The following is a 288,358-nucleotide window of genomic DNA, read 5'->3' as shown; positions in this document are numbered from 1 at the left end:
CGGACCGAATGCCACAGCAAACCTACGCTGCATGGCCTCCCTGATCCTGCAAAGCCTGCGGAAGGATTCTCGTATTCGTGGTCTCAAGGAGAGGGATCGTTACTGGCTGGCAACCCTCCTTGATCCACGTTAAAAGGGTAAGGTTGTGGACCTTATCTTGCCGTCGCAAAGGGAGCAGAGGATGAAACATCTTCGGGAGGCCTTGCAGAAAGGTCTGTGCAACGCATTCCCTGAGACTGGGAGGTTACAAACTCCTGTTCCTGGACAACGTGTTGCTGAGGCTTCGGTCAGTCAAAGAAGGAGCGGTGGAGAAGGTGGCCGTCTGACCGATGCGTTCAGACAATATTTTAGTCCGCAGTCCCAAGGTATGATCGGTTCCAGCAACCTTTGCCAGCGTCTGTTTTACATGGTGCAGGAATACCTAGGGGCAAGATCTGACTTGGACACCTTTCCCACCGAAAATCCTCTGGGTTACTGGGTCTTGAGGATGGATCACTGGCCAGAGCTTGCACAGTACTCACCGACTCGGTCGATCGACTGACCTTCATAAAAATGAATCAGTCTTGGATCACCACCAGCTACCAAGCACCTGATGCTGATGTAACCGAATATTTTTTTTTGAAATGTCAGATCCCTTTAAGACTGCCTATGCTGATGCTGAGTGACTATCCTGTTATGCTGAGTGACTATACTCTTCCTCCTCAATGATCATGCTGATAGCTTGTAAGAATATTTTTGGTTCTGGGCGCCGCCACCAGTGTCTAAGGCCCAATTTTTCAGCCCCTGTTTAACAGGGGAGTGTAATTACAATTTTTGATGCAATATTTTGCAAGGAGGGTTCGTTGCTGTGCTCAACTAGAGTATTTGTGAGGGGTTGCAGTGTTGTGGCACCAGCACCAGTGCCTAAGGCCCAATTATTCAGCCCCTGTTTAACAGGGGCGTATAATTGCAATTTTTGATGCAATACTTTGCAGCAGGGCTCGTTCCTGCGCTCCAACTAGAGTATCTGTGAGGGGTTGCAGTCTTGTGGCACCAGTGCATAAGGCCCAATTTTTCTGCTCCTGTTCAACAGGGACATGCAATTACAATTCTTGATCTAATATTTCACAGCAGGGCCCCTTTCTGTGCCCACCAAGAGTAACTGTGAGGACTTACAGTGTTGTGGCAACACCACCACCACCAAAAGCCCAAAACAGGGACATGTAATTACAATTCTTGATCTAATATTTCACAGCAGGGCCCTATTTTCAAACGACTCCTACTTGCAAACAGAAGGAGACAACAGGAAGTGAGATGAAATCTACCCCTAGGAAGGGAAATTCTCTCCTGTAAGAGCTAATATGGGAAAAATGTGTCTCCTCTTCACTGACGCTTTATCACCAATCCTTGTTTCACTAAAAACCCCAAATTTTCAAAAAAACATTTGTCATTGGGACAGAAAGTGAGGTGAAATCTTCTGAAGAGGTGCACAGACAGCAAAACAAATGTTACAAGGGTGATAACCCTTCCCTATGTTTTCCAAAATGCTTAAAAATAGATTTTTTGGCTGGAGCTACACTTTAAAAATGTACCAGTTCAAAATTACAAACAGATACTACTTAACAACAAACCTACAGTCCCTGTCTTGTTTGCACCACCTGTATACTGCTGTTCAGAGTATATAGGGCCTGGGGCCCCAAGCCTTTCCTTTTTTTAATTTGGGTGCGGGGTTCCCCTTAATATCCATACAAGACCCAAAGGGCCTGGTAATGGATGGGGGGGGGTACCCATGCCGTTTGTCTCACTGATTTTCATCCATATTGCCGGGACCCGACATTACAGCCGCAAGCAGTTTTAAATGACTTTTATTCCTTTAAAAATGTCATTTTGTGCAGGGACTGTTCTAAGCACAGGAAACACGCTCCACTTTACAGGCATACTATAGACACCCCCCAGGTACAATGTTTAAAGGAATATTTCACTTTTTTTTTTCACTTTAAGCATCATTAAAATCACTGCTCCCGAAAAAACAGCCATTTTTAAAACTTTTGTTTGCATTAATACATGTCCCCTGGGGCAGGACTCGGGTCTCCAAACCCTTTTTAGGACAATGCCATGCAAATTAGCCTTTAAAATCAGCACTTTTGATTTAGAACGTTCAAGTCCCATAGACTTCAATGGGGTTCTAAAGTTCACGCAAATTTTCTGTCCGTTCGCAGGTTCTGGTGCGAACTGAACCGGGGGAGTGTGCGGCTCATCCCTACTCAGAAGGAGTAGCAGAATGTGTTTTGGGGTGTAGTTGCAAGTATGCATATGCCGTGTGAGAGAAATAACCTGTCAATATGACAATTTTGTGACAAAAAAATTTTTGCAAACAATTGTTGGAAAAAAGGACAACTTCAAAAAACTCACCATGCCTCTTACTAAATAGCTTGGGATGTCTACTGTCCAAAAGGGGGTCATTTGGGGGTATTTGTAGTTTCCTGGCTTGTTAGTGTTTCACGAAATGTCATCCGTACATCAGGTGTGATCAATTTTCAATAATTAGCACCATTATTATTATTATGCAGGATTTATATAGCGACAATAGTTTGTACAGTGCTTAACAAAAAGAAGGCAGACATTACAGTTGCATTACAATTTGGTACAAGAGGAATCAGAGGGCCCTGCTCATTAGAGCTTACAATCTAAAAGGGAGCGTCAATTGATACAAAAGGTAACAGCTGTGGGGAATGAGCTGATGGAGGAAGTAAAATAGTGTATTAGTTAGAAGCAGGATAGGCTTCTTTAAAGAGAAGGGTTTTCAGGGATCGTCTAAAGATGGATAGCTTAGGGGACAGTTGGACAGAGTGGGGTAGGAAGTTCCAAAGGATGGGAGAAGTTCCAGAGAAATCCTGGAGGCGAGCATGGGAGGAGGTGACAAGGGAGCTAGAGAGCAGGAGGTCTTGGGATGACTGAAGAGAGCGGCATGGTTGGTATTTTGGTAATAGGTTAGTGATGTAGCTCGGGGCAGAGTTATTTGGGTTATTTTTACCAAAGCAATGTAGCAGTATAAATTTTGGCCAAAATTTATGAAGAGAAATTACTAATTTGCAAAATGTTATAACAGAAACTAAGGAAAAAGCGTTCTTTTAAAAAAAAAATTGGGCTTTTTATATTTATAGCGCAAAAAATAAAAAACCCAATGGTGATTAAATACTACCAAATAAAAAAGCTCTATTTGTTTGAAAAAAAGTACAAGGTACTGTCATGCTGTGTCCAGGATTTGATCCTGCGATCTGGTGTTCGCAGACAGGTTCCTATTGCCTGAACCATCAAAGAATTTGCTTTTTGATCCAATCTCTGTTTGGTTTTATTCCATGAGTTTGGATGTTGGCTCCACCCTGGGACCAGCTGTTAGTAGTCACCTGATCAGTGACCATATAAATCCACACTTCCCCTTCCTGCCCTAATTTCCCAATCTGGTTACTGAACTCTAGACTGGTTGACCACCCGATCTGGTTACTGGACTCTGGCATGCTTTGACTACGCTTACTCCGTTTACCTTTTTATTAATAAACAAGTGTGATTTTACTGTACTTCTGTCTCGGTCTGGTTCATGGTTACAGACACTATGTTATCCTCTTTGTCTACTGCACATGGTGCTTGTCCTGCCACTTCTAATAACCATGAGTCTGGGGCTTGGGAACCAGTAGTCGTGTCTAACCCCCAGGGTTCTCACCCCAATAAGTATGATGGGAACCCCTTGGATTGCAGGGGATTTCTCAACCATTGCCGGTTGCATTTTAGAAATCAATCTTCTGTGTTTGCCTCTGCTCAAGCCAAGGTGACATTTATTATTTCCTTGCTAAAGGGAAGAGCTTTGTCCTGGGTGCCCCTATACTTTCTGACTACCCCATGTTTATAAAAACCTTTGAGGAAATATTTGACGTTCCTGGCAGAGTAGCTGCAGCTGAGGCTTGTATTCTCGATTTACATCAGGGTACACGCACGGTAGCACCTTATGCCATTGAATTTCGCACGCTTGCGGCAGAGACTACCTGGGATAATTGCGCCCTTAAGACCGCCTTCCGCAGAGGTCTAGCGGAAAGCATTAAGGATGAATTAACCTACCGTGAGGTTCCAGTGGCCCTGGAGGATTTCATCGATTTGTGTATCCTGGTGCACACTCGTTTCTCTGAACGCCAGTCTGAGAGAGGGCGCCAAAGACAATTTTTTCCTCAGAGATTTGATGCTAAATCCTCCCCAAAGCAATTACTAGCCCCTTCTGGGGTTAATGGGTGATCGAGGAGCCTCATTAGGCCATGCTGTTTCCAATCCTCTTCAAGAGTGATTATTAGTCCCTATATCCTTATCTTGGAATGATAAGTGCCATTCCACAGTTGCCTTTATTGATTCCGGGACTGGTTGGGTATTTCTCAATGCAGCGCTGGTTGATAGTCTTCAGATTCCAATTGTTCCTAAGGATCCACCGCTCTGTGTGACAACTCTTGGTTGAGACCCCCCTGGTGGATGGACTAATCACTCTGGAGTCCAAGTCTCTTTCCATCCTGTTGGGTGCTCTGCATTTTGAAGTGTTATCGTTTGATATCATTCCGTCTCCTAGGTATCCTGTAAATCTCGGTTTCCCTTGGTTAGGTAAACATAATCCGTCTATTGACTGGTCCTCTGGTCAAATTTCTGCCTGGAGCACATCCTTCCATGTCAACTGTCTCCAAAAGGTAGTACGTAATGAGGTGTCCATTCATATGCTGACTACTGCCCCTGAACTACCTGAGGCCTATGCCGATTTTTCTGATGTGTTTTCCGAAAAGGAAGCGGAGGTTCTCCCTTCCCACCGCCCTTACGACTGCGCTATAGATTTGCTTCCTGGAGCTCCCTTGCCCAAGACCAGACCATATTGGCCCCATAAAGAATGAGGAAGGACATCTGGTTACAAAGGATGGGGAGATGGCAAAGGTATTGAATTTATTCTTCTCCTCAGTCTTCACGAGTGAATCGGGGGGCTTCAGTAACCAAAACTGCAGTGTTTATCCTCATGACACAACACAGGAAGCACCTACATGGTTAACAGAGGACGGAATTAAAATTAGACTTGAGAAACTTAACATTAATAAATCACCGGGACCAGATGGCTTGCATCCGAGGGTACTTAGGGAACTCAGTCAGGTGATTGCCAGACCGTTGTTCCTAATTTTTACAGACAGTCTATTGACTGGAATGGTACCAGCTGATTGGAGAAAAGCCAATGTAGCACCAATATTTAAAAAGGGCCCAAAAAACATCCCTGGGAATTACAGACCAGTTAGCCTAACATCAATAGTATGTAAACTCTTGGAGGGGATGATAAGGGACTATATACAAGATTTTAGTAATAAGAATGATATCATTAGCAGTAATCAGCATGGATTCATGAAGAATCATTCTTGCCAAACCAATCTATTAACCTTCTATGAGGAGGTGAGTTGCCATCTAGATAAAGGAAGGCCCGTAGACGTGGTGTATCTGGATTTTGCAAAAGCATTTGACACAGTTCCCCATAAACGTTTACTGTACAAAATAAGGTGCGTTGGCATGGACCATAGGGTGAGTACATGGATTGAAAACTGGCTACAAGGGCGTGTTCAGAGGGTGGTGATAAATGGGGAGTACTCAGAATGGTCGGGGTGGGTAGTGGGGTTCCCCAGGGTTCTGTGCTGGGACCAATCCTATTTAATTTGTTCATAAACGACCTGGAGGATGGGATAAACAGTTCAATCTCTGTATTTGCAGACGATACTAAGCTAAGCAGGGCAATAACTTCTCCGCAGGATGTGGAAATCTTGCAAAAAGACCTGAACAAATTAATGGGGTGGGCGACTACATGGCAAATGAGGTTCAATGTAGAAAAATGTAAAATAATGCATTTGGGTGGCAAAAATATGAATGCAATCTATACACTGGGGGGAGAACCTCTGGGGGAATCTAGGATGGAAAAGGACCTGGGGGTCCTAGTGGATGATAGGCTCAGCAATGGCATGCAATGCCAAGCTGCTGCTAATAAAGCAAACAGAATATTGGCATGCATTAAAAGGGGGATCAACTGCAGAGATAAAACGATAATTCTCCCGCTCTGCAAGACTCTGGTCCGCCCGCACCTGGAGTATGCTGTCCAGTTCTGGGCACCAGTCCTCAGGAGGGACGTACTGGAAATGGAGCGAGTACAAAGAAGGGCAACAAAGCTAATAAAGGGTCTGGAGGATCTTAGTTATGAGGAAAGGTTGCGAGCACTGAACTTATTCTCTCTGGAGAAGAGACGCTTGAGAGGGGATATGATTTCAATTTACAAATACTTTACTGGTGACCCCACAATAGGGATAAAACTTTTTCGCAGAAGAGAGTTTAATAAGACTCGTGGCCACTCATTACAATTAGAAGAAAAGAGGTTTAACCTTAAACTACGTAGAGGGTTCTTTACTGTAAGAGCGGCAAGGATGTGGTCTCAGCGGGGAGCATTGATAGCTTCAAGAAACTATTAGATAATCACCTGAATGACCGCAATATACAGGGATATGTAATGTAATACTGACACATAATCACACACATAGGTTGGACTTGATGGACTTGTGTCTTTTTTCAACCTCACCTACTATGTAACTATGTAACTATGTAACCTATCCGCTCAGCCTCGCGGAGACTAAGGCGATGGAAGAGTACATCAAAGACAGTCTAAGGAAGGGTTTCATTCGCCCTTCCACCTCTCCCGTGGGGGCTGGGTTCTTTTTTGTGGAGAAGAAAGATGGAGGACTTAGGCCCTGCTTTGATTACAGGGCTCTTAACCGAATTACTGTAAAAAATCGATACCCTCTTCCTTTAATTACTCAGCTGTTTGACCGTGTTCAAGGATCTAAGATCATTACCAAGCTGGACCTCTGTTCTGCCTATAATCTCATTAAACTTAAAGCAGGAGATGAATGGAAGACCGCTTTCAATACTCGTAGAGGGCATTATGAATGTTGCGTGATGCCAATTGGCCTTTGCAATGCCTCCGCTGTATTCCAGAAGTTTGTAAACTACATTTTCAGAGACCTTCTTGACACTTTTATCGTCGTATACTTGGATGATATACTCATTCACTTAAATGATATACAGCATCATCATTGCCATGTACGCACTGTTCTCCAACGTTTAAGGGATCACAGGTTGTATGCCAAACTTTCCAAGTGCTCCTTTCGAAATACCGGAAATACCCTTCCTGGGTTACATAATTTCATCAGAAGGATTCCACATGGATGCCAAGAAGCTCAATGCCATCTTACTAGGGCCCAGACCTAACAGGTTAAAGGAAATTCAGCATTTCATTGGGTTCTGTAATTATTATCCGAAGTTTATCAAGAATTTTTTTCCAAGATTTTAGCTCCAATCACTACTCTCACTAAGAAACGGACCAAATGTTCTGTGTGGCATTCAATTATCTAAAGTCTGCCTTCTGCTCCGCTCCTGTACTTCGCCATCCTCAGCCTTCTGCTCAGTTTTTCTTGGAGGTTGATGCCTCCGAAGTAGGTGCTGGAGCTGTGTAATCTCAATGAGAACCTACTTCCAACAAACTTCATCCAGTTGCCTTCTTCTCCAAAAAATTCTCAGTCGCAGAACAGAGCTGCGACTCAGGGAATAGAGAGCTTTTGGCTATCAAGCTAGCATTCTCCGAATGGAGACACCTTTTTAGAAGGTACGGAAATTCCAGTTGTGGTTCAAACTGACCATAAGAACCTGATCTACCTGGAGAAAGCTCAAAGACTGAATTCCAGACGCTGGGCACCTTTTTTTTTCTCCCGGTTAACTTTGTAGGAACATTCATTCCTGGCACTAAGAACACCAAGGCCGATGCCCTGTCTCGGCAATTCCGTTGTGAGAATTTGCAAATAGCTCTTGATCGTATTGCCCCTCCTGAACGAATTATTGCACAACTGGATACTGCTCTACAAAGAAACTTGTTGGCTGCACAGTCTCGGGCACCTTCTAATCTCTCAGTTCCATCCAATACTTTGTTTCCCTAGAATTATGGAAAGAAGTGTTACAATGGGCCCATGGCCAGAAGGTATCCGGACACCCCGGTATCAATCAAACCTTCCTACGCTTAAAGTCCCGGGTTTGGTGGCCTATTCTAAAAAAGGATGTTATAGCCTTTGTTAGAGCCTGTTTGGGTTGTGTGGCCATCAAAATGCATCGTTCTGTTCCTCAAGGTTTACTACAACCGTTACCTGTTCCTCGTGCTCCCTTGACTCATATTAGCATGGACTTTATCGTGGACTTGCCCTCCTCCAGTGGCAATACCGTCATTTGGGTCGTAGTTGACCAATTTTCTAAGTTAGCCCACTTCATTCCCATGCCCGCATTACCTTCTGCCCCCAGCTTGAATTCCCTGTCTTCAGGATATCACCCCCAATCTAATGGCCAAACAGAAAGGGTCAATCAAGATTTGGAGATCTACCTACGGGCTTATATCAATACTGAACATGACAACTGGTGCAAGATGTTACCTCTAGCTGAATTGGCGCACAATTCGCAATGGCACTCTTCCCTAAGATGTTCCCCTTTCCAAGCTGCCTTTGGGTATCAACCCAGGGTTCTTCTCTTCCAGTCTTCTCTGGTAGAGGTACCTGCAGCAGCCAACATGGTGTCTAGATTAACGAAGCACTGGAAGAACGTAAAAAAGGTTCTGCTGCAGTCTGTACACCGATACAAGGGGTTTGCGGACTGTCGCAGAAAACCTGCCCCCCACTTTCTTCTTAATCAGCTGGTATGGTTATCCACCAGGAACATTAAGCTGCGGCAGCCCTCTCCCAAATTGGGTCCTAGAATTATAAGACTTTTTCGCATCCTTCAGCAAGTCAATCCGGTGGCTTATAAACTTCGCTTGCCCCCTCACCTTCATATCCCCAATACATTTCATGTATACTTGCTTAAACCCTTTGTTAAGAATAGGTTCTCTCCACCCTCTAGATGTTCTTCTCCAGTCTCTGCGGATGACCTTTAAGAGTATGAAGCTAGCAAAATTCCACGATAGGCACCCATCCAAACCAAAATAGGTTGGGGGGCATCTTTGTGTGGGGGGGGGGTACTGTCACCCTGTGTCCGGGATTTGATTCCGGGACCTGATGTTCGCAGACGGGTTCCTATTGCTTGAACCACCAGGGAACTTGCTTTTTGCTCTCTGTTTGGTTCTACTCCATGATTTTGGCTGTTGGCTCCACCCTGGGACCAGCTGTTGGTAGTCACCCGATCAGTGAACCTATAAATATTCACCTTCCCTTCCTGTCCTTGCCCTAGTATAGGTTCCTGTTTGTGCTAGTTTGGTGGATGCTATTTGTTTCTGGTTCCTGACTCTGATTATTGGATTACCCCTTGGATTTACGCTGATCTTCTGGTTGCTGACTTTGCTTGTTCCTGACTCTGATTCTTGGATTAACCCTTGGATTTATGCTGATCTCGTTGCTGACCCTGGCTGTTTCTGACACTGCCTTCTGGTAGACCCCTGTGTACTTCTGCCTTGGTTCGCTGTCTTGGATTGTCCTTTCACCCACTGCGTTCCTGTCTTTGGCCTCTACTAACTGTGAGTTATTGTTGGTTCCCTGTTAGGATGTTTACACCATCTATTGTGGTCCCTTTATTCTTGCTGCAGGATCTCAACCATCTCTCCACCTCAGTGTTTCTCAACTCCAGTCCTCAAGGTGCACCAACAGGTCATGTTTTCAGGATTTCCCTCAGATGGAACAGCTGTGGTGATTACTAAGGCAGTGAAACTGATCAAATCACCTGTGCAAAATAATGGTAAGCCTGAAAACATGACCTGTTGGGGTGCCTTGAGGACTGGAGTTGAGAAACACTGCTCCACCTGATACTGGGATAACAAGACTACTGGTCAGGAAACTGGAGAGGTAGTCGAATTTCCTGGCAGACCTGACAGGTACAATGTTGCATGACTGAGTAATTGTCATTCCAAGTGTGGGAGCACTGAAAGCTGAAAATTGGTCTGGGCAGGAAGGGGGTATAAGTGCTCAGTAGGCAAGTGGTTAAAGAGGAAAAAAAGACCTTTAAAAATATAAAGTGGAGGGGTCATTGTCAGCATTCCGACACTACAGGGAATGCAATAGGAAGTTTAAGAATGCAATCAGGGTGAGTAAAAAAAGAATGAGAGACACATAGCAGAGTAAAGTAAAAAAAATCCCAAGAATTTTGAAAAATAATTAACAGTAAAAAAGCAAGGTCAGAGTATATTGACCCCATAAAGGATGATGAAGGAAAGTTGGTTACAAATGTAAAGGAGAAGGCGACTGTACTAAATGTTTTCTTCTCCTCCATTTTTACACAGGAAAAGGAGGGGTATAACAACCACGGCTGTATTGTTAGTAACACGTCACAGGATGTACCCTTGTGGCTAACAGAAGCCAGTGTCCAGAAATGACTATAAAAGATTAACACAAATAAATCACCAAGACCAATGGCTTACACCCAAAAGTCCTCAAAGAACTCAGTCAGGTTATAGCCAGACATTGAAAAATAAGTTGCACAAAACAAATATAATAAATAAAAATAGTGAAAAAAAAATAAGTAATTGAGTCTAGTGAAGTGATATCCAAGGTGATCCCACAATGATAATAAATGAATGTGCACCAAGAAATGAGTGATGTTCAGAAACGTGACTTCCACCTCTTAGGGCACTTTCATACTGAGGCGGTGGGGGCATCGGCGGTAAAGCGCAACTATTTTTAGCGGCGCTTTACCGCAGTTTTAGCTGTACTTTTCTGCCACTAGCGCTTTACAGACGCTTCGGCAATGCTGTCCATTGATTTCAATGGGCAGGGGCGCTTTAGGAGCGGTGTATACACTGCTCTTAAAGCACCCCAAAGATGCTGCTTGCAGGACTTTTTTTAACATCCCGCAAGCGCACAGCTGCAGTGTGAAAGGACTAGGGCTTTCACACTGGAATGACAGGAGAGGCACTTTTACAGGTGCTATTTTTAGCACTAAAATGCCTGTAAAGCACCTCAGTGTGAAAGTAGCCTAACAGACCATTATTCCTAATCTTTATGGACAGCATACTGACATGAATGGTACCAGCTGATTGGAGAAAAGCTGACGTGGTACCAATATTCAAAAAAGGGCAGAGATATATTCCTGTAAACTACAGACCAGTCAGTTTAACATTGATAGTATGTAAACTATTGAAGGGGATGATAAGGGACTATATCCAAGAATTTGCTGATAAATACCGTCACAGATCGGCTGCGGTGCTGATCTGTGTCTTGCCTGTTACTGCTGTAGGTCGGCTGGTTCCTGTTGTTCCACAGCTTGTGTTCAGCTCTTGCTGCACACAGCAGTTTTAGGTGTCGCAGGCTTCACCTGTTGTCTTTTATATACTTCCTACCTACTACTTCCTGTCCAGCCTCCCATGTGCTTCTCTATTTAAATTCCACTCAGACTAGTTTCTGGTTGCTTGAGCAACACTTGTTTCTGAGCTCCCTTCGTGTAACCTGCTTTAACCTGACCTCTCGTGAACTGATCTCTTGTGTACCGACTCAGCTAGTTCTGATTACGTTGTCTGCTGTCCGCCCTGACCTTGGCTCGTTATCCGGTTCTCCTTTGCTTCATCCATCCGTGTCTGACAGTGTCTTCTGGTACTCCCCTAGCGAGCAGGGTGAACCCGGGGGTCGTGACCTGGGGTCAGCACGCAGCTAAGCCCAAACCCTCATGAGGGGTCCCTGGCAGAACACCGGCTGGCCCTTAGACTCCACACCCTGGGGGATCCCGTGTCACCTGCTCGCCTGTGAGCTCACTGTAGTAGTATCTTGACAAATACAGTATCATTAGTAGTAAACAGCATGGGTTTACAAAGGGTTATTCTTGCCAAACCAATCTGTTAACATTTTATTAGGAAGTGAGCTGCCATCTAGATAAGGGAATGCCTGAGGATGTGGTGTATCTGTATTTTGCAAAAGCATTAGATAAAGTTCCCCACAAACCCTTAATCTTCAACCTGAGGTCTGTAGGCATGGACCATGGAGTTTGTACTTGGATAGAAAACTGGTTACAGGGGCGCGTCCAAGAGGGTGGTGATAAATAGCGTGTACTCAGACTGGTCTGGAGTGCTAAGTGGGGTACCCCAAGGCTCTGTGCTAGGACCAATTCTGTTTAATTTATTCATAAATGATATAGAGGTTGGTATAAATAGCTCAATCTGTGTTTGCTAATAATACAAAAATAAGGCCACACAATGAGACTGGCAATAAGGAAGTATTCTTAATTTTAAAGGACTCTTGGACATGCATCTTAGTGAACACAACATACAGGGATGTGGGAAATGATTCACCCCTACCCACACAGGTTCAACTGCATGGACTAATGTCTTTATTCAACGTTACCAACTGTTAGGGGATGTCATACAGAAATCCAATACAGGTGATCAGATCGTTAGTCTGCACCAAGGAATTAGGAACAAACAAGTAAGTGAAAAAAGTAAGTTTATTTAAGATAAAGACACACGTGCAAACCAAACAGCAAACCATAAACGAGTAATAAGTGCAAGACACAGCAAAGCCCCTAAACACCTAACTATTATATATACACAAGCAAAGGAAACAAACATGAAATAAACAAGGCAGGGACAAAATAAAAGGAGAACAGAAGCCAGGTTTAAGGAAGCAGACCGTCAAGGGAGCAGGTAACAGGGAACAGGTCACAAGGACAGGATACATGGAACGGGGTCCAAGGCAAAGCAGAAACAAAAGCAGGTTCAGGCAGGAACAGGGCTAGCATAGAGAATTCTGAAACATTTGAGCTTTGGTTCAGGGAGGGTTTATATAGACCAGCAGACCCATAAAAGGTGTGCTTGATAGCTGGTTGGTAGTCCAGGCAGGGAGACACCCGCTGGTGGTCACCAGAATTACACCCTTTGGTGCTGAGCGTAACAGTGCCACCAGCAGGTAAAACCAGTAATGACACCGTTCCTGACACCAACTATGAAACTATACTATTGGGGACACTAGTAAAGCTCTGATCGTGATCAAGATACTGATCCGTACGGACACTATACTAGTACTGGTAGTAATCAGTGATTTATAGTGACTTGTAAACTGGTGCTAACTGACACTGGTTGAGAGGGATACTAACTGACTGACAGTGACATCGCAAGTGACACTAATACAGTGATTAGTGAACACTGACAATTTACTATTGGCACTGGCTGGGTGACAGGAGTGATCAGGAGGGCAATCAAAGGATAAATGTGTTTTTACTTACAGATTATCTGGCCGCGTCTCTCCTTGCTTTCGCTTCTGAATGGTAACTGATAGCAGGGTGAAACCCAGCCAGATCTGTGTGTTGTGTTACCATATAAAAATACAATGTGCTAAACGTAGGAGAGGGGTAGGAGGCAATAAAGCAGAACTCTTTAACCACTTAACAACAAATCGCATACATGTATGTCACCACTTACCACAGAGATCGTGGAGGACTGGAAGGTTCCTGATAATCCTTGTGGGTTTCCCGGATGTAAACGGTGCCATTTTTTAAATGTGTAAAGCATCTGAACATGCTGAACTTGCCGTAATCAGAAGCCTTTAGGGCAGAAGAGACATCTGAGATCTAAAAGACCCCAGATCTCTCCATAAAGGATGCCTGTCACGGACTATTGCTGTTACAAGGGCTATTCATATACCCTGTAGCAGCAAAAAAAGTGATACATTAACCACTTGCGGACCGCCCACTGTACATTTACTGTATTGCAGTACAGCGGCCGCTCTGCGCCTGATCACATACCTAGTACATGATCTGACACTTCCTGGTCTGGTGTGCACCCTGCCTGCGGCCCGCTCCTGCTGTGCTTCTATGTAAACAAGGCAGAATGTCGTTATGTTAGAAGGTAAGGCACAGATCTTGTATTTCTAAGAAGGAACTTGCATTTTTTCCTTCCCCTAGTCAAAGCACCTCCCCCACAGTGAGTAAGCACAACCTAGGCACACAGTTAACCCTTAGATTGCCCCTGATGTTAACCCCTTCCCTGCCAGTGTCATTAGTACAGTGACAGTGTATATATTTTAGCACTGATCACTGTATTAGTGTCACTGGTCCCAAGTGTCAGTTAGGTGTCCGATTTGTCCACCACAATATCGCAGTACACTTTAAGTCGCTGATCGCCGCCATTACTAGTAAAAGAAAAAAAAATCCCATAGTTTGTAGACACTATAACTTTTGCGCAAACCATTTAAATATACGCTTATTGGGATTTTTTTACCAAAAATATATAGCAGAATACATATTGGCCTAAATTGTACAAAAAATAGATTTTAAATTTAAAAAAAAATATTGTTTATTTTTCAAAATTGTCGGTCTTTTTTTTGTTTATAGAGCAAAAAATAAAAACCGCAGAGGTGATCAAATTCCACCAAAAGAGAGCTCTATTTGTGGGGGAAAAAAAGGACAAAAAAATGTATTTGGGTACAGTGTTGCAAGTTCAATTGTCAGTTAAAGTAACGCAGTGTAGTATTGCAAAAAATGGCCTGGTCAAGAAGGGGGTAAAACCTTCTTCAAGTAGCTAACGAAACCGTGTAAAAAAAAAAGAAAAATAAAACAAATAACATTAAAAAAAAATTGTGCTCGTGCACAAAGGCGATCGCACCACACATGTGCCGCGAACCTCAGATTGAGAGCAATAATTTTAGCACTAGACCTCCACTGTAATGCCCCGTACACACGGTCGGACTTTCCGACGGAAAATGTGCGATCGGAGCTTGTTGTCGGAAATTCCGACCGTGTGTGGGCTCCATCTGACATTTTCCATCGGATTTTCCGACACACAAAGTTTGAAAGCAGGCTATAAAATTTTCCGACAACAAAATCCGATTGCGTCAATTCCGACCGTGTATAACCAATTCCGACGCACAAAGTGCCACGCATGCTCAGAAGAATTTCCTAGACGGAACAGCTCGGTCTGGTAAAATTAGCGTTCGGAATGGATAGAGCACTTTCGTCAGGCTGCAATGTTTAAATTAGTTTAATACAGGGCACTCTCTTCTTCTTTATAATGCTAGAAGAATGAAGTAGTTTTGCTGCTCATATTCACACAGACTTCTCACAAACTTCTTTCTTTATTATTTATCGTGATTCCCTCTATATTTCGATTTCTCACATCTGACAAAAAATGTATATATTATTTTTTTAGGGGTTTGTATTTTTTCAAGGCTGATATTTTTTGTTTTTATTTTTTTTTTGGTTTGTATTTTTTTCAAGGCTGATCTTTGTTTTATTTTATTTTTAGTTTTACTCCAGAATTTTTTTGTGTGTCAAGTTACCACAACACCATTATTATCTTGTAGTATTTAATCTCAAGGAGATTGCTTGGTGTTGGTGTCCCTAGTTAATTTCACATTGTATTTTTGAAATGTACCTGCCTCCTCACAAACTGTCCTTTTTGAAGGAAAACACACATAGGCGAGTATAATTGAAACAAAAATTCCTTTATTAAGGGCTCAGAACCAAACAAAGAGGGAGGCAACGCTGGCGAAACAGCAGAAATTGGCGAAGCCTTTGGCACACATCAATTATTTTACAGCAAAATTGTTGGCCTGAGGAGTCCACATCTAAGGGAGTGCAGTCTGGTCCAGAAGTCCCAGAGATCATGAAAGCAGCAGAAGACATATATGTCCCCAGGCTGTGGTCATACAAGAGGCTGCATATTTTATCAGACCAGACTGAACCCAGGTTCATCACTCTCTGGTCTTCCTTCCACGCTTCCTTCCTGGCTGTGGCTCTGGTGTTGGAGGTGTGGCAGGAGGAGGAGTAGGACCTGGAGGATGAGGAGGAGTAGGACCTGGAGGATGAGGACCTGGAGGAGGAGGACTATGGGTGGGGTGACAAATGTGGGTTGCACATGTGATTTGGCCCCTCAACCCCTTATTTAGAGCTTCCAAAATTAAAAACTCACATAGGAGTCATTGGCCCTCCTCCATCTGCATCATTTTGCATGCAGTTATGGCAGCAAAGTCCTCCTCCACACTGTGGGGTGTTCTGAGGGCCTCAGTAGCCTTCCAAAATAGGCCTATGGCAGCCTCCCCCAGGTTACTCCTCTTCCTAACACTTTGTCTTTGAAGGCGGAGGGTAGGGACCTGGGTATCGGGCAGCCTGCTTGGCCCGGCCACATCCTGGCTGAGACTTCCCTGTGTATGAAAAAGGGACATCGTTTTAGTTTTTGCTTCATCAATCACAATCATAAATTATTAATCCAAACTAACATCTATTTAGCATCATTGATTGGACAACTAGAAATATTTAGAAGAATGCTATACCTGGCTCAAGCTGGGCTCCTCCACATGTTGCTGCCTGGAAGGCCCAGGTTGGGCATCTGAAGCCTCAGCTGGGGGGGGGGAAGGAAGCGTGGAAGGAAGACTGGAGAGTGCTGGCCTGGGTTCAGTCTGACCTGACAGAAAATGCAGCCTGTCATAGTACCACAGCCTGGGGACATAAATGTCATCTGCAGCTCCTGATCTCTGGGAATCCTGGACCTTCTTGTGCTCCCTTAGATATGTACTCCTCATGACACCAATTAGGATCTTCAAATAGGTGATGTCTGCCGTGGGGATCACCGGCTTCAAAAACTGCAGCAAATTATCCAGCGCTGCCTTCCTCTTTGTTTGGTTCTTATATTCGGGGTGGTTTATCTGCCACAGACAGGGCAGCTCCATGAACATATCTATGAAGATTGGCATAAAGTCCTGATCCTTTAAGATATCCATTGTAACTGCGAGACACAACACAAGACAAACCCTAATGTCAGCCTAAAGTCTTTTAAACTTGTGCAAATACAGGCCTCAATCTAGAAGCAGTATAGGCCCAATTTTAAATCTTACCTTCATTATCACGATCGGCACCTCCGTTACTCCTTCCTCCGCTCACAGATCGTACGTACTACGCACGCATGCTACACTTTGTAGACACTGCGCATGCTTGAAACTCCGCCCACCCCTGATGTTCTTTCTAGTCTATTCCCCGCCCCTTCTTGTTCGGCGCAGTGGGGAAGAGCACATGGTGGAGACAGAGCAGGTGTCTGATAATTACACCAACGAGGAGGATGAAAGCCCGGAGCCTGAAACATCCCAATCCCGGAAGAGACGATTTAAGGCATCAAATATGTCTTTTGGGGAGATGTTGGAGATGGTGGACATCCTGAAGAAGGCCGACTATGACGGGAAGTATGGACCTTACCCCAACCCCAATGTCAGAAAGGCCAAGATCATGGCGAAAGTGGTCAAAAGTCTGCACCGGACTTTCGGGGTACGACGATCCAAGGATCAGCTCAGGAAGCGGTGGTCGGACCTGAAATTAAGGGCGCATGAGCAGTACAGAAGGATCAGGAGAGTGCTGCAAAAAAGTAAGTAGTTGTCCTGTGTTCCTATTCTTTATGTTTATTACGTTCATGCTGCTCCATGTGCTTTTCTTTATTGTTGTACAGTTTAAAATGGCAACTTTCATGTTCATGGGCACATTGTTCGTTTGTATGAAACATTGTTTGTTCGGCCTAGAAAACACCATTGTTTTGGCCATATGCATTTGAATACATTTTTTATGGTCTACTTCTCTTCAGATAATTTTGGTGTCTAGATGGGTTTGTAACTGGAATGAAATGCAAACTAGATTCTGTGTAAGAAGAGGACACTCAGCAGCTGTTTACACATCTGCACGCTGGAGCACTAGTGTGGGACACAAGAACACCCTTTTTATTAGGGGGTCCCACACAGGTGCTCCAGTGTATACTATAGGGGTGTCTCCATCTGTAAAGCATGTACAAAACAGGTAAGTATTCAAGCTTGACAAAGTAAAACAATATTTCTTCATCTTGGAACTCTGCCAAAACAGACAATTGTACCCCACTTCCAAGCAACGTTTCATATTCCGATTTCTGCCATGAAATATCTGTGTGCTAAGTATACCTATTTTTTTTTACATAGGGGAGAAAAGACTCGGAGGACACCCCTCATCCGAGGAGACAACAGACCCCACACCTCATGAAGAAGTGGAGACCCACCAAAGACAACAGGAGGAGGAAGGAGATGTGGTGGAAATAGTCACCACAACAGGTGAGTGTCTGCGACCACAGGCTCAGGTAAGAGATGGATGGCAGCATATTTATAATGCATGGTGTGTTTTTGTTTCTATCTTTTTAGGTGATCGTGATGTTGTGGATCCCAGTCATTTCACCTCTGAAAGTGCACAGATCTTGATCGGGGAGATCATGGGGTGTAATAGGGACTTGGAAAAGATCCTGAAAAACATCAATGATGTTAAAAAAAAAGAAGAACATCATTGATGTTTTAGGGAGAGTTTAAAACCCCTCAAAATCCCTTCATTTTTTGGTATCTAAAAATTTCAAACATTTTTTGACATATTCGCGAAAAAGCCAAATTTTGAAGATACACACAGTGTGTCAACATGTGCTATCTGCCATCACGGGAGATCAATGTATGCGTTTTGGGGGTGCAACCCCTTCCTCAATAATAAAGTAGCTGGGAGGAAGGGGTTGCACCCCCAAAACACGTCCCTTGATCCCCCGTGATGGCAGGTCGCACATGTTGACATTCGGCTATTTGTGTGCATCTTCAAAATTTGGCTTTTCCAGGGGTGACTTCACCCCATCTGAACGTAATATCAAACAGTTTAGAAATACTCATGTCTGATATTGCCTTCAATTTCTGCAAAAGTTGAACTTTGTAAGTTCCAGCTTTGAGTCTTTCTTGTTGGATTTAAACATGCCTGTTTTACCTTAAATGGACATTTCTACTTTTAGTAAAGTAACCCAAAAAATTGTTATACAACAAACATGTTGGTTTGTTTTAAAAACCTATTACAAATGCACATGCGATTGTGCTGGTATTAAAAAGATTGATAATCAAGAATGTGTGGATTATTGTTTCAACGCTCCAAAGCTGTTGTTGTGCTCAAATTGGTGTTTTCTGTGACAATGTTGCTAATTTCCTAAGGGCAAATCCACTTTACACTACAAGTGCAGTTTCACTTTGGTAAGTGCCTTTGGTAAATAACACCCAACAGTACTTTGTAATGTTACACAATCACGCCATTTTCAGGACTCACCACATTTCTGTCAGGGTCAGTTAAAAGAAACACAAGCAGTAAATGTCACCAAAGATTTTAGTAGTTAAAATGATTATTTTATTTTCAAAATGTTTCAGACATTGTCTGGCATATTGATGGCCCCCCTACCCGCAAAGTATTCAAGGTATCTTAGATGGACCTCACGGGCACTCAGGGGGGGCAAGCCAGGACGGGCAGTTTCAAGCGCTGTCAGGGTTGGTTCATTATGAATTCCGGCCTCAGGCCCAACTGAGGTAGCATAGCTGGCAGAATTTTGCCTTAAAAAGTTGTGTAGAATACAGCATGCCAGGATGATATGATTCAGTTTGTACTCCGCCATGTGTATGGGTGTAAGAAATAGGCGGAACCGGTTGGCCATGATTCCAAACGTGTTCTCCACCACTCTTCTGGTTCTGGCCAGCCAGTAATTAAAAACCCTCTGGTCCGGGGTGAGGGTTCTTATCGGGAATGGCCGCATAAGTTGGTCCCCCAGCGCAAACGCTTCATCCGCAACGAAGACGAATGGGAGTCCTTCCGCATTGTCTTCTGGAGGTGGCAAGTCCAAGCTGCCATTCTGGAGACGCCTGTAGAACTCTGTCTGGGGGATGACCATTGAACATCCACCCATTCTTCCTCACACGTCTACATACAGGAACTCTTAAGTAGCCGACACCACTGCCAACATCACAATACTATTGAACCCCTTGTAGTTGTAATAGTATGACCCCGAGTTGGGTGGTGGGACGATATGTACATGTTTCCCATCAATTGCCCCTCCACAGTTAGGAAAGTCCCACCGCTGGGCAAAGTGGGAGGCCACAGTCTGCCATTCCTGTGGGTTGGAAGGAAACTGTGGAGTCAAACAAAAAAAATAAATTATTCATTTAGCACATAAACAGGAAAAGCAGATTAGACACAAACATTCTTGGCCAACATCAGTATAACATTTATTTTAGGGAGTTTTGAAAGACCAAGGTATAAGGTCCACCTATCAGATTCCCCCTCCCCCCCTCTCATGGGCCATTTTTACCATTTTAGGGGGGGGGGGGATCTTTTGGACAGGAAACCCTCTCCACTTCATTGAGAGATGAATGCCTAAATAATGTGTATTACTTTGACCAGCCCCTCCTTACTTACACTATTGACAGCCCACTGGACAGGTAAGAAGTGTCATAATACAAAGATATAAATACACACTGTACACATTTTAGAACATTTGGACATTCTGCTATTACCTATCAAGAAAATAATAGTATACAAAAACTTGTAAAACAGTGCCATTTGTAAGTATACAGGCAGGCCCTTGCACTACATGCTTTGGTGAATTCATCCATACATCTGACCACAAAAGAGGTGGGTATAGTGTGTATGGGTTTGGCAAAGTCAGCAGATAGAGGATTGTTATCAGCTGACTTAGCAGTTGGGGGGAGGGAGGGTTCCAAATGATTGGGGGACCCAAAAAAAAAAAAACTCTGCCACTCTGCCTGAATTTAAAGCACACATCACATTTATAAACATTTTAGGGGGTATTTAGGGTAAAGCACTACTATGGAGATGACAAAATACATTGTTAAGTGACTACATGAGGTGAATATAGGGCCAGGAGACCATGCTGGGGAGGTAAGTGAAGGCAAATATGTATGAAGGACAAAAAAAATAATTACATAAAAATCCAGCATGCATGAGGACAAAGGGGACATTCACAGCATATTACAATCATGGTAATTAGGGAATGAGGAAAGAAATACAATATATTAACAAATATTAAATACAATAAAATGTGATGTTAAAGGATAAATCTTACCTTAATATAGTCCTTCCGCAGGACCTGGATGATGGCAGAACAGGTCTCCGGGATAATGATCCCCAGAGCCTGGGGGGAGATGCCTGTCGAGAACTTGAGGTCCTGCAGGTTTCTCCCTGTCGCCAAGTACCGCAGGGTGGTGACTAGCCTCTGCTCCGGAGTGATGGCTTGCCTCATGCAGGTATCCTGCCTGCTGATATAGGGGGTCAGCAAAGCCAACAAACGATGAAATATGGGGTTCGTCATCCGGAGAAAGTTCCTGAAATCGTCAGGATTATTCTCACAGATCTCACGGAGCAAAGGCATATGACAGAACTGGTCACGCTGGAGCAACCAATTCTTGGTCCATGAACTCCTCCCCACCCTGTTCATGGACTGGACTTGTGTCAAGGTAAGGACCCCAACACCAAGCCCCCGCACAGCACGAACTCTACAAGGAGTACGTATACGCAACATGGCTAGAAAACGGTCGGCTGCTCAGAACGGAGTCACAGAATGCACTGAAGAACAGCAAGGCCTGTGAAGAGCGACCTGAAAAACAGCAACGAGCGGACAAGATCGCACAGAAAATTCCAATACGAACTGACTGCACGCACTGAAGAGCAGATACAAACCCACAAGCACAAACTGAACTGCAGGAAACGATCTGAAAACCACGAGTCTGAAAAAGCGCAAATCGTCTCTCACCAAACTTTTACTAACACGAGATTAGCAAAAGGAGCCCAAAGGGTGCCGCGTTTGGTTCTGAACTGGCCTTTTCTAGTCTCGTCGTACGTGGTGTACGTCACCGCGTTCTTGGCGATCGGAAATTCCGACAACTTTGTGCGACCATGTGTATGCATCCGTTGGAAAAAATCCATGGATTTTGTTGTCGGAATGTCTGATCAATGTCCGACCGTGTGTACGGGGCATAACTCTAAACTGGTAACCTGTAAAGGCTTTTAAAAGGTAGTAGCTTGGTGCCATTTCTAGAGCGTGCGCAATTTTAAAAGCGTGACATGTGAGGTATCCATTTATTCAGCGTAGCGCCATCTTTTCTTTTTTACCAAAAAATTGTTTATTATATTTTGTTTGTGTGTTTTAAAATCCTTTAGTGTATTTTTTCCACAAAATTTGTGTTCAGAAAACCGCTGCGGAAATATCATGTGACATAAAAAAATTTGCAAAACCTGTCATTTTATTATCTAGAGCAGGGGTCACCAAACTTATTAAACAAAGGGACAGTTTACTGTCCTTCAGACTGTCAGGAAAGGTTCCTTCTGCTGGTAATATCTATCATTTGGCGTACAGTACTGAGGTCCACCAGCAGGTGTCTCCTGGCAGTTTGGAACTGTCAGGAGAGCCTTCCCCTGCTGGTGTTATGTTATCTTTGGGCCGCAGTACTGGCGTCCACCAGTGGATGGATCTTGGCAGTGTGGAGCAGACAGCACCTCCTGCGATCAGGTGTCACCTGAGGCTAATTGCAGGTGTGCATATAAATACCCGGCAAGCATTCACATGCTTGCTCTGGTATCGTCCTTGTGCCCTGACCTGTTAGCCTGTCCCCGATCCCATCCTAATCTTGTCCCTCCTGTGTTCCTGTTCCCTTGTAGCCTGATCCCATCCATCATCTCCCTCTCCTGTCCTGCCCTTGTTCATCTGCTGATCTACTGTGTATGACCCTGGGCTGGCTAACGTATGTGGTTCCAGAACTGCCCTTTGTTATCTGCTGATCTTCTGTGTATGACCTTGGCCTGGCTAATGTGTTTGATTTTGGTACTTCCTTTTGGCTGTATATATGATCCTTTTTTCTGTGGGTTTCTGTTGTTTAGTTGAGCACTATTTGTATTTGGGGTGTTTACTTGTTTACTACTTATCTTTAATAAACTTTACATAATTCACCTTACATGCGTTTTGGTTTCCTCTTTGCAGTCCACACAGTCCGGTCACACCTGTTCATGACACAGACCTTGAGGGGGCCAGACTGTAGCAAGTGAGAGTAGAAAATGCCCTGGCTTCAATGGGAGTAAACAGTGCCCCATCATTGGTATTCGTAGGAGGAATATTGCCCCATTGTTATCAGGGGAAAGAATAGTGCCCCATCATTGGTGTCAGTGGAAAGAATAGAGTCCTGCTATTGATGCCAGTGGGAGGAATATTGCCCCCTTGTTGGTATCAGGGGAAGGAATAGTGCCCCATCGTTGGTGTCAGTAGGAAGAATAGTGTCCTGCCATTGGTGTCAGTGGGAGGAATAATGCGCCCTTGTTGGTATCAGGGGAAGGAATGGTGCCCCATCATTTGTGTCAGTGGGAAGAATAGTCCTGCCGTTGGTGTCAGTGGACGGAATAGCATAGCTCCCAACTGTCCCTGATTTGGAACAAAATCCTTCTGTCCCTCTTTCCTCCTCATTTGTCCCTCATTTTGGTCTGATCTATATAGTTGTATATAAAATGCACTTTTTATCTTTCAAAAAGCATTTTCCAGTGCTAAACCTTTGATCCAAATTCTGAATTGCTGCATTTGTAAATTTCAAAAGCCAATATAAAGGGATAGCAGTGGTAAAAAAAAAGCATTTGTGAGTTTACAGTGATACTAAAGTCTCATTTTGTTGGGGCGTGACTGGATGAGGATGTGAGAACGCGCGCAGCACCTTTCCCTCTCCTACCTTGTCATCCTGAAATGCTAATGAGAGCAGAGGAAGCTGGCCGAGGATGAGTAAGGGCTGTTGGGTGAGTGGAAACCTCCCTGAATCAAGAACCAGCTTGGCTGAGTAACTGTGGATGGGTGAGAGATATTCACTGTATTTATTTATGTATTTGTATTATTCCAGTGTCAGTGTGAGAGACTGGCAGGAAGCCAAGAGTCTGGACCTGGAGGTTGAGGAAGGATTAACTCCCAAAGGAGATTTACAAAGATTTACAAAGAGGAGGTGAGAATAGACCAGGAGGGTGGAAGGACTGCTTTTTGAGTGGCCTGATAAAAGCTCCTGCAATGGATATTTTGGAGACTTTTTTTTTTTTTCTTTTATTGCTTATTTTGACGTTCCATTTTAATCAGCTGGTCATTAGTATCAACAATACCAACTATGACAAAGAAGGTTGAGGAGGCTTTGCAGCAAGAGGGCGCAAACCCACAAACGCAACAGGATAAAGGATAAAGGAAGCCAAGCAGCAGCCAAATTGGAAAAGTTTGCGCATACACCGTTAAAGGCAGACAAACTGCTTCACAAGCTAAAAACCAGGTGGGGGCCCCAGTAACAAGGAAAAGTCAGGGACAGCAGGGGGCTTGCACAGGAACAGAAGTGGCAGTGGCAAAGGAAAGCCCAACGCCGTCCTTGAAAGCGGGTGCTTTGGGAGGGGAAGAACCCTCTTTGAAAGTAGTACTGCAGGCAGGGTACTCTTGTAAATCCTCCTTATTCAAGATGACTGAGCAACTTAAAGGTATAAGAGAGGAGATACATTTTTTTTAAGACATGACGTACAGAAGGTGTGGGCGAGCCTGGTTGAGGATTATTTGAACCCACTAAAGTAGGAGATGAGAACAATTTGATGAAAAAGTTACCATATATACCTCCAAAATGGGGAATATGGAGAACAGACTGCACTGGAACAATGTGAGATTATTAGGACTCCCTGAATGATGTGAGGGCTCTGATCCTGTAGGCTTCATGGAGAGATAGCTTATTGAAACCATTGGGAAAGAGTTTTTCTCCCCTTTCTTTGTGATAGAGAGGGCACATAGAGTGCAATATTGAGTGCCACCACCTGGCGGCCAACCTAGATCATTTTTGGTGAAAATGCTTTATTTCAAAGACAAAGATATTATACTTCAGAAAGCAAGGGGAAAAAGGGACATACATTACAACAGAGTTAAAGTTATATTTTTCATGCATTTTCCCCCATAATTGCAGAAGAAAAGAGCCAAGTTTGTGGAGATTAAGAAAAGACTGCAGCAAAAATTATATAAGCTATGCTATATGGCATGGTTAGAAAAAACGAAAAAAATAAAATAAAATACGAAGCAAGCAAATATATAAATTAGGAGGGGGGGGTGGGTTTCTCTATAGGTAGGGGAATGGTTGGTAGATGCGTGTTTCCCCTTTTTGGGATATTTCTTTTTTCTCCCTTCCTCACACCCCCCCCCTTTGTTGGGAGGGAAGAGGGAGGAGAAGGACATCATATTGATCACAGGAAAGGTTATATACATGATATTCACGTATTATGCTATATATGGGGAGCTATATGTGTTTATTACTAGGCCATTGATAACTGAATTTTTATTTATATGCAATCTAAAGTAAACATATGTTCCTGGAATGTTTGAGGACTAATGCCCCGTACACACGGTCGGACATTGATCGGACATTCCGACAACAAAATCCTAGGATTTTTTCCGACGGATGTTGGCTCAAACTTGTCTTGCATACACACGGTCACACAAAGTTGTCGGAAAATCTGATCGTTCTGAACGCGGTGACGTAAAACACGTATGTCGGGACTCTAAACGGGGCAGTAGCCAATAGCTTTCATCTCTTTATTTATTCTGAGCATGCGTGGCAATTTGTGTGTCGGATTTGTGTACACACGATCGGAAATTCCGACAACGGATTTTGTTGTTGGAAAATTTTATAGCCTGCTCTCAAACTTTGTGTGTCGGAAAATCCGATGGAAAATGTGTGATGGAGCCTACACACGGTCGGAATTTCCGACAACAAGGTCCTATCACACATTTCCGTCGGAAAATCCGACCGTGTGTATGGGGCATAAGGGACTTTAAAAAGAGAACTGCTGTTTTTTCTGCCGTTTCAACATATGGGGCTACTGCAGGAGACACACCTAATGAAAGAGACAAAGTATTTGAAAAGAAGAAACTTTCAAATTCAATATCACTCGGTATATACTTCATATTCTAGAGGATCTGAGTATTCTGATTGGCTCAGGGGTGGGGTTCTCCTGCAGGCAGGTTAGTATAGATGAAAAAGGCCAGTGTTTATTTTTTTTTATATTGCACTTTTGGGAATATAGTAGGCATTTTTGCATAATATAAATATAAATATATATATATATATATATATATATATATATATATATATATATATATATATATATATATATATTCCTCCCTGTAAGGGTCCAGGGGGTGACAAGCTGGCTCTGACAGTTCTTTCAACTTAAAAGGCTTTATTCAGCAAAAAGCAACAGAAAATTGACAAGCTTTGTCTTTATAGGCAGTTCAAACAACACAAAAACTCTTCTAAGGCCGTGTACACACGAACAGACTTCGAGTTTTCTAGTCCGGTCGTACGTCATCACGTTCGAATCAGTCGGACTTTGGTGTGATCGTGTGTAGGCAAGTCCGTTTAGTTGGAACTCCGTCAAAAAGTCCTTCGCAGTTCAGTCCGTCAAAGTCTGCTTGTGTGTACGCGGCATTAGCAGTATAAGACAGTCCTTTAAAAAAAATGCTCAGCATCCCTAAACAGCATATAATATAGCAAAGTCCCAGTTCAGGCAAGCTCACCCAGCAGGATCAAGTCATAGGTAACAGGGGTCCTTCCAGCTTCAAGCTCCTCTCAGCTTTTATAGCTCAACAGCCATCTCTCTCCAAACACACTTCTCCTCTCTGACATTTTCAACTCAGCTGGCAATAAGCAGGTCTGTTTAACCCTGCCCCAGGCTGACTCTCCATACATCCGCCCCCCGTTCCAGGCCCGGAGCTGGACAATTTATACCACAATGGCCATAGGCCTGGGAAAGGGCACTTTTTTGCATGTGCCCGGGTCTATGCCCCCTTCCTACTCTGAATCCACATCATTTATAGACCAGATTGCTGCTGTAAACCTATCATAGTTATTTTTATCAGTTTACATTAGGCGATACACCAATTCAGTCCAGCGGCTTCTGGGCCACCTTTTAAACAATGCCATGTTTTCAAATTCAGCCAGGCAGTCCTCAATGTGGTCGTCTGGTAGCATTTGCTGTAAAAAGTCACCAGCACGGATTCTACCTTCGGTACCACTGAGAGCAGCGCCAACCTTTTCTACTATCTCAGAGGGTTCCGGTCCCTCCGTGAGACGCCTGCTCTCCCACAGTAGGCTCAACCACTAGCACTTGATCCCCAGGTTTAGATTCTCTGACCATGGCAGACTGGTGGTCCTCGCTAATGGTTTATGCCCACGTTTAAGCAATTTGCGATTTTTGGTTTCCCTGTAGCATAGAGTATGATGCACAGCAACTCAGAGAGAGCGCATATCTTCCGCAGGATGCTGTGGGCTCACCACACAACGATGTGACCTGTTCCCTGGTGGGGATCAAAGGGGAGTCTTTCCTCTGAGCACCAAAGAAATCACTTTGGGAACCCCCAAGATATGACAAGTCAGGCCCAGAGGGAGAACTCTCTGCCTCTAATCCTACAAACACCTCCAGGGGATCTAGGTCAGCTCCTGTAGGTTCACACATCTGACAGATTTCTTTACTGTTTACCTCCTGCAACACAGAATTAACACTTCACCATGGGGGTTTCTCCTTTTTATGGGAGGCCCCTGAACCTTTGAACTTTTGTTCACACAAGTCCCAAAATAAGGGGCAGTCTCGCCCAATTAGCAAATCATGGGGTAACCCCGGAATCACCTCAACTCTTAGTGTAGTTCCTGCGGTTGTGGACAGGGTTACATGGGCCACTGGATAGTCCTTGACAACCCCATGTACAGAGGCCACTCCAATCTTTTTCCTGGGTATCAGATTTCCCCGAAACCTATCCGATCGGGGCAGGGTAACCCCACTCCCTGAGTCAAGAAGTGCTACAACCTCCTGCCCATTAACCCGCACCACACTCTCAAGTGGGCTTAGATTGTTCAAGGGACCAGTGGCAAAAGCAAACATAGAGCCATTTCGAGCCATGTCACATTCCCTTGGCTCCTCCCACCTTATTACCCAGTTGTTGGCAGGACCAACAGCAAACCTCACGGGGGTTCCTGTTCTCCCTGTCGACTCCCAGGAGGGTTTGATGTTAGGGTGCTCCTAGCGGGAGTGTCAGGCACCCAAGCAGACATCATGCGTTCAACCGGTGCAATCTTCGCGCTGGAATGCATTTCCTTAGAACGGCCAGCTCTCTGGTAATAGAGGGACTCTCCTGGACACTTTCTGCACAACTGTAGCACTCGACAGCAGCAGCCATCTCATCCAGGGACTGAGGCTTGGACTGAGCCACTCATCAGTGCAGCTCCTTAGGAAGAACATGCAAAAAGTGATCCAGTGCAACTCGCTCTACAATCTGAGTGGTGGTCTTCTCGTCTGGTTTCAGCCAATCCTGGAACAGGTGCAGTAGACGATAGTTGTGCATGGGCAGGCTTAGCTCTGTCAAAGCGCCATTCATGAACACGATTTGCCCTTAGAGCCACAGTCATTCCCAGCCTGGCTAGGATTTCTGCCTTAAGCAGTTTATAGTCCCGTGCTGATTCAGAGGCCAAATCACAATAGGCCTGTTGAGGATCTGCAGTCAGGAAAGGATCCAGCACATCCGCCCAGTCTTTCTCAGGGAGACCTTCCCTTGTTGCAATCCTTTCAAACATTGCCATTTAAGCTTACACATTATCTGTGGCTGTCATCTTTTGCATAGTCTGCTGCACCGCCTTCCGGGGGTCTCTCTTTACAGCAGGATCACCTTTCATTATTTCAGCCTGCTGGGTCAGTGCCTTTTGCAGTCCTACTATCTGCTCACTCAGTAAGCGGTTTGTTTCCTCATAGCCAGCCTGCGCTTATAGCAGGGCCTGCTCCTGACAAGCCTGGGCCTCCTGATGGCGTGCCTACAAGGCCTGCGCTTGTGTATTAGCCAGTACCAGCTGCTTAACCAAGTCCTTCATGGCTTGTTCAGAAGACTTCACTGTCTGTGCAGCTTAAACCCAGGACATGGGATTGGACTGGACCCCACAAACTGCCCGATGCGCCCTCCACCAATTTGTAAGGGATCAGGGGGTGACAAGCTATATAACAGATGCGTGCAAGCGCTCAGGACAAGATTAGAAAATGCACTATTAAATAAATAAATGTAAATTCAATTGATAAGCCAAAAACAAATAAGGACAAAATGACTGCAAGATGATATGATCAATAGTCCATGGCAATAGTATAGCTGCAGCTGTAGAATAGTCTAATTGCTAGTCCATGGCTACAGGTAATGAATGGCAGTAAACTTGTATCAAAGGGATAAGAACAGGATTAAAACAAGGCTAAAATGTCTGTAATCTGTGACCAGCACTGAGGGCAAGCTTTCCAAGTGAGCAGAGTCAGCTCTCCAATAAACATGAAAGAGAAAAGAGAAAAAAGCACCTCTGAGTGCAGGTATTTATTACTGACAACAACAGGTTATCCACACTTACAGCTGAGTAAGGAGAAGACCGGCTACAAAACGGGATACAGCTCCAGTGACAATCCCAGCGTCCATGGCGTGGATATGGCAATGATGAGCAGAAGAGATGGCCTCGATCCCCTGCGGGAGGAAGCAGACAGGCCGCTGCGCTGGATGGAAGTCCAGTAATCCAAGACGAGGGCGTGTTACGTCACCGGAGTGAAGAGAACCACAACGCGTTTCTGAGCATGCGCGAAGTTCCCACTGGGCATGCACGCTCCTTTATCAAGTGTAGGGCAGATGGGGAAGAACACTACCTTATATAGTTCCACATAGAAGGAAAAAAACACTAACAGCTGATGGAGGAGACAAAACTCACTGAGTCCAAGTATTAAAGGGATGTGTTAAATACCAAATTAGGATTAAAAACAAAAACCTCTGACAGGGAGGGAGGGGGAGAGGAGGGGGCGGACCTAATGGTAAACATAAAAAAGAAAATTGTATGAAAAAAACAATGAAAAATATTAGTAAAATATATATATATATATATATATATATATATATATATATATATATATATATATATATATATATATTATAATAATAAAAAAGGTGAAAAAGAGAGGGGGGGAAAAGAATAATAATAGACCAATATTGTGGGGGGATATGATTACAATAAAAATTATACATACATATACATATATCATGAAAGACGCATACATATACTGTATAATAACAATTATATTGCTGAGGGGGAACAAAGATGATTATATAACTGAAGGGAGACCAGAAATGAACCAAGAATGGTAGTATGTCACGTGACAGCGACTTCTATCTGAAACTGGATAGTGGGTGGATGGGATAAAGCGTTATTAGCTACTAGGAATATTTTAAATATATTTCAAAACATTATTACCCACTAGAGATAAAACAAAAAACTAAGGGTACATTGCAGCTAAGCTGATAGATAACTAAAAGTAATGGGAACTCTCATATATATGCTGGGAATAATAGCTAAATAAATAAAAATAAACGTAAAGAATATATAATGTATGTGTATGCGCAATACAGTATACATATATGCTTTTAAAATACAGATAATTCTATAGAGATGTATATATGAAAAAAATTATATCAAAAATACATATACATAGTATCCCAGTATGGATCTATGTATATATATCTTTGGTATTTTTGATTTAATTTTTTTCTTGGTTCATTTCTGGTCTCCCTTCAGTTATATAATCATCTTTGCTCGCCCTCAGCAATATAATTGTTATCATATATGTGTATATATATATTATTATTCTTTTTTCCCCCCTCTCTTTTTCACCTTTTTTATTTTTTCATATTTTTTCATTATATATATATATATATATATATATATATATATATATATATATATATATATATATATATATATAATTTTTTTTTTTACTAATATTTTTCATTATGTTTTTCATGCATTTTTCTTTTTTATATTTACCATTAGGTCCGCCCCCTCCTCTCCCCCTCCCTCCCTGTCAGCAGTTTTTGTTTTTAATCCTAATTTGGTTTTTAACACATCCCTTTATTACTTGGACTCAGTGAATCTTGTCTCCTCCATCAGCTGTTAATGTTTTTTTGCTTCTATGCGGAGCTATATAAGGTAGTGTTCTTCCCCATCTGCCCTACACTTGATAAAGGAGCGCGCATGCCCAGTGGGAACTTCGCGCATGCTCAGAAACGCGTTGTGGTTCTCTTCACTCTGGTGACGTCACATGCCCTCGTCTTGGATTACGGGACTTCCATCCAGCGCAGTGGCCTGTCTGCTTCCTCCCACGGGGGATCGAGGCCATCTCTTCTGCTCATCATTGCCGTATCCACGCCATGGACGCTGGGATTGTCACTGGAGCTGTATCCCGTTTTGTAGCCGGTCTTCTCCTTACTCAGCTGTAAGTGTGGATAACCTGTTGTTGTCAGTAATAAATACCTGCACTCAGAGGCGCTTTTTTCTCTTTGATGTTTAAGGGGGTGACAAGCTGGCTCAGACAGTTCAGTCAACTTAAAAGGCTTTATTCAACAAAAAGCAACAGAAAATTTGCAAGCTTTGTCCTTATAGGCAGTTCAAACAACACAAAAACTCTTAGCAGTATAAGACAGTCCTTTTTAAATAGTGCTCAGCATCCCAGCCACAGCATATTCCCAGTTCAGGCAAGCTCACCCACCGGATCAAGTCATAGGTAAAAGGGGTCCTTCCAGCTTCAAGCTCCTCTCAGCTCTTATAGCTCAACAGCCATCTTTCTCCAAACATACCACTTCTCCTCTCTGAGGCTTCTCCTCTCAACTCAGCTGGCAATAGGCAGGTCTGAAGGGGAAGTACCTGCCCTCTTCAATTAACCCCTTCTTAACCCTGTCCCAGGCTGATGCTCCACACTCCGTTCAAGGATGAGGTTTTACTCTAGTTGATGACATTTATTTCCGATAAACCGATAATGTCCCTGTAATAGCAGTAGGAGATTTCAACATAGTATTGGACGGAAGGGTAGATAGACTTCCACCAGGAACGTAGCTAGGTAAAGGGGCCGATATATTTTCACAAATAATAGGAGAACTAAGATTGAGGGACATATGGAGGGTAGGAAATCCAACTAAACAAACAGTATTCCTGTTTCTCGAAGACCCATTCCACGCTCTCCAGGATCGACTTGGCCCTGGGCAGTGAGGAAATATTACACCTTGGTAAAACATGAAATATATGCCATGGGGCCTTTCAGATCACTCTCCATTGGTAGTGTCAATGAGTCAAGGAGAGAAGCATCGTAAGGGGGAGTGGAAGATACAGTATCTCACAAAAGTGAGTCCATCCCTCACATTTTTGTAAATATTTTATTATATCTAATAATTTGCTGTCCCCTCAAAATAAGTAAACATACAACCATTAATGTCTAAACTGCTGGCAACAAAAATGAGTACACCCCTAAGTGAAAATGTCCAAGTTGGGCCCAATTAGCCATTTTCCCTCCCCGATGTCATGTGATTCATTAGTGTTAAAAGGTCTCAGGTGTGAATGGGGAGCAGGTGTGTTAAATTTGGTGTTATCGCTCTCACTCTCATACTGGTCACTGGAAGTTCAACATGGCACCTCATGGCAAAGAACTCTCTAAAGGATCTTAAAAAACAAATTGTTGCTCTACACGAAGATGGCCTAGGCTATAAGAAGATTGCCAAGACCCTGAAATTGAGCTGCAGCACGGTGGCCAAGACCATACAGCGGTTTAACAGGACAGGTTCCACTCAGAACAGGCCTCGCCATGGTCGACCAAAGGAGTTGAGTGCACATGCTCATCGTCATATCCAGAGGTTGTCTTTGGGAAATAGACGCATGAGTGCTTCCAGCATTGCTGCAGAGGTTAAAGGGGTGGGGGTCAACCTGTCAGTGCTCAAATCATACGCCGCACACTGCATCAAATTGGTCTGCATTCCTGTCATCCCAGAAGGAAGCCTCTTCTAAAGATGTTGCACAAGAAAGCCCACAGTTTTCTGAAGACAATCAGACTATGGACATGGATTACTGGAACCATGTCCTGTCAGGGCTGCTGATAGAAATCATGGGGCACCGTACAGCCTACCTGACGGGGCCCCCTTCAGCCCCACCCCTGGTCACTCCTTCAGCCCCACTCCTGGCCACATCCTTGGCTCCTCCCCAGACCCCACCTTGAAACAAAGTGCAGGTAATGGTAGCGATCAGCGACTTGACAGTGGGACATGCCAATACCATAATGTAAAACTATGTACCAAAAAATGGCGCCTTTTGGGGGGATGAGAACATATAAACAGACAGCTGCCCCCTTTAAAGTGAAATGATAAAATAAAGAATAAGGCACTATACATGTTCATATAAATTTATATGAACATGTATAGCACCTTATTCATTATTATATAATTTCACAATGCCATAATGTGCTGTAGACAGTGCCATCCATGCCAATTACATAATGCATGTGCTACCTGCAGTTACAAAAGTGCCACCCATGCTGCCAATGCCATAATGCATGTGCTGCTTGCAGAGACAGTGCCACCCATCCTGCCAATGCTGTTATGGCATTGGCAGGATGGGTGGCACTGTCTCTGCAGGCAGCACATGCGTTATGGCATTGGCAGCATGGGTGGCACTGTCTCTGCAGGCAGCACATGCGTTATGGCATTGGCAGCATGGGTGGCACTGTCTCTGCGGGCAGCACATGCGTTATGGCATTTGCAGCATGGGTGGCACTGCCAATGCCATTACGCATTTGCTGCCTGCACAAACAGAGCCACCGATGCTGCCAATGCCATAATGTGTAGATTCCGCAGAGACAGATGCAGTGTATAATCCATCATCATCATATAGTAGATCTCTTGCACAATGTATCACCCCCAAGCAAGCACTAAGCACACACTTGTGTCAGCCCCCACCACTAGCCACTTCCTCTCTGATCCTGCTGCTGCCTGAACTCCGCCTTGCTAAAGAAGCTGAGGTTAAAGGTGACGGACTGGCCAAGCATGTCTCCAGACCTAAACCCTATTGAGCATCTGTGGGGCATCCTCAAACGGAAGGTGGGGAGGCGCAAGGTCTCTAACATCCACCAGCTCCGTGATGTAGTCATGGAGGAGTGGAAGAGGGCTCCAGTGGCAACCTGTGAAGCTCTGGTGAACTTCATGCCCAAGAGTGTTAAGGCAGTGCTGCAAAATAATGGTGGCCCAATTTTTGGCCCAATTTGGACATTTTCACTTAGGGGTGTACTCACTTTTGTTGCCAGTGGTTTAGACATTAATGGCTGTGTTGAGTTACTTTGAGGGGACAGCAAATTTACACTGTTATACAAGCTGTACACTCACTACTTTACATTTTAGCAAAGTGTAATTTCTTCAGTGTTGTCACATGAAAAGGTAAAATAAAATATTTACAAAAATGTGAGGGGTGTACTCACTTTTGTCCATATTGATTAGAAATAATAGGAGAAGAGGGAATGATGTCATCCCTGGTAGAATTTATGAATATTAATGCTGACACAACGACTTTGGGGGTGGTTTGGGATGCCCTCAAAGCATCCCTTAGAGGGATGTTAATACAATGTGTGGCAAGAGTAAAAAGACGGAATAGAGAACAGAAAAAACTTGCTATGAATAGGGTCATAGAGGCAGAAAGACAATATATAGTAGGACCAACCCTGAGATGCTTTCTGATTGGGTAAAGAACAGCAAAAATATAAAGAGGTGCTTCTTACAAAGGCAGAGAATAAGTTGATGTTTCAGAAACAACGGTACTATGTAGAGGGAGAAAGTGCAGGCTATTTGCTGGCTCGACTGGTTAAGGCAAATGCACCTACTGCTGCTATAGCCACCATTAAAACAGATGGGGGCAGGATTATGGTACATGCTCCGGAAATTGCAGACACATTTAAAAAAATATTATAGAAAACTGTATACCACCCAGGGAGGGGAGGTAGAAGGGGAGATTGTCAGGAACCATGAATCAGACGGAGACGGAATGCAGTAAAAATCACACCATTTATTATAGTGGTAAATATGGTACAAATAGCAAACCTAGTCAAAACATAGCCAGGGTTCAGTAACCAAATCGGGTAATCAGAACAAGCCAGGAAATCAGGGAGCCAGAGATCAGCGTAGTCAGAGCAGCAGACAGCATCAGGAACCAGAAGGGACGTCAGCCAGGCTAATCTTCAACAGGAACACAGCAGAGAGTCTGTAGATATGTTAACCAAGGCAAAGGCACAGGAGATCTAATCCATACAGCTTAAATAGCCAGCAGGGCTTGATAATGAGCAGGATATGATCACCAGGTGAGTCGCTGTGGAATGATGAGTTCTGGCAATTGACCGATAGCTGACTTGAGGATCCCATGCCTCACTGAGGAAGATGGGGAGCATTGGATGCCCTCATAGTATTGGAGGAGGTAATAGAGGCGGTATTAGCAATAGCAAACCAGAAAAGTCCTGGATCAGATGGCTTGCCAGTAGAGGTATACAAATGCTATGGAGAAGTACTGTTATCAGAGCTGTTAAAAACATTCAATGAAGCACTCTGGCGGATGAGTCGATGAGAGAATTTATAATCATTGTCCTGCCAAAAGAAGGAAAAGATCCACTTAATCCCACCACCTATAGACCAATAGCGCTGCTATGTACAGATGTAAATATTCTGACTTAAGTATTAGCTGTTAGGTTTAAAAAAAAAAAATTCAAAAACGTATTCACCTGGATCAGGCAGGGTTTATACCAAATAGGTCAACTAGTCGAATATAAGGAGAGTATACTTAAATTTACAGGTTCCGACGATTAATGAGGGATCAAGAGCGATATTGTCCCTGGACGCAGCCAAGCTTTCGACAGCCTTTAGTGGCATTATTTGTGGCAGACCTTGGCTATCTTCCAGTTTGGCCCGAAGTTTGTCAACTGGGTAAGGCTTTTATATAAAAGGCCTAAGGCGAAAGTGAGGATATATAATGTTTGCTCTGAGACATTTTCTCTGACTCGAGGGACAAGACAGGGGTGCCCTTTGTCACCCCTGCTCTTTTATCTAGCAATGGAGCCATAAGGTTTTAACATCCAGGGATTTCAGAGAACATCGGGGGTGGAGAAGATAGCATTATATGCTGATGATGTGTTGTTGTTTTTGGGGGATACCCTAGCCTTTTTGACCACAGCTATGGGCTTAATCACAGACTTCGGACGAATATCTGGCCTAAATTTAAACTGGGATAAATCAAAGCTGTTACCTGTAGATCCAGTGGAGTCAGATCTGCAATTAGGGACCCCACGTTTGGAAATAGCTAATAGTATCAAATATCTGGGGATATATATGACCCTAAACCCTAAAGATTATATAATTGATGATGATGCCCGATTATTAGATAACTTTAAAAGTAAGGGGAAGGTATGGCAACGGTTGCCCCTAAGGTGTAATTTAATCAAAATTATTTGGATGCCTCAGCTGTTGTATGTGTTACACAACTCACTTGTCTGGATAAATAAACAATGGTTTCAGAAAATGGACACTTTCATATAAGAACATGCATACATCATACATACTAGGGGGAGAACAACTGGGGGAATCAATGGTGGAGAAAGATCTGGGGGTTTTGGTAGATCATAAGCCCAATAATAGCATGCAATGACAAGCTACGGTTTCCAAAGCAAGCTAAGTCCTTTCATGTATTAAGAGGTATGGACTCCAGAGAGAGATATCATTTTGCCCCTATACAAATCATTAGTAAGACCTCATCTGGACTATGCAGTTCAGTTTTGGGCACCAGTTCTCAAAAAGGATATCGGGGAACTGGAGAAAGTGCAGAGAAGAGCAACCAAATTGATAAGAGGCATGGAGGAGCTCAGCTATGAGGAAAGATTAGAGGAACTGAATCTATTCCCTCTTGAGAAGAGGAGATTAAGGGGGGGATATGATCAACGTGTACAAATACATAAGTGGTCCATATCATGAACTGGTGTTGAGTTATTCACTTTAAGGTAATCACAGAGGACTAGGGTACACTCTTTATGTCTAGAAGAAAAATGATTTCAACTCCAAATACGGAAAGGCTTCTTCGCAGTAAGAGCTGTAAAGATGTGCAATAGACTCCCTCCAGCGGTGGTTCTGGCAAGCTCAGTCGATTGCTTTAAAAAAGGCCTGGATTCTTTCCTAAATGTACACAATATAACTTGGGTACTAACATTTGCAGGTAAAGTTGATCCTGGGAAAATCTGATTGCCTCTCGGGGGATCAGGAATAGGGATGAGCTTCGTGTTCGAGTCGAACCCATGTTCGACTCGAACATCGTCTGTTCGCCCGTTCCCCGAATTGCGAACGATATGGGCCGTTCGCGCCAAATTCGTGTGGCGCGTCACGGCCCATAATTCACTGCGGCATTGCAGTGCATTGCTGGCTGATGATTGGCCAAGCATGCACTATGACCCGCATAATTGGCCAATCACAGCGCCGTCTGAACAGAGAGCCGTAATTGGCCAAAGCCAAGGAGACTTTGGCCAATTATGGCTCAGGGGATTTAGCACACGCCCCACACTATATAAGGCCGCCTGCACGGCGGCCCTGTGTAGTGTGTGTTCCGGCGTTCATAGATAGAGAGAGAGAGAGACAGACAGGGTCATTTGATTTGAGTTAGATAGATTAGGCAGAACAGTCAGTCAGTTAGCTGCACTTACAGTGTATTGTGTATATATATGCATCCCAGGTGTTGCATATATATATATATATACACTGTATTCAGTTTAGCTAGATCTGTTCCTGTTATCTTCTTACTGACAGGCAGGCTTGTCTTGTTGCAGTATTTACAGCTACCTGAAGAAAATTGCTGGTGTTCTTTTGATCCTATTAGCACCACAGTCAGGCAGCTAGACTATTTACAGTTAGTGCAGTGCGTCCTGCTCACAGTGTTCAGCTAAAACTACAAGTTAGTGGGGTAAGTCCACCTCAGTGTTCAGCTAAACCTAGAAGTTATTGCTGTGCGTCCTGCTCACAGTGTTCAGCTAAACCTACAAGTTAGTGTAGTGAGACCTCTGCACAGTGTTCATCTAAAGCTACAAGTTAGTGCAGTGCGTCCTGCTCACAGTGTTCAGCTAGATCCGTTCCTGTTATCTTCTTACTGACAGGCAGGCTTGTCTTGTTACAGTATTTACAGCTACCTGAAGAAAATTGCTGGTGTTCTTTTGATCCTATTAGTACCACAGTCAGGCAGCTAGACTATTTACAGTTAGTGCAGTGCGTCCTGCTCACAGTGTTCAGCTAAAACTACAAGTTAGTGTGGTGTGTCCACCTCACAGTGTTCAGCTAAACCTACAAGTTAATGCGGTGCGTCCTGCTCAGTGTTCAGCTAGATCCGTTCCTGTTATCTTCTTACTGACAGGCAGGCTTGTCTTGTTACAGTATTTACAGCTACCTGAAGAAAATTGCTAGTGTTCTTTTGATCCTATTAGTACCACAGTCAGGCAGCTAGACTATTTACAGTTAGTGCAGTGCGTCCTGCTCACAGTGTTCAGCTAAAACTACAAGTTAGTGGGGTACGTCCACCTCACAGTGTTCAGCTAAACCTAGAAGTTAGTGCGGTGCGTCCTGCTCACAGTGTTCAGCTAAAACTACAAGTTAGTGCTGTGCGTCCTGCTCACAGTATTCAGCTAAACTTACAAGTTAGTGTAGTGAGACCTCTGCGCAGTGTTCATCTAAAGCTACAAGTTAGTGCAGTGCGTCCTGCTCACAGTGTTCAGCTAGATCCGTTCCTGTTATCTTCTTACTGACAGGCAGGCTTGTCTTGTTACAGTATTTACAGCTACCTGAAGAAAATTGCTGGTGTTCTTTTGATCCTATTAGTACCACAGTCAGGCAGCTAGACTATTTACAGTTAGTGCAGTGCGTCCTGCTCAGTGTTCAGCTAAAACTACAAGTTAGTGTGGTGTGTCCACCTCACAGCGTTCAGCTAAACCTACAAGTTAGTGCGGTGCGTCCTGCTCACAGTGTACAGCTAAACCTACAAGTTAGTGTGGTGCGTCCACCTCACAGTGTTCAGCTAAAACTACAAGTTAGTGCGGTGCGTCCACCTCACAGTGTTCAGCTAAACCTACAAGTTAGTGTGGTGCGTCCTGCTCAGTGTGCAGCTAAAGCTACAAGTTATTTTTTTGTGAGCTCTGCACAGTGTTCAGCTAAAGCTACCTGTAGAAGGTTGGTGGTGTTTTCCTGATCCTATCACTACCGCAGGCAGCTAAAAAAGCTACAAGTTAGTTTTTTGCGAGCTCTGCACAGTGTTCAGCTAAAGCTGCCTGTAGAAGGTTGGTGGTGTTCTCATACTACAGGCAGGCAGTTGATTTTACTAGCTGCAGTATATATATATATATATATATATATATATATACACAAATAGGGAGGACAGAAGCGGGACTTTGTATGAGGCATGTGGGTGGATGTATTGAGATGAATGGTAAGTATTATGGTAAATATAATAAAATACATATAATCTCCACACATAATGATGTAAAATGATCATGATATAAAAGTTTTAATGGCATAGATATATTAGCCAGATACAATCATAAAAGACCACATTGGAGACCAAAGTATAGCATGTAGGCAACTGTATATAAACAAGCAGAGTTCATGAATTGGTTGTACAGTGACACAAGCAAATATACATTGTACAATAGATAGGTGTATCAATAGATCTAAACTCAACGCGTTTCTTGGCTTGAAACCAATCATCAGGAGTCCGATGCAGTTTAACTGTATCAAAAACAATAAAGTATCTATTAATGTATGAGCAAATATTGGTAGAAAAGATATATTGAAAAGTGTGATTTTCTGTGTACTCACAAAGTATTCACAAGGTATACATATTGATGATGATCTGTGTATTGCAATGCAATGTTAGTCTGGGTCCATAAAGTCTCACCCGGGGTTGAGGCAGAGAGCACACCCCAACAAGCCGTCAGCCACGGCGGCCCAAGTAACACGAGCACCCACGAAACCGGCAGGCAGGGACGTCTGGCGAGGCCAAGGAGTGTGGATAAACTAGAGAAAGAGAATGATAATGGTGAGGAGGGGGTGTGAGCTGATAGATAAGTGATAATAGGAATGGAGGAAGTGAAAGCAGCATGCCATAGCCGTAGGTGTGGAGGGGAACTGAAACAAGGCCGGTGTGAGAGTGATTCGCGATGTAGAGTGTATGTACAGCAAGAAACCATTGCTGTAATGGATAGACCAAAGTGACAAGTGTGAGGAGATTACCTGTGTGGCAGGTGTCCAGGCGAGCCAGACGTCTAACAAGCATGGCGGGATCGTGGAGTGCCCTGGTCAGAGACAGCCTTATAGTGCCGCGGACATGAGGCGCGCTCCCGCCAACGTCGTGTGCGGGTGTGATGACGCGGTGAGGGGAGAGAGGGGAGGGCCAATCAATGCTGCCAGCCACCCTCCCCCACACCGCCTGAGCCCCGAGATGGAGAACCACTAAGCGTCCCGCGTATGGCGACAAATACGCCGCAGGCGGGATGCAGGGAGCATGACGCCGATACGCCGAGGTCAGGGCCCACCCCCGTCATAGACAAGAGGGTGATGGGTCCTAGGCTGGGCGCGTCGCAACCCCGGGAAGTGGACAGGACGGATCCCAGAACAACAGGAGTGCAAAACACAAATGGATAACAAAACGGTAAACATAAAAAAGGAGAAAAGGAAAAAAGAAGCTAAAGCAACTCCAAAATGAGTGCAGAAGCAATGGCAAAAACAGGCATTACTTTGCCTTGAATGAAATCAATATAGCAAAGAAAACAATAACATATTCAGTAACATATTCAATCCGTGCACAGGATTCCTTCTCTGTGCAAGGAAGTGTAGAATATAGAAAACTTTAGCCCTGAATTGAATCAGTGTTTGTTTGGCTAAAGAAAAACAAAACAATAAGTAAAAATAACAAAAACTAAAAATAGAAAAAATAAAACTACTTTAGCCCTGAATTGAATCAGTTATTTGTCTAGCTAAAGAAATAAACAAAACCAGGGTGGCAGACACCCACTTTCTGTGACCAAATTATTCCACCTATTCATGTCCACACACACCTACCAAAATGTACCCATCAATCATGTTTTGTAATTTTGCCCTATCCCCCATCCCACTAATTACCATATACAATGCCATTTTCTGTCCCCTTTCCTTTTTCCCTCTTCCTCTTCTTTCATTCATCATATTTCAAACCATCTTATTGAGACCTATGGTCCCCCTCTTGCTCCTTGACCGATTGCAACACAAGAGTCGTATATACGACTTTTTGCTCATATAATTCTATTCTATTCTTTCTAACTGCATTTGCTTACCGATCTCAAATAATATAAAACATCAGTTTTATTATTTATTCTTCATCTTTTGTTAATTCCCCTCTTTTTCTTTACTACATACTGCCTCAACACAGTACAACACAATTGCCGTTCTGGCTTGTTCCCTGGCATACAGTTTTATCAATCATTGATACATATATTTTTACTTTTTGCAACCATTTTTCTTCTTCTTTTATTTCGTTCCTCTGTTTTTGCTTTTTTATCAATTCTTTATTTTTCTGATACATTTTTTGTTATCTTTTGCCTATTTTATTTATTTTGTTTCCCTTTAGTCAGATAAACACTGATTTAATTCAGGGCTAAAGTTTTCATTTATTTTTGTTTATTTCTTTAGCTAGATAAAACGGAAAATTTATATCAAATACTTACCGTAATTTTCCTTTCCTGATAGGCTCCATGGCAGCATACGTGTGGGTAGGCTCCGCCTCTATAACTACCCAATAGGACCCCCTCTCCCATAAATCTTTGCTCTAGGCTGCTATCCATGTTCCGTAACTAGCCTACTCCAGACATTTTGGGAGGGACTCCTGCTGCCATGGAGCCTATCAGGAAAGGAAAATTACGGTAAGTATTTGATATAAATTTTCCGTTTTCCTGACAGGCTCCATGGCAGCATACGTGTGGGAAATAACTCGCCCAAAAATACACACGGGCGGGCAAAAATGTTTGAGCAAAGAAACCAAATTTATTTTACATTGTCAACCGACAATACTTGTAAACCAAAATTAATGGATGACAGAGCCGCAGGCTCAACACAATAATGAGAAACAAATGTGTTAATAGAAGACCAGGAAGCCGCTCTACAAATGATTTCAGGCGCAACATGCCGGGAAGCTGCCCACGAGGTCGAGATACTCCTGGTCGAATGAGCCGTCACTGCCTCTGGAGGGGCCAAGCCCTTTGCCTTGTATGCCCTCTGAATGGTCTGCACAATCCAAGAGGAAATTGATCTGACCGAAGCTCGCCTTCCTTTGTTTTTACCATGGAGAAGAACGAAAAGGAATTCCGTTTGTCTGAATGGACTTGTGACCTCCAGATATTGCTTTAGAGTGTGGCCTATGTCAAGTGGATGAACATCCTGATCGTCCGTTGTTCTGAAAGTAGGAAGTACAATCTCTTGATTTTCATGAAAGACTGAGGTCACTTTAGGGTTTGAACCAAGCATGGGAATCAACACTACCCTATCTGGAAAGAAGGTTAGGAAAGGTTCTTCAGAACCTAAATTTCTAATCTCTGACACTCTTTTAGCCGATGTCACAGCTACTAAGAAAGTGGTCTTGAGTGTGAGATCTCTCATGGAAAGAGGTTTGTCAGGATCTGATCCGAGATTGGAGAGAAAATCCAAGACAATAGGAAGGTCCCATTTGGGAAATCTAGGTCTTCTTTGAGGTTTAAGCCTGATAGCTCCTTTAAAGAATTGACGGACTAATGTGTGATTAGCCCAGGATACTCCTGTGAAGGCCGAGATGGCTGACACTTGCACTCTTAGTGAGCTGACTGCTAAAGATAGGTCCAGCCCTGATTGGAGAAAACTTAGAATGTCTTCTACTGCTGGAGACTTACACGGATTTGACCGGGAAGACATGTGATCAGAGAATTTAGACCATATCCGTTCGTATACCCTGTTCGTACTTCCCCTCCAGGCACTGAGAAGAGTTGGAATAGCTTCTTCCGGACAGCCTAGGGATTCAAGCCTTTCCCTCTCAAGAACCACACCCTGAGGTGTAGGCAAGATGGGCATGGGTGTAACATCGAGCCTTGCGACAGTAGATCCGGCCTGAGAGAAAGGGGAACTGGGTCTTGATAACTCAGGAGTGACAACAGAGGTAACCACGGCCTGTTGGGCCAGAAAGGAATCACTGCAATGATCTCCACCTTCTCTGTTCTGAGCCTCCGGAGGAATTGCACAATCACCGGTACCGGAGGGAAGGCATAAGCCTTCTGAAACTTCCAATGATCTGAAAGAGCATCTATCCCGTAAGTCTGAGGGTCTCTGAACCTCGAATAATATCTGGGCATCTTGTGGTTGCATGGAGAAGCAAATAAATCGACCTCTGGAAGTACTCCCAGGGTCAGAAGCCACTCGAACACCTCTCTGTGGAGAGACCACTCGTTGTTGTCCATCTGCACTCTCGAGAGGAAGTCCGCCTGTACATTCTGGATCCCCGGAATGTAAACTGCCAAGATGTTGGACAAATATTTCTGAGCCCAGCTCATTATTGGCTCCACTTCTTGTAGCAGAGACCAGCTGCGAGTTCCACCTTGCCTCTTTATGTAAGCTACCGCGGTTGTATTGTCCAACCTTAGCATCACAGATGAACCTTTTATTAGATGGCGAAATGACAGGAGTGCCTGAAAGGCGGCCTTCAGCTCCAGAATGTTGGAGACAATCCCTCGAGCAGGGAAACCCCATCGGCCCTGCGCCACTTCTGAAAGGCAGTGAGCGCCCCAACCTCGATTGCTGGCATCCGAAGTTAACGTGACCCATGAGATGGGCATGATTGAATGGTGATTGCGCAGATTCTTCCCTTGAAGCCACCAAAGAAGAGACGTCCTCATGGATGATGTAAGATGTATGCGCTGGATTTGGCTGGAAGAATCCCATTGTTGAAGGAACCCTTTTTGGAAGGGTCGTGTATGCCATTGGGCCCACTTCACCATAGGAATGGTAGCTGTCATTGTGCCAATTACTTTCAGGCAATGGAGAGCTGAGAGGTGAGACGACGCAAGGGCCCTGTGTATTCTGTCTCGAATCACTCCAATCTTCTCCTCTGGAAGGGAGATAGTGCCTTCCAATGTGTCGAAGTGAGCCCCTAGAAACACCAGAGATTGTGTTGGCTCTAAATGGCTCTTCTCTAGATTCAGCAGCCACCCGAATTCCTGCAGGGTGGAGATGATTAAGCTCCTGTGCTCTAACAGTTGATCTTCGTTCTGAGCTAGGAGAAGTAGGTCGTCTAAATAGTGGTGGAGACGAACCCCCTTGATACGGAGTAGAGCCACAACCAACAAGAGGACCTTTGAGAAGACCCGAGGTGACGTTGTTAGGCCGAAGGGTAGACAAGTGAACTGCAGATGCTGATTGCCGACCGCAAAGTGGAGGAATTGTTGGAACTCTGTTGCCACTGGCACGTGAAAGTATGCATCTTTCAGATCGATTGAAATCATCCAATCTCCCAGATGTATTGAATGTTGGATCGTAATTAAAGACTCCATTTTGAACTTTTCTTTTCGAATAAAAGAATTGAGATGTGTTAAATCTATTACTGGCCTCCATGTACAGTTTTTCTTCTGTATCATGAACAGAGGAGAATACATGCCTCTGCCTTGTTCGTTTTCTGGAACAGGGACGGCTGCGCCTTGATCCAATAAACAGCTCACGTAGGTTAATAGGACCTGCTTTTTCTCTTCTGAACCTGGAAGAGCTGTGGGAACAAATCTGAGTCTTGGGGTATTGCTGAAAACCCACTTGTGACCGGAGGAGACCGTCTTGATGGTCCAGTAATCTCGGATTGAGGCCGCCCAGACATGCCCGAAGTGGCGAAGACGAGCCCCCACCTGGCATGCCTGAGCGGGCCCAATCTCAAAAGGACTTTGTGGCGTCCTGGTTGCCAGAGGAACCCCCTTTTGCGGGTTTCTTGAAAGAAGACTGCCTGGATTTCCAGGATCTAGAGAACTCCCGACCAGGTCTGTAGCTGCGCACATCCCTAGCGCGATCAGAGTTTTGTCTTCTAGGGAAACTGCGTTTCTGATTTTGTAGGCGTCTGTCTTGAGGGAGGAAACCAGACTTCCCACCTGTGGCCCGGGTTATGGCACTATCGAGCTTATTGCCGAACAATGAAGAACCTTCAAACGGAATTCGGCACCAAGCTTGCTTGGAAGCTGGGTCCGCCAACCACGGACGGAGCCATAGGGCACGACGAGCTGAAACAGCTGCCAACATAACCCGGGACATCAGGCGGATGACATCAATAGATGCCTCCCCAAGAAAGGCTGATGCCAGCCTGATCTCTTGGATAGGAGAATCCTTAGCTGTTTCAGTAGAGATACCTCCTAAGAACTCATTCACATTATCAGACCAAGATTCCAAAGCTTTGGAAACTGCAGCTATCGCAAGTACTGGCTTACATGCCATTCTTGACGTCAGGTAGATCTTCTTTAAATCCGAATCCGCCTTTCCAAAGGATCTTTAAAAGATACAGTGTCTTCCAAGGGAAGCGTTACATATCTTGCTAGTCTCATTAAAGCTGCATCCACTAATGGAGCTGACTCAAGGTGCTTTACTTCCTCTTCCCTGAAAGGATATAGTTTCAAGACCTTTGACTGCATGGAACTTTTCTTGTCCATTTTGCTCCATTCCTCAGAAATGACCTCACCCAGCTCAGAGAGAAAAGGAAAATACTGTCGCTCCTTATTGAGCTGCTTAAAAAACTTCCTCTGTTTTGGGGGGGAAGTAACTGGATCTTCCCACTTCAGGGCCTCTTTTACTGCCTTCACCAATGAAGGAACTAAAGCGAACTCAAACCCCACGCCAGGATCTTCCAGATCCGATTCGCTGTCTGAAACAGGAGCAGAAGGGTGACTTGGTTGGGAAGAATCCCATGTCTCATGCACAGAACCTTCACCCACTGGAGGGCATAATGGGTCTGATGGGGAATCACGGGGCTGCTGGGCTTCTCTCTCCTGTAGAGATTCTTTCACAACCCGCCTAACCATAGATTCCAAACGCTGGTCTGCACCATCCCTCTCATCTGCAGCTTTAGAGAAGCAGTGGTCACAGAGAGATTTGTCTGTTGGAACAGGCATCCTGCAACCCCAGCATGATTTTCCTGAACTCTCTTTAGAGTGAGATGAAGGGGGGTGAGAAGGATTTTTATTGCGCTGTTCAGATCTGGAAGGAGATCTATGACGGCTAGACCTGGAGGAAGATTGCCGGTGGTGTGATTTTGATGATCCACTTCCTTTATGGGAACTACGGTGTGGATCAGACCTAGTAGGGCTGTGAGGAAAGAAACACAGAGAAGATAGAGAAAGAAAATCAGCTGGTATCCTAAAAATTCTACTCTCAATCCTTGTACAGGCAGCAAAGCAAACTGCAAACATACCTGCTACAAGCGGGCTGGCCACTAGGGGGCAGTGAGGAGTCCATAGTGTCAATACAATAGGAAGCTGCAGAGACAGATTCACAGGATCAGCTGACTGACAACAGACCTCCACCCCCAGACAATAGAGATTGTCTTACCTTGAACCGCCAAGATAGTAGCCCCAGGAAGTCGCCGTATCCCCCACGAACATTCCCAGGGCTCTGAAAGCTTTCCACAGCTTTTAAAAGTGGCGCCCGTGACGTCATCGCCGACGTCAGATGCGAGACGCTCGCGCGCATGCGCGAACCAAGCCTCGACTTCGTATTGGGTCCGCGCATGCGCAGAACGTACGCCGGTACCCGGAAGTCACAGAGAGAGCGGCTGCTGGAACGCAGAGAGCGTCAGCGCCAATCTAGGATACCAGGAAGCAGGAAAAAACACACAGAGGTATGATACATATAAACACTGCTGCCATATGTGAATGAATGTAAAAACTTACCCCTCCACCTACGATCACCTGGGCCGAGGAACGCCATCCATACACACACACACACACCGGACTTGGCAGCAGATAATGGTCGCCTGAAACATTAGGCAAACAGACCGTGCGCACATAGATGAACCGATCCAATCTTCAGCGTTACTCTGCTATACACTCCATACCCTGCTAATAGTCAGGGCCTATCGGAGGAGTCTTTGGCACTCGGCATCATCGATCGTAGGGAGGTTTTCTCTTCAGGTAGGAGAACCAACACCTGGTCCTACAGAGGAGGACAAAAAAGGAACATGGATAGCAGCCTAGAGCAAAGATTTATGGGAGAGGGGGTCCTATTGGGTAGTTATGGAGGCGGAGCCTACCCACACGTATGATGCCATGGAGCCTGTCAGGAAATAAATGATTCAATTCAGGGCTAAAGCAGTTTTACTTTTTCTACTCTTATTCTTTGCCATTTGATATTTTTTTTTGCTTTTCTTTGTTTCTCTTTAGTTAGATAACCACTGATTTAATTCAGGGCTAAAGTTTCCATTTATTTTTGTTTATTTCTTTAGCTAGACAAATAACTGATTCAATTCAGGGCTAAAGTAGTTTTATTTTTTCTATTTTTAGTTTTTGTTATTTTTACTTATTGTTTTGTTTTTCTTTAGCCAAACAAACACTGATTCAATTCAGGGCTAAAGTTTTCTATATTCTACACTTCCTTGCACAGAGAAGGAATCCTGTGCACGGACTGAATATGTTACTGAATATGTTATTGTTTTCTTTGCTATATTGATTTCATTCAAGGCAAAGTAATGCCTGTTTTTGCCATTGCTTCTGCACTCATTTTGGAGTTGCTTTAGCTTCTTTTTTCCTTTTCTCCTTTTCTCCTTTTTTATGTTTACCCTTTTGTTATCCATTTGTGTTTTGCACTCCTGTTGTTATGGGATCCGTCCTGTCCACTTCCCGGGGTTGCGACGCGCCCAGCTTAGGACCCATCACCCTCTTGTCTATGACGGGGGTGGGCCCTGACCTCGGCGTATCGGCGTCATGCTCCCTGCATCCCGCCTGCGGCGTATTTGTCGCCATACACGGGACGCTTAGTGGTTCTCCATCTCCGGGCTCAGGCGGTGTGGGGGAGGGTGGCTGGCAGCATTGATTGGCCCTCCCCTCTCTCCCCTCACCGCATCATCGCGCCCGCACACGATGTTGGCGGGAGCGCGCCTCATGTCCGCGGCACTATAAGGCTGTCTCTGACCAGGGCACTCCACGATCCCGCCATGCTTGTTAGACGTCTGGCTCGCCTGGACACCTGCCACACAGGTAATCTCCTCACACTTGTCACTTTGGTCTATCCATTACAGCAATGGTTTCTTGCTGTACATACACTCTACATCGCGAATCACTCTCACACCGGCCTTGTTTCAGTTCCCCTCCACACCTACGGCTATGCCATGCTGCTTTCACTTCAACCATTCCTATTATCACTTATCTATCAGCTCACACCCCCTCCTCACCATTATCATTCTCTTTCTCTAGTTTATCCACACTCCTTGGCCTCGCCAGACGTCCCTGCCTGCCGGTTTCGTGGGTGCTCGTGTTACTTGGGCCGCCGTGGCTGACGGCCTATTGGGGTGTGCTCTCTGCCTCAACCCCGGGTGAGACTTTATGGACCCAGACCAACATTGCATTGCAATACACAGATCATCATCAATATGTATACCTTGTGAATACTTTGTGAGTACACAGAAAATCACACTTTTCAATATATCTTTTCTACCAATATTTGCTCATACATTAATAGATACTTTATTGTTTTTGATACAGTTAAACTGCATCGGACTCCTGATGATTGGTTTCAAGCCAAGAAACGCGTTGAGTTTAGATCTATTGATACACCTATCTATTGTACAATGTATATTTGCTTGTGTCACTGTACAACCAATTCATGAACTCTGCTTGTTTATATACAGTTGCCTACATGCTATACTTTGGTCTCCAATGTGGTCTTTTATGATTGTATCTGGCTAATATATCTATGCCATTAAAACTTTTATATCATGATCATTTTACATCATTATGTGAGGAGATTATATGTATTTTATTATATTTACCATAATACTTACCATTCATCTCAATACATCCACCCACATGCCTCATACAAAGTCCCGCTTCTGTCCTCCCTATTTGTTTGCATATATTGGGATGGAGGCATGTCGGTGCTCTCTTACTCAAACAGTGTGGATTGGTCACAACCCCCTCTTTTTTGTGTGTGTGTATATGTGTATATATATATATATATATATATATATATATCCCAGCTTAGTGCAGCTACAGGCCATTAGTATGTCTGGAAGGCCAATAAGGAGAGGCAGACAGTCACAAGCCAATAAGAGAGGGCAAGCAGGCTCTGTGTCTAGTGCTGGTCGTGGAGACGGTGCATCCTCATCAGCACGTGGCCATGGGACACGCTTGGCCTTTTTTTCGGCAGCTGGCCGTGTTGAGCCGCAACATGCGGAAGACTTGGTCGAGTGGATGACCAAGCCGTCCTCATCCTCCTCATCCTCTCTCACCCATGCCCAGGGTACTTTGTCTGGCAAAGCAGCGGCCTCTTCTCTTGGCTCAATGTCATCAGTGACTCCTTCCCTAGCCCCACCATGTCCTCCTGAGGAGTCCCTCGAACTGTTTGACCACAGTGTTGGGTACATGCTCCAGGAGGATGCCCAGCGTTTGGAAGGCTCTGATGATGATACTGAGCTCGATGAAGGCAGTAACGTGAGCACGGACAGAGGGGGTGCCCAAGAAGGACAGCAATCTGGCAGTCATGCTCCCCCTGCTGCAGCATACTGCCAGGTTTGCTCCAGTGATGAGGAGGGAGGGGATGATGAGGTCACTGACTCAACGTGGGTGCCTGATAGGAGAGAGGAGGAGGCGGCACATCACCAACGAGGCAGGATGCCCTCCAGGGGCCAGCCTAAGGGCAGCACCTTGACTGCATCACACCCCAAAGCTCCACATGTGCAGGGCGCTGCAGTTTCTGCGCGTTATTCAAAAAGTTCTTTGGTGTGGGCCTTTTTTGAGACGAGTGCATCAGATCCCACCGCTGCTATTTGCAACATATGTCTCAAGCGTATCTCGCGTGGCCAAAACATCTCCCGCTTGGGTACCACATGCTTGACCAGACATATGTTGACCTGCCATGCAGTTCGTTGGCAAGCGCATCTAAAAGACCCACACCAAAGAACAAAGAGGACCTCTCCTTGCTCCTCATCAGCTGAGATCTCCAACCCCACTATACCTTCAGTCCTCTCTGAGACCTGCACTGAGAGGAATGAAGGTGTAGAATTAGGTGTGTCACAGCCAAGTACTTGTGGGCAATCTGCTTTTGGTACACCGACGTCAGATTGTACCAGGCAAATTTCCCTGCCCCAGCTGCTGCACCGCCGAAAGAAGTTTGCTCCCAGCCATCCACATGCCCAGCGGTTGAATACTAGCTTGGCAAAATTGCTAGCACTTCAACTGCTGCCTTTTCAGTTGGTAGACTCTGCCCCCTTCCCTGAGTTTGTGGAATGTGCGGTTCCTCAGTGGCAGGTACCCAAACGCCACTTTTTCTCACGGAAGGTGATTCCGGCTCTCTACCGGCATGTGGAAGGCAATGTCCATGCCTCGCTGGACAGGGCGGTCAGCGGTAAGGTGCATATTACCGCTGACTCATGGTCCAGCAGGCATGGACAGGGACGTTACCTAAGTTTCACGGCGCATTGGGTGACTCTGCTGGCAGCTGGGAAGGATGCAGGACAAGGTGCAGTAGTGTTGGAGGTTGTTCCGCCACCACGCCTCCAAAATGCTAATGATTGTGACACACCTCTCTCCTCCACCCCCTCTTCTTCTTCTTCCTCCATGGCCTCTTCCTGTGCTTTGTCCTAGGAACCAGCGGTGCTCCGTAGCGGTTCAAGGGGCTACGCAAGTACGCAGGCCAAAAGATGCCATGCGGTGTTTGAGCTGGTGTGCTTGGGGGACAGGAGCCACACTGGGGCAGAGGTTCTGTCAGCTCTGCAGGGGCAGGTTCAGAGGTGGTTGACGCCACGCAAACTTAAGGCAGGAATGGTGGTTTGTGACAATGGCACCAATCTCCTCTCTGCCTCCGACAGGGACAAATGACCCATGTGCCCTGTTTGGCTCACGTCCTTAACTTGGTGGTGCAGCGGTTCTTGGGCAGGTACCCGTGCTTACAGGATGTCCTGAGGCAGGCCAGGAAAGTCTGTGCATTTCCGCCGGTCATATAAAGCCAGTGCTCGGCTGACGGACCTCCAAAAGGAGTTTAACCTGCCCAAGAACCGCCTAATCTGTGACATGCCCACCAGGTGGAACTCAACGTTGGCCATGCTGCAGCGGCTGCACATGCAGCAGAGGGCCATCAATGAGTACCTGTGCGACTATGGCACCAGGACAGGGTCAGGGGAGCTTGGTTTTTTTCCCCACGCCAGTGGGCCATGATCAGGGATGCATGCACTGTCCTGTCACCATTTGAGGAGGCCACGAGGATGGTGAGCAGTGACAGTGCATGCATCAGTGACACTGTCCCCCTTGTCCACCTGTTGGAGCACACGCTGCGTGGAATAATGGACAGGGCACTTGAGGCAGAACAGAGGCAGGAAGAGGAGGACTTCCTTAGCTCTCAAGGCCCCCTTTATCCAGACAGTGTTCCTGCGTGCCCGCCGATCACACAGGAAGAGGAGGAGGAGGAGGAGGAAGATTGTGTCAGTATGGAGGTGGAGCCTGGCACTCAGCATCAGCAGCAGTCTTTAAGGGATCAGTCCCAAGAAACACATGGACTTGTACGTGGCTGGGAGGAGGTGGCTGCGAACCATGTCATCCTTAGTGACCCAGAGGACTCCGGACCGAATGCCTCAGCAAACCTACGCTGCATGGCCTCCCTGATCCTGCAAAGCCTGCGTAAGGATCCTCGTATTCGTGGTATCAAGGAGAAGGACCAATACTGGCTGGCAACCCTCCTTGATCCACGTTACAAGGGTAAGGTTGCGGACCTTATCTTGTCATCGCAGAGGGAGCAGAGGATGAAACATCTTCGGGAGGCCTTGCAGAAAGGTCTGTGCAACGCATTCCCAGAGACTGGGAGGTTACAAACTCCTGTTTCTGGACAACGTGTTGCTGAGGCTTCAGTCAGTCAAAGAAGGAGCGGTGGAGAAGGTGGCCGTCTGACCGATGCGTTCAGACAATTTTTTGGTCCGCAGCCCCAAGGTATGATTGGTTCCAGCAACCATCGCCAGCGTCTGTTTTACATGGTGCAGGAATACCTAGGGGCAAGATCAGACTTGGACACCTTTCCCACCGAAAATCCTCTGGGTTACTGGGTCTTGAGGATGGATCACTGGCCAGAGCTTGCACAGTATGCAATTGAGCTACTGGCCTGTCCTGCATCCAGCGTTCTTTCGGAACGCACATTCAGTGCTGCTGGAGGCTTTGTAACCGATCATAGGGTGCGTCTGTCCACCGACTCGGTCGATCGACTGACCTTCATAAAAATGAATCAGTCTTGGATCACCACCAGCTACCAAGCACCTGATGCTGATGTCTAAATGGAATAGGCTGCGCTGCTAAATAAGTGAACGTGATTATACCAAGAACATTCCTGGTGATAAATAACACTCAAAATGGATAAAAAATGCATACAAAAAAAAACTGATGTGAATATTGTTGAAACAATATAGACTAAACTCCACAGACTGCACGATTCATGATGAATAAATAAAACAGTAGAAACTCAGAATCAAGGATCATATAATGCTGCAAAGTCCATACTTTCAAATAACAGTCTTTATGCGAGAAATAACTTATTGGTAAGGGAAGATAGCACCAATCTTGATATAGAGTGAGGCATGCACAAACATATCTCCCTGGGGAGCGTGGTGATATATGAAGTTCCTCCACCTCAGACAAAAACGCCCCTTACCAGATGGTTAGATCTCCTGTCAAAGAGATCATGCAAGCAAGTGGCTGTGTCCCCCAGCCACTGGGTCTCTGCAAAGTTCCCACTCCGAAGTTCACAGGATTAGGGTATTAATGCTCAAATCCCAAAAATAGAAAAAGAGATGCTCCATAGCGTAATACAGTTAAACTTTATTAAAATGGAAAATATAAGAAATGCACTTACAGTGTAAAAGCGTATTAAAAACAATGCAAGCCGGCCGGCTCTCAGATGCTGCCCGTGTCTTCCGGGATCAGCGTGGTATGGTGGTGACGTCAGCACGCCGCTCCTCCCTTTTTTACGCTGTTTCGACAAATCTGTCGTCTTCCTGGGGTACGGGCGGCATGCTGACACACCACCTAAATAGGTAAATAAGGCAAAGGTAACGCCCCCCTCTGAGATCAAGATCTCCGAAGCCGTCGCCGCCATGTTTGAATTGGGCGACCAAGGACTTAAACTAAGTAATTAAAAATAAGAATAAAGATTTATTGATGGCCCAGATAGGAAGAATGTCTGTCCGCTGACCCGAGTAAAAAAATCAATGCTACCATCAGCTCAGAGACTAAGAGATCTGTCTTAAAAGTCAATGATATTAAAAAACAGCCAATCATAATTTGCCGCTGCTGAACATGCTAACAGCTTCAGTGTCAAATATACACGAGACTACAGATCAGATTAAGATAACGTAAAAGTACTCTGATGACATATGATGTCTCTAAAAAATGGACCAAAGAATTTCTTTATATATACTATGAAATTAGAAATCCTTTATTTTCCCATTACCGTCACTAAATGAAAACAAAAACAAAAAACACATAATGTGAGCACGGGGGTCACACCACCCCTGTTGACATTTCATGATGGATTAAAAATATACTGGATGTTAATATATGCCAGTCCAAGTACTTTGAACCCAAATGTAGAAAGAGATCTACAAAATAGTAGAAAAAAAAAAAAATTATGTGCAGGCTCAGTCTCCTAATAGGAAACTTCTACGTGCATGGATAGCTATTGAGCTGATAATTTCATACCAGTTTACAAAATGTCTACTTGATATGGTACGTACCGGACCAGATATAAACCCCTTGATATCCAACATTAACCGAGAGTGAGGGGATGGTGGACCCAAATAGTACCCACCACCACCGGACATCATGATCTCAGAACAAGGCTCCAAAGCATAACACTCTAACCATTATCAATGAAAGCATTTACATCAGTGTCAATGTTCAAACCGTGGGGGGTATAGCACCGGACTCGATGGATCCAAACCATTTCTAATCTAGACAGTTCCCTGACTAGAGATCCACCCCTCCAGTGGGCACTATATCTGTCTATTCCTAAAAATAAAGTGTTGGCTGGGTTCCGATTGTGATGTACCGCATAATGTTTAGATACCGAATGATACTGGTAACCATTTTTTATATTTGTAATGTGTTCGCCTAGGCGGACTTGCATGGGGCGTTTAGTCCGGCCTATATATTGCAACCCACACGGGCATTGCAATAAGTAAACTACCCCTTTTGTACTACATGTGACAAAAGGCTCTATTTTGTGAATTCTAGATGTACTATATGATGTGAAGGACTCAGTTTTTCTCTGTTTGCTTTTATTAAGTGAGCAAATCTGACACCTTCGACATTGATGATAACCAGACAAGTTTTGGAAGAAGGAAATCTTTTGGGTGGGTGGGTCCACTACATTAGGGGCAATTCTGTCCCGTAACGAGGGGACCCCCCTAAAAACGATTTGTGGTTTGTTGGGCAAAATCGTTTTAATAACCTTATCATTTTCTAAGAGGTGCCAGTGCATTCGTAGGATCTTAGTGATCTGGTGATGTTGTGTGGAAAAACCGGTAATGAATGGTAATAAAGGTCCCCCCGAACAATCTTTAGAAGCCTCATTGAGTAAAGAGGCTCTATCAATGGTTTCTACTTGTTGCATTGTTTGAACCAAAAAATTCTTTTCATATCCCTTTTCCTCCAATCTTTTGGATATGATACCAGCCTGTATCCTGTAATCCTTGATGTCCGTACAATTACGCCTCATTCTTATGAACTGGCTTTTCGGAATGGATTTGAGCCATGAATCATGATGACAACTCCCGATAGGAATAAAAGAATTCCGATCGGTTTTCTTAAAATAAGAAATGGTTTTGAAGTTACCTCCTTCTTTAGTTATGGTTAGATCAAGGAAATTGATCTTCTCATAGCTGCTTTCATGAACAAACTTGATCCCCCTATTGTTGTCATTAATTGAAGAAAAGAAATCATCAAGTTGGGAGATGCTGATGTAACCGAATATTTATTTTTTAAATCTCAGATCCCTTCAAAGACTGCCTATGCTGATGCTGAGTGACTATCCCTGAGTAATTATTCTCTTCCTCCTCAATCATCACGCTGATAGCTTGTAAGAACATTTTTGGTTCTGGGCGCCGCCACCAGTGCCTAAGGCCCAATTTTTCAGCCCCTGTTTAACAGGGGCGTGTAATTACAATTTTTGATGCAATACTTTGCAGCAGGGCTCGTTTCTGCGTTCCAACTAGAGTATCTTTGAGAGGTTGCAGTGTTGTGGCACCAGCACCAGTGCCTAAGGCCTAATTTTTCAGCCCCTGTTCAACAGGGGCATGTAATTACAATTCTTGATCTAATATTTCACAGCAGGGCCCATTTCTGCACCCACCAAGAGCGAGTGAGGACTTACAGTGTTGTGGCACCACCACCACCAAAGGCCCAATTTTTCTGCCCTTGTTCAACAGGGGCATGTAATTACAATTCTTGATCTAATATTTCACAGCAGGGCCCTGTGAGGGCTTACAGTCTTGTGGCCACAACACCTAAGGCCCAAATTTCTGCTGAGTATATAGGGCAGGCCCCTACTTTCAAACATCTAACTTACAAACGACTCCTACTTGCAAACGGAAGGAGACAACAGGAAGTGAGATGAAATCTACCCCTAGGAAGGGAAATTCTCTCCTGTAAGAGTTAATATGGGAAAAACCTTTCTCCTTTCCACTGATGCTTTCCAATCCTTGTTCCACAAAAAACCCCAAATTTTCAAAAAACATTTGTCATTGGGACAAAAAGTGAGGTGAAATCTTCTGAAGAGGAGGAAAGACAGCAAAACAAATGTAACAGGGGTGATAACCCTTCCCTATGTTTCCAAAAAGCTTAAAAAAGATTTTTTGGCTGGAGCTAAACACGTTAAAAATGTACCCGTTAAAAATTACAAACAGATTCTACTTAACAACAAACCTACAGTCCCTGTCTTGTTTGCACCGCCTGTATACTGCTGTTCAGAGTATTAAGGGCCTGGTGGCCCCACACCTTTCCTTTTAATTTGGGTGCGGGGTTCCCCTTAATATCCATACAAGACCCAAAGGGCCTGGTAATGGTCTGGGGGATACCCATGCCGTTTGTCTCACTGATTTTCATCCATATTGCCAGGACCCGACATTACATTAAACCCGCAAGCAGTTTTAAATGAGATTTTTTCCTTTAAAAATGACATTTTGTGCAGGGACTGTTCTAAACACGGGAAACACGCGCCACTTTACAGGCATACTATAGACACACCCCAGGTATGATATTTAAAGGAATATTTCACTTTTTTTTTTTTTTTTTACTTTAAGCATCATTAAAATCACTGCTCTCGAAAAAACGGCCGTTTTTTTTTGCATCGATACAAGTCCCCTGGGGTAGGACCCAGGTCCCCAAACCCTTTTTAGGACAATACCATGCAAATTAGCCTTTAAAATGAGCACTTTTGATTTCGAACGTTCGAGTCCCATAGACGTCAATGGGGTTCTAACGTTCGTGCGAATTTTCGGTCCGTTCGCAGGTTCTGGTGTGAACCGAACCGGGGGGTGTTCGGCTCATCCCTAATCAGGAAGGAATATTTTCAAATTGGATCATGCTTTGCTGGGGTTTTTTTGCCTTCCTCTGGATCAACTGTGGGTGTAGGTTTGTGCATATGGGATTGTATTTTTTTTTTGGTTGTACTTGATGGACTTGTGTCTAACTGACTAACTATGTAACTATGTAATGGTTCCAGAAAATGGACACTGTATTTAAGGAGCTAATCTGGAAGAAAGGGCAATCAAGGGTGCGCCTCCGCACATTGCAGCTGCCAAGAGACAGGGGGGGATTGGCGGTTCAGCACCCTTGGTGTTATTTATTGGCGACACAATTGCAGCATTTAAGAGGTTGTAATGTGGTGTCTGAGGAGAATCAGGACAGAGGAGCTGTGCTATTGGGCACAGGTCACAATACATTGGCAGAGGCGTTGGAGGCCGAATCTTAGGGAATCTTGACCATAACTCCGTCGTCAGAGCTTTATGTCAGGGTGCCACTGCTGTCTACAGGATCGAATTCTGAGCCTGAATCTGACAGATGGGTGACTTCCGCTTCACTCTCATCTGTCATGCTCAGAAACGTGTAGGCTTTTTCACTAGTGTACCTTCGATTGGACATTGTGGCCTCCACAATGGTACACAAGTGAGAAAAGAGCACCTGACTGTCAGCGACTGTTTCAAACGCTACCAAAAAAACTGTTAGCGTTCACAGGGATCAGACCTGACTCTGTGAACGCTGCGCAGTTATGTGTTTAGTGTTTTTTGTAAGTGACAGTGATCGATTGATACTGCACTTGGGTGGGCTGGGTGGACGGGCTAAACGCAGATGCTAGCAGGTATCTGGGCTGCTCCCACTAATTCTGTTTATGGGAACCCTAAACTACTGGGGACGCTAGTATAGATCAGATCAGATATTGATCCATTCAGACACTATACTACTAAGAGAGGTGTATGGTGCATGCGTGGGTGTTAGCGCTACTGGCACTAATCTGATGCTGCCTGGGGCGACGCAGACCCTGACTGAAGCTAAAACCTACCTGATATCACCCGCTGGGTGATCAGGGGGTTAAACCTTTATTTAGGTAATGTACGGCGGGTACCCTGACGCTACAAAAAAATAACTAACCAGCATCACCCGTAACACTAACACGGTGATCACTGATGACAGGGGGCGATCAAGGGGTTAAACCTTTATTAGGGTGGGTACCCTAAAGCTACCTGGGCCTACCACTAACTGCCCTAACACTGATTAGTGTCGCAAATGACACCAGTACAGTGATCAGTGAAAAATCTGACAACTGCACTTGGTGACACTGACAGGGAGTGAAGAGGTTAACTGGGGGGGCGATCGGGGGTGACAAGTGTACCTACTACATGTACTGGTGTTAGTGTAGCGTGCAACTTACTGTGAGATGTTTTTTCTCCTCTCTCTGGAACGAAAAGGATTCCATGAGGGGAGATGACATCACTTCCCTTGTCTGTGTTTACACTTACACAGGCAGGGGAGGATTTAATTCGCCAGAACCGATCAGCAGGTCCAGGCCATAAATAATTGGCCTGGACCTGAAGATTGATCACTTCTGAAATGAATCCGATGGTCACAAGCGAGGCGCGGGACGCACGGGGGCGCCCTGTACGGGATTTCGCGAAGCGGTGCCATTGTGCCGCAGTAAAAGTCGGCAAGTGGTTAATACATCTAAGGGCTTGATTTAATTTATAAATGATAGTATATGTGACAGGGATATAGAGAGGAACGAGCAGCTTCCCTGTAGGAAGGCATGGGTGGAAGAATTAGGGGATATAACAGATGAATAATGAAAATGTATCTTGGAAACAGGCCCATTAAGTACCCTATCTCCATCAGTGTTATGGCAATTTTTACCTACCTCACTTAAATGATGACACATAAAATAAGTGATTAAAACCTTTTGTCTATATAAGAATCAACCCATGCAGTTGCAGCTATTACAATTAAAAACGAATGATAACTATGCGAAAAGAATAACAATCAAATTTATTTATACAGAAAAAAAATGTTAGACTAATCAGATTACCAAATATAGCACAGTGATGTTACAAATACAGTGTTGCCAGTCTACAAATATAGTTAATGCAAAAAGGAGATAAGGTTACAATTGACATACACATGCTATCAAGGTATTAAGGCAAATCTTAGGCCCCTTTCACACTGGGGTGTCGGCGGTAAATAATTTAGCGGCGCTTTAATGTAGTTTTTGCTGGGTTTTCGGCCGCTAGCAGGGTGCTTTTAACCCTCGCTAGTGGCCGAAAAAGGGTTAGTGTCCCGCAAAGCACCCTTGCAGCATCGCTCGTTCGGCGGCCCTGCCCATTCATTTCAATGGGCAGCAGCGGGCTCCAAAGATGCTGCTTGCAGGAGTTTTTTTTACATCCTGCCAGCACATCGCCTCAGTGTGAAAACCCTCCGGCTTTCACACTGAGACTGCAGGGGAGACGTTTTTCAGGCACTTTACAGGTGCTATTTTTAGGCCAAAAGCGCCTGAAAAACGCCTCAGTGTGAGAGGGGTCTTAGGATAGAAAAAGTTAGAGAAAAGAAAAGAGAAATAACATAATACACATAATACAACATAGAGAGCTCTTATGTGACCATGTTTCATCTAGACCGTGAGCCTTAGAGAGAGCCAGGGGTGTTTATTCTGATATATACACACTTGTAACCCCCTCCCCTCCTCACCCCCTTCCATATGCTAAACTGCTACATTGAGCCAATGGGGGTGGGTGGCTCTCCTTAAGCTAGGACACCAACTACCATTTTATGACCAAGTTCTTCCTGTTCCCTTCCCAACTCCCACAAAGTGACATTATTATGCTACCAAATGGTCAGACAAGAGGCTTTTGTCAGAAAGCTACTCCAGATAAAATTCCACAGCTGGGTATGGTGTCTCTGTTGATTCTAAACATGTTCTGAAAATATAAAGTCACTGAAAGATCACTGTAAGTCACATTAATAATAAAGTCTATCATTTTCAGGGCTTAAATTTCCACATCAGTAAGACGGTGTCACAGCTACTACGGCTACATAGGGCATATAGGACACCTCAGCAATTATTCCTATATGGGTAGAGGTCAGACGCTAGATGCCCACGATGTGGGGATCCAACGGGAGACCTTATCCATATAATGTGGGGTGCCCAAAATTAAACAGCTATAGGAGAGAAGTTATCGGTAAAATAAAGGCAATTAAAAGTATGGCTAGAGAGGTTCCACTACATACAGCACCTCATCCCGAAATATTAATTGAAAATTAGGGGAGTAGAAGAGGGATTATAGCAGTGCCAGAGAAAGAAATAGGAGTAGGATATTTCAGATAAAATTGCAAAAAATACTTTATTAACAAAATTTAACACATACAAAAAGACACAGATGAATTAAAATCGTAGGTGTAGTTCACACATCAATTTATGCAGAATAAATGCAATGGAGTAGGCCTAGTGAAGAGGGCCTTCAAAACAGAATCTCAATTCCTACATGTTTCGCCAAGACATTGGCTTCTTCAGGGAATGATGTGAGCCTGTAGCAACAATAAAGATCTATACACAGAAACAAAAAAGAGGGCAAAAAATAAAATAATAACAATAAAGAATATAATAGTGAAAAAGCATAACACAAAGACTGGGATACGTGGCTGGGCTGTGTCCCCAAGGGAGGTAGCCATCTGAAACCCTCACACTCGAGAACGTACCTGAAAACCTGACACGCGGGGCGAGGCCCGGCAAGGGGCACCCCAGCTGGAGACAGATCAGGCTGCACCGTATCTATGACTGCAGGGGGCATACAAGAGACCTGGCGATCAAATATAATGCTAATTAGAGAATATATATCAAAAAAAGAGAAAAATAAAAAGAAAGTGTTTTGTAAACATTGCCAAATGAGTGTAATAATATACGCCACATCAAATCAAAAGGGCATCATATCCGCAGAAACGTACAATTTTTAAAAACAAGTTTGTTGTCAAGGGGAACGCCTGGGGAAAAGTTGGAAGAATATACACAGGATCAAAATGGAAAATGTGGATGTTTGTCTGCAAAATATAATAATAAAGGACTGAAGGCATATACTGTTTAACTGTTGGAAAAAAGTAATACAGTTAAAAGTATAAGGTAGGGGTAAAGATTGAAAGGGGGGCTTACCTAGAAGATTATTGAGGTGGATGTAAGTGTCAGAGATGGGTGCTCTGCACACATACGGGAAATACAAGATAGGATTAGTCTGCAGCAAGGATTGTTGCATCCTGAAATGGAACAAATAATATAGACTCAGGGTTGGGGGAGAAAAAAGTAATTGGCTAGGATGATGCAGAAAGATGGAAGGCCATTTAAACGTACCATAAAACTGTTCCAACAACCATAGCAGGCGTTCCTCATGTCCAGCTGGCATGGTGGACGGCCGGTGTTCTGCCGAGAAAGTTCCGCTCGGCGTATAAGTTCCCCCCTCTACTGCGCCTGCGCAGTAGGTATCGGCGGAAATAGCCGAAGCACAACAGCTGAAAATCAGCTGTACACAGTGCCTGGAAGAGGGCCCCTCGCGGGCTCGCTTCACTCGCCACGCTTCGGGCACGGCCTCGCTGCGCTCGGCACTTTTAGATTCCCCCTCTAGGTCCACTTGGATGGTGGGGAAGGAACCTGGACCCAGAGCGCAGGCGCCGTGTACAGCTGATTGAAGCATTTGAGCTTCGGCTATCTCCGGCAGCTGACAGTAGTATGTACTGCGCAGGCGCTGCGCCTGCGCAGTACAGGGGGGAACTTATCCGCCGAGGGAACATTCTCGGCAAGACACCAGCTTATGTACGCCCCCCACACCTGATCGGAGCCGCGATCAGGTGTGCGGACGCAAACGAGAGGCGTCTGCGCATGCGCCAGCGGCAACATCATCGGAGCGTACAAGGTCCGAGGTGCACCACGAGAGATCACCCGGACCACGTGACCCCCGACTGGGCAGCCTATTGGGAAGTCGGAAAACGCTGTCAGTAAAGGAATCTGACAGCGAAGCCACATACCAAGGTGCGATGGTATGCGTAGGGCTAAGCGGCACGAGTGATGCGCAGACGCCCGGGGGGGCAGACATAAAAATGCTGCCCTGGGCATCCATACAATCAACAGTGCAAGCCCAAGCGGCCAGGGCAGGGGGTCCATGTCCCACCACACCCAGGGAGAGGAGGCAAACAGGCACAACCGAGATAGTGGGGGACAGGGACCCCCCGAAGAGAAAGGAAGCGTGAGGGGGGGCACCGGGACAAAGCCCCCCAAAAAACACAAAACCCCACAATTAGGGGGGTGGAGGGGATGTCCTAGGTGCACCACCCCACGTAGTCCAGCCACGTAGACCAACAAGTGCATAGAGAATAACTAGGTCCCAGTTAGAACACAAAGAATGAAGCACAAATAAATAATAAAATGGGCAAAGAAAGAAAAGTAGTCGATACATATATACTTATTGACTAAGTAACATCATGAGGTTGGTAAATAGTACAAAAAGATACATCAATGAAAAGCTTATTACAAGATTTGATCAATACAAAGTTTCTTTTTCCAATAGCACTTATCCTATAACTGTGTAAGAAGATCGAAATAACAGACCATGGCTGAGGGAGAAAAGACATGAAAAGAAAGGGATAGAAGGGGAAGGGGAAGAGTAGGGGGGAAAAAAAGAGGGAAGGGGGGGAGGGAGGAGGGAGAGAAGGATGGGAAGGGGAGAGAAGGGAGGGGAAAGTTACGAAAGAGAGAACAAGAAGCACTAGAGCTGACCCAAATTGGAAGGAATAGGGACAGGTACAGTGTATATATACAGCTAAGTGAAATGAGAGACTGAAGGGCCGGTAATGATGCAATCAAAAAGTACAAAAACTTTATGTAACGAGCCCCTTGCTCGCTCGGTTCCACTCTCCCGACACTCCTCTGCAGCTATTGAATCAGATTGCAACGTCTGATGGTTCGGTCATTCAATGCTCCGGGATTAGAACTACAGCTCTGTGCCGTTCTAACCTAGTTGTGATAGCTCAGAACAAACACCAGGCAGGCTGTATGTAAGTTCAAACAGGAATCTCTTTTATTGCAAAATACAGGCTTTTATACACTCAAAGTGGAGGTGCAGAGCTCCTGCTCATATTACTCTAACAATACAGCTGTAACCTAATTAACCTAATTAACATGAGCTAATTAACTAATCCCTTTAGACAGCCTAGATGACTCAGACATCACCGTTAGGCCAGACTGGCCGTCTTGTAGTTCAGAAAATCCAATCAACATTATCACAATCAACATAGACTCTTCTTCACACAATAGCAGAGTTAATTAACACAAATAACAATGGGGATCTAATGACTCTTAGATCCCATAGTAGACTTATTTACAATACACATTTTAGCAGACAATAGACAGACAGGTGTTGGAATTTACATCAGCATCTCCTAACAGTATCTGTCCCAGCATTATGAATCAGCCACTATTCCAATATGGCAAATCCAGGGTCCCCAGAGTCTGTGTGTCCTGGGGGACCAGGACCCAAATCCACAGTAATGCCACCTCAAGGGTCCCCAGGCATACAGCTCACAAAGAGCACCGTTCCCCCAAATGCAAGGGCCCCCGATCGATCGGCAAGAGGCTAGCATACAGTCCCCTCCTCCAAAAGTCTCTCTCCTGGCTAGGTCTGTCAAATTTCTCTCCTTTTGGCAGGAGACTAACACAGGAGGAGACCCCAGACGGGTTGACTCCGAAGTTAGTCAGTAGTTCCAGTCCTCTAATGCCTGTACCCACACAGTACCCCAAACAAATTGTTCCAAACAAAGCATTACTCACCCAGCCAACCTCTGCCTCTCTCAGAGAACATATCTGCCGCTGGGGAGAGGCCTTGACTGGCCCTTCTCCCTGGAGTCCTTTCTGCCGCTGGAGAGAAGACAGGGTGTCTGGGCTCACTCCGTCATGCTGTTCGGGATCTGGGCTGACTGCCCAGCATCCCTGGGGTATATAGGTGGAGACTGAAGTCCCATCCACCTTCACAGGACATCCATCCTCTGTTAGTTGAGGGCAGAGTCCAGCAGTACTCGGCCCTGTTGCCAGCCCTTCTGCTGGAAACCCCACACCATCTGCTCCGGCTAACTGTTGGGGAGGGACGACGAACACCTCCTCTCCCTTCTCCCCTTGTATCCTGATCTGCTGCTGGGAAGTGACCACCTCCTTCTCACCCTGAGCCTCCGGAACCGCCATAGGTGTAGGGCAGAGATCTTGGACCCTCTGTCCGGTTGCCAGCGCTTCAGCTGGGGAAGTTCCTTGTAACTTCACAGATACTTCTGTTGGTGCTGGGCAGAGCATAGTGAAGTTTGGCCCTAATAACAGCTCCTCTTCTGCTGGAGGCTCACCAGGTTGTTCTTCCTCAGCAGAAAAGTCTATCAAATCCCCTGTCTCTGCAACTGGTGTCTGGGGATAAAGGTTCACCATCTCCTGTCCCTGGAACCCAGAAGATGCTATCAGTGCTGGGCAGAGCACAGTGAAGTTTGGCCGTAATAACAGCTCTTCTTCTGCTGGAGGCTCACCAGGTTGTTCTTCCTCAGCAGAAAAGTCTATCAAATCCCCTGTCTCTGCAACTGGTGTCTGGGGATAAAGGTTCACCATCTCCTCTCCGTGGAACCCAGAAGATGCTATCAGTGCTGGGCAGAGGTTAGCAGAGGTCTGCCCTGTTGTCAGCACTTCAGGTTTGGGAACAGCAATCTTCAGATTTTCCACTGCCGATTCTCTGGCATTCTACTGGACAGGCACATTCCTCCATCCAAGATCATCCAATGCAGAAACAGGTTCATCAAGGTCAGTCAGCACTTGCTGCATCCGCCATAAGACCTCCCCCTCCATAGCTGCGGGTGCAGGTTGGCAAAGCACACCGTTACTCTGCCACATTGTCAACTCTTCAGCCAGGATTTCAGAGTTGTCAACTGGTATTTCATGATAGCCCCAGGCAAAGGGAGCACCACCCTGCTGCTGAGCAGAGTCTAACAGCTGTTTGTAGGCGATCTCCAACTCCCATTCCTGAACGGCCAGAAACTCCAAATCTTCCAGTGCCCAGTGCACTTCTGAGACATTCAGTCTCCGCTCTCTGTGCTCCATTATTTCCTCTAAATGCCACTCCCGATCACTCCCAAAGTCAGGGTCCCTGGACAGCCTCAAGTATAACAATCCCAGGCCATCATAGTCAAAGCCTTCCGTGGGGCTGTCATCCGCTGTCCATGGGCACACTTGGGCTACATACCACTGGAGGGCTCTGTAGCTCTCGTCCAACCGCATTTCTGCCTGGATCAGCCTGCTTAACTCGGCTGTCCACTCCTGGTTCAGCTGTTCCCCCAATAACAGCATTCGCACTTCATACTGCGACCAGTACCTCACATGGATGGAGGGGAGAACTTTTCCCTGGTGTCGCTGCTCACGGGCTAGCGCTTCCTTCCAGAGTTCACAGCGGATAGAATCAAACCATCCTAGCAGGACCTGCTCTGATACTGGTCCTCTGTGCTGTATCTCCTTCTCTCGCAACCTCCTTCTGAATTCCTCATCCATGGTGGCTGGTATTTCTCCTCTCCTGCTATCCTGCTACCTTGGATCCAGGTGATGGTTTGGATGTGTTCACGGCAAGGAAGCACGATCCCACCATTCCCTCCACAGCTCTCAAGTAAGTCTTTCAGCGTGGCTCTCCTGCAGGCTGGTTTGGAGTGTCCCAGTAACTGGAGAGCAAATCTCACGGCTGCCAACCAATGTAACGAGCCCCTTGCTCGCTCGGTTCCGCTCTCCAGACACTCCTCTGCAGCTATTGAATCAGATTGCAACGTCTGATGGTTCGGTCATCCAATGCTCCGGGATTAGAACTACAGCTCTGTGCCGTTCTAACCCAGTTGTGATAGCTCAGAACAAACACCAGGCAGGCTGTATGTAAGTTCAAACAGGAATCTCTTTTATTGCAAAATACAGGCTTTTATACACTCAAAGTGGAGGTGCAAAGCTCCTGCTCATATTACTCTAACAATACAGCTGTAACCTAATTAACCTAATTAACATGAGCTAATTAACTAATCCCTTTAGACAGCCTAGATGACTCAGACATGACCGTTAGGCCAGACTGGCCGTCTTGTAGTTCAGAAAATCCAATCAACATTATCACAATCAACATAGACTCTTCTTCACACAATAGCAGAGTTAATTAACACAAATAACAATGGGGATCTAATGACTCTTAGATCCCATAGTAGACTTATTTACAATACACATTTTAGCAGACAATAGACAGACAGGTGTTGGAATTTACATCAGCATCTCCTAACAGTATCTGTCCCAGCATTATGAATCAGCCACTATTCCAATATGGCAAATCCAGGGTCCCCAGAGTCTGTGTGTCCTGAGGGACCAGGACCCGAATCCACAGTAATGCCACCTCAAGGGTCCCCAGGCATACAGCTCACAAAAAGCACCGTTCCCCCAAATGCAAGGGCCCCCGATCGATCAGCAAGAGGCTAGCATACAGTCCCCTCCAAAAGTCTCTCTCCCGGCTAGGTCTGTCACACTTTATAAAAAGGGTTTAAAGCTAATATGTTAATTTAGCCCGGGAAATTTTGTAGCCTGTAAGGTATGAATCCACTTAGTCTCAAGCTGTAATAGTTTGTTGTCAATAGATATTGAATGTATTTCGCGCAATATCATCAATACTTAATATGTGCAAGTCTGTGTAAACATAAATAAAATTAAAACTTTTGGATAGTGGTTGCTACAGCTATAATTACTAGGATCAATGATCTCTATGTTAGCCACATATAGCAATACCCACTATCTATAGGTAAAAAGGTGGTGCTAAAATAACTATAATATACTATTGTGACACAAATATCGTGAAAAACAAGTTGAATCCGTGAATATATAAGCATAAAATAAATAAATACTTATGAGTGAAATAATTTTTTCTAAAGTGCTGGTAAATAATATTATGTGTAACCCATCATACATAAATTCATAAACAATCACAATACCAGCAATAATCTTAAAATAGTGCTGTCAAAATTCATGCAAATGTGACTTTAAAGTGTAAGTGGTAGGATTGTATAATTATGAATAAAATTGAAAATATATAAAGTTCTTAAAAAATAGATGGCAAATGATGAAAAAATATTAAAAATTGTTTATCTATTCGGATCTGTTCTATCTTGTATACTGGGTGTGTTAATCTTGTGGTGGTGCCTCCTAGTGTGGTCTCTCAGAACTCTCACCTTAATTATGCAATAAACAGGCATATGGGTTGTTATGACTTTAAGACGTGGAAGCAGTGTCTGGGAGCCTCTCCTTCTTTGTTGTTATCTCTCCATGCTTTCTTCTCTGTCACTCCGCTCTAGTAAACTCAGTATCAAGGAAGATAAAAAGGGGGGGAGGAGAGAGAAGAAAGGCTCCACTAGTGTATTAACGTTTAAAATCAAAGGGGGGGGTATTAGGTTATTCTTCTTACATTTAAAACATTCAAAATAGGCAGAGTAAATACTGAACGATCTGTCGTTCTCAGCGCCCTCTCACTTGTGCTTCAGTGTGTAAGCCGCTCCAGTCAATCCCTACGCTTTACGACACCGTCACGTGTCTTCATCTGGGGAACCGGATTGGCTGTTCCATATTACCTTATATGTATTAAAACCGGAAGTTCTAAAACCGCCATTTTGCTTGTGGTTGTATTCATTTAGATAGGCGGCTTGTACGTTAGAACCGGAAGTATCAGAACCGCCATTTTACTTATGGTTATGTTCGCTCTGCTCGGCGGTCATTTTTCCTTAGACTTAGGAAATAAATATTCCTCCATTTTGTTGTAGATGTGTGATACTTCCGGTTCTAATGTACAAGCCGCCTATCTAAATGAATACAACCACAAGCAAAATGGCGGTTTTAGAACTTCCGGTTTTAATAAGGGCGGCAACGTGGTAGTTATGGATGTTTCCTTTTATGAACACGTGTCGCGATATTCTTAATGATCGCGACTGGTATAGACCTGTATCCAAGTCACTCCTTGACCACTTTACTTCTGAATACAACAAAAGGGTACAATCGATTGCAACACATGGAATTTTTTGAACGTTAGGGAACCAAAAACTCCCACGTTTTATTCCTTACCCAAACTTCACAAGTCAATGACCCATCCACCTGGTCGGCCTATTGTTTCCGGATGCCAATGTCTTACTGAACATGCTAGGGCATTGGTTGACAAGTATTTAGCTCCTCATGTTACCTCTCTGTCCTCTTATGTAAAAGACACCATTCATCTCCTCCGCATCCTTGACGGCAAATACTTACCTAAAAATGCTTGGCTAGTCGCCCTAGATGTCGAGAGTCTATACAATATTATTCCACACGATAGAGGCATTCAGGTCATAGAGAAACAACTCCGTGAGAGAAGTTCTAACTATGATGCATATGGAGATTTTGTTCTTGAACTTCTCAAGTTTATATTGACACGCAATTACTTCATGTTTGGCTCCTCCCACTACCTCCAGGTACAGGACGTAGCCATGGGGACCAAATGCGCCCCCTCCTACGCCAATCTGTACCTGGGGGGGGGGGTGGGAGAGAGAACATTTTGGCCTGTCCAATTCTTTCCCTCTCCTGTCCAAAGTTCTATCTTGGCACAGGTACATTGATGATGTGCTACTTTTCTGGTCTGGCACTAGAGAGGAACTTTTGCTCTTCATGGACTTCTTAACTAAGAACTCCTACAATCTCAAATTCACCATGGAATGCAGCCAATCTCGGATCCATTTTTTGGATCTCCAGATTAGTCTGGATTCAAATGGTATGATTCAAACTGCCCTATACCGAAAACCCTCGTCGGGCAAAACCATTTTGCATGCCAGCAGTGCCCATCCCAAGCACCTCCTTAAGAGCATTCCCTTCAGCCAGTATTTAAGACTCAAAAGAAATTGCACCCTTGAGGCGGATTTCTTTCAAGCATCACATGAATTGTACGGCAGACTTAGAGATAGAGGATATAGTCCTTCTCTTCTGAAGAAAGCCTTTAATAAAGCCAAAAAGTTTGATAGAAAGGACTTAGTCTTCTCTTATAAACTTCCAGATATTCAGCAGCCTGTACGGCTAATCACTCAATATTCCAAACAACATGCCCAAATTAGACACATTTTGAATCAATTCTGACCTTTACTAACCGCGGACTCTACTATTGCCAAATATGTCAGATCCCATCCTGACATAACATACCGTAGATCTCCCTCACTGAGAGACCGATTGATTACAAGTCATCATTCTGTTGATACCCAGTCTTCGTCTGGAACTACTGGAACCTATCAATGTGGGAAATGTGATGTCTGTACCTTTGTCTCTAATTCCAGGGAACTTGTCCTTCCCAATGGACTGACTTGTATCATCAGACATTGAGTCACTTGTGCCACTGTGGGAGTGGTATACTTGGCTCTATGCCGATGTGGTTCTTACTACATCGGGAAAACCAAGCGACCCTTCCAGGTTCGCATTAGGGACCATATCAAACCCCTACTTAAACACACCACCACTACAGCTATTAATCGGCATATTGCTACTCAACACAATTTTGACCCTCAAGTTGTCAAATTCTCTGCACTCGAGCATGTTCCCTAACATGCCAGAGGTGGGAGCATTGACAACAAACTATTACAGCTTGAGAGGAAGTGGAATCATACCTTACAGGCTACAAAATTTCCCGGGCTAAATGAACATATTAGCTTTAAACCCTTTTTATAAAGTTTTTGTACTTTTTGATTGCATCATTACCGGCCCTTCAATCTCTCATTTCACTTAGCTGTATATACACTGTACCTGTCCCTATTCCTTCCAATTTGGGTCAGCTCTAGTGCTTCTTGTTCTTTCTTTTGTTCCTTTCCCCTCCCTTCCCTCCCCTTCCCATCCTTCTCTCCCTCCCCCCCCCCCCCCCTTCCCTCTTTTTTTTTCCCCCCTACTCTTCCCCTTCCCCTTCTATCCCTTTCTTTTCATGTCTTTTCTCCCTCAGCCATGGTCTGTTATTTTGATCTTCTTACACAGTTATAGGATAAGTGCTATTGGAAAAAGAAACTTTGTATTGATCAAATCTTGTAATAAGCTTTTCATGTATCTTTTTGTACTATTTACCAACCTCATGATGTTACTTAGTCAATAACTATATATATATCGACTACTTTTCTTTCTTTGCCCATTTTATTATTTATTTGTCCTTCATTCTAACTGGGACCTAGTTATTCTCTATGCACTTGTTGGTCTACGTGGCTGGACTACGTGGGGTGGTGCGCCTAGGACATCCCCTCCACCCCCCTAATTGTGGGGTTTTGTGTTTTTTGGGGGGGCTTTTGTCCCGGCGCCCCCCTCATGCTTCCTTTCTCTTCAGGAGGTCCCTGTCCCCCGCTATCTCGGTTGTGCCTGTTTGCCTCCTCTCCCTGGGTGTGGTGGGACATGGACCCCCTGCCCTGGCCGTTTGGGCTTGCACTGTTGTTGATTGTATGGACGTCCAGGGCAGCATTTTTATGTCTGCCCCCCCGGGCGTCTGCGCATCACTCGTGCTGCTTAGCCCTACGCATGCCATCGCACCTTGGTATGTGGCTTCGCTGTCAGATTCCTTTACTGACAGCGTTTTCCCACTTCCCAATAGGCTGCCCAGTCGGGGGTCACGTGGTCCGGGTGATCTCTCGCGGTGCACCTCGGACCTTGTAGGCTCCGATGATGTTGCCGCGGACGCCTCTCGTTTGCGTCCGCACACCTGATCGGCGGCTCCGATCAGGTGTGGGGGCGTACATAAGCCAGCCCGTCCACCATGCTAGCTGGACATGAGGAACGCCTGCTATGGTTGTTGGAACAGTTTTATGTTACGTTTAAATGGCCTTCCATCTTTCTGCATCATCCTAGCCAATTCCTTTTTTCTCCCCCAACCCTGAGTCTATATTATTTGTTCCATTTCAGGATGCAACAATCCTTGCTGCAGACTAATCCTATCTTGTATTTCCCGTATGTGTGCAGAGCACCCATCTCTGACACTTACATCCACCTCAATAGTCTTCTAGGTAAGCCCCCTTTCAATCATTACCCCTACCTTATACTTTTAACTGTATTACTTTTTTCCAACAGTTAAACAGTATCTGCCTTCAATCCTTTATTATTATATTTTGCAGACAAACATCCACATTTTCCATTTTGATCCTGTGTATATTCTTCCAACTTTTCCCCAGGCGTTCCCCTTGACAACAAACTTGTTTTTAAATTGTAAGTTTCTGCGGCTATGATGCCCTTTTGATTTTATGTGGCGTATAATATTACACTCATTCGGCAATGTTTACAAAACACTTTCTTTTTATTTTTCTCTTTTCTTGATATATATTCTCTAATTAGCATTATATTTGATCGCCAGGTCTCTTGTATGCCCCCTGCAGTCATAGATACGGTGCAGCCCGATCTGTCTCCAGCTGGGGTGCCCCTTGCCGGGCCTCGCCCCGCGTGTCAGGTTTTCAGGTACGTTCTCGAGTGTGAGGGTTTCAGATGGCTACCTCCCTTGGGGACACAGCCCAGCCACGTATCCCAGTCTTTGTGTTATGCTTTTTCACTATTATATTCTTTGTTGTTGTTGTTTTATTTTTTGCCCTCTTTTTTGTTTCTGTGTATAGATCTTTATTGTTGCTACAGGCTCACATCATTCCCTGAAGAAGCCAATGTCTTGGCGAAACATGTAGGAATTGAGCTTCTGTTTTGAAGGCCCTCTTCACCAGGCCTACTCCATTGCATTTATTCTGCATAAATTGATGTGTGAACTACACCTACGATTTTAATTCACCTGTGTCTTTTTGTATGTGTTAAATTTTGTTAATAAAGTATTTTTTGCAATTTTATCTGAACTATCCTACTCCTATTTCTTTCTCTGGCACCGCTATAATCCCTCTTCTATTCCCCTAATTTTCACTTAAAATAAAGGCAGTATTTGGAGTAACTCTTGAACTGGAACCAAAGACATATATATTAGGCTATATGGAAGAAGATAATAAAATATGGGGTAGACGAATAGCAATAATTAGATGTCTCTTCTAAATTAATAGCAAGGAGGTGGTTGGCAACAAACCCACCAACCTATGACGAATGGGAAAAAGGTTAAAAATGTAATGAGGAAGAAAAATCTGTGTATAAAAAAAGGGGAAATGTCTAAATGTATAAACAAATATCGGAATGTTCGATTGACGGGTAAGGGTAAAGTGCAATATATGGTTAAAAGTGAAATTAATATTGAATAATTTTTCTTTCTTTCTTTATCTGGGGACTGTTCTTTCTCACTTTTTTTAGAAAATATGGTGGGATATTTAAAATAGGATAATAATACAAGAAAACTAGATTGTAGCAGCCCGCTATTCAGAGTGGTTCCTCTGTGATTGGACACAGCCGATCACATGTTTAAAGAGCTGCCATGCGTCCGTTCTAGGATGCCGTCATATGATGTCTCAGGATAAGAGCCGCACCGCCCTGCTGTCATTTGATGGCGGGGAGGGCTGCAACCAGTTAAAGGGCAGGGGCTGTGGAGGAGCGGTGTATACTCCGCTCCCGCCCTGCCCCAAAGATACTGCTTGCAATTTTTTTTTTTTCCTGTCCTGCAAGCGCACCGCCCCAATGTGAAAGGCTTTCACACTGGGGTGGCTTAAGAGGCACTATTTTTATCACTAAAAGGCCTGAAAAGTGTCCTGGCGTGAAAGGGGTCTAAAAGAGCTGCTGAAAAGCGAGGATTTATTAACACACAAACTACTAGAATTTTCAGTAGCACACCCAATACTTCCATTCATTATCTTTCTCTTCATTCACCAGGCTGAATTCCCTTCACGCCCGCCTAGATTCCAGCCAGTTCCCAAGGAAGTTCACTGACAGGAGAGGATTGCTCCATAGTGCGCAGTACTGGTACTTGCTCACAAGCACCTTAGCAACGGCATCATGTGACCGCTATCTCGAGAGAACGTGACGTCACTACCTGACTGGCTGATAGAAGAGCTGAGTTGTGTAGAGAGCAGCAGGGCTGTGGTTTTAGTTGATCGGCGAAGAGCGAGAAACACGTAAGTAGGAAAACACCTGACGTTATGTTACTTTGTAGCCTGTGATTTGGACGGTCGCTATTAGTGATTTATTGGTGCCGTGTTTGGTGACTGTATTACTATTTGTTATATCTTTATATTAGGAGGCGAGCATCGTTTTGGAGGACTATACGGGTTGTGTATGAGCTCGGCTTAGTAATCTCTCCTGGGTGGGTGTCGGTGTTTTGTTTCCTATAGAGAGTCAGGGGAGTTGGCCGCAGAGCCTGGTTATTGGTGCCATACCCTCTGTCACCCGATGTAATTATAGCCTGTTAGCAGGCTGCATTCCACACAGCTGCATTTGAAAGGCAAATTCATGTAAACGATTTATTTGTCATCCAGTTGGCATGCCATGGTGCTATTTGTCATTTTTGTTTGTGTTGTTAAAGCTTTTAGCACACCTCCTTCTATTGCCGCATAACTTCTAACACACCTGTTCTTCTAAAGCACCGTGGCACAGTGATCAAAGTTATAGATTGCCAAGTTCTCCTGTATATTTCACTTGCTTTTTTTCCCCCTATTTCTTCGACTAAATCCACCAGGTTTAGTAGATCCTATTATCCTTAGGTTTTCAGGAATATAAAAATGACCACTAGTCTCTTGGAGACTAAGGGACATATGTATTTTATATATAATTTTTTATTTTTTTTTCACATATTGTAGATCTGACCTTTTGTGATAATATGCCAGGCAGAAAAGCACAGCCTAGGAGTTACCCCTAGAGGCCAAACCTCTTCGAACCTCCCCCCATCTGCTAGAGCAGTGGTTTCCAACTATAGTCCTCAAGCACCGGTCAAAGATTCACACATGTCCAGAGAGGCTCCGGTGCATCTTCTGGTCCGTTTTCAGGTCTGAATTCAGCCAAAAATTCAGACTGTACCTGGACCTGATACAAAGAGCAGGGACACATCGGACCCCTGCTGTGAGCCGCGCCGTACAGCATTGTGAACCCAACCTTAAAGGGTTTTTACTTTAAAAAAAAAAAAATAAATTGGATCCTGTTCCCTTAAAGTGATTGTAAGGGTATTTTTTTTTTTTTTTTAATAACAAACATATACTTACCTCCACTGTGCAGCTTGTATTGCACAGAGTGGCCCCGAACCTGCTCTTCTGGGGTCCCCCGGTGGCTCCTCCCCGCATCTGATAACCCCCTCGAATCGCTTCCCCAAGGGGGTTACCTTGCGGGCATGCTCTCGAGTTCAGCATTCGGCATCCATAGCCGCCGAAGGCAGGACTTAGCCCTGGCTCCTGTGTCATTGGATTTGATTGACAGCAGTGGGAGCCAATGGCTGCGCTATTATCAATCTATCCAATCAAGAGCTGTGAGCCTGTGGAGAGACAGTGCGTCCCCAATGACTGAATAAAGGGGTTCATTTAAGTAAAACGGGGGGGCTGGTGACTGCCAGGTGTTTTTTCACCTTAATGCGTAGGATGCATTAAGGTGAAAAAACACTTACCTTTACAACCCCTTTTTAAAGCATGTTTATAAAGAACAGTGCTTGTGCTGTGTCATTTGGCCCCCTGTTACCTAAAATACCTGGCTTATCCTGCCTGGCTATACCCTCCCCTCTGTAAACTGATCAAGGTGTATCATGGCTGCTGAGCCTTGACAACGTGGTCAGTTTATGTGTTTGTCATCCGCAGCCCTGCTCTCAGCTCTTCTGTGTCCTCCTCCCCCTTTTCCCTGCCAGTCAGCTCGTACTAGTGCCCGCCACCTCCAGTTCCTGTTGGTATCATAACGTATTGTTACTACAATCCCCTCTGTTATAATAAATGCTGTGCCCACTGTGTATGTGTTTTTTCTAAAACATCCAGATAAATGCCTTATTTTATAGCACCGCTTGGCAGTCTCGTGACCAGCCATCTCTCTCCTCCTCCTGGCTGACGTCAACTGGGGGTTTGTCAGCTCCGCCAGCTTTGATGTCAGACCCATAGAGGAGAGAGCCAGTCACGTGACCACCGATCAGTGCTATAAAATAGGGCATATATCTGGGAATTTTTTTTGAAAACGCATACAGTGGGGCACAGCATTTTACTACAACAGAGGAGATGGTAGCAACAACACTAAGTGGGTTAACAAGCACTTTAAATCAGTGTGTCTCAACCCTTCTTTTTTTTTTTTTTTTTTTTTTTTCCAGTCGAGGCACACTTTAAAGCAGAACCACAGCTTTTCCTCCCCAATACAGATGCATTGCGCATGTAAATGAATCCCAGACACTGCCAGTTTGTGTGTAAGGCTTCATGTACACTACAGCTCCTAAACATGAGTTTATAAACTTTTGGTGATTTTTTTTTTTTGCCAAAGCTCCCAAACTCAACTCCATAAAAGCCTATGTGTCAGTGTGTACACATGGGCTTCTACCAGAGTTAAGGAGCTGCTGCAGTTAGGGGAGCTTCAACCTCCCCTCTCCTGAACGCAGATAAATCACGTTGGGATAGGAAAGTTTTGACTGCTTTAAAACGCAAACCGTGGCAAAAGGGCAGGGCCTTGTTGCCACATTTTGCTGTTTCCTGTGGCCATTGGTCAAAGTAGGCTGTGCATACATGAAGCCTTACTTGCCTCCTTTAGCTGTATACAGCAAGTTTCTGTGTCTGATGTCTCTACTCCTGGCTGAACATCAAAGTTCTGATTTCCTGTTTCCTTCATTTTCCAGTCCTGATACTACTTGTCCCATAATTCTTTGAGCCTTTGTAGCTTCAGGTGGTTCTCTGAGAAACTGCAGCCAATGTGACGTTCAGTTGTGGACATCTTGGTATACCCCGCACTTGGCCACGCAGTCTGAAGTGGACATCTTTTTACACCCACTGAAGTTTTGCATTTCACACTTATTTTTACAAGTACACTGAGGTTATTTTGTGAAATACAGGATTTTGAAATCCATCAAGCTGTTTTGGTGCTGAATCTTAAGCGGCAGTGTTCTGTCAGATTAGCAAACCTATGAGATCAGCAGACTTTCTGCTGCTTTTAAAATTAACCATCAAAACAGTGTCACAGATTTTACTGTATTTCACTATATAAGCTGAGTTTACTGGTGAAATGCAAGACTTCGGTGGGTGTACACGCTTGCAGCCTTCTGACTGTAGGCTTACTGCAGGCGAGTGCGGGTTTTCCAAGATGGCCGTGACGGACCATCACTTCCTTTGCATTTTCTGATAGGTAACCGCTTTCTGACAGGATGCGGGGACTCGACTAATGTGACCACAGTGCTGGCAAAGAGCAGTGTGGGGGGGCGGGCGCAAACAAGTATGCTGAGCATGTGCCCAATGTCCTCATTAATTGATGACATCATTGGATGTTAGGACATCAGGGGCTACAAGATTGTGTTGGTGCACAATGAAATCCTGTGGCTTTGTGAAACTAAAAAGCAGGCTTGTGTTGCCTTATGAGTTTGTGAAATCTCCATTAATAGCTGTAAAATATTATAATTAGGAATATATATCTTTTAGCTTGTATCTATGCAGGCCGGAAGATAGTATCTTCACACATATCTGTGAGAAGACCAGACAAGATGGGGCCCAGGCTTTTGTGTACAAACAATTAGAGCTGCACAATTAATCGTTAAAAAATCGTGATCTCGATTCACCTCCCCTGACGATCTCTCCTGCTGAGTTTGATGATTCTTTCATATAAACAAGTGGAGAGATTATCTGCTCACTCAGCTGTCAAAAGAAAACATCCAGGCATTCTGCCAAGTTTAGAACTTGAAACATTGTATCTAACTTCCTTCTTAGATCAAAGGGATAAACTTCTCTGTGTAAACAAATAACCTGGGCAATCTGCCAAGCTTTAAACAACGTGTAAATGCAGGAAGTTTAACCACTTAAAGTCTAAATCTTTTTCTGACACTTCTTTCTTAAGTTAAAATCAATATTTTTTGCTAAAAAAAATTACTTGGAACCCCCAAACATTAGAGATAAAATGTATAAATATATATTCTAATATTTTATAATATGGAATAAAATGGCAATTGCTGCAATATTTTATGTCGCACTGTATTTGCCCAGCGGTCTTTCAAATGCAATTTTTTGGGAAAAAATACACTTCAATAAATAAAAAAAAAAGAAACAGTAAAGTTAGCGCAATTTTTTATTTTGTTTTAATGTGAAAGATGATGTTACGCCGCGAGAATCGTGAGAGAATCGTGATCTATCCTCTAAGCAAAAAAAATCGTGATTCTCATTTTAGCCAGAATCGTGCAGCTCTAAAAACAATGGGATTCAAACCTCATTGTTTTACACAAACTCACTTCAAAGGATCCCATGCTGGCATGCAATGAAGGGAGGCCAATACTTAATTTCCTGGGAAAATTTAAGTCCATCTCTGGCTCACAAGGATTTGCATTAAAGGGGGCTGACTATAGGGAAGCTAACCAATCAGAAGTCACGCTATGCCAACCAATGAGGCATCAACCTGTATTGATATACAGACTAGATTGGAGGAAACTCGCATTTTATGGTAGAGTAGCCATCAGAATGGAACCTTGGTGAGAAACGGGTAATAACGGGAAAGGTCTGCCCTTTTACCTGTAACTAAATGTGTTTGTAGATTAATATTTTGAGGCATATACTCTGTATTCCTTTATGTAATTCTCTTATTTTAACCTATTGTTTTCTTCCTTGGTGTAGACTATAGATGGATAGATTTTCTGTGTATTAGATTGACTTTCAACTACTTGCCAATAAATATTGTTGTTGTGTTTTAAATCTTTCACTCTTGGTCAAAGAACTCTCATTTAACCCACATCATATGTGTGAGATATTAAATCTTAAATATAATAAATGGGTAACACTTGATCCTCTCACTGACTTGTATGTCCAATTTTTAGTCCTTTCTTCTTTCTTCTTTCTTCTTTCTTCTTTCTTCTTTCTTTCCTGAGACTGTGCTGGAGGGTTTCTGTTATTTACTTATGACCGCTCTATAGAGTCATGAATTTCTGGTAAGCGTTTTTTCTGTTTGAGCATCAGGACCTTTGTTGTGCACTAGTGTGCAGTCATGTTGGACTGTTTCCACAAAGTTGGGAGCATGAAATTGTCCAGAATGTCTTGGTATGCCTTACGAGTTCGCTTCAGTGGGACTTAGGAGCCAAGCCCAACCCTTGAATATGAACCCCTTTCCATAATCCCCCCCCCCCCCACCCCCCCACCAAATGATTTGGACCAGCGCAGAAAGCAAGAAATAATAAGAGTATGGGATTTTAAATGAGGCAGGTTCAAACACAAATTTGAGAGTAAAAATATTTTTAATGTACATGAGTATCAAGTTGCGTAACGTTATATATAACAAAAAATTGCTCATTGCATATGCAGACATCTTGGGAAGTAAATTGCATACATATAAACAGAGTGTAAAACAAAAAATCGAGCCCATGGTATGGAAAGTATTATATGTAAAAAGAGATGTATATATCTCTTTTTACATATAATACTTTCCATACCATGGGCTCGATTTTTTTTTTTTTGATTTAGAACATCTCCATTATTTACAGATATTCAATATCCGCTCCTGATGAGTTGGCTTACCGACGAAACGCGTTGAGCTTTTGAGGATTTAACCCCTCACATTTCCACCAAGATTTTTATGAATTTTACTGTATATTACAAGTTATACTCATGAAATATGTATTAATGTCCCCCTGTTATGGCAATCATGTTTTACACTCTGTTTATATGTATGCAATTTACTTCCAAGATGTCTGCATATGCAATGAGCAATTTTTTGTTATATATAACGTTACGCAACTTGATACTCATGTACATTAAAAATATTTATTTTTACACTCAAATTTGTGTTTGAACCTGCCTCATTTAAAGTCCCATACTCTTTTTTTATTATTTTATTATTTTTTTTGAATTTTATAATTAGGGATGGAGGCGCACTACCCCCCTTTCCTTGTGCTCTTCATTTAAAGTCCCAGTATATGGAGATATACATTTTCCCCCCCTCCGCTGAGTGCAGAAAGCAAGGTCCATAAAGAGTCCTAACCTCAACTTGATAGAACAACTTTGGGATGACTGCAAGCCAGGCCTGCTCGTCCAACATCCGTGCATGACCTTACAAATGCTCTTCTGGAAGAATCGTCAAACGTTCCCATAGACACACTCCTAAACCTTGTGGACAGCCTTCCTAGAAGAGTTGAAGCTGTTCTAGCTGCAAAGGGTGGGCCAACTCAATATTGAACCCTACCTCCGCAACATCTCTAAACTACGTCCCTTTCTAACCAATGAAACCACAAAGCTCCTGATTCACTCCCTGGTTATCTCTCGCCTCGACTACTGCAACTCCCTCCTCATTGGCTTACCTTTAAATAGACTATCCCCCCTTCAGTGCATCATGAATGCTGCTGCCAGACTCATCCACCTTACAAACCGCTCAGTGTCTGCTAACCCTCTCTGCCAATCCCTCCATTGGCTGCCACTTGCCCAACGAAATAAATTCAAAATGCTAACAATAAGTTACAAAGCCATCCACAACTCTGCCCCCAGCTACATCACTAGCCTAGTCTCAAAATACCAACCTAATCGCCCTCTCCGTTTCTCCTAAGACCTCCTGCTCTCTAGCTCCCTCATCACCTCCTCCCATATCCGCCTCCAGGACTTCTCCCGAGCCTCGCCCATCCTCTGGAATTCCCTACCCCAATCTGTCTCCAAATGTATCCACTTTTAGGCGATCCCTGAAAACTTTCCTCTTCAGAGAAGCCTTTCCTGCCACCGTCTAACAACTGCACTATTTTCTCCATTAGCTCATCCCCCACAGCTATTACCCTTTTGTATAACTTGACCCTCCCTCCTAGAATGTAAGCTCTAACGAGCAGGGCCCTCTGATTCCTCCTGTATTGAATTGTATGCCGTAATGTTGTAAAGCGCTGCGTAAACTGTTGGCGCAATCTAAATCCTGTATAATTGTAGTAGTAATAATAATACTGGACTAAGACTGGGATGTCATTAAAGTTCATGTGCATGTAAAGGCAGGCGTCCCGATACTTTTGACAATATAGTGTATGTAATGTTTGGAGTGTGGGGGTTTTTTTTTTTTTTTTTTCTTCTTTCTTCTTCTTCACTTTTCACATTTTCCAAAAACGTGTGTGGGGTGGGGGGAGGAAATATGTTCAAAAGACTCATTATGCCTCATAGAATATATGTTGGGGTGCTTACATTCCAATATGGGGCCATTTTGTGACTATTTCCACTGTTCTGGTGCTCCAAGGCTCTCAAAAATGTAATAGGTAGTTGGGAAATTGGATGTTTAATTTTACACCGTATATTATTTAGTCTGCGTTAGGCTCCATGCACACTAGCATTTTTTTCCCAAAGCGTCTTTCAGAACAGCCACCTAATGAGACCTCGGCTCCTCCCTTCTGAGGAAACGCCCACCCACGATGGAGCTCACAGCGGGGCCATGTAGCCGGTAATGTCACTTTCGGTGGGGGGTGTGCACTTCAACTTGATCCGCGGCTTCTGGTTCCAGCCTCGGATGCTGAAGGCGGGCCAGGCTTTGGCTGATGGTGAGCAGGAAGGGTCGCACAGGTGGCCGAAGGCTCCAGAGGCAGGACCATCTTTTTCGTGACAGGAGTGTGTCAGTGGCCTGTGGAATAAATTATGGAATCACTCAACTCTGAGGAAAAAATTCTGGAATCATGAAAAACAAACAAACAAAATGACACTCCAACACATCACTAGTACTTTGTTGCACCACCTCTGGCTTTTATAACTGCTTGCAGTCTCTGAGGCATTGACTTAATGAGTGATAAACAGTACTCTTCATCAATCTGGCTCCAGCCTTCTCCGATTGCTATTGCCAATTCATCTTTGCAGGTTGGAGCCTTGTCATGGACCATTTTCTTTAACTTCCGCCACAGATTTTCAATTGGATTGAGATCTGGACTGTTTGCAGACCATGACATTGACCTTATGTGTCTTTCTTCAAGGGATTTTTTAACAGTTTTTGCTCTATGGCAAGATGCATTATCATCTTAATAAATGATTTCATCATCCCCAAACATCCTTTCAATAGATGGGATAAGAAAAGTGTCCAAAATTTCAATGTAAACCTGGGCATTTATTGAAGATTTAGCCTTCATGCACACAGGCTGTTAAAAAAACGTTACGAAAACGCCAGTATCTTTGCAGTGATTTTTTTTTTTTTTAACTTTTTTCAGCGTTTTTGCAATAGCGTTTTTGAGCGTTTTTTTTTTTTTTTTTTTTTTTTTTTTTCAATGGATCAAAAACGCTAAAAAACTTTGGTGAATGACGTTTTTGAGCTTTTTTGAGCGTTTTTCAGCGTTAGAGCGTTTTTACAGCTGAAAAACGTCTCCCAGAACCCACTGGTCCTGGGTTTTTTTTACAGCTTAAAAACGCCTATGCCACTTGCAGCTCAAAAACGCCTAGGTGGGCATGAAGCTATAGACTAACATAGACAGGCCTTTTTAAGCTGCAAAAAAAGCTCAAAAAAAGCAGCTGTAAAAACGTCCGTGTGCATGAGGACTTAATGACAGCCATCTCCCCAGTGCCTTTACCTGACATGCAGCCCCATCATAATTGACTGTGGAAATTTGCATGTTTTCTTCAGACAGTCGTCTGCATAAATCTCATTGGAACGGCACCAAACAAAAGTTCCAGCATCATCACCTTGCCCAATGCAGATTCGAGATTCATCACTGAATATGACTTTCATCCAATCATCCATAGTCCACGATTGCCCTTCCTTAGCCCACTGTAACCGTGTGTGTGTGTGTGTGTGTGTGTGTGTGGTTTTTTTTTTTTTTTTGTGTTTAAGTGTTAGAGATGGCTTTCTTTTAGCTTTTCTGTATGTAAATCCCATTTCCTTTAGGCGGTTTCTTAAAGTTCAGTCACAGATGTTGACTCCAGTTTTAATCCCATTTGTTCCTCATTTGTTTTGTTGTACATTTTCTGTTTTCAAGGCATATTGCTTTAAGTTTTCTGTCTTGACGCTTTGATGTCTTCCTTGGTCTACCAGTATGCTTGCCTTTAACCACCTTCCCATGTTGTTTGTTTTTGGTCCATGTTTTAGACACAGCCGACTGTGAACAACCAACATCTTGTGCAACACCGCGTGATGATTTACCCTCTTTAAGGAGTTTGATAATCCTCTCCTTTTTTTTCAATTGACATCTCTGGTGTTGGAGCCATGCTTCATGTCCGTCCAATAAACAACTGAAGGAACATCCTCAGGGACTGGTGACTCCATCATTTTTTGCCAGGGGTTGTATGTGCTCTCCTGGGGGGGGGGGGGGGGTCCATACGGGTCTGGCTGGTAAAGGGGGGGGGGGGGAGGAGAGAGATCCCCCAACATTCCAGTACTTGCATCAATGTTTGGGTTCTTCCTGTGTTTGTGTGGGTATCTTGACATGCTGCCATTTGATACACTTAGTACATAGGCTCAAGGGCATACACTCATGAACCGCAAGGCTAACGTCATGATTTGAAATCCCAACCAGGCTAGCACCCTGCATGTTCACTAGTTTTTGAAGTTACTGGGTTGCCAGCCGGATTGTGCCCGATGACCACTTCACCCGGTACGCACCCGATATAGGGAACTAAACAAGGTTGGGCCTGGTTGGTACCTGGAGGGGAGGCACCACAGAGGATGGTGGCATTCAGAGGGTTAAAGGCCTTCAAGTGACCAGACCCTGGTAAGATACACAGGTTTCTACAACACTTTAGTTTAGAAGGGGGAGAAGGCCTGGATGGTGAATCCAGTAGGCCTCATTACAAAACTTCCCTGGAGGAGGTGGTGGATTTTTCAAGCAATCCTTGCCACTTTTGGGATCCAGGAGGACAAGAAAAAACTCTTGCTCCACCACCGAAGACAGAGCAGTAGGAGAGGGTGTTCCTGTCCAAGTGCTTTGGTTTAGAACCCTCTGCTCCCACCAGACTCCCTCTTTCTAATTCATTTTTTTTTTTTTTTTCCCCATCAGAGGGAAATTAAGGCCTACCCTGGCATTTATAGTTGGTGGACAGCCCCCCAAGGTGTGAGCGACACAGCATATCCAAGGCTGTGCACTATCCCTCCCACAGGGGACCTGTTTGGTTCTGGGCCTGAGGCAATTCTTGAATAGTAGTGACCTACACAGATCCCACAGGGACTTGTGTTGTTGTTTTTGTTGTGTGTGGTGGTTTTTTTTTTTTTTTTTTTTTTCTCGTAAGGAATTCTGGCCTATGGCCAAATTACCCTGAATGCACCCAATCTCGTCTAAATTGCGGAAGATAACCAGGGTCGGACCTGATTAGTGCCTAGTGGGGAAGTTGCTCAAATCGGGGCCAGTGCAGGGACTTCCTGACGGGCATGAGTTAAGATCCACATGTTGACCTTCATTGGTCAAGGAGCCACCCCTCGCAGGTTAGGTACACTGATGACCAGCGTAGCCATGGGAGACTTCCTGTAGACATACGATATTATCATTATGTTGGCTCCTTGTGTTTTTGGCAAGCCTCTTTAAGGCTAAACTGAGCGGAGACATCCTATTGCAGTTGCGGGCACTTCCATTGGTCTTACCTCCTCTCCTGATCTTTGCTAAGGTCAGGGCGGAGGCAGAGGTTTTTTTTTTTTTTTTTCTCCAGCAGGTCTTATTCCTGAGTCATGAATCTATTTCTTCCTCCTTGAGAAGATCCAAAGGATAGATAAGACCAGGAGGCTGCTGCGAAGCATCCAGCTGTTGCCTGTGTGACAGGCCAGGTCTGCAAGGGGCAGGAGAAGGCGTGGCCTAATTGATGGAGTGTCTGACTTCAGATCAGGTTGGGTTTCATTTGGATACTCTGGTTTCCTCCCTTAAAACTTCCTCTCTGGGCGGACACAGAAGGAAGGTCTTTCTGGGGGAGCATCATAGAAGGACCCTTTCTTTTTTCCGCTTCGAGAGAGTGTGAAGAGCCTATGGCCACATCACCCCAAATGCACCCAATCTCATCTGATTTTGGAGGCTAAGCAGGGTCGGGCCTGGTTAGTACCCGGATGGGAGACCGCCTGGGAATACCAGGTGCTGTAGGCTTCCCGATTCCTCTCCCTGAACCGGTAAAGGGATGGCACTCTTGGGTAGATGCTGTCGCTTAGAGTGGCGTTTCCCCAGGTGCGATGCCCTAACCCTCATATGGCCCGCCCGCAGTCTTGCCGGCAGGCAGAGAACACTCCGGTCATTCTCCTTGTATTTCTGTGAGGGCTCTTGGAACCTGGTGGTTGAGCTACTACGAGGCGGCTATGAGATATCTATCAAGGTTATATTTTATGCTCCATTTACCTGAGTGTTGGAAGCGTTAGAGCAGCTGGACCGGTTTTAGGTCTGCGGTTTGCCAAGTAGGACCTAGTTTTACTTATTGCAGGCCCTCATGGGACTTCCCTTTTGAACTTTTGATTCATGTATCGATAAGTGGATTTCTTCCTGGTTCTTTTGCAGGTACTAAAGTAAGGGTTAAAATCTCGAGCAGTACCTGGGCAAGATGGCATAAGCTAACAATTGGACAAGCCTAGTTGTTGGGGGGATCTCGGAGAGGCTGATAATACTCCTTACCACATCTGTGCAGCGGCAACGTGGTTCAGCTCTCCCACCTTTTTTGCCTGACACTACAGGTTGAACTGGTTGTCAGCAAAGGGATCAGGCTCTTTGGACACAGGGTCCTGCAAGCCATAGTCCCATCCTAAGGGTAAGTGCTCACTTATCCTCTCCATAGGTGGCTGTCTCCCCCCCCCCCCCCCCCCCCCAAGAGTCTTTCAGGACAGCACCGTGTACCCACCCTGGTTGTTTTCCTTGTGGGTTCCTGACTCAAGAACCATCAAAGAGTAATTTATGGTGTATGATGTGTTCTTGTGTCTCCCCAGCTGGCCGGAGTTGCTCTGGAAGAACTGGGGAGCCGTCGGGGAAGCATGCCTTTTTAAATCTGGGCTGGGCCGTGTTTCTTCAGAAGGGAGGAGCCGAGGTCTCTCATAGGTGGCTGTCCTGAAGGACTCTTGGAAAAGACCTTACCAGTAAGTAACTTTAATTTCTCTGCTCCTAGAAGCTAAATAGTGTTATCCTATGTGTCCATGCACACTACTTTAGACCGTTAGTGTTTTTTTTGAGCTTCAGCGTCTAGGAGCAGAAAAAAAAAACATTTTGTAGAGTTTCCTGGAGCTATTAGGAGCATTTTTTTTTTTTTTCAGCAGAAATGCTCCTAATAGCGTTTTGTGTGTGTGTGGGTGGGGTGTTTGTTTTTTTTTGTTTTAAAAAAAAAAACACACTAGTGTGCATGGAGCCTAAAGGTTAGAGTCTATGATTTACAGTATGTATTTGAAAATTGATTAGTCCTTATTTCTCAAGTCGTCTTCCAGGACGGCACCCTGAGAGATGACTGGTCCTCCTGACAGGAAACACAATCAAGAAAGAGGTTAAAAACCGCGCCCCTCCCTGCACTCCTCAGTTTTTGATTGTGTTTCCCCACAGCGAAACAGTTTGTTTGTTTTTTTTTTTTCTAATAGACTGAAGGCCGTGGGCTGGAAGTCTCCCCCTGGGCGCCAGACTGCAGGTTTTTGGAAAACCTTTGGGCCTGGTAGGGCTTGCCCTTCCCGGGGGGTTTGTTTCCCCTAATTTTCTCAGGGGGGCAATGAAGAGCTCCCCTTGAGAACTGGAGGACCCTGGGCACTGTGAGTCTCCAGAACTCCAGGGACCATGTTCCTGCTCCCACCTCTTCTTACCTCATGGTTTTTAGAGAGGATTGCCACATTCTGCCTGTTTTCTGCTTTGCAGCTCTATGCTAGGTCTCCTGGCCGCCTCAGCGCCGGTGGCTGTGTGTTGGATTGGCGCTATTTTGCGGTGGTCATTTCTGGGAGGAAATGATGTCACGGCGGCCCGGTCACTAGAGCGCGCCGCCCACAGAGGAGGAAGCGGCCTCGGCAAGATGGCGGCGGCGTTCGGAACGCCATGAGGAGCCAGCAGCCGGCTTGAACCACAGGTACCAGCACTTAAGAGGGGGTTATTTTCGGGCGGCAGCATCAGGCAAGGAGCAGGCGTCCACTACTCACTCACTGCAATGGAGCAGGAGGAGTTTACAGCCGTTGTGGAGGCCACTGGGGGTGAGTCTATCAAGCTGGAGGTGATAAGGGAGGGGGTGCCTCTCTAGCTTTTCCCTCATAAGAGATCTCTGTTTAAGTATTACCAGCTAAATGGGCTTCTTGTTTTTGCAGGCACAGAAACCCAGAGTGTTGCCAGTAGACCGAGACCCAAAAATCCTTCCCGTTCCAAGAGGTGTGGGTGCTGCAATGATAAACTAGCTGCCGAGCACACCAAGCCGTTCTGTTATAAATGCATTCATAAATTATCAGGGAAGGAGACTTCAGAGGTTATGAGAGATTTTCTCTCTGTACAATCTGAGATGCTGTCCACACTTAAAGCCTTCCAGGCTAGCCTTAATGCTAGGCAGGATAGCAGAGAAGGCTCATCCTCTCAGGAAAGTGCTTTTTCTAATGTGAGACAGGTGAGCACTGCTCCGCAGAAACCACCATCTTCTCAGGATTCGGAGGAGGAGGCGGAGGAAGTGGAAGGTCCCTGCCGGAGTCTCCTTGAAGAGGGGGAAGAGGCAGAAGATAGCCAGGAGGAAGAGGAACACTCCAGGCCAGGCAGACATATCTTCTCAACAGATGATATGGAGGGCCTCCTAGGGGCTATTTATGCTTCTGAGGAGATCCAGGAGCCAGAGGCATAGACTTCTGTACAGGATAGGTTGTATCAGGGGTTGTCTAAGGCTCAGTCTAAAGTGTTACCTATCCACCAGTCTCTGAAAGACATTGTTTTAAGAGAATGGAAGGAGCCAGAAAATAAACTTCAGAAGTTTAAAACCTGGAAACGCAGGTGTCCGTTTAAGGAAGAGGAGCCGGAGAAGTTTTTTAAACTTCCCAAACTAGATGCATCTCTGGCCCAGGTGTCTAAACAATCTGACCTGTCTTTTGAAGACACAGGTAACATCCGGGACCAAATGGACCGTAGGTCAGAGACCCTTTTACGCAGGGCCTGGGAGGCCAATGCGGCTACTTTAAGTCCGGCTTTAGCTTCAGCTTGTATAGCCAGGAATACTAACATGTGGCTGAATAAGCTGATTGATCATGTGGCGAGTTCTTCCAAGTCCAAAGATCTTTTGGATTCCTTGGAAGTAATTGGTAAGGCGGTAGCCTTTCTTGCGGATGCGGCAGTGGAGTCGGTGCGGACTTCAGCTAAGACAGCAGCGCTTCTCAATTCTGCCAGAAGAGCCATATGGGTTAAGACCTGGGATGGGGATCATACCTCTAAGACTAGGTTATGCGGTCTTCCTTTTGAAGGATCTCTCCTGCTTGGTACAGGGTTGGACCAGACCCTCTCCAGATCTACGGAGAAAGGAAAAATTTCCGGTTAAACCTAAAAAGGCCAAAAAATTTTTTCGAGGCCCCCAGGTCAACAACCGGTTTAAAGACCGTAAGGAAGGAAGGAAAGAAGTGGGGTGTTGGTAAAGCCAAACAGAAAGGAGCTCTCCTTTTCTCCGGCCCTAAGGTCGCAGACAGGGTTCCTAAGTGACGCCAGCACCAAGGTGGGAGGGAGGCTGGCACAATTTATCCCACAGTGGGAGCAGGTAGCCCAGAGCCCTCTGGTCCTTCAGTGGATAAGAGAGGGCTACGGGCTAGAGTTTGCTTCCAGGCCTCCACAGACATTTCTACTGACCTTTTTACCCAGAGAAAAGCCAAAAGCCATAGGACTCATGGAAAATATCGAGCAGTTGGCGAGTCAGAGAGTCATTCTCCCAGTTCCGGCGGATCAGCAAGGAAAGGGTTTTTATTCCCACGTCTTTGTTGTTCCAAAACCGTCCGGGAAATTCAGGTTAATCCTGAATCCAAAGAAATTAAATGCCTTCCTGCGATACAAAAGATTTCGCATGGAATCGGTCTATACGGTCAGAAAACTTCTGTTTAAAAGAGGTCTTCATGGCTACCATAGACCTGAAGGATGCATATCTGCATATTCCCATTCTACCGCAGCACCAGGTATTCCTTCGCTTTGCTATCCGCACGGGTCTGGGTACACAGCACTGGCAGTTCCAGGCCCTACCATTCGGACTGGGGGCCAGTCCAAGGGTATTTACAAAGATCCTTGCCGAGGTCATCTCCTACCTGCACCTTCAGGGGATCTCCCTGATACCATATTTAGACGACCTGTTGGTCTACAACCTTTCCAGGGAATCCCTTCTCCAGGATCTGGACAGGGTAATATCCACTTTGGAGTCCCTGGGATGGTTGATAAGTCAGGAGAAATCCTCTCTGATTCCTTCTCAGACCAAACTCTACCTGGGTCTGTGGGTGGACTCGGTAGGGCAGAAACTGATCCTTCCGCAGGAGAAGCTAGAAGCACTGATTGCTTCAGTGTCTTCAATCCGGCACCAGAAGGTAGTCTCCAGAAGAGTGATCATGAGGATTCTAGGTCTCATGACCTCATGTATCCCGGCTGTACCTTGGGCCCAGCTCCATTCAAGACCCCTGCAAAACTTCCTTCTATCCTCATGGGATGGAAAGAAGGAATCCCTAGATACTCTGGTGACCATCCCTCTAAGGATAAGAAATTCCTTACTTTGGTGGCTCAACCCCCAAAGGTTGGGGGCAGGCCATCTCTGGTTCAAGCTCCAGCCGGTCAAAATAACTACCGATGCGAGCTCGTGGGGATGGGGGGCCCATCTAGAGGAACTGCAAGCTCAGGGTGTGTGGGACACACGACAGAACTGCGTATTCCAATTTCCGGGAATTGTTAGCTGTCAGGGAGGCTCTAATAGCCTTCGAGAGCAGGATCAAGGGGAAGGAAGTTCAGATCCTCTCCGACAATTCCACGACAGTGGCCTTTCTGAACCGTCAGGGGGGTACACGGTCGCTTTCCCTAATGAGTTTGACGCAGGAGATTCTAGATTGGGCGGAACAAAGAATACCGTCCATTTCTGCGGTACACATAAGGGGAGTTTTCAACATAAAGGCAGACTTCCTCAGTCGTCACAGTACAACAGGGAGAATGGGAGCTAAACCCTGAAATTTTCACCATGATCTGTCAGCAGCTGGGTACACCGGAGATAGATCTCTTTGCCTGCAGGGAAAACAGGAGAGTCAAGAGATACTTTTCCCTCTGCAGGGAACGAGGGTCCGAGGGGGTGAACGCATTGGCTCAGGAATGGGATTTCAGTCTGGCTTATGCGTTTCCTCCCTTACCTCTGATTCCAAGAATCCTTCAAAGACTGAGTCGGGCCAGGGGCAATTTGATTTTGATTGCCCCCTGGTGGCCAAAAAGGTCCTCGTTTCCCACGTTGTGGAACTGGGCGGTGTTGCCTTCCGGTTCAGCTTCCAGAACGTCAGGATCTTCTACTTTAAGGCCCTCTTTACCATCCGAACCCCGGTTTCTTCAGGTTGACAGCTTGGCTGTTGAAAGGGAGTGCCTGCGCAACAAGGGGTGTTCAGAGAAGGTGATTGACACCCTATTACTGAGTAGAAAGCCGGTAACTAGATGCATTTATGCTAGGGTCTGGGGGGCTTTTTCCCGTTGGTGTGAAGCGAGAAAAGTTCCCCAGAAGGAAATTCCAGTTATTTTAGACTTCCTACAAGAGGGAGTAGACCGAGGTTTAGCCACCAAGACTCTGAAGGTTCAGGTGGCGGCCTTGTCTAGTTTTCTGGATGTTAGATTAGCTCTAGATCCTTTAATTAAGAGATTCTTGTCGGCTAGAGAGAGACTTTCCCCGGTGCAAATAAAGGAATTTCCACTGTGGGATTTATCTTTAGTCTTGGAAGCCCTGACCAGGGCACCTTTTGAGCTGTTGGCTCAATCTTCAGTCAGACTGATTTCCTTTAAAACCGCCTTCCTTCTGGCTGTTACTACAGCCAGAAGGGTGGGCGATTTGCATGCTCTTTCTATGAAGGAGCCTTTTTTCCGCCTGTTAGCAGACGAATTATTCTCAGGCAGGACCCTTTGTACCTTCCTAGGGTGGCTTCACGCTTCCATAGGTCACAGGAGATTATTTTACCCTCCTTCTGTCTCAATCCACAGAACGAGAAGGAAAGGGCCTTCCATACGTTGGATGTCAGGAGATGTCTGTTACTCTACCTAGAAAAGGTTAAAGAGATCTCAACATCTGTTGGTTAGTTTTTGTGGAGTTCAAAGAGGCGAACAGGCCTCTAGAACGACCATTGCTAGATGGATTAGACAGGCTATTGCCATAGCTTATGAGCATTCAGGTCAGACGGCTCCAACTAATCTTAAAGCTCACTCTACAAGGTCTCTGGCAACCTCTTGGGCAGAAAGAGCCGGAGCATCGGTAGATCAAATCTGTAAGGCAGCAACGTGGTCAAGCCAGAACACATTCCTGAAACATTACAGAGTGGAACTTTTGTCACCCCAGGATCTGGCCTTCGGCAGAAAGGTCCTGCAAGCGGGGGTCCCGTCCTAAGGTAGGCCTGAGCTACTTGCTCTTCTCTCAGGGTGCCGTCCTGGAAGACGACTTGAGAAAATGACCAGTTACACTTACCGGTAACGGTGTTTCTGGGAAGTCTTCCAGGACGGCAGGCCTACTTCCCACCCGGTTTGTATTATTATAGAGTGGTACATTGGAGATGTTTTTGTTTCACTTTCATGCACTGGTGTGGGTCAATACTTTTGCACAACTGAGTGCAGGGAGGGGCGGGGTTTTTAACCTCTTTCTTGATTGTGTTTCCTGTCAGGAGGACCAGTCATCTCTCAGGGTGCCGTCCTGGAAGACTTCCCAGAAACACCGTTACCGGTAAGTGTAACTGGTCTTTTTTATGACTTCCTATGACATTTCCTGAGGCACTAAGACAGTACAAGTACCCCCAAAATGACCTCTTTTTGGAAAGTAGACAGTCTGAGTTATTTAGTAAGAGACAGGTTTTTTGAAGTTTTTTGTTTTGTTTTTTTGTTTTTTTTTGTTTGTTTTAGTTTTAATATCTTGGGAAATGAAGAAACTAAATGGTGTGGGTGTGTTTGTGTGGTTTTTTTTTTTTAACACGTTATCACACACACACACACACACACACACACACCCCGTAGGCATACTTAGACTTAGGCTTCATGTACACGGGACGTTTTTACAACCTCTCCTGAACGATTTAACTTGCCAGATAGTAACCCACATTTAAAATGTCCGTTTTTCAAAAACTGTCCAAAAATGAAAAATGCCTGTAAACGAAACTCGACTAAATGCGACTTAGTGTGTTTTAGAATCGTTTGGCGCTGGAAATGCCTCTAAACTCAGCTTCTGAACGCATTGTTTTACGTTCCAAAAAATGCTTCTAAACTCAACTGCTTAGAAACAACTAAACGACCTTGTGTAAATGGACAGATAAGATAACGTAGAGGAGAGTTCAGGGGCAGCTGGAAAAAAAAAACTCCAAACTGCTCCTAAACGTGCGTTTACCAACAGCAGTACACATGAGAACTTACTTTTATATTTAGATTTTATTTTATTAAGATTCAGCTTGACAATCACATTAGGATAAAATCATGTGTCCATTGTATGACTTTTTTTACATAACATCAAAAAGCACTATATACGCATCTCAAGACATTCTGTTCAAGAAAGAGAAAAAAGGAGGGGAAAGAAAACAAAAACCTTTCCCCCAACATGCAATCTATTACAAAAGGTTGAATTCCCTCCAACCCCCCATATTTAAGGAACCCAACCTCCCTTTTCAGGTTCCTAATATCTCCCAGTTTGACAATCAGTCATTACATCCCTAATTCAGTAAAGAAAGTGGGATTGTGTTCTATTAAATAAGAAGGGAGTCCACGCCGACTCCTAAGTGACAGTGCACCCAGCGAGGAATTGGTGAGTCTTTACCGGAGTCAAAAGTTAAGTGTCAAACTAAAAAATGTAAAGTAAAATTAACAATAAAAACAAATTTTTTTTCTTTAACCCCTTCCCGACTGGCGCACGCCAATGTACGTCGGAAGAATGGCATGGCTGGGCAAATGGGCTTACAAGTACGTCCATTTGAATTTCCCACCAGGCCATTGCGTGCACGCCTGCCGGGAGCTCAGTGAGACGGGTCGCGGGTCCCGCGGACTTGATCGCCGCGGGGATACCTGCGATCGCCTCACAGAGAGGACGAACGGGGAGATGGTGTTGTAAACAGCATCTCCCCGTTCTGCCTAGTGAGTGTCACTGATTTTCTGCTCCCTGTCATCGGGAGCAGAGATCAGTGTAGTGTCACAGCTAGCCCATCCCCCCCCTAAAGTTAGTAATCACTCCCCAGTACTGACTTAACCCCTCCCTGCCCCCTAGTGGTTAACCCCTTCACTTTCAGTGTCATTTACACAGGAATCGGTGCATTTTTTTATAGCACTGATCGCTGTATAAATGACAATGGTCCCAAAAATGTCCGACATGTCTGCCATAATGTCGCAGTCACAATAAAAATCGCTGATCGCCGCCATTACTAGTAAAAAAAAAAAAAAAAAAAAAAAAAAATAGTAATTAAAAATGCCATAAAACTATCCCCTATTTTGTAAACTCGATAACTTTTGCGCAAACCAATCCAATAAACACTTATTGCGATTTTTTTTTTTTTTTTTTCTAAGTTATACATACAGGTGAACTCATTTGGAGGTTTGTTTTGTTTAATAAATGTTTAAATGTAAGAAATTCTCTGTATCACTTATTACTTAAGGCCCCTTTCACACATGCGGACCGTTCAGATTTGCCTGTCAGTTTTTTCAGGCGGATCTGAACAAGCGCTCCATGCACCTCCTATGGAGCGTTGGATGTCAGCAGTGACAAGTCTACCTCATTTTTCCATCCGTCTGGTGGATTGGATCGTATGAAAACGGACAGGCGGTCTGTAATCATCCGATTTGCCGCCCCCCCCCCCACAGAGTGCAGGGGCGGACTTGTCATCCGCCGGCTCAGTGGAGATCGATCCCCGCTGAGCAAGAGGAGGAGTAAAAACGGATCTGCTTGTGTGAAAGGGGCCTTAGGCTGATTTCGCACTGTAGCGGGCAGGCATTGATGGTAAAGCGCTGCTAGTTTTAGCGGCGCTATTCAGCCGCTAGCAGGGCACTTATAACCCAGCTAGTGGCCGATGAAGGGGTTAAATGAGCCCGTGTAGCGTCGCTGACGAATCGCTTGTTCATTCATTTCAATGGGCAGGAGTGGTGGAGGAGTGGTATACACCGCTCCAAAGATGCTACTTCAGGACCCCCTTTTTTTTTTTTTTTTTTTTTTTTACATCCTGCCAGCACATCGCCTCACTTTTACAGGCGCTATATTTAGCCCAAAAGCGCCTGAAAAACGCCCCAGTGTGAAAGGGGTCTAATTGTTAGATTTTATGAGATGAAGGAAAAAACAGGAAAAAAAATCGGCTTAACGTATCGGCCCAAAAAAATCGGCATCATATATTGGCCATCCGCCGCCACGATTTCTAAATATCGGCATCTGCCAGAGAAAAAACCATATCGGTCGACCTCTAATTGCTCGGCGTAAAGTCATCTTTTACATTATGCAAAAAAATTGGGCTAAACTTCTTCTTTTTTTTTTTTTTTTTTTTTTTTTTTTTTTAGCACGCAACTGGTTTTTCCAAAAAAAACTCGTTTGAAAAATTGCTGCCCAAATACCATGCGAGATAAAAAGTTGCAATGACCGCCATTGTGTTCTCTAAGGTTTCTGCAGAAAAAAAACATATATATAATGTTTGGGGGTTCTATGTAATTTTCTAGCAAACAAATTATGATTTTTACATATAGGAGAGAAATGTCAGAATTGGCCTGGTCAGTAAGTGGTTAATAGTGTAGCAATTCAAAATATATATAAAAGGCCTCTAAGGGCTAAGTTGCCACCCACACATTTATTGTGCACTTAATAGTGTAACAATCAAAGTGTGTGTGTTATGTCTATCTCTATCTCCTCTAAGGACCACACTCCCACCAAGTGCCTTGTAACTATCGTTCCTTCTCCACAACAAGGAGAGAATGATAAAAGTTATTTCACTTCTCTCCCTCCCTACCCAATCACACCAATTGCTTTGTCTCACCATATAAGTGACCATTATCACTACAATTACCCCAATCCATATGTGCCCACTCTCTCAAACACATTTAAATATATACTGCACCATCTCTACTCTACTTCAGACCCCTCGTCCAACTACCCCCTATGACTCTTTTTGGGGGGGTAATATCAGAGATAATAATTCAACACATACTTATATACCAAAAAAGGAAGGGAAAAAGCCTAAAAAAAAAAAAGGGGGGGGGGGGGGAAGAGAGAAAGGTTGATGACTTTGAATGTTTATACCCTATGTGACAAATTCAAGGAACATTTATGCAGAGAACATGGAAAACAATTGGCATTTTATACATATTTAAAGTGGTTGTAATCCCTTTTAAAAAATACCAAGAAAAAAGAAAAAACCTGCAAGACAAAGGCATAATGAGCTAGTATGTATAGCATATTAGCTCATTATAAATTACCTGAGATCGAAGCCCCTGCAGCGATCCTCGTTAACTGCTCCGGCAGCCGACTTTTCTCCGGGGGGGTGACTTCCGGGTGATGTCGCTCCCGCGCATGCCGCCAGTAACTGCACAGTACAACTGAAGCAACGGCACATATACGTGCCATTGCTTCAGTTTGCTTAAGTGCGCATGTGCCGATGTCGGCAAATACAGGGATATCTCCTAAACCGTGCAGGTTTAGGAGATATCCAGTGTAGCTACAGGTAAGCCTAATTATATGCTTGCCTGTAGTATAAAATGGTAAAGGGTTTACAACCACTTTAAATCATAAGCTTTGTTCACTCTCTCGATCTCTGAGGAGGGAAATTCCCAGCCTGCCCATATATTTTTAAACTTATCCTGTTGGTCTTTGGCTGCATACACCCATCGTTTGGCTTCCATTATTAAATTGACCTCCTTTTTCCAGTCCAATAGAGTAGGGCATAGAGCCTGTTTCCAGAACCTTGGTATTAGTAATTTTGGCTGCGTTCAATAAATGCGGGGTAATACTTTTTTTTTGTAAGACTTATTAGACACTGCCGCCCCATGAAATAGAAAATATAAGGGAGTAAATTCAATGGGACCAAAAGTCAACCTTCTAACCCACGGGGCAATCGTCTCCCAGAATGGTTTAATTTTAGGACATCTACACCATAGGTGGAGAAATGTGCCTTTCTGCCCACACTACCCTCCAGCAGCAGGCATCAGCTGTCGAGTACATCTGTGCCAGCTTAACTGGGTCCGATACCACTTAGCCAGGAATTTGACATTTCTTGTACATGGGAGCTTATAGAAGTAGAGAGTTGATATTTTATTTTATTTTTTTTAATTTGTATGGAAGTAAATATTTGATTTAGTTCTTTCCTGTTCTCTAACCAAATAAGGGATATTTTGGCCACTTAAAATCAATTTATACATTTGTGATAGTAAATGTTTATCGTTTGGTATATGTACACATAAAGATTCAAATGTAGTAAACGAGTTTAAGGGCCTTAGGAGTTTCAAGTTATTAAAAAAAAAAAAAAAAAAAAAAAAAAAAAAGTCATTTGATATCTCCACCTGGCTAGGTGTGCATTCCCCAAGCCTGACACCAGTTTGAAAAATGGGGATAGAATTCCCCGTGGGGCAAATTTGCCACAAGTCATGTCCCCCTCCATCCCCCATGCACCTAAGAATCCCGCTTCCTCCCCAGGAGGAAACCATGGGTATCCCTCCAGTGGAGCCAAAGGGGATATCCGAGGCGCATTTTTACCTGATTTATTCCATACAGATGAAGAATTCCGGGTTAAAGGGGATGTCCAGTCTGAGAGGCCCCTGGATAAAGTCGGTATCCATGGGGCACCTGCCAGATTCCTCCCTGCCGTTGTCTTCTGAGACCCACATTTTTATTGGAGTCATGGCACCAATTCAAAATGTGTACTAAAGCCATAGCTTTGTAATACAAGACAACTACTCTGGTAACCCCATTCCCCCCTTCGAATTTGCTTCTACATAAGATGTCATAAGCCAGCCCAGGCCGTTTATCATTCCATACAAACGCCACAAAAGCTTTCCGTAAACGTTTTAAAAAACGTCTGTGGGAGTCTAATTGGTACTGTGAGAAGGATATAGATTATTTTTGGTAAAATACTCATTTTAAGAGCACTCACCCTTCCAAAGCACGTTAAATAGTGGCCCTTCCATTTCTGCAGGTCCCCTGTTATTCCTACCAATAAAGAACTATAATTAAGATCATATAAAAGTTTTGGATCCGACGTGATGTGCACCCCCAAATAAAATAATCAGTATTCCAAATAAAGGGATAATAGTGTTTCAAAATTGTTACCATAGCTGGAGGGACATGGCTGGGCAAGAGTGCAGACTTCTCAAAGTTTATTTTTAAGTTAGGTAATCTGCCAAATCTATTATCTTCAGGCATCAAAGCAGATAATGATGCCTGGGGGGTGGAAAGATATAATAAGTCATCAGCATATGCATTGACTTTGTTTGACAGATCCAATTTGTATCCCTACTATCTCCATATTTCTTCTCACTTTACAAAGAAAGGGCTCCAGTATCATAGCAAATAATAATGGAGAAAGCGGACACCCTTTCCTCGTACCGTTACGTATATGAAAGTAGTTCGAAAGTGTACCATTCACCTTAACCCTAGCTCTTGGATCCACATATAGTGCCAGCTCCCAGCCCATCATACGATCACCTAAGCCCACCCCCCTCCACATCAATCATAAAGACCCAATTCACCCTATCAAATGCCTTTTCGGCATCCATTGATAATGTTTTATCAGGGCCATGTTGAATCCAATGGAGTATATGAAGAGCTCGAGTGGTATTGTCTCTAGCTTCGCAGCCTGTCATAAAGCCCGTCTGGTCTGGGTGAACTAACTTCACTATATGATCCTGTAATCGAAGGGCTAAGATCTTAGCTAGAAGTTTGGTGTTCGGAATTGAGTAGGGAGATGGGTCTATAATTGGCACAATATTGCGGATCCTTCCCTGATTTAGGAAATACTTTGATGTGTACCAACAGGGCTTCAGGAGGCAGAGGGTTAGAGGCATTCAGTGAATTTAAATAACTACATAATGAAGATGCTAATATAGTAATAAACTTCTTATAGTATACATTCATCAGACCGCCCGGTCCCGGACTTTTGCCTGCTGGCAAAACTGCCATTACTCTGCCCAGTTCTTCCATAGTGATTGGGCGTTCTATTTCTTCGATAACCACGAAGGGCAACTTGGGCAGCGCCGAGTCCTTGATGTAATCTCGGATCTCATCCACCCGCTTTCCCTCCCTGGCACTCGAAGACAGCAGCTGGATATTATATAAGGTCTTGTAGAATCTATGAAATTCTGCCGCTATAGACTGAGTTTTGACTATCTTTTTATTATGAAGCAGTAAATTATGGACGTACCCAGAATCCTGTTGCTTTTTTAGCGGTGTGTGAAATATCTATACTTTTCAACTTTACGGTCCAGTCATTGAGAGATTACATCGTAATGTCTCTAATTGTTGGGTCGAGATGGGTTTTATGTTTAGTCTCCAGCTCACTAATTTCCCTCAGTAGGTCTGCTATCTCTTTTTCTGTTTTTTCTTTTTTAATACAAGAACCCTGTAATATCAGTTCACCTCTCACCACAGCCTTGTGGGCTTCCCAAACTGCTTGTTCGAACACGTCTCCGGGTATAATAACTTCAAAGTATGTTCCCATTTTAAGGCGTAATGCCTCCACTACAAGTTTATCATCTGATAGTGACTTTCAACTGCCAGGTCTGTTCCATATGCCCTGCGGAGACGGGGGAAAAAGGTCAAAGTTATCGGAGCATGGCCTGAGATAGTTATGGATTCAATAGTACAAAGATGAACGTTCTTCAAATAAAATTGATCTACAAAAAATAAATCATGATGAGAATATGTACCCATGTGTTTTGGTATAGTAGCTATAGTCCTTTACCCCGGTATGCGTTACCTGCCAGCTGTCCACCAAGTGGAGAGAGCACAAAAGTTGCTTTACATATTTTAAAGCTCTAAAAGATAGTGGTTTAACCCGTTGAAGTATCTAAACTTGGATCTAATGTAAGGTTAAAATCTCCTTCCTAAATCAGGAAACCATCCCTGAATTTTCAGGGTTTTGGTAAGGAAATTAACCGTACATGTATTGGGTGCGTAAATCGAGGCGAATGTTTAATACTGGCCATGCAACATGCCTTTAATAAAAAGAAAGTACCTCTCTGGGTCCAATTGCAAGGACATAAGAAGCAGTGGGCATGACTTTCTAAAAGCTATTGTCACCCCCCTTGCCCTTACAATAGTAGATGTTGCATTGGAACCATTGATTAAAAGGGTATAGGGGTAAACTGGGGCCAGACCCTGTCATGAAGTGCGTCTCCTGCGCCGTCCAATGAGTTTTGAAGCATTTTGCTGAATATGAGCAGATAATATTGCCCGAGACACTTCAGACTTCATCCTGCTGCTTTTTTCAGCAGTCACATCATCAATAAATACAAGAGAACCAGTTCCATTGGCATCCATACATTCCCACGCCATGACACTACCACCATGCTTCACTGATGAGGTGGTATTCTTTTGATCATGAGCAGTTCCTTTCCTTCTCCATACTCTTCTCTTCCCATCACTCTGGTACAAGTTGATCTTGGTCTCATCTCTCTATAGGATGTTGTTCCAGAACTGTGAAGGCTTTTTTAGATGTTTGGCAAACTCTAATCTGGCCTTCCTGTTTTTTGAGGCTCACCAATGGTTTACATCTTGTGGTGAACTCTCTGTATTCAGTCTGTTGAAGTCTTCTCTTGATTGTTGACTTTGACACACATACACCTACCTCCTGGCGAGTGTTCTTGAACTGGCCAGCTGTTGTGAAGGGTGTTTTCTTCACCAGGGAAAGAATTCTTCGGTCATCCACCACAGTTGTTTTCCATGGTCTTCCGGGTCTTTTGGTGTTGCTGAGCTCACTGGAACATCCTTAAAAAGAAAGAACGCACCGAACAGCTGATTTGGCCTCACCTAATGTTTTTGCTATATCTCTGATGGGTTTGTGTTTTTTTTTTTTTTTTTTTCAGCCTAATGATGGCTTGCTTCACTGATGGTGACAGCTCTTTGGATCTCATATTGAGAGTTGACAGCAACAGATTCCAAATGCAAATGGCACACTTGAAATGAACTCTGGACCTTTTTATCTGCTCCTTGTAAATGGGATAATGAGGGAATAACACACCTGGCCATGGAGCAGCTGAGCAGCCAATTGTCCCATTACTTTTGGTCCCTTTAAAAAGTGGGAGGCACATATACAAACTTGTAATTCCTACACCGTTCACCTGATTTGGGTATAAATACCCTCAAATTAAAGCTGAAAGTCTTCAGTTAAAGCACATCTTGTTCGTTTCATTTCAGATCCATTGTGATGGTGTATACAGCCAAAAGGATTAGACTTGTGTGAATGTCACAATATTTATGGACCTGACTGTACCAACTAACAGGAAGATTGATCCGTATAGGTGTCAAAACCCCATACCCGGACCTCTCCACCCACCTGCAAAATTGCAGATTATCAAGTCCCTTATATCGGGACCAGCCTTATTGGGGGGGAAAGAAACATATCTAAATACCTCTTTGGGGGTCCAACTTCCCCGGGAGCTATAACCTTAAATAAGGGGGAAAAAAATGTAAACATTTTAAGTAGGTCTATGCCTGCCTGAAGGGTTCCTTCGCTGGGCAATAGTAGGAACTTGCTACCATTCATGACGCTGTAAGGGAGATTATTATTATTATTATTATTATTATTATTATTATTATTATTATTCACGGTTTTATATAGCCCCAACATTTTACGCAGAGCTTTACAATGTAGAGGGGGGACAGCGCAATTGCAGTACAGCTTAATACAGAAGGGACAGGAGGGCCCTGCTAGTAGAGCTTACGTTCTAAAGGGAGGGGGTGGTGGTACAAAAGGTAATAGATGCGAGGAATGATTTGATGGGCTTGTTAGGTGTGTGTGGGGTAGGCTTCCCTTACTAAGTGAGTTTTCAGGGATCTCCTAAAGGTGGACAGGTTAGGGGCTGATCGAATATACCGAGGCAGATAATTCCAGAGGATGGGAGAGGCTCTGAAGAAGTGCTGAAGGAGATTATGAGAGGAGGTAACAAGGGAGCTAGAGAGCAGGAGGTCCTGGGAGGAGTGGAGGGGATGATTTGGGCGATATCTGCAGATGAGGTTGGTGATGTAACTGGGGGTGATGTTGTGGTTAGCATTTTGAATTTTATACGGTAGGGTAGGGGAAGCCAGTGAAGGGATTGGCAGAGAGGAGCAGCAGCCACGGATCGGTTAGTGAGGTGTATTAGTCTAGCAGCAGCATTCATAATAGACTGAAGGGGGGATAGCCTGCGTAAGGGTAGGCCATTAAGGAGAGAGTTGTAGTAGTCAAGGCGTGAATAAGTTGCTTTGTGGTGTCATTAGTCAGCAAGGGTCGAATTCTGGAGATGTTGCGGAGGTTAATGCTGCAGAATATAGTCAGCGATTGGATGTGGGGGCTCAAGGAGAAGTCGGAGTCAAGGATTACACCCAGCACCCTGGCATTTGTGGAGGGACCAAGTGTTGTGCTGTTGATCTTAATTGTTAAGTCATGGGGGGGGGGGGGGGTGAAGGAGGAAATATTACTAGCTCAGTTTAAGAAAGATTGAGTTTGAGAAAGTGGTGTTACATCCATACCGAGATGTCATTCAGTAAGTTTGAGATCCGTGAGAAGATCAAGGGGTGAGTTGAGGCGTGGAGAGATAGATCTGGGTGTCACCGGCGTAGAGGTGGTATTGGAAGCCATGGGAGGTTATCAACTGGCCCAGGGAAGAGGTATAGAGCGAGAATAGGAGGGGCCCAAGGACAGAGCCTTGGGGTACTCCAACAGAGAGAGGAAGAGGAGTAGAGGAGATGGAGTTGTGACACTGAGTGCGCTGATATAGGTAGGAGGAGAACCAGGATAAAGCAGAATCACAGAGCGAGATTTGGAGTTAGTCATTCTCCAGTCCAAAAAATCAGTTGGTGGTGGGGGTGGGGGGAGATTCAATGTTTCCCCAAACTGTAAATCATCCTTGGTTCTGAGGGTTGCCGTTTTGACATTCCGGGAGGCCGTTAAGCTAAACGGAAACCTACAGCCATAATTGACCTCCACAGAGCATACAGCTTCCAGCAGAGGTCGGACAGCTCGACGTTGCAGAAGCGTACGGCGTGATAAATCTGGTTATAGGGACAAATGTGTTCCATCAAAGACCATATCGGATTTGCTACGGGCTATTTTCATCGTAGTTTATTTTACTGAAAATTTGTGTAGTTTACATATGACGTCTCTTGGCCTTTCTGTATTCTGAGTGGCATAAGATGCAATACGGTGAATCCGATCTACCTCCATAAACTCAGGTGCATGGTCCCCCATTATCTGACAAAATAACGCTTGAACTGTCAATCATTTCAGGTAGGCCCCTTATGCGGATATTTTACAGGCGATCCCTATTGTCATAATCGTCCAGCTGATCCCTGTAGGAGTTTAAAACCTCCTCATGATGATTAGTAATATCCTGCACATCCGCCACAGCCTGCGCCATTGCCTCATGGCCATTTTCTAAAGCTTCTACTCTGTGCCCTAATGCCTGTGTATCTTCCCTAAGGCCCTCCACTGCTTGCTGGCATGATTGTTCCACTGCAGTTATTAATTGCTGTATGTCTGCCTTAGTGGGAAGGGCCCTTAGGAGCTCTCTAATGTCCAAGTCTGTGCCCTCTTCTGCCACATCTCACCTTGGATATGGCTTATCCCCCCCTCCATACTGGACTAGGGCATGTTAACTGTTTTGGTCCCTCTCCTAAGGGATTGAGGTCAGTTGGTCCTTGTCTGTTACCTATGTCCACAGGGTCCTCTTCAGATGCTAGGGTTCTTCTGCCCATTCCAGGCAAGTCTTCCTTAAGAGCTGGCACCACTGGCATACCAATACTGGCCACTAGAGGCATTAAGTCACTATGACCTTGTGCCAGGGAATCCTTATCAGAGGCTAGTGAGCCATCCCTATATCTCGCGACGCCGTGTTCAGCAGCCAGGGACCCTCCCTTCAACCCTGCACTGCCCCGACCGGGTGTTGATGGGTCCTCTCCAAGCCTTGGGGGGGGGGGGGGGGTCTTGAGAGAGTTCCGGGCTGCCACGTCCTGGGACCGTCCTAACCTGACCAGTTGCTGGCGAGCCCCAGCTGGGTGCCTGCTTACTGCGGCCCGATGTCAGGGACCCGCGGTCAGATCTCGGGGAGCTGCAGCAATTTGCCAAGCTGCTTCTGCCGGAGACCAGGGCACCACGCTTCATCTCACTCAAGTCTTCTGACTGGGCATCCCAGCTCTGCTGTATGTGGGGAGAGGTAAGCTCTTATCCCTCTTGCCGCCCCCTGCTGGTTGTAAAGCTGCTTGCCTTCGAGTTCTCATCGTCTGGCTTACTATGTCGATAGCTTACCTATACTATCAGCTCCTATCAGCTGCTGTTTGTGTTCTCTTCCAAAGCCTGGAGAGTGGAGAGCGTTACTCAGCACATCCGCTCTTCTTCCACATCCTGACAATCAAATAATTCTTAGGGCCTTGCACACCAAATCACATTCTGCCATACCTCCCGAGTATGTGAATACCACTTGTGTAAGCCATTTTCACAGCCTAGAAATCCAAACAGGCCCAAATTCCAAGGGGCACCTTTTAGAAAGGTAAACTAAATTCTCAGCACCAGAAAAACAGTGTAGACCTATGTTTGTGCTCATTACACACATGTTAGGCATACTATCCCAGTTTATCGTGCACACCAATTAGTGTGCGCACTTGGTGCCCAGTGGCTTATTTAACCTGGTCTATCACTATGAGCAGTTGCTGAATGGTGTTCAGCTTGTTCCTGAGACCTATTCCGCTGAACCTACTAATCTTCTGCTCCTCCTTTTTAGTATATGGATCGCATATGTGAGTCTTTTTCAATGTTTGGACTGATAATGTACTGGACGTTGTATGGAAACAGTATACTGTAATGGTCTCCTCTGTATACGTGATCAGGAATATAGCTTGGTATAGTATCATCTATAGCAATCCCTGTACATATAAGCCAAGCAAGCCTAGCCTACTGGTAAGTGGCTGGCCCCACCAATACTATGTTCACTGGCCAGGAGGTACTGGAAGCTAAAGAAAATAGTTCCTGTGATTCCAGGAATGCAGTGGGAAGTCTGGGACTGGTCTCACAAGAATGTAGTCAGGTGGACTTGCAGAAGGAACAGTTCAAGCAGCAGGCAGAGACACAGTAAGCAAACTGTCTGGTCCAGATAGCAGGCAGAAATGTGGTCAATAAACAGTTTTTGCAGATGGCAGGCAGAGGAAACCCTGCACTGCTGTGGTGGCAATTAGGAACACAGTCACTGGATGCACTGACGACACAGTATTGATGTGGCGATCAGGAAAACTGTTGCTGCCTTATACTGGGACTTGTATGGTGGTGATCAGGAACAGCACTGGTGTGGTGTGGATCGGACATACTGTGGCTGGCTGCACTATTAGTGCTTGTAGACGTGAGGTTGGAGGGTGTACCCTGCTCTGTGATCTGTTGTGTCTGAGGGACACTGCGATCAGAGTATGCCCCTGTGCCCCCAAGAGGGCTGCATGAGACATGGGGATGTTTGAGTACATCTTCCCAAATTGATGAAGCCCGTACCTGGCTGTTTATATGCAGTGGCTGAGCGGGAGATGGTTAGTGTGGCAACAAGATTGTCTTTTGGGAGGCCATAGAGGCTTTTCGGGCCTCATTTACACTGGTACTGTCAAACCTTCTTCATTTAGGAGACCTTAACAAATTTTATGTAAATGCATGTAATTATATTTCAATGGTGCCATTTACACTGTGTTTACCTAATGTTTAGATGCAGTCAGTTTAACTGCGTTTAGTGAAAATAGAATTCAACGCATCCAGGATTCAACTAGACACTCTAAATGTGGAAAAAAGTGATCTGGGAGGCATAAATGTTGCTTATACTTCCCAAAGAGCTTCACCTACCTTTAGAAAAGCTAAACACAGGAGTGGCAGTGTGAATAAGGCCTAAGGCTACATTCACAATTAGGGGTGCAACGGATCGTCCCCGATCCATGATCCGAATGGGTCAACTTGTTCGGATTGGCACACGCGATCCACGGAGCACTCCGCTGCCTGCCTCGGCCTTAGGAAAGGCCGCGGCTTCGGCCTAGCTCCGTAGTGGCGGCTATCTTGGTACACCCGGCAGCGGCCTAGGTGAGCGGTGCCCTGATGTTATCATCACCTGCCTCAACAAGCAAGCAGACAATCGTGGGGGAGATCACGTGGATATTACAGTGGGGGTTATGTTTATTTGTCGTGTGTGTGTGTGTGTGTGTGTGTGTGTGTGTGTGTGTGTGTGGGGGGGGGGGGGGGTGTTATTTATTTTTTTTTCTGATCCGAAAAATGATCCGATTCGTGACTCGCGTATAGCACCAATGTTGTTGATCTGTGTTTGATGACACTTCAAACGTGGCAAAACAGTAGTGTGTGTGGGGTTTTTTTTTTTTTTTTTTTTTTCCCATGAGAAAAAAGGTGTGATCACTGCAGCGAATAGGGCAAAGTTTAGAAAATGTGCATGAGCTACTTTGCCGTGTGTAGGGATCCCATTGAAATGTCTACACTATGTGTGGTGTGACTGATAGTTTCTTAATGCAAGAGTGCCAGTGTCAATGAGACCTTTCGGCTGCTAGCGGGCGCTTTTAACCCCCGCTAGGGCCGAATAAAAGGTTAAAAGTGCTTGCTTAGCACTGCTGCCAAAGCGTTTTCAGCAGCGGTGCCCATTGATTTCAATGGCAGGGGCGTTGGAGGAGCAGTGTATACACTGCTCCCCCACCGCCCAAAAGATGCTGTTTGCAAGACTTTTTCTAAGGTCTTGCAAGCGCACCACCCTAGTGTGAAAGCACTTGGGCTTTCACACTGGGGGTGCAGGGGAGGCATTTTCAAGCACTATTTTTAGCCCAAAAGCGCCTGAAAAACACCCCAGTGTGAAAGGGATCTAAATGTTTTCCGACTGCATGTTAAGTATCTTTTGGGTACCTAAGTGTGTTGGTTTGCTTTGTGTGCTCTGACCCAGTGTGTGATCTACAACCCCAATTCCAAAAATGTTATGATGTTTTGTAATTTTTAGACCCCTTTCACACTGGGGCGGTTTGCAGGTGCTATTGCGCTAAAAATAGCGACTGCAAACCGTCCCGAAAAAGCCGCTGCTGTGTCTCCAGTGTGAAAGCCCGAGGGCTTACACACTGGAGCGGTGCGCTAGCAGGATGGGGGGAAAAAAAGTCCTGCTAGCAGCATCTTCGGATCGGTGTATACACCGCTCCTGCCCATTGAAATCAATGGGGCAGCGCGGCTATACCGCCGGCAAAGCGCCTCTGCGGAGGCCATTTGCGGTGGTTTTTAACCCTTTCTCGGCCGCTAGTGGGGGGGGGGGGGGGTAAAACCGCCCTGCTAGCGGGCGAATACTGCCGCTAAAACGACGCTAATAATAGCGGTGCTTTACCACAGACGCACCTCCCGCCCCAGTGTGAAAGGGGCCTTACATAAATATAGAACGCAATTGTTTGAAAATCTCATAAACCCATCTTTTTATTCTCAATAGAAACTCAAAAACTACACATGTTTTTAAACTGGGAAAATGTACCATTTCCTGACACACTCCATGGCAGCCTACGTATGGGTTAATCCCGCCTCTCATACCTCATAGGACCCTACTCCCATAAATCTTTGCTTCTAGACAGACTGTGTTCCTTTTTTGTCCTCCTCCTAGGACCAAGGTGTATCTTACCTTTTATGAAGTTTTTGTTGATCCAGTCCTGGTGGTTCGCACGTGTTTGATGATGGCGGTGTCTTATTGAAGTCCAGCTTCCCCAGCTATTAGCAGGGCGGACATACGGGGTGCACTCTGATGCCTGGAAGAGCTGAATATATCGGCCATTGGCTGGGAAGCGGCATCTCGGCCAAACGTCCCAGCTATTAGCGGGAGGCCTCCTTCATGATTACCCTGGGCGTGCGGTGAGCGCTCCTCTTGCTCCCATTTTCAGGATGGATCCCCTCAGGTGCCGTGGTAATGTATGCTCTTCTGTTTATGAATTTTGGCAGCCTGTTGTGTGTGTTGTTTTGTCTTGTAATGCTTTCCTAGTGGCCATGGCGGCTGGGACGCATCTGCGTTCCAGTCCGCCGCTTCCCCGCTCCGACTGCGCAGCTGTGAAGTCTCGATTGAGATCGAGGCTTGGTTCGCGCCTGCGCAGTCCGCGCGTGATGACGGCGACTGCGCATGCGCGCGAGCGCCGTGGAGCGGCGTCGGTCACAGCGTAGGGACGCTGTGGCCGCGATGACGTCATCACAGGCGGCAGATTCAAATAGCTGTCACATACAGCTATGGTTTGGGTTGCTCTTTCGCTCAGGCAGCGGCTTCCCTGTGTCCATCTCTCTGGCTTCTGAGGTAAGGAGCTTTGCTGTACCTTCCTGTGTATAGGTCTCTTTCTCCAAATAGGGGAAAGAGAAAGTGAAAGTATACATAGTTATTTGTCTCTTATTGATTGTTTGCAGTCTTTTGTTTCTGTCGCCATGGATGTGTCACCGCCCCCTAGTGGCCAACCCTTACACCGCAGGTAGGATGAAGTATTTTTATTTTCATTCTGCCTGTATTGGTTGGGGTACTATTTAGGAACAAAGTATTCTTTTCTTCCCTGCAGCCCTTCTAGGTCTGAACCACAGTTATCGGCACATAAAGAAAAAGACCAGTCTAGGTCTCATCATCACCAGTCTACGTCGGGTTCTAGACGTACTAGGTCATCTTCCAGACACCGCAAAGAGGGGTCAAGGTCTAAATCTAGCCATCATTCCCCCCGCCATTCCAGCCGCCCTGAGAGGAAAGCTTGCTGGGGATGTAAAACTCAGGTCCCAGAGGGTAAATCTCTCTGTGAGTTGTGCTTTTCGAGAGCCATGAAGGAAAGAGGAGCTGAGGACCAGCAAGTGGAGACTCTGGTCAGGAAAGTGGTCCAAGAATCTCTTAACAAAGCAGATTTTGACCGGGCAGTAATTCCTCCTTCTGTTATAGCTCCAGTTGCTGAAGAAATTGAGTCTGAAGTTCCAGGCCCATCTCATCATAGTCTCTCTTTTAGCGGTTCCTCGGACAGCGAAGCAGAGATAATTGAACCTGGGGCAGGTTTTGACTTCTCCCTGGTTCCCCAGCTGGTCAGAGCGGTTAAAGACGCATTGAGATGGGAAGATCCAGTAGAAGCACCCTCTAAACAGAGGAAATACTTTAAGCACCTTAAGAAGGATCGCCCAAACTTCCCCTTCCTGGGTGAACTGGGTGAAATTATCTCGGATGAATGGGGTAAAGTTGATAGGAAAAACTCCTTAATTTCCAAGATTGCAAAGATGTACCCTTTCAAGAATGATGAAGTAAAACATCTTGAATCAGCCCCCCTTGTCGATGCAGCTCTTATGAGGCTGGTGAGACATGTTACGCTCCCTCTAGAGGATACCGTCTCTTTCAAGGATGGTCTGGAGAGGAAGATTGATACGGACTTAAAACGTATCTATATCACGGCGGGGATGGCTTGTAAACCGGCTCTGGCCCTCGTAGCTTTGTCAAAAGCTATGGAGTCTTGGACGGATGATGTGGGTGCAGCTCTAGGAAGTGTGTCTGAGGACTTATTCAAGAGATCTCCAGTACATGAGCTGAAGCTGGCTTCGGTCTTCCTGGGAGAAGCATCCATCGACATTATTCGTCTCGTGGCACGTGTCATGCTTTCATCAGTTACAGCAAAACGTGCCCTCTGGTTACGTCCATGGGTTGCAGACCCTGCCTCTAAACAGGCCTGGTGCAGGATTCCTTTCGAAGGCTCCTCACTCTTCGGAAACAAACTGGATTCTGCTATCTCCCGTGCTACTGGGGGCAAGTCAGGATTCTTACCCCAGGACCGTCGTATCCTTAACCAAAGAAGGACTCAACCCAGACAAGAGCCAGAACACGCTAGAGATGCTCGTCGCTACAGACCTGGTCGGGAGTTTAGGAAAAACTGGAGGAGAGGCCAGCCTTCAGGCCAAAAATCCTCAAAGTCAGCCCCGTCATGTGGTCGGGAGACTTCCAAGTCCTTTTGATACGACGCCTGTCCAGGTAGTGCAAGTAGGAGCTTGTTTACTCCGGTATCAGCACGTCTGGGCAGCCTCGATTCAAGATTACTGGACCGTAAAAACGGTCTCCTCAGGTCATACTTGGGTTTTCACCAATCCACCCAGTCACCGGTTTGTGCCTACGGTCCTTCCGCACTCAGAAGAAAAAAGACAAATTCTTCTATCTTATACAGACTCACTGATTGCCCAGGGGGCCGCCATTCAAGTTCCATCAAAAGAAAGATTTCTTGGAATTTATTCCCCCCCTTTTCATGGTCCTCAAAAAGACTGACTCTTGGAGACCAGTAATCGACCTCACACATCTAAATTCCTTCATCAAGAAGGAAAAATTCAAGATGGAAACCCTGCTGACAATCCGGCAAACAGTACAACCAGGAGATTGGCTGGTCTCCATAGACCTGAAAGACGCCTACTTTCATGTGCCGATCGCAAAAGATTTCCAGAGGTATCTCCGATTTGCAGTAGGCCAGCGGCATCTCCAATTCACTTGTCTCCCATTCGGGCTCACAACATCGCCTCGAGTGTTTTCGAAGCTCTTATTGGCTGTGGTAGCTCTAATCCGGGTAAAAGGCATTCGGTTACACCATTACTTGGACGACCTACTCCTACTGTCTCGGGACAGGGAACAGATATTGTCACATCGGGATCAAGTCATATCTACTCTGACGGAGTTCGGTTGGCTATTAAACAGGGAGAAAAGTCACCTAGTTCCGACACAAGCTCTAGTGTTCCTCGGAGCCCTATTCAACACAGTGGAGAGCACCATCTCTCTTCCTTTGGAGAAGATTCCGGTAATTCGAGAGAGAATTCGCCTAGCACTGTTAGCAACTCTCCTCAGAGCCTCTCAGTGTCTCAAAATAATCGGCACTATGGTAGCCACAGCCCCCATGGTGAGGTGGGCGCAGTGGAAAATGCGGCCCTTTCAGAAGGGTTTTCTCCAGCAATGGGATCCAGGGTCTCAAGACCATCTGGTGCAGGTAACCACCTCCATGCGGGAGGGCCTCCCCTGGTGGCTGCTACGGAAGAACCTCCTCAATTGTCACTCCATAGCACCTGTCTCCTGGATTACAGTGACAACGGATGCGAGCAACAGAGGATGGGGCGCTCTCTGTCTGACGGAGATAGCCCAAGGCAGGTGGGACTTCCCATCCCAAGGGATAGTCTCAAATGTCCTGGAGCTCAGAGCTGCCTTCCGTGCCCTTCAAGCCTTTCTCCATCTGATATCAGGAGCCTCAGTCCTCCTGAGACTGGACAACACGACCGCAGTGTCATACATCAAGAGACAGGGGGGCACCCGCAGTCTCTCCTTACTGAGGGAAGTAAGCCCGATCATGTCCTGGGCCCAGACGAACTTAACAAATCTATCCGCTGTTTATCTCCCAGGAATTCAAAATGTCCAAGCAGACTTCCTTTCAAGAGTCACCCTGGACAACAACGAGTGGTCCCTCCACACCGAAGTTTTCGATTGGCTCCTGTCTCTAGGGATGATGCCAGAAGTGGATCTGTTCGCATCCCCATGCAATTTCAAGCTGGGAAAATATTACACGAGGTGTCGTTGTCCCCAGGCCTTCGGAGTGGATGCCCTGACGGACCAGTGGAAATTCCACAGGGCCTATGCCTTTCCCCCAGTTCCAGTCATTCTTCGTTTCCTTTCGAGGCTCAGGTGGGAGAATGTCGAGGTGCTGGCAGTTGTTCCGTTCTGGCCCAACAGGCCATGGTTTCCTCTCCTGATGCAGCTCAGTTACCGAGAGCCGGTCCCTCTCCCGTCCAGACCAGATCTCCTGCTGCAGGGAGCGTCTCTTCAACCTTGTCCATCATAGCTCCATCTGATGGCTTGGTGGTTGAGAGGAGAAGGTTGGAAGCACTAGGTTGTCCAAGTACAGCTATTGCTACATTGTTGAATGCCAGAAGAGCGGGCACCAACAGAGTGTATCAGAGGATTTGGGCGAAGTTTGCGGACTATGTGATTTCCACCAATGGATCCTGTAGTAATCCAAGGATTCAGGACATTCTAGGTTTTCTACAAACTGGCCTGGATCTGTCCCTATCGGTGAGTTCCTTGCGGGTCCAGATTTCTGCAATCTCAGCCTTTACAGGCATATCATGGGCCAGACACCTCCTTACTAGGCAGTTCTTCAAGGGAGCAATGAGGCTTAGGCCTCAGAAAAGACCAAGATTCTCTAAATGGGATCTCCCTCTCGTCTTGGATTTCTTCTCAGAAAAGGAGATACGGCATATGGATCAATCATCGATTAGAGAGCTTTCTCTCAAAGTGGTCTTTCTAGTGGCCATAACATCGGCCAAGAGAGTTTCTGAAATTGGATCCCTAGGATACAAAGAACCTTTCCTTACCTTCTTTCCAGATCGTGTAGTCTTGATCCCCATGTTAGGATCGAATCCAAAAGTAACAACCATCTTCCATGAAAATCAGGAGATTGTCCTCCCTACTTTCAGATCCACTGAGGACTCTGATGTTCACCCTCTAGATGTTGGGCAGATTCTGAAGCAATACCTAGAAGCCACTGCTTCTTTCCGCCAGTCTGATCATCTGTTTGTGCTTTTTCACGGCAAGAACAAGGGTTCACGGGCCTCCTCTAGAACCATCGCAGCATGGATCGTTCAAGCTATTCAATGGGCTTACAGGTCTAAGGGTTTGGCTCCTCCGGAGGCGGTAACCGCTCATTCTACCAGGAGCGTCTCTACATCGTGGGCAGCATCCCGACGTAATCTGTAAAGCGGCCTCATGGTCATCAATTAACACTTTTATGACACACTATTGTGTAGAACCGGCTTCTTTGTCTACGGTTAACTTTGGTTTGCACGTATTATCTGTTGATGGTGCCAATTAAACCTTTTTTCTTTAAACCAGCAATTGCCCACCCGGGTGTGTATGGCTAGTTATTTCCCATACGTAGGCTGCCATGGAGTCTGTCAGGAAAACGGAAAATTTATATCAAATACTTACCGTAATTTTCCTTTCCTGATGGACTCCATGGCAGCAGGAGTTCCCTCCCAGTTGCTGGAGTAGGCTAAGTTACGGAACACAGTCTCTGTCTAGAAGCAAAGATTTATGGGAGTGGGGTCCTATGAGGTATGAGAGGCGGGATTAACCCATACGTAGGCTGCCATGGAGTCCATCAGGAAAGGAAAATTACGGTAAGTATTTGATATAAATTTTCCGTTTTTAGGAAAATAAGGCCATTTTGAAATGGATGGCAGGAACACATCTCAAAATTTGAGACACAGCCATGTTTACCATGGTGTACCATATCCTCTTCAACACTCTCTCTCTGTAAAGGTCTGGGAACTGAGACCAGTTGCTGGAGTTTAGGGAGAGCATTGTTGTCCTATTCTTGCCTAATGTAGTATTTCAACTGCTCAACAGTCCTGAGTCGTCTTTGTTATAATTTTTTTTTTTTTTTTTGTGGCAAGATGCACCAAATATTTTCAGTTAGTGAAAGATCTGGGCTTCAGGCAGGCCAGTTAAAGTTTTTGTAACTCTTACGTCAGGTCTAAAAAAATATAAAAAATTATAATAAAAATGCTGTAAATCTGTCTCCTATTTTGTAGACGCCATAACTTTTATATATATTTATACATAATTTTTTTTTTTTTTTTTTTATATTGCAAAAAATAAAAACCGCAGAGGTGATCAAATACCACCAAAAGAAAGCTCTATTTGTGGGAAAAAAGACGTCAATTTTGTTTGGGTACAACGTCGCACAACTGCGCAATTGTCAGTTAAAGCGACACCGTGCCGTGTCTCAAAAGGTGCTCTGGTCAGGCGGTAGAATCTTCCGGGGCTGAATCGGTTAAGCACCCAGACTGTTCTTCTACAAAGCCATTCTGCTGTCATATATGCACTATGCGGTTTAGCATTGCCCCACTGAAATATGCAAAGCCTTCCCCGAAAAAGATGTCTTTATGGGAGCATATTCTGCTCTAAAACCTGGGTATATCTTTCAGGAATGATGGTGCCTTTCCAGATGTGCAAGCTGCCCATTCCATACGCACTGATGCATCCTCATACCATCACAGATGCAGGCTTTTGAATTGAGCAAGCTGTAAGGTCCCTCTTTACTTTATTCCGGAGGATGCACTGCCAAAAATGTCAAATTCTGACCACATAAAAGTTTTACGCTTGCAAACAGACGATTTTTAAATGATCTTTGGCCCAGAGAAGATGACTGTGTTTTTGGTTAAGCTATCTTCACACTGAGGAGCTATAAATAGCGCCTGTAAAGCGTCTCCCCTGTACGCTTGCAGGACGTTAAAAAAAGTCCTGCAAGCAGCATATTTACACCGCTCCTAAAGTGCCCCTGCCTATTGAAATCAATGGGCAGCGACGCTGAAGTGGCGCTTTGCAGGCACTTAACCCTTTATTTGGCCGCTAACGGCCGGAAAGCACCTTTAAAACGATGGTAAAGCGCGCTAAAACTAGCAACGATTTACCACTGACGCCCCCATGCCTCAGTGTAAAAGTGTCCTCAATGTTCAGATATGGCTTCTCCTTCTTTGCACGATAGGGCTTGACCTTACATTTTTGGATGGCATGGCGAACTGTGTGATATTTGGAAGTATTCCCAAATCCATGCAGTGATGTCCATCACAGAATCAAGCCTGGTTTTCCATTTGGCCTTGTCCCTTGTAGATTCTATTTTTAAAGTCTTTGCAATTTTACATTGAGGAACTTTCTGAGATTGTTCGACATTTAGATGCAGCTTTTCTAAGATGCTCTTTTTATACTCAGTTATTGTCATGTACCTGGGTGTATTTGAACCGGGATGTTCTTGGTCCCACAGCTGCAGTCTTACTTGTGCCACAGAGGAACTCTGGAGTTATAGCTATGTTCTCTTAGTTTGATGCATTACCTTGGACTCACTAGCCCCACCTGCTGCCAGCTGTGGACAATCTACAATTAAAGCAGCCCATAAATAGCAGCACTTTCTATCTCTCAGTGCCCGTTTGTTTGGGCTAGCTTCCTGGGTGTTTTGACTGCTTTCTGACTCTGAATACCGTATTTGAACTTCTGCCTGAATTCCTGACTACTCTCTAGCCTGCTGATTTTGTACTTCACCGCCAGTTCGTGTATGACCTTTGCCCGCCTGACCAATCTCTGGATTTCGATTGTGTGCCGCTTGTCCTGATCTGCTTAAGTTTTCGCCTGAATCCTCAGCACACAAGCTCCACTTTGGACACTACCTATCACCAGTACCTTACGGTTATGTTACTGACCTGTTGCCAATTAATCTAATTAGTTGCAAAATGTTCTTCCAGCTCTTCTTTGTTAGTACTACTTATTTTGCCAACTTTTTGTTGCCCTGTGTTTTTTGAGACATGCTGCCATCAATTTCCAAATTTCCTAATGTTTGTCTTTAGGGCTCATCAGCACACAGTTTTCTAGGATGCTTTTAGGGTGGTGTGTGTGTGTGTGTGGTGTGTGTTTTTTTTTTTTTTTTTTTTTTTTTTTTTAATTTATTTATTTCTGCCTCTAAATGCCCCTTCATGTTACCCTATGTGTCCATGAAGTGTGGCCTCGTAAACACGATACGGAAATCCGAAGAGAAAATTCGTAAGACGAGCTGTCTGCGGATTTTCGGATTGTTAGTACAATTCTTTCGACAGCAAATTTTCAAATTTTTACTTTTTTCGTCAGACAAAAGCTGGATGTGCAGTAGAGCTGCACAAGGAATCGTTATTGTGATTAATCGTCAAGAATCGTTATCGCGATCTTGACTAGTGTTTCACAATTCTTTCGTTGCAAAGAATTCTCTCTGCTCTTCTGAAGCCACAGCCCTCAAAATAAGGAAGAGAAAAACTGGGCAGTCTGCTAAGAAACAAAACATTCTTTATCAGTTGAACTTAAGTATAAACATTGTAACAATTTAGACTTCCTGTGTAAGTGAAAAAAGTTTAACCACTTAAACACTAAACCTTTTTCTGACATTTGTTGGTTTCAAGTTAAAATCTTTTTTTTTTTTTTTTTTTTTTTTTTTTTTTTTTTTATTAGACACCTTAGAGAATAAAATGGTGGTTGTTGCAATATTTTATGTCACACTGTATTTGCGCAGCGGTCTTTCAAATGCAATTTTTTTGGAAAAAATTACTTTAATCAATTTAAAAAAAAATGTTTTTGTTTTTTTTGTATAATGTGAAAGATTTTATGTCGCGAGAATCGTGGGAGAATCGTTATCTTTTTATTCTAAGCAAAAAAATCGTGATGCTCATTTTGGCCAGAATCGTGCAGCTCTAATGTGCAGGCTAGAAAACTTTTTTTCGGATGTGAACTCAACGTCTGATTTTCGGATGGTCAGTACAGAAATCGTCACACAATTCGAAAGTACAAACGTGCATGCTCGGAATCAAGGAACGACTGGGAAGAGTTCGGTCTTGTAAACTACTTTTCGTAATCTAGAATTAACATTCGTGATGTGGCAATTGATGAAATGCAGCGCACATTCTTTTCTTCTTTTATGGGATAATAATGAAGCTGCTTTGCTGGTGTTGGAAGTCAACATGATTTAATATCATGTTTATGATTTTTCATTCCCTAGCTGAGACAGGCAGACGGACCCCAATTTGAAATGTAACCAGTTACGCAACAGAGCTTGTAGCATATCAGAATCTGCATCTGAAATCTAGCAAGGCTTGGCTCCGGATTGTCTATTGCTATAAAGCAATCTTCAAAGGACCATATCTGCCAGGATGATTGATGACGGGTGACAAAGATCAAAGGATCAACGGGCACCTAGGATACAGAGACATGATACATGGCCAATGCTGCCCCTAGAGGCCAATACAGCAGGACGGACAGTAATATAATCCCCATAAGTACTGATTTTGTCAAGTCTAGATGGGAAGGCACTGGGGTTGGGTTTTGGATGGTGTATGTTTTGAAGTATAAAAGGACTGAATGAGTCGAAGAGCCCTCTCTCTGTCTCTGAGCTGCATGGCTCTATCCACATTTTGAGTTCAGCCAAGGAGATCATGCAATGAGTATCTTTGATGTGTTTTGTTAGTATGTTTGTAATATCTGTTAGTATTTATGTTAGCGTTTCCTATTTTCTTGGGAAATAAATAAGACTTTGTTTTATTAAGCCATGTGCTTGGTTTCATAGCTAACCTTGTATTATTGTGATATCAACTGTAACATAATGATCAGAGTTATAATAGACTAGCTAACTAGGGGAATAGACAAGTTAATATATAGGTGCAATAGATATAGGGAATAACCACCCCCGAATTAATAGTTATTTGCACTGATTACTTCAGCTGGTGATACTAATGTAGTTATGCCAAACATATTTTTTAAAAGGCATTTGTTTTGTACGATCTGAAAATCGCGAATCAACACTCGCCAAACTTCTACTGACACAAAATTAGCAGAAGGGCCCCAAAGGGTGGCGCTTGAGAGATGAACTTCCTCTTTATACTCTAATAGTACGTCACTACGTTCGTGTTTGTAAAACAACAATTTGTGGATAGTTAGTATGCAAAACAAAATCCTGCACACGCGCTTTTGACAAAAATCAGACTCTCGGTCATACAACAATCAAACCGTGCGTACTAGGCCTAAGAGTTTGAGGTTGGAAAAACCCTATTGCGTCCTGGAACAGCTGAGTCTTGGCAGAAAAAATGCTTGACACATTTAACGCTAAGCGCTTCAAGTGCTTGAGTGGTAATTCATTTCAAGGTCCAGAATTCTGGCCAATTAAATTGGTTAATGCCCATGCTCTTGACACCTCTAAATGCATTTACACGCGTCAAGTGTGGTGTGTGTGTGTGTGGTTTTTTTTTTTTTTTTTTTTTTTCCTGCAAGGTGTTTGAGAGGTTGGCTAATGCCCTGTGCGCATGTGGCTTAAATGGTAAATTTTCTTACTTTAAAGTGGAGGTCCACCACAAAAAAAAAAAAAATCGCACCAAAAAATCCCTAAAAAAATTGGAGGAAAGAAAAAAAATAAAAATTTTCAACTCTCCTGAAATGGCTGTTGCTAGGCAGTCTTCCTAATCTGCCTCTTCCTACGCCGCGGTGATATTCTGTCTTCTCCTCCCCTGCGTTGTCTTCTGGGGAATAGGGCGCGGTGTGTTATGGGAACTGTGTGTGTCCCACAACACATCGCGTCCCATTCATAAAGCGCTGCACGACTCGCGCATGCGCAGTAGGAAACTGGCAGTGAAGCCGTAAGGGTCCACTGCCTGTTTACATTAGTCAGGATGGCGGTGCCAGGAGCCGAGGGACACAGTCGGCCTCGGGGGGCCTATATCGCGGGCACCCAGGACAGTTAAGTGTACTTATTTAAAGTCAGCAGCTACAGTGTTTGTAGCTGCTAACTTTTAAATGTGTGTGTGGTGGTTTTTTTTTTTTTTTTTTTTTCTTTTTCCCGGCCGAAACCCCGTTTTTAAACATTTTGATATGTTTTCTATTGTCAATGCTATTGTTTTTGAAAAAATAAAAAAAGTATCCTTTACAACCGCTCTAATTTCACTTAAACCGCAGCTCGATAACTCTGGGAGGGTGTACTATGACGTCCTCCCAGAAATGCACACACGGGAGTATCCATGCTTCACGGATCATGGTAAATGGTCAATGAGAACGGGCATTTACCACGTGATTACCACATGACGGAGCGATCACTTGTAAACAAACCAGCATTATGTCCGGTTCCTCTCTCCCCTCTCTTTACCGATGGAGAGGGGAGAGATCGGGTGCAGCAGGGCTGTGGGATGAATCTGTAGTGCCCATTGCAGCACTCATCTATCCTTCCATGCTCATCCACCCGTATCCATGCCCAGTCATTCCATCCATACTCAGCCATCCACATTCATGGCTCAACCATGCTCAGCTGTCCCCATCCACGGCTCACAAAAGGGTAATAGGTAGTCAAATTAGATTTGAAATGTATACCCCTAGAACACCTGATGGTGCTCCCTGCATGTTGGGCCTCTGTATGTAGCCAAGATGTGGAAAAGTTTTGCACATGTGGTATCGCCATTCTCAGGAGTAGGAAAATCAATTCTGGGGTAAAATTTTTGGTAAGTACATGCTGTGTGTTAGAAATATTGCATACTCGTTATGTGTCCTAGATTATACATTGGTGTTTTCTTTTCAACTTTTGGGGTGTTTCCATTGTCTTGGTGCTCCAGGGCTTTGAAAAGTGCGAGAGGTAGTCAGGAAATTATGTGTAATTTATGCTCCTTGAACGCCTGATGGTGTTCCTTGCATGTTGGGCCTATGTGGCCACGCTGTGTAAAAGTCTCACACATGTGGTATCGCCATACTCGGGATGAGTAGTAGAGTGTTGTGGTATGCATATGCTGTGTGTGAGAAATAACCTGCTAATACGACAATTTTGTGGGAAAAAAAAATCTTAATATTTGCAAAGAATTAAAAAAAACTTACCATGCTTCTTACTAAATACCTTGGAATGTCTTCTTTCCAAAAAGGGGTCATTTGGGGGGTATTTGTACTTTCCTGGCTTGTTAGGGCTTCAAATGAGATGGGCTGTCAGTACTTCAGGTGTGATCAATTTTCAGAGATTGGCACCGTCGATTGTGGACTCCATAACGTTCACACAGACCAAATAATATACACCGATTTTGGGTTATTTTTACCAAAGATATATAGCAGTATAAGTTTTGGCCAGAATTTATGAAGAAAAATATCTAATTTGCTAAATTTTATAACAAAGAAAAATGATGCTTTTTTTTTTTTTTGTGTGCTATAAAAGAAAAATAGCGGTGATTAAATACCACCAAAAAAGAGCTCTGTGTGGGGGGGAAAAAAAGGGGCAAGCGCCAAAAGCTGAAAATTGGTCTGGTTAGGAAGTGGGTTTAAGTGCCCAGTGGTTGAAGGGTAACTCCACTTTTGTGAGCGCAAAAAAAATGGCAACCAAAAAAAAGTGTATGTGTGTGTATATAGCATATACAATTGCGACTCATATTGTAATTTTAAATGCTATTAAAAGTTGCCTTAACTTTTCAATCTGCAGCTCTGTCATTTTCTGTAAAATGCAATATGGCTACCTGGAGCTGTTCTGTATACAATGTGTAGAGAACGCCCCAACAGAAACATCATTTCCTGCTTGTGTGATTTGGCTCACTGATTTTTTTTCTTTTTCCCAGAAGTCTGCACTAAGATACAAATCAGATATTGGGCATCCCCTGCAACAAAAATGTCAGTTGAGTGGAGTTGCCCATTAGGAAACATTACAAAAGTGAGTTTTTTTTTTTTTTTTATCTCCCAGAAGATAAAAAAATACATGTAGCGCTCTGTCCCATTTCTGTATATGCTGTTTAACCACTTCAGCTTCGGAAGGTTTTACCCACTTCCTGATCAGGCCATTTTTTTGCGATACGGCACTGCGTCGTATTAACTGACAATTGCGCAGTCACACGGCGCTGTACCCAAATAAAATTGATGCCCCCCCAAATAGAGCTTTCTTTTGGTGGTATTTGATCGCTTTCTATTTTTTGCGCTATAAACCAAAGACCAATTTTGAAGAGAAAATTTTTTTTACTTTCTGCTATAATACATATCCAAAAAAATGGAAAACTAATTTCTTTATCAACTTAGGCCAATATGTATTCTTCTCAATAAGTGTATATTGATTGGTTTGCACAAAAGTCACAGCTTCTACAAAATAGATTTAGGGACTTTTATTTATTTTTTACTAGTAATGGCGATCTGCATGGTGGTTTGGTGTATTTTTTGTGGGACTGCTACATTGTGGCAGACAAATCTGACACTGAGTGACACTTTTTGGGGACCAGTGACACCAATACAGTAATCCGTGCTATTAAAATGCCCTGATTACTGTATAAATGGCAGGGAAGGGATTAACACCAGGGGCGATCAAATGGTTACATGTTCCCTAGGGAGGTAGTTGCTAACTGTGTGGGGCAGTGTCACACTGAAGGAAAAGAGATTTGTAATTCAGCTTAGCTGAATCACAAGATCTCGGGTTTCCCTTCCTGACAGATCTGACGCTTTGCCTTGTTTACACGGGCAGACAGCTGATCCGTCTCTCCTGTGAACGATCGCCGGGTCCCGGCAGCTATCATGGCCGCAGGATCCGCTGATTGGCTCCCGCTGTGTCCAAAACCGTGTGCATGAAATCACGTACATGTAGCAATCGAGCAGTGTGATTAACCACTTGACAACTGGGCACTTAAACCACCTTCCTAACCAGACCAATTTTCAGCTTTTGGTGCTCTCACATTTTGAATGACAATTACTCAGTCATGCAACACTGTATCTATATGAAATTTTTGTCCTTTTTTTTCACACAAATGGAGCTTTCTTTTGGTGGTATTTAATCACCGATGGGTTCTTTATTTTTTGCGCCGTAAAAGAAAAAAGACCAAAAATCTGTAAAAAAAAATACATTTTTCTTCATTTCTGTTATAATATTTTGCAAATTGGTAATTTTTCTTCATATATTTTGACCAAAATTTATACCGCTACATATCTTTGGTAAAATTAACCCAAATCGGTGGATATTATTTGGTCTCTGTGAAAGTTATAGAGTCCAAAAGCTATGGTGCGAATATCTGAAAATTGATCACACCTGAAGTACTGACGGCCTATCTAATTTCTTGAGACCCTAACATTCCAGAAAAGTACAAATACCCCCCAAATGACCCCTTTTTGGAAAGAAGACATTCCAAGGTATTTAGAAAGATGCATGGTGAGTTTTTTTGAAGTTGTAATTTTTTCCCACAATTCTTTGCAAAATCAAGGTTTTTTTTTTTACTTTTTTTTTTTTTCCCACAAAATTGTCATTAGCAGGTTATTTTTTCACACACAGCATATGCATACCACAAATTACACCCCAAAACACATTCTGCTATTACTCCCGAGTATGGCGATACCACATGTGTGAGACTTTTGCACAGCGTGGCCACATACAGGGGCCCAACATGCAGGGGAGCACCTTCAGGCGTTCTGGAGCACCCAGGCCAATTCTGACATTTCTCTCCTACATGTAAAAATCATCATTTATTAGCTAGAAAATTACATAGAACCCCAAAACATTATATATGTTTTTTTAGCAAAGACCCTAGAGAATACAATGGCGGTCGTTGCAACTTTTTATCTCACACGGTATTTGCGCAGCAATTTTTTTAATGCGTTTTTTTGGGAAAAAAAACAGTTTTGTGCTTTACAAAAACCAAAACAGTAAAGTTAGCCTAATGTTTTTGCATAATGTGAAAGATGAAGTTACGCCGAGTAAATAGATACCCAACATGTCGCCTTTCAAAATTGCACGCGCTTGTGGAATGGCGCCAAACTTTGCTACTCAAAAATCCCCATAGGCGACGCTTTAAAATTTTTTACTGGTTACATGTTTTGAGTTAGAGAGGAGGTCTAGGGCCAAAATTATTGCTCTCGCTCTACCGATCGCAGCGATACCTCACATGTGTGGTTTGAACACCGTTTTCATATGTGGGCGGGACTTACGTATGCGTTCGCTTCTGCATGCGAGCACACAGGGACAGGGGCGCTTTAAAAAAATGTTTTTTTTTTTTTATTGTTCATTTTACTTTATTTATTTTAGTTTGATGCTTTTTTCCAAAAAAAAAAATTTTTGACCACTTTTATTCCTATTACAAGGAATATAAACATCCTTGTAATAGGAATATGGCATGACAGGTCCTCTTTACAGTGAGATATGGGGTCAATAAGACCCCACATCTCACCTCTAGGCTGGGAAGCCTGAAATAAAAAAAAAAAAAAAAAAAAACGATCCTGGCTTCGATCGTAGCGGTGAGTCGGTAGAAGCGCGGGAGGGGGGGACATCCCTTCTCGCCTCCCGTAAGAATGATCAAGCAGTGGAACAGCTGCTATGATCGTTCTCATGGTGTAGGGAATCGCCGGCTGAAAAAGCTGATATCTGAATGATGCCTGTAGCTGCAACCATCATTCAGATATCCCCGCACAAAGTCAAGGACGTTGTATGACGGCCGGCGGGCTGGAAGTGGTTAAAACGCTTTTTTTTTTTTTTTTTTTTTTTTTATTTTTTTAACACAAAGTTGTCCATTTATACAATATTTCTACCACATAACATGTACATACCAAAAATGACACCCCAAAATAGATTCTCCTACTCCTGAGTATGGCGATACCGCATGTGTGAGACTTCCACAGCCTGGCCACATACAGAGGCCGAGTACAGCTGAGCATGGCTCAGCATGGCGGGGGCATGGCAGAGTATGGCGGGGGCATGGCAGAGTATGGCGGGGGCATTGCATAGTAGTAGGGATGGCTATGGATGGATGGCTGGATGTCTCTGTGCAGCGCTGTGGGCACTACACATACAGCCCACAGCGCTGCAGACATCCATCCATCTCCCTCCCCGCTCACTGTGTACCGATCGGTACACAGGAGGGGAGGAGAGGAACCGGCGTCATCAGATGACGCCGGTCTGTTTACATGTGACCGCGCTGTCATTTGACGGCGCGATCACATGGTAAACGGCCGCGATCAGCGGCCATTTACCGGGATCCGTGATGCGCCGGGTCCTCTGGACCCGGCGGTCATGGATGTGTTCGGGTGCGCCCCCCAGGGGGCGCGCGAGAGGGGAATTCTGGGAGGACGTCATAGTACGTCCTCCCAGAGTTATCCAACCGCCCTGCAGCCGTCATTCGACTATGGGCCGGTTGGTAAGTGGTTAAATGGCTATAAAGAGAATGAGGTAAGCCAGTGTTCTTTTTGCAAAATAAGTACATTAATGCTACAAATAGCCTGGCAAAAATTATGGAATCACCAGTCCCTGAAGATGTTCCTTCAGTTGTTTGTTGTTGTAGAAAAAAAGCAGATCACAGACATGGCCAAAAACTAAAGGCATTTCAAATGACAACTTTCTGGCTTTAATTGTTATTTTGTTTGTTTTTCATGATTCTGTAATTTTTTCCTCAGAATTGAGTGATTCCATAATTTATTCCCTCTGCTTGTTCTATAAATCTAACTGTTACTGGCCACCACAATTATTTTTCTTGATTTCTTTTAGTGTTTCTTAAAGCCAGAAAGTTGCCATTTGAAATGCCTTTAGTTTTTGGCCATGTCTGTGATTTGCTTTTTTTTCTACAACAATAAACAACTGAAGGAACATCCTCGGGGACTGGTGATTCCATCATTTTTGCCAGGGTTTGTATATTGGTACATAGGGGAGCTGGAATTTTAGAAAAAAAAAAAGGTGAATTTAGCCTTTAAGGCTAACACTGTGGTATGCTTTCCCCACTTCCGGGAGCCTCAGCCGTGGGTATTGACGTCGCGGCTGGGGCTCCCTCCTCCCCCTGTCGCCAGGCCAGTAGGAGCGCGTGCGCAGTAGGGTTCCCAGTGTGAAGCCGAAGGGCTACACTGCCGGGTTCCCTTACTCGCAATAGAGGTGGCATGCGCCCGACAGCTGATGGAAACATCAGCTGTGGTGCCGACATTGCTGGGCTCCAGTACAGGTAAGTGTCAGATTTTTATTAAGTCAGCAGCTGCAATATATGCAGCTGCTGGCTTTTAATTTTTGCAGGGTGGGCGGACCAATGCTTTTAAGCTGAGGAAAAATTACAAACACGTTGCACTTTGAAATTGCATATGCCATGGAATGGAAACAAACTACGGTACATTAAATTATCCATAAGCAACGCTTTAAAAGCCTTTTACAAGTTACCACTTTAGATTTATTTCAATTATTATTCTCCCTTTGACGATCTCGGTAATACCTCACAGGCGCTTAAAAACAAAAAAAAATCCCTTGTAATAGCATTGGCAGTGACAGGTACTTTACTGAGATCTATTAGACCTAGATCTCTCCTCTGCCCGAAAAGCATCAGATGAAACCAAGATTGGTTTGATGCAATGCTTTCCCAAGCCAGTAATTGCATCCGGGCGAAACAGAAAGTGACTAAATACATACTCGTTACTTTTGGTTTCTTAGACCATAGTGATAATTGGGGATGCTTCGGTCCTCTATCATCTCTATGGTCAGCCGGCAGCAGCGTACCAGCTTCAGTCCTGGGCTCGTGTGGGAACAGGAGGGCCCAGGAAAGTGTCAAGAGACCCCCCCCCCCTTTACACCGCCTGTAAAAGTGATCCAGTGCCCAATTAGCCGCTAAAATCACTTTTACAACACAGAGCAACGCAACACCGACTTCCAATAAGAGTGACTGCTCTGGACTTCAACAAAATGGCAGCCTCCAGCAAGAAGCACTGGACGCAATGCAGGAGGCAATTTTCCCCTTTACATCAGGTGCCTGTATCAGAGTAATTCAATCTATTAAACCCATCAGACTACCCCGATTTAATCAGTCGCCACCGTCAGCGTACCCCCTTATATCATTTTTCCCTATAAGTAATATGTTCCCATCAGAGTGCCCCATTATATAATGTTCCCTCACAGTGCCCCCTTTTAAATGGGGTGTTCTCATCAGAGTGCCGCCATCAGACTGCCTCCTTACATTTGGTGTTCCTCCCAAAAGGGAAGCTCCGCTCATTTTCCTGCCTACCCCCCCCACCCCCCGGCTGCCACATTTTGGCACCGAGCGGGTCATCCGGGTCTGGATTCATGGACATGTAAGTGTTCTAATAAGTCAGCAACTACAGCATTTGTAGCTGCTGGTTATTAATTTTTTTCCTGATGGTACCTGGAGCTCTGTATTTAATATAAAATAAGGACCATGCTGGTGGGCACAAAAACATAAAATGTGCCCATCAGCGTGTCCCTGTAAATCTCAATTACACACATACCTTGAGGGCAGACAGGGAGTGAGACCCGGCAGAGGCAGCAAGCTGCAGGGGGTGGGAGCTGCGCCGGGAATCATGCTGAAGGGGGCGGGCATGCATATGACATCACATCATACCTTGCATTGGCAGGGAGTGAGAGTTGGGAACCACAAAATAGTGAGCAGCAGGGAGTGGGGCGCCCACGTGACGTCATGCCATGCCTTGTGGCCCGGCAGGAAGTTAAAGCCAGACACCGCGAGATAGTCAGTCAGCAGCAGGGCGCGCTCACACGACATGCCCGCAATCCCAGCCACCAATGACTGTTGAGTGGAATGGGAATGTGGCACTTTACACTGACAGTATGGAAAGGAGCTTCGCTAGTTCCGTGTTCGGACCATGGGCCACCATTTAATGACGGCTGCCTTGGGATATAAACTCTTGGTTGATGACATTTTAGCAGGGCAGTACCTGACACTACCATACCTCTGCTTGTTCCTGTGCTGTAATCCCCCCAGAAATTGGACTGGCATCCTTTCTTAATCCTTTCTTAATCCGTTCCAGTTGCCAGCTTTCTTTCAAAAGTGCTCAGCATATCAGAATACAGTGTTATGCAGGGGTTGGCACCTGCGACCCTCAAGCTGTCGAACCACAAGTCCCATCATGACTGGGAGTCATATTTGTAACAATGAGTTTTGCAAAGCCTTGTAGGGCATGCAGTTCCACAACAGCTGGAGGGCTGCAGTTACCCACCCATGGTGCTATGGAATGTTGAGCGATAGCAGAGGTGGTAATTTGAGTTACTCTGTATCCCCTATTTCTTTGTCCAGCTCAAAGTCAAGGGTCTGTTTAAACACCTGGTGTCTTCAGATAGGGGCATTGTCGCAATCTGTGTATGTACTATTACAAAGCAGCTTGTCACCTATTGGCGACAGTACTTTTTTTTTTTTTTTTTTTTTTTTTCAGTTTTTGTTAATAAATTCCAGCTCCCCTATGTACCAATACAGCATTAATGTACTTCTTTTGCAGAAATAACAAAGCTTTCCATTTATTCTACACACCTCACTGTCATCATAGCTGATTTAAAAAAAAAAAAAAACTTCTCCATTACTTCTGCCTTATTTCCTGGACAGACTATGTCATGACACAGGAAGGAGTTGACCAGCTGACCTCATTGGCATACACCCTGCATCATCTACCCTCCTACCTTCCACCCACTTACTGGTGCACATTTTTAAATGACACAACTCCTTTCTGTGTCATGACCTATAGTCTGTCCAGGAAGTATGGCAGATGTAATGGAGAAATATGTGTGTGTAATATAAATATTTTAATCAGGTATGGGGACAATTAGAAAGCTTTGTTAATTCTGCAAAATAAGTACATTAATACTATATTGGTGCGTGGGGGAGCTGGGATTTAGAAAAAAACAAAGTGAACTTCGCCTTAAAAGTGGAGTTCCACCCATAGTGTGTGTGTGTGTGTGTATGTGTATGTATATGTATATATATATATATATATATATATATATATATATATATATATATATATATATATTTATTAATTAATGTCTCTGTTAGCCGCTTACCGGCGGAGGCGTTCTGGTCCTTCTCAGAGCTGTGCAGATGACTGGGAAGATGGGCCCCCCACCTGTCTCCATGACATTGCAGGGCAGAAGCGACGTGAAAACATCACTTCTGCCCATAACTCTATAAAGGGCCATTTTTTTTTTTTTTTTTTTTCATATTGCATTTTAGTCTAAATATGATATCTGAGGTCTTCTTGACCCCCAGATCTTATGTTTTAAGAGGTCCTGTCATGCTTTTTTTTCCTATTACAAGTAATGTTTACTTATCTTGTAATAGGAATAAAAGTGACAAAAATATTTTTTTTAAAAAAAGGTATAAAAGGTAAAATAGAAAAAATTTTTTTAAACGCACCCCCTTGAGCTCGCGTGCAGAAGCGAACACATACGTGAGTAGTGCCCGCATATGAAGACATGTGAGGTATCCCTGCTATCGGTAGAGCAAGAGCAATGATTCTAGCCCTAGACCTCCTCTGTAACTCAAAACATGCAACCTGTAGAATTTTTTTAAATGTCACCTATGGAGATTTTTAAGGGTAAAAGTTTGTCGCTATTCCACGAATGGGCGCAATTTTGAAGCCTGACTTGCATGGTATCAATTTACTCGGCGTAACATTATCTTTCATGATATAAAAAAAATGGGCTAACTTTACTGATGTATTTTTTTTTAATTCAAAAAAGTGCATTTTTTCCAAAAAAGTGAGCTTGTAAGACCACTGTGCAAATACGGTGTGACAGAGTGCAACGACCGCCATTTTATTCACTAGGGTGTTAGAAAAAAAATGTATAATGTTTGGGGGTTCTAAGTAATTTTCTAGCCAAAAAAAAAAAAAATGTTTTTAACTTGTAAACAACACTCGGTCCTTAAGTGGTTAAGTTGTATATCTAAGAGTCTTTTAAAGATATCTATACTCCCTGCTAGGGATGAGCTTCGAGATCGAGTCGAACTCATGTTCGACTTGAACCTTGAACATCGGCTGTTCGCCAGTTTGCCGAACAGCGAACAATTTGGGGTGTTCGCGGCAAATTCGAAAGCTGCTGAACACCCTTTAAAAGTCTATAGGAGAAATCAAAAGTGCTAATTTTAAAGGCTTATATGCATGGTTTTGTCATAAAAAGTGTTTGGTGTAATATTCCTTTAAATTTCATACCTGGGGGGTGTCTATAGTATGCCTGTAAAGGGGCGCATGTTTCCCGTGTTTATAACAGTCTGACAGCAAAATTACATTTCAAAGGAAAACAAAGTCCATTTAAACCTACTCGCGATTGCCGGTCCGACAATACACATAAAAGTCCATTGATAAAAACAGCATGGGAATTCCCCACAGGGGAACCCCGAACCAAAATAAAAAAAAAAAAAAAAAAAAAAATGGGGGGGGGGGGGGTCCCCCTAAATTTCATACCAGGCCCTTATCTGAGCACACAACCTGGCAGGCCGCAGGAAAAGAGGGGAGGACGAGAGAGCGCCCCCCCCCCCCCCTCCTGAACCGTACCAGGCCACATGCCCTCAACATTGGGAAGGTCCTTTGGGGTAGCCCCCCAAAACACCTTGTCCCCATGTTAATGGGGACAAGGGCCTCATCCCCACAACCCTTGCCCGGTGGTTGTGGGGGTCTTTGGGCGGGGGGCTTATCAGAATCTGGAAGCCCCCTTTAACAAGGGGACCCCCAGGTCCCCGGCCCTCCCCCCTGTGTGAAATGGTAAGGTACCATTTCACAAAAAAACTGTCAAATGTTAAAAATGACGAGTTTTTGACAATTCCTTTATTTAAATGCTTCTTTCTTCTTCTATCCTCTTTCGGTTTCTTCCTCCATCATCTTCTTCTTCTGGTTCTTCCTCCGGTGTTCTCGTCCGGCATCTTCCTCCGCGGCGTCTTCTTCCCTTCTTCTCCTCGGGCTGCTCCGCATACATGATGGGAGGCTCCCGCTGTGTGAAGCTTCTCCTCTTCTGACGGTTCTTAAATAACGGGGTCACCGGGTGGCCCCGCCCCCCTCTGACGCACGGGGACTTCCCTGTGGCATTGCCTGTGACGTCAGAAGCGGGCGGGGTTACATAACGGGTGACTCCGCCCCCTCTGACGTCACGGGGAATGCCACAGGGAAGTCCCCGTGCGTCAGAGGGGGGGCGGGGCCACCCGGTGACCCCTTTATTTAAGAACCGTCAGAAGAGGAGAAGCTTCACACAGCGGAAGCCTCCCATCATGCCATCATGTATGCGGAGCGGCCCGAGGAGAAGGGAAGAAGATGCTGGACAAGAACACCGGAGGAAGAACCAGGAGAAGATGGAGGAAGAAACCGAAGGAAGATAGAAGAAGCATTTCAATAAAGGAATTGTCAAAAACTGTCTCTTGTCATTAACATTTTTGACAGTTTTTTTGTGAAATGGTAGGGGTACTTTTTTACCCCCTTACCATTTCACACGGGGGGAGGGCTGGGATCTGGGGGTTCCCTTGTTAAAGGGGGCTTCCAGACTCCGATAAGCCCCCTCGCCCGCAGACCCCCACAACCACCAGACAAGGGTTGTGGGGATGAGGCCCATATCCCCATCAACATGGGGACAGGTTGTTTAGAGGGGCTACCCCAAAGCACCTTCCCAATGTTGAGGGCATGTGGCCTGGTACGGTTCAGGAGGGGGGGCGCTCTCTCATTCCCCCCTCTTTTCCTGCGGCCTGCCAGGTTGCGTGCTCGGATAAGGGCCTGGTATAGAATTTAGGGGGACCCCCACATCTTCTTTTTTTTTTTTTTTTTTTTTTAATTTTGGTTCGGGGTTCCCCTGTGGGGAATTCCCATGTCGTTTTTATCAATGAACTTTTATGTGTATTGTCGGACCGGCAATTCATTAATAGCTGTGACTTTTTTTTCCTTTGAAATGTCATTTTGCTGTCACTGTTCTAAACACGGGAAACATGCGCCCCTTTACAGGCATACTATAGACACCCCCTAGGTACGAAATTAAAAGGAATATTACACTTTTATTGTTTCACTATGTTTGCATTATTAAAATCACTGCTCCCGAAAAAAATGTCAGGTTTTTTTTAAACTTTTTTTTTTTTTTTTTTGCATTGATCCATGTCCCCTGGGGCAGGACCCAGGTCCCCAAACACTTTTTATGACAATAACTTGCATATAAGCCTTTAAAATTAGCACTTTTGATTATTCATGTTCGTGTCCCGTAGACTTTAACGGTGTTCGCACAAATTTTTTGCATGTTCTGGTGCGAACCGAATAGGGGGGTGTTCGGCTCATCCCTACTCCCTGCATCCACCACCAGTTTCACATCCTTATTGCCCTAACAGTGCAGAACCCCCTATACAGTTTAAGTTTAAACCGCTTCTCCTCCAGTCTTATTGTGTGGCCCCCTGTCCTTTTACACTCCCTAGGACTGAATAGTTTATTTTCTATGCTGGGATCCCCATTGAGATATTTTTAGATCGCTATCGTGCCCCCTCTCAAGAGTCTTTTCTCCAGCGAGAATAAATTTAGTGTTTGCAGCCATTCCTTGTAATTGAGGTCTTCCAGTCCCCTTTAGTTTTGTTGCCCTTCCTCGGACTTGCTCCAGCACATACCTTTTGGAGGACTGTTGACCCGAACTGAACAGAAAACTCCCAATGAGGTCTTCCAAGAGCTTTGAGTGGCAGAATTATAGTTTTGTCCCTGAAGTACATCCGCCTTTTTTATGCATGCTAATATTCTGCTTGTTTTGGTAGCTGCAGCTTGGCACTGCATGCTGTTGCTCAATCTGTCATCTATTAGCACCCCTAGATCCTTCTTCATCCTTGATTTTCCCAGCTGTTCTCCACCTAGTGAATATTTTTCACCAATGTTTTTTGGCCCACAAGTGCATTACTTAACATTTCTTCTCATTAAACCTCATTTGCCATTTGTCTGCCCACTTTTATTATGTTCGGGTCTTTCTGCAATATTTCTATGTCCTGATGCAAGTTTATTACTCTGCTTATCTTTGGTCATCTGCAAAGACTGAGACTGAACTAGCTATCCCATACTCCTGTATCATTTATGAATATGTTGAATAGAATTGGTCCCAAGACAGAACCTTGGGATCCCTACTCACCACTGCAGACCAGTCTGAGTACATGTTTTTTACCACTACCCTTTGGACCCGTCCCTCTAACCAGTTTTTTACCCAAGCACAAACCCTATGGTTCAAGCCTGCGAACCTCAGCTTGATATTCTTCTCCTCAGTAAAGCTTTGGATATAATCCCTAATCATCCCCTCCAATAATTTACCCACTATTGATGTTAGGCTGACTGGCCTATAATTCCCAGGAATATGTCTCTGCCTTTTTTTTTTTTTTTTTTTTTTTTTTTTTTAATATTATTACGAACGTTTGTATTTCTCCAATCGGCTAGTACCAATCCTGTCTATGCTGTCCACAAAGATTAGAAACAATGGCCTGGCTATAACTTTACTGAGGACTTGTGAGTGTAAGCCATCTGGTCCTGATGACTTATTTGTGTTTTTAAGTTTTTTTTTTTTAAATTTTATTAAGACTTTTGTTGATTACAGCCTCTGTTAGCCACGTGGGTATGTCACGTGTTGTCACTATCGCTATGGGCGCTGTCGGTAAACCTTTCTTTTTCCTGTGTAAAAACTGGAAACGGCATTTAATACAGTTGCCTTTTTTGTCATCTGTAACCATCCTCCCATTCTCTTAAGTGTGCAATGTGCTCAGATTTTGTCTTTTTACTGTTAATATATCTTACAAAAATTTGGGTGATATTTTGACTTCCACTATGTGTCTGTCGTAATATTTTTTTAGCTGCCCTGATTGCTATTTTACATTTTATTGCATTCCTTGTAGTGCAGGAATGCTGGTGGTGACCCATTCCCTTTTTATTATATTTTTTAAAGCCATACTTTTTTTTTTTCTTGATGAGGCTACTTGCATTACGGTTTAACCACCCAGGTCTAATTTTCACTTTTACTACATTTTATTGCGCAATGGAATGCACTGTTTGCTACCTTTTTTTAATATGTCCCTTAGGCTGGATTCACACCTATGCAGTTTTAGTGCTTTTTGCATTTTGCAGATTTGCACTACAGTCCTTTTAACATTGTTTCCTAAGGAACACGTTCTGTAGTGCAAAATGCAAAAAGCACTAAAAATGCATAGGTGTGCATCCAGCCTAAAGCATTCCCATTTCTCTTCTGTGTTCAATGATTCCAGAATTTGGTCCAGATTAATGTCATGTAGCAATGACTGCAGCTCAGGACAATTGTCTCGTTTTATAATTTTAATGTTTTTGTACTACCCATATGCCTCCTCCTTCCTGTGATTTATGGTAAATGTGATCATCCTATGATCGCTAGATCCCAAGTTATCGCGTATCTCCACATTTCAGTTAAAACTTGGATCGTTTGTAATTAATGGAAAGAATGCCCTGTTAGATCTATTTGAAAAATCCACCATTTGGGACATAAAGTTATCCTGTAAAACATTCATGCTGTCCCCAGTGCCACCATCTTGGATTTGGTAGGTACTTGTCCCCCCACCCAATCTTGTAACTTGGTAATAATTGGTACTTGCATTTTTGAGTTGATCTGAATGGGGACTGCGTGACAATGTCTCTTAAACATGCGTTATGTGCATTGACATCATTGCACCATAGCAGCCCATTCCTTTTTTAATATGCACAAGATGCACTTTTAAAGTTCTATATTTGGTTGTTGTGGAAAAAAGACACCAGTGCATCCAGTTAAATCTGAGTGTATTTTGTCACTTAATGTTTTCCATATCCCTGTACAGTGGGACCTTGGATTACGAGCATAATCCGTTTTAGGAGAATGCTTGTAATCCAAAGCACTCTCTCATATCACAGCAAGTTTCCCCGTAGAAGTCAATGGAAACAAAGATAATTCGTTCCACATTGACGTCGATTTGTATGCAATACCACATGTGGCCAGAGATGGGGGGCGCCAGAAAGACTCGGAGGCTGCTTGGATGCCCTTGGAAAGGTTCGGAAACACTCGAACGGAGCATTTCCGAGTATTTCTGAATGGTTCCGAGTGTCACTGGTACTGCACACCGCAAAGGCTTAAAGAGGAAGTAAACCCTGATGGGTTTACTTCCTCTTTGCTTCCCTGCAAAGGTAAAGCATAATGGGCTACTATGCATCGCATAGTAGCCCATTATGTGTCACTTACCTTACACAGGAGCCTGCGATGTCACCGCTGTCCCCTTTGCTACTGAGCATCCATCTTCTTTCCGGGTATCGTGGCTCCGGCGCTGTTATAGGGCGGAGCTGCGATGACATTGTGCACGGGAGCCGCCACTAACGGCATATCGTCGTTGGCAGCGGCATGCTCAGTGCGCCTGAGCGCCGATGTCTACGGCGCATGCGCCATAGACAGCGGTGCCTGTCTTTTTGCAAATATCTCCTAAACCGTGTAGGTTTAGGAGATATTTCTTGGACCTACAGGTAAGCCTTAATCTAGGCTTACCTGTAGGTCAAAGTGGTCTGTAAGGGTTTACAACCACTTTAAATCCTGCTCGTTTTGTGAGACAACACTCGCAAGCTGAGTCAGGATTTAAAAAACATTGCTCGTATTGCAAAACGCTCGTTAACTGCATTACTCGCAATCCAGGGTTCCACTGTACTTTGCGTTTGCTAATGCTGGCCATAAACTCATTGAAAATCGGCTGGTTCAGCAGGAACCTTACAAATTTCGATCCATCTATGGGCAGGCTGATTGTATTGAAGGCGATCTAGTGATCAACTTCAGTAGAACCAGCCTGCTTTTTTTTTTTTTTTTTTTTTTTCCTTCGATCACTGCTGGTGGCTATAGGCCTGTTCTGAAGGGAAGGATTCAGTTAGTGTTGATGGGGGAATTAAGCGGTTGAAGGAAAGAAAATTGTGCCATATGACCTTGGGTATGTGCACTCCTATCCCACACTCTGGCGTTTGTGGCTATCTTTAAAGGGGACTGGCGAACTTCTGAAGGCAGGGAAGCTCTCATGTCCAGCAACTCTTTCCTTTGATTTCATGAATGCAGCAGGAAAGCCTGAAGGTCCCTTTAAATTAAGCTTTGCCCCTGTGAGGGCTGGTATAGAGCAAGTCCTCAGTCCTGACAACCTCATTATTTCTCGGAGGGATGTGGTATCTGTGTCCGACAATAGTCAGCCAAGTTTCTCTGATTTACTAAAATGATCAGGTAACCAGATAACGTCCCTGTCCAGCGACTGTTTTTCCACATTGATTATTCACCCTAGATTTGTTACAGTGGTCCTCACCTGTTTAAGTCTGCTACCACCCTCTCCCGGGTGAATCAAGGAGAATATCATCCAGGTAAGGAATTTTAGATATCCCATGGAGTTGTAGATGAGCCATGACCTACACCAAAATCTTTTAAAGATTCTAGGAGCTGTCAAAACTGAAAGACTGGGGGGTTGTAGACGAAGGAGGTCACGTATCGCCAGAGCTTCGTGCACTGATCCTGTGGCGGCTCACTTCGCTTTCCATCGGCTCCTCATACCCCCCGGATACTAGTGGTTTGCTTAGTGGTGACCTCATTAGAGGACATACTTCAGGATTTCAGGTCCTATTACAGAAGTCGCTACACCTCTTCTTTAGCGCCAAACTTTAACCCTGTTGACACATACCCTCTCTTGGACGCGATAGCACTTGGTTGGCTCTCCGTTTCAGAGATTTTTTGTTAAGACCTGTCACTCCGGAGGAGGTCATTTTGATCATCTTCACGTGTGAGAGCCCCAGGCCCAGATGGCCGCCCTATTGAATTTTCCAAAGCTTATAGTGCACAGCTGGCTCCTCGGTTGGCTGCCCTGTATAGACTGTTTGTTTGGTAGACGATACCCTCCCCACCCCCCCGAGTGAAGCCGATATTCTGATTAACAAAAGTCCTAAAGATCCTGCTTTCTGTGCCTCCTATAGGCCAATAGCGTTATTAAACTTGGATTTCCAAATCCTTACTAAGCTTCTCACTAGTAGACTAAACAGCAGTATTCCCTCAGTCATAGATTCTGACTAAACGAGTTTTATGTCTGGTAAATCCACGGACATAAATATCTGCAGGCTCTTCACAAACATCCACACCCTCCATTCCAATCAGGGAACACGGTAATTGCCTCACTAGATTTAGAAAAAGCATTCGACACAGTGGAATGGAAGTACTTGTGGGAAGTCCTGAGACTTATGGGGTTTCCACTTTTTTAAATTTAATGGCTGCGCACCTTATACAAAAGCCCTACTGCATCTAATAACCTGGGAGATCGTCTTTCTGATTCATTCTCACTCCATAGGGGCAGGCGGCAGGGCTGCCCTCTCTCCCCAGCTCTTTTTGCCATTGTTTTGGAACCGATAGCTGAGGCCCTCAGCAGTTTTCTGGAGATCTTGTACGCTGATGATTTACTCCTTTTTCTTAATGACCCGGGTCCTTCTTTACAAGTTGCTCTCCACATTCTCCATACCTTTTTGGAGGTCACGGGCCTCCGGGTGAATTAGACTAAATCTTTTTCCTGTTGACCCTGAGGCCAAGAAGATTGCTCCACTGGATATCCCTCTGAAATGGGTAGATATATTTAAGTACCTGGGTATTCTGTTTTCTAGATTAGTTAAGGATTACATGCCTTGGATCCTGTTACCAACTCTTACTGCTGTAAAGGCGAGACTTAAGGCATGGGACAACCTACCTCTGTCACTACTAGGTCGCATAAACTAAACCTTATGAAACTTTTACCCAAATTTACTTATTTCGCTATGTTCTGTCTATCATAGGAGGCGGGACTTTGTATTTTAGAGGCCGCCGAGAAAGCAGGAGTTTTTTTTTCCTGTGTAATCTTTTCGACCCCTCCGAGGCTGCATATGGATGGGCATCAATCAGGCTGCATTCCTGGCAATGGTGGGTGCTGCAGATGGGCACTGACCCTTATTTTCCTTCACAGTTATTTAATTTTTTTTTCTTCCCCTGAAACTTCCCTCTTAAACTGAAGGTGTGTGTTAAACGCCAATAAATATGGTATATCCAAATATAGCGCCCAAGCTCATCTCTTTACACTCACACAGCCACAAAGGTAAGAGAATTCTTGTTGGGCAGTGTATTCGTGCTCAAACGAACACACTTATGCCCCGTACACACGGTCGGATTTTCCGACGGAAAATGTGTGATAGGACCTTGTTGTCGGAAATTCCGACCGTGTGTAGGCTCCCTCACACATTTTCCATCGGATTTTCCGACACACAAAGTTTGAGAGCAGGATATAAAATTTTCCGACAACAAAATCCGTTGTCGGAAATTCCGATCGTGTGTACACAAATCCGACGGACAAAGTGCCACGTATGCTCAGAATAAATAAAGAGATGAAAGCTATTGGCTACTGCCCCGTTTATAGTCCCGACGTACATGTTTTACGTCACCGCGTTTAGAACGATCGGATTTTCCGACAACTTTGTGTGACCGTGTGTATGCAAGACAAGTTTGAGCCAACATCCGTCGGAAAAAATCCTAGGATTTTGTTGTCGGAATCTCCGAACAAAGTCCGACCGTGTGTACGGGGCATAAGACCGAATTTTAATGGTTCAAAGAATGTCAGGCAAAATGGTCAACCCTCATGCATGTTCACTTCATCAAATCTGGCCCTATTTGAAAAAAGTTTGGACAACCCTGCTATATACCATACAGGGTGCAAATAATGGTTTCGAACACACAGCCGGATTGCTGGAGGTATTCTCATCCTAGAGGTGATTTCGTTCACATTTTTGGTCTTGCCCAACCATAGCAGAATACTGGGAAGCATTGGTTCAGATCATACAAAGGGTTTCCGGTTGGGACCTTTCCCCCTCTGTACGAGTTTGCCTGCTGGGCCTGGTTGAGGAGCTTGTCCCTACGGTGGCAGAACGGACATTGATGGGGCTCCTGCTCTTTTATGCAAGGAAGGCAATAACTCCTTCTACAGTTTCAGCATGGATAGGCCTGGTCAACTCTGCAATACCCCTCTATAAAGACACACATTATAATAGAGGTTGCCCTAGGAAGTTTTTAACAAAGTCTGGAATACATATATAATATAATTTTTATTTATTTATTTTTTTTTAATTTTTTTTTTTTTACTAGTAATTGCGGCGATCTGCCATTTATTTTATTTGGACTGCGGCGGACAGATCTGACGACACTTTTTTGGTACCACTGACTTATACAGCAATCAGAGCTAAAAATAGCCACTGATTACTGTATAAATGTCATTGGCAGGGAATGGGTTAACTTTGTTCCCTATGTGTGTTTATAACACGGGGGGATGGGAGTGACTGGGGAAGGAGACATATCGTTGTTCCAACTTGGTAGGAACACTCGATCTGTCTCTACTTCCCTGATGGAACCCCGAGATTTGTGTGTTTACACACACAGATCCTAGTTCTCGTTCTGTCGGGAGCAATCGCGGGTGCCCGGCGGACACACGCATCGGCTCTGGGGACATGCTGCAGGTGCAGACCTGCTATAGCGTCTTAAAGAGCCGACGTATAGCTATGGCGATTTGCGCAGCCGAGCAAACCTGCCGCAGTGTAACTGCGGCGGCTGGTCGGCAAGAGGTTAAAAGGCTTTTTTTTTTTTTTTTTTTTTTTTTTTTTTTTAAATCTTGGCCTCAGTTCCAATCTAAACTTTGTTTAGATTGGAAATGATGGGTATGAAGAAAAACCTTGCAGTTCCATACCCTTTTTCTTTTCAATAGCTTTTCCTTTTCAGCAGAATGGGAAAGCATGGAATCTTATCCAGTGCTGAAGAGCAACGAGCCCTCAAAGGGAGTTCAGCACAATTTGGGAACAGGAGAGAGAATACTGCGCTCTAATAGAATTTTTTTTTTTTAATAAAATAAAGCAGTAACTAATAATGTGAGAGATATATATATATATATATATATATACACACACACCATATAAAAAAAAAAAAGCTGCGCTAAAAAAGTTGGGATCCTCCTTTAGGATGGTAGCCCGAAATTATTTGGAACTTTTTATGGAGTATCTCAACACTAGAGGGATCCGTCTAATTGTCTAATCAATCTAGCATCAGCTTCCTGGATCTGACCTGATCTGTCTCGAAATTCCCATGACAATTTTGTCACCTCTACTTTAAAGGCACTGACAGGAACTCTTATGTTCCAACTGACAGTTGCTGTCATAAGCCATGGCTTAGGTCAATGCCAAAAAGCCAATTCTTGTGGATCAAAAACAATTGCGCCAATAATGACCAGTTTCTGGTACAGGCTGACATTTTAACGAAACGTTTCTTGACAGGTTATGCAGGTGACAGCCTGAATAGTACGTTGGAAGATTTCAAGACTGTGGACAGAGGAGATCTTCTTAAAGAATAAATTGCTTCGCAATGATAAGATCTCTCTGGTCCCTTTTTATAACTACTTATTCAATTCAGCACACCAGTATTAGGAATTTGATCAAAAAACACTGGCATATTTTTAGTAATGACCCAGTGTTATGTGCAGTGTTAGACAGGCCCCAAGTGATCTATAGGGGCGCACCCTAACTCAGAGGCTGGCACCCAATATCCTAAACCCCCCTACCATCAAAAGAGTTTTTTTGAGAACCTTATGTGTTTCTATCAATGCAGGAGTTGTCGGGTCTGCTCACTCAATGGCTGTACTCACAGACGCACTCAGAGGTTTACTTCATCTAGTATGTCTCGAACATTTGCTGGAGCCTTTTATCACATGTTCCACTGAGGGGGTCGTTTATTTACTCCAATGTCCGTGTGGGCTCCAATACGTTGGAAGAACTAAACAACCCCTCTGTGTTCGCCTAAATGAGCACATCACCAATATTAAAAACTGTTTTTCCAAACATTCCGTATCCAAACGCTACCTTTTTGTTTCACAACAAGGATCCTGCAAAAACGATATTTATAGGAATTGATAAGTATCGCCTACGTTGGAGAGGCAGCTCCCTCGTTAGGAGTATATCAAGACTTGAAGTGTCGTGGATCCACAGGTTGAAAAGTTATGCCCCCTATGGCTTGAATGTCGATGTGGCTGTAAACGCCTTTATAAATAATTCTTAACTTTACATCTAAAATTGGTTTAATTGATGCTTATGGATATTATGTATACTTTATTTAGAATTATTTATTACATTATTGATGTACACTGGATGTGAGCTGACGACTGGGACACCACTATTTGGCCAGCCTCTGTTTGATTACTGACACATCAAACATTAGGTAACCCTGGGGAATTTTATTTACATTTTGTTTTTTATAATTTTACTTGTACTCTGAGTCAATCTGTGGATAGTGTAGGAAAGAAACAAAGAGCAACAGAGAACATAGACCTGAAGTGTGCCTGGGTCACGTGGTCAGTATGCCTAAAAGGGGGCAAAAATAAACCCAGTAGGATGAAAGCTTTAACAGCCAGATTTATTACCCACTGAATTAACGTACAATCTGCCAAATTGACATCCGCTTGTGGCATCTCAAAAGTGGCTCTGGGACATACCCAGAGAAACCAGACGACCTCCACCTACCCAAATACCAAATAAGGACCGGGGCCCCCTGGCGCAAATTCGCAGAAGCTGCTCCTATCTTGAATGAATGCCAAAGTATGCCTTAGGGTCCAGACCCCGAATGGCCAAAAAAGGGGGCGGCAATTAAGTATGCATTGAGCTACGGAGAGGGTAGCGCTAGGAAAAGGCAACCAAGGACCATCCCTGGGTTTATCAGATGTAGCACTGCCGAGCTGGTTTAAACCAACACCGGGCACCACGCCTTGCCAGGCTCCAAAAACCTGATGACAGTGCCGCCACCCGGTGGCTGGGTCTTGCGAGCATGCAGATGTAAACAGAAAAGGCCGGGGTGCCCGGGGTACCCGTCGATTTGGCCAAAAGTAAGTGAGACCCTGTGCCAGAAGAGCAACTCCCCTGGCCGCAGGACCCCCAAAAGGCCAGGTATAGCGCTGCCTTGAGCACCAAGCTGATACCCAATGCAAAGGAGACCTTGAGAGCATGACAGATACGACACGAAAATATGACCCATGATGAGAAGTCTGCTGAGCACAGCAGGAGGGCTACTCTTCAGGATCCCTGAGGACGGCTTAAATAGAGTGCGCAGAAAATAAAGAAAGGCCTGTCGGGTCTACCAACAATATGAAATGCTGAGTCCCAGCCAGATACGCCCCGATAGTGCTGTAGGCCGATATGAGTTAAAAGAAGCAAAAAACAAAATCGAGTAGGAACTGGATGTTAACCGTCAGGACTGGGAAAATTTTGACTGGAAAACATCCCAAGCAGTGTCATGAGCCTTCCTGGTTTTCAAAATAAAGACTTAACGATCAAGGCTGCTGCGTCAGCCAAATAGAAACCCAATCCATCACAAATACTGGAAACCCAACAAAAGGCGTGATGCCAGCATCTGCATCCGAGACCTGAGCCTACTAATACTGGCCTAGGCACTGAGAAGCTTCCGGAATCCACTAAAGCCCCTTAGCCTGTAGAGGTTGCTGGAGCTGCCATAGGCTGACTTACCAATAGTTCCATACTATTGCCAATCCTGGCCGGATTTAGCTAGGAAATAAAAGGTAGTATGCATTTGGGACAGGGAAGAAACTGCAGTCCGCAGGGTAACCTGCTCCGCACTTGCGCTTGAGGAGCAAGGAAACAGTAACTTAAAAAGCTGGGCTTTCCGCGCCGAAGCCGTGAAAGCAATGCACTGCGTAGGAATACTGCCATCAGGTCAAGAGTTGAAGCTAGCCGAGTGTGAAAAAATGAAGCCTTGGGACGGACCAGGTTCTGAGAGAGGGTGAGCTACTGTGCTCCGACCCAACCAGCTGGAAGAAGGAGGGATAGAAGCGAAGTCCCCAATATCCGCTGCTTGAGACATGTCCTGCATAACCGGAATTTGCAACCTGAAAACGTATCCAGGTGCTGAAGTAAGTAGTAAGATGTGAATTTATAAAACAGAACTGAGCTAAGAATGTAACCTGGATGAGAATTGCTGCTGCCCACGCCAATTAAAACTGACCAACTCAACCGAGAGGACAAACATCTGAATGGTACCCTGCAAAACGATGAAAATGGTAACCATGAACTGAGTGGAAATGACACACCACTGGGTCAGCAACATGAACTGCGAGAGAAACGTGAGCAGACTGAGAAACCTGTGACAGGAATGTAAGCTGCATGAAGGAACGAAACACATGCATAGCGCGAGCCAACGAAAACGTGAGCAGCATGAGAACCGAGGCTGCAAGAAAACTGCAAACTACATGAGAAACGCCGGTAGCACGAGAACGTGAATTGATGAACAACGTGAGAAATGAGAGTAACGTTGGGGAAAACATGAGAAACCTGGGAAAACGAGAGAAACATGAAAAATGTAAGTTAGCATAGAAACAATAAATTGCATGAGAAACGTAACTTGCATGAGAAACGTGAGTTTGAATGAAATATGTAAGCAACGTAAGAACAGATGAGGAGACTTGCCACCGAACAAGCCAATTAAAAACGATCACCTCAATCTGTTAAACTCATAGACGTGATGGGTAACCTGCAGTGAAAGAACATGGACAACCCAGCTATGTAAAAGCGACCAGAGAACATTACAGACAACCAGCCCATAACATAACACCCCTACTACCTGACAAGTATGAGGATGTGGGTGCAGAAATGACAAGACAAACAGCGCATGAATGTGACCCTAATGACAACACCACCCTACTGAATGCAGTAAGCAAGCCCGAGCAACCTGCAGCGCCAAGACAGGGAATTAAAAACGAACACTCAGGGCTAAGGTTCCCACAGACTGTGGTGGGTAGTAGTAAAAAGGTGAAGTGGAAGTATGACGTATGGACTACAGGCGAGAAGAATGTGGGACGACAATCAATTAAAAATGAAACCTCAGCCTGTATGGATCTGTAGACGTGAGATCCTGGATGCAAGCACTAACTAACGGAAATGCAGCGAACGAAAGACAATGACATGAAACGTGAGAAACATGGGGAAACGCGAGACACGTGAGAATGTGGTCTAGTGGGTAGCACTCTCGCCTAGCAGTAAGAAGGGTCGCTGGTTCGTATCCCAACCACGACACTACCTGCCTGGAGTTTGCATGTTCTCCCTGTGCCTGCGTGGGTTTCCTCCGGGTACTCCAGTTTCCTCCCACACTCCAAAGACATGCTGGTAGGTTAATTGGATCCTGTCTAAATTGTCCCTAGTATGTATGAATGTGAGTTAGGGACCTTAGATTGTAAGCTCCTTGAGGGTAGGGACTGATGTGAATGTACAATGAATATGTAAAGCGCTGCGTAAATTGACAGCGCTATATAAGTACCTGAAATAAATAAATAATAAAATAAACGTGAGACACATGGGAAACACTTGAATTTACATGAGAAAACCGTAAAACTGCATGAGAAATCGTAACTTGCATGAGAAATCGTAACTTGCATGAGAAATCGTAACTTGCATGAGAAATTGTACTTTGCCAAGGACCCCCAAAGAACCTAATGAGATGACTGGTGATGAGCAAGTGTCATGTCATGTCCACAGCCTGAATTAACCCCTGAAGACCCACACTATAGACCACGTGGAGCTCAGGAGGGGGGAACCCATCAAATGGAGCTCAGGAGGGGGGTAGAACCGCCATGAGGAGCTAAGGAGGGAGGAGACCCTGCCCATCCATACCTATGCTGCAACATAACATTGGTGACAGTGGACCCAAACACCAAAATCACTAATCCAGTCATGATCATCCCTAGTCCTGCCAACTCAGACCCTCTACAACAGAGACCCCCCGCCCTGCAGGCAACAGCAGAGCCAGCCTGAGTGCAGCCTGACAGCATCGTGCATACAAGTGACCAATCAGCACCTGAGTAACCTGCACACGTGCCCAGACACAAGCTGACACGACCTCAGCCCTGAGAGTGCCAGAACTGACCCTGGCAAACCGGCGGGGCTCTGATCCTGACTGGACCCAGAATGGGGAGAGTAGATGTCCGGGAGAGTCCAGATGGGGGTGGCCGCCTGCCCGTGGACCCCCTTGGCCAAACCTGTATCCTGACGCTGAAAGCGGTGAGACTCTGAGCCCCCCTCACAGCCGTACATCTTCTCAGCCGAGACGAAAAACCCGGAAGTGACGTCAGACAGATCGCACCGGAACTAACGCACATGACACAAGATCCTACGACCAAAAGGAAGGAAGCAAAGGAGGGCAGGCATTATGCAGCCTGACTCCTCCTACAATTACAGGCTGACCTGCGGTCAGCCTTACACTTATTTGCCCAGTCTGGTCAGGACTTTTTTATAGATTTTCCCCCCCCACCATATTCTTCTAAGCTTGAAGATCATTATTCATATTTGTTTAGATTAATTTCCCTTTATTAGTCTGGGAGGAATACTTTGTGAGCTAGTTGGCTACAGCCTTCTTGCCTGTACATATCATTTGTCCCTCTGCTGTTCATATTATTTATTGGACATTATATTTCTAGCCTTGATTTCCAATGTAAGTTTCCTTGTCTCACTAGATGTGCCCACACATCGTTTTTATTTTTGTGCTGATTCCTTGTTTATTTTGTTGTATTTTTTTGCATTTTTCCCATTATTATGGTCACAGTAACGTGTATCATGTTATACAATGTTTTATCCTTGCTTTCATCATCTACAAAAATACCGTTATACATATAACCTTCTTATTTGCCATTTTGCAATATGGCGGACTAGGCTTCTGTCAGTCCGCCATACTAAACAATCATGAGTCCTTATCCTCATCTTGGATCGAGGCTTGGTACTCCTGAATGTCTATACGTAGTACGTCGCCCGTGCTCCAGACAACGTCATTTTATGATGAAACGTGCGTTGGGTGACAGGACGTGCTGACGTCATGGCGTTAATCTAACGAGTGAATGGGGGTTCGCAAGCCGGCCGGCTATCCATGCTGTTTTAAATTCCATTTGTTGTAAGTGTGTTTTCTACTTTTTTTTTTTTTTTTTTTTTTTCTTCCCCCCCCTAGATAGGTGTGTGTGTACACAAATTTATCTATCTATCTATCTATCTATCTATCTATCTATCTATCTATCTATCTATCTATCTATCTATCTGTATCACACTATGGGAAGGTCCCTTTCTTTTATTTTTGGGTGATACCTGATGTCCGTTCGTGAGCTTTTTTTGCTACACCATCATTGGTTAATTGGCCACATTTTGCTCCTGTGTCTGAAGCCTTTTGAGCTGCTGCCCCAGATTCCTTTGGACAGAGGCCCTGGCTGGGTGTGTAGCCGCAAGCTCTTGTTGCTTGCCCTCCGGTAAGTGCGCAATTTGGTGTTTGGCACTTATTGGTGGTGGAAGACTGCACATCTTTATTCATCAACCTATTCAAGTTGCTTGTTCATTACTAAGGGATATATGGACGTTTTCTGACGCACACATTTTTTAGTCATACTTTTATTGATGGGACTTTTTATTTCACATGTTTGGACATTTCATTAGTATTTTCGTTACTTAGTTTTTTATTTGCCACATATGTGTGTTCACATGTGTACTTATCAATATTTCTAATTCAGCACAACTTGGATTTGGAACCAATGTATCCAATCCATATTTGAGTCAGATGGCCCTTCAAGCTGAAATTAATGTTATAGATCTAGCCGAAGCTTGGACTGATTCCACCTCTGCATCAGCTAAATAAAAAACAACCTTTGACACTATTTATCAAGATTCCAACACTTGTTCTGAATGTTTATCCTGAGCAAAAAAGTCTAGCCAGTCGATAAACACAGGCATCTAGATTTATGTTTCAAATGTCTGTTTATCTTGTTAAAAAAACAAAAAAACAAAAAACACAGGTTCATGGCATACCCCCCCCATGCAGGGGCTCAGATATTCATATGCATAGCAAACGCTGGCTTAAACAAGGTGAACACCATCATTTCAAAACATTACCAAGGCCACTGGGTTGCTAAAATGAAGAGCAAAATGTATCGAGCCTCTATGGCAAGGATGTCACCCTCCTATGGCCAAAACACAAGCCGGGTACGCACTACAGAGTGTGTGTGTGTGTGTGTGTGTGGTGTTTTTTTTTTTTTTGTGCAATCCCGAGGTTATCTGTCATTTAAGTTTCAGCTACCATAAGCTTCTTGCAAGCACTGCAAAAGGGCTTAGGGTTATAGGCTAATTTTATTACCACCACAATTCCCACATTACTTTTTAAGGGTAGACCCACTAACAGAAAATCGCGTTAATTTTGGCTGATGATTTATCTGATGGCTTCTTGGACTTGTGCGCACCTTCAAGGCAGAACGTGCATCTGCAGCTGAGCATGATGCAAAACAGAAAAATAAACCTATCCTCCGCTAACCGCGCAACCCCCATGTTAAAAGGAAAAGCAGTTCTTACTGGGTTACGGATTAGTTCCTGGAAGATGTCCTACACTCCACCACTTACCAGCTTTCCATCCTACAGGTTTATTCTATCAGATCCCTGCATATGTTGCTCTCAAACACTGGATTCGTGCCCAGGCTGTTGCCATGCTGTCCCAACAGAGACTGCTTTAAGGCCCCATGGATGCTGGGTTTAAAAAAAAAAAAAACAGCAGCTTTTACAGGCAATTGAAGTTTTTTCTTGTTCTGCCTGTAAATGCACCCGTTAGTGTATGCATCTTGGGGCCAATGTTCAATTTTCTCATACTGATCTGAAATAACAATTGGCTGTACAAATTTATGCTGCGCTTCACACACATAGTACATTCACATCAGTCCCTGCCCTCAAGGAGCTTACAATCCTAAGGTCCCTAACTTGCATTCATACATACACATACTATGTCCAGTTTAGACAGGAGCCAATTAACCCTCCACCCTGTGTCTTTAGGGTGTGGGAGGAAACCTGGGTACCCAGAGGAAACCCGCGCAGGCACAGGCAAGTAGTGTTGTGGTTGGGATTCAAACTGGTGACCCTAGTGCTGCTAGGTGCAAGTGCTAACCACTTAGCCACTGTTGCCCCATAGCACACAACTCTTAATACAACAGGTTTGTTCTGGCAACGTATCTGCATCCAATGGGTGGTAATTTTCTTGCTAGGTAACTGCAGGATCTTTAGAAAAGCTAACAGGAAGTGAATATATATAATTTTTTTTTTTTTAGGGAGGGAGGGGATGGCTGGTATTTGGAGGAAAATCTTCTCATGTCACAGATCCACCCTGAAGCCTGACTGGCAGCTGGCTCAGTCTTTCAGTGTACCTCAGAGCCTGCCCCCTGCTCAGCACAGCGAGTGCTGGAGGGTCTCCTGCCCTCCAGTAAGTGCTGGAAGGGCAGAACAGAGAGCCATTGACTGACCTTCAACAGTCTATCATAAGTCCGATAACTGAGCGATCAGCAATCTTTGCTTGCTCAGCTCTAGGTGTAAAGGAGGCGGGGAAACAGCTGCAGCTATCTAGGTGAGTATAATTGTTTCTTATTTTCGATCCCCACACTTCTCTTTTAAGGGCAACATCGGTTAGAAGGAGACTAAGTGATTAAACTTAACCTATTAAAAAACATAGCACTGCTTATTATAAAAGACAATATAATTTTCTTTATCTTCACAGTACATGTAGGCTTCTGACTAATGACACACACCCAGCAGGTACTGGGTGTATCACTGTTTTACCTTAACAAACAGTTGTGATAAAATATAAAGGACGGCAGTTAATCATTATAGTGGATGACTTATGAACAGCCTTCTTTTTGCCCTAATCAAAATATTCCTTCCAGTCATGTGAAAACGTAAACCCCATGGAAACGTTTGACTTTTGCAACATTTTTGTATAGGCAAACATTAGATCCTTATTCAAACAATACCTATAGATAAAGGTGATATATCTTGTAAAGATATCTTGTAAAATACAAGAAAATTAGTCGCATATATACACGACCACGTCGCCTATATACCCCCACCAACAAAAAAAAAGCATGCTCCTATTCAGATCACAGCATTTTAATTCAATTGGACACAGGAGACCAATATCTTTTCGACAAGAGGCTGATTAATGGCAGAATCATTGGCCATATCTCTAGCTGCTGACTTCTCAGATCAACTGGATTTTGCAAAAGCATTTGACACAGTTCCCCATAATCGTTAACTGAACAAAATAAGGTCCGTTGGCATGGACCATAGGGTGAGTACATGGATTGAAAACTAGCTACAAGGGCGAGTTCAGAGGGTGGTGATAAATGGGGAGTACTCGGAATGGTCAAAGCTGTGTAGTGGGGTCCTCATGGGTGCTGTGCTGGGACCAATCCTATTTATTTATTTTGTTCATAAACGACCAGGAGGATGGGGTAAACAGTTCAATCTCTGTATTTGCGGACAATACTAATCTAAGCAGGGCAATAACTTTGCAGGATGTGGAAGCATTGCAAAAAGATCTGAACAAATTAATGGGGTGGGCAACTACATGGCAAATTAAGTTTTTAATGTAGAAAAATGTAAAATAATGCATTTGGGTGGCAAAAATATGAATGCAATCTATACGCTGGGGGGAAAACCCAGGATGGAAAAGGACCTGGGGGTCCTAGTAGATGATGGGCTCAGCAATGGCATACAGAAGTGACAGAAATTATTAATTTTCACAAAGTCAGCTGCCTCTGTTTTTAATGATGGGAATTTTGTATATACTCGAGAATGTTAGGAAGAGTTTTCAGATGAATTGCAATTAATTGCAAAGTCCCTCTTTACCACAAAGATGAACTTAATCGCCGAAAAACCTTTCCACTACATGTAGGCCCTGCCACAAAAGGGACCAGCTGACATCTTAGTGATTCTCTCATTAACACTGGTGTTGATGAGGACAAGGCTGGAAATCACTCTGTAATGCTGATTGAGTTAGAATAACAAGCTGGAAGCTTTAAAAGGAGGGCAAGGCTTGAAATCATTTATTCTTCCATTGTTAACCATGGATAGTTACCTGCAAGGAAACACATGCAATCAAAATTTTTTTTGTACAAAAAGGGATTCACAGGCAAGGATATTGCTGCTACCAAGATTGCACCTAAATCAACCATTTTTCAGATCTTTACAACAACTGAACCTCTCTCCTTGATGTTCTTGATGAAGGCTTTAGGGCGCCCAATAAAGTCCAGAAAGCGACAGGCCCATCTCCTACAGTTGAATCCGCTGCTGGATCAGGGCACCGACAGTGCAGAGCTTTCTCAGGAATGGTAGCAGGCAGGTGTGAGTGCATCTGCACGCACGGTGAGGCAAAGACTTTTAGAGGATGGCCTGGTGTCGGGAAGGGGCAGCAAAGAAGCCACTTTTCTCCAAGAAAAACATCAGGGATAGACTGGTATTTTGCAAAAGATACAGGGATTGGTCTGCTGAGGACTGGGGTCGAGTAATTTTCCCTGATAAATACCCTTTCCGATTTGCTTGGGGCATCCGGAAAAAATCTTGTCCGGAGAAGAAAAGGTGAGCGCTACCATCAGTCCTGTGTCATTTCAACAATAAAGCATCCTGAGACCATTCATGTGTGGGGTTGTTTCTCGGCCAAGGGAGTGGGCTCACTCACAATTTTGCCTAAGAACCCCGCCATGAATAAAGAATGGTGCAAAAGCATCCTCTGAGAGCAATTTCTCTCAACTATCTAAGAACAGTTTGGTGATGAACAATGCCTTTTCCAGCATGATGCAGCACCTTGCCCTAAGGCAAAAGTGAAACCTAAGTGGCTTGGGGAACAAAACATCGAAATGATGGGTCCATGGCCAGGAAACTCCCCATACCTTAAAGTGATGATCCTTTATTTTTAACAAAAAAAACCAAAAACATGTCATACTTATCTGCTCTGTGCAGCAATTGTCACTCGTACAACATCTCTGGATCAAGATGGGGTTCAGCTAAGTATTAGGGGGGCTATAATGCATAGCGTGCATTAAAGTTGTTGTAAACCCCATTCATGAAAGTTGAACTAAGTGTCATTTTCTCTATGGTTCCTCTGTTATCACATGTCTGAGAACTTCCCAGAAATGACTGATACCATAGTTGATAGTTGAAAGTATATGTCAAGCAGGCAGATCCTTCAATCTTATGTGCAGGTGGGGGGGGGGGGGTGCCTTTCCTCCAGTCAGCTCTCACATAATGTAAGTCCAGTATCCCCACCCACCCCTATGTGCTGCTGAAAGAAGAAAAAAGTATTTTAACAGAGTGGGGAAAGTTGAAGACAGCAGATATACAATTAAAACTTAACTTTTATGTAGGATGATTTGTTTCATCACTGTTTATCATCCGAGACTGTTCACTTCACTGGGTATATGTGAGGGTTTACAACCACTTTAAGATAAAAAAAAAAAAAAAAAAAAAAAAAAAAAACTTTTTGTCTTTGCAACCACTTTAATCCCATTGAGAACTTGTGGTCAATCCTCAAGAGGCAGGTGAACAAAAAAAACCCACTAATTTGATTATGAACATGATTATAACATTGATTATGAAAGCATGGGCTGCCATTAGTCAGGACGAGGCCCAGAAGTTGATTGACTATATGCCAGGGCGATTTGCAGAGACCTTTTATAAAGAAGGGTCAATGCAAATATTGACTCTTTGCATAAACTTAATGTAAGTGTCAATAATTGGTGTTGGGAAGCTAATTGTTAGGTAATTTGGACAGGGTATAATCCCCAATCATTAAATTAGTAGGTACAATGCCCGGCAGGTGTGGAGAATTGGTGTACGTCTTGGAGCATGTATGCTTTCCTTGATCATCCGATCGAGGGTGAATACTGCTGTGCAAAATGTAAGCACATTGTTACCGTGGAAGCCCAGGTTCTGAATCTGGGGAAGCAACTGTCAGCACTGAGGAGACCCTCCATACTAAAGGAGAGCTGGGAACGTACCCGGCAGGTGTAGAAAAGAGTAGATGGGTGACAGTCAGGAAGGGTAGAGGGGGAAGTGACAGGGAGGATGATCCAGGGCTAGAGCATCCCAATAAGTACACTCCTCCATTGAGTGGCATTGGTGAAACCATTCGGGGACCAGCACTGCTGGAGCTGGAGGGACTCCCCTAGCTGCCAGGGGAAGAACTCCTCCAGTGAGAGTGGGGGGAAGCCAAGGGAAAGGAAGGATAGATTCTGGTGGTGGGGGGGGACTCAATTCTTAGGACAGAGAGGGATATCTGTCAAAGACCTGAAGCACCAAACTGTATATTGTCTACCGGGCACTCGGGTTCGGCACATCACGGATCTGGTGGACAGATTACTGGGAGGGGCTGGGGAAGAGCTGGCTGTCATGATGCATGTTGGCACCAATGGCAAAGTCAGAGGCAGATGGAGTATCCTAAAGAACGATTTTAGTGACTTGGGAGTATTCTCAGGAATACTACCAGTACATTGAGCCACACCAGAAAGGCAGAGGGAGATTAGGGACATAAACAAGTGGCTGAGGAGCTGGTGTAGTAAGGAGGGGTTTGGGTTCCTGGAGGACTGGGCCAACTTCTCAGTCGATCGCCAGTACTATTGAAGGGACGGACTGCACCTAAATGAGGAGGGTGCAGATCAGCTGGGAGTAAAGATGGCCAAAAAGTTATAGTGGTTTTTAAACTAGGCGACGGGGAGAGCCTAGAGGTAGAGAATGTCGGCGCGGAACATATTCCAGAGGGTAGTATTGGGGGCATTAGTGGTAGGTTGCGTAAAGCACATAAACCCATGGTAAGTATAGTAGCAAGTCCTAGTTGCAGTCTCGGAACACCCAATAAGAGGATAGTATGTGACCGGTCTAAACTATGTGGCATGTTCACCAATGCCAGGAGCCTGGCGGACAAGATGGATGAACTAGAGATACTGTTGTACGAGGAGTTTTTGTATTATGTGGGAATTTCAGAGACCTGGTTCAACAGCTCTTAGGGTTGGCTGGCAACCATTCCCTTTATCACAGGGATAGAGAGGGTAAAAAAGGGGTTGGAGTATGCCTATATATCAAGAATCATGTGTAAGTGAATGCGAGAGATGACATTACTAAGGGAGCTAGGGAGGAGGTGGAATCCTTATGGGTAGAGCTCCAAAGGGGGACTTAAGGGGGAAAATAATACTGGGAATATGCTGTAGGCCCTCTAACCTGAGGGAGGAGGGGGAGGCGGCTATCCTATCTCACAATTTAGATTAGCAGCAAAGATAGGAAGTTTTATCATAATGGTGGATTTTAATTATCCAGACATAGACTGGGCGGAGGGAACCGCGCATTTGTCTAAGGCTCGCCAGTTCCTAAATGTCTTGCAGGACAATTGCATGGTTCAGATGATAGACGCACCAACTAGAAATAAAGCGTTACTGGATTTTTTTTTTTTTCTGATTACTGTATTGGTGTCAGTTTGTGACATTTACAGTGTTAGGACAGTTAGTATTACCCCCCTGTAGGTCTAGGATACCCCCCTAACCCCCCCTAATAAAGTTTTAACCCCTTGATCACCCCCTGTCACCAGTGTCGCTAAGCGATCATTTTTCTGATCGCTGTATTAGTGTCGCTGGTGACGCTAGTTAGTGAGGTAAATATTTAGGTTCGCCGTCAGCGTTTTATAGCGACAGGGACCTCCATATACTACCTAATAAATGTTTTAACCCCTTGATTGCCCCCTAGTTAACCCTTTCACCACTGATCACTGTATAACCGTTACGGGTGACGCTGGTTAGTTTGTTTATTTTTTATAGTGTCAGGGCACCCGCCGAATAAAGATTTAGCCCCCTGATCGCCCGGCGGTGATATGCGTCGCCCCAGGCAGCGTCAGATTAGCGCCAGTAACGCTAACACCCACGCACGCAGCATACGCCTCCCTTAGTGGTATAGTATCTGTACGGATCAATATCTGATCTGATCAGATCTATACTAGCGTCCCCAGCAGTTTAGGGTTCCCAAAAACACAGTGTTAGCGGGATCAGCCCAGATACCTGCTAGCACCTGCGTTTTGCCCCTCCGCCCGGCTCGGCCCAGCCCACCCAAGTGCAGTATCGATCGATCACGGTCACTTACAAAACACTAAACGCATAACTGCAGCGTTTGCAGAGTCAGGCCTGATCCCTGCGATCGCTAACAGTTTTTTTGGTAGCGTTTTGGTGAAATGGCAAGCACCAGCCCCAGGCAGCGTCAGGTTAGTGCCAGTACCGCTAACACCCACGCACGCACCGTACACCTCCCTTAGTGGTATAGTATCTGAACGCATCAATATCTGATCCGATCAGATCTATACTAGCGTCCCCAACAGTTTAGGATTCCCAAAAACGCAGTGTTAGCGGGATCAGCCCAGATACCTGCTAGCACCTGCGTTTTGCCCCTCCGCCCGGCCCAGCCCAGCCCACCCAAGTGCAGTATCGATCGATCACTGTCACTTACAAAACACTAAACGCATAACTGCAGCGTTCGCAGAGTCAGGCCTGATCCCTGCGATCGCTAACAGTTTTTTTGGTAGCGTTTTGGTGAACTGGCAAGCACCAGCCCCAGGCAGCGTCAGGTTAGTGCCAGTAGCGCTAACACCCACGCACGCACCGTACACCTCCCTTAGTGGTATAGTATCTGAACTGATCAATATCTGATCTGATCCGATCAGATCTATACTGGCATCCCCAGCAGTTTAGGGTTCCCAAAAACGCAGTGTTAGTGGGATCAGCCCAGATACCTGCTAGCACCTGCGTTTTGCCCCTCCGCCCGGCCCAGCCCACCCAAGTGCAGTATCGATCGATCACTGTCACTTACAAAACACTAAACGCATGACTGCAGCGTTCGCAGAGTCAGGCCTGATCCCTGCGATCGTTAACAGTTTTTTTGGTAGCGTTTTGGTGAACTGGCAAGCGCCAGCGGCCTAGTACACCCCGGTCATAGTCAAACCAGCACTGCAGTAACACTTGGTGACGTGGCGAGTCCCATAAGTGCAGTTCAAGCTGGTGAGGTGGCAAGCACAAGTAGTGTCCCGCTGCCACAAAGAAGACAAACACAGGCCCGTCGTGCCCATAGTGCCCTTCCTGCTGCATTCGCCAATCCTAATTGGGAACCCACCGCTTCTGCAGCGCCCGTACTTCCCCCATTCACATCCCCAACCAAATGCAGTCGGCTGCATGAGAGGCATTTTCTTTATGTCCTCCCCCTAGTACCCCTACCCAACGAACCCCCCAAAAAAGATGTCGTGTCTGCAGTAAGCGCGGATATAGGCGTGACACCCGCTATTATTGTCCCTCCTGTCCTGACAATCCTGGTCTTTGCATTGGTGAATGTTTTGAATGCTACCATTCACTAGCTGAGTATTAGCGTAGGGTACAGCATTGCACAGACTAGGACACACTTTCACAGGGTCTCCCAAGATGCCATCGCATTTTGAGAGACCCGAACCTGGAACCGGTTACAGTTATAAAAGTTACAGTTACAAAAAAAGTGTAAAAAAAAAAAAAAAACACAAACAAAAATATAAAATAAAAAATAATAGTTGTCGTTTTATTGTTCTCTCTCTATTCTCTCTCTCTCTATTCTCTCTATTGTTCTGCTCTTTTTTACTGTATTCTATTCTGCAATGTTTTATTGTTATTATGTTTTATCATGTTTGCTTTTCAGGTATGCAATTTTTTATACTTTACCATTTACTGTGCTTTATTGTTAGCCATATTTTTGTCTTCAGGTACAGCATTCACGACTTTGAGTGGTTATACCAAAATGATGCTTGCAGGTTTAGGTATCATCTTGGTATCATTCTTTTCAGCCAGCGGTCGGCTTTCATGTAAAAGCAATCCTAGCGGCTAATTAGCCTCTAGACTGCTTTTACAAGCAGTGGGAGAGAATGCCCCCCCCCCCCCATCGTCTTCCGTGTTTTTCTCTGGCTCTCCTGTCTCAACAGGGAACCTGAGAATGCAGCCGGTGATTCAGCCAGCTGACCATAGAGCTGATCAGAGACCAGAGTGGCTCCAAACATCTCTATGGCCTAAGAAACCGGAAGCTACGAGCATTTTATGACTTAGATTTCGCCGGATGTAAATAGCGCCATTGGGAAATTGGGGAAGCATTTTATCACACCGATCTTGGTGTGGTCAGATGCTTTGAGGGCAGAGGAGAAATCTAGGGTCTAATAGACCCCAATTTTTTAAAAAAAGAGTACCTGTCACTACCTATTGCTATCATAGGGGATATTTACATTCCCTGAGATAACAGTAAAAATGATTAAAAAAAAAAAAAATGAAAGGAACAGTTTTAAAATAAGATAAAAAAGCAAAAAAATAATAAAGAAAAAAAAAAAAAAAAAAAAAAAGCACCCCTGTCCCCCCTGCTCTCGCGCTAAGGCGAACGCAAGCGTCGGTCTGGCGTCAAATGTAAACAGCAATTGCACCATGCATGTGAGGTATCACCGCGACGGTTAGATCGAGGGCAGTAATTTTAGCAGTAGACCTCCTCTGTAAATCTAAAGTGGTAACCTGTAAAGGCTTTTAAAGGCTTTTAAAAATGTATTTATTTTGTTGCCACTGCACGTTTGTGCGCAATTGTAAAGCATGTCATGTTTGGTATCCATGTACTCGGCCTAAGATCATCTTTTTTATTTCATCAAACATTTGGGCAATATAGTGTGTTTTAGTGCATTAAAATGTAAAAAAGTGTGTTTTTTCCCCAAAAAATGCGTTTGAAAAATCGCTGCGCAAATACTGTGTGAAAAAAAAAAAATTAAACACCCACCATTTTAATCTGTAGGGCATTTGCTTTAAAAAAATATATAATGTGTGGGGGTTCAAAGTAATTTTCTTGCAAAAAAAAATAATTTTTTCATGTAATCAAAAAGTGTCAGAAAGGGCATTGTCTTCAAGTGGTTAGAGTGGGTGATGTGTGACATAAGCTTCTAAATGTTGTGCATAAAATGCCAGGACAGTTCAAACCCCCCCCAAATGACCCCATTTTGGAAAGTAGACACCCCAAGCTATTTGCTGAGAGGCATGTCGAGTCCATGGAATATTTTATATTGTGACACAAGTTGCGGGAAAGAGACAAATTTTTTTTTTTTTTTTTTTTTTTTTGCACAAAGTTGTCACTAAATTATATATTGCTCAAACATGCCATGGGAATATGTGAAATTACACCCCAAAATACATTCTGTTGCTTCTCCTGAGTACGGGGATACCACATGTGTGAGACTTTTTGGGAGCCTAGCCGCGTATGGGACCCCGAAAACCAAGCACCGCCTTCAGGCTTTCTAAGGGCGTAAATTTTTGATTTCACTCTTCACTGCCTATCACAGTCTCGGAGGCCATGGAATGCCCAGGTGGCACAAACCCCCCCCAAATGACCCCATTTTGGAAAGTAGACACCCAAAGCTATTTGCTGAGCGGTATAGTGAGTATTTTGCAGACCTCACTTTTTGTCACAAAGTTTTGAAAATTAAAAAAAGAAAAAAAAAATTTTTTTTTTTGTCTTTCTTCATTTTCAAAAACAAATGAGAGCTGCAAAATACTCACCATGCCTCTCAGCAAATAGCAAATAGCGAAACTGTGATAGGCAGTGAAGAGTGAAATCAAAAATGTACACCCTTAGAAATCCTGAAGGCGGTGATTGGTTTTCGGGGTCCCGTACGCGGCTAGGCTCCCAAAAAGTCCCACACATGTGGTATCCCCATACTCAGGAGAAGCAGCTAAATGTATTTTGGGGTGCAATTCCACATATGCCCATGACCTGTGTGAGCAGTATATCATTTAGTGACAACTTTGTGCAAAAAAAAAAAAATAAATAAATAAATTGTCACTTTCCCGCAACTTGTGTCAAAATATAAAATATTCCATGGACTCAACATGCCTCTCAGCAAATAGCTTGGGGTGTCTACTTTCCAAAATGGGGTCATTTGGGGGGGGTTTGTGCCATCTGGGCATTTTATGGCCTTCAAAACTGTGATAGGTAGTGAGGAGTAAAATCAAAAATGTACGCCCTTAGAAATCCTGAAGGCGGTGATTGGTTTTCGGGGCCCCGTATGCGGCTAGGCTCCCAAAAAGTCCCACACATGTGGTATCCCCATACTCAGAAGAAGCAGCTAAATGTATTTTGGGGTGCAATTCCACATATGCCCATGGCCTGTGTGAGCAATATATCATTTAGTGACAACTTTTTGTAATTTTTTTTTTTTTTTTTTTGTCATTATTCAATCACTTGGGACAAAAAAAATGAATATTCAATGGGCTCAACATGCCTATCAGCAATTTCCTTGGGGTGTCTACTTTCCAAAATGGGGTCATTTGTGGGGGTTTTGTACTGCCCTGCCATTTTAGCACCTCAAGAAACGACATAGGCAGTCATAAATTAAAGGCTGTGTAAATTCCAGAAAATGTACCCTAGATTGTAGGCGCTATAACTTTTGCGCAAACCAATAAATATACACTTATTGACATTTTTTTTACCAAAGACATGTGGCCAAATACATTTTGGCCTAAATGTATGACTAAAATTGAGTTTATTGGATTTTTTTTAGAACAAAAAGTAGAAAATATCATTTTTTTTCAAAATTTTCGGTCTTTTTCCGTGTATAGCGCAAAAAATAAAAACGGCAGAGGTGATCAAATACCATCAAAAGAAAGCTCTATTTGTGGGAAGAAAAGGACGCAAATTTCGTTTGGTTACAGCATTGCATGACCGCGCAATTAGCAGTTAAAGCGACGCAGTGCCAATTTGTAAAAAGTGCTCTGGTCAGGAAGGGGGTAAATCCTTCCGGGGCTGAAGTGGTTAAGCATATTTTCTTACAAGATTTGATCACTTGTGTCAGCTGCTCATTTTTACAACAGACAGCGCGATATATACATTTTTTTTATTTCTAACAGGGGAATGCAAAGACACTGAGTTTCAAAAGAGCCAACTTCCCTAAACTACGAACCTTGCTAGAAGGCATAAACTGGCATGAAATCTTAGGAACAAAGAACACTGAGGAGAGATGGGTTTGCTTTAAAAGCGTATTAAATAAGGCCTTTAGCCAATGTATCCCATTGGGTAATTTAAAAGGGCGAACAGAAGTCCTGGATGGCTTAACTTCAATGTAAAAATGCATATAAAAGCAAAGGAGAAGGCCTAAAAATACTGGGTTGAGGGATCATCAGCATTCAGACATTATAAGGAATGCAGTGATAAATGTAATGGTGCAAGTAGGGCGATTAAGATAGCGCAGGAAAGCAACAAAATTCCCAATAAATTCTTAAAGTATGTAAACAGTAAAAAAGAGAGGACAGACCATATTGGGCCCCATAAAGAATGAGGATGGTCATCTGGTTACAAAGCTGAAGAGTTTATCCTCATGACACATCACAGGAAGCACCTCCATGGTTAACAGAGGACAGAATTAAAATTAGACTTGGTAAACTTAACATTAATCACTGGGACCAGATGGCTTGCACCCAAACTCAGTCAAGTAATTGCCAGACCATTGTTCCTAATTTTTACTGACAGCCTACTGACTGGAAAGGTGCCAACTGATTGGAGAAAAGCCAATGTAGCACCAATATTTTAAAAATGCCCAAAATACATCCTGGGGAATTGCACACCAGTTAGCCTAACGTCAATAGTATGCAAGCTCTTGGAGGGGATAATAAGGGACTATATACATGTTAGTAATGAGAACGATATCATTAGCAGTAATCAGCATGGATTCATGAAGAATTGTTCTTGCCAAACCAATGTATTAACCTTCTATGAGGAGGTGAGTTGCCATCTAGAAAAAGGAAGGTCCGTAGACGTGGTGTATCTCTGGATTTTGCAAAAGCATTATCACGGTTCCCCATAAAGTTTACTGTACAAAATAAGATCCATTGGCATGGACTATAGGGTGAGTACATGGATTGAAAACTGGCTACAAGGGCGAGTTCAGAGGGTGGTGATAAATGGGGAGTACTCAGAATGGTCAGGGGTGGGTAGTGGGGTCCCCCAGGGTTCTGTGCTGGGACCAATCCTATTTAATTTGTTCATAAACGACCTGGAGGATGGGGTAAACTGTTTAATCTCTATTTGCAGACAATACTAAGCTAAGCAGGGCAATAACTTCTCCGCAGGATGTGGAACCCTTTCAAAAAGATCTGAACAAATTAATGGGGTGGGCAACTACATGGCAAATGAGGTTTAATGTAGAAAAATGTAAAATAATGCATTTGGGTGGCAAAAATATGAATGCAATCTACACAATAGGAGGGAGAACCTCTGGGGGAATCTAGGATGGAAAAGGACCTGGGGGTCCTAGTAGATGATGGACTCAGCAATGGCATGCAATGCCAAGCTGCTGCTAACAAAGCAAACAGAATATTGGCATGCATTAAAAGGGGATTAATTCCAGAGATAAAACAATAATTCTCCCGCTCTCGCTCTACAAGACTCTGGTCTGGCCTCACCTAGAGTATGCTGTCCAATTCTGGGCACTAGTCCTCAGGAAGGATGTACTGGTAATGGAGCGAGTACAAAGAAGGGCAACAAAGCTAATAAAGGGACTGGAGGGTATTCGTTATGAAGAAAGGGGCGAGCACTGAACTTATTCTCTATGGAGAAGAGACGCTTGAGAGGGGATATGATTTCAATATACCAATACCGTACTGGTGACTCCTCAATAGGGATAAAACGTTTTCACGGAAGGGAGTATAACGAGACACGTGGCCACTCATTAAAATTAGAGGAAAAGAGGTTTAACCTTAAACTGCGTGAAGGGTTCTTTACTGTAAAAGCGGCAAGGATGTGGAATTCCCTTCCACAGGTGGTGGTCTCAGCAGGGAGCATTGATAGTTTCAAAAAACTATTTATCCCTGTATGTTGTGGTCGTTCAGGTGTTTAACAATGTAATACTAACATATAATCACACATAGGTTGGACTTGATTGACTTGTGTCTTTTTTCAACCTCACCTACTATGTAACTATGTAATAAAAGCCTTTGATACTTATGAAATGCTTGTAATTATACTTCAGTATACCGTAGTAACATCTGACAAAAAGATTTAAAAACACTGAAGCAGCAGACTTTGAAAATGTAATGTTTGTGTCAGTCTCAAAACTTCTGGCCAGGGCAAAAAGTAAAAGGGAGAAGTGCGAGCAAAAGTAGGGAGGAAGGGAGTTAGGGATTAGGGAGTTAGGGATGAGGGTTGTGGTAGAAAGGTGAGGTGGAACTGAACAGGTAAGGAAGGAGGAGCAGGAGGGTTCTGAGAAGTGTTTTGGGGGGGGAGGGGGGGGGGTTGGGAATGCTGTAGGGTAGAGATGCCAAGTCCAAGATGTGCCATGCTGATAGACTCATACCCAAAAAAGACTGAGTGCTGTAATAAAATCAAAAGGTGCTAAAGCAAAGTATCAGTTTAAGGGTGTACACACTTGTGCAACCACTTTTTATTTTTTGTACTTCCCTGCACCTACAAGATTTCATTTTGTTGTTCAACTGAGTTGTACAGTTTATAGGTCACATTAACCACTTCAGCCCCGGAAGGATTTACCCCCTTCCTGACCAGAGCACTTTTTACAATTTGGCACTGCGTCGCTTTAACTGCTAATTGCGCGGTCATGCAATGCTGTACCCAAACGAAATTTGCGTCCTTTTCTTCCCACAAATAGAGCTTTCTTTTGATGGTATTTGATCACCTCTGCGTTTATTTTTTGCTATAAACGGAAAAAGACTGAAAATTTTGATTAAATGATATTTTCTACTTTTTGTTATAAAAAAAAATCCAATAAACTCAATTTTAGTCATACATTTAAGCCAAAATGTATTCAGCCACATGTCTTTGGTAAAAAAAAATGTCAATAAGCGTATATTGGTTTGCGCAAAAGTTATAGCATCTACAAACTAGGGTACATTTACTGGAATTTACACAGCTTTTAGTTTATGACTACCTATGTCATTTCTTGAGGTGCTAAAATGGCAGGGCAGTACAACGCCCCCCCCCCCCCCCCCCCCCCAAATGACCCCATTTTGGAAAGTAGACACCCCAAGGATATTGCTGAGAGGCATGTTGAGCCAATTGAATATTTTTTTTGCCCCAAGTGATTGAATAATGACAACAAAAAAAAAAATTTACAAAATTGTCACTAAATGATATTTTGCTCAAACAGGCGATGGGCATATGTGGAATTGCACCCCAAAATACATTTACCTTCTCCTGAGTACGGGGATACCACATGTGTGGGACTTTTTGGGAGCCTAGCCGCGTACGGGGCCCCGAAAACCAATCACCGCCTTCAGGATTTCTAAGGGCGCAAATATTTGATTTCACTCTTCACTGCCTATCACAGTTTCGGAGGCCATGGAATGCCCAGGTGGCACAACCCCCCCCCCCCCCCCAAATGATCCCATTTTGGAAAGTAGACACCCCAAGTTATTTGCTGAGAGGCATGGTGAGTGTTTTGCAGCTCTCATTTGTTTTTGAAAATGAAGAAAGACAAGGAAAAAAAAAAAATGTTTTTTCCTTGTCTTTCTTCATTTTCAAAAACAAATGAGAGCTGCAAAACACTCACCATGCCTCTCAGCAAATAACTTTGTGACAAAAAGTGAGGTCTGCAAAATACTCGCTATACCTCTCAGCAAATAGCTTGGGGTGTCTATTTTCCAAAATAGGGTCATTTGGGGGGGTTTTGCGCCACCTGGGCATTCCATGGCCTCCGAAACTGTGATAGGCAGTGAAGAGTGAAATCAAAAATTTACGCCCTTAGACTGAAGGCGGTGCTTGGTTTTCCGGGTCCTGTACACGGCTAGGCTCCCAAAAAGTCTCACACATGTGGTATCCCCATACTCGGGAGAAGCAACAGAACATATTTTGGGGTGTAATTTCACATATTCCCATGGCATGTTTGAGCAATATATCATTTAGTGACAACTTTGTGCCAAAATAAAAAGTCTTTTTCCCGCAACTTGTCACAGTATAAAATATTCCATGGACTCGACATGCCTCTCAGCAAATAGCTTGGGGTGTCTAAAATGGGGTCATTTGGGGGGTTTTGAACTGTCCTGGCATTTTATGCACAACATTTAGAAGCTTATGTCACACATCACCTACTCTTCTAACCACTTGAAGACAAAGCCCTTTCTGACACTGTTTACATGAAAAAAATTTTTTTTTTGCAAGAAAATTACTTTGAACCCCCAAACATTATATATATTTTTTTAAAGCAAATGCCCTACAGTTTAAAATGGTGGGTGTTTCTTGTTTTTTTTTTTTTTTTCACACAGTATTTGCGCGGCGATTTTTCAAACGCATTTTTTGGGGAAAAACCACACTTTTTAAAAAAATTTTAATGCACAAAAACACACTATATTGCCCAAATCTTTGATGAAATAAAGATGATCTTAGGCCGAGTACACGGATACCAAACATGACATGCTTTAAAATTGCGCACAAACGTGCAGTGGCGACAAACTAAATACATTTTTTTATAAGCCTTTACAGGTTACCACTTTAGATTTACAGAGGAGGTCTACTGCTAAAATTACTGCCCTCAATCTGACCTTCGCAGTGATACTTCACATGCATGGTGCAATTGCTGTTTACATTTGCTTTTATCTTATTTTTAAACTGTTCCTTTCATTTTCATTTTTTTTTTTTTTTATCATTTTTATTGTTATCTCAGGGAATGTAAATATCCCTATGATAGCAATAGGTAGTGACAGGTACTCTTGTTTGAAAAAATTGGGGTCTATTAGAACCTAGATCTCTCCTCTGCCCTCAAAGCATCTGACCACACCAAGATCGGTGTGATAAAATGCCTTCCCAATTTCCCATTGGCGCTGTATACATCCGGCGAAATCTAAGTCATGAAATGCTCGTAGCTTCCGGTTTCTTAGGCCGTAGAGCTGTTTGGAGCCACTCTGGTCGCTGATCAGCTCTATGTTCAGCTGGCTGAATCACCGGCTGCATTCTCAGGTTCCCTGTTGGGAAAGGAGAGCCAGAGAAAAACATGGAAGACGGTGGGGGGGCATTCCCTCCCACTGCTTGTAAAAGCAGTTTAGAGGCTAATTAGCTGCTAGGATTGCTTTTACGTGAAAGCCGACCGCTGGCTGAAAAGAATGATACCAAGATGATACCTAAACCTGCAGGCATCATTCTGGTATAACCACGCAAAGTCTAGCAACATACCAGTACGTTGCTGGTCCTTGTTGGGCATATATTGTAATCTTTTTTTTCATGCAGCCTGTGGGTTGAACGAAAAAAAGAGATTGATTGGTGGGTATTAGGGCTGAAACAACTAATCGATTAATTGACAACCAATTGATTATGAAATTAATCGATTACTATTTTCATAATCGATTAACTGGCCAGTAACATAATGGGGTTAAAAAAAAACTAAAATAAGCCCTTTTTTTGGTACAAAAAGAGCAAATCGCTACTGTAAATATTACTTTCACAGTTCTACTGTAAAAAAAATGAACCCCTTACAGTAGTGATTATCTGTTTTTCTTTGTACTATAAAGGGCTAATTTTAGTTTTTTTAACCCCATTATGTTACTAAACGTCTTAGACCTGGTTCACATCTATGTGTTTAGTGCTTTTTGCAGAAACACACTACAGTCCGTTTACATGGTTTCCTATAGGACACGTTCACATCTATGCTTTTTTCAGCCGCTGCCTATTTGGAAAGGGTCAGGGACTTTTTTTTAATGTAAAACGGTGCTTTTTTTGGTTCAGTATACTACAATGGAAAAGCTGCAGAAAAGCATGTAATTATTGTAGCAGTTTTTGTTTTTTTATTCTTCCCAACAACAAGTTAGCTAAAAAATGCAAAAACGCAAATCGCAGGACAATCACGTGAGCAAAAGTCAAAACACACAGCAAAAAGCACTGCAGAAACAGATCAAAAGCAAACTGCATAGGTGTGTACCAAGCCTTATGCTGGCCACACCGATCAATTTTCAGACAAAATATTCAGACGAGAATATCCAGACGAAAAATCTTTGTACATTCGCTGAATGAAAAAATGTTGTTTGAAATTTTCACTTGTTTTTTAACATTCTGTTTTTAAAACGAATGTAATTTCTGAACGAAAACCACATACACTGTCTGAAAATTCATTTGACCAAGAAGTTTGCCATTTCAAAATTTTCCCGTCACTGTGGTTGAAAATGAACGTCGATTTGACCCCACTAACGATTAGAAAATCGAACGAACATTCTTAAAATAACAATTTTTTTTGAAGGAAGACATGGTTTGTTAAATAAAAAAATTTGATCTTGGAGTCTGATGATATTTACCAGATTCACATTTTAATAGGATATACAGTATATATCTCCTCTAATAGTATATACAGTATATATCTCTTCTGTCTGTTATTCTCAGAGTGGATTAGATATTTTGCTCCCTAATCATATATGTATGATATACAAGATTAAATTGCCTTTTTTAAAAACTTTACATACTATCTAAATTATACACCACACTTTTTTTTTTTTTTTTTTCAGATAATTATCCGATTAATCGAAACAATAATCGGCCAACTAATCGATTATAAAAATAATCGTTAGTTGCAGCCCTAGTGGGTATGCCCACCATTAGAATACCTCCCTTCATCCACCCACTTCTAATGATGGGCATACATGCACCATTTATATATGCCGAAGCATAGGGGCATCCTCCTGCAAAAGGGAGCAAATCGCCCCTGCTGCTACCATGCTTCAGCATATATTACCTCCGCCGGCGTCACGGCTTTATATATCGTGGGAGCAAACGCTGTTGCTGTCAAGATAAATCCGCGCTGCAGCTGAATGGCGTACATGAAGACGAAAAAAATGGTTAACAATAAAACACAGTAAACAGTAAAGTATAAAAAATTGCATACCTGAAAAGCAAACATGATAAAACATAATAACAATAAAACATTGCAGAATAGAATACAGTAAAAAAGAGCAGAACAATAGAGAGAAAGAGAACAATAAAACGACAACTTTTTTTTTTTTTATTTTATATATTTTTTTTCACTTTTTTTTTTTTTTTTTGTAATTAACTTTTACCGTAACCCGTTCCAGGTTCGGGCCTCTCAAAATGCGATGGCATCATGGGAGACCCTGTGAAAGTGTGCCTAGTCTGTGCAATGCTGTACGCTAATACGCAACTAGTGTATGGTAGCGTTCAAAACATTCACCAATGCAAAGACCAGGATTGTCAAGACAGGAGGGACAATAATAGCGGGTGTCACGCCTATATCCGCGCTTGCTGCAGACACAACATCTTTTTTGGGGGGGTTCGTTGGGTAGGGGTACTCGTGAGGGCATAAAGAAAATGCCTCTTATGCAGCTGACTGCATTTAGTTGGGGATGTGAATGGGAGAAGTACGGGTGCTGCAGAAGTGGTGGTTTCCCAATTAGGATTGGCGAATGCAGCAGGAAGGGCATGACGGGCCTGTGTTTTGTCTTCTTCTTGGTGGCAGCGGGACACTACTGTTCTATAGCCACTTGAATAATCCACTTGTGCCCAAAACTTCTTATGCCTTCACCGACCACCTATTAACGTGAACACTGCCACTATCACAGTGCACTTACCAGAGTAGAAGAACCTGCATTACGGAGGTTAAATCACGCTTCTTAAATCCTTCCAGCTGGTAACCCAAGGAATCCTGAAGCATGCAGTTATGGTTTGGAAGGTATCTATTCTCAAACCAATGAGCCCCATAGTGTAGCTCACTAGGATTCCTTTATTTAAAATGTGTAAAATGAAACTCACAATCCCAAGAACATTAAAAGCATGTATACACAGCACCGTTTTACCTTGCTGGTGTGATGACTTTGCCGATAATGGCTCCACAGAACATTCTCGGAGGGTTGCACGTATGGTGTGAACGAGGCCTTAATGTCCTGGCTGTTGAAACCCAAGTCTTGAAGGACAGGGGTGTCTCCTGATTTTGTTCCCACGTGCTAAAAAAAAAAAAAAAAAGAAAATCCTCTCCCAGAAAGTTAAGTGTTACACCTGAGAATTTTTCTTTGCCTGCTGTAAACATAAACACAAAGTAGTAGTAGTAGTAGTAGTAGTAGTAGCGCTTTACAATATAAAAGGGAGACAATACAGTTATAATACAAGAGGATTTAGAGGGCCCTGCTCAGAAGAGCTTACAATCTAATAGGGTGGGGAATGAGCTGATGGAGGTGGTAAAAGATTAGTTAGAAACGTGATAGGCTTTCCTGAAAAGATGAGTTTTCAGGGATCGCCTGAAGGTAGCAAGAGTAGGGGATAGCCGGACAGGTGGAGGTAGCGAGTTCCAGAGTATGGGAGAGGCTCTGTAGAAATCCTGGAGCTGAGCATGAGATTAGTAGGAGGTCTTGAGAAAAGCGGAGGGGACGATTTGGGTAATATTTGGAGACAATATTGGTGATGTAGCTCGGGGCAGAGTTGTGAATGGCTTTGTATTGTGGTTAGTATTTTGAATTCAATTTGCTGGGTGATTGGGAGCCAGTGTAGGGATTGGAGAAGAAGGTTGGGAGACACTGAGCAGTTGTTAAGGTGTATAAGTCTGGCAGCAGCATTCATGATATACTGAAGAGGGGATAGCCTATGGAGAGGCAGGCCAATGAGAAGGGAGTTGCAATAGTCAAGGCGAGAGATAACAGGGTAGTGAATGAGGAGCTTGGTGGTTTCATTTGTTCAAAAAGGGCGAATTTTAGAGATGTTACGGAGGTGAATTCTACAAACTTTTGACAATGATTGGATTTGAGGCTGAAATGTGCAAGTCAGAGTCTAGGATTACACCTACAGCATTCAGACTTTATAAAGAATGCAACAAGAAATGTAAGGGTGCAATCAGGACAGCTAAGATAGAACATGAAAGACACATAGCGGAGGAGAGCAAAAAAAATCCCAAGAAATTCTTTAAGTATGTAAAAGGTTAAAAAGGGAGGACAGACCATATTGGCCCCATAAAGAATGAGGAAGGACATCTGGTTACAAAGGATGGGGAGATGGCGAAGGTATTGAATTTATTCTTCTCAGTCTTCATGAGGGAATCGGGGGGGCTTCAGTAACCAAAACTGCAGTGTTTAACCTCATGAGACAACACAGGAAGCACCTCCATGGTTAACAGAGGACAGAATTAAAATTAGACTTGAGAAACTTAACATTAATAAATCACCGGGACCAGATGGCTTGCATCCGAGGGTACTTGGGGAACTCAGTCAAGTGATTGCCAGACCGTTGTTCCTAATTTTTACAGATAGTCTACTGACTGGAATGGTACAAGCTGATTGGAGAAAAGCCAATGTAGCACCAATATTTAAAAAGGGCCCAAAATACATCCCTGGGAATTACAGACCAGTTAGCCTAACATCAATAGTATGTAAACTCTTGGAGGGGATGATAAGGGACTATATACAAGATTTTAGTAATAAGAACAGTATCATTAGCAGTAATCACCATGGATTCATGAAGAATCGTTCTTGCCATCTAGATAAAGGAAAGCCCGTAGACGTGGTGTATCTGGATTTTGCAAAAGCATTTGACACAGTTCTCCATAAACGTTTACTGTACAAAATGAGGTCCGTTGGCATGGACCATAGGGTGAGTACATGGATTGAAAACTGGCTACAAGGGCGAGTTCAGAGGGTGGTGATAAATGGGGAGTACTCAGAATGGTCAGCGGTGGGTAGTGGGGTTCCCCAGGGTTCTGTGCTGGGACCAATCCTATTTAATTTGTTCATAAACGACCTGGAGGATGAGATAAACAGTTCAATCTCTGTATTTGCAGAAGATACTAAGCTAAGCAGGGCAATAACTTCTCCGCAGGATGTGGAAACCTTGCAAAAAGATCTGAACAAATTAATTGGGTGGACAACTACATGGCAAATGAGGTTCAATGTAGAAAAATGTAAAATAATGCATTTGGGTGGCAAAAATATGAATGCAATCTATACACTGGGGGGAGAACCTCTGGGGGAATCTAGGATGGAAAAGGACCTGGGGGTCCTAGTAGATGATAGGCTCAGCAATGGCATGCAATGCCAAGCTGCTGCTAACAAAGCAAACAGAATATTGGCATGCATTAAAAAGGGCATCAACTCCAGAGATAAAACAATAATTCTCCCGCTCTATGAGACTCTGGTCCGGCCGCACCTGGAGTATGCTGTCCAGTTCTGGGCATCAGTCCTCGGGAAGGATGTACTGGAAATGGAGCGAGTACAAAGAAGGGCAACAGAGCTAATAAAGGATCTGGAGGATCTTAGTTATGAGGAAAGGTTGCAAGCACTGAACTTATTCTCTCTGGAGAAGAGACGCTTGAGAGGGGATATGATTTCAATATACAAATACCGTACTGGTGACCCCACAATAGGGATAAAACTTTTTCGCAGAAGAGAGTTTAACAAGACTCGCGGCCACTCATTAAAATTAGAAGAAAAGAGGGTTAACCTTAAACTACGTAGAGGGTTCTTTACTGTAAGAGCAGCAAGGATGTGGAATTCCCTTCCACAGGTGGTGGTCTCAGCGGGGAGCATTGATAGCTTTAACCACCTGCCGACCGCCCACTGTATATTGACGTCCTGTTTTTTAAAGATGGATATCTCGGTAACGGCAGCAGCTGCTGCCACAACCGAGGTATCCATCTTTAGGGCCGGCGATTCTGTACACGATAACGGTGGTCTCTGCGGCGGGTTCGCCGCGAGATCACCGTTATCGGCGGCGGGAGAGGTGCCACCCCCCCCTCCCGCCGCTCTCCCGCACCCTCCGCCGCTTACCGGAGCCGTCGGTAGCGGCGGAGGAGATCGGGACCTGTCACTGCTGAGGTACTGAGAAGAGTGAGGCCAAGATGGCCCCCACCCGTCTCTATACCATGTGACGGCCGGAGCGACGTCATTACGACGGCTCCGCCCACTTCTCTTAAAGGCACAATTTTTTTTGTGTCATTTTTTTAAACAACTTTTTTTTTTTTTTTTTTTTGCATTTTAGTGTAAATATGAGATCTGAGGACTTTTTGACCTCAGATCTCATATTTAAGAGGACCTGTCATGCTTTTTTCTATTACAAGGGATGTTTACATTCCTTGTAATAGGAATAAAAGTGATCCAAATTTTTTTTTTTTTTTTAAAACAGTGAAAAAATAAATAAAATAAAGTAAAATAAATAATAAAAAAAAAAAAAAAAATTTTAAAGCGCCCTGTCCCGACGAGCTCGCGCGCAGAAGCGAACGCATACGTGAGTAGCGCCCGCATATGAAAACGGTGGTCAAACCACACATGTGAGGTATCGCCGCGACCGGTAGAGTGAGAGCAATAATTCTAGCCCTAGACCTCCTCTGTAACGTAAAACATGCAATCTGTAGAATTTTTTAAACGTCGCCTATGGAGATTTTTAAGGGTAAAAGTTTGACGCCATTCCACGAGCGGGCGCAATTTTGAAGCGTGACATGATGGGTATCAATTTACTTGGCGTAACCTTATATTTCACAATATAAAAAAAAATTGGGCTAACTTTACTGTTGTCTTATTTTTTTTTTTCCAAAAAAAGTGCGCTTAGAAGACCGCTGCGCAAATACGGTGCAAAAAAAAGTATTGCAATGACCGCTATTTTATTCTCTAGGGTGTTAGAAAAAAAACAATATATAATGTTTGGGGGTTCTAAGTAATTTTCTAGCAAAAAAAACCTGTTTTAAACTCTTAAACACCTAAAATCCAAAACGAGGCTGGTTTTGAAGTGGTTAAGAAACCATTAGATAAGCACCTGAATGACCGCAACATACAGGGATATATAATGTAATACTGACACATAATCACACACATAGGTTGAACTTGATGGACTTGTGTCTTTTTTTTTTTTTTAACCTCACCTACTATAACTATGTAACCTAGTACCCTGGTTTGAAGGGAGGGACTGATGGTTGCATTGTTGATTTTGATGAAAAAGTAATGGAGGGGGGCACGGACGGGGGGGAATATAAATAGCTCAAGTTTAAGGAAGTGGTGCGACATCCATGCTAATATGTCAGTTAATAAGTTAGTAATGCGAGACGAGACTGAAGGAGTGAGGTGAGTAGACAGATAGATTTGGGTGTCATCAGCGTATAAGTGGTATTGAAAGCCGTGGGTGGTTATTAAGTGACCAAGGGAGGAGGTGTAGATAGAGAAGAGAAGGGGGTCAAAGAACAGAGCCTTGGGGGACCCCCACAGAAAGGAACAATGGAGAGGAGGAGACAGAGTAGTAGGTGACACTGAAGGAGTGCTGTGATAAATAGGCAGAAAACTAGGATAGAGCAGAATGTCGGAGGCCAAGGGAATTTAGTTTATTGAGAAGGAGCAGGAGGCCAAGTAGTAGGAGTATGGAGTACTGGCTGTTGGTTTTAGCAGTTAGTAAATCGTTAGTGAGTTTTAGTAAGGCAGTTTCCGTGGAGTGCTGCGAGCGAAAGCCAGACTGTAAGGCGGCTCCTTCCCACTTATCATCCGTTTTTGTGTTTCCTCCGGCAGGAACACATGTGGGAGTTTGGAGCTCTCAAGGTACTGTCCTGAGAGAACAGGCTTCCTACTCCACTATTTTTTTTTCCCCTACCTCATGAGAGCCGTTCCTCCCATTTTCCACAGGCTTACGGGTGCCGGGTGGATGGGCTCCTTCTCCCTAGTCAGTGCTCGGGGAAAGCCAGGACTGCTTCTGGAATCACTGCTCCCGGGCGGGAGCGTCATACATGGCAGGCACTTTTGTTTTGGCCAGCACATGGTTTTTTTCCTGACGCCGCCGCCATCTTGGGAAGGGCAGTCAGAGGACTGCATCCGCTGGATGTGAGGTATCCGGAAGTGGGGCGGCATCCGACGAGCAGGCGCTAGGCGTCATTTCCGCCGAAAGCGCAGGGGGAGAAGGGAGGAATAGGTCTGGTGCCTACATAGTTCCGGTCCAGCGCACAGGTGCTATTGGAGTCCGGAACCGGCGTTTTCGCCACAAGCATCACGCTGCTGCCTCAGCATGGACTCAAGAACCGCAGCAAGTGGAACAGGCACCAGCAAGGCCCAGGTAAGGAGCAGACTGTAGTTTCTGCTCAGCTTTACTGTGGGGTCTGTCTCTAGCCCTCTTCTCCCTAAAATGTTTAGTGAGGCTTGAGGGTATTTTTTCCCCCTGGTGGTGGAGGGGCCTGTCAGGGCATATGAGTCTGGTGTTTTTTCTCACTGTGCACCTGTGGTGAGCATCTTGAGTTATCAGGCTGACTCTAAAGGATGGTTTGTCTTTTTTTTTCTCTTTTTGTTCCCTTATCATGGCAGGCCAAGAGCTCTGACCCTGGGATTAAAAAGAAATGTCCTTCATGCAAAACTAAGTTAAATGAAGGCTGGAAAAAGACTTTATGTCAAACATGCATTGACTCCTTGGTGAGGGAAGAAACCGCTTCCGCATGCAGTGGTCTAATTGCATCTGCTAAAAAGGAATTGGAGGCTACCATTCAATCCTTCAAATCTTCACTCACAAATCCATCCGCAAGTCAGCCCACTGCCTCAGTCCTCTCAAGGCTCACTGTTAGTCCCGGCAGTGGAGGCAGAAATGGGTCCTCTGAATCAGGAAGGGCTTTCCCCCTCTCATTCTAATGAATCAGATGAGGGATGAGCTGGAGAATATGTCTTCCAAATATAAATTATCTTTGGATCAAGTGGACGGCCTTTTGAAGGCTATTTATGCTACTTTAGGCCTGGAGGAAGAGCATAAGGAAATGACTTTACACGACAAAATGTGTATGCAGGGCTTAGCAAGTCCAAATCTCGTACCTTTCCAGTCCACGCAGTGATTTCTGAATCGATCAAAAAAGAATGGGCTGACCCTGATAGGAAACCATTCTTCTCTAGGGCTCATAAGAGAAGGTTCCCTTTTGATGAAGACCCAGCGGTTCTCTGGAATAAGGTTCTAAAACTTGATGCAGCCTTTTCTCAGATGTCAAGATCTACTGATCTGGCATTTGAGGACATGGGGATCTTAAAAGACCCCATGGATAAAGAAATGGATCAGCAACTCAAGAGGACTTGGCAATCCATTATGGGCAACCTTAAGCTAGCTATGGCAACTACTTGCGTCTCCAGAAACTTGGAGTATTGGGTAAATCAGCTTAAGGCTCATATAATAGCAGATTCCCCTAAGCAAGAAATCCTTGACTCCTTTTCTACTCTCTCAGCAGCCGTAGCCTATCAGAATGACAGCTAAAGCTGCAGCCCTTACTAATTCTGTTAGACGGGCATTATGGCTAAAGACCTGGCAGGGGGACGCAGCATCTAAAAATTATGCAGAGTCCCTTTCCTAGGGGATTTATTGTTTGGCCCTGATTTGGATTCAGTTCTGGACAGGATTGCAGATAAAAAAATCTTTTCCTGTCAAGAAAAAGAAACAACCAGTCAGACGTTTTTTTCGTCCTCAAAGGGCTCAGGAACAAAACAAGCCTCAAGAGAAAAAGAAAAATTGGTCAGGGCAGAGGTGAAAAGGCAAAGGAAATGTCCTTTTCCATCCTCCTGCGTCAACCAGCAAGACGCAATGACAGCCGGTTACAGGTGGGGGGAAGGCTTCAGGGCTTTCTCCCCTATTGGGCAAGTATAACGAAAAACCAGTACATTCTGAATATGCTAGCCCAGGGTTACAGTATAGAATTTTCGGATCTCCCCCCTAGAAAGGTACTTGGTGACAAATCTTCCAAGAGATGTAACCAAATCCCTAGCAATGAAGAACCTGTTAAAGGATCTGATAGATCAAGGGGTTGTGACTCAAGTCCCACAGGGGGAGCTTTATCAGGGATTATATTCCTGATAAAAAAGCCATCCGGAGATTTTCAGTTAATCCTAAACCTGAAACCGCTGAACAGATCAGTCCTATACAAAAGATTTTGTATGGACTCCATCTTCACAGTCAGAAACTTATTGACAAAGGAATGCTTTATGACATCAATAGACCTTCGAGATGCCTATCTGCATATCCCCATAGCCCCGCAGTCTCAAAAATTCCTAAGGTTGGCGATAAATTTGGGAAAAGAGGTTCTGCACCTGCAATTCAAGGCCCTCCCCTTTTGGCCTTTCTTCTGCCCCACGAATATTTACAAAAATAATGGCAGAAGCACTTGCACCTCTTCGCCTGCAGGGGATTGCGGTAATTCCGTACTTGGACGACCTACTCTTCTTTGCCCCTTCCAGGGAAAAATTGTTGGAAGACCTCGGAAAGGCCCGAGGTCATCTAGAAGCCTTGGGTTGGATCATAAATATGCAGAAGTCAAATTTCAATCCGGCCCAGGAAGTACTATTCCTGGGGTATCAGATCTGTTCAAGGGAACAGGGTTTTTCTCCCAGAATAGAAAAAGGTAAAAGTCCAAAATTTGGTAGCGTCCTTACAGACAAACCAGGAATTATCAGTCAGACAAGTCATGTCATCTCTAGGAACCCTAACCTCAACCATGCCAGCCATTCAATGGGCAAGGTTACCTTTCAGACCTCTCCAGACTTTTCTCCTGAGAATATGGAATCACAGGACAGAATCTCTGGAAGCAAAGGTAAAAATTCCCACCAAAGTCAAAAGATCACTTTGGTGGTGGAGAAGACAGGAAAATCTGTCAAAGGGCCTGCTCTGATCGTTTCCAATAGAGAAGATGGTAACGACAGATGCCAGCGTATGGGGTTGGGGAGCTCACTCAGGTCAAAACTTCCACAAGGAGTGTGGTCTCAGACAGAAGCAAAGAGGTCCTCAAATTGGAGGGAACTAAGGGCAGTCGCCTTAGCATTAGATGCCTTCTCTCCAATCCTTCAAGGTTCCCATGTCTAGGTCCTCTCAGACAACACCACTACCCTGGCCTACCTAAACAAGCAGGGGGGCACAAGAAGCAAAACACTGCAGTTGTTAGCTTCAAAGATCCTGATTTGGGCAGAAAATCTTGTACGGTCCTTATCAGCAGTCCACCTCAAAGGCACCTTAAATGTAGTGGCAGATTATCTAAGCAGAGGGCGGATTCAGGAGTCAGAATGGAGCTTGAATCCGGAAATTTTTGCTATGATTACCAGAGCCTGGGGTCAACCACAAATAGACCTATTTGCGTCAGAAGAAAATACGCAACTCCCAGTATTCTTCTCGATTCACAGAAACAGGGCTCAGGGGACGGATGCGTTAATTCAGCCCTGGAACTTTCATCTGGGTTACGCCTTTCCTCCTTTCCAACTGATCCCGTTTGTATTAAGGAAGGTACAGAGGGAGAAAGTGGCAGTAATCCTAATTACTCCATTTTGGCCAAAAAGAGCATGGTTTACCACCATTCTACAGATGGCAGTCAAACCATCGTGGCAGCTGCCTCACCGGCAAGACTTGCTCATACAAGGTCCGATACAGCATCCGGAAGTGTCCAGTCCAAGCCTCACGGCCTGGTATCTGAGGAGCAGTTGTTAAGGAACAAAGGTCTGTCACAACCTTTGGTAACTACCTTACTTTCCAGTAGGAAAATAGTGACCAGAAAAATCTATGCTAAATATTGGAAAGTCTACAACTCTTTCTGTCATTCGACAAAAAGAAAGGTCAAAAATTTAGTGTCAATTTTAGGATTCCTTCAAAATGGGGCAGACAAAGGCTTGTCAGCACCTTATAAGGTACAAATAGCTGCTTTGGGAGTATTTCTAGAAAGACCAATCTCTTCGGAGCCCTTGGTTATAAGATTTTTCAAGGCACTTACCAGATCCAGACCAGCTCCGGCTAAGCACTTTCCCAATTGGGACTTATCAGTGGTCTTGCAAGCCCTCACAAAGGAACCTTTTGAACCACTACAAGAAATCTCTCTAAGGTATCTTACTTTTAAAACCTTGTTCTTGTTTGCAATAATGTCAGCAAGGAGAATTGGTGAGCTGCACGCCCTATCTGTTAAAAAAACCCTTTTTAACCATCTACACAGATAGGGTTATACTTAAAACTGATCCGGGGTTTTTACCAAAGGTGGTGTCAGCCCACAATAGGTCGCAGGAGATCATCCTGCCAACCTTTTGCTCTAACCCCTAAGGGGAAAAAGAAAGCAAATTCCACAATTTGGATGTAAGAAGGACTTTATTACAGTATCTGGAAGTAACAAAAAACTTTCGGTCCTCGGACTCTGTTTATACTTTTTTCTGGAAAAAAGAAGGGCCAACAAGCTTCTAAGGGGTCAATAGCTAGATGGCTTAAATCTGCTATTCTATCAGCCTACTCTCAATCGGGGCTATCTCCCCTGCTGGGAATTAAAGCACATTCTACCAGGGCTCAAGCCACTACATGGGCAGAAATATGTAAGGCGGCTACAAGGTTAAGTTACCTTAGGTTTGTCCGTCATTACAGACTGGATCTTCTGTCAGCTAGTGAACAAGCTTTTGGCAGAAAGGTCTTGCAGGCTGTGGTCCCTCCCTAAGTGGGTAAGTCTCTATTATCCTCTCAAGGTGCTGTCCTGAAAGACGTTAAGGGAAAAATCAAGTTAGACTTACCGGTAACTTGTTTTCCAGGAGTCTTTCAGGACAGCAGCAACCCGCCCTTATTGTATTAAATTACTATGCTTTGACTAACCATATTCTGATTGTGTTCCAGCTTGGGCCGGAGGTTCTCTACTACTACTGATAAGTGGGAAGGAGCCTCCTTTTAAAGTTTGGTGGAGGTGTGCTTCCTGTCAAGTGGGTGGAGCCATGCTCTCTCAAGGTGCTGTCCTGAAATACTCCTGGAAAACAAGTTACCGGTAAGTCTAACTTGATTTTTCTATTCGTCTGCAGAGCGGATCGGATGAACACTGACGGACAGTCCGTGTTCATCCGATCCCCCCCATAGGGTACCTGCACAGTGTGCAGGGACCGCCCTGTCATCCGCCGGCTCAGAGGGGATCAACGGAGCGATCCCCGCTGAGCAAGCGGATGTTCACGGGGCAGAACCCTAAGCGTTCTAGAAGTTTAGTGGTGAATGGGAGCAATGAGATGGGTCTTAAGTTGTTCTAGTTGGTAGGGTCCAGTGAGGGCTTTTTAAGTGTGGGAGTGCGGTATAGTGTGGTTTTAAATATGGCTTTCCTACAGTTGAGACCTGAGCAAAATTTGACCTTAAATTGGTTGTAAAGTTAAAAGGTTTTTTTTTAACATTAAAAGGAGCTCCAGCACCCCCCCCCCCCAAAATTAATTCAGCAGCTACAAATACTGTCGGGTGCTGCCATTCCTTGTAAGGGAAACTGGCAGTGAAGCCTTGCTTCACTGTGCTTTCTGAATGGCCCAGCGGCGGTGGAAGGTGTGTGGGTGGGGGCAGATCTTACAGTTGGCCGCAGCGAGGTCTTCTGGAAGTGGGAACGGGTACCTGTCAAAGGAGCGCCCTTTTGGGTGGAGCTCTGCTTTTAATGCAATATCTTCATTAAGGTAACCGTTTAACCGCTTGCTGACCGTATACTGTATATATGGCTCTGCTGCGCAAAATCCCATACCTAGTACTTGATCTGCACTAACGGGATTGGGGCGTGTGCATTAGACATGGCTGGAGCTTTTCAGCGGATACGCCGATACTTCAGTACACAGGCAAAATGTAAACAAGGCAGATCGCCATTCTGTCACTACAGAAGGCATGGATCCTGTGTCTCTGCTAAGCAAGGGCGCTAATCCATGCCTTCTAGTACAATCAACTCCCCCACTATAATAAAGAACTGGTCAGGCACACATTTAACCTTTGATCGCACCTGATGTTAATCCCTTCCCTGCCAGTGTCATTAGTACAGTGCATATAATTTTTTTTTTTTTTTTTTTTTTAGCACTGATCACTGTATTAGTGTCACTGGTCCCCAAAAAAATCAGTGTCCCGACTGGCCGCCACAATATCGCAGTCCAGCTATAAGTCACTGATGGCTACCGTTAGTAAAAAAAAAAAAAAAATTTGTAGACGCTATAACTTTACTTTTGCGCAAACCAATCGATATATGCCTATTGGGATTTATGTAGCAGAATAAATATTGGTCTAAATGAGAGATGTGTGTGTATATGTGTATATATATTTATTCAAATTTTTTTTTTTTTTAATTGGATGTGTTTTTTATAGCAGAAAGTTAAATATATAATTTTTTTTTTTTTCAAAATTTTGGTCTTTTTTGCTTATTGCGCAAAAAATTAAAACTGCAGAGGTGATCAAGTACCAGCAAAAGAAAGCTCTTAGGGGGGGAAAAAAAAAAGTACATACATTTTTGTTTAGGTACAGTGTTGCATGTTAAAGTAAAGCAGTGCCGTATCGCAAAAAAAAGGCCTGGTCATGAAGAGGGGTAAATCTTCCAGAGGTCAAGTGGTTAATAGTAGTTGCCTCCCCCCAAATACTCACTCACAGGAGTCTGATCTTTATTCAACTGTATACATGTCTGCAGCAGCTCTTCTCCCTGCTCTAAAAGGCTTGGCTGAGAGCAACAGGAGCCATTGTTTTGTACTGTGTTCAGTCAAAAGCTGTGAGCAGAGTGTCGAGGGCGGGGCCAAACTGGGCTGTGGCTACATGGGGAGTGGCTTACTATGGGGGCACTTAGCGGGAAGGAGGAGCTAGGCGCATCGGTGAGTGACCCGAGAAGAGGAGAATTGGGGCTTCTCTTTGCAAATACATTGCACCGGGCGGGTAAGCATGACACGTTTATTTAATTTTTAAAAAAAATCAAGCTTTACAGTTTAAGTACTCATAGGGGACTGGTTTCTGCCTTATCCATTTTTGTTTCATTTTACCTGGTAAAAACATGTATTCAAGGAGTTTCTCAGATTAGATTTTCTGTACAGGACCCTGTGCTTCCTTGGGATCCTAATTTGAGTCTTGCTGCCTTGCAGAAACCACCCTTGGACCCAGTCAGACTTCTTTGGATAATATTTCTTACAAACTGGCCCCCTTAGTAGCGATCACGTCTGTTTACACGTGTCTCTCTTTATGCCAAATACAGTATCTAACTTACACCTTTTAAAGATGTACTAGTAGAGAGCTTTGACAACATCTAGACAATGAAGCGCAATCGCAATCTAAAAGCCACAGCTTCTCTAAGACAGATGGCTTTCTATTTGTCTTGTTAGGACCTCGCCAGGGGCATCTTGCCTCAGAGTCCACTGCTGCCAGACGCATAAGACAACTCCTCTCAAGAGCTTACAGGTTAAACCATAAGACCGCTCCAGCACTTTAATGTGCTCACTCCTCAGTTCATGCCTTCTCCAAGTCCTACCAGGTGAATATCCAAGCTTCTGTGAATGCAGCTTTCAGGTGCAAAGTTCCTTCAGCACCACCCAAAGTTGGATCTGTTGACTTTGTGATTATTGGGCCTGTTAGCACAGTTCAGTTCTGTTTGCCTTGTTGTTGCCAACTCTCTTTGTTAATTGCTTGGGGATGTTCCAAGTAAGCATGGAATAAAGTGCAGGACACCCTCCCCTCTGTTTTTGTATTAATCTGCATTGTTTGCTAAAACCTAAGCTCTCATGGTGTAGGATAGGGTTTATAGAGGTACGAACAAGGGGGTGTGTGTCCTGCAAAGCTTTACCAGTGTCTAGTAACCTGAAGGTACCAGCCTATAACCCAGGGTCTATGAATATCCAGCCTGTGTCCTATATTGTATTCATAGATATGGAATTTTACAGGCAAGTCAGAATTCCTCTTTTTGCTCTTTTCCTTGTTGCAACAGTGTTTTCTATCGTTGTTGTTCTGGGTTTTATACTTTTGGATAATTTATAGAATAAAATGTTTTCTCAGTAACTTTTACAGATTATGAGCAAAATAGACAAGGACTTTCTATGTACGAATTTAAATGTGCATAATATTTTCTGTTTTGTAGGTGACCATCATGAATTATGAAAATCCGCCACCATATTCAGGTGCAAACCCTACAGCTCCTTACCCTCCGTATGGACAACCGCAAGGTGGCCCAGGTCCCACTCCGTATCCTGGTTACCCTCCAGGCCCTGTAGGCTATCAGCCAGAGCAACCAGGCTATCACCCAGGGCAACCAGGCTATCAGCCAGGGCAACCAGGCTATCAAGGCTATCCACAGTATGGCTGGCAGGGTGGCCAACCCCCTGCTCCAGTTTACATGGATGCTCCTAAAAATACAGGTATGTATGAAATGTAGGAGCTGTATGTTGGCCAAGCGTATATTTGCAATCATTCAATCTCAATATGATAAGATGTTTGTTTTTTTCCATCAAAAAAAAAAAAAAATTGGTTTTAATTCACTATTTTATTTAAAGCAGAGTTCCCATTATATATAAAAAAAAAAAAAAAAAAAAAAATCCTGCAGCTACTGACTTTTAATAATCGGACACTTACCTGTCCCAGGGTCCTGCGATGAAGGGGATTGAAACCCCGCTCGTCTCCCCCTCTGCTCTGTGGCGCCGACATTTTAACTGTGGGCGCTGGCTGTGGCTTTACAGCCGGGCACCCACGGTGCATACTCAAGCCACGCCGCGCAATCATCTGGGACCTGTCACATGTCTCAGATTGCCTAGGGGGGGGGGGGTTTATCTCCCTTCCTGTGCCAAGGGAAGGGACGTCAGGAGCCCAGGCGCTGAAGGAGGCAGACTACGAGGGACCCCCTAGCAACAGGCATTTACAGGTGAGTAAAAAAAAAAAATTCTCCAAATTTTTTTTTTTTTTTTTTTTGGGGTGGAACTCCACTTTAATTCACTATTTTCAATTGACCACTGAACAGTCAAGCTGAGAAAAACGCTTTTTATGAATGTGATGTAAACTGCTTGATGTAGCTCCTGTTTTCAACAAATTTCTATTTGCATTTATAAATTTCTATTTGCATTTATATATTTATATATATATATATATTATATATATATATATATTCAGCCTGTAAAATTTGATTAAATTAGTTAATGGTAAGTGGCTTTAAAATTGCTATATGTATGGTTAGTATTCCAACTATAACCTTTGCATGTTAAGAAACAGAATTGCCAAATGTATAGTATGCAAGTAATCTCTGCCTAAACTCTATTTGCTTTTACAGCATTCCATAATAATAGACAATAGGATGTGTCCTATAACTGTCTCATGGACTATGAAGCCTTTATTGTAAATGCTGTTCTACATGTAGAGTGTTTCCCTTTTATGATTTATGAACTTAATTCAAAACAAGTACAGACTATCAAATCTTCAGGACCCACTAACAGGCCAGGTTTGCAAGATAACTGAAAGTCATCACAGGTGATATATAATTTGCTGCTCAGTGATCGCAGTATTCTAGTCTGCATCTCCCTAAGGTAATACTTAAAATCTGGCTTGTTAGTGGGTCCCGAGGACAGGAGTTGAGAACCACTGGTTTAACTACTTGAGTCCTCAGCACTGCTTTAACCACTTCCGGATGGCCCATCATGGATGTACATCGCTACTTTGACGTTAAATTCCGGGGTTATGGCAGCACATAGCTGCCATAACCCCAGTATTTCTATCCATGGCCGGCGATCCTCTTTTAACATAAAAGTGGTAGAGGGGCACCCCCCCCCCCCCCCCCACACTCCTCCTACCACGTCTCAGGCATCTGTGTCGCTCATTGGAGCCGGTGGAAGCAGCGGAAACGATTCTGTGGCCTGATGGGCAGAAAGTGGCTTTTAAGTGTAAATGTTAGAACTGAGGTCTTTTTGATCCCAGATCTCACATTAAAGAGGCCCTGCCCTGCTTATTTCTTTTGCAAGGGATTTTCACATTCCTTGTAATAGGAATAAAAATTATCAATTTTTTTTTTTCCTTTTAAAAAGGAGAGTGTAAAAAAAAAAAAAAAAAAAAACGCTTTTAAAGTGCCCCCTCCCTCCATGTTCTCACCCAGAAGTGAAAGCATACGCAAGTCACACCCACATAAAATGGTGTTCAAACCACACGTTAGCTATTGCCGCAAAAGTTAGATATATATAATATTTAGTGTGTATATGTGTGTGTGTGTGTGTATGTATGTATGTATGTATGTATATATATATATATATATATATATATATATATATATATATATATATATATATATGTATGCGCGATAAAACTGTATGAATATGTAGCTGTGGGTTACATACATAGTCATACAGTATACCGCACTGTTTTCCTGGTATGGATGGACACTTCCCGGAACACAGACTAGTCTACAGTCTGGTCTACAATAGCGGCCAATCAAAGGAAGCAATGTAGACTAGTCTAGTGTAGACTAGTATACCGGAACACAGTGCGGTATACTGTATGTATGTAGCCAGCCGTAGATACAGAACAGATATACATACAATTTTGCACATGCAGTGAGCTGACAGCTTCGGGAGAGAGTGAGACATAGTTTGACCCAACCACAAACTGTGTGTACAGTAGTTCAAAAGCTGGAGTTCTTTTAAATTGAAGTGCAAAAAAGAAACTGTAGAAGAACTACAATGAACAACCAATGGCACAATTAGACAATTGGAACATTAAACATACTATGTTCCAATTGTGTCCAAAAGCACAGTCTGAATATACCAATTCATTTACTATGTTCAACATAGTAAATTAATTGGACTGTGCTACTGATTTCTAAATCTATTTTAGAGTAAAAGTGGCAGGTTTTGCTTTAAGAACAAAAGTTGTTCAGCTTTTTCACAGGAGAGACGGTTCCTCTTCTCATCAAGAATGAGATGTTAGACTGAATAGTCTTTCACTCTCTGTACTGGTGCTTGGGGCAGATAAATATCTGCGTGCAATCTGTGCAAGCAAAGGAAAATGTTTATTGATGCGCCAATACTCAAGGGGATTGTCTCTTCTAGGGATAGGCTGTTCAGCTAAATAAATCTCCAGCTGTTGGGTAGCTGCAGTTGTGGCACTGCTATGGACCAGGGTGCATTCATGTAAAATTTCTTCAAACCTATCAGATATCGAAGGAGTGTGTTCCTCTTCACTTGTATGCGGCTGTTTCTCTGGTATACTTTCCTTTGTGCTACACCTCGAAACTCCTTCCCCAGATGCTTCCATCACCTCCATTTGTGCCTGTATCATTTCCTGTGCACTCTGCTTTTTCTCCTCATTAAAAAAAAAAAAAAAAAAGCTTTTTAAATCGAGGATCTAGAACTGTTGCAATGCAGTGCAAGAGGGTTGGATTCGGTGTCTTGAAACCTGTTGTTAACGGCCTCCAATAGAGCGGTTTTAGCTGGTTTTTACACCATGGTCTGTTTCTGCCTCTTTTCCTAGCAGACGCTTCAGTGCAGCAAACAAGGGAATAACTTCGGCAATGGAAGCATTAGCTGAGCTTATTTCTTTTGTTAACTGTTAAATGGAGATAAAAGAGACAAACAATTTTCAACTAACATTCACTGATGTGCGCTCAATGTTGCAATGTATGCAGCTAAAACACACTTTTTTGTTCGAAAAGACTTTGCAGCATATAGTAGGTGCTGTTCCAACAAGTGGCTACTTCTTGCTGCAGTCATTTCGGTGGCATTCCAAACTGTATCTGCAAAGCTTGTAATCTGGAATAAGCAAGTGGAAAATGCTTAGAGTGACCCACCTTTTTTCCTTCCTTTTTTTATGATATCAAATATGGTGCGCTGACTCCACAATCCCTCATTGACAGCCAATTGCAGCGTGTGCGCCATACACGGTATGCTTTTAAGTTCACTGTCCTCCATTGCCTTTGCCATGTTCCGTGCATTATCTCGGACAATCAAATGCACATTAGACTTCTCAGTGTGCCAAATGTCAAGCATGGTTTTTAAAGCGTCAGATATTGCTGCTGCCGTATGTGATCCAACAAACTCACATGCGTTAAGTAGGATGTTTTGCAATTGAAATTTGGCATCTATCCACTGCGCTGTCAGGCTAAGTATGCTCGTTGGACTGACGTCTGAACTCCAAATGTCGGTAGTAAAACTGATTTCTTTGATGTCGGTAGTCATGAGCTCATGAACATGTTTTCTAACACTGCAAAACAATTCAGGTAGACAGGTATCTGCAAAGTAGTGTCTGCTTGGTAGTGTGTAAAGTGGCTCAATGTGTTGCATGAGCCTATGGAATCCAATGTCCTCCACAACAGAGAATGGCTAGTCGTCTAATGCAATAAATTCCATAATTTTATCTGTAATGTTGCGAGCTTTGGGACTGTCACTTGTACATTTTTTAACCTTTTCAAAGACTGTGGCCACAGATGGTGTTGAGCCTGACTCTGAGGTACTTTTTGGAAGCGGTATTGTTTTCTTGTATTCTGTATGCTGAACTGGATAATGTGTTTTCAGGTGGTGTATCAAACCTGTTGTAGAAAAATGCCTTGGCACTGTACCCCCTCTTGAAATTTCTGCTGAGCAGACTGCAGATTGCAAATTTGGGGTCCTTATCAGAAACTTTAAAATATTTCCACACTGCAGACATGGTCCACCTTCGCTGGTAGCGTAGAAGAATAGCATAGAATGATCTATAGTGGGAGTGAAATCTGAGGGGGGGGGGGGGGGGAGAGACTGAAATCAATCTAAAAAACTTAACCCCAGGCAGCTATAAAATAAAAAAAAAAAAAAAAAACTTAACCACCAATCCTTTTTTTTAACAGTGCACCTCTCTTGCCACGCACTGCAGTACATCTGACTTGTACTAAAGAATATATTGAATTTATTGATTTGATTGCATGCTATTTTTGAGATATAATATTCAGTAGTAGATTGCTGCATAGTGCATACTGTCATGTTTAAAAAAAAATGAATGCGCTTGTCAACGTGGTATTAGTATAACATACTAACTGAATGCTATCTAAATCAATTGACGACGCTATATTAGTAGTAAGTACCTTTTTAAAAGTAATATTTATTACCTGGCCTAAAAAAAAAAATAAAAAAATAAAAAAAAAAATCTGTCTATAGATGGATTGTTTGTCAGTAGTTAAAGACAATGCTCACTGGTGAATAGTAGTAATAGTAGCCATCCAGGAGGGACGGTGCCCACTCTCCAATGCACCCTCTATGCAGCTGTCTCCTGAGTCACAACTGCGTCTCAAGTCTCGTCTCAACCATGAGGAACGACCGCAGGTTAAGTGCTTCAAACTCCAGCGAAATCCAGTGTCTCCATTGCACGGAGCGTGCTCACGAGTCCAGTGTCTTAACCACGAGGAGCATGCGTGACATCACACGTCAGTGCGCTCACCGCTACTGCGCAGGTGCGATTTTCTGCAATTTTTTTCTTTAGTCAATGTGCTGAAAACACCATTTTCAGCCGATATGTTTCTGCAGCCGAAATTTCGGTGCATCCCTATAAAAAACAAGTGACAAATAGGCTTGGTCCTTAAGTGATTAAAGCAGCTGGGACCCAGTGTTATGCCCAGGAGGTGATGCAATTGGCTCCTGGGCTTGTGATGCTTTCACAGAGTGCTCCAAAGGAGTGCTTTGTAAAATCAAGCCAGCAATAGATAACTGATGTCGGTAAAATACTACTGCAAAGCTGCATTGGGGGAGGGGGGGGGGGCGGTCTGAATCAGAGCAAGGCCCTCTGATTCCTCTTGTATTGAATTGTTTTGTAACTGTACTGTCTTCATTTTGTAAAATGCTTTGTAAACTGTTCTCTATTTAAATCCTGTATAATAATAAAGAACAAAGAATAAAAATAAAGGAAGAAAAAAAGTGTGTGCGTTTTGTATTGCCCCCTTTAACATCAATGTCAGCTTGAAGTCTTTTGTGGTATTTGTGGATGAGGCTCTTTATCTTCTCACATGGTAAAGCTGCCTATTCCTCTTAGCAAAAAGCCTCCAGTTCTTGTAAATTCATGGGCTTTCTTGCATGAACTGCACGTTTGAGATCTCCCCAGAGTGGGTCAATTGATATTGAGGTCAGGAGACTGATATGGCCACTCCAGAACCTTCATTTTATTCTGCTGTAGCCAATGAAATGTCTACATGGCCTTGTGTTTTGAATCATTGTCATGTTGGAATGTCCAAATATGTCTTATGTGCAGCTTCCTGACGAATGCAAATGTTCCTCCTGTATTTTTTGATGACATACTGCATTCATCTTGCCATCAATTTTGACCAAATTTCCTGTGCCTTTGTAGCTCAAACATCCCCAAAACATCAGCGATCCACCTCTGTGTTTCACAGTAGGAAAGGTGTACCTTTCATTATAGGCTTTAACCCCTTCCCGCCGACCGTACGCAGATATGCGTACTCGGCTTTCCGGGGTTATATCGGGATGATGCCCGCAGCTGCAGGCATCATCCCGGTACCGTTGTTTACAGCGGGCGATCGGCTACCCGAGTATAACAACCGATGCAGCTAAAAGCCGCTCGGCTGTTATACCGGGGGAGCGGGAGGGGACATCCCCCCCCTCCCGCCGCTCTTATCGGGCCTCCCGTGCGATCAGGAGGCCCGGTGTCCAATCGGCTGCCTCCGGCGGCTGTGGGCAGGCTGGAACGAAGCTGTGGGCGGCTTCGTTCCAGCCTTTCAATGTAAACGCGGAAGCGACGTCATGACGTCACTTCCCGTTTACTCGGCTGCCAATGGCGCCGGTTTAAAAAAAAAAAAAAAAATACAGTATTCAGAATCTCTGTTTTCTGCGATCTGAATACTTTGAAGTGCAAAGGAGGGATCGGGGGTCTTTTAGACCCCCGATCCCTCCATAAAGAGTACCTGTCATTACCTATTACTGTCACAAGGGATGTTTACATTCCTTGTGACAGCAATAAAAGTAAAAAAAAAAAATTTTTTTTAACCACTAGCCAACCGCCCCATAGCCAAATGACGGCTGCAGGGCAGCTGGATAACTCTGGGATCACGTCATATGACGTGATTCTAGAAAACTGCTCCCGCGCGCCCCCTGGGGCGCGCACACGGGAACATCCGGACCCGGCGGTCCACGGATCACGGTAAACGTCCGATGATCGCGGCCGTTTACCATGTGATCGCTCCGTCAAATGACGGAGTGATCACATGTAAACAAACCGGCGTCATGTCATGACGCCGGTTCCTCCTTCCCCTCTCTGTACCAATCAGTACAGAGGGGGAGGGATCGGATGGGAGCCACGCTGTGGGCTGGATGTGTAGTGCCCACAGCTCAGTGACATGTACAGTCACATCCATCCATCCATCCCTCCATGCTCAGCCATCCCCCCCGTGCTCTGCAATACCCTGTGCAATACCCTGTGCAATACTCTGCAATACCCTGTGCTATACTCTGCAATACCCTGTGCTATACTCTGCAATACCCTGTGCTATACTCTGCAATACCCTGTGCTATACTCTGCAATACCCTGTGCTATACTCTGCAATGCCCCGCAATACCCAGCCATACTCTGCCATGCTCAGCCATACTCGGCTGTACTCGGCCTCTGTATGTGGCCAGGCTGTGGAAGTCTCACACATGTGGTATCGCCGTACTCAGGAGGAGCAGGAGAATCTATTTTGGGGTGTCATTTTTGGTATGTACATGCTATGTGTTAGAAATATTGTATAAATGGACAATTTTGTGCTAAAAAAATGTGTTTTAACCACTTCCCGCCCACCGGCCGTCATACGACGTCCTTGACTTTGTGCGGGGATATCTGAATGATGGGTGCAGCTACAGGCATCATTCAGATATCAGCTTTTTCAGCCGGCGATTCCCAACACCATAAGAATGACCATAGAGGCTGTTCCACTGCTTGATCGTTCTTACGGGAGGCGAGAGGGGATGTCCCTCATCCCCCCCCCCCCCTCTCGCCACCCTCGGGTGCTTCTACCGACTCACCGCTAAGATCGAAGCCAGGATCTTTTTTTTTTTTTTTATTTATTTTTTTTATTTATTTTTTTATTTCAGGCTTCCCAGCCTAGAGGTGAGATGTGGGGTCTTATTGACCCCATATCTCACTGTAAAGAGGACCTGTCATGCCATATTCCTACTACAGGGGATGTTTACATTCCTTGTAATAGAAATAAAAGTGATCAAAAATTTTATTTTTTGGAAAAAAGCCTCAAACTAAAATAAAGTAAAATGAACAAAAAAAAAAAATGTTTCCCCGTGTGCTCGCATGCAGAAGCGAACGCATACGTAAGTTGCACCCACATATGAAAATGGTGTTCAAACCACACATGTGAGGTATTGCTGCGATCGGTATAGCGAGAGCAATAATTTTGGCCCTAGACCTCCTCTGTAACTCACAACATGTAACCAGTAAAAAAATTTTAAAGCGTCTCCTGTGGGGATTTTTAAGTAGCGAAGTTTGGCGCCATTCCACGAGCGTGTGCAATATTGAAGGGTGACATGTTAGGTATCTATTTACTCGGCATAACCGCATTTTTCACATTATGCAAAAATATTGGGCTAACTTTACTATTTGTTTTTTTTTTTAAAGCACAAAACTGTTTTTAAAAAAAAAAAAAAAAAAAGCGTTTGAAAAATTGCTGCGCAAATACCGTGCGAGATAAAAAGTTGCAGCGACCGCCATTGTATTCTCTAGGGTCTTTGCTAAAAAAATATATATAATGTTTTGGGGTTCTATGTAATTTTCTAGCAAATTATGATTTTTACATGTAGGAGAGAAATGTCAGAATTGGCCTGGGTGCTCCAGAACACCTGATGGTGCTCCCTGCATGTTGGTCCTCTGTATGTGGCCACGCTGTGTAAAAATCTCACACGTGATATTGCCGTAGTCGGGAGTAATAACAGAATGTGTTTTGGGGTGTTATTTGTGGTATGCATATGCTGTGTGTGAGAAATAACCTGCTAATGTGACAATTTTGTGAAAAAAAAATCTTGATTTTGCAAAGAATTGTGGGAAAGAATGACAACTTCAAAAAACTCATCATGCATCTTTCTAAATACCTTGGAATGTCTTCTTTCCAAAAAGGGGTCATTTGGGGGGTATTTGTACTTTTCTGGCATGTTAGGGTCTCAAGAAATGAGATAGGCGGTCAGTAATTCAGGTGTGATCAATTTTCAGAGATTGGCACCATAGCTTGTGGACTCTCTAACTTTCACAAAGACCAAATAATATACACCGATTTGGGTTATTTTTACCAAAGATATGTAGCGGTATAAATTTTGGCCAAAATATATGAAGAAAAAATTACTAATTTGCATAATTTTATAACAGAAACGAAGAAAAATGCATTTTTTACAAAATTTTCGGTCTTTTTTCTTTTATAGCGCAAAAAATAAAGAACCCAGCGGTAATTAAATACCACCAAAAGAAAGCTCTATTTGTGTGAAAAAAAGGACAAAAATTTCATTTGGGTACAGTGTTGCATGACTGAGCAATTGTCATTCAAAGTGTGAGAGCACCGAAAGCTGAAAATTGGTCTGGTTATTAAGGGGGTTTAAGTGCCCAGTGGTCAAGTGGTTAAACACAATTTATAAAGTATAAAAATAAAATAAAAAAAAAAATACATTTTTTTTTAAAGTGTACCCGCGAGCTCACGCAGCGAAGAAAACGCATACGGAAGTCGCGCACGCATATGTAAACGGTGTTCAAATCACACATGTGAGGTATCGCCGCGATCGTCACAGTGAGAGCAATAATTCTAGCCCTAGACCTCCTCTGTAACTCAAACCTGGTAACCATAAAAAAATTTAAAGCGTCGCCTATGGAAATTCATAGGTACCGTAGTTTGTCGCCATTCCACGAGTGCGTGCAATTATAAGGGGTGACATGTTTGGTATCTATTTACTCGGTGTAACATCATCTTTCACATTATACAAAAAAATTGGGGTAACTTTACTGTTTGGATTTTTTTAAATTCATGAAAGTGTCCCTTTTCCAAAAATTTGCGTTTAAAACACCGCTGCACAAATACCATGTGATATAAACTATTGCAACAATCTCCATTTTATTCTCTAGATTCTCTGCTAAAAAAATATATATGTTTGGGAACTCTAAGTAGCTTTCTAGCAAAAAATACAGATTTTAACTTGTAAACACCAAATTTCAAAAATAGGCTTAGTCACGAAAGGGTTAACTCCTCTCCAAATGAAGCATTTATGGTTGTGGCCAAAAAGCTAAATTTTGGTCTCATCACTCATAATGACTTTGTGCCAGAAAGTTTGAGGCTTGTCTCTGTGCTGTTTGGCATATTGTAAGCGGGATACTTTGTGGCATTTGTGTAGTAATGGCTTTCTTCTAACAACTCGACCACGCAGCCCACCTTTCTTCAATTCCCTCTATATTGTGCATCTTGGAACAGCCACACCACATGTTTTCAGAGAGTCCTGTATTTCACTTGAAGTTGTTTGTGGGGTTTTCTCTGTATCCCAAACAATTTTCCTGGCAGTTGTGGCTCAAATTTTAGTTGGTCTACCTGACCGTGGTTTGGTTTCAACAGAACCACTCATTTTCCACTTCTTGATTAGAGTTTGTACACTGCTGATTGGTATTCTCAATTCCTTGGATATCTTTTTTTATATCCCTTTCCTGTTTTATACAGTTAAACTACCTTTTCCCGCAGATCCTTTGACAATTCTTTTGCTTTCCCCTTGACTCAGAATCCAGAAACGTCAGTGCAGCACTGGATGAAAGATGCAAGGGTCTGTCAGGAGTCCAGAAACTCATTGACCTTTTTATATACACACTAATTACAAGCAAACGGATCACAGGTGAGGATGGTTACCTTTTTAATAGCCATTCAAACACCTTTGTGTCAACCTGCGTGAATGTTATCAGGCCAAAATCGCCAGGGAATGTGAACTTTTGATCAGGGTCATTTGGGTAGTTTCTGTTGTGATTATGATTTAAAAAGGGTAAACACAGTTGATTGATAATACATGGCTTCAGCCAAACACTATTCATGAGTAAAAAAAGTTTTTGTATTATCATTCATATTCTCTGAAAAATGGCCAAGAAATCATAAATTCTGCCAGGGTATGTAAACTTCTGAGCACAAGTGTGTGTGTGTGTGTGTGTGTGTGTGTGTACACCCCTCACATATTTTTATGTTTATAAAATTTTTATTGGATTTTGAAAGTATGACAAGATACAATTATACATCAGACATGTCAAGAAAACTGTGTACAAATGATACAACGGCATGTTTCTGCAAGGTAACATCTTATACACTAGAGAAACATCAAACAATAGATGTACTTGATATTTCCTGAAATCAAATAGTGAAATACCTGAGTCACCTCTGGCCCTAGTGTTTGGGCCTAGAATCTCAATCCATTTCCACTACCAGCACCCCTATATGGGATCACACTGTGCTGGAGAGAGGAATGGGTTCCTTCTTCTAAAGGCCCCATGGCGGAGAGATGCAATAAAAAAAACCAAAAGAACCTCGGTAACAAGAAATAACAAGCTAAACGGATAACATTCAATACTGGTAGTATAAGTCACTCTGGCTATGACGCTGCTTAGTTAAGAAGACTAAAGATGAGACTGGTTTTATTCGCAGGGACACACTACTTAGTGTAAATTTCTGCTAATGTCCCTTCCAGTGGAATCCAACTAAAGGGGCTAGTCTCAGTTTTACCTTCCAGAGGTGAAGGAAAGATGGGTTGGGGAAAGAAAGAAGAGTAAAGAGAAGAGAAGTAAATCATTACTATAGAGGATAGAGAAGAGAAGGGTTTGCTGTCTGCTAGGCAGCCCCACACCTGTTGGGAGACTATTTCTAAGGTTTTGGAGGATCCCCTAATCCTATCTATTTGGACCATGGTTCCCAAGTCTTCTCAAACTGAGCTGAGGTGTCTAGTAAAGAGCTTACTATTTTCTCCTGGGCCATTATCCATGACACTTTTCGTTTTGCCGCTATGAGAGAAAGAGAGGGCTTCTTCCATGCTTTAGCTAGGGTGATTTTGGCTCCCAGTAGAATAAAAAATACAAATTTTTGCGATGATTTTGAGATCCCTGAAATGGGTTGGTTAAGAAGAGCTGTTAGAGGAGACTTGGGAATGGTCTTGCCTGTTACTTTGGATATGGTGTAAAATAATTTTTGCCAAAAGTTCCTGATTTTAGGGCAATCCCACCATACATGCATCATGCAACCTTTCATTTGACATCCGCGGAAGCAGAGTGGGGAGACCGAGGGAAGCATCAGAGAAAGCCGGGAGGGGGTTAAGTACCATCTGGTGATTACCTTTATGCTAGCTTCAATCAAGGAAATATTATAAATGCCCTTGAAGGATCGGAAAAAGGTTGTGTGCCAATGTTCCAGGTCCCATGTGTCCTGTAAATCCCTCTCCCATGCCAGCATGAACGTTGCTTTCCTATCTGTAGCAGCAAGCGAAGAGTAGATTAAGGAGATTCCCCCCCTCTGCTCCAGGAGTCCCCCACACCATAATTCGTATAGGGTGAATTGCGGTGGTTCTGGTTTCTCGACCCAGGCTGATTGGAGAAAATGTGAAATTTGAAAGAACCTGAACCTCTCCGAGTTAGGGAGGTCCAGATGTTTAACACAGTGGTTGAGGGAAATCGGTCCAGCTGCGGTAAAATAGTTCCCGATCCGGTACATTCCCCTGTCTAGCCACCACTGAAATGCTTTTATGTCCATACCCGGAGCAAAATCTGGGTTACGGAATATGTGGGATAGAGGTTTGCCTCTGCGACACCAAAGAAGGGCTCTTTCTGAGAGTGTCCCATATCCTCAGAGATTTTGATAAGGCGGGAGACAAGACTGAGGGCCTAGCTTTTGGCGTGCACCAGAGGAGGAAATCAATTGTATAGGTTGGCACCGCCTGTCTCTCCATTTCTACCCAGTCAGGTCTGGCTGTTTTGGCGTAAACCATCGATATCTGTGCCAGTCTAGCCGCTTGATAGTACCATAAAAGATTTGGAAGTCCCAATCCTCCCTTAGTTCTTAAATCGAATAGGGAGCGTCTCGAGAGACAATGCCCCTTCGATCCCCAAATAAATTTCACAACCTTGTTTTGGAATGCTGAGAGGTGATCCTTCCGTATGGCGATCGGAAGCGCTCTGAATATATATAAAAGTCTCGGGAGAAGAGTCATTTTGACAGAGTTTATTTTACCTAGCCAGGAAATGTGGTGCGGAGACCATTGTTTGAGATCGTATTCTAATTTTTTGTCTATGGGAGGATAATTTGCTTGATATAGCTGTTCGAATTTAGGAGTGAGATTGACACCAAGGTGTCTTATGCAGGACTCGCTCCACGAGAAGCGGAATGAGTCCTGCAGCCGAGACACCAGAGATGACGGGAGGGACACATTGAGTGCCTGGGACTTGGAGTAGTTAACACATAATCCTGAGACCTGTGCAAAGTCTTCTAGAAGCTTACATAAAACCGGGAGTGAGGTTACTGGTGACGTGAGGTAAAGAATGAGGTCATCAGCGAACAAGCCGCATTTATGTATTGTGGGCCCGCAGGGTACCCCTGCTATATCAGGATTAGTGCGGATAGAAATTGCTAATGATTCAATTGCTATTGCAAAAATCAGTGGCGATAACGGGCAGCCCTGGCGGGTCCCTCTTGCTATTTTGATAGGTTCAGAGAGTTGTCCTTGTAGTTTAATTATAGCTTCCGGGCTAGAGTATAGGGAATGAAGTAACCCTGAAAAACGTGGACCAAAGCCCCATTGTTGTATAATTGAGAACAGGTAGGACCAAGAGACAGAGTCGAACGCTTTTTGTAGGTCTAGGGACAATAACATTCCCTTTTGATCCCCACCGCCATCCCAGCCAGATTGTGGGAGAGAGACCACATCCACCGTTCTTCTGATTTGGTCTGGACCTTGCCTTCCAGGGATGAACCCTACTTGGTCCTTATGAATATAGGATCCAATAAAGGAGGCCAAACGGTCTGCCATAATTTTAGTCATTATTTTCAGATCGTTCTTGATCAGGGATATAGGTCTATAGTTGGATACTTCTCCCTGGTCTTTGTCTGGCTTTGGTATTACGGTTATGAAAGCAGCGTTCATTTGTGGGTCCAGTGGGTCTCCCTTGGTTTTGAAGTTAATGAATTTAGCAAGATAAGGCGCTATGGTGTTTACTAAAGTCTTATAGTATGGTACGGAGAAGCCGTCTGGACCCGGTGCTGAGCGCCTCTTTAGGTTTTTGATTACCGTTAGGACTTCTGCGGTGGAAACTGGAGCTTCGAGTCTGTCTGTGTTCCGCCGAAAGGGTGGGAATCGGTAGATTATCTAGGAATTTAGTCAAAGATTGGGGACTATTTGCCTTATGTTTGCTATACAGATCTGCGTAGAAGCCATGGAAAGCTTCCATAACTTTCAGAGTGTTTGTTGTGTGGGGTTGGCCCGCTATTTTAATTTTAGGGAAGGTATAAGAACGAGGGCGCGGTGTGAGACGGGACGCCAACCCCTCACATATTTGTAAATATTTTATTATCTTTTCGTGTGACAACACTGAAGAAATTACACTTTAATACAATGTGAAGTAGTGAGTGTACAGCTTGTATCACAGTGTAAATTTGTTGTCCCCTCAAAATAACTCAACACACAGCCATTAATGTCTAAACTGCTGGCAACAAAAGTGAGTACAGCCCTAAGTGAAAATGTTCAAATTGGGCCCAGTTAGCCCAATTTGTCATGTGACTTGTTAGTGTTACAAGGTCTCAGGTGTGAATGGGGCACGGGTATGCTTACATTTTTGTGTTATCGCTCTCACTCTCTCATACTGGTCACTGTAAGTTCAACATGGCACCTCATAGCAAAGAACTCTGAGGATTGGAAAAAAAATTGTTGCTCTACGTCAAAATTGCCTAGGCTATAAGGAGATTGCCAAGACCATGAAACTGCTACAGCACGGTGGGCAAGACCATACAGTGGTTTACCAGGACAGGTTCCACTCAGAACCAGCCTCACCATGGTCTACCTAAGAAGTTGAGTGCACGTGCTTAGCCTCATTTCCAGGGGTTGTCTTTGGGAAATAGACGTATGAGTGCTGCCAGCATTGCTGCAGAGATTGAAGGGGTGGGGGGGTCAGACTGTCAGTGCTCAGACCATATGTCGAACACTGCATCGAATTGGTCTGCATGGCTGTTGTCCCAGAAGGAAGCCTCTTCTAAAGATGATGCACAAGAAAGCCCGCAAACAGTTTACTGAAGACAAGCAGACTAAAGCAGATTACTATAACCATGTCCTGTGGTCTGATGAGACCAAGATAAACTTATTTGGTTGAGATGGTGTCAAGCGTGTGTGAAGGCCACCAGGTGAGGAGTACAAGACAAGTCTGTCTTGCCTGCAATCAAGCAGGGTTGTGGGAGTGTCATGGTCTGAGACTGCATAAGCGCTGCCCGCACTGGGGTGCTACAGCTCATTGAGGTAACCATAAATGCCAACATGTACTGTGACATACTGAAGCAGAGCACAATCCCCTCCCTTCGGAGACTAGGCCGCAGGGCAGTATTCCAACATAACGACCCCAAGCACTCCTCCAAGACGACCACTGCCTTACTAAAGAAGCTGAGGGTAAAGGTGATGGACTGGCCAAGCATATCTCCAGACCTAAACCCTATTGAGAATTTGTGGGGAATCCTCAGATCGCCCCACAGATTTTCAGTTGGATTCAGGTCTGGGCTTTGACAGGGCCATTCCAAAACTTTTTATACTTCTTCTGGTAAAGTCATTCCTTTGTTGATTTTGGATGTATGATTTGGGTCGTTGTTATGCTGAAAGATGAAGTTCCTCTTCATGTTTTCTAGCAGAAGCCTGAAGGTTTTATGGCAATATTGACTGGTATTTGGAACCGTTAATGATTCCCTCTACCTTGACTAAGGCCCCTGTTCCAGCTGAAGAATAACAGCCCCAAAGCATGATGCCGCCACCATGCTTCACAGTGGGTATGGTGTTCTTTTAGTGATGTGCAGTGTTGTTTTTGCGCCAAACATATTTTTTGGAATTATTATGGCCAAAAAGTTGAACCTTGGTTTCCTCATACCAAAATTCTTTTAACCATATGCTTTTGGGAGACTTCAGATGTGTTTTTGTAAAATGTAGCCAGGCTTGGATGTTCGTCTTGCCACTCTACCCCATAGCCCAGACACAAAGAATACAGGATATTGTTGTCACATGTACCACACAGCCAGTACTTGCCAGATATTCCTGCAGCTCCTTTAATGTTGCTGTAGGCCTCTTGGCAGCCTCCCTGACCAGTTTTCTTCTCCTTTTTTCATCAATTTTGGAGGGACGTCCAGTTCTTTGGTAATGTCACTGTACCATATTTTCTCCACTTGATGACTGTTTTCACTGTGTTCCATGGTATATCTAATGCCTTGGAAATTCTTTTTTACCCTTCTCCTCACTGATACCTTTTGACAATGAGGTCCCTCTGATGCTTTGGAAGCTCTCTGCGGACCATGGCTGTAGGATGCGACTAAGAAAATGTCAAAAAAGGCCTACTATAACAGCTGAACTTTACTTGGGGTTAATCACAGGCACTTTAAATGGTGGGAGGTGTGCACTTGATCCGATTTAACATGAGTTTGAATATGGTTTGCTTAATTCTGAATACAGCTACATCCCCAGTTATAAGGGGGTGTGCACACTTCTGCAACCACATTATTTTAGTTTTTATTGTTACTTCCCTCGCTAAAAGATTTCAGTTTGTTTTTCAACTGAGTTGAACAGCTTTTATAGGTCACATTTAAAGGTGGAAAGTTCTGAGAAGATTTATCTTTGTGTCATATTTTTTTTTTTTTTTTACATCACAGAGATCTGACATTCTAACAGGGGTGTGTAGACTTTTTATATCCACTGTGTGTGTATATATATGTGTGTGTGTGTGTATGTATATGTATATATATATATATGTGTGTGTGTGTGTGTGTATAAATTTTATATATATATATATATATATATATATATATATATATATATATATATATATATATATATATATATATATATATATATATATATATATACACACACTGGAGATGGAAAGTATTCAGACCCCCTTAAATTTTTCACTTTGTTATATTGCAGCCATTTGCTAAAATCATTTTAAGTTCATTTTTCCCCTCATTAATGTACACACAGCACCCCATATTGACAGAAAAACACAGAATTGTTGACATTTTTGCAGATTTATTAAAAAAGAAAAACTGAAATATTACGTGGTCCTAAGTATTCAGTCCCTTTGCTCAGTATTTAGTAGAAGCACCCTTTTGATCTAATACAGCCATGAGTCTATTTGGGAAAGATGTAACAAGTTTTTCACACCTGGATTTGGGAATCCTCTGCCATGACTCCTTGCAGATCCTCTCCAGTTCTGTCAGGTTGGATGGTAAACGTTGGTGGACAACCATTCTTAGGTCTCTCCAGAGATGCTGAATTGGGTTTAAGTCAGGGCTCTGGCTGGGCCATTCAAGAACAGTCACGGAGTTGATGTGAAGCCACTCCTCCGTTATTTTAGCTGTGTGCTTAGGGTCATTGTCTTGTTGGAAGGTAAACCTTCAGCCCAGTCTGAGATCCTGAGCATTCTGGAGAAGGTTTTTGTCCAGGATATCCCTGTACTGGGCCGCATTCATCTTTCCCTTGATTGCAACCAGTCGTCCTGTCCCTGCAGCCCCACAGCGTGATGCTGCCACCACCATGCTTCACTGTTGGGACGGTATTGGACAGGTGATGAGCAGTGCCTGGTTTTCTCCACACATACCGCTTAGAATTAAGGCCAATAAGTTCTATCTTGGTCTCATCAGACCAAAGAATCTTATTTTTCACCATCTTGGAGTCCTTCAGGTGTTTGTGTGTTTTTTTTTTTTTTTTTTTTGCAAACTCCATGTGGGCTTTCATGTGTCTTGCACTGAGCAGAGGCTTCCATCGGGCCACTCTCCCATAAAGCCCCGACTGGTGGAGGGCTGCAGTGATTGATGACTTTCTACAACTTTCTCCCATCTCCCAACTGCATCTGTGGAGCTCAGCCACAGGGATCTTTGGGTTCTTCTTTACCTCTCTCACCAAGGCTCTTCTCCCCCGATAGCTCAGTTTGGCCGGACGGCCAGCTCTAGGAAGGGTTCTGGTTGTCCCGAATGTCTTCCATTTAAGGATTATGGAGGCCACTACTACATTAGGAACCTTAAGTGCAGCAGAATTTTTTTTTTTTTTTGTAACCTTGGCCAGATCTGTACCTTGCCACAATTCTGTCTCTGAGCTCTTCAGGCAGTTCCTTTTGACCTCATGATTCTCATTTGCTCTGACATGCACTGTGAGCTGTAAGGTCTTATATAGACAGGTGTGTGGCTTTCCTAATCAAGTCCAATCAGTATTATCAAACACAGCTGGACTCAAATGAAGCTGTAGAACCATCTCAAGGATGATCAGAAAAAATGGACAGCACCTGAGCTAAATATGAGTGTCACAGCAAAGGGTCTGAATTCTTAGGACCATGTGATATTTCAGTTTTTCTTTTTTAATAAATCTGCAAAAATGTCAACAATTCTGTGTTTTTCTGTCAATATGGGGTGCTGTATGTATATTGAGGAAAAATTTAACTTAAATGATTTTAGCAAATGGCTGCAATATAACTGAGTGAAAAATGTAAGGGGGTCTGAATACTTTCCGTCCTCACTGTATGTGTGTGTGTGTGTGTGTGTGTGTGTGTGTGTGTATATGTATATGTATATGTATATGTGTATATATATATATATATATATATATATATTATAGCAAAATTTTATAAATGTAATACTGTTTTGTGTTTGCGCCTGTTTATCATGAGCTGAACTCAAAGATCTATGACTTTTTTTTTTTCTATGTACACAAGGCCTATTTATCTCAAATATTCACAAATCTGTTGGTGAGCACTTCTCCTTTTCCGAGATAATACATCCACCTCACAGGTGTGGCATATAAAGATGCTGTTTAGATAGCATGATTATTACAGGTGTGCCTTAAGCTGGCTACAATAAAAGGCCACTCTAAAATGTGCAGTTTTATCATACGCCACAATGCCACAGATGTCACAAGTTTTGAGGGAGCGTGCAATTGGCATGCTGACTGAAGGAATGTCCAAAATCCAGAAAGATAAGTCTAGGTGCAATCCCACATTCACACCGTCCTTGCAGTATGGTGATGAAGGGTGCCGGCTCAGCAGAATCAATTAGTGGAAAAATGGAAGATGGACGGCCGCACTCCAATACAACACCTTTATTGTAAAACATGATCCATTAATCAACAGAGGCACATGTACAGTGTGGATAACTGACACGTTTTGCACCATTAGTGGTGCTTATTCATGCAGGAATGTCCACCAGAGCTGCTGTACTTGAATTGAATGTTCATTTCTCAACCATAAGCCGTCTCCAAAGGCGTTTCAGAGAATTTGTCAGTACATCCAACTGGCCTCACAACTGCAGACCACGTGTAACCACACCAGCCCAGGACCTCCACATCCAGCATATTCACCTCTAAGATCGTTTGAGACCAGCCACCCAGACAGCTGCTGCAACAGTCGATTTGCATAACCAAAGAATTTCTGTACAAACTGTCAAACTGTCTCAGGGAAGCTCATCTCCATGCTCGTTGCCCTCACTGGGGTCTCGACCTGACTGCAGTTCATTGTCTTAACCACCTTGAGCGGGCAAATGCTCACATTCGATGGTGTCTGGCACTTTGGAAAGGTGGTTTCTTCACAGATGAATCGCTGTTTTCACTGTACAGGGCAGATGGCAGACAGTATGTATGGTGTCGTGAGTGAGTGGTTTGCTGATGTCAACCTTGTGAATCGAGTGGCCCATGGTGGGGTTATGATATGGGCAGGCGTATGCTATGGATGATGAACACAGGTGCATTTTATTGATGGCATTTTGAATGCACAGATACCATGACGAGATCCTGAGGCCCATTGTTTTCTGACCATCGCCTCATGTTGCAAGGATCTGTACGCAATTCCTGGAAGCTTAAAACATCCCAGTTCTTGCATGACACAGCATACTCACCGGACATGTCACCCATTGAGCATGTTTGGGATGCTCTGGATCGGAGTATACGACAGCGCGTTTCAGTTCCTGCCAATATCCAACAACTTTGCATAGCTATTGAAGAGAAATGGACCAACATCCAACGGGCCACAATCAACAACCTGAACAACTCTATGCGAAGGAGATGTGCTGCACTGCAAGAGGCAAATGGTGGTTACACCAGATGGTGACTGGTTTTCGGCCCCCAGACCCCCCACCCCAATACCCCAATACAGTAAAACTGCACATTTTAGAGTGGCCTTTTATTGTGGCCAGCCTAAGGCACACCTGTGAGGTGGATGGATTATCTTGGTAAAGCAGAAGTGCTCACTAACACAGATTTAGACCGATTTGTGAACAAAATTTGAGAGAGATAGGCCTTTTATGTACATAGAACAATTCATAGATCTTTGCGTTCAGCTCATGATGATAAATAGGGGCAAACACAAGTGTTGCGTTTATAATTTGTGTGTGTGTAATTTCTCTCCTATACAGTGCCTTGAAAAAGTATTCACACACATTTTGTCATGTTACAACCAAAAACGTAATTGGGATTTTATGTGATAGACCAACACAAAGTGGCACATCATTGTGAAGTGGAAGGAAAATGATAAATGATTTTCAAAATCTTTTACAAATATGTGAAAAGTGTGGCATGCATTTGTATTCAGCCCCCCCCCGAGAAAATACTGAATGGTGTTTTCAGCACTTTGCAGATAAACACATGATTTTGCCACAATTTTACAGTACTCATGGTGTGTTTTTCATGGGTCAAGTGACTCAAAAACCGCATCAAAAAACATAACGTGTGTGTTATTGCCAAGTTTTCAATGCATTTCAACGGCGAGGTGAGATTTTTGGTGCATTTTTTTTTAACTCACCAGAAATGCAGCAAGCAAGATTTTTTTTTTTTTTTTTTTTTTTTTTTTTTATGCCAACAAAAGCGCAATGGAACAGTATGATGAAATGCAAAGAATTTTAAAGGGATGCACTTTTCATGAGCTTTTCTTGGCTAAAGGTACTGATAATAAATTCATATTCATTTAAGTTTATGATATTAATTAAAATAATATAATATGCAATTTGATATAAAAATGTGTGTGTATGTGTATATGACACATATGTGACTTGTAAACTGTACAACTCAGTTGAACAACAAACTGAAATCTTTTAGGTGAAGCACTCAGTCTTTTTGGGTATGAGTCTATCAGCAAGGCACATCTCCTGTGCACGGCCCTCTTCAGATCACCCCAGAGATTTTTAATAGGATTCGGGTCTGGGCTCTGGCTGGGCCATTCCAAAACGTCTATCTTCTTCTGGTGAAGCCATTCCTTTGTTGATTTGGATGTATGATTCAGGTCATTGTCATGCTGAAAGACGAAGTTTCTCTAAATGTTCAGCTTACTAGCAGAAGCCTGAAGATTGTGTGCCAATATTGACTGGTACTTGGAACTGTTGAGAATTCACTCTACCTTGGCTAAGGCCCCTGTTCCAGCTAAAGAAAACAGCCTAATAGCATGTTGCTGCCGCCACCATGCTTCAATGTGGGTATGGTGTTTTTTTGGTGAATGTGCAGTGTTGTTTTTGCTCCAAACAACATATATATTTTGTAATTATGGCAAAAAAGTTCAACCTTTTTGGTTTCATCAGACCATAACACCTTTTCCCACATGCTTTTGGAAGACTTCAAATGTGTTTTTGCAAAATTTAGCCAGGCTTGGATGTTTTTCATTGTAAGAAAAGGCTTCGGTCTTGACACTCTACCCCATAGCCCAGACATATGAAGAATACGGGAGATTGTACCACACAGCCAGTACTTGCCAGATATTCCTGCAGCTTCTTTAATGTTGCTGTAGGCTTCTTGGCAGCCTCCCTGACCAGTTTTCTTCTAGTCTTTTCATCAATTTTGGAAGGATGTCTAGTTTTTGGTAAGGTCACTGTTCTGCCAAATTTTCTCTACTTGATGATGACTGTCTTCACTGTGTTCCATGGTATATCTAATATCTTGGAAATTCTTTTTTACCCTTCTCCTGACTGATACCTTTTTAACTGCGCCTGGACGGGTAAGTGAAACCACTTTATTTTATTATTCTGGCTTGTCCCAGTGATTGTAACAGTCAGTCAAGCTAGCTAAAGGCTGGACACCTGTGTGTAGTGACCATATGGTGGAGTTCAGGGCTAGTTGGTGTTAGCAAAGTGTACCTTTTTTTTTTTTACTTGTGTCTGGCTGTTTTTTACCTGTACAATGGCACACTACGGCATGCCATTTCGCCTTGGTTTGCCATGGCGCTTGTGTGTTTTGCAAGAGCGCTGCTGGGCTCAGCAGTTTAATGTTTGTTTGGTGGCCATGGTGCACGCTGATTCGCCACACATGCGGCGTAGCTTATATCTGGGCGCACAAAGATTTGCATCGTACACAAATAGTCACGACCACTCACCGGGACCACGCGCGCATAGAACTTTCCGGCCCACACCCAGCTTATTTAAACTGTATGCCAAGCATGTGGTGCTTCCAGAAGGCAACTGTGGGACACAGAGCAGGCTCTGAACAGACACTTCCAGTGGTTAATTTCTCCTTATCCGGGTCACGTGAGTTAACAGGTGTTGCTTGGCAGGCTAAAGGTGCTTAGCAGGATTGTTGCATAGGGGCTTGGTGAGCCCTATTAAAGGGTCTCCCTTCTGAGGTGTTTTAACTACACCCAAGTACCCTTTGTTTGCAGCATTGAATGTCTTCCAAAAAGAGAAGTGGGACTAACACCACAGGGAAGGGCACACCTACGTTATCAGTAGTTCCAGATGAACCTAGTCGTATCCCTAGTGTTGTATCCCCTGAAAGACCAGAGGCTCCCGGGCAATCTGAGCTGCTGCGCCTATCTGGTAATGTGCCTACAGTCAATGCTGCTGCTTCACCCTCCATCACTAAAAATGAACAGTCTTCAGCCCTAGCTGGGTTACAGCACAGGATTGCTGGCATGATTGCCTCCATCCCACAGGGTGGCAGGAAGCGTGACAGATCTCCCTCCCCGGAGTCTCCTTGTCTGGAACAGTAATGGGTTGAGCATGGGGAAGAGCTTAAAGCTCAGGATTTGGTGGAGTGCCTGGCAGACGAGTCTGCTTCCAAGGAATCTGGACAAGAAGATATCCACTCGATGTCTGCTTCTCAGTTGCAGATGTTTTTGATCCTGACTCTGACCGAAATGGTTCGTTCTGCCTTTAAGTTGCCTCTTGCAGAGATGACTGAGCCCCCCTGGTCCTCTTTGGGATCTGAGACCTTTTCAGGTCGCACAGACTTTCCCGGTACACCCCCTGTTGGAACAGGCGGTGTATGCTGAATGGGAACATCCTGACAGGACTTGCCTCCTAAAAGGTTTTCCCTTTTATATCCCACTGAAAAGTTGTTAAAAAATGGAGCATGCCAGCCGTAGATGTAGCAGTCTGTTACTTAAAAAGGAACTTAACTTGTCTGGTAGATAACGCACAGGGCTTGAAAGACCCTATTGACAAGAAATTGGAGTTATTATTAAAGGCTTCCTTTTCTTTGGCCAGTTCAGCTATTCAGCAAGTGGTATTTGCCAGTCTGTAAATGATCAAGTCAAATGGCCGGATAGGCCTAACCAGGAGGATGATCTGCCTGAAAGCAAGACAGATATTCCTCGAGTGCTGTGTTTTGCTGTTGATTAAAGGATTCAATACAGCAGGTTTCTCGTCTGGCTCTCTTGTCTGTATATATGCGCAGACTTTTATGGCTTAAGAACTGGTCAGCCGAGCTTCTTTGTAAAAAAGTTGACAGGTTTCCCGTTTTCATGGGGAACGTTTTTTCGGTGATGACTTAGACAAATTTATCCAAAAGATTTCCGGAGGGAAGCGTTCTCTACTTCCTGTGAAGAAAAGCACCAAACGTCGCTCGTTTTAAAAACCCAGGGACTGCTTCCTCTGTCTGTGTCAGGGCAGTTCCACCGCCAACAGGGCGCTAGGGTCAGGGGCAAGGCCAGGGCCAGAAAAAGACCTGGGTCAAAAACTCTTCTAAACCCAGCACCAAGCCCTCCTTTTGAGGGGACGCCCCCACTCTATCGGGTAGGGGGGGGAAGGCTGCTGCACTTTGCGGACATTTGGAAAACAACAATTGAGGACGAGTGGGTCACCTCATTTATGTCTCGCGGTTACAGGGGTTGCCCCCTCAGAGGTTCCTAAGATCTAGCGTTCCTTCGGATCCTCCAAAGAAAAAGTATTGCTTCAGTCACTACATCATCTAGTGCATCAAGGAGTGATTTGTAGAGGTTCTGGTATCCGAAAGGGGCACAGGGGCACAGGGTTTTACTCAAACCTGTTTACGGTTCAGAAACCAAACTGGCACACAAGGCCCATTTTGAACCTAAGGTCCCTGAACAGGTATCTATTGATACAATCCTTTGGGATTGAATCTGGCCGCTCAGTAGTAACCTCACTTTAGAGGGGAGACTTTTTAGCCTCCATCGATATAAAGGACACGTACTTGCACGTACCTATCTTTCAGCCTTATCAGAGGTTCCTACATTTTGCATTAGAGGAACGTCATTTTCAGTTTGTGGCTCTACCCTTCGGGCTTGCTACAGCTCCCTGGGTGTTCACAAAGGTCTTAGCACCAGTACTGGGTCTTTTAAGGGCCCGAGGAATCCTGGTGTTTGGGTATCTGGATGACCTCCTGCTCAGAGATACCTCAATAGAGGCTCTAGAACAGAGCATAATATACACAACAAGGTATTTGAAAAGCTTAGGCTGGATCATAAATACAGAAAAGTCAGCCTTGAGACCAGCTCAAAGTCTAAAATATTTAAGTTTGATTCTAAACATTTTCCAAGCAAGAGTATTATTGCCACCCGTAAGGATCTGTGCCCTGAAGGATCAGGTGCGTCAGATAACGGGCACCAGACAACCCTCCATTCGGCTCTGAGTCTTCTAGGGAGGATAGTATCCTCCTTTGAGGCAGTACCTTCTGCCCATTTCCATTCCAGGTCTTTACAACAAGACATCTTGTTGGCTTGGAACAGAGAAAGAAAAGCCCTGGATTATCCAATGTGCTCCTCAGGCATGCTTAAGCCTAAACTGGTGGTTGCAGGATCAGAACCTACGAAAGGGAATATCCTTGGAGAGTACTGACTACAGATGCCAGTCTCTCAGGCTGGGTAGCGACCCTAGATGAGCTCACAGCCCAGGGGAAATGGTCAGGGACAGAGCAGACCCTGCCCATCAACGTCCTAGAATTACGGGCAGTATGTCTGGCCCTACAATCCTGGACAGTGATACTTCAGGACTGCCCCATCAGGGTTCAGTCCGACAATGCCACAGCAGTGGCCTATATAAACCAAGGCGGTACCAGCAGTCGTTCAGCTCTTTAAGAGGTGAACTACATACTGGCCTAGGCAGAGGGACATGTGCCAATAATATCGGCAGTCCATATCCTGGGAGTAGAGAACTGGAAGGCAGATTATCTGAGCCGCCGCCAGATCAGCCCGGGGAATGGTCCCTAAACCCAGAGGTGTTCCAGGAAATTTGCCAACGTTGGGGATGGCCAGAGGTCGACCTACTGGCATCCAGGTTCAACAACAAGCTACAGCAGTTTGTGTCTCGAACAAGAGATCCCCTGGCAATTGGAGCAGATGCTCTGATAGTTCCATGGAGCCAGTACTCCCTGGTTTATCCTTCCCTCTGATCCCTCTCCTTCCACATTTGTTGAGCAGGATTCGGATAGAGGGCATTCGAGTCATTCTGGTGACACCAGCCTGGTCTCCTGGTTCCCGGAGATTGTGAGACTGACAATAGATGGGCCATGGACGCTTCCACTTTGCCCAGATCTACTGTCTCAAGGTCCTATATTCCACCCCAATTTACAGTCTCTAAATTTGACGGCATGGCTATTGAAGCCAGGGTGTTAAGGCTCCATTCACACTAGCGCATTTTTTGATGCATTTTGCAGACATGCATGGGAATTTTTTAACATGGGTTCCTATGGAACATGTTCACATCAATGCCTTTTTGTACCTCTGCATTTTTGGAAAGGGTCAGGGACTTTTTTTCATGCAAAATGCAGCGTTTTGCATGTAATAGAATTCAATGGACCAGCATCAATAACGCAAGTGCACCGTTTTTGCAGCGTTTTTGGCTTTTTTTTTTTTTTTCTTTTTTTTTTAGATTGTATACAGTCTAAAAAAAAAAAAAAAAAAAACGCAAAACGTGGCAAAAACGCTACAAAAACGCTGCTCAAAAACGTGGCAAGCATGACAAAAAAATCCAAACATACTCAAAAGCAACATGCATAGGTGTGAATCGAGGCCCCTTTCACACTGGGGCGGTAGGGGGCGTCGGCAGTAAAACAGCGCTATTTTTAGCGCTGTTTTGCCGCGGTATTTGGCCGCTAGCGGTGTGGTTTTAACCCCCCGCTGGCGGCCGAAGAAGGGTTAAAACCCCTTGTATAGCACGGCTATAGCCATGGTATTACCGCTGTATAGCCGCGCTGTCCCATTGATTTCAATGGGCAGGAGCGGTTTAGGAGCGGTGAATACACCGCTCCTTCACCGCTCCAAAGATGCGGCTGACAGGAGATTTTTTCTTCTCCTGCCAGCGCACCGTTTCAGTGTGAAAGCCCTCGGGCTTTCACACTGAACAAACAGCGGAGGCTGTTTAGGGGCGGTTTGCAGGCGCTATTTTTAGCGCAATAACGCCTGCAAACCGCCCCAGTGTGAAAGGGGCCTAAAGGATTGTGGCATTTCAGGACCAGTGGTGTCTACTCTAGTGAATGCTAGAAAAGCTATCACTGGGAAGATTTATCATAAGGTCTGGAAGACTTATATTGCTTGGTGTTAAGCCAGAAAATGCCATCCTCGGAAATATGTGATTGGGAGAATTGTCTTTTTTTTTTTTCTACGGTCAGCTGTGGAAATCAAATTGGCTTTGAGTATAAATATCAAAGAATGAGAGATAAAAAAACTATGTTCAGTATCCCTCCCTCAGCACACACAGAGAAAATATTGATGAAACAATAGTCAGCAGCTGCTATACTAAAATGAGATGCATCAAATATGTCAAAGAAAAATTTCTAAAACATTAGCAGCACTAGTGCAAAAATAGCAAATATTTAAAAATATCAATGAAATTGCTTAAGAGTCCACTTAAACAAAGTATCAAATGGTGATCCACTCAGTGAAAGTCCATTAAGAAAAGGCAGGTGAGTATAAACTAGACAATCGTGGAAGAAAATATTAGCAGCGATCCCAAGTCTCCATCACCACACCACTTGTGCCACAGCCCTGTAGGTAATCCACTTACCAGACCCTGCTGATTAACACGCTTATCAATCAAAGGGATAATCGCTGTTCACTGGACACTTCACCTGTATTTTGCTCATTGCAAGCAATAGATAAAAAAAAATTCCACATAGCGTAATCCAGTACAACAATTATTTAAAATGATCTCACAAAAAAAAAACTCGCTCACAATGTTTGCATAATATAAGGCCAGTAACATCAATACCGTGTCATGCATTCCCCTCTGACCTCACCGCTCCTACGGTGTTCCCGGGAAGAACAAACTAGGATAAACTGACTCTGTAGATAGCTGTGTAGCAACTCCTTGACACGTTTCTGTCACTTTCGTCAGAGGGCTTTGAGTACAATCAGAGGTCAAGTTTCGGCCCTATCGGTATTCTTCCAAAGGCCTTTAGCCTCCCATTCACTGATCCGGACCTTTTATGCAAGGGGCAACTCGCTTGTTTCCCGCCATTAGGTCACCTATGTGTCCTTGGGACTTGAACTTGGTGCTGTCTGTGTTACAGAAACAACCATTTGAGCCTATTAAGTTATTTTCCATTAGACTTTATCACGCAAGCTAGCCTTCCTGATAGCGATCACCTGGGCTAGAGTTGAGTGTCTGAGTTGGCGGTCCTTTCATGCAGGGAACCGTACTTGATCCTTCATCAGGACAGAGTTGTGTTATGACCTGTTCCATCTTTTTTTTGCCAAAGGTGTTGTCGGTCTTTCATTTAAATCAGGACATTATTTTGCCTTATTTTTTCTCTCAGCCTCGTTCGGTGGAAGAGAGACAACTGCATTCTTTGGACGTTGTCCGGGCAGTCAAGGTTTATTTGTCTAGATCTGAGGAGATCTGCAGCTCAGACTTTTGGTTAAACAAAAAAAAAAGGACCCAAGAAGGGGCAGGCAGCTTCCATTGCCAATTGGGTCCGTCAATTGCTCATTCAGGCCTGCGGTCTGAAACTTAAAGCTCCCCCCTTTAGGGTGAGAGCTCGTTCTACCAGGGGTGTAGGAACCTCCTTGGCTTTTCGCCATCAGTTATCTGTGGCTCAGATTTGTAAGGCTGCAACCTGGTCTTCAGTGCATACGTTAACAAAATTTTACCAAGTGGATTTTCGAGCAGCCGAGGATTCGGCTTTCGGCCGCAGTGTACTGCGGGCTGCCGTATAAGTTCTGATGGCCATTGTTTGGCAGGGTGTTTCCCTCCCCTCAAGGCTATTGCTCTGGAATGTCCCAGCAGGTAATGAATATTATCCTGACTCTGTGTCCCATGATGTATATAAAAAAGAAAATAGGATTTTTACGTCATACTTGCCTGTAAAATCCTTTTCTCTGAGTACATCTTGGGGCACAGATCCCTCCCCTCTTTTTTTTGAGGATTCAGTGCTTTCTACAAAACTAAAGTGCTTCCTGTATGGGAGGTGTTAAATATGGGATCACTTCCTGTCTAAAGGCCTTTTGGTCTACCAGTGTCCATTCACCTGGAGATGAAGTATAACCCAGCAGGTAATGAACATTAGCCTGACTCTGTGTCCCAAAGGATTGTACAGGTAAGTATGACGTGTTAATAAAAAAAAAAAAGATTAGATTTTTATGTGGTTAATCACTTTTTTTTTTCATAAGTTTCACCTAATTATTTATTTATTTATTTTTTTTTATGAGAATTTTTTTTTTTTTAAATATCGTATCAAAAGAAAGTACTGTCACCCAGAAAAAAAGCATGTCCACACTGGCTTGTTGTACTGCAAAACAAAGCAGCCATATGTCCAAAACCTTTTCGTTCTGTCAGGCCCGCGGAACACTAAAACCACTCAAAGTAGCCATGCTTCCCTTTCACTGATGCACAACTCTATTTTGACACTGCTCTCTATATGCAATTCTAGTGCTATCCCAGGCGCACAACAAGCAGCATATTAGACTAAGGCAATTTTTTTCTGCTATACTATATTGAGCAACATCGACAAGGGCTTTAGTGCAGCATTACTGTCCACAGCTCAAAACTGCCAAGCTCCTAATCCACACCCAACATTTCATTGGAATGTGAAGTGCTTCTCTAGAGGATGCAGACATTGAGGGTAATGGAAGAGGACTCCGGGATGGTGTTACTGGAGGCTGTGGAAAATTTCTTTCCATATACACCTGATTTTATGGGTTCACACAATCCTGCTTGCTAATGTAGATATGATCCCTTCTGCTCTGTGCGAAGCATTGTTGCACTTGATTCTTCTTTTTGTCTCACGATGCCCCCCCTAGTTCCTGAATGTCTTGCTAAGTCTAAAAAGACATTCCCCATTTACCAACAAATATAATGGGAAAATACGGGCTATTTATGATTGGGTTTACCCTGAAAAGGCTTTCAACCCTCTGAGAATTGTTGCCAACATCTTACTGTGCCTATAGAAGGTTTTCCTTCATTTAAAGGTACTACTGATGGCAAAATTGAGACCCTTTTTTTCTTTTTTTTTTTTTTTTTTCTTTTTTTTTTTAAAAGTCTTTTACTCGGCTCTTTAGAGTAGGGAAATTAACAAGTAGCAGGATCCTGTTGGAGGATTGATTGAACTTTTGGCAGAGCACTTGCATACTTCCCTCCACCTTTCTCTTTGTGTTGATGCCCTATAATGGCAAACCTTGGCACCACAGATGTTTTGGCACTACATTTCCCATGATACTCATGCACTCTGAAGTGTAGTTGAGCGTCATTGGAAATGTAGTTCCAAAACATCTGGGGGGCCAAGGTTAGTCATGACTAAGATCTCCAGAATGGCTCTCGTTTTTGTCCATTTGTGCAGAATCTTATGGCTAAAGGCTTGTCAGCTGAAGCCGCTTGTAAACATCTTTTCACACATATATGCCATTTGGTAAACCTGTCAAGTGCCCCACCAAACGTACACGATGCTTATCTACGTGTTCCCATTTACCCACCTCATCAGTGCTTCCTGCACTTTGCAAATTTTGCAGCACTTCAAATTTGTCACACTGCCATTTGACCTATCCCCCACACCCAGAGTATTCACAAAGATTCTTGCACCCCTTCTTGCACTCTTTAGAATTCAAGGAATTCAATGAACAGGATTCAAGTAACAGAATTCCTCTTATGCTATCTGCAAAAGTCCAAAGGACTATTCAGAGGGTTCAGCCTTTCGGATCAGGTAGTCAACTTTTGTAAAAAAATTTGGCCTTCATCCCTCCCTTTTGCCTAGAATATTTAGGCCTTATTGTGTACCTAACTCAGGCAAGCCTTCGTTCCAGAAAACAAAATCTGTTCTGTTTTTTATTTATTTTTTTATTATAACAAACATGTCATACTTACCTCCACTGTGCAGTTCGTTTTGCACAGAGTGGCCCCGAACCTCCTTGTCTGGGGTCCCACGGCGGCGCTGGTGGCTCCTCCCCACATCTAGTGTCCATGTTGGAGAAGCGCTCTCCTTGGTGGACACCGGTGCGGGCACGCCTCTGGAGTTCTGCATTTGTGTCTATTCACTCAGAATGTAGGACTCAGCCCCGTGTCATTGGATTTGATTGACAGCAGCGGTAGCCAATGGCTGTGCTGCTATCAATCTATCCAATTGGGACATACATGAGACACCAGCAACAGATGGTGTGCTCATTCCCGGACAGAGGATGACAGCGACCAGGTAAGTAAAACGGGGGGGGGGGGGCTGGGGACCTGCAGCACTAAAAAAAGGTTTTTCACCTTAATGCATAGAATGCATTAAGGTGAAAAACCATGAGGATTTAAGTTTTCAGGCTCACGTTTTAACATTAGAGACATCCCACAGTGAGGCTCCCTGAGGTTATGGGGGTCATGGTAGTCTGATTTGCCAGCCAAGCGAGGAGCTCTCTAGTTTGCGAGTAACTCCCTAGCTTGATGGATTTCCTATCCATGCCTCTGTGAAAGGCTGCTGCACAATGTGGGTACTGAGGGGTCACTGTGCATCTCAAACCGTTTGAGCAAACAAATTTAAAATGATAAAAAAAAAAACTTATAAAAAAAAGAAATAAAAAATTTGATTCTCTCCATTAGGTTAGTAGGTGGCATGTCCTACAGGAGTGGTGATTACGACCAGGTGCACATGCTGCTCCTTGAAGGTCATTCAAGTATTGGTTCAAGGGCATAAACTGTTTGGGTCTACCAGTGGACTTGCAGTGGATACCATAAGAATTTATAAATTGCCAAATTGAAGCTAAATGGAGATTTTCTTGTACCAGTGGCGGGTTCTTCTTTTTGTAAGATCAGGCTGGATCATCTGATTGTTCTAATAGACATCTTTACTGGAGTTAGAATGTGAGGTGCTCCTCTAGAGCAGGGGTAGGCAACTTCAACCCTCCAGCTGTAGTAAAACGAATCCCATGAGACATTACAAGGCCCTGACAATCAGAGGCATGATGGGATTTGTAGTTAAACCACAGCTGGGGGGGGTGGGGGGCTCCAGGGTGGTCGTGGCAGGGTTTTTTTTGGCTGGGCAGTGAGGTTGTGTGGCGGGGGGTAAGCTCACTTGCTGGTTGCTGCCTGGGGATTACCAGTGCCCATCATCAATTTTGACCACTAATCTCAGCTACCTGACACTCTGACCATTACACTGACCTACATCCACTGACATACATACACTGACCTCACCTACCTGACCAGGAGACAGACTTCATGTGTCCAGGTGTCCTGCAGTTCAGTTCAGCCTCAGCCGTAGTGTGCGGTGTGCAGCGCGCCCATCATGTGTCACAGCAGGCAGCCAGAGGAGGAGAGGAGACTGCTTGCTTGAATTTCATCGCCTGGACTTTGGAGCTCCGGGCTTTGTCCTGCACATAGTTATACAAAGTAGAGCCCACCACCCAGTCCCAGCACGGCCAGCAGGTACAAGGCGGTATGGAGAAGGCTCTTCTGCCTCCTGCTGCACACTCCGGTGCCCATGATCGGATACACCGAGATCTGGAGATCTTCACTCTGTCATCCGCCCCCAGCACAACTCAGGTCATCAACACACCCCAGCAGGCTCCTCTTCTTTTATCCTCATCCCCTCCTCTACAACCATTGGTGCAGTCACTGGCAGATCTCGCCCGATCGCTCCTCCGCTGCCCTAATCTCGCCGAGCGGGGATCTCAGTGATGTGGTGCGGCAGCATTGTAATTCCTGCCTTCTGGAGCCTGCAGCGCCCATGATGGACGTCACACGTCCCGCGTCCCGGCATTGGACCAGTGGGACGTCCATCATAGCTCCAGAAGGCATCTTTAGTGTAAGAAAGGTCAAGAAAAATGCAGTCTCTAAGCATCTCTTGTATCATGTCTGCAGTCTTTCTTCAACACACTGATAATAGTATTAGCAAAACTTCCATTCGGTGCACCCCTAGCAGACATGATACAAGAGATCAATGCAGCCTCACCAGTGCCCGTCATATGCAGCCTACCTGTGCCCAGCAGCCTCGCCAGTGTCCGTCATATGCAGCCTACCTGTGCCCAGTAGCCTCACCAGTGCCTGTCATATGCAGTTTGCCTGTGCCCAGCAGCCTCACCAGTGCCTGTGGATGCAGCCTGCCTGTGCCTGGATCAGAGCGGCGATCTCCGTGTGTCACGGAGCTGATTTGAATTGCCTGGGTCGCAGTAACAATGCCCTGCCTCTTGTGATCACATCACACTGATTCAGTGTCCCGCCATTGGATCAGTGTGCCGTCTATCATAGGAGGCAAGACTTTGTTACTGTGGTCCGTGCATTTCAGCTCCGTGATGCACACAGATCGTGGAGGGTAGAGGGAGGGGTGGAGGACTGGGCATACCAGGATGACACTCCCACAATGGGTGGCACCCGGGGTGGACACTGCCCGCTTTCGGGCCGTTTTTTTTTTTTTTTCGGCCGATACCAAAAACAGTTTTCGGCCGATTGAATTTTCGGCAGCCAAAATTTCAGTGCACCTCTAGTTTCTATATGTTAAGAGCAGGTTGATAGTGAATATGAGGGGTAACCTTAAAAAGGTGGCTAGTGATGAGGTGGAGTCTTTGTGGCTGGAGCTTTAAAGGGACCAAAACGTAAATTTATTGTGAACGTTTTCTATAGGCCCCCTAATCTTATGGATGGAGACAAGACCCACCTCCTTTCATAGTTAGAGATGGTGGGAAGGCTGAGCAGTGTTTTATATTCAAGGGGGCCTTTAAATATCTTTATTGATTGGGCAGAAGGAACTGCACACTTGACTAAGAGTACAAACAAATGTCAACCACCAAACCTGTAACTGGCCTTTGCAGCAAGAAGCATATAGAAGGATGGTTTGTTGCAGGCTGATAAGTGTGCTTGGAATTTTTCTTTGTTTTCTGACACTCAACTAAAGCCTTTCATTTCTTGAATGTAATGCAGGACAATTTTGTGAGTCAAATGGTGGAAGCCCCAACTGGAAATAATGCTCTTCTAGACCTTCTAATTTCAAACACATGCTCATTGCAGATATGGAAGTATAAGATAATTTAGGTATCAGCGATCAGAGGAATGAGGAAAAGATAATTGCACTACTCCTATTTCATAGGAGCCAACTTTACTAAGCTGCACTCTCTACTATATGGCACTTAATGGGATGCAGTTCTTGCAACAAACAACCATGAAGAGTGTGAGTGCTTTAGGGACATATTAAACAATGGCATTCGTCAGTACATTCCTCTGGGCAACAGATAAGGAACAAAAGTTAAATCTGGATGGTTAAAATACTAAGGTAAAAGGCGCATAGAGAAAAAAAATTGTCCTTTTTATTTATTGAGAAAAAATAAATAAAAATTAAAGACCGAAAGGTCACCATCAGTATTCCAAAACTGCAAAGAATGCAATAAGAAATGCAAGAGTGTGATCAGGGCAGCTAAAAAGAAATAAAAGGGACAGAGGAGAGTTAATAAAATGGCTTTTTTACTATTATATTTGGAAAAAATTTATGTCAGAATATTGGCCCGATAAGATAATCGGGGGAAGTTGTTCACAAATGAAAGGGAGAAGGCAACTGTATTAAATACATCCTTCTCAGTTTATATCAATGAAAAGGAAGGATATGCAAGACATTAAAGTGCTTATAAAAGCAGGTCTTTTACCCTGTTTTGTTTTATGCAGTAAGGTAAAAATCCTTATGGATGCAGGTCCCCCTGCAGCCCCCCCCCCCCCCCCCCCTCCCAAAATACATACCTGAACCGGAACTCGAGCCATTGATGTGCACGAGAACCAAGGCTCTCTTGACTCTCTCCCCCCTCATTGGTTCAGACACAGTAGTAGAAGCCATTGGCTGTCAATCACAGCAAGTGAAAAGGGAACAGGAGGCAGACCCAAGCCACACACTGTCTATGAATTCAAAGAGCCAGCTCGGGAACAAGCCAGCATGAGTGCCCCCATAGCAAGTAGCTTGCTATGATGGTCACTTGGTGGGGAGGATGAGTCAGAAGCTCTGACAAGGGACCCCAGAAGACAATGTTTAGGGCTGCTTTGTGCAAAACCTTTGTATAACATGTTTGCTATTTTTTTGCTATTTATTTTGCTTCCAGCACAGAGACCAGGCTATCGCCAAGTGCCCCCAGTCTCCGTACTAACAATTGAGACCTGGGACTCCCAGTTCCTGGTCACCTGATTGCTGTTGATGTCTTTTTGATTAGCTATCGCAGGCATCAGTCACTGCATAGCTCGCCCATATGCTTTCTTTCTCTTCTGAATGGCGAGAAAGGCCGGCCATATAAGGAGAGATGCAGGAAAGACATTTGCTTGATTCCCCAATTGACAGACAGTGTTGATGTGGGAATCCCTCCTGCCAGGCTGATGTCTTCTCATGATGGGAGAAGTCGTCCTCGCTGGGAGAAGAAAGCGGTAATCGCAAGACTATCCGACAGGCTGGTTGTACCCAAGTTGCTCAATCTATCAACTTGGTACATTCAGCCTGCCCAATAACGGTTCTTGCTGAACCGGCCAAGATTGAAACCGCGTATTGCCGGCCAAAGATGCATTGTAGAAAAAAGATGTAAACAAAGTGTGCAGTAAAAAAAAAAAAACTAGATAAAGGTCTGATCTAGGTCAGGGTCAAAGGTCAGAGTCAGTATATTTTGGGTAGTATCAAAAAAAATAAAAAATTTGTATCAATGTCAGTGTGTTTTAGGTTGATTTAAAAAAAAAAAAAAGCAAAATGCACACTATTGTTTCTGAGCAATACTATGGTAAAAAAAACAAATATACACATGTTGTATTGCTAAGATAATCAGAAGCAGGAGGATTTATTTTGGGTTGTTCTTCTAGTGGTAAGTTATGGTAATAGCAAGAAATAAACAGTTAAATAAATATTTTTTTACTGTTTTGGGCCAGTTTTCCTTTTGATTTAAAAAAAAAAAAAAAAAAAAAGATATTTGTTTTATCACCAAAAGTAAGCCCAATGTGTTCTGAAGAAAACAAGGTATAATTCACCTGGATACACAAAGTAGTTGCGATATGTACCATTAAACTAACATATATTAAAGTTGTGTCTAGGCATTAACATTTGTTTTACCCTCAATCACTAAGCGGGTAATAACAATATATTGTACCCTTATGGCTGACAGCTTACTGACTGGGATAACACTAGCAGATTGGCAAAAAGAGACTGTGGTACCAATATTCAGAAAAGGGGCCAAAATAATCTATCTGGAAATTGCAGAACAATCAGCCTAACACTGGCAATATGAAAACTATTGGAATGAATAGTGGGCTGTATCCAATAATTTTTCGACAAAAAATAGTATTATTGGTAGTAATCAATATGAGCTTATAAAAGATCGTTCTTGGCCAACCTTTTAACAATCTGAGGAAATAAGCTATAATTTTTGATAGAGGAAGGCATCTGGCTGTATTGCATCTGGATTACACTAAGGAATCTGATACAGTATGCCACAAATGCTTTAATATACAAATTAAGCTCTTTTGGCACTGGTGATATTGTACCTGTATAGAAAACTGGTTGCAGGATTGTGTCCAGAGTGTGGGTTTAATGGCATCATTTCTGAATAGTCTAGAGTTGTGAGTTGAGTGCCCTGTGGCTCTTTTCGGGGACCCAGTCTGTTTATGTTGTTCATAAACTATATAGAGGTTGGAATAAATTGTTCAATCTCAGTGTTTGCTGGTGATACAAGGCTAAGCAGGGCAATAACTTCACAACAGGATGTAGCATATTTACAAGGAGACCTTGTTAAAATAATGGGGTGGGCAGCTATATGGCAGATGAGGTTTAATATTTAAAAATGTCAATTAATGAACTTGGGAGCTAAATATTTGCATGCAAGTTATTTGCTAGAAGGAGAATCTCTGGGGGAAATGAGGGAAAATATTCTGGTGGTTCTAGTAGATCAGACTAAGCTATTCTGTGCAATGCTAAGCTGCAACATGCAGGGCTGACGGACTAATATATTAACCACTTAAGGACCAGCCTCGTTTTGGATTTTAGGTGTTTACATGTTTAAAACAGGTTTTTCTGCTAGAAAATTACTTAGAACCCCCAAACATTATATATGGTTTTTCTTCTAACACCCTAGAGAATACAATGGCGGTCATTGCAATACTTTTTTTTTGCACCGTATTTGCGCAGCGGTCTTATAAGCGCACTTTCTTTGGAAAAAATTCACTTTTTTGAATAAAAAAATAAAACAGTAAAGTTATCCCAATTTTTTTTTTATATTGTGAAATATAATGTTACGCCAAGTAAATTGATACCCAACATGTCATGCTTGAAAATTGCGCCCGCTCGAGGAATGGCGTCAAACTTTTACCCTCAAAAATCTCCATAGGCGACGTTTAAAAAATTCTACAGGTTGCATATTTTGCGCTACAGAGGAGGTCTAGGGCTAGAATTATTGCTCTTGCTCTACCGGTCGCGGCGATACCTCACATGTGTGGTTTGACCACCGTTTTCATATGCGGGCGCTACTCGCGTATGCGTTCGCTTCTGCACGCGAGCTCGTCGGGACAGGGGGGTTTTAAAAATTTTTTTTTTTTATTATTTATTTTACAATATTTTATTTTTACACTGTTTAAAAAAAAAAATTGTGTCACTTTTATTCCTATTACAAGGAATGTAAACATCCCTTGTAATAGAAAAAAGCATGGCAGGACCTCTTAAATATGAGATCTGGGGTCAAAAAGACCTCAGATCTCATATTTACACTAAAATGCAATTAAAAAAAAAAAAAAAAGTCATTTAGAAAAATGACATTTGAAAAAATATGCCTTTAAGAGGCGTGGACGGAAGTGACGTTTTGACGTCGCTTCCGCCCAGCAGTGTCATGGAGACGAGTGAGCGCCATCTTGGCCTCACTCGTCTCCAGACACAGCACAGGACGTGATCGCCTCCGCCGCTACCGACGGCTCCGGTAAGCGGCGGAGGGCACCGGATCGCGGCGGGAGGGGGGGGCCCTCTCCCGCCACCGATAAAAGTGATCTCGCGCCGAATCCGCCGCAGGGACCACTTTTATCTGAAAGCCGGCCGCCGCACGAAAACGGGGATACCGGGGTTATGGCAGCTAGCTGCTGCCATAACAACGATATCCCCGTTCAAACTTAGGACGAACATAGTCGTGCGGCGGTCGGGAAGTGGTTAAAAAGGGTATTTATTCAAAAGATAAAGCCATAATTTTACCACTTTCCAAAACCCTGGTTCTGACACATCTTGAGTATGCCACCCAGTTTTGGTCACCAATCCTTGGGAAGGATAACCTTGAACTGGAAAGAGTCCAGAGAAGGGCAACAAAGCTAATAAAGGGGCTAGAGGAGCTTGTTTATGAATGACTACAAACATTAACCACTTCAGCCCCGGAAGATTTGGTTGCTAAATGACCAGGCCATTTTTTGCGATTCGGCACTGCGTCGCTTTAACTGACAATTGCGTGGTCGTGCAACTTTGTACCCAAACAAAATTGATGTCCTTTTTTTCCCCCACAAATAGAGCTTTCTTTTGGTGGTATTTGATCGCCTCTGCGATTTATATTTTTTGCGCTATGAAAAAAAAAAAAGGGCGACAATTTTGAAAAAAATGCATTTTTTTTTTTTTTCACTTTTTGCTAAAAATATATATAAAAAAACGTTTTTTCCTCAGTTTAGGCCGATATATGTATTCTTCTACATATTTTTGGTAAAAAAATCGCAATAAGTGTATATTGATTGGTTTGCGCAAAAGTTGTAGCATCTACAAAATAGGTTTTTGGCATTTGTTATTAATTTTTTGTTTTTTTCTTACTAGTAATGGCGTTTTTTTTTTTTTTAATTTTCTATCGGGACTGTGACATTATGGCGGACACTTTTGACACATTTTTGGGACCATTGGCATTTATACAGCGATCAGTGCTATAAAAATGCACCGATTACTGTAAAAATGTCACTGGCAGGGAAGGGGTTAACACTAGGGGGCGATCAAGGGGTTAATTGTGTTCCCTGTTTGTGTTTCTAACTGTAGGGGGAGGGGACTGACCTAGAGGAAGTGACAGATCGTGGTTCCTAGCTAATAGGAACTCACGATCTGTCACGCCTTTCAGAACAGGCATTTGTGTATTTGCACACACTTGTCCCTGTTCTGCCTCTTGTGCACACGATCTCTCATGGCTGGCGGTCATTGCGACCGTCAGCCACGAGCATCGGCACCCTCCCTCTGTGCAGCGGGTGCGCACCTGCTATCTCAATCCTGCGAGCCAACTTATAGCTACGACGGCTCGCGGGATCGTGCCGACCTGCCGCGGTAAAATGACAGCGGCTGGTCAGCAAGCGGTTAAACATATTCTCCCTGGAAAAGAGACACTTAAAGCTAAAGCTCCACTGTCACAAACTGCAAGCAGACAGGCTTTTTATTGCAGTAGAGACATGCAATCTCTAAAGAAGATATGCGGCGACACAATGAAGTTGAACGAGAAGCGGTAGGGGCACATATAGTGCGGCAGTATGGGAAAGGGGGACCTAGCTCTGGGTGTATGGTTGGATTCTGCCAATATACATCATTTCTGTCTGTCTGTTCTCAGAGCAGCTTAAATATTTGGTTCTCTAACCAGGTCAGGGGGATTTGAATTTTGGTTCTGTTGGTTTTTCCAAAAACACCTTTTGAACCTATTGGAGATATTTCCACTCTCACTCACAAGGTTGTGTTCCTTAATGCTATCACCTCTGCAAGACGTGTCTTAGATGGCAGTCTTAACCTGTAAAGAGCATTTTTTATTCCACAGAGATAAGGTAGTATCAAAGCCCAGAGCCCTGTTTCTAAAGTAGATTCAGCCTTTCAGCTTAATCAGTACATTGTTTGTTTTTATTTCTCTGTCCAGCCCCAGTGCATCAGAAGGAAGTTTCGGTTAACTGCCTGGATGTAGTTTGTGCTGTATGGTTTTACCTTCCAGCCACTGCTTCCATTAGAAAGACGTACTTTCTAGGCCCCTGTAAGAATTTTGCCTTTCCCTGTCGAGGCGCACACTACAGTCAGTGTCTGTTGGGCTTTTAGGCATCAGGTAGCCGTTTCCTAGATTTGCAAGGCTGCCATTTGATCCTCGTTTCATACATTCTCTAAGTTTTACCAAGTGGACGTTCAGGTCACTCTTTGGGCAGAAGATCCCTCATGCAGCTCTGAGGCTGCCCTTATGATTCTTGTTATGTTGGTCTGTTGCCATTTTGTTTGTGTTAATCACTTATCCCAATCGTTTCAGTACAAAAAACCCTTTAACCACTTGACCTCTGGAAGATTTACCCCCCCCCCTTCATGACCATGCCATTTTTTGCGATATGGTACTTCGTTATTTAACTGCGCGACACTGTACTCAAATAAAGTTTGTCATTTTTTTTTCTTCACAAATGGAGCTTTTTTTTTTTTTTTTGTGATATTTTATCACCTCCTGTGTTTGAATTTATTATTATTTATAAACTAAAAAAATCGACTATAAAACATATCCAATAAGAAAATTGAAAAAAAATACAAGACATTGGCCTAAATTTATGAACATATGTATTCTGCTTCATATTTTTAGTAAAAAAAACAAAACACGATCCTCATTCCTGTGCGATTCTGGTGGGAACCTGCACTCAGTCACATTTCAAAATTGGTGCTGATATGCAATGCTTTGCCCACACAGCAATTCACAGCAATCTGTGAATGACAAACCTCCAAGTCATGTCTACAACTGTGGCAGATAGCTTGTTCTAAGCGCCCTCTCACATTTCCTCCTGGTGTACGTCTGACTCCGGTCACTCCCTGGAGGAAACGTGAGAGGGCGCTTAGAACGCCGCACTTAAATCGTTCTTCTATTTTGCTTGTTTTTATTTGCTACATTGTAAGAGTTCACTTCTTTGACATTTAATAAACATACCCACATTTTTAAACAGACTGCTTTAGTGGAGGCTTCTCTCTCTTCCTTCCCATCTATATGCTGTGGTAATACTGGAGCAATCCATGACATATGTGTGGAGGACTGTGAAGGGGAGAAATATCCATGGGTACACCTGCAACACATATTAACCCATTAGGACCCGGATAGAAGGATGTGGTTAGTACCAATTACCTGTTGATGCAAGACACTACACAGCTGTAAGGTGGGAGTTTTGAGACCACACTTGATGAGAGAATTCATGGAATTTTACATGAACACCATCTTAAACCAATTTTAATTAACATCACCAAGTTACTCATCTGGAACACTACCCATTTTTTCTATCTACTTGGAGGACTTTATATATACACCCTGTGTACTATTCATCTATTTCACATATTTGGACCATTTAATATCATTTTTATTGTTTTTTTGGAAGAGACTTTCACTGCCTTTTTACACATTGTTATATTTTTGAAGAGAGTGTTATTACATTTTTCATGTGATTGTATGCACCACTTCTTTCATTGGTATTTTACCTGCAATTTTATTCATTCATTGACCCATTTGCATCTTTTTTTTAAATCTATTTGCATTGTGACACTTTATCATTTCACTAGTCATCATCACGCCATCTCATTTCTAGTTTTTATTTAATTTTACCTTTTTACTTGATGATCACCTTCATGGTCTTTAGAGATATTAATGTTTGCACAAGATCATTTTTTATTCTTCTACTTGGTTTGTGTTTTTGTTAACACCATTAGATTTTGCAGCATTATTTTGATTCATATCACTTTTTTGTTATTTAGATACCAGGTATCTTGTATTAATTACTCCTAGTGGCTCGAAGGATTTATTATTATTTATTATGTATTTATATAGTGCCAACAGTTAGCTCAGCACTTTATAACATGTAGGCAGACAGGTACAGTTAGAATATAATTCAATACAGAGGGCCCTGCTCTTTAGAGCTTACAATCTAATTATTATTTATTTTCCCAAATGTGAACTTAGACTTTAACACAGGTTCCACCCTGCTGTTTTCTTGTGATCCAGTTCTAAGCCCACGTTCACACTGAGGGCCAGTTTGAAACTGAACTTGCACGATTTCTAACAGGCATTTCAGTCCGGTTTCAGGGGCGATTTGACAGACATCTGTGCGGCTTCATGCATGCATAGATGTCTGTTCTCCCCTGAAGTTGCCAAAAGTAGTGCAGGAACTACTTTTGGGAATTGGTGCGGTGCCGCAAAGTCTGCGTCTCACCGATTCGGATGGTGCCTAGCTGGCAATAGGTGGTGATTTGACATGTCAAAACGACCCGATGTGAACATGGGCTAAATGTTGCTTTTCAATAACCCTGTGGCATGATGGAGGTCAGAGATGTTATACCTGTCTGGTCAATGGTTTTTAAGTTTGCTAGTGTCCAAATCTTCCTGAAGGTGACAATGTAATCAGTTGTATCAAAATAAATACAGGTCCTGTGTCCCTTCATCAACTCCAATTAAAAATATCCTGTTTATTTCCTTCTTTTTTGCTGATTTGTATTTTTCTTCTATTTTGTTTTTTTTTTTTTTGTTTTTTTTTTTCTAGCCATTTCAATCCTGTATTTGCTTATCAAGAGTATAACCTACTTTTATTATTATTACGTTGGACAAGTGTTGCAGAAGTATGTTTTGAGGGTGTCCTCAAAATGTTTTTGTATAAATAGAGGTTGGAAGGTATGAGATTAAGTAGGTTTTCACTTGTATATAGTGCAAGCACAGTTTATCATTGTTTAGCTGCTAGCATAGCTAGGTAGAACATCCAGTTTTTCCTCATTCAAATGATGCTGAAAATCTTGTATTATTTGGTATCAATACAACTCCTGTGAGATAGTTGGAGGTCAACTGTTGTATCATAGCACTGTGCAGTTTCATAATTGCATATGTAGCACTAACTCTCGGTGGAGCTGCTGGTTTTAAGCAGGCTGTTACCTTCACGCTCGATACCTCTGTTTCACCGGCACCGGGTCTAGGGTCCCGTTGAGTTTACCTCTGGACGATGTAGGCACCAAACACTTGAATATATTTTCCAATGCTTTAATGAACAAATAATAAAGGAAGTAGCAGGAAAAAGGCAGAAGGAAAGTTGCAGGGAAGCTCAAATACCTTTCCTTAGTATTCTTTAGAACATTCTTTGGAATTGAACACTTGTAGTTGAATGCACTCCCCTTGTGGGATTCAATCTTTGCCCGCCTGGATAGGCCTCTCTCACTCGCCTAGCAGCCAGTACGCAGCACGAACAAAAGTCTCTGCCACAGACTTGTTTGGAATAAAACCCGTACGATCCTCTGCCACAGGATGTATTGGTTTGCGATGAATGTCAGACACAGTACTTGAACCTTTAAGCCAACCCGGCAGTACTATGCAGTAAGATTACTTCAGGATACATCCTCCAACCGAGTCACCAGGCCCCTCTCCAGACCAGCACTCTGCACGATCTTTCCATGACGGGTCCTCCCCTGGGATCTCCTCGGTTGTCCAGCTTCTTCACTCAGGATAGACAGCTCAGGACCATTCCTCTGCTGCTGTGGTAGGCCCCAGACAGGCTTCTGGGCCCACCCACACGCCACAGCGACGTGGGCCTCCGGCACGGAGGACCACGAGGTAGTACTCTTAACGCATACCTGTCGGCCAGGAGGGCCAGCAGGTGGCTGAAAACGAACCCCTAAACATGGCGTCTGTCCCATAAATACCCTCTCCCAGAATGCAACTCGGAGGACCACCTCCACCGAGTTGTCTCCGGGACAGAGGAGCACTCATACGCTTCAACACGTTGCCTTTCCAACACCAGCCCATGGTGACGACACCCACCGGCACAGTGTGGCACTACACGCAACTCAGCCAAGCTGGAACAGAGGCAAATCTAGCTTCACCTATCAGCGGTAGATTAAAAAATCTACCAGCGCTTCACATACGTAGGCTGAAAAAAGCCAGAAGTCAGTCTACTTAAACCAATAGAAAACCTCCATACACACAAGTCTGTATCCATAGTTGATGCAGAGGAAGGCAAAAGTACCCCAGTAGATCCAATTAGCTCCAGCGGCCAGAGCTAGTTCTTGAGGGAGGCTATTCCACATTTTCACTGTGAAGAAGCCTTTCGTTATGTGAAAGTTAAATCTCTTTCCTTCATGTATAAAGAGCGCCCTCTTACCTGTGATGCCCTGAGAATGAATAACTCAACACTATTCATTTTTATTATGAATTGCACATTTTCAAGTGTCTTGATTTTTGGTCTATAATCTCCATTTTATGGTATTGTAACATACTCAACCAGTTTATACTCAGGACTTGCGAAAATGTATGTCAAATTATTTTTATCAACAATGGTTTGTTTTTGTTTTGAAGGATGTGTCCTAGTGATATGCTTTTTCTTTCTGTGTTTTTTTTTTTTTTTTGCTTTTTTTTGCTGCAGCAAAAGCTAATAAGTGTAATAGTGGGCTTTTTTTTTTTTCTTTTTTTTTTTTACTTGGCGTGGAATGATAAACAACTGAAACCTGACATTGAGTGCAAATGCGTGTGCTTTCTATAGTACCACATGACTTGTTATGTTAATAGTTATGTCATGACATAACTCTATTTTATAGAGTTGGACACAACTGTGCCGTTCACTGTGTGTGTGTGTGTGTGTGTGTGTGTGTGTGTGTGTGTGTGTGTGTGTGTGTGTGTGTGTTTTCTCCATCAATTTCTAAAGCCTTGTATATTCTGTTTCTTTAAGAAGACATCTTCAATGTTTTTTTAAGTTGGCGATACTCCCAGCCAACACCACCTCCTGGGGACAATAATTCCACATTACATAGTTACATAGTTAGTCAGGTTGAAAAAAGACACAAGTCCATCCAGTCCAACCATAAAAAAAACAAAAAAAAACAAAAAAACAATATACCCAATACTATACCCACAGTTAATCCAGAGGAAGGCAAAAAACCCCAGCAGAGCATGCTCCAATTTGCTACAGCAGGGGAAAAAATTCCTTCCTGATCCCAGAGAGGCAATCGGATTATCCCTGGATCAACTTTACCTATAAATGTCAGTACATATATACATTATATTGCTCTAAGCGTAAAGAACCCTTTCCTCAATCTAAGGTTAAACTTCTTTCTTCTAACCTTGTAAATCATGGTCACATGGGGCCTTACAGTAAACCATTTTTGTTACAGAAATAATAAATGCATATGTTTTTGCAGAAACAAAAATGTGCATTTATTTTATTTTATTTTATTTTTTTATATAGGAGCCTGTAATGCATTGCAGCTACGAACAGTGGATCATGGGTGCAATGTCAGGCTTCTGCAAACTCTTTTCCAGAAAGTGCAAGTGGGCTACGAGTGCCCTGATTGCACTTGTATTCCATTAGGAACTATAAGCCAGTCTGCCGCAGTCCCAGATGGGACATGTAGTTCACTCATTGATAAAACTCTGTAAATGACTGGATCTGTTTGGGACAATTTTAGATGACATTGGCTGCCTGGGAGAAGAGCCACTGCACACTGTCATAGGGGGAGGTGGGGTTCTCAGGGAGATTGGGGCGGGGGTGCTTAGTAACATGTTTTTAGCTAAATACTGGTTTAATCTGTTGCTAAAGGTGGAGTTGACCTTTAAGCGCATTTTGTCCAGAGTGAATGACTGTAATCTATGTTGTTGATCCCCATGACCGAGGTCCTCCATGCCCCTTATTAATTTTGTTGCCCTTTACTGTACTTTCTAATTCAACAACGTCTTTCCTTAGGATTGGTGATCAAAACTTAACTGCTTTTTCAATATGTGGCCGAAGCAGTGTTTTGAAAAGGGGTAGACTTGTTGATTTATCAGTTGAATATATGCCAATTTTAATTCATGAGAGTATTTTGCTTGCTTTGTTAGCTGTGCCTTGGCATTGCATGGATGCTATTGATAAGTATGTGATCTACAAGCACCCACAGATACTTTGCCATCACTGATTCTCCCAGTGGAGCCCTTCCTAATGTCTATTTTGCATGTGTATTTTTGGCACCCAAGTTTATAACTTTACATTGCTCAATATTGAATCTCTTCTTGTGATGATGCTACGTTCTGTGCTATAGTTGTTTCCCTGCATAATTTGGTATCGCCAAACCCTGAAATTAAGTCTTTAATTCCTTTATATAATGAACAAATTGAACCCAAATTGGCTCCCTCCCTTGCACTTGTAAAAATAAAAATAGCCAATTTTACTGCAATATGTGCCTTAAGTCCTAAGTCTCCCACAGTACTTCTTTTCTGTCATAAGCTGTCCTGGATGACAGCCATTGTCAACATACTCCCCAAAAAGGGTAGTCGAAGTACGCAATGAGTACACATCCTGTCTTTCTCTCCCACTGCCACTGCAGTTGCCAGTAAATGTTGAGCATCAAAACGATACCCAGGTCTGTAGAACAGCTGCAGGTGCAGACAAACTTAACTGAAGTCTTTTAGACTTTCATAGTTTCACATGTTTGTTACTTCACCAGTGTGAACAATTGTCTGTTTCTGGAACTGAGTCTATTGTTTTTATTATTTATTTAATGGACGAATGATTAGTATTCACATCCCATGTGTGGCTGTAGTGATTTTATTGTTTTTTTAAATTGGTACTTATCAGTAGGAATATACATTGCTATGAGCAATATATATATGTTTTTCTATTCCCTATTGTACAGTGTTTAATTGAATATTTTAAGTGGATCTTCAACTTTTTAGATGTACTTGCCTCCTTTCCATCCACCCCCCTCCACTGCACATATGGCATGTGTTGTGGTGTGTGGGGTTTTTTTTTTTCCGCCCAACCCTCATCCTCTGTCATTCTCCTAGGTGAATTACGTCTGTGCCTTCTGGGTTATGTAACATTCATATCCCAGGAGGCAATGGGAGCCCTGCACTTCACCCCCATTTACTTAGAGGAGGGGGGCAGGCCTAGCAGCACATCGTCGGAAGGCTGCGCCAGAACCCAGATAAGCCGGTGTAGCCTTCCAAGACAACACAGAGAAACATGGCGGTGCGGGACCCAGCAGCGGCTGCTGAAAAGAGGACCTCAGCAGGATGATGCTGCATCCACTGTTTGGGTGAGTATGTTAAATGTGCACAGCCGAGCATCAGGTTCATTAAATCTCACTTGCCACTTAGTTACCCAATTAGTGCATTGAGATGGGTTTGTAAACAGGAGACCTCCTGTAAGGATGTTATTCCACTGCATTTCTTGGTGTCCTCTGCAAAGACAGAAGTGTTACTTTTAAACCCTGACCCTATATCATTTATAAAGATATTAAAAAGTAAGAATCATTAACCACTACTTTCTGAATTCTGTCTTTTAGCCAGTTTTCTATCCGTTTACAAATAGATCTTTCCAAGGCTGTAGACTTTACCTTACACATGAGCTGTGTGTGGGGAACTGTGTCAAACGCTTTTGCAAAATATACCACGTCCACAGCTACCACTCTGTCCAAGGTTTTACTTACCTCTTCATAAAAAGAAATCAGGTTTGTTTGACAACTTCTGTCTTTCATGAATCCATGCTGCATGTTGGTTAAATTTTTATTTTTTTTTTTTCAGTAAGAACTCGTCTATGTAGTCTTTTATTAACCCCTTCCCGACCAGCAACCGCAGTTATACTGTGGCAGGTTGGCTCCCCTGAGCGAACCGCCGTAGCTATATGTCGGCTCGCCTTTTGACCACTAAGGAGCGCGCGTGCCGGAGCCGATGCACCCGCGATCACTCCATGCAGAGACAGAAGATCAATGTAAACAGACAGATCTTCGTGCTGTCAGGGGTGAGGAGAGTGGTCTGTTATTCATACTAAGTGTGAACAACTATCGCTCTCCTTACCCAGACAGTCCCATCCCCCCACAGTTAGACTCACTCCCTAGGTAACACAGTTAACTCCTTGATTGCCCCGTACTGTTAACCCCTTCCCTGCCAGTGACATTTACACAGTAATCAGTGCATTTTTTATAGCACTGATCGCTGTATAAATATTTGCCAATGGTCCCAAAAATGTGTCAAGTGTCCGATTTAAAAAAAATCACTGATTACTGCTATTACTAGTAAAAAAAAATAAATAAATAAATAAAAATGCTATAAATCTTTCCTCCATTTCGTAGAAACACCCTTAGAAATAACTTTTGCGCTTGTTGTGAATTTTTTTTGTTTACCAAAAATATGTAGAAGAATACATATCGGCCTAAACTGAGGAAAAAATTTTGCTTTTTTAAAAAGAAAAAAAAATGGGGATATTTGATTATAGCAAAAAGTACAAAACATTGTGTTTTTTGTTTTTTTTTTTTTTTTTTCAAAATTATCGCCCTTTGTTTATAGCTCAAAAAAAATGCAGAGATGATCAAATACCACCAAAAGAAAGCTCTGTTTGTGGGGAAAAAAGGACAATCGCACATTTGTCAGTTAAAGCGACGCAGTGCCTTATCGCAAAAAATGGCCTAGTCTTTGAGCAGCCAAATCTTCTGGGGATAAACTCTCCAGTATCTTTCCGACTATAGAAGTTAAAGGCTAAGTCCACCTTCTCCCCCCCCCCCCCCCCCCCCCGCCCCCTTCCAAGTTCCAACTCCCCTATGCACCAATATAGCATTCATGTGATGCCCATATTTAAAAAGGAATCAAAGTCTTTACCGAGTAACTAACCTGTTAGTTTAAAGGCTAAGTCCACTTTTTTTTTCTTCTAAATCCCCTATGCACCAATATTGCATTCATGTACTTTTTTGGCAAAAAATATGTCCTACATCCATGATTCAAAATGTATCTATTGCTTCTGTCTTACGTTCTCACAGACTTTAGGTCATGACACATGAAGGATTTGATCAGCTGAACTCATTAGCATGCACCCTGGATCATCCACCCTCCCCATTCCCAGCTGCACGTTTTTTAAAATGAAATGCAATCAATCAGTGATCACCCTTCTCACTAAGACCCCTTTCACACTGGGGCATTTTTCAGGCGCTTTAGCGTTAAAAAAAGTGCCTGAAAGAAGCCTCATCTGCAATCCCAATGTGAAAGCTCGAGCCCTTTCACGCTGCCAGCACCCGAAAAACGCTGGTAAAGCGCCGTTTAAGACCCCTTTCACACTGGGGCGTTTTTCGGGCGCTGGCAGTGTGAAAGGGCTCGGGCCATCGGCGCACCGAGCCCGGTGGCAAAAACACGAAAGCGCTGCAAGGAAGCTGCTTGCAGGACTTTTTTTTACGCCCTGTCAGCGCAGCGCCCCAGTGTGAAAGCACTCGGGCTTTCACATTGGGATTGCAGATGAGGATTCTTTCAGGCGCTTTACAGGTGCTTCTTTTAAGCGCCTGAAAAACGCCCAGTGTGAAAGGGGTCTAAATGCACAATATACAATCAGATTGCATAGTGTATGGCTATTAGGGATGAGTCGAACACCCCCCTGTTCGGTTCGCACCAGAACATGCGAACATGCAAAAAATTTGTGCGAACACCGTTAAAGTCTATGGGACACGAACATGAATAATCAAAAGTGCTAATTTTAAAGGCTTATATGCAAGTTATTGTCATAAAAAGTGTTTGGGGTCCTGGGTCCTGCCCCAGGGGACATGAATCAATGCAAAAAAAAGTTTTAAAAATGGCCGTTTTTTCGGGAGCAGTGATTTTAAAGTGGGGTTCCACCCAAATTTTGAACATTATCTCTATGCATTCTCTTCCTTGCCTAGATGCTGACATTCTGTGTAAAAAAAAATTAAATCGCCGTAATTACCTTTTTTTTTCTAATCTTCTTAGCACTTCCTGGTTTTCCTCCCATGGGAGTAGGCGTGTTTCTAGCCTCTCCCAGACCTCCCACAGGAGGTCCCGAGGAGACCGTCCCCTGGGAGCTAGTCTCAGGCTTCCCAGCATGCATTGTGCAACAGCGTCATCACAACATCTCGGTGAATGCTGGGAGCACAGCATTCACCGCATCCAGGAAATACATGCTTGTGGGCTTCAAATGCCCACAATAAAGATGGAAACCGCCTTCAGTGAATTTTATAAGTTATTCTTTACAACGAAATTGGACACAGGCGGACTTATTACACAGAACATGTGAGTAGATAATCATGAGAAGAAAAGTTTGTGAATGAACTCCAAAAAAAAAAAAAACGATAGATAGGTGGACCCCCGCTTTAATAATGCTTAAAGTGAAGCAATAAAAGTGTAATATTCCTTTAAATTTCGTACCTAGGGGCTGTCTATAGTATGCCTGTAAAGGGGCGCATGTTTCCCGTGTTTAGAACAGTGACAGCAAAATGACATTTCAAAGGAAAAAAAGTCATTTAAAACAATACACGTAAAAGTTCATTGAAAAAAACGGCATGGGAATTCCCCACAGGGGAACCCCGGCCAAAATTAAAAAAAAAAAAAAAAAAAAATGGCGTGGAGTCCCCCTCAAAATCTATACCAGACCCTTATCCGAGCACGCAACCTGGCAGGCCGCAGGAAAAGAGGGGGGACAAAAGAGCGCCCCCCCCTGAACCATACCAGGCCACATGCCCTCAACATTGGGAGGGTGCTTTGGGGTAGCCCCCCAAAACACCTTGTCCCCATGTTGATAGGGACATGGGCCTCATCCCCACAACCCTTGCCCGGTGGTTGTGGAGGTCTTCGGGCGGGGGGCTTATCGGAATATGGAAGCCCCCTTTAACAAGGGGACCCCCAGATCCCGGCCCTCCCCCCTGTGTGAAATGGTAAGGGCCTACCATTTCACAAAAAAAGTGTCAAAAATGTTAAAAATGACAAGAGACAGTTTTTGACAATTCCTTTAGCCTACCATTTCACAAAAAATTGTCATTTTTAAAATTTTTGACACTTTTTTTGTGAAATGGTAGGCTAAAGGAATTGTCAAAAACTGTCTCTTGTCATTTTTAACATTTTTGACACGAGACAGTTTTTGACAATTCCTTTATTTAAATGCTTTTTCTATCTCCTATCTTCTATCTTCCTTCGGTTTCTTCCTCCATCTTCTTCTTCTGGTTCTTCCTTCAGTGTTCTCGTCCGGCTTCTTCCTCCGCGGCGCCAGCGTCTTCTTCCCTTCGTTTTCTTGGGCCACTCCGCATCCAGCATGGTGGGAGGCTCCCACTGTGTGACGCTTCTCCTCTTCTGACGGTTCTTAAATAACGGAGGACGGGGCCACCCTGTGACCCCGCCCCCTCTGACGCACGGGGACTTGATGGGGACTTCCCTGTGGCATTCCCTGTGATGTCAGAGGGGGGCGGACAGGGAAGTCACCGTGCGGCAGAGGGGGGCGGGGTCACCGGGTGGCCCCGCCCTCCGTTATTTAAGAACCGTCAGAAGAGAAGCGTCACACAGCGGGAGCCTCCCACCATGCTGGATGCGGAGCGGCCCGAGAAGACGAAGGGAAGAAGACGCCGGCGCCGCGGAGGAAGATGCCGGATGAGAACACCGGAGGAAGAACTAGAAGAAGATGGAGGAAGAAACCGAAGGAAGATAGAAGAAAGAAGAAGCATTTAAATAAAGGAATTGTCAAAAACTGTGTCATTTTTGACACCTTTTTTTTTGTGAAATGGTAGGGGTACTTTTGTACCCCCTTACCATTTCACACAGGGGGGAGGGCCGGGATTGGGGGGTCCCCTTGTTAAAGGGGGATTCCAGATTCCGATAAGCCCCCCGCCCGCAGACCCCCACAACCACTGGGCAAGGGTTGTGGGGATGAGGCCCTTGTCCCCATCAACGTGGGGACAAGGTGTTTTGGGGGGCTACCCCAAAGCACCCTCCCAATGTTGAGGGCACGTGGCCTGGTACGATTCAGGAAGGGGGGGGACGCTCTCTCTCCCCCCCTCTTTTCCTGCGGCCTGCCAGGTTGCGTGCTCGAATAAGTTTCTGGTATGGATTTTTGGGGAGACCCCACGCCATTTTTTAAAAAAAAAATTTGGCGCGGGGTTCCCCTGTTTGCCGTTTTATCAATGAACTTTTATGTGTATTGTCGGACCGGCAATTCATTAATAGCCGCGAGTAGTTTTAAATGACTTTTTTTTCCTTTGAAATGCCAGACTGTTCTAAACACGGGAAACATGAGCTCCTTTACAGGCATACTATAGACACCCCCCAGGTACAAAATTTAAAGGAATATTATACTTTTGTTTCACTTTAAGCATTATTAAAATCACTGCTCCTGAAAAAATGGCCGTTTTTAAAACTTTTTTTTTTTTTTTTTGCATTGATCCATGTCCCCTGGGGCAGGACCCATGTCCCCAAACACTTTTTATGACAATAACTTGCATATAAGCCTTTAAAATTAGCACACTTGATTTCTCCCATAGACTTTTAAAGGGTGTTCCGCGTTTTTCGAATTTGCCGCGAACACCCCAAATTGTTCGCCTCGAAGCTCATTACTAATGGCCATCTTTATACAAGTACATAAAAGGGAGTGGACAAATACTCAGTTGTCAAGCCCCTATCACATCTCTGCATAGCGGGAACTCGCATTCCCACATGCTTTTTTTTTTTTTTTTTTTTTTTTTTTTTTTTTTAGCAGGCCTCCCCCCGGGTGTTTTTGAGCATTTTAACTCATCCACACATAGGGCAGCCCATCCACCTGAATGGGCTACCCTACACACAGCAATCGCCCCATAGAAGCTTCAGAACTTTTTTTTTTTTTTTTTTTTTTGCTTCTGTGTTTGGTGTGTTACCAATTAATGGCATTGAAAGCGCAACTAGTAATTTTAGGTGTATAAAGGTGGCCATACACTATACAATTTGTACAATCTCCTTTAGATTTACCAAATTTATATAATGGGAGGAAAGACCTATCTAGCCAATCACTCTGTATCCACTCAGGCAGGCCCTTGCACTTCATAATTGATGGCAGAGCTAAAGGAGATTGTACAATCAGATTGTATAGTGTCCACCTTTATACACCTAAAATTACTAGTTAAGCTTTCAGTGCCATTAATTAACAACACCCCAAACACAGAAGCAAACACACATTTTGGCATGTGAAAAAACGAATGGCAAATAATGCAAAACGCACAGTAAAAAACACGCAACCCACAAAACACCAACATGTCCCATAAGCCACATATAGCACAGCCCATTTAAATCAGCAGGCTGCCCTGTGCGTGTCACAGGAAATGCGAACCACAAAACGTTTGCTCCTACTTGTTGTATATTGTTGTATATGTTGTAATATGTTCACTGATTTATGTGGGACATTATATTATATGTATGTACACATACAGTCAATATTGACCAGGCCAGAATTCAATTGACAATGGTTGATTTGTCCAACTGAATTTTAGCAAGGGGACAGCTGAAGACCCTTTGATGTGTTGATCTTAGGCAAGTCTACATAGGTGTGTGAGGTATGGTCTGTAAACCTAATTGAACATTTCAAAGGGTACATTGTTTAAAGGACCATAGACGAAGTATTTATTGATGGTAATTAGACTTGAGGGGGTAACAATAAGATCAAAGAGTATTTTGGGTTGACCTAGCAGAAACTGCCTCCTAGTGGACTAGTATTTCAGAGAGGACATTCAAGCTGGCATTTAGTTTTTAAGATAGGCTTGTCTGTGTATGCACACACAGACCTAGGAAATGGGTCGCTGAATTATATACTCTGTCGGATTTTTTTGTCATCTGTGGACTTTGGACTTTGTTCTGTGTTGGAAGTCAATAAAGTGCATCTCTCTGGAAGAATTGGGTTGCTGCGGAAGAGTACTTACTAATTAATTATCATACCCACTATACGCTATACCACAATATAATAAATCACTACACTACTATGTTAGATGTGAATAGGGCCTGAAATTGGTGCCATACCACAAGAACGAGGCTCCATTCACATCTGTGCGTTGACTGGCATTTCAGAAATGCACTGCACCAAAAATCCAGCCGCTCCTATCCTGAATGAATGACCAGAGTACGCCTTAGGGTCCAGACCCAGACTAGCCAAAAGGATGCGACAATGTAGAGTAAATTGAGCTGCGGAAAGGGGAGCACAAGGCAAAGGCTCAAGCACAAGGAGCACAAGGCAAAGGCTCTCCTGGGTTTATCAGCCGTAGCACTGACTAGCTGGTCTAAAACTGAAACCAGGCACCATGCCTTCCCAGTCTCAAAAAACCTAATGTCCGTTCCACCTCCTGTTTGCTGTGTCTTGTACGCATGTAAATGCAAACAAAAATAGCCTGGGTGCCTGACCAACTGATTGGCCAGATATATGCGAGACCCTGTACCAGAATGCGTAAATTCCTCTGGCCTCAGAAAACCGTAAAAGGCCAGATAAATCGCTGCCTTAAGCACCAAGCTGGGTAACCACCCAAAAGGAGATCTAGTGAGAATATCGGACATGTCCCGAAAATGTGACCAGTTATGGGAAGTCTACTGAGCATGGCAGGAGGGCTACAGTTCTGGATTCCTTTGAGAATGTCCCTGATCGGGTGAGCGGAAAAAATAGAGGGCCTATTGGGGTCTTCTAAAAACATGAAATGTTGAATGCCAGCCAGATACGTCCTGATAGTACTATGGGCCAGTTTGAGTTGAGAGTGGCAAAAAGCGGTAAAAGCAAGTAGGTACTGGATGTTATAACTGTCAAGGCTAGGAAATCTTGCCTGGAATACCCTCCAAGCTGTGGCATACGCCTTTCTGGTATTCAAAGATAAAGAATTATTGATCAAATTTGCAGCGTCAACCCAATGAGAATCTAATCCATCACCAATTGCTGGATTTGTGGAGAAGGCGTGGTGCACGCATCTGCGTCCAGGACCTGCTGGAAAAATAACAGGAAGTTAAACCAGGACAAAGCATCAGCTGCTATATTATCTATGCCATTGATGAACCTACAATGGATGTGGAAGTTGAAATGAAGGGATAACCAAATGAGCCTACGCACATCTCATGATCAGCAAGGATCTGGATCTGCCACTATTGATAATCTCGGAAATCGCTTATCAGTAGAAAACACCACCGTCTGTCCTGCCCATAGATGCCCCCACTCCTGAGCCGCTGCCACTATGGGATAGACTTCGAACAAAGCCGATGTCTCAGTAAACCGAGGAGTTGCCAAAACCTCATCTGACCAAGATCCTGCCAGCCAGTGTGAGCCAAAAATGGCTGCATAGCCTTTGGTGGCTGCAGAGTCTGTGGATATTTGGGGGGAGGAATTGGACACAGCCGGGATAAACATAGCGACCCCATTCCAATGCTGAAGGAACTCATCCCACATCTGAAGGTCAGAGAGCGCGGAAGGATCCAGGAACACCTGAGAATCAGAGTTGGGGGCTGAGGGCAATAATCTAGAAATGAAAGCTCTCCCCTGGGGAATGATCCTCATAGCAAAATTTAACATGCCAAGAAGTGATTGTAATTCAACCCTGGTACAGACTCAGGAGACTGTAAACACATGAATGCGATCTCTGATTCTCACGAGCTTGTCTGTGGGAAGACTGGTCTGCATGGATTGCGTATCAAACGTGATACCCAGGAACGTAAGTCTGGTAACTGGTCCTTCCATCTTTTTGACTGCAAGCGGGATGTTGAGTGCAGAAAAAAGTGAAGTAAGTTTCAGAAGGTCGGAGGGGACTTGATCACAACCTTCAATGAGGAGAAAATCGTCTAAATAATCACCTTGTGACAATTCTCCCTGTACGTGAGGATCCAGCTGAGAGTCTGAGCAAAAGAGTTGAACAACCAAGGGCTACTTTTAGACCCAAACGTAAGCTTGGTGGCGAAATAATAAACACCTTTATATTTGATACCAGGCCACTGCCAGAGAGACGGAAGAATAGGCAGAAGCAATATGTGAACAATGAGGGGAAGGCAAGTCATAGATTAAACGTGGTTTATTGGAAAATTTCCCTCTAACAAGTCCCAGTGGGTTGACCCTCCATACCCGGAAAGGTGGTGATGCGAATGGCCCGATGACAAACCCGTTTTCAAGTTCTGACTGCAGTAACAAATCTACCGCTTCAGTATCTATGGAAGATGACCTAAGGTTTTCACACTCAAAACTATCAGATGGTAAGGAGACAAACCCCGTGTGGAACCCCTCAGTGAAACCCTTAGCCAAAAAAACGCTCCAAGAAGGTGACGGGTGGGCGGCTAAACACTCCTGCAAAAAAGGCACGTTGATGCGGCTTAGTCATGAAGTTTTATTCTGCTTAAGTGAACAGGCTGACTTAGGGTGAGCCCTGAAACGCCCGGTACAGATATGCAGCAACCGGCGTTGACTGTAATTGCATACCCCAAGGTTGTAGTTGTTGCAAATCTGGGATTTCCCCAGAAAATGAATAGGACGGCCTAACTTATCCAAGGGTGCCGGATGGCCTGAGGGAGGGAGTGCAACACCTGACCCCCTGGACGTACTAGGTAGTGCAGGAACCTCTGAATTGGGACACCAGTATGCCGTGTGCTTAGACGACTGACAAGTCACACAAACCGGAGACCTGAGCCCGGCGAAATGCCGGCAAAAAAATTCAGTATCTATGTTGCTCCAAACCGTCACCACTTGAAATTGAGCAAAACGGGCCGCAGCTTTAGCGGAAAAAGACCGGTGATGATCATAAAAGTTGGACCCCCCATACTTGTGGCCTAACTCAACCACTGTATGTAGGTACAGGTCCAACTCCTCCCTCCTAAGTGGACTAACAGAGCAAATAATGTCTCTGTAGAGACTAAAGGCCAGGACAAACTCAGGGATGGACAACTTGCGACTAAGCCTGTGATCCCTGGTCTTCACCACCACTGAAACATCCCCGCAAGCGTAGGACCTGTTGTCCACAACGTCATGGGCAGTAATTAACAGGGATGCCAGGTTAACATCCTTCCCCTCCAGGATGTCCTTTAATATTACCCAGGATAAAATGTGCTGGGGTAACAGGGGGAGCACACAAGATATTACCTGGGCCTACCGGTACTGGCCCAGGTACCGAGGGGGTTCTGGAATCTGCTAATGCCACAGGGCTGGCAGCCGCTACAGGAGCTGAACTCTGCTGACTCTCCAAAACCTCCACCCTATTACGCAACTCTTGGCAAGACGTAGCCAGGGAACTTAGGGTAGTGTGTATTTCAGCCAGGGAAGCAGCCACAGTCCGTAGAGTAACTTGCTCTGCATTGTATCTGATGTACGAGGGAACAGCAACCTAAAAAGCTTCAGGCCTTGAAGCCTGAAAACGTGTCAGGCCAGCGATGGAGATGGTAACATGTAACACAAAAGATGAAAATTGAGGTGTACGTATGTGATACGGATGAGGAGACTTGCCATTGCACAAGCCAATTAGCAACGATCAACTCAATCCGCGTGAACCTGAAAACGTGACAGGTAACTGCAGTGGAAATGCCAAACTAACTGTGAAGATGTGACAGAAAACCCATGGAACCATAAAACGGTGAAAGTCAAACTATATAAAACAAACGGTCCCCAGCAACCGGGAGAAGAACATGACTTGTGTGAGCAACGTGAGCTGTCAGAGAAACGCAAGTTGTGTGAGGAATGAAATCTAATATGAAAACGGGAGTAAATAGAAAACGTGAATTATATGAGAAACGTGGGAAGCATTAGAACGTGGCTGCAAGAACAATACAACCTGCATGAAAACGTAAATAGCCTTAAAAATGTAAAATAGCCTGAGAACATGATACACACGAGAAACAAGTCGTATGAGAAACAAAATCGCATGAGCAAACGCAACTCGCTTGAGTAAACGCAAATCGCATGAGAAAAAAACGTAAATTGCATGAGAAAACATAAGTAGCTCTAGAAAACATGAATAGCCCAAAAAACGCCAATAGCATGAGAAACGTAAAACCTATGAGAAACATAAATTGTACGAGAACATAAGTCGCACGAGAAAAACGTAACTTGCATGAGAAACGTAACGGTGCATGAGAAAACGTGAATTGCATATCATAACAAACGATAGGCTGCGTGAGAACAGAAGAGGAGACTTGTCATTGAAACAAGTTAATTAAAACGAAACCTCAATCTGTAGAAAACCCATAGACGTGATGGGTAACCAGCAGTGGCAAGGATGTGGACGTCCCTAATACGTGTGAAAAGTGTCAAACCTAGACTAAACCTACAATACATACCTGAACTGCCTGGAAACCACCAAACAGAATCCTGGGAACCCTGCTGCAATGTGGAAAACACTATAGAAGGAAACAAACAGGAACGTGAGGGTTCTTTAACAATACATTTTCCTTCTTTAACCCCCCTAGCGGTATTCCCGAGTCTGGCTCGGGGTAGATTTTCAATACCAAAAGCGGTATCCCCGAGCCAGACTCGGGATTGCATCACAGGATCCAGGAAGAGTTTACTTACCTTGTCCCCTGGTTCCTGCAATGTCTCTCCGCTGTGAAAGGCGAGCCGCTGTGTCTCGCTCGATTCACAGTGCCGAGCTCCGTTCCCTGCGAGCGTTGCGACGCACGGGGACGGAGTTCGGCGGCAAATTCAAATAGTGAAACACACAGTATAGATACAGTATACTGTAATCTTACAGATTACAGTACTGTATCAAATAATTACACATCCCCTTTGTCCCTAGTGGTCTGTCCAGTGTCCTGCATGCACTTTTATATTATAAAAACTGTTCTTTCTGCCTGGAAACTGGAGATTGTCCATAGCAACCAAAACTCTCCCTTTACATCAAAAGTGGCTTTAGAGCAACTAGAAAACAGCGATAATAAATTGGAATCACTCGCAGAATTGAGTGATAGTGATTTGTGGGAAAATCCATCATCAAACACTAAAAGTAACGAAAGTGACAATTCTGCAAATGAGCAAATTTCAGTGTTTTTGATTTGATTACATTATTGAATAATTTTTATTATTATATTATTTGTTATAATTATTTATAGTTATTTTATTATATTATAATTTTTTATTTCGTTTTTCAAAATTTATCATACCCGGGATGTCTACTAGACTATGGTTTGGACAGATTTAACTGAATTATTCCTAAGAATTACAGGCCTACAATATAAAACGCCAAATTTCTGTGCAAAATAATGGTACTGCTTTCAGCACCTAAAATCTGAAATAATCATACCGCCAGGGAGGTTAACCAGAAATACTTGCCGTGACATGCCCAGGATACCAGAAAATAGCGGCTGGCGAGAATGGTACGATACCACGGAGCTGAGCCGAGGCCGGGGGTCCCTGTTGAGCTGCCCCTTAATCCACCAGAGCCCCCCTCCAGCGTGCTCCTGAGCCCTCAGTAAGGAACTGATTTCACCCTGCCAAATCCAATCACCCCATATGACCCCTCAACACACACCGCCCTCCCCCCACGCCCACCCCACATGTCACACTGAACCCTGAGCGAGGTGACAAAGTAGAGAAGCCGTGACTCCCCTTACCGGCACCTCTGCCGTATCAGAACCTCCGGACAAGCGCTGCCAATGAAAAAACTGAGAAGCAGGAGAAGCGAGGCACCGCACGAGCTCCTTGTCGATCCGAACCCGGAAGTGACGTCAGAGTCGCCCGGAAATGACACGCCTATACGAGCCTACGACCACAAGGGAAGGAGGCAAAGGCGGGCCTGACTCCGCCTACAAAAACAGGCTGACCTGCGGTCAGCCCTAAACTTATTGCCAAGTGTTGGCCGAGTGTTGGCACTGAGCAGCGCTGTGGGCACTAGACATCCAGCCCACAGCGCTGCTGCAATCTCTCCCCCTTTTCCCCTTGCACTGTACCGATCGGTACACAGAGGGGAGGGAGGAACCGGCGTCATGACGTGACGCCGCTTTGTTTACAAGTGATCGCTCCGTCATTTGACGGAACGATCACGTGGTAAACGACCGCGATCAGCGGCTGTTTACCGTGATGCGCCGGGTCCGGTCATGGATGTTCCCGGGTGCGCGCCCCAGGAGGCGCGCGGGAGCAACGTTCTGAAATGACGTCCCATGGATGTCCACACAGAATAAGTCGACCGCGCTGTAGCCGTCTTTCGGCTATGGCCCGGTCGGCAAGTGGTTAAACTAACGGGTCTATAGTTAGTAAAGACTTTGATCCCTTTTTAACGGCTTCCGGACCAGCCGCCACAGTTTTACTGCGGCAGGCTGGCTCACCTGCGCGAAATCACGTTACTGTACGTGACCCCCCGGGCCCGGATAGCAGGCGCGCGCCCACTGCACAGCGGGGGGTGCCAATGCTCGTGGCCGACGGTCATGTTGACCGTCGGCCACGAGCGATCATGACCAGGAGACACAGAACAGGGACGAGTGTGTGTAAACACATACTTCCCTGTTCTGTTCTGACAGGAGTGACCGATCATGTGTTCATATTAGCTAGGAACCACGATCTGTCACCACAATCTGTCACTTCCTGTAGTTAGTCCCTCCCCTTCAGTTAGAATCACCTCCCAGGGAACACAGTTAACCCCTTCACCGCCCCCTAGTGTTAACCCCTTCACTGCCAGTGAAATTTTTACAGTAATCAATGCATTTTTAATCGCACTGATCGCTGTATTAATGCCAATGGTTCCAAAAATTTGTCAAAATTGTCCGATGTGTCCGCCATAATGTCGCAGTCACGATAAAAACTGCAGAATGCCACCATTACTAGTAAAAAAAATAAAAAAGATGCTATAAATCTATCCCCTATTTTGTAGACGCTGTAACTTTTGCGCAAACCAATCAATACACGCTTTTTGTGATTTTTGTTTTTTTTTTTTGTTTTGTTTTTTTTTTACCAAAAATATGTAGAATACATTTCGGCCTAAACTGAGGAAAAAAATATTTTTATATATTTTTGGGGGATGTTTATTATAGAAAAAAGTAAAAAATAACGCGTTTTTTTTTTTTTCTTCAAAATTGTCACTCCCTTTTTTTATTTATTTATTTTTTGGTTTGTTTATAGCGCAAAAAAAAAAAAAAAAAAACGCTGAGGCGATAAAATACCACCAAAAGAAAGCTTTATTTGTGGGAAAAAAAGACGTCCGTTTTGTTTTTGTAATTGTCGGTTAAACCGGCGCAGTCCCGAATTGCAAAAAGTGCTCTGGTCAGGACGGGGGTCAATTCTTCCAGAGCTGAATTGGTTAAATATGGGCACCACATTGGCCCTGCGCCAACACAGTGGTACCATTCCAGTCATGAACGAGTCCCTAAATATTAGAAACAATGGCCTTGAAATGACAGGGCTCAATTCTTTTAGGATCCGTGGGTGGCTTCCATCTGGTCCAGGCTCATTGTCCACCTTTTATTCTGTCTAATGATTTCTGGACCATATAACTTTTGAGCCATTGTGGATCATTTGGGGCTGTGTCATTACCACCCCCATTATAGACCTAATTCTAAAGTGTCCTCCAGCAGTTCCTGACCCTGCACACCTCTACAGGCCTTATGTCCACCCTAGTCCCTTCTTCTGACACCCATTGTTGACCATCCCTGAAGAGAGTAATTTTCCTAGTTTGTCTAATACAAAGTGGAGTTTATTTACTGAAGCTGGAGAGTGCAAAATCAGGCTCACTTATGCATAGAAACCAATCTGCTTCCAGGTTTGTTTGTTTTTTGCCAAAGCTTAATTGAACAAGCTGAGGTTAGAAGCTGGCTGGTTCCCATGCAGAAGTGAGCCTGATTTTGCACACTCCAGCTTTAGTAAATAAACCCCACTGGTGTAGACAGAATTGCTATCTAGTGCAAGTAATCATGCTTCACCTTCAATTAGGGCTTTCTGGTTCATGTCTTTGCTAAAAAAAAAAAATAAATAAAAATTAATATGTAAAAAATAATTCCTTGTGACCCTTTGTGTGTTGCAGGCTTTTTCCCCTTCAGCTCTTTTGGGATTGATGATATTGTGGGATTCCCATTTAGCACGGTTCCCTTTTCCTGTATTCTCTCAGTCCTTTTTTGGCCTCTTCCTCTGAGAAAGGGAGTTTAGAATTCGGTCAAGATATCAAGCTTGTCTTTCCAGACCCAAAAATTCCAGATGCTATATGCAGGACTTTGGCCAGGCAATAGGTGATATATTCCCCTCCACCCTGGACTCCCCAAACAGATGTATCGTCTTGTCTACCCCTTGGATCTACTTCTTGAAAACAGACTGTTCTTAAGTCATCATGGGATCCCTTTGCTGGTCGGTTTTCTGACCTGACCCCTCCACTGGCCGTTACCTGAATACTTTAAGACCTTCACCTCCAGAAAAAAAAAAGACCAGGTGGCCCACCCCTATGCAGAACAGCATTGACTATCATTTGTGAGAGTTAAGATCTTGCTTTTCCCCACTTTTGGTTATTTCCACTTTTAAGCGTGAGGGCTATGCGCGTGACTACCCCTTCATTCTTCCTTGCAAGGAAGTGTTCTGTACTGACTTGGATGGTCAGCAGGCAGGGCACACTGTTATCCTGCTTTTAGATTTACCTTTAGAGAGACAGTGACAGTCCCTAGACCTTTATGGAACCTGATCTCTGGGAAGAGATCCTCTTCTGTGGTTGACCTGCAGTCGTCTATGGTGCTCTCCTTGAAGTAATTTCCCTTTCCTATTCTCGATCAGGTCAATGTTCCTAATATCAGGCTTGCTACACCTCCTTGGTGGAGGATTCTGCTCTTTACAGGGGAAGTTAGAGGATTCCTAGAATCATTTATTTGATAACTGGCTAGGTGTGTTTGCAGTGTGATTATCATACCCCAGAAACACCTATGTGTCTTGGTTGAAAGGACTCCTACTTATCCTTCTGCTCCTGATATTTTTGTACACCAGTTTAGGTTACGGTATAACCTTTTCTCTGCCTACTCTTCTATACTGGTGTTTTGATCACCCTACCTTCTCTTTCAGGGGGATTAATAGTTACTACTCTTTTTATTTTTTTTCCAACTCTCTATTTTGATTTTACAATGTGAGGGCTCTCACTTCAGTCTCCTTTTGAAATTGCTTGTCTAATCATGGACCTCCCTTTACCTCAAGTCAAAGGTTAAGCAGTGTTAAGTTTAATCATCCTGTTGTTAATAGGTTGGTCTTTTCTTTGGACGTGCTATGTTTGTGCAAACTTCCTTTCCCTGAAGTCAAGGGTTATGTATGCTGAGCTTGGGGTTCTCCGGCAGCTAACTTTTTTTTTTAATTTTTTGTTAGACATGGTAGGTCTGTCTGAACTTCCCTTGGGAATCTGTGTTCTTAAATATCTCTTAAGCGTCCCAACACTGTATCAAATATATCTATTACTTTATACTTATGAGTCGCCTGAATAGTATTTGTTCTAAAGTATCAGGGAACCGGCAATGTATTTGTAACCTATTCACTTTTACACTTTTCAAACTTGGCACTGAAATTCCACTATTGAGAGCATGGTCCTGGGTTCAGGAGAGGAGCTGTAGAGCAGAAAAAAATTGATAGACATTTATCGGCATAAATGTATTCCAATGGGCATAATAAATAAAAGATCCTGTCTTCAAGGACTGTACTTTGGTGAAGCCTTTACAAACATTACACTTCACTTTGCTGTTTTACGTTGATGCCCTAGATGTCATGACACAAATCTTCAGAACACCTCTGATTTCTGTTTTAGTTAAGCGAAATCTTGTGGCTAAAAGCCCTGACAGCTGAAGCTGCCTATAAAGGAGGCCTCACATCCTCACATGTAAAGGAGGACCTAACTTTGGTGAGGCACTTGACAAGCTGTCCTAGGGGGGGACAGTCCTCCTTCCACAATGAAAGCATCCACAATACCCCTCCTCGGTTGGGGGAGGCTTCTACCTTCTCAAAATAAAGAGCCCATCCATGTTTCATTCATGCTTCAACTGCTAGGCCAAAATTCAGCCCGCACTTTCGGCGCAAGACTTGGACACAAACCCCCAAACCCTCTTTTCATTGATGGTTCGTGGCATTGTTAATGAACCTTTTTGTCTTTGCATTAGTGGTCAGTGTTCATTGGCTCCCCATGTGAATTGGTGGTTGGTTAGTAGTATTGTTATTTAAAACCTGGGTAAGTGATCTTCTGAACTGCTGAATTAAGAAGAAATCAAAGCTTTTAAAGAGGACGAAGCAGCAAACTAGCTACTAGGGACACCTGGCACTGCTTGAGGATGGCCAGGATGGAGTCAGGATGTTTAATGTCCGCTAGTCCTGGGCTGCGCTGCTAGAGATGGAGAGCTGGAAGGGTTACCGCTCTACCTGAAGTGGGCTCAGTAGCGGAATAGTGTGGCCTTTGTGTACATTGCACAGTCCCCCATTTGCACCACATGTCAGTGCTTCCTAGAAACAAACCTGTTCACTAGTGGCGCACCGAAATGAACATTTTGATGCCATAACCAAAAATTCAGGATTCACTTGGTCGAAACCAAAATTTATGGTTTAAAATTATCTATCTATCTATCTATCTATCTATCTATCTATCTATCTATCTATCTATCTATCTATCTATCTATCTATCTATCTATCTATATATATATATATATATTTATTTATAGTTTTATATTCATTTTTTTAATTGATCATGAATTTTAATGAATATGAATTTATTGTTGGCTATTATCGTCATCTTTTTCAAGCGGTGTTAAGAATCCTGCTTCCTGCATCTTTGGTGCATAGTGGGCAAACCGCATCGAAAAAACACCTCCCCATTGAAAACACATCAAAAATGCACCCGTGTTGCGTTTTTGAGTCTACCTATGAAAAACACACCATAAACAAGGTAAAATTGCACCAAAATTATGGACGTTTTTGGCAGCCATTATCGTCACTTTTTTTATTTTTTTCGGACACAACACTAAAAATATGATTTTTGGCCGATAACATTCAGTGCATCACTACTATTCACAGTACCAAAACCCGTGGGTTATTTTTGTCCTATCGTTGTCCTTAAATCTCTAAACTAGTTACCTTCAGGTTCCAAAGTTTTTTGTTTTTTTTTAATGAAATCCGCAAGGTTCTAGATCCAGGGGAATACCTAGCATTCAGACATCTAAGATGCCTATCTGCATATTTCCTTTTCCCCCCTTCAACACTCTCTGCACTTCTCAGTAGGAGACAAACACTTCCAGTTTGTTGCATGGACTTTTCGCCTATCCTCTGCTCCAATAGTATTTGCAAATACACGCAGTATTTTTGCCCTCTTAAGAACACAGGCCATTTAGGTTACAGGGTATCTATACAACCTTCTTTAGGATATGTCTCCCTTCTGACTGTAAATGTCTACAAGACTATTCAGATACTTAACGCTTTCAGTTGGGTAATCAGCCTTCGAAATTGCACTCTCCAACCTTCCCTTCACCTGGACACTGCCCAAGCATAAAGCTGGATAGACAATATACAACTTTTGCTTTTAGACTTCCTTTAGATTTACCTTCAACTATGTAGTGCCAGGGCCTTCCTGATTGCATACAATTTGAAAGTGTTTAGGTTCGACCTCATATTATATGGTTTTGGTAAATCTAAAGGAAAAAATATACCGAAAATTGTATAGTGTACCCAGCTTAAGTCTTTCTTCCAGAAAGTTTCTTTCTCAGATCTCGTGCTTGGGCTTTAAAGTGGAAATAAACCTATCAATTAAAATAGAACTAGTTCCATTCAAAGCATGCCATGAATGATAAAGGTCACAGCTGCTTGTGCTGTCAACTAAAACTATCAAGCCATCAAATGACTGGTGCCATAACTGATCAAATCTGCTGCACAGATCAGACAGAGCTTAGGAAGGTAGCTTATTTGTCTGTAAAAGATACAAGGGTTTAGTTCTGCTTTTAAAGTGATTGTAAAGTTTTGTGTATTCTTCTTCTTCTTCTTCTTCTTCTTCTTCTTCTTCTTCTTCTTCTTCTTCTTCTTCTTCTTTTTTTTTTTTTTTTTTTATAACAAACATGTCATATTTACCTCCACTGTGCAGCACGTTTTGCACAGAGTGGCCCCAAACATCCTCTTCTGGGGTCCCTCTGCTGCTCTTGCAGCTCCTCCTTGCATCAGATAACCCCCTAGGAGAAGCTCTCTCCCAGGGGGTTAACTTAGGAGCTTGCTCCCCAGTCCAGCATTTGCGTCCATAGACACGAATGTCGGACTCGGCCCGCGTCATTGGATTTGTTTGACCGCGGTGGGAGCCAATGGCTGCGCTGCTATCTATCCAATCAAGAGCCTGGACCACATGCAGAGAGGGAGAGTGCATCTCTGCTGAGGGGATGAAGGGGCTCAGGTAAGTAAAACGGAGGGGCTCTGCCAGAAGTCACTGCCCGGGGCGGTCACTGCCAGAAGTTTTTTCACCTTAATGCATAGGATGCATTAAGGTGAAAAAAACACAAGAGTTTCCAACCCCTTTTAAGGTCAAAGAGACCATAAGACGGGGCCTCCTGGTGGTCTCCTTTAAGGCTGTTCAATTAGCCCAATTCCGTTCAAGGCCTCTTCAACGCAACCTCTTGTTGGCATGGAACGAACATACTCCCTCTCTTGAGCTCACTGTGCTTCTATCCAGCCATACAAGAAACTCATGGTGGATTTCCATCCCAGCCTTGACAATGGAAATCCACTTCCAGAAAGATCTGCTATGGTACTTGGAAATCTTTTATTTGCCTAGTATGAACACAGACTTGTGAACCCCCAGAGATTACTCTCTGCACAACATTCTGGCCTTCCTACAACCTGAACTTGACCAGAATTTGGCCTTAAGTACTTAAAGAACATGTCCTGGCCTTGTCAATGCTTTTCCAAACCCTCAAGCTTCATTTTCCCATTTAATATTAATTTATATAATTTTATTATATTATATGTGTGCTCATAAGTTTACATACCCTGTCAGAATTTATGGTTTCTTGGCCATTTTTCAGAGAATAGGAATGATAAAACTAAAACTTTTATTTCACTCATTATTAATCAACTGTTTACTCTTTTTAAATCATAATGGCAACAGAAACTACCCAAATGACCCTGATCAAAAGTTTACATAATACAGTGTATTGCCCCCTTTAACATCAATGACTGCTTGAAGTTTTTGTGGTATTTGTGGATGAGGCTATTTATGTTCTCAGATAGTAAAGCTGCCCATTCCTCTTGGCAAAAAGCCTCCAGTTCCTGTAAATGCTTGGGCTGTCTTGCATGAACTGCACGTTTTGAGATCTCCCCAGAGTGGCTCCATTATATTGAGGTCAGGAGACTGAGATGGCCACTCCAGAACCTTCACTTTATTCTGCTTAAGACGATGAGAGGTCGACTTGGCCTTGTGTTTTGGATCATTGTCATGTTGGAATGTCCAAGTACGTCCCATGTGCAGCTTCCTGGCTGATGAATGCATATGTTCCTCCAGTATTTTTTGATAACATACTGCATTCATCTTGCCAACATTTTTTACCAAATTTCCTGTGCATTTGTAGCTCATACATCCCCAAAACATCAGCGATCCACCTCCGATCCTTTAATCATAGGCCTTGTTGACTCCTCTTCAAATGTAGCTTTTATGGTTGTGGCCAAAAAGCTCAATTTTGGTCTCATCACTCCAAATGACTTTGTGCCAGAAGCTTTGAGGCTTGTCTCTGTGCTGTTTGGCGTATTGTAGGCAGGATATTTTGTGGCATTTGCGTAGTAATGGTTTTCTTCTGACTACTCTGATAAAGAATGGACAGTTTCCCTGGTGGGGCTTTAGACAGCAATATCTTGAACTCAAGAATAATAGAGAATGTGTAACCAGTAAGTGCATTTATTTAAACCATAAACAAATGTAATGTTGTAATTCAATTGGCATTATAACATGTAAGAGCTGGCCAAGTGGTACAATACATATTCCACAATATAAAGTAGACACATCTTTACACAAAATTACTGTATATACAGTCACACATATCCGGGCTGTTGACGGTATAAATCCCCAATGCGTTTCGACCTATATACGGTCATCATCAGGGGGATAGTTCTATAAAATATATTAAATATCTTCAAAAGCATGTCATCATAAATCTCATTGTAAGGTTAAAATGGCAATATATTTACCGCTAAAAAGTAGAAGGAATAATCCTTTGGCCAGAACTGTTAAAAACCGTAAATGGATCCTGGGGGCCCCATATTCGCCCCTGCCTCCCCAGAGCGCATGAGTCCAGCCCAAGGGGCTTGCAAGGAGCCACATTGACGCCCTCCAGGGGAAGGAGGAGTCCGCACCTGCGACAAACACCCAATAGGTCATAATGATTCTCAGCACATTTGGCAAGAGTATGAAGTATATGGGCTAACTGCAATCCTAATGATCAATATATATTAATCTGGTATCCTAAAGTTTCATGAGCGTGATTAGTTATATAAAATGTGGCAAAACCATAATCAAAATAAGAGATGGTTGTATAGTTATAAGGTTGTTTAAGTAGTGTGGTATGTGAAAACAGGTGAAGGAGAAGTGTTATGAGGCACTGGGAATATTAAAAAAAAAAAAAAACCCTTAAGTGATAAAGTGAAATGGAATGGATGGTCAGCACACTGCTGACTAGAGTGCCATGTCCAGGTGAATGAAATAAGTGTATAGTGTCAGCCAACACATAGTGGAATAAGGGTAAAAACCAGTCAAACAGAAAATGTGTGAATGAATGAAACCTAATTGAAAAAAATAAAACAATCGAAAAAACATGTGTGAGAGACCTAAACTAATTATGGAAGTGGGAATATAAGTATAATGTAATATTATAGGAGTAGGAATATATATATATAGTATTATAATTTCGTCGAGATGGGCGTGACCGGAGGCTGAGGGGAAGGGGAGGGCATTGCGGACCCGGACCAAGCTGCTCCTCCTCATGTCCACGCTGGAAGCCTGAACGCCGGAGCGATACTTCCATGCTTGTGACGGCCTGATCCCGGGGAGATAGGGGAGATATCTGAGGAGCGGCATATCCGAGGATCAGACCGGCGCCTCTGTGTTTGCTTTTCCGGGGACAGGAGTGTATGCTCTATAGGATTCCTTTTCAGAGCGCTCGCTGAATACAAGCAGGAGGACGCTGCCGAGTAGAACAGCTGATTGAACGGTGGGGTAAGGAAGACCGCACAGGTACGCTGTATGCTATGTTTTATATACCCTGGGAAAGCTTGTTTGAATATCCCCCTGGAAGAGACTTTCTGGAATCTTTCTCCTGAGGGCACCCCTTGGTGAGCTCCTTTTTTTGAAGAGTGGGGAGGAGGATATTGGGGGCTGGAGAGGTGGCTGTGAGGAGGGGAGTAAATACACCGGCTAAACGCTCCATTGTAGGCTACATTCTGTATTTTTAAAGCGGTGCTCCTGTGGGACTATCAATAGAATTTCAAACCATCTGGGGAGGAGAATATAGCAGGACTGTATAACTTCTCTGTTCTCTAAGTCCCAAAGGGGTGAGGGAGGACAGGATGACCAAAAAAAAGGGGTCAGAGGAGACCGCAGCACAAGAAGAAGCTGGGGCGCATAATTTGCGTGGCCCCAAGGATAAAGCAAGTCAGGGTGCAGCAGCAAAGCTGGAACGCTTTGCTCACACACCAAATTGTACACCTAAAAAAGGTAGCCGGATGGGGGGTGCGCAACATCAAGGGGCGCAGGCCAATCACTCTGTGGGAAGGAAAAGTCAAGGCTCAGCCCAAGTTTGTGCACCTACAGTTACCATACCAGTGTCGCAGACGCATTTAGGAAGGGAGGGCGGTCTGGGCAATGCAATAATAGAGGATAAGGGGACACCAGAGGAGGAACCATCTCTAAAGGACATTCTCCTAGCAACCAATGCTTGTAAGACCGCGCTGTCGGACTTAGCGGATCAGCTCAGAGGTATTAGAGACGATTTAGCTACGCTGAAAAGGGATACGCAGGAGGTATGTGCTTGGACCACCGTTCTCGAGGAGAGACTCAGTCAGGTGGAAGACGATGCGAATCCACTGAGACAGGAGGTTAAAAGGATGAAGGAACAATTAGATACATGCCTAAGAAAAATGGATGAATATGAGAACAGGGAACGCAGGAAGAACGTGAGAGTTCTGGGTCTCCCCGAAAGAAGCGAGGGCAACAACCCGGCAAAATTCATGGAGGGATGGTTCAGGGATATGTTTGGCAAAGACGCATTCTCCAACTTGTTCGCTATTGAACGAGCGCATAGAGTCGCACCTAGCATTCCATCTTCAGGGGGGCAGCCAAGGCCCCTTATAGTTAAACTTCTGTTTTTTAGAGACAAAATTACTATCCTTCAGAAAGCAAGGGAGATGAAAAATATTATGTACAACGGTGCAAGAATATCCCTGTATCCAGATTTCTCCCCTGAGTTGCAGAGACAGAGGGCAAAATTTGCAGAGTGCAAGCGGAGTTTACAGCTGCATAAAATAGGTTACGCGCTGTTATACCCAGCTCGTTTACGGGTAACAGTAAATGGGGAGGTACAGTTTTTTAATTCCCCCACGGAAGTGTTCTCATGGCTGGAGAAAAATGAGGGAAGATCACGGCCCGGAGAAAGGCCTTAGAAGAAGAGCGAGGGGGAGGAGGAGGACAGAATTTGGGGCTTTTTGCCCAGCGAGCAGATGCATATTTGGGGACGTGACTTTTTTGTTTTCTTTTTTCAGTCTTTGTCATTTTTCCCGGTTTTCCTCCTTACCCTTCTTTCATGGTTATATTTGCAGAGGTGTGGGTTTAGGGAGGTAGTGGATAAGACTCCTTACACATTGGTTATGTTGGGGGTAATTCCCCCTCTTATATAGGTTTGGGTTGCAATGCAAAAGGGGGAAGGAGGTGTATCCACGGTTTGTGGGTTAACACGGTCACTTTAGAAGCTCGGTGGGATGGGCCCAAGGTTGGGCCGGTGGGGGAGGGAGAGGGGGGGTTGGGATGGGGGAGGGAGGGGGGTTGGGAGGGATTGGGGAGGGAGATGGGTATATGGTGGTATGGGGGGAGGGAGGGGGGTAAGAGGGTAGAGTGGTGTGAAGTAGGAAGTATTGAAGAAACACAAAAAGTAAAAGCACTAAAATTTCAATTATTAATTATAATAGTTTTGGGAATAGAGAATTATGTTGAGTCAAGACACAGGAATTACTATCAGGAATGGTAGGCACTAAAATAGATAAGAGGGTAACCTCAGGTAAATTTAAGTATACGAAGATATGTTCATGGAATGTGAGGGGGGTGAAAGATGTATGTAAGAAACAAGCTATTTTTTCTATGGCCAGAACAAGGGAGGTCAGGATACTCAGTCTCCAGGAGACCCACCTAGATAAAGATACAGTGAACACTCTGAGGAATAGGACCTATCAAGAGCAGTATCACTCAACTCATACCTCGTATTCAAGGGGAGTGAGTGTGCTGATAAATACTGGGTTGGTTTTCTCCTGCAGGCAGAGTAACCTGGATAAGTATGGTCGATATGTTTTTCTCTACTGTAATATTGAGGGGCGGGACTGTATTCTTGCGAGTGTGTATATTCCTCCACCATTCAAAACAGAAATACATAGCGAATTGATATGCTTCATAGCGGACAAACCTGGGGTACCGGTTGTAGTGACAGGGGATTTTAATATGGTCATGGACAACTGTGTAGATAGATTCCCGACAAAGGGGATCCCTGGAGAGTCATCTAAGGGCCCACTTTCTCAATTCTGTGAGGAAGTAGGATGGGTGGATATCTGGAGGAAGTGGCATCCGAGTGAGAAGCAATATTCATGCCACTCGAGGACACATGCTACTTTATCCAGGATTGATTTAGTGCTCGGTAATGAGGAAGCCCTGAGGATAGTGGGAGGGATAGATTACGAGCCAAGGGGGCTTTCAGACCACTCTCCATTGGTCTTTTCAGTTAGAATGGGGCTGAGCGTTGGAGGGGGGGAGTGGAGACTGAACCCCTTTTGGCTTAAAATAATTGAGGATGATGAGATCGCTGGTAGTTTGGAAGAATTCATAAATATGAATTTAGGATCCGCCCTGCTAGGTATAACCTGGGACGCTTTGAAGGCGTTCCTTAGAGGGGTCTTCATTCAGAAAATCTCCTATGCCAAAAAGAAAACAGGTCAGGGAATATAGAATAAGAGACAAGGTGAGGGTGGCAGAAGGGAGGTACTTGGAGGAGCCAACTATAGCTAGCTATGAGGCTTGGGTAGAAGGCCAGGAAGAATACAGGAAATTAGTACTAGAGAAAGAAGAAAAGAGCAGAATGTTTCAGAAACAGAATTTATTTTGTGAAGGGGAATTAGTGGGTAGAACTTTGGCACTGATAGCTAGGGCAAATGGTCCCTCATCCACTATATCAGAAATATGGGATAAGGACGGGAATACTATTAGAACTACCCCTGGTATAGTGGAAGTGTTTAAAGACTACTATGAAGGTCTGTATAGGGCCCCACAGTCGGATGTAGAGGGGGAGATGTGGGAGTTCTTTGAGAAATTGAAAATAACCCCGTTATCCAGTGAGGAAAGAGATGCCCTGGAAACTCCGTTGACATTGGTGGAGTTGCAAGGAGTGGTAAAGGAAATGGCGAATCAAAAAGCGCCAGGACCTGAAGGCTTGCCCATAGAAACTTATAAGAGATATGGGGATGTCTTGTTACCAAAACTACTGGAAGTCTTGAACGGAGCCGTCGTGGAGGGTAGATTGCCCATGTCTATGACAGAAGCCACTATTGTAATCTTGTTAAAGAAAGGGAAGAACCCATTAGATGTAGCCTCATACAGACCAATCTCACTTCTATGCACAGATATTAAGATTCTGGCAAAAGCCCTAGCAAACAGGTTAAAGATAATTGCGAAAGTAATCCACTCAGATCAAACCGGCTTCATACCAGACAGATCGGTGAGTATGAATATTAGAAGATTTTACAGTAATATACAAGTACCTACGGAGAAAGAAGGGAATAGAGCTATACTATCACTAGATGCAGTCAAGGCATTTGATTGCCTTGAGTGGCATTACTTGTGGAAAGTACTGGCAGTTCAAATTTGACCCTAATTTTGTGAACTGGTTGAGTCTTTTATATGACAAACCGAGAGCCAGAGTTAGGGTCACCGGTGAGTGCTCCGAGTGGTTTCAGCTAGGGAGGGGGACGAGACAGGGGTGCCCATTGTCGCCCCTGCTCTTCGCCCTCGCATTGGAACCTCTGTCAGTCTCCCTAAGAATGTCGCAAGAATTTCAGGGTTTTAAAAGAAGGGGTGTAGAGGAGAAAGTCGCAATGTATGCGGATGACATCCTGCTGTTCCTGGAGGACACACAAGCTTCCTTGCTAGGGGCTATGAAACTGATTAAAGAATTTGGGCGCTTCTCGGGTTTGAGAATTAATTGGGAAAAATCGTCTCTTTTACCGATAGACCCCCTGGCAAACCCGCTCCCAGGACAGGTGAACTCCATAAAAAATGTAAATCAAATGAGGTACTTGGGGGTAAATATAACCAAAGACCCAGGGCAGTACATAACTGGTAATGTAGTACCATTAATGGCAAAGTTAAAACAGAAGAGCCGGGTGTGGGGTGGCCTTCCTCTCTCGGTCGCCGGTAGATGCAATCTTATTAAAATGATATGGATGCCGCAAATTTTGTTTGTGTTACACAATTCTCCTGTCTGGATCCCGAAGCACTGGTTTAGGAGGCTGGATAGGTTGTTTAGGGAATTAATCTGGAAAAACAGAGTGGCAAGAATTAGCTTGAAAGCGGTGCGGTGGCCGAGAGAGGAGGGAGGCTTGGCGCTACCGGACCCCTGGAGTTACTTTTTGGCAGCCCAAATCCAGTTCATGAGAGGCAGTAATCTGGTAGAAGAATGGGTAAGAAGAAATTGTATCATGACTGTTATTGTACAACCATACACTGAGGTGGAGGCTGAATTTTTTGGATATAGCTGCCCAACAACTCAGCTAATGATTAAATGCTGGAAGACGGTAAAGGCTGTACTGGGATATACAGGGTACTCCGAGTTTTCCCCGATATGGAATAACAAAAACCTGAATGAGCTTAGGGGGATGGGGAAAATAGAAGAATGGGACAGGAGGGGTATTCACTGTTTGGTGCAACTGTATAGGGCAGGGAGGTTGAAAACGTTTCAAGAGATAAGAGGAATTTGCAATACCCAACAGACTATTTTTCAGCTACTTGCAAGTAAGGCATGCCCTGGAGGTACAATTTAGAGGCAAGGCGATAGTGTGGAGTGAAATGCCCTTGTTAAGGAAACTGGTAAACACCAAGGGGTCCAAAGGGCTGATCTCACAAATGTACAGGAGTATAAATAAGGTGGGGCAAGAAGGGGGGGTGGAGCCCAGGAAGAGAATTAAATGGGAGGAAGAGGTTGGTACAATAACGGAGGAACAATGGAAGTTTATTTTGGCATTAGGGCCAAGGATATCTCTATCACCGTCACAGGGGGTCTCTTATTTATATTTGATTTATAGACTTAATTACACACCAGAGAAATTATTTAGGTTTGGTAAGAGGCAGGATGCGAAGTGTCAGCGGTGCGGAGATGAGAAAGACCTCGTGCATATGTTTTGGTGATGCCCCAAGCTATACAGGTACTGGGAAAAATTGGTGGAGGAAATTAACGCAATATTTGGGTCCTCATTGGAAATGGAGGCCAGAATTTGCCTGTTGAGTTTGCTGGAGGAAAAAGATATGCCAAAGGACACCCAGACCGCTATTATAAGATGCCTGTTTCAGGGAAGGAAAATCATAGCACGGAAGTGGCAGGCGAAAGATCCCCCAACAGTAGGAGAATAGAGGTTAAGGACATGATCACGAAAGAGGAATTCTGTTACAGAAAGAGAGGTAGTTTAAAGAAATATAAGAATATATGGAAGTTATGGCTAGAGTACGAATGGGCTGGATAGGAGTAAGAATATTAGGTGGAATGGGTGGTGTGCGTATGGGATGAGAGGATGGTGGAGGGGATGGAGTGATGGGGGGGGGGGGGGGTGGTATGAGGGGAAAATGGAGGGTTTAAAGGTTTGTGGATATTACTGAAGATTGTATATGTGGTCTCTATATGATCTGCTCGCTTGGAGGAAATTTGTGTTTTACTTTTAACTATAAAGTTTAGGATTAATAAAAATAAACAGAGCATTAGCCACAATGATGTGAAAAAAAAGAGACGGGACAAATTTTGATTTTCAAAGTTGATACGACTTCTCTTAAGATAAATTTCGCTGAAGTGGCAAAAAAAAAAAAAAATAGTATTATAATTTACCTTGTGCCACTATGTGGCTGATGTAGTATGGTAAAGTTTCACTCGTATGAACCAAGTTGCAATAAAGCAAAAGAGGTAAAAAGCTGGAGCCAGAAAGGATATGTGCAGTGCCATCCATTATGGTCTGCGTGGAGTCATGGTAAAGCTCACAGGCAGCAGGTCATGGATATATGCCTATAGTAGGCAATTAAATGGGTGGGCACAGGTGCTGATCTCCTTCCCCCCCCAACAGAGTGGTGACGCCTGGGCCACTAATGAGCGGCCCACATGTGGCTCCCCCAGCATCCCTGAAGGCAGATGCCGTCAACTCCGCCGCAAACTGCGAGATGTCCTGGTGCCGTACACACCCCGAGGTGACTCGCACATGCACACCTTGCCGCGGCTCATCTGGAGGTGAACAAGGGATGCCGTCGGCAGGGTGAAGCTCACGTCTGCGGACGATGGAAACACTCATCCGTCAGTCAGAGCATGGGGGAGAGAGCTCGGATCCCGCATCTCCCCCACATTCTCACTCTGCCGGGAAGCCCTCAATTGGACCAAGACTCGCCCCCATGAGGGCTGTCAGAAGTCCACCATGGTCCATAGCGGCCATAGTCTAAAATGCATATAAGGTGCTGTTGAATACATTGTAGATGCAGTAAGCACTAATTATCGGTGATAAGGTTATCATTAAATTTATGCAGGAGCTGAGTGATAGCTCACTGACCCCAAATCCTAACATGTATATTTACAGAACAGGTGTTAGTTAAACATCTGATCTACTGCAATACAGGAATCTATAATAGATATATCCTGATGCGTGGGGTGGGAAAGATACAGTTACGATCTACTCCCCCATTTTGGGGGATTTTTCCTCCACAAGAGGTAAACAAAGTGTCGCCCCCAAAATGTGTATCATATCGAAAGAAGTTTTAAATATGTGAGGGTTAAAGGGGCCGTATGAGCAACACAAATCTCCTGCCATATCTCTCATGTGTCATAGAGGAGAAGGGGTGTTTAACCACCCAAAATTCGATAAACTCGACCCTGCAGCCCATCTTTCTTCAAGTGCCTCCTTATTGTGCATCTTGGAACAGCCATATCACATGTTTTCAGAGTCCTGTATTTCACCTGAAGTTATTTGTGGGTTTTTCTTTGCATCCTGAACAATTTTCCTGGCAGTTGTGGCTGAAATTTTAGTTGGTCTACCTGACCATGGTTTAGTTTCAACAGAACCCCTCATTTTCCACTTCTTGATTAGAGTTTGAACACTGCTGATTGGCATTCTCAATTCCTTGGATATCTTTTTATCACTATCCTGTTTTATAAAATTCCACTACTTTTTCCTGCAGATCCTTTGAGAATTCTTTTGCTTTCTCTATGACTCAGAATCCAGAAATGTCAGTGCAGCACTATATGAAAGATGCAAGGGTCTGTCAGGAGTCCAGAAACGCATTCTTTTCTTTAATCGGGCATCACGGGACACAGAGCCATAGTAATTACTATGTGTGGGTTATAAAAATAAAAATGGAAAATGGGGAGTGGCGCTGTTATATCAATATAATAATTCTTCTTCTTAAAGATATAAAGTGACAGGTGCTAAAAGTTATAAAAATAATAAAGTGTACCAATGCAATAATTTTGGTTGTAAATCTAAAGTGGTAGGTGCTAAATAGTGCAAGAGAGAGTGGTAAACCATGAGTACTCAATCACTATATCATATAAGTGAAAAACCAAAAAACACACAAGAAGTACAAAAGTGACATGTGCTTATAGGTCCCATATAAATTAGTCCTTTAGATTAGGAATCCAAAGTGACAGGTGCAAAGATATATTAAATATATGTGCAATAAAAAACAAAAATTAAAAATATATTATAATTTATCAACCCGCTGTGTATTCAGTAAAGACATATATGATATATAGAAACAAAGTCAGAATGTTCATAAAGATGACGTAGCGTTCCTTCCAATGTATTTAAATGTCTCCTTTGCAATGAAATATAGGTGAGGAAGTGCAGTGATTGATGGCAGTATCCCCCTTATGTGATTGCACTCACCAGAGCACTCTACCCCTGCAGGGGTACAAGCGTAAGATGTTAATCCCCAGGTGCCGATATCCTTCCAGCTCCCAATAGCACGATCCAGGGTCGTCCACCCGCAGAGGAGGGGGGAGGGAAACTCCATTGGCTTCTATTTCACTAGAGATCCCGGGCCAGGTATCCACATATATATTTCATAAAACGAAAGTAAAAATAGTCCACATAGCGTGACTCCGTTTCATGCGTTTATTGTAAAAAAATATGTGCATATCCAAGGAATAGACTTTATAAAATAAGGGTTTAAAAATAGGAGAGGGAGCTCGCAGGCTCTCTAACTCTCCGAATGACACAGGGAAGCAACGCTGCCTAGAAACGCCGCTTGCGTTCCACCGGTCGAATATCCGGAACCACGGTGGTTTCGTAACAATGAACTGTAGCTCCCCAGTGCAGGCAGCACTTATGCAGCCCCAGACCATGACACTCCCACCAAGCTTGATTGTAAGCAAGACACGCTTGTCTTTGTTCTCCTCAACTGGTTGCCGCCACGCACGCTTGACACCATCTGAGCCAAATCACAGGACATGGTTCCAGTGATCCATGTCCTTAGTCTGCTTGTCTTCAGTAAACTGTGGGCTTTCTTGTGCATCTTTAGAAGAGGCTTCCTTCTGGGACGACAGCCATGCCGACCAATTTGATGCAGTGTGCGGCATATGGTCTGAGCACTGACAGGCTAACTCTCTACCCCCCCTCCCCCTTCAACCTCTGCAGCAATGCTGGCAGCACTCATACATCTATTTCCCAAAGACCACCTCTGGATATGATTGATGCTGAGCACGTGCACTCAACTTCTTTGGTCGACCATGGCGAGGCCTGTTCTGAGTGGAACCTGTCCTGTTATACCGCTGTATGATCTTGGCCACCATGCTGCAGCTCAGTTTCAGGGTTTTGGCAATCTTCTTATAACCTAGGCCATCTTTATGTAGAACAAAATTTTTTTATTTATTTTTTTTTTTGCCATGAGGTGCTATGTTGAACTTCCAGTGACCAGTATGAGAGTACGAGTGATAACACCAAATTTCACACCTGAGACCTTGTAGCACTAACGAGTTACATGACACTGGGGAGGGAAAATGGCTAATTGGGCCCAATATGGACATTTTCACTTAGGTGTGTACTCATTTTTGTTGCCAGCGGTTTAGACCTTAATGGCCGTGTGGTGAGTTATTTTGAGGGCACAGCAAATTTACACTGCTATACAAGTTGTACACTCACTACTTTTACAGTGTAGCAAAATGTAATTTCTCCAGTGTTGTCACATGAAAAGATATAATAAATGTACAAAAATGTGAGGGGTGTACTTACTTTTGTGATATACTGTAATATATATAATATATGTCTGTGTGTGTGTGTGTGTGTGTGTGTGTGTGTGTGTGTGTATGTGTATTTATAATTTTTTTTTTTTTTTTTTTTTTTTTGGTTGAAACCACCCAGTGCTTTCTGGAGACCCCAATTTGATTCTCTGTGCCCTGGGAAATCACCCTTTGAACCCATCAGGGAAACCCCTCTTGGATGATCACTACTACAAGCTAGTCTTCACGCCTGTCAGACGTGTCCCTAAGTGGTTGTCTCTTGTAAGAAGCCAGTCCCCTTTCTTCATTAAGAAAGTAAAGTCTTAAAGTAGTCTTGCATCCAAGACCCTTCCTTCTTCCTAAGGTGGTTAGGTGGAAGGTATAATATTTGAAGTACTCAAAAGATTTTGTTTTTCACTATCTGGACAAGGTCAGAGCCGTCACTGCACCTAAAAGCAACAGCATCCATCAGGGTGACAGACTTCCTATTTATCCTAACCTCAGTACCTCGCAAGGGACATCTTGCTTCAAGATACAACATTACTAAAGGACAAAGCACCTCCTGCACTAATATGTGCTCACTCAACTAGATAGAAGTTTCATTGGCATTCTGACATTAAGCCTCTGTTACCCAAAACTGAAAGGCTGCTGCTTGGTCATTTCTCCTTAAAGTGTTTTGTTAACCCCCCCCCCCCCCCCAAAAAAAAAAAAAAAAAAACAGATCCTGTTCCCTTAAAGCATGTTATACAACACAGAGTTTTTGTGCTGTGTTATTTGGCCCCCTGTATAACCTAAAAAACCTGGCTGATCCTGCCTGGCTAAACCTCCCCTCTGCAAACTGACCACGATAATCAAGGCTGCTGAGCCCTGACACTGTGGTCAGTTTGCGTGATTCCATCATCCGCAGCTCTCCCGTGTATGTCTCCATTGTTCTCCTCCCCCCTCCCCTTCCTGCTCAAACCCCCCGTTCCTGCTGCTCTCATGATTGCTTACCCCCTCCTGTATCATAATAACCTGTGCCTATGTAATGTAGCCAATCTGTACCTGGATAAACACGGCTCCCGGCGCTCAGCTGATTGGTCTCTCTCTCTCTCTCTCTCTCTCTCTCTCTCTGCTGATGTCAGCGGGAGGGCTCGGCCCCGCCCTCTGCAGCTGTGAGCCAGAGAGACAAGGGAGCTGACATGTCAGCTGAGTGCCCAGAGCGCAGCTTATACAGGTACAGACCGGCAGATTTTTTACATTGCACAGGGACACATGTTATTATGGTACAGAGTGGATAAGACATTTAAGTAAAAGTGGGTTGACAACCTCTTTAACTTTTCCTAGTTCTCAGGTGGATGTAAAATCCCCTGCAGATGCAGCTTTCGGCCACAAGGATGCAGCAGCGCTCTGATTTGGGTCCGTTTTTTGAGCCTTGTTATTAGGTTTTCTGGCACAGTTATGTTTACCTTGTTGCCTACCTACCCTTCTTATTGCTTTGGGATGTCCCAGGGTCTATGAATGTCAAGCTTGTGTCCTTTACTCTAAAATAAAGTTAAAGGGAGTTTTGATATATTGTACATTTTTTACAACATCTAGTACGCAGGTCACCCTCCCCTCTATTCCAATGTTACTCTGCATGGCTAAAAAACTGAGGACACACAGAGTGGGCTAAGGTTATAGAGGGCTGCTAAGAGGTGTGTCCTCAAACGGTGTCAGTGTCAAATCACCAGGTACCAACCTATTACCATAACAGTTACAAAAACAAACATTCCAATCCCTCTATGAACTCCCTTATAGATGGAGAATAGTCCAGTAACATTTAAGCAGACTTTAGAATGAAAGGCAGCAAAACAACTAGGTTGCCCTTTAGCCTGGGTTCACACTATCACATCTGAGTTGCACTGCGGTGCCGATCAAATGCCATGTCTGTGCAATGCAGAGTTGTATGGCTGAACTCTCATTGGATTCGCACAAAAAAGGTGCAGGGACTTTTTTTTTTCCCACACTGGAATTAGATCGCATGAACCGCTCTGGGGGTATCATTAACATTGTATTGACACCCGCAGCCCTTCAGAAGGCAAGGTGAACTGCCTGCGGGAACCGGCGCTGCTTCCCGCATCGCTACAGTGCGAACCCAGGCTCAAGCTGATAATGTTGTAGGTACAGCTGAAGAGTGCAGTGGCTCTGGAAACATTGTCTACTTTAGTCTGCAGAACTAATGTCAACATCTTGAGGACTGGGTAATCCAAGGATTTCAGCTGTGAAACACTGAACTTCGGTCATATTCATGTGTTGTGTGATTTTTTTATTTTAAATTCCTTTTTGCCGGCGGTAATATAATCGAGTTGCACAAGTGTAGTATATTAGTACAATTGTGCTCAAAAGTTTGCATACACTTAGAGAATTGAAAATATACAGTATCTACCATTTTTAACTGCTTCAGCCCCAAAAGATTTTATCCCCTTCCTGACCAGAGCACTTTTTACAATTTGGCACTGTGTCGCTTTAACTGACAGTTGCACGATCGTTCGCTGTACCCAAATGAAACGTGCGTCCTTTTTTTTTTTTTTCCCACAAATGGAGCTTTCTTTTGGGGGTATTTGATTACTTCTGCGGTTTTTATGTTTTTGCGCTTTAAACAAAAAAAAGTGACAATTTTGAACAAAAAAACTATTTTTAACTTTTTGCGCAATATCCTAATTTTTTTTTAAAACAAATTTCTTCATCAGTTTAGGCCAATATATATTCTTCATGTTTTTGGTAAAAAAAAAAATTGCAATAAGTGTATACTGATTGGTTTGCGCAAAAGTTATAGTGTCTGCAAACTATGGGAAAAAAAAAAAAATATATATATATATATATATATATATATGTGATCTGCAATTTTTAGCGGTATGGTACGGACAGATTGGAGACTTTTGACACTCTTTCGGGACCATTGGCATTTATACAGCAATCAGTGCTATAAAAATGCACTGATTACTGTATAAATTTCACTGGCAGTGAAGGTGTTAACACTAGGTCGATTAAGGTGTTAATTGTGTGTTCCCTCGCTGTGTTCTGACTGTATGGGGATAGGATTGACTAGGAGAGGAGCCATATCTTTTTTCCTACTCAGTAGGAACACCCAGAGTGGCTCCATATTAAGGTCACAAGACTGTAATGACTACTCCAGAACCTTCACCTTTTTCTGCTATAACCACTGGAGGCTCAATGTGGCCTTGTGTCAATGGCCTAGAGTCATTGTCATGCTGAAAAGTCCAGGAGCATTGCATGCTCAGCTTTCGTGCAGAAAAATGCAAATTGCTGGTATTTTCTAAAAACATGCTGCATTTATCTTGCCATTGATTTTCACAAGATTCTCTGTTCCTTTTAGAGCTCACACACCCCCAAAACATTGGTGAGCCACCGCCATGCTTCATAGTACGGATGGTATTGTGGTTGCTATAGGCCTTGCTGACCCTTCTCCAAACTTAGAAATGTATTTATAGTCACAACTATAAGCACTATTTGGTCTTGTTGCTCCACCTTACGGTGTGCTAGAAACTTCGAGGCGTGTCGAGGTGTTGTTAAGCATATTGTATCTGGCCTTTTTGGTGGCATTGGCACAGTAAAGGCTTCTTTCTGGCAGCTTGATCAAGCGACCCATTTTTGTTCAAGTGACGTCGTATTGTGTTCCCTGAAACAATCAGTCTTTTTTTCCAGAGCAGTCTGTATTTGTATTTTTTCTGAGGTTACCTGTGGGCTTTTCTTTGTATCCCCAACCATTCTAATGGTAATTGTGGCTGAAATCTTTCTTGGTCTACCTGACCTTAGCTTCAAGAGATCGCTTAATTTTCCACTTCTCAATAAGTGATTGAACAGTACTAACTGGCCTATTCAAGGCTTTGGCTATCTTTTTATATCCTTTTCCATCTTTATATAGTCCCATTACCTTTTTACGCAGGTCTTTTGACAGTTCTTTTCTTCTCTCCATGGCTCAGTATCTAGCCTGCTCAGTGCATCCACGTGAGAGCTAACAAACACACAGACACTATTTGCGAAAAAAAGCCACAGATGTAGAACATGAACCTTTAATTGCCATTTTAACCTGTGTGTGCCACCTTTGTGTGCGTGTTTGTGTTCCCTAGGCAAAACATTCCAGGGTATGTCAACTTTTTTTAATCCGGGCCATTTGGATGATTTCTGTTATCACTATCCTTAAGGAGGAGCTCCAGGCAGAAAAAAATAATTCAGCAGCTACAAATACTGTAGCTGCTGACTTTTAATATTGGGACACTTACCTGTCCAGGAATCCAGCGGTGTCCTTACCCGAGTTGATTTTTCGATTAGCTATCGGGTGCTGACGCTGCTATCTCCACTGAGAAACCAGAAGTGAAGCCTTGCAGCTGCACAGCCGGTTCCCTACTGCGCATGCATGACTTGCTTTGCGCTCTTTGATTGGGCTGGCTGCAGGGGAAGGTGGGGGGCCATCAAAACCAATTACCCCCCCCCCCAAAAAAAAAGGTGCCAAGTGGGGCTTCCCCTTTTTGGGTGGTGCTCCGCTTTAAATAAGACAGTTTTTGGCACGATTAGCTTTTTTTTCACCTGTCTTTATGAAAAATATGTCATAGGGGTTGTACATGGAATCTGTAACAATAGATACGTTGAAGTCATGGTACATTTGCTCAATGGATTCCTAAGGGTGTATTTAGACATAGAGGAAAAGGAATAGGGGCAGAAAAGAGGGGGCAGAAAGATTAGGGACAAGAAGCACTCCATAGTCCTAAGGCAACCTCGTCTAGGCCACTCTCAGCCCAGGAGGTAAACCGAGGAGTATCGGAACATGGACCATGAAGTCCAAGTGAGAAAACTGTTCGTCTTTACCATATTCCTCCTCCAACAGACGTTCAAGGTCCCTAATGCGGTCCATTTCAGTAACACAATTCCAAAGGGAAGGCATGGTTGTCGATCTCCAGTGACGGGGAATCACTACTCTGGCTGCTGCAAGAAAGTGTCGCAATACAGCTTTTTTAATGGATTTGAATTTGCCAGGGAGTATAGATAAGAGAGCCACCTCAGGTGAAGGTTGAATGGAAGTCGCCATCAGTTTACAGTATGGTTTGAAGATCTGTTGCCAAAATGTACAGGAGGGCATTCCCACCAGATGTGGAGCATGGTATCCTGGGAGCCAAGACACCGCCAACAGGTATCTGATACTGCCGAGTTGAAATGGTGTATAGTTAAAGGGCATCTGCACCATCTAGTTACCAGTTTAAATCCTTTTTCCTGGGTCTTAGTGGCTAGGGATAGCTTGTGCGTCAGGATAAAGCATTTTGCCAGTCAATAGGGGAGAAAGGTCAGGAGAAGCAATATAGAGCAAGAGCGAGTAAGGTTGAGATACCACAAGGTTCTGCCTGCATGAGCAGTTCCCCAAATCCTGTCGGTTCAGCTAGGATGTCTGGATTGGATGGGGAAAGTCCAGATATAAGAAGTAGTCTGTTTCTGAAGCCACTGCATGGGTTGATGAGAAAGCGAACCTGAAGGTAAATCTGTCCTTAAAGTGGGGTCTGCTCGAAGGACTTGGGCAAGTCTCCTGTGATCATCTTTTTGCCATGGTCCGAATCCTGTTACATAGCCGATGGGAAGGCTGGGGTCCCAAAGAAGGGAGTCCTAGGCCCCTGGTGATTCGGTAAGCCCCTTCTGGACAGCATGCAATCCTAGTTCTGAATCGTTTGACGGGTAAAGTCATTGAGGGGGCTTGAGCCCCCTCGGAGCGTGGACAAAGTCCATGGAAGAGCGGCGAGTTAAATTGGGTTCATATGGCTTTCCAAGTGAACTCAAAACTTGGTTGAAGAGTGGTGAAACTAATCTAATATGCAAGTGAGCAACGCTGCCTTATGGTATGAGGCTTCCGGGACTTCAGGCCCTCCCCCCCTCAAACTTTTGGAGGAGATAACATTTCATAAAGTGGGGCAGGCAGCTTTCCAGATGAATTTTGGAGAACAGCTGGCATATTTTCCGGAAGTAGGATTTAGGTATGTGCATAGGAATGGTTTGGGACAAAGGAACCGAGGGACAACATCCATTTTCAGGGCATTCACTCTACCCAGCCATGAGAGCCGTTTGGACACATATGTAGATAAATCCATTTGGGTTCTAAGGAGCAAGGGAGTAAAGTTCTGGGAAAAGAGCTGGCATGCGTCATCCGGTACTTGAATACAGAGGTACCTGATGGATGTGGAACTGGTTTTGAAGGAGAAAGTAGAGAGTCTTTGTAGGTACAACTTGGGCAGGGATATGTTAATGATTTCTGGTTTATTGTAATTCACTTTCAAATTACGAACTGCTCCAAATTTCTGGAACTCCTCTAATGCTAAGAGCAAGGATGGGTGCGTCATGAACAGGAGCAGATTGTCTGCGAAGAGGGCGAGTTTAGTATGAGTGGGCCTGGCTGTTATACCTTGGATAGAATAATTGTTACGTAAAGCTATAGCCAAATGTTCCATAGTAAGAAGATGGAGGGGGGACAAGGGGCACCCCTGTCACGTCCCGTTAGAAATAGAAAAGGCTGGAGACAAAGAACCATTCAGTCTAATCCTAGCAGATGGAGAGGAGTGAAGGGACATTATCCTCACTATCATATTTCGTTCCCAAACCTATTTGTTGCAGGGATAACTCAAGGAATTGCCAGTCCACTCGGTCGAATGTCTTCTATGCATCGACTGTTCAGAGGCATAATGGAATATCGTTCTGGGCTTAGTTGGTTAGAAGAAGGGTCTTCAGGGAATTGTCCCTAGCTTCATGGCCACTCACAAATCCAACATGATCGAAGTGGATTAACCCAGGTAACAATGGTTGTAACCTATTGGCCAGGATTTTATTGAAGGCTTAAGTCAACTCCAATCAAAGATATCAACCTAAAGTTTGCGCATAAAGTTTTGGTCTTTGTCCGGCTTTGGGATGAGGATATATGAGCCTCGAGTGTTTGTTGAGGAAAGCCCTCTGACAAAGAGTTGAACGTATTAGTGAGGAAGGGCGTGAGAAGGGGAGAGAAAAGTTTATTAAACTTAGGAGTGAAGCCGCCAGGGCCTGGGCGCTTTCCATTTGGTGTACCCGCAATGGCTTTGGCAACTTCATCCTCTGTGATAGGAGTTTCCAGCTCATTAATGGTGTCACCATCCAAAGTGGGGAGCGCAGTTTCCGAAACGTAGGATAATTGGTCTTCCGCCAAGGTAGAAGGAGAACCTGACAATTGAGTCGCAGAGATATTGTACAGGGATTGATAGAAGTCCCTGAACTCCTCAGCCATCTAAAAAGTTGAGAAGATCAATTCTCCCTGCGCCCCCCGAATATGGGGCACAAAAGTGGAAGATACTTTTGGCTGCAGGGAGCGAGCCAATGACTTGCCACATTTGTCTCAAAACTTATACTGGTGCAAAGCGTGCTTGTCTGCATATGTGCATGCAGAGGTCTCATATAGTTCTGAGTTGTGATCAGGCCTTGAAAATGTCTGCCAGCGTTGTCACTGTTGGGGAACGTTTGTGCTCAGTTTCTAAGTGTTTGAATTGCAGCCATTATGGCGGCCGAATGTTCTTTTCAGGTATTTACCCAATTGCATAAAGGTTCCACGTATAATTGCTTTTTAGTGCCTCCCATTGAATGGGCAACGATGTTGTATCTGAAGCATGGTCAAAAAAATTAGATATTGTGTCTGAAACCCTTGTCGCACATTCCGAATTTGTAAGCAACGAATCATTCAAGCGCCGTGTCCTCTCCCTAATCAGAGTGGAGGGGAGCGAGAAGGTCAGGTGTATAGGGGAGTGGTCAGACCAGAACATTGACTCCTGTGGCATTCAGGAGACCAATCCAGACAACTGTGGTCACTCAATAGGTAGTCTATGCGACGAAGTCTGTACATGAGAGAAGTGGGTATAGTTACGAGACTTGGGGTACAGCACCCTCCAAACACCAGATGCAGATCATAGAATGCACGTTTCAAAGCCCTCAGTTTGGGGAATGAGATACAAGACTGCGAGGTGGAGGAGTCCAAAAGTGGTTCCAGATGGGTGTTAAAATCCCCACCCAAAGCAGATGGCACTTGATTGATATTTGATAGGTAAATATTAGCTACCATAAATTTGGTACCCCATAGCAAGAATTTCACAAAAAAAAAATCTTTCCCTGAGGGTCAGATGATTAAGCACTTCTAGAGGGAGTGTCTTATGAAAAGCAATAAATACTCCCTTGGCTTTCTGGGTTGGGTTAGTACTATGGAACCATCTGTTGAAATATCTGTTGGAACAGGAAGGGGTGAAAGCAAAGTGAAATGGGTCTCTTGTAGAAGAAGCACATAATCTTGGTGTTTGTGCATTTGATAGAGGATTTGTCCTCTCTTGAAGGCAGCATTGAGGCCATTTACATTGTATGAGCAAAATTGTAGCCGCGGCAAGATATCACAGTATGGGCCATGGAGTGATGAGAAGAAAAAAGAATAAGAAAAATAAGGGAGAAAGGGGAGTGGAGTAGATAGAGGGGGGGCAAGGGTAAGTTAGGGAGGGTAAGAGGGAAGGGAGAGAAGAGAGTGAGAAAGAGGTTGGTTAGAGAGAACTCCTGGAGAATGTGTCTCAAAAAATACTAAAGCGTACACAAAAAGCATAACACTTAGTGAAATATGACGTGGTAGGCACAAACTGTGCCAATCCTTTTTAGGAAGAGAGGACGAAGTTAGAATAACTGAGTTGTGATCCCAACAACTTGGCAGGCATATATAATGTACATGTATCACACCCATTGCCCATGACATCTATTGCATAAAATTTTCGTTACTAAAGAGCACAGTGTATACCTTAGTCACATTTCGGAGAAACACGGCCGGTGCCCAATCGTCATTTATCGCCACTGTTGCCATTGATTATAATAAACATTGTAAAAGCATATGAAAAATATCGATGAACAGGATATGAGCAGGCTGGGGACAAAAGAAAGGCATGAATATTCATATGTGGTCATGTGTAGATTGAATACACCAATTACTACATCTATAACAGCGCTATCTACGATCGTCATCGTAGTTTAGCTCAAATAGCAGTGTAAACGCACATTAGTTACTTTTGATCAGGTTTACTAGTCCCAAACTACAGGTTGGTCCTGCACTGAGGAAAGACTTGAAAGCTCCAGGACAAGACAAAGGACCGTAGTCAGGAAAAACCAAGTGAGTCTGCAGGTCCATTGGTCCAAAGCGACAATAGGAACAATCCCATGAGAATCAATAGTTGGCTCAGTTTGGGCCCAGACCGCGCCCCCCTCAAAAGAATAACCCGGTCCCATCCCCCTCCCCATTTCCAGCTTTTTTAATGACACAAAATTTTTATTAGATATTTTTTCCCATACGGACTGCTGTACGTGGGACGGACAATTTAAATCTTTAGAGCTCAATTTGGGAAACTTAGTTGGGTTATTAAACTAGAAAGTACCAACTGTAGTGTCCCCGAACATTTCAAAGAAAAACATGGAAAATCCACAGAAGGATTAAAAGGGTGGATTATTAACAGTATCCTAAATAATGGTTCTAAAGCTGAGCGCCTTAAATTGTAAACAGGAAACATACTGGATTTTTACACTTAAAGTGTAAGTAAACCCTCCTATCATTTTCAGCCAAGGAAGCTCCCATCTTTGCCTTTGTTTAATCTACAACTGCCATGATGCTTCACGTGTGATCAGTTATGACACCAGCCATTGGATGGCTTGACAGTTTGGTTGAGAGCACAACCAATGGGAGTGTTACATTTCCGGCACGTGCCGGAAATGAAACAGTTTTATTGATTGGTTTACTTACGCTTTAACATATTAACCCCTGGTGGCCTTAATGAGGAACTTGACCTCAGTACTGTGATTTAATTGGTCTAGTTGACCTTCCTTCTTGTTTTGATGCTTTTATTATCCACATACTCTAGAGCAGACATCATTAAATGGCGAACCATGGTCCTTATCCGGACCGCTGTGATTGCACCATTTAGAAGCAACATCTTTCCCCACCCGCTGCCACTGCTATTATCACAAGAGAGCGGAGAGCGAGAGGCAGGATAATTGTGGACTGAGTGCAGGAGGCACAGCACCGCATTGAATGGAGGGGAGCGGGAGCTGACAGGGTTAACTTTTCATATTAACCGGCAAGTGATAGTTTGCTAGGACTGTTCTGCATCCTAGCAACCATTCACCTGCTGGTAATTTGAAAAGTTAACCCCGGCAGCTTCCACTCCCGACCTCCATCCAATGCAGGGGTGAATGGAGCATTGAAACAAGCAGCATTGACATTGAAACTGCTTGTTCAAGGGACTAAATTGTGGGCCCCAGTCTACTTGTCCCTCAAGATAATCTACTTGTCCTGATAAAAAAAAAAAATTCACAGGATGGAAAATATGAAGGGTTGATGTTTTCTGATTAGGTAAAGGTGCTTTTAGTAATGTTTGGGACTTTTAAAAACAAAAGGGGCATTATGGCAACCTAAACTTTTTTTAACGTGTGTTTTTTTTTTGCTAGAAAATTTCTTAGACCCCCCAAATATTTATATATTTTTAAAGCAGACCACCTTCTTTTTTAGTTACCTGCATTGCATGCTAACACATTATGTTAAACTTGCCTTCAAAATGAAGCCCTTTCAGTGTGGAGATGTCAAAGCTACAGGCACTCCCACCCATTACCCGTCTTCCTTCCAAGTTCGTGGACTCCGGCTGTGTGACTTGCGGGAGTTGTGGTGACGTCACGCACGGGAGCCACAGTTTGCAGCACAGAGCTCTGAAGGAACAGCCTGGGTGGCCGTTTCCTCACAGCGCATGCACCAGTGTTGTCACTGGCTGCATGTACCACACCGTTTTTAGGAGATATTTACACGACCTATAGGTAAGCCTTATTATAGGCTTTTGTCTATAGATAAAAGTCAGAGATGGGAGTTTACGTTTTTTTGGGGCACTAAATGAGCAGAATTTACTCAATGTTGCTCCATCCTTTTTTATATATTATGCCTTTTAAATATTATGCCTGTGGCTCTGAACATCTGGCATTGCAATGGTTAACAGTTTTAGAACTGTAGACAGAACAGCAGTACAGATGATCCATTGGGGACTCTCTCCCTCCCTGCTCCTCCTCCATTGAGAAAAGTTATTTAATTTATTACATTGTGTGTAACATGATCTCTAAATGGAGGAGAGAATCCTTTGATTCCTTTTGAAGATTCTCCCGCATTCACAGATCATGATATTCTCAATGTGTGATATAATCATGTGTAATCGACGAAAGAACTTTTCTCAATAGAGAAGGAGGAATGAAGGTGTGTGTGTGTGTCTCCATTGATCCATCTGCACTGCTGTTCTGCTTTAAGACCTGAAGCTGTAAACCATTATTGCAGTGCCAGATTTTGAGACAGGAGGAGGACAGGCATCCCTCCACTGGAGATTTCTTGATCTAGCTGTCTGCACAACCTGGGGCATACTTCATTACAGGTAAGTGACGTGACTAAAGCTGTAGGGATTTTTTTTTAATAGACTGTTCTGATACTAGAAATGGTGACTTTATGCTCAGTAGACAAAATACATACATCTTGAGACCTATATGTGAATTGGGTTTTCCACATACATTCATGAGGACTAAACTTCATACTTGTATCAAAATGTTTTGATATTTTCTTATTACCAGTTTGCAAAATGGGCTTTCAGATGTTGGACCTCATCAAGTATTACAATGATCTCACACTCAACAATATACAAAAAAAATTTGTACTGAAAAGGTTTAACCACTTTCAGACCGGCTCACGCCGATATATGTTGTCACTTTGAAGAGGTATATCTTTGTTATGGCAGCAACTAGCTGCCATAACCCTGGTATCCTCTTCTTCAGTGAGGGGTCCAGGCTCCGATAATAGTGGTCTCTGCAGCTGATTCGCCGCAAGATCACTTTTATCAGCGGCGGGAGAGGCCCCCCCCTCCCGCCGCTTACCGGAGCTGTCTGTAGCGGTGGAGGCGATCGGGTCCTCTCCCTGGCTTGGTATGGAGATGAGTGAGGGGAAGATGGCCCCCACCCGTCTCCATACCATTGCAAGGCAGAAGCGGCATCAAAACGTCACTTACGGCCATAGCTCTTAAAGCGAGATATAAATATAGAGATAGAGAGATTTTTGACCCCAGATCTCATATTTAAGAGGTTCTGTCATGTTTTTTTCTATTACAAGGGATGTTTACATTCCTTGTAATAAGAATAAAAGTGACCCAATTTTTTTTAATGAAAAGAACAGTGTAAAAATAATAGGTAAAATATATGTTTTTTTTTTTTTTTTTTAAATGCGCCCTGTTCCGCCGAGCTCGCGTGCAGAAGCGAACGCATACGTGAGTGGCACCCACATATGAAAACTGTGTTCAAACCACACATGTGAGGTATCGCCATGATCGGTAGAGCGAGAGCAATAATTCTAGCCCTAGACCTTCTCTGTAACTCAAAACATGCAACCTGTAGAATTTTTTTAACTATCGCCTATGGAAATTTTTAAGGGTAAAAGTTTGTCGCCATTCCACGAGCGGGCGCTATTTTGAAGCGTGACATGTTGGGTATCAATTTACTCAGCGTAACATTATCTTTCACAATATAAAAAAAATGAGCTAACTTAACTGTTGTCAACTGTTGCACTTGTAAGACCGCTGCGCAAATACGATGTGACAAAGTATTGCAACGACCGCTTTTTTATTCTCTAGGGTGTTAGAAAAAAAAAAGTATAATGTTTGCGGGTTCTAAGTAATTTTCTAGCAAAAAAAAAAAATGTTTTTAACTTGTAAACAACAAATCTCAGAAAGAGGCTTGGTCCTTAAGTGGTTAATAAACAGGTGTACAAAAAGTAGCATGCCTTAGGGCACTCTTATAACGCACAACCTATTTTTTGTTTCAGAATTAGTTTTTACTAGAATATAAAACTGCACTGACAATACAATTTACATGGTATTGTGTTCCGTCGTTTACAATGTAGCATAAACAATGCCCTCTTTGTATGCCAAACTCCTGCACAAAATGCTGAGCAATCTTCATGTTTAGATAAATATTAGTTTTCCAAGCTGTTTTTTTTGTGGAATTAAAACACGCCTATAACCTTTTTAGATTGCTACTGAAGAGAAATAAGAAATGTGTTGAAATGTGATCTTTGCAATATGACGTGCTTCAGGGATTATCTGATTGCTTTTGGAGATCATCCTGGATTTTCCATTATTTGCACCAATGTTTTTATATGTATACAATGCATTCGGAAAGTATTCACTTTTTCCACATTTTGTTATGTTACAGCCTTATTTCAGCATGGATTAAATTCGTTACTTTCTTCCATAATTCTACAAACCATACCCCATAATGACAACGTGAAAGAAGTTTGTTTGAAATCTTTGCAAATTTATTAAAAATAAAAAAGGAAGAAAATCTCATTTACTTACAGCCTTTGGTCAATACTTTGCTAATGCACCTTTGGCACCAATTACAGCCTGTAGTCTTTTTGAGTATGCTACAAGCTTGGCACACCTATTTTTGGGCAGTTTCTCCCATTCTTCTTTGCAGGACCTCTCAAGCTCCATCAGGTTGGATGGGAAGCGTCGGTGCACAGCCATATTCAGATCTTTCCCGAGATGTTCAATCTGGTTCAAGTCTGGGCTCTGGCTGGGCTACTCAAGGACATTCACAGAGTTGTCCCATAGCCACCCCTTTGTTATCTTGGCTGTTTGCTTAGGGTAGTTCTGTTTGAAGATGAACCTTCTCCCCAGTCAGGTCCAAAGAGCTCTGGGGCAGGTTTTCATAAAGGATGTCTCTGTAGAAATCATAGAACCGTTCTATGGAATGGGAGGATAGAGTGCAGGACGAAGTGAGGAATAGGGAACAGGCATTGGTTACTGAACCCTCCCAATCCAATCATGAAGCTTGGACTGAGGCACAATATCTATATAATTCCGTTCTAATGTCTGCAGCAGAGAAGAGATACTTCCTTCAACAGGGCTATTTCGAGAAGGGGGAAAACACAGGCCATGTCCTGGCTCTAGTAGCTAGGGTACAACGGGAATCTACTACTATCACAGCTATTAGGACTGATACCGGGGAAATACACACTCTTAATTCTGATATATTAAGTGACTTTCATCAGTTTTAGAATGACATGTATGGTTCTAAAACTATTTGTTCCATCTGAATTAACCTCGTTCTTACAAACTTGCCCCTTTCCCCAGCTTTCGGATGCTGACAGGGACATGTTGAACTCTCCCCAATCACTCTGACGGACGCTTTAGTGGCGGCCCCGCATCATAAATCCCCGTGCTCGGACGGTCTACCGGCTGAGGTGTACTCTCGCTACGGTGAGGTCCTTCTCCCAACCCTATTGCAGGGCCTCACGGAGGCTATCGAGAGGCCATTATAGTGGTGCTTCCTAAGCCAAGTAAGGATAAGCTTCTGCCGGAATTGTACTGCCCAACTTCTTTATTGAACTCGGACGTTAAGCTACTGGCACGAGTTTTGGCCTCCAGACTCTCGAGTTATAGGCCGGCTGGTCCACCGGAATCAGTCTGGGTTTATTCCTACCCGATCTACAGCCGATAACATTCAGCGTCTGTGAACCTGCAGGTGCCGGTGGATGATCATTGGGGAGATCTTGGCAAGGTTTGGCCTGGGGAGCGAATTTATCACTTGGATAAAGGTTTTGTATTCAAGGCCCAGAGCTTGACTCTGTATCAATAACAATTTGTCTTCCCCCTTCGATCTGCACAGAGGCAGTCGGCAGGGCTGCCCACTATCCCCATTGCTGTTCGCTCTGGCGGTAGAGCCTCTAGCCATCTTGATCCGCAATGCAACAGAGGTTATGGGGTTTCGTAGGGGTCTGTTGGAAGACAAAATATCCCTGTACGTGGATGACGCGCTCATCTACCTAGGTGATACCGCTGCCACTCTGCAAACAGTGATGGGGATTATAACTCTTTTAGGTGGATTCTCTGGCTTCACCATAAATTGGTCCAAATCATTCTTAATGCCCATTAACCCTCTGGTGGCACCTTTACCAGCAGGGGCAAGTCAGATTGCCATAGCACATAGCTTTAGATACTTGGGGGTAGTAGTGTCTCCGGACCCGACAGATTATCTTCGGTTGAACTTAGGCCCGCTACTAGACAGGCAGTAAATTAAATGTAATAGTTGGTGTAAGCTTCCCTTGTCGGTGGTGGGACGAGTGAATCTAATAAAAATGGTATGGGCACTGCAATTCTTATGCCCTGTACACACGGTCGGATTTTCCGACGGAAAATGTGTGATAGGACCTTGTTGTCGGAAATTCCGACCGTGTGTGGGCTCCATTACACATTTTCCATCGAAATTTCCGACTCACAAAGTTTGAGAGCTGGCTATAAAATTTTCCAACAACAAAATCCGACGTGTGTACACAAATCCGACGCACAAAGTGCCACGCATGCTCAGAATAAATTAAGAGACGAAAGCTATTGGCAACTGCACCGTTTATAGTCCCAACGTACGTGTATTACGTCACCGTGTTCAGAACGATCGGATTTTCCGACAACTTTGTGTGACAGTGTATATGCAAGACAAGTTTGAGCCAACATCCGTCGGAAAAAATCTATGTATTTTGTTGTCGGAATGTCCGATCAATGTCCGACCGTGTGTACAGGGCATTATATTTGTTCCACAATTCACCTATGTGGATTTCAAACAAATGGTTCAAACACATAGATTCTTTAATGCGAGACCTAATATGGAAGAAGAAAAAAACTAAGATCGGCCTGACCACTCTACAATATGGAAAGGATAGGGGAGGACTGACTGTACCACATCCTAAAATGTATTTTATAGCCTCACAAATCTAACTGATGGCAGGGTGGGGAAGGGACACAGACGATGACCCTGTAATTAACCTGATAACTATGTCTAGCCCTTCATTGAAGGCAGCCTCCCACATAGAGATGGACTTGCCCAGCATTCCGCGCTCTGCCCCCATATGTGACCTCCTTAGAAAGGTGTGGAAGGAATTTCAAAAAGTTCTGGGGCTTAAGGGCCCACTGCCCTTTACCCCTTTGTGGAATAACCCTAGATATCCAGAGCTCCATGAACTACAGTAGGTGACCGTGATATTGTGTCAATCTCGCTGCTATCGGCGAGATTTAACACCTGCGAGCCCCGTCGCAGGACCCGGCGACGAGCTGGCTCGCTCATCGCAAAAGGAAAACTTTTGTTTTCCTTTCGCGATGAGCGACAGGCAGTGCTGACAGCTGTCTGGTATGAATCATGAGGGTGAACGCTGCGCCAAATTTTAAATTAAAAAACTGGCGTGGGTTCTCCCCCGGGGGCATACCAGGCCCATGGGTCTGGTATGGATTTTAAGGGGAACCCCCCACACCGAAAAATCGGTGTGGGGTCCCCCCCAAAATCCATACCAGACCCTTATCCAAGCAAGCAGCCCGGCCGGTCAGGAAAGGGGGTGGGGACGAGCGAGCACGCCCCCCCCTCCTGAACCGTACCAGGCCACATGCCCTCAACATGGGGGGGTGGGCGCTTTGAGGCAGGGGGGCACCCTGTGGGCCCCCCCGCCCCAAAGCATCTTGTCCCCATGTTGATGAGGACAAGGGCCTCTTCCCGACAACCCTGGCTGTTGGTTGTCGGGGTCTGCGGGCGGAGGGCTTATCGGAATCCGGGAGCCCCCTTTAATAAGGGGGCCCCCAGATCCCGGCCCCCCACCCTATGTGAATGAGTATGGGGTACATGGTACCCCTACCCATTCACCTAGGGGAAAAAAGTGTCAATAAATAAAACACACTACACAGGTTTTTAAAGTAATTTATTAAGCAGCTCCGGGGGTCTTCTTCTGACTTCTCAGGCCTCTTCTCCCGGTGTTCGGCCTCTTCCGGTGTTCAGCCTCTTCTCCCAGTGTCTGGTTCTTCTGCCGGGCTCCTCCGCTATCTTCTGGCGCTCTTTTGCTAGCGGTGGCCCGGTCTTCTGCGCCGTCTTGTCCCCTCTTCTCTTCTTCCGATGTTGACACGACGCTCTCTCCCACTGGAATGCTGTGTGCGAGCTGTGCAACTATTTTTATATAGGCATGGGGCGTGGTCACTGGGTGATGCGACCCCGCCCCCTTATGACGCCACAGTCCCAGCGCATGCTGGGACTGTGACGCCACAAGGGGGCGGGGTCACCGCCTATATAAATGGTTGCGCAACTCGCACACAGCATTCCAGCGGGAGAGAGCGTCATGTCAACATCGGAAGAAGAGAAGAGGGGAAAAGACGGCCAGAAGACCGGGCCACCGCTAGCAAAAGAGCGGCAGAAGATAGCGGAAGAGGCTGAACACCAGGAGAAGAGGCCGGAGAAGTCGGAAGAAGACCCCTGGAGCTGCTTAATAAATTACTTTAAAAACCTGTGTAGTGTGTTTTATTTATTGACACTTTTTTTTCCCTAGGTGAATGGGTAGGGGTACCATGTACCCCATACTGATTCACATAGGGTGGGGGGCCGGGATCTGGGGGCCCCCTTATTAAAGGGGGCTCCCGGATTCCGATAAGCCCTCTGCCTGCAGACCCCGACAACCAACGGCCAGGTTTGTCGGGAAGAGGCCCTTGTCCTCATCAACATGGGGACAAGGTGCTTTGGGGTGGGGGGCCCGCAGGGCGCCCCCCTGCCCCAAAGCGCCCACCCCCCCATGTTGAGGGCATGCGGCCTGGTACAGTTCAGGAGGGGGGCGCTTGCTCATCCTTTCCTGACCGGCCGGGCTGCGTGCTCGAATAAGGGTCTGGAATGGATTTTGGGGGGGACCCCCACGCCTATTTTTCGGCGTAGGGTGTTCCCCATAAAATCCATACCAGACCTAAGGGTCTGGTATGCCCCTGGGGGGGAACTCACGCCAGTTTTTTCATTTAAAATTTGGCGTGACGTTCCCCCTCATGATTCATACCAGACAGCTGTCAGCACTGCTTGTCGCTCATCGCGAAAGGAAAACATGATGAGCGAGCCAGCGCGACATGCACAGTACCCTGTCGCCGAGAACCAGCGCAATGAGATCACGCTGGAAACACAATCTTGTGGTCAGGTAGTGTACAGGGGTTCTCCTTCTGGAAAGAGAGAGGGGTCTGGTTCTTCCCACAGCTATATGAAGGGACGGTGCTGAAAACGTTTGAACAATTTTATGTAAGGAATTCCAATTAGTCTCAAGTGGTTTCTATAAATACCTCCAACTTAGACATAGTCTGTGGGCACAGCAACAGACCCATTCTCTAGCTGTATCAACGTCTCCTCTGCTGATTGGATGTCCTCCAGGCTGAGGCTCGGAAGGGACTTATATCTAAGTTATATGTGGAATTGTTGTCCTCTGTCCAGGATCATGCCTCTCTCAAATGTAGAAGATATTGGAGATATAGATGGGGATTAGTGGGACATGGCGCTGGAATACATGTGGTATCCGTTTCAGCCTCTCATAAACTGTCACAATTATTTATCTTACATAGAGCCTATAGAACGCCAATGCAACTCCATAGTTGGGGAAGTTGAGACTCGCCCCTGTGTCCAAAATGCAAAGTACATCAGGGGGACTTCACACATTTGCTCTGGAGGTGCCCAAAACTCTGCCGATATTGGGTGGAGGTATCCCAATGCATATCCAGACTAGGTCAGATTCCTGTTCCCCTGAACCCCCTGGTGTACTTGCTCGGGGCAATTAATGTGGAAATGTATCCGAAAGGAGTGTATTATATGATCACTAGGCTGATGTATATAGCCAGGAAACTTATAGCGAGGTACTGGATGGCTTCCGCTGTCCCCACAGGGAAACAGTGGATTGCATATGTTAACTCTTTACTTCTCAGGGAGCGTTTGGCTTATAGCCGCAGGAAGGCTGCTAAAAAATTTGATCTCATTTGGCAGCCTTTGCCTCACCACAACTGGTAATAGACAGTCTCCTTCTGTAGAGGCTAATCAATGATGTGGGGGGGGGGGGGGTGAGAGAGGTAGAGAACACAGGTTTGCTTTATCATATGCTTTATCCGTAGGTTGAAGAAATGTCTAATACTGTAATCTTATAAATGAGTTGAAAGTGCTGGTTGGTGTTTTGGGTTGGAGGGGGGGTAAAAGAAATATACTGTCTGCACTATCTTCTGCTATTGCTCAGATATTATAGATGCTCGAAAAGATATGTTCTGTATGTATTGTTTCTGTTTTCTTACTGTAGTAATTGTATGTATCATATGAGCAATTTATCAAACAAGTTTTAAATTAAAAAAAAAGGATGTCTCTGTACATTGCTGCCTTTATCTTTCCCCCAATCCTGACTAGTTTCTCAGTTCCTGCACTGAATAACATCCCCACAGCAAGATGCTGCCACCACCATGTTTCACTGTAGGGATGGTATTGGCCAGGTGATGAGTGGTGCCTGGTTTCCTCCAGACATGAGGCTTGCCATTCAGGCCAAAGCATTTAGTCTTTGTTTTATCAGACCAGAGAATTTTGTTTCTCATGGTCTGAGGGTCCTTCAGGTGTCTTTTGGCAAACTCAAGGTGGGCTGTCATGTGCCTTTTTTTTTTTTTTTTTTTTTTTTTTCTGAGTGGCTTCCGTCTGCCCATTTTACCATACAGGCCTGATTGGTGGAGTGCTGCCGAGATAATTGTTGTTCTTTAAGGTTCTCCTCTCTCCACACATACTCTTAATTCTGACATATTAAATTACTTTCACCAGTTTTTTAATGACTTATATACCTCTAAAACTAGTTATGCTTCCACAGAATTAACCTCATTCTTACAAAATTGCCCTTTTCCCCAGCTCTCGGATGCTGACAGGGAATTGTTGAACTCCCCAATCACTCTGACAGAGCTGACTGACGCTCTAGCGGAGGCACCACATCACAAATCGTCGGGTTCGGACGGTTTGCCGGCCGAGGTGTATTCTCGTTTAGGTGAGATTCTTCTCCTACCTCTACTGCAGGCCCTCACGGAAGCCATTGAGACTGGCAGCCTCCCTCATGGTATGCAAGAAGCCATTATAGTGGTGCTCCCCAAGCCGGGCAAGGACAAGCTTCTGTCAGATTCATTACCGCCCGATTTCTCTATTGAACACGGACGTTAAGCTACTGGCATAAGTTTTGGGTATAGTCTGGGTTTATTCCTACCCAATCCACAGCTGACAATATTCGGCGTCTGTTTATGAACCTGCAAGTGCCGGTGGATAATCCAGGGGGTAGGGCCATTCTGTCACTGGTTGCCGCAAAGGCTTTTGACAGTGTGGAGTGGCCCCAACTCTTGGAAATCCTGGCAAGGTTTGGTTTGGGGAGCCAGTTTATTGCTTGGGTGAAGGTGCTGTATTCAGGGCCCAGGGCTAGACTCCGTATCAATAACAATTAATCTACACAGGGGCACCCGTCGGGGTTGCCCGCTATCCCCACTGCTGTTCGCGTTGGCAGTAGAGCCTCTAGCCATCCTGATTCACAACGCACCAGAAGTTGTAGGATTTCGTAGAGTCCTCTATTGGAAGATAAAATATCCCTATATGTGGATGACACACTCATCTATCTGGGTAACACTTTTGCCTCTCTGCAAACAATGATGGGGATTATAACTGATTTTGGCGGATTCTCTGGCTTTACCATAAATTGGTCCAAATTAATTCTGATGCCTATTGACCCGCTGGCGGCACCTTTGCCGGCAGGAACAAGTCAGATTGATATTGCGCACAGCTTTAAGTACTTGGGGGTGGTGGTGTCCCCAGATCCTGCAGATTATCTTAGACTGAAAGTGGGACCGTTACTAGACAGGCAGAAGGCTAAATGTAATAGTTGGTGTAAGCTTCCGTTGTCGGTGGTGGGACGAGTAAACTTAATTAAAATGGTATGGGCTCTGCAACTCTTGTACGTGTTTCACAATTCACCTGTGTGGATCTCGAACAAGTGGTTCAAACACATTGACACTCTAATGCGAGATCAGATACGGAAGAAGAAAAAGCTAGGATCAGCCTGACCACCCTACATTATGGAAAAGATAGGGGGGGGACTGGCTGTACCACACCCTAAAATGTATTTCTTAGCCTCACAAATCCAACAACTAGCGGGGTGGGGAAGGGACGCAGTTGATAACCCCATAACTAATCTCGTAACAATGTCTAACCCCTCACTGAAGGCAGCCTCCCATATGGAAATGGATCTACCTAGTATTCTACACTTAGTGTCCCCACCAGTGATCTCCTTAAAAAGGCGTGGAAGGAATTTCAGAAGGCGGTAGCGATTAAGGGCCCGTTGCCTTTCATTCCATTTTGGAACAACCCTAAATACCCAGAGCATCAGGAACTACAGGGGTTTTCCCCCTGGAGAGAGAATGGGATTTGGTTCTTCCCACAGCTACATGAAGGGACAGTGCTGAAAACTTATGAACAGTTATGTAGGGAGTTCCATTTAGCCCCAAGGGGCATCTACAAATACCTCCAACTTAGACATGCCTTGTGGACACAGCAGCAGACCCATTCTTTAACAGCATCATCATCTCCACTGCTGATAGAAGTCCTCCAGGCTGAAACCTGGAAGGGACTTATATCTAGGATATACGCAGAACTGTTGTCCTCCATCCAGGATCATGCCTCTCTCAAATGTAGGAGTATATGGTTAGTAAATATGAAAGTGGGTTCCCCTAAGCGGACTTTTTAGGCACTTTTAAGAAGTTACAAATATTTAAGGAGTATAGCAAGGTATTTAAAATTTAACAAGTTTTTTTAAAGACAAATTTATATTAAAACATTGTATACATTACATTCAACGAAACATTAGCATCTTGAAAAATTCATTACTGTCACCACACAGTAAATTCATGAAGAGACTCTCTTCACACCCAACGCGTTTCGGGATATATAGTATTTTGGTCCTTCTTCAGGGGTGTAGAAGAAAAGATAAATTCATATAGTATTTGGAGGTAGAGTAATTATTGGTATGTTTCGTTAAGTTGCATTAAGAATCTAAGGTTGAGATAGCATTGGACAATTAATGCTGGTGAGGTTGCTGTCTCTTTAACACCGTGGTTATCATAAATTAGCCTGAAAGCATATCACTCAATGGTGACCTAATTCAGGGGGTGTTTTCCCCGCGTTCCGCGGATGCGAATTGGCCAGAGTGGTATACTGAGGCAAGAAATGGAATCCCATGTATCAGGTATGAGTTGGTGCGAGTGTAGTAAAAGATGATGGCCAGTAATAGATAACTTATTCTTAAGAAAAGTGTTAGATAGACCAGTCGGGGGGGGGGGGGTCGGGAGAGTGAGAGAGAGGTGGGAAACGCAGGTTTAGTTAAGTTCAAAGGTTCATGCACTAGACTTTGTCTTATCCATTGGTTGAAGAAATGTCTAATACTGTTTTATTATAATAGGTTGAAAGTGCTGGTTAAACGTTTGGGGTGGGGGGAAAGAAATTTATCATCCGCATTATCTTCTGTTATTGCTCAGATACTATGGATACTTACAAAGACATATTCTGTATGTATTTTTTCTTTTTATATACTGCAACGATTGTATGTATTATATGAGCAATTCATCAATAAACAAGTTTTGATTCAAAAAAGAAGTTTGCTCTTTTGAAAATCAGTGTACTTATCTTACCCTTGTGCTTCTTTTTTGGGATTTATACTGAATGTAATTGACCTGTGGTCGCTGTTTCCTAAGTTGCCCCGTATTTCCACATCCACGATCAGGTCTGTGTTTGTAATCCATAGGTCTGGGGATGCATTATCTCTTGGTGCATTCACCATCTGACCCATGAAATTGTCCTGCAAGACATTTAGGAAATGGCGAGCCTTTGATGAATGGTCAGTTCTTTCTGCCCAGCTAATAGCTTGATAATTAAAGTCCCCCATTATAATAACACTGCCCGGCCTTGCTGCATTTCTAGCTGTGATAGGAAGTCAGCCTCCTCCTCCCTCAGGTTATGGGGCCTATAACGTACACCCACTGTTACTTTCCCATTATTTTTCTCCCTTTGGAGCCTTGCCCACAAGGTTTCGACCTCCTCCCTTGCTCCATTAGTAATGTTGTCCCTTTCGTTCACTTGCAAATCATTCTTGATTTACAGGTATACCCTCTCCCCTTTCCTACCTTCCCTGTCCCTACGATATAGGGAATACCCCTGAATGGTTGTCAGCCAATCATGCGAGCTGTCAAACCAAGTTTTCTAAAATTTCCCACAAAATCAAAATACTTCTCGTACATTAGCTGCTCCAGTTCTCCCATTTTATTAGCTTGACTTCTAGCATTGTGTAAAAGCCTCGTAATTTTGTCCTATCGCATACTATTTCCTTGTTAGTTGTTATGAGGCTGCAATTGGGATTTGCCAACTTACCCATTGTTTTTGGTATTCTAGTTGCCCTACCACTAATGCTCCCAATATTACCCACTGAACGTTGCTCAATGCTGGATAGCACTACATCTGAACCACCCAAAACACCTAGTTTAAAAGCCCCCCTAACTTTTCGGCCAACTAATCTCCCAGCAGAGCTGTACCCTCCCCATTTAGGTGCAGTCCGTCCCTGCTAACCCAAACTCCTCCTATCTACACCAGCTCCTCAGCCACTTGTTAATTTCACTGATCTCCCGCTGCCTCTCTAGCGTGGCTCGAGGTACAAGCAGGATTTCTAAGAACTCTACCTTGGAGGTCCTTCTCTTCAATTTTAGCTCCGAAGTCCCTGAAATAATTTTTTCGGACTCTCAATATTTCTCCTAACTTTGTCATTGGTACCAACGGGTACCATGACAGCTGGGTCCTCCCCAGCCGCACCCAATAATCTGTCCATTTGATCCGCGATGTGCCAAACCCAAGCTCCCAGTAAACAACATAGCACTCGGCGTGCACAGTCCTCAATTGGACGCTCAAGAAATGCATACATGTCAAAAGATGTGCACCGAGTCGCTTTACCATACCCTTTGGACATCATACCCACTAATTTAATTACGAATACTATTAGAGGATTAGGAGTTTTACTCGGCCCGATTTAACTGGTAAACTTGCTTCCTGACTCTAATTTAATTTAGTCTATTCCTAATTTACACAACCCTCTGCGTCTTCTCCTCCTGATCCCTTATCTCACAGCCCGTTGTGTCCCTGTACTCCTAGTTACACTTAGTGAACCTCACGGTGCTCGCCAGTTTCACCCGGCACTCGCCAGTTACCGCTGAATGTTAAAAAAACAAAAAAATCGGGGGGGGGGGGGGGGGTGGCATGGGGTCCCCCCCAAAATCCTTACCAGACCTTTATCTGAGCATGCAGCCCAGCAGGTCAGGAAAGGGACAGGACGAGCGAGCGTCCCCTCCTGAACTATACCAGGCCACATGCCCTCGACATGGGGGTGTTTTGGAGCAGGGTTGGGGCTCTGATTTTAGGACCTCTCCAAAAAGTGATAGACCGTTTTCTTTTTACCTAACATCTATAGAGGCCCCTATTGTGAAGAATTGTGTGGACCCCTATACTGTGCCACTCTGTACCCTAGACTAATAATTCATTATGATGTGGTAGCGACGGAAACAGTCCTTGATGCAGAGGCCAGGTTGGTCAGAACAGGAGGGTTTTGCGGCTTATTCTGCGTTTTACCACAGACACCTCTTTTTTGGGGTGAACTTTTATGTTGGGATGCCTTGGAGGACATCTGGAAGATGCCTCTCATGCAGCTGGCTATCTGCATCTGGATTTGAGCTTTGGGCCACAGTGCTCTCTGGGAACAAAAGGGCTGAGACGATTGGTTCCTGAAATTTTAGGAAGGATCCAGTTCTTCTAGTAGCTTTGTAAATAACAAACGCATTGTATAGAGCCAATTGAAATACTGTAAATATATTGAAGCTTTATTTTTGTACCAGTTTCTAGCTCTGCGGGAGGCTAAATGTAGCTTCATCATTTGGTCGTTGAAGGCTACTCCTCCCCATGTTTTGATTATAGTTGTGGACGCAGAGAGACTTTTCAATGACTCAGTCTATGAATTTGGACCGTCGTGTCTGGATGAATACATCTTGTTTGTTCTTCCATTTTTTACTGCTAGTAGGTTTGCACCCCCTTTTTAAATGAGGTGGTAATGAGCTATTGTGGGGGGGGAGCCCCTGCGATTAGGTCGCATAGTGCCACAGCAGCCAATTATGTCTAAAAAGTGGCACGCTTGCATAAACGTTGTCCATTCAGAAAATGGTTACCCGTACTCCAACAAGAGTGACAACCCAAAGTCACTCACTATCTTATCACTGCTTCCCATGTAGTCTGGGCATCTGCAGTGGTCCATTTGACTGTCGTTTCCCTCATTAATTCTAAAGGGCTATATATAGCCTGTAGCCCTCACAGAGCTTATACATTTTAACCCCATATCTGGCTTGCTTGCTGGGGAAATATTGCTTGATTGCAAACCTGCCAATAAAAGTACAAGGGATTCATGCATGCAGATGTTTTGTTGGTGCTGATCTTTCTGTAACCAATTGTAGTCTGGGTCACCCCAGGAACGCCAGAGGTTATTGTCCCTGAAATGCATAAAATGCATTATTATCTCCTATCTTTTCCTGGCCTTTGCAGCAGAGAACACTGGTATATGATGAATTGGGTCTGTGGACCAACATGACTGCAATTCATTCTTTTTTGTAATGCACATGTTAAGGGTTAGGCCCAAAAAAGTTTTACATTTTGGAAACCATGATAAATTACCACTCAAATGGCCTGACAAGGTATGCATTTGGGATGGTGACAATGTACTGTAGGGATAGAGGCCTTTGGTGAAAAAATTCTCAGTCAAGGGGCGTTACGCTGGCTGTTTCCACCTGAGCCCCAGGCTGGCCTGTGACTGGGGGGATAATGGGTGCTGCTGAATCTGGGGCCAGTCAATTGGGGTTTGCAAGCATCTCTGGAAGGCTACTATGGGCTTGTCCAGGCCTGTGCTTGTTTTCTTGGTGGCTGCGGTTGCATTACGCTACTAGTGCTAGCCACCTTACCAGCTTGTACTGCATGTGCTCGCCACTTCACCATGAAATACTGACGTGCTGGTGTCTAGGATGTACTATGCTGCTGGTGCTTGCCAGATCACCAAAGAGTAGTGCAGTGCTAGTACTTGTGCATTACATCATACATCATACATTTCTTGCACTTCAGAAGGGGTCGAGTACACCTGACTTTAATAGACCTCTTCGCCATTGTCCGAGCTAGCTGTCAGGTTGCCACTGCTTTCTACAGGTTCATATTTAATTCTGATCTGTCATTCTCAATCCTGGGCCTCCTCACTAGTGTACCTTTTTTTTGGACATTTTGGGCGCTGTTACCAAGTGGCGACTATGGGAAAAAGAGTTCCTGGCTTGCCATCAAGAATTGTTGGTGCGCTAGAAATAAAATGAACTGCTAGTTCTAGCAGAGGTCATGTCTGACACTACACTAGCAATGGTGGTGATCAGCAACTTAGTATGGTGAGCAATCAAGGACTGGTGCGGACACTGGCTGGTAGGGACATTAACTCTTAATGACACTTTCTGATGTCGCAAGTGACACTAATACAGTGATCAATGCTAATACTCAGAGGCTGCCTGTCATCCCCTGTGTCCGCCGCAGGGGGGATTTTATGGGGTTCCGCATGCCCACAGAGCGTTCCTGAACTGGGCGAGCTTGTCCTTATTTTTCATGTTTTGTATGGAATGCTCAGTTATTTTGCTAACAACTCTGCTGCCATAACTCTATGTGCACATGATGATTTGTTTGTATATGCTAAAACTACTCTATGTCATATTGTAGATATGGTTCTCCTGAAGAAGCGGTGTTAACCACGAAACCGGTCGAGAAATAAAGTTGTACACATATCTGCCATCTAAAGTGTGCAGAATACACTTGTTCAGACTATGTGGTATCTTTCCCCCCCTTTTTATGGTCATATGTAATGTTGTTGCTTTTGTCGTTTACGATCGTAATTGTATGCAGCATTGTAATTTTATAAACATTGTTTCTATTAAAATTGAACTTTTATAAAATATTTCAATTTTTGTCTTTCACTCCTTACCCTTATTGTATACCCATACTGAGTACCGTAATAGTCCCCTTCTTTCCCTTGTTGTGGGGACAGGGACGCTGGTTGACAGTAGCAGCAACTGCGACCACCGCCCTACCCTCCCCCTTTTCCTTGATCTTGACATTTTGGGATGATGGTACCTATACCCACTGTAATCTTACCGATATCTTAGGCCGCTCGTTTTATAGTTACATAGTAGGTGAGGTTGAGAAAACACACAAGTCTATCAAGTCCAACCTATGTGTGTGATTCTATGTCAGTATTACATTGTATATCCCTGTATGTTTCGGTTGTTCAGGTGCTTATCTAATAGTTTTTGAAACTATCTATGCTCCCCGCTGAGACCACCGCCTGTGGAAGGGAATTCCACATCTTTGGCACTCTTATAGTAAAGAACCCTCTACGTAGTTTAAGGTTAAACCTCTTTTTTTCTAATTTTAATGAGTGGCCACGTGTCTGGTTAACCACTTAACAACCGGCCCATAGCCGAATGACAGCTACAGGGTGGTTGCATAACTCTGGGAGGGCGTACAGTGACATCCTCCCAGAATCCTGCACTCGCGCGCACCCGAACACATCTGTGACCGCTGGGTCCGCATCACAGTAAACAGCCGCTGATTGCGGTCGTTTACCGTGTGATCGCTCCGTCAAATGACGGATGTGTTCGCTCCGTCAAATGACGGAGCGATCACATGTAAACAAACTGGCGTGATATCCGGTTCCTCCTTTCCCCTCTCCGTCCAGTGTGAGCAGAGAGGGGAGAGATCGGTGCCAGCAGCGCTGTGGGCTGGATGTGTAGTGCCCACAGTGCTGCTCAGTGACAAATCCATCCATCCATCCTCAGCCATGCATACCCATCCATCCATACTCTGCATACCCATCCATCCATACTCTGCATACCCATCCATCCATACTCTGCATACCCATCCATCCATACTCTGCATACCCATCCATCCATACTCTGCATACCCATCCATCCATACTCTGCATACCCATCCATCCATACTCTGCATACTCATCCATACTCTGCATACCCATCCATCCATACTCTGCATACCCATCCATCCATACTCTGCATACTCATCCATACTCTGCATACCCATCCATCCATACTCGGCAAACCCATCCATACTCGGCAAACCCATCCATACATACTCTGCATACTCCTCCATCCATACTCTGCATACTCCTCCATCCATACTCTGCATACTCCTCCATCCATACTCTGCATACCCATCCATCCATGCTCACCCATCCATACTCGGCATACTCATCCATCCATCCATGCTCAGCCATCCCATCCACCCCCTTCCATAATCAGCCATACCCATCCATACTCAGCCGTACCCAGCCATCCCATCTATACCCATCCGCACTCAGCTGTACCCGGCCATACTCATTCATGCTCGGCCATACTCATTCATGCTCAGCCATCCCCATCCACGGCTCATCCATCCCCATTCATGCTCATCCATGACACATCAGTTACCATCCATGCCACTACAGTGCCTCACAAAAGTGTAATAGGTAGTCAAATTAGATTTGAAACTTATGTCCCTAGAACACCTGATGGTGCTCCCTGCATGTTGGTACTCTGTATGTGGCCAGACTGTAGAAAAGTCTCACATGTGGTATCGCTGTACTCAGGAATAGGAGAATCTATTTGGGGTGTAATTTTTGGTATGTACATGCTATGTGTTAGAAATATTGTGTAAAAAAAAAAAAAAAAAAAAAAAAAATATGATGCGTTTTTCATTTTCTTTACACATTTTCCAAAAACTTGTAGAAAAAATGACATGTTCGAAAGATTTGATATGCCTCATAGATTATACATTGGGTTGTTTTCTTTCCAAAATGGGGTCATTTTTGGGGCGTTTCCATTGTCCTGGTTCTCCAGGGCCTGCAAAAGTGTAAGAGGTAGTCAAGGAATTATGTGTAATTTATGCTCCAAGAACTCCTGATGGCGCTCCCTGCATGGGCCTCTGTATGTGGCCACGCTGTGTAAAAGTCTCACACATGTGGTATCGCCATACTCAGGAGGAGTAGCAGAATGTGTTTTAGGGTATAATTTGTGCTATGCATATGCTGTGTGTGAGAAATGACCTGCTAATATAACAATTTTGTGAAAAGAAAAAAAAAAATCTTGATTTTGCAAAGAATTGTGGGAAAAAATTACAACTTCAAAAAACTCACCATGCCTCTTACTAAATAGCTTGAAATGTCTACTTTCCAAAAAGGGGTCATTTGGGGGTGGGGGGGGGGGTGTATTTTACTTTCCTGGCTTGTTAGGGTCTAAAGAAATCAGATAGGCAGTCAGTACTTTAGGTGTGATCAATTTTCAGAGATTGGCACAATAGCTTGTGGACTCTATAACTTTCACAAAGACCAGATAATATACAACGATTTGGGTTATTTTTACCAAAGATATGTTGCAGCATAAATTTTGGCCAAAATATATGAAGAAAAATTACTAATTTGCTAAATTTTATAACAGAAACAAAGAAAAATGCATTTTTTTTACAGAATTTTCGGTCTTTTTTTCTTTTATAGCGCAAAAAATAAAAAACCCAGCGGTGATTAAATACCACCAAAAGAAAGCTCTATTTGTGTGAAAAGGACACATTTTTGTATAGGTAGAGTGTTGCATGACTGAGTAATTGTCATTCAAAAAAAAAAGTCTTGTAGAGCGGGAGACTTATCGTTTTATCTCTGGAGTTGATCCCCTTTTTAATGTGTGCCAATATTTTGTTTGCTTTGTTGGCAGCAGCTTCCCCCAGAGGTTCTCCCCTCAGTGTATAGATTGCATTCATATTTTTGCCACCCGCGTTATTTTACATTTTTCTACATTGAACCTCATTTGCCATGTAGTTGCCCACCCCGTTAATTTGTTCAGATCTTTTTGCAAGGTTTCCACATCCTCCGGAGAAGTTACTGCACTGCATAACTTCGTATCGTCCGCAAATACAGAGATTGAACAATTTTACCCTATCCTTCAGGTCGTTTATGAACAAAATAAATAGGATTGGTCCCAGCACAGGACCTTGAGGGATCCCACTACCCACCTCTGACCATTCCGAGTACTCCCCATTTATCACCACCCTCTGAACTAGCCCTTGTAGCCAGTTTTCAATCCATGTACTTACTCTATGGTCCATGCCAATGGACCGTATTTTGTACAGTAAACGTTTATGGGGAACTGTGTCCAATGCTTTTGCAAAATCCAGATACACCACATCCACGGGCCTTCCTTTATCTAGATGGCACCTCACTTCTTCATAGAAGGTTAATAGATTGGTTTGGCAAGAACGATTCTTCATGAATCCATGCCGATTACTGCTAATGATACTGTTCTCGTTACTAAAATTGTGTATATAGTCCCTTATCTCCTCCCTCCTATTGATGTTAGGCTAACTGGTCTGTAGTTCCCAGGGATGTATTTTGGGCCCTTTTTAAATATTGGTGCTACATTGGCTTTTCTCCAATCACCTGGTCTCAGGGCTGGCTCAGCCCTTCCTTCTCAGAGCTGGCCCCTCAGCTGTCGGCTAATTGCCAGCTCTCATCTCTCTCCACCGTTAATCAGCTGTTGTGTATCTGCTCGTCAGTCCCGCCTACTTAAAGATCTCCAGCTCACTTCATTCATTGCCTTCGCCTTGGTCACAGCACAAGAAACCATCTCCTGCGTTCCTTTTTAAAGACTGGCTTTGCTGACATCCCTTCAGGCTCCTTATCCTGCTTGCTGTTCCTCTACTTGGATCCCTGACTTCTGGCCTGGCTGATTACCTGATCTGGTTACTGAAACTCTGGCTTGGCTGACTACCGGATTTGGTTACTGGACTTTGACTTCACTTACTCTGTTTAGCTTTTTATTTTTATTAATAAACATGTGTGATTTTACTGTACTTCTGTCTCAGTCTGGTTCATGGTTTCTGACAGTAGGCGAAGGCCATGAATTCAGAAGATACAGTCAATCCACTTGTTGGTAATTTTTTTTCCAGATTGGATGAGCAAGATCACCGCATGGATCAGTTTGCCATGGCATTACAAACTCTCCTGAGTTATACGGCTCACCTGGAATCCCCCACTGTGGCTGCTCCGGTACAACCTGAGTTGCAGGCTGTCCCTGCTGCTGCACCAGTCTTTGTGCAGGCACTTGCCTTGAGTATTACCTCTATAAGAGGTATGTCTGGTTCTGTCCCGCTTCCCCAGCACTTTGGGGGCGATCCAGTTCAATGCAGAGGGTTTCTCAACCAAGTTGAGATATACTTTGAGATGCTGCCCCAGGCATTTCCCACAGACAGAAGCAAAGTGGGGGTTTGTGATGTCTTTGCTTTCTGAGAGAGCCTTGGCATGGGCTAACCCTCTATGGGAGACACAAAAACCTGTTGTCTTGAGTTACCCTGAGTTTGTGGCGTCCTTTAAAGGGGTATTTGATGGTCCTGTACGCTCCGGTTCTGCTGCCAAGTGCCTCATGTCCATCAGAGTACGAGAATTGTTGCTGACTATGCCATTGAGTTCCGTACTCTGGCAGCAGAGGTTGCTTGGAACAATGAGGCTCTCGTGGCTGCTTTTTCTCATGGTCTCTCGGATTCCATCAAGGATGAGATGGCAGCCCGAGATATACCCACTGAGCTGGAGAGCTTGATCTCGTTTGCCATCCTCATTGACTCCAGACTCAGAGAAAGACTTTCTTTTAAGGAGCACTTGCGGAAGCCTCCTGTACATTTGCCTCCGAGCTTTGCAGTCCCACCCGTGCCTCCCTCACCTCCCATGCCTCCTGGTACCGAGTCGGTCAGTTAGGATGAACCCATGCATTTGGGCTTCACGTGTCTCTCAGCGGATAAGAGAGCCTTTAGGAGGAGGGAGAGATTGTGCCTTTATTGTGGCCAGGCAGGTCACTTTCTAAAGTCTTGTCCTACCCGTCCTGGGAACACCCGAACCTTGAGGTCCTGTCGTGGACAGACCTTAGGTGGTGGTGTGTCATCCCCAGGTATCCAGAAGGATAACCCCCTGGTTTTGGTCACCCTTTCTTGGGCTAAGTCTATTGAGATACAGGCTCTAATCGACTCTGGGGCTGCAGGCCTGTTCATTGATGCTGCCTTTGTATCAAAACACTCTATTCCACTGCAGCTCTGTGACACTCCACTTGCCATTGAGGCTCTTGATGGAAAACCTCTACAGCCTGCCCATGTGACTCATGAGACTGTTCCATTGTCCAAGGCTGTAGGGGCTCTTCACCAATCCAGTTCCAAGTGATTTCCTCTCCTAAGTTTCCGCTGGTTATTGGTTATCCTTGGTTACAGAGGCACAACCCCTCTTTTGATTGGCTCCGTGCTGATTTTCTCTCCTGGTCATCACAATGCAGTGAAACATTCTTCCGGAAGGTAGCCAAGGTCCTGTGTACCTCTTCACTCTCCTCCCTGCCAGAGGAGTACCGTGATTTTAGCAATGTCTTTGACAAAGGTCAAGCCAGTAGTTTGCCTCCACACCAGCCGTATGATTGCGCAATTGACCTTCAACCTTGTGCCACTCCCCCTTGTGGCCGGGTTTACCCATTGTCGGTCTTGGAGGATAAAGCCATGGAGGAGTATGTTGCAGACACACTTTCTCGAGAGCAACGGTTTTCACTAAGCTTGATCTGAGAGGGGCTTACAATCTCGTGAGGATTAAGGAGGGCGACGAGTGGAAAACTGCATTTATTACCAGTACAGGCCATTATGAGTATCTCGTAATGCCTTTTTTGGCCTTTGTAACGCCCCGGCAGTTTTCCAGGAATTTATTAACGATGTCCTCTGATTTGTTGCAGTTATGTGTGGTGGTTTATCTCAATGATATCCTCATATTTTCCAAGTCCCTGGAGAGCCACCACACAGATGTCTGTCGTGTGCTTCAGAAATTGAGAACAATCTCTATTGTAAACTGGAGAAGTGTGAGTTCCATCAGGAACAGGTTAAATTCCTGGGCTATGTCACTTCCACTGCTTGTTTTTCGATGGACCCAGAGAAACTTTCGGCAGTCCTACAGTGGCCTCGACCCGTGGGGTTACGCCCTCTGCAGTGTTTCCTGGGTTTTGCCAACTATTATCGGAAGTTTATTCATAACTTCTCGTCTCTGGTCAAGCCCCTGACTGATTTGACCAGAAAGAACGGTAACCCACAGAGTTGGTCTCGAGTCCTTCAAAAGTCTCAAGGCTGCCTTTGTTTCTGCTCCTGTGTTGGCACATCCTGATCTTACGTTACCTTTTTATCCTTGCGGTTGATGCTTCTGAGACTGGTGTTGGCGTCGTCCTGTCTCAACGTCCTACCTCTGAGAGTGCTATGCATCCTTGTGGCTACTTTTCCAAGAAATTGTCACCTGCCGAGTGCAATTACGAGATTGGTGACAGAGAGCTGTTGGCAATCATTTTAGCCCTGAAAGAATGGAGACATCTCCTCGAAGGTGCTACTGTGCCGGTTCTCATTCTTTACTGACCATAAGAATCTCACATTCTTGTCTGAGGCTAAACGCCTCTCTCCCAGAAGACCGCGATGGGCTCTTTTCTTGTCAAGTTTCAATTACATGGTCTCATTCTTACCCTGTACTAAGAATGTAAGGGTTGATGCCTTGTCACGACAATTTCTCTTTCGTTCATTGACTGACACAACCCTTTAATCTTGATCTTAGGGTTATATCGCCACCTTTAGAAGAGGACTAGGCAGAACACACAAAAAAAAGTACAGTATCGGCCAGGGGGTTCTACTGGCTATAACCCCTCACTCTGCTCCCAGAAGCTCAGTTTTTTTTTCTGCCTAGTCTAGGAGAAGGACCTGACTCCCTGTGGGGACTAGTGGTCTTTGAAAATTTTTTGCTGTTTTTGTTTTCTCTTCCTGTGATCTACAATCAGCAGCCGGGCTGGTGACAGGCTGGATAATATAGATCCTGGTAGTCTCCCCAGTCTGGCCCTCGAGCGCGTGCAGACTTTAGCTCCGCGCTGGGTCGGCCAAGACAGGCCCCATTCTGGTCTGGGGAGGCCGGTGAGCTATATGCTCCAGGGCACACACATGACTGGGCTACTGCTGTCCGAGTCAGTGTTGCCATGGCCGACAGCCACTCCGTACAATGCGGGAGATGCGTCTGTCCGTGGAGTGCGTCCAGCAGTCCCTGCAGGAGGGGTAAGTATGGTTCCACCTGTTTAAGCAGGATGGAGCAGCTGGGCACTCCCTGGGGGGTCGATTAGGGGGTCTCTCTCTCCCTTTCCTCTCTCCCTGCCTCTTTCCCTCCTCCCCATCCAAAGGGGGCGCCCGGCAGGGGGTTGTGCTGTCGTTTTTTTCCCCTTATTTTTTCCCTTCATTTTTTACCTTCGTTTGTTACCTTTGTTTGCCGCCATGCAGGGGGAATGGTCGCCGCTGGAATCGTGGCCATTTTTCTGTAGCCGCGGCCATTTTTTTGGAGCGGAACGGCCATTTTCCCTGGGTTTTCAAGTGCTTTTGGCTGAGGCGGCCATTTTCTTGTAGCAACGGGGGACGGTTTCTGTTCCCTTGCGCTGGGCGGCTGTTTAAGCCAGGAACAGTGCAAAACTGACACAGAACACCTCGTGGTTTGGACACCGGCAAAGGGCAGAACGGACAGCAGCACAGCACAACGCCTTGGTCAGGGTGGTGAGTCCTGCGGGAGGCCACTCAGTCTGTGGCAGCTAGGAGGGTAA

General features: G+C 44.0%; 1 protein-coding gene and 1 pseudogene across 1 annotated transcript; both read left to right on the top strand.

The window, feature by feature from the left end:
* The first annotated feature begins 72,396 nt into the window (after positions 1-72,396).
* Positions 72,397-186,531, top strand: CYSTM1 (cysteine rich transmembrane module containing 1). Its single transcript, XM_073620745.1, has 3 exons — positions 72,397-72,591; positions 175,708-175,984; positions 186,308-186,531. The coding sequence occupies exons 2-3, from the start codon at positions 175,717-175,719 to the stop codon at positions 186,514-186,516; spliced, it is 477 nt and encodes a 158-aa protein (XP_073476846.1). The 5' UTR covers positions 72,397-72,591; positions 175,708-175,716; the 3' UTR covers positions 186,517-186,531.
* On the top strand, positions 83,494-83,612 carry LOC141135448 (5S ribosomal RNA; annotated as a pseudogene).
* Positions 186,532-288,358: the final 101,827 nt, after the last annotated feature.

Source organism: Aquarana catesbeiana, linkage group LG03 (genome assembly GCF_042186555.1).
Source record: "Aquarana catesbeiana isolate 2022-GZ linkage group LG03, ASM4218655v1, whole genome shotgun sequence".
Lineage (NCBI taxonomy): Eukaryota > Metazoa > Chordata > Amphibia > Anura > Ranidae > Aquarana > Aquarana catesbeiana.
The sequence above is the reverse complement of the archived record's forward strand: the minus strand, read 5'-3'. Positions and strand labels throughout refer to the sequence as shown.

Coding starts and splice junctions, on each gene's coding strand:
- CYSTM1 (XM_073620745.1), top strand. CDS start 175,717: ATGAATTATGAAAATCCGCCACCATATTCAGGTGCAAACCCTACAGCT. Junction 175,985..186,307: donor GGATGCTCCTAAAAATACAG/GTATGTATGAAA, acceptor CCCTTGACTCAG/AATCCAGAAACGTCAGTGCA.